Source organism: Eleutherodactylus coqui, chromosome 3 (genome assembly GCF_035609145.1).
Source record: "Eleutherodactylus coqui strain aEleCoq1 chromosome 3, aEleCoq1.hap1, whole genome shotgun sequence".
In the NCBI taxonomy this organism is placed as follows: domain Eukaryota; kingdom Metazoa; phylum Chordata; class Amphibia; order Anura; family Eleutherodactylidae; genus Eleutherodactylus; species Eleutherodactylus coqui.
The window spans coordinates 311,353,441-311,641,798 of NC_089839.1; the positions used below are offsets into that span (position 1 = coordinate 311,353,441).

The following is a 288,358-nucleotide window of genomic DNA, read 5'->3' on the forward strand; positions in this document are numbered from 1 at the left end:
GCGTGCCTCAATCCGGCCTGAAGGTTTTCCTAGAACTATTCATTCTACTTCTAGTCTTATGGCTCAACTTCAGGTGTTTAGTCTGTTCTCCCCTGCTTACATACACAAACTGCTTTAGCTCCGTGCCTGCAGGAGAGGTACCGCTGGTAGGAGGGACTACATTTTTATTTGCTTAGTGTCGCCTCCTAGTGGCAGCAGCGCTGCCCCAAGGTCTTCTGTGTCTCCCCCCCCCCCCCCCCCCATGATACGGATGAGAAAAGTTTTATTCCGCAGTTGTTATCGTTAGGAAAAATGAGACAAACGTCCAGGAATCCCCCATCAGAGCAAGCAGGGAACAGGATGCCCGCTGCCGTCTGTTTACATGATTCTGCGCAAATGTTTGCGATGTTACCCCTAATGACTGCGATTGTTACAGGCTCCGAAACAGGACAACAAAGCACGGCGGCGTTCTATCTGCAAGATTATGCAAACTAATGGACAGCGATGGTGTCATGGGGTCTTTAGTCAGGAAGTCGCCTTCCACCTTTCGGGCCAAAAATGCAGTCAGAACGTGGGGGAGGGGAAAGCCAACTGTAGGAAAGTGTCAGCCTCCTTTTTCCATGAGGAAACAATCCCGGGGATTTCATACCTGGATGGTACAGATACGGCTTCTGCCGCAGCCAGAATAAGAAATTCCACCAGGATGCCCCCCCCCCCTTATCACTATGAAGTCAGAAGTGAGCGGCGACCACCAAGCAGATAGATCGGCTGTGCAGATGGTGATGATAGGGACTTTTTCATCGTCCTTCATGTTCCTCGGACCTTACACCTTGTGATTAGAGTCTACTTGCCCCCTTACCACCCACCATGATCTGCGGCATCCCAAAAGTTATTGCATCCGTTAGTCGTGATCCACTACAATGTGAGTGGCAGGAACTACTGGCTCCATGTGTGTCCAGTGAGAAAGGGAGCTTACACTGATCACCTCCGGGGAACTAAACAATAAAACTTTTTTAGTTTGTTTCCATTGCTATGAAATTCATATATCCAAGTGCCATTAAACGGGAGTCGTGAGAGTTTTAAATAGGGAAGATCATTAACCCTATATAGTAACAGAACAGACATTGCTAAGTTCACCTAATGCAAGGCATAGAGCTGCTTTGTGCATATACAATACACTGTGCCAGATGAACACTGCAGCGCATTATGTCGTCCTGCATTGGAGAGGATCGTTCTCTATAAATGGAATCTACACATCTCTAGAGGGTCAGATTACTTCCCACTACCAGAAAGAGTTATCAGGACATCACATGCAAGAACCGAGATCAGGGATCAACGCTCCAGTCTACACTGCAGCGGCGGCGAGGCTTCATTCATACCAGCGTTAACCAGTAAGGTGAGACATTCCTCGTACTTTAATGCGGATGGAAGCTCTGCAACATTTTAACAGATGGGATTTTAACTTCTCACCTTTTTTAAGATTGCTGCTCATGGTCATTAAGTAAGATGTATTTCTGTAAGACTTTAATCAGAGTGGAGATAAACCTGTGCCAGGGAGCTGCTAAGGATGGGCCCTCAGAATTAGAGATAGCTTGGTCATGAATATTTATGTTATGCTGCACCCAAAATTAGCAATTTCCTACCTACATAATCCTGGATTTACCTGTAGAACCACTTTGTAACTTCATCAGGTGTTCAAGAGATACAAGAAGTCATCCATCCTATAGAACAGCCACTCCCATGAAGAAGGGAGTCCCAGCCCCGCCCCTCACTGATGACATCATTGGGTAGGGGAGTCATCCTGCTTACCAATTACCTCCATAAAGGAGATGTACCAAGACTCAGTTTTATCACCCATTCATAGAAGAGTCTCACTGCTGCGACCCCCACTGATCTTGAGAACGGGGGTCCTGTGACCCCTTTTTCTTCACTGTGGCCCTGCTAAGGAGGACTGTTTAATTATTACTACCTTCTATATTCATTACCAGTGAATGGTGGCGGCGTGCGCTGGAAATTGTCCCGGCCGCTCATCTCCATCACACTAAACAGGCAGTTGTTCATAGATGCATGGCTGCCTGGTAACACGGGCCGATCAGCACTTTATCTTTATGCTTGCACAAACTGATCAATGAATGATAGGCCCCCTGCACACGGGCGGAAATTCCGCGGCAGGATTTACTGCAGAATTTCCAACCGTGGAAGCTGCAATATTGCGTTAGAAAATGCGATCCTAGGCAGACGGTCGCGATTTGTCCGCGTGAAATCATGCACAGAAAACAAATTGCGGCATGCTCTATTTCTGTGCGGGGCTCCTAGAGCCCTGCATAGAAATGTCACTCCCCGGCCGCCGGCTCCGCTCTGCACATGCACATCAAAGAGCCGGAGCCGCAAGACAGGTGAGTACCGCGCTGGTCCCTGGAGGGGCTCGAATCGGGTCCAGCTGCGAGAATTTCCACAGCGGGATCTGACCCGGCCGTCTGCAGGCAGCCATAAGCGGATAAATTATCATTTGGCGACCAGCTGGTTCAGGCATTTACACTAAAGGATCATTCAGATTCCCACTTTCAGAAGGATACTAGTAAATGGGCTCTTACAGTGATAGGAGTGTCGGTGTCTCTGGGTCCATGTAACAGCATCACACAGGCTGAGAAACTGACTAATAACTGAGTACATAACCCCAAGTAGATGGGAGCTGGTCAGAAGTGAGGTCACATGACCATCTAAGGAGAAAGAGGCCAAGAATCTTAGTTAGGAAGGAATAACTAAGCTTATATATACTGGGGGTCTAGCGGTGGTCCTGTAAAGGGTAGATGAACCAAGCACATTACACTATAGGGCCAATCAAGAGAAACCTGCAGAAAAGAACTCACACAACTGTACAGAAATAAATCAGCACGCAGGTTATCAGCCATATCAAACCGGCAACAGCAAGCATACCCAACTCATACGGTGGCGATGGGTGTTTGAGCGTGCAGCGAGATATAATCACATAAGGAAGCGCACTGCAGGCATTTCATGTTCTCCTGGTTTTCTAAGGAAGGTTCATAATACGTGTTTTATAGCCATTTATTTGCATTCAAACAATCTGTACAAGTGAAAGAAAGTCCTTGAAGTCCTAGAGAGTAAAATACTACTGCTGGCAGCGGCTGCACGGACGAGGCCTCATGTACCACTGCTGGCAGCGGCTCCACGGACGAGGCCTCATGTACCACTGCTGGCAGCGGCTGCACGGACAAGGCATGTGGAGGTGGCTCAACACCTCGGTTCTGGAAGCAGGTGGGCCTCATCTCTGATATGGGTGCATGGAGGCAGATTTAATGTTGGTTTTGATATTGCTGGGCATCTTACCTGAGGGAAGAAAGTGACCACACTGTCAGTCCAGACACAACACACAAGGGGCTATGGATAGGTCGGCCTGTTCGGCCATTCTTACCTGGCTGGCCAGTCTGTGCCATAGGAACCCCCCCAGGCATGTGCTGCTGGTTGGGCGGTAGGTTCATGGGAACTTGCTGCATGCCTGTAGCCCCTGGTAGCAACCCTCCTGCTGTAGGCTGTCCTGGACCCATGGGGCCCCCAGGTCCTGGAGGACGGCGATTGGACAGGCCTTTCCCAAAGGCTACTGCTACTACCAGAGCGTTTGTGTCAGCCGGATTATAAGTTGCTTTATTTTGACGAAGATCTAAAACGCAAGAAGAAAAAAAATCAACACACGGTGAGTCCACCAGCAGAATAGTGAGCGCAGCTCTGGAGTATAATACAGGATGTAACTCAGGAGCAGTACAGGATAAGTAATGTATGTACACAGTGACCCCACCAGCAGAATAGCGAGTAAGCTCTGGAGTATAATACAGGATGTAACTCAGGATTAGTAATGTATGTACACAGTGACTCCACCAGCAGAATTGTGAGTGCAGCTCTGGAGTATAATACAGGATGTAACTCAGGATTAGTACAGGATAAGTAATGTATGTACACAGTGACTCCACCAGCAGAATAGTGAGTACAGCTCTGGAGTATAATACAGGATGTAACTCAGGATCAGTACAGGATAAGTAATGTATGTACACAGTGACTCCACCAGCAGAACAGTGAGTGCAGCTCTGGACTATTATACAGGATATATTATGTAGATTATTATGTAAACTGGGGAATGGCAGGCACACTGTACATTTCAATGCTATTATAGAGACAATTATTATTATATAAGCACAGCGAAATAAGTTAGCGCTATACAAATGAAGATTATTATTAGACAATTATAAAGAATGGTGTTCATGGCAGATTCCATATTTATAGCTGTTTTACAACAAACTCCAGCCATCCTTTGTGTTGACAGATGAGGAGGTCGCTGCATCTTCCTCGGTGCCCAATAAATCTTCTACAATTCAATTGTAAATTAATCGTGTTACTCTATTACGCTCCATACGATTATCGCACGCATACATGTGGACACCCATCAATGGCTGTCGGACACTCACTGCCAACATCAGAGTCCCTTTCCTCCTTGATGATCTTGTCCAGCAGGTTGTTGCACAGCTTGTTCATCGTCTGGACTTGTTTCTGGAAAGAAGCAATGAGTATTTATGCCCAGAAGAACAGCAGGCATCTTGGAGGGTCGCAGAGATGACAGTTGGTGATTACCTGCGCCACTTCTGGAGTGATGCGAGATGCGTCTGAAGTCAGCTGCTTTTCCTGCTCCTCCACTTCGGGGTCCGGTTTGGTTCTCAGGTGATCCGGGACCACTTCATGGCTGAATACTGGAACCCTCGCCTCGGTGAGACGCTGCACAAATGGCACCTCGTTAAGGAGTAGGCCACTAGACCAAAGAGGCGTCTTGTAGACAATCACAGACGGCGGCACTTACCATGATCTCCTCATCTCTGTCGGGGGACAGCAGCAGCGGGATGATCACCTGGTTTTTCAGCAGTGGGGTCTTCTCATTTTTAAGGACTTTATTTAAAGTGTTCAGCTGGCCGGAGAGCAACGCAAAGCTGTCCAGCACGGAGGGCCTAGGAAGAGAGGTCTGTGAGGTGGGCATTACGGGGGGCTCTCAGAGGGTCAGGAACCTCAGAAAAGAAAGTGGAGTGAAAAGAGATAGAAAGAGACTTTCGAGCGATGCCATGGAGAGCAAAAAGGGGAGATGGATGCAATGTATGTAGATACAGGGAAAGATATAACCATTATTAAGGAAGAAAAAGACAATGAAATTGGCATAAATCATTATTAAAAGGCACAAAAAAGTGGATTTCTAGTCATGACTGACAATTAAAGGGGTTGTCCGGTTGTAAACCTCAGGATAAATCCTCAACAGCACATTTCCTAGGGGTTTGTTGGCCGGGCCGTGCGCTCTGGTATTGAACTGAATTCTGCAAGTAGACGGCACCGTTCCTACTGTAGTGGCCAGGCTTAATATTGCAGACCAAGCTCCCATGGAAATGAATAGAAACTTTGATTGCAATACCAAGCTTGGCCACTGTAGTGGGAACAGAGCTGTTTGCTTTCTGCTTAAATCAACTTCAGTGCACAAGCATGCCAGCCCAGAGAACAGATGATCAGCAGGGGTCCCACACAGCAGATTCCCCACCAATCTACTATTGATGACTTATCCCGAGGGTAGGATATTAATAATTGACAACCAGGCAACTCCTTTAAGGTGCGTTTACACCTAGCAGAAATACTGCAGATCCGCATCAAAATCCGTACCACTGGTGTGGATTTTGATGCAGATTCAGCTGCAGATGTGCACCCAATTTCAGCCGCGGGTCTGTAGATGATAGAGCCCTTCAGCTACAGCGATTACATAATAGCAGATAGATACTAAACAAAGCACCACCCCGGATCCGTTACTGAGTGCACCTCCACATCACCTGACCAAAATCACATGATGCAGATGTGCGCTCAGTAGTGATGGGTGCAGGCAGCGACCGCGCTTGTCTTGACATGGAAGGGGAGAGTAGCAACGTATGCTATATGTGTACAGACCGACCAGAGGAAAGGCCAAACTTCACCAGCCAGGAATGCAAGCTTGTGTCTCTACTGGAGGAAAAGGTGCAAAGTCTTCAGGAGAGAAGAGCTACATTGTAACTCCTTGAGAGCAGAAATAACTCTTCAGGAACCGGAACCAGGCTCTGACACAGGAGAACAACGAAGAGGTGCATCAAGAAATTACTTAGCCCACAAAGAACAGTCTAATTAGCACTCAGAATCATCTTGGATGGAGAAATAGAAGAGTTGTGAAGAAGAAGAGGAGAGCTGGTTGTAGGGGATTCCCTACTGAGAGGAACAGAGGCCGCTGTCTGTAGACCTGACATAACCTCACGGGAGCTGTGCTGTCTTCCAGGTGCACAAATCAAAGATGTGTCTGATAGGCTGTCAAGACTCTTCAGTCCTACAGAACATCACCCATTCCTACTAATACATGTAGGGACAAATGACACTGCAAAAAAGGACCTTGCAACTATCTGCAGAGACTTTGAAGACTTCAGCAGGAAGGTGAAGGAACTAGGAGCTCAGGTGGTCTTCTCATCCATCCTCCCAGTGGATGGCCATGGAATAAGAAGATGGAAAAGGATTCTAGAGGTGAACAACTGGCTACATCGATGGTGCTGTCAGCAAAGATTTGGATTCCTAGACCATGGAGTGAATTACCTATATGATGGACTGCTTGATGGACACGGGTTGCACCTTACAAAGAAGACAGATAAGCATATATTTGGTGGGCTCCTTGCTTCACTCATCAGAGGAGCTTCAAACTAAAACAGTATGGGAAGGGAAGTGAAAGGACAAAATATACAACTAATGAATACATTTGAGAACCTCACTGTTAGAGGTGGAAAGAAAGAACAAAAACAAAAACTTGAGAAAGCAAGGAGAAGATCAAGAGACCCTGATCACAAACTAACATGTGTCTACACAAATGCACAGAGCTGGGAAAGAAACAAGGAGAATTGTAGCTCTGAACACAGGAAGAGAAATATGATGTCATCGGCATCACGGACACTTGGTGGGATGATACACATGATTGGATACAAGGCTTCAAGGTTACAACTTATTTATAAGGAACAGACCTAATAAAAGGGGAGGAGGTGTTGTGTTGTATGTTAGGAAAACATTCATCTGAGGGAATGGTTGAGGAAGTAAGGGTGGCTGGGACCTTAGGAGGCAGCGATCATGATATCCTTGGATGTTGGATAACAAGGGGAGGAAGACCTGAGAAAACTCAGACCTCAAGGTTGGATTTCAGAAATACAGATTTTAATGGATCCAGAAAGAGGAAGAATCCAATGGCTGGATGTTCTTGAGGACAGAAATGTCCAAGAAGGTTGGGAAATATTTTGAAATGAGATTCTTAAAGCGCAATCGTTAACAATCCCTAAGGCCGAACGCCCACAGACGGATTATCGCTGTGGAATTCGCAGTCAGACACAAGTCGCAAAATCCGCAGCAATGTCCGTCCACAGCTTGCTGCGTTAAATGATTCTCCCCTGCCCACGAGAGGAAATCAATTGCGATTTTCCACTTGCGAGAGAGAATCGCAAAACGTTCTATTCCTCGCGGAAAAATGTGCGGATGGTTTCAATTGCAGTCAATGGAAGCAGTCTGTCCCGTGATACTTTTGCTGTCACACCCCAGCACCGACGTATCATGTGACACTCGCGGTGGAATTGGAGAGGAGTATAGGGCTCTGGGGGGTGCCGGGTCTGATTCCGCTGCGATATTTCAGCCATGGGTATGAGGCCTAAAAGAAGGAAGAATGGGAAGCATTTAAAGAGACCAGGATGGAGGAACACAGAACTTGCACACATGTTAGAGGAAGGAAAATATGTTTATCAAATGGAAAGAGGGGGAAATATCTAAAGAAGAATATAATGGGGTCTGCAGAAACTGTAGGGCAAGTGTCAGAAAAGCTAAAGCTAATAATGAATTGATGCTTGCAACAGAGGCCAAAAGCAATAAAAAAAAACTAAAAGAAAAGTCAAAGATGCTATTAGATGCTTAGAAGATGAAAATAGTGAATTGGTTAAGAATGATGTTGAGAAGGACGAACCTTTAAATTCCTAATTTGTATCTGTTTTCTCTCAGAAAGTAGATGGAACATCAACTGATCTTCCCTGTGCTATGGGGGGAATAAAAGAATGCAGGCTATCTATAAGCAGAGAGATGGTGAGGGAACACTTAGCTAACTTACATGAATTCTGGTCTCAAGGTCCAGATGAATTACATCCTAGGATACTAAAGGAAGCAGCAGAGGTAAATGCTGAACCACTCACCATAATCTATGATAATTCCCGGAGAACAGGAGAAGTCCCAGAAGATAGGAAAAGGGCAAATGTTGTCGCTATCTTCAAAAGAAAGAAAAAAAGGTGGATCCAAGAAACTGCAGGCCTGTGAGCCTGACTTCTATATCGGGAAAGATCTTTGAACAAATTATTAAACAGCATGTATGCAAGTACTTGGATGAGAATGGAGTAATTAACCGGAGCCAGCATGGGTTTGTAACAGATGAATCTAACTTCCTTCTATGACAGAATCACAGACTGGGTTGATCAGGGAAATGCGGTGGATATAGTATAGCATTTGTAGCTTAGTAAAGCATTTGACAAAGTATCTCATACCATCCTTATTGTAAAAATGACCAAATCTGGGATTGACAAGGCAACTGTTAGGTGGGTTCACAACTGGCTGAGTGATCGTACTCAGAGAGGGGTCATAAATGGCTGCACATCCAAGTGGGAGAATGTATCAAGTGGGGACCACAAGGCTCTGTCCTGGGCCCAGTGTTGGTCAACATTGTTATAAATGATCTGGAGGACAGAATTGACGGGAAACGGATAGCTAACTTTGATGCAGAAATGCTGTGGCTTTTGATCAGACTCTGCATCTCCTCTACATGTGAATTTCGCACGTGAATTTTGCCTCATAAAACCACATCGAAATCAGTGTGAGACGCAGTTTTTGCCGTGGATCCATGCCAAAAAACATAACAGAAAGCTTCAGATTTCAATGCAGTTTTTAGAGGAGGAATTCTCTGCAGAAAATTCAGTGTAAATTCCGTTGTGTGAACTTACCTTAGAGGTTTAACCCCCCTGAAGAAAAACAACAGGCGGCATATAAATGTGTAAAATAGGGAAAACACGTATTCACTTCAAAGGCCTCCCCATCCAGAGCTGCTACTTAGGTCCCCACCAGTCCAATAACGGAAGTGACTAATAGTCATGTGCCATTCTTCGACTACTGAGCCAATCTTTGGCTAGCAGTTACCTGCAGTTCGCACACAGATGCCTGTTAAGGCCGGGGATTGGCTGAAAGGTCACGTGAACGATGAATGGCATATGACTATCACAGTCACTTCCAGGATCGGACTGGTGTTGCTGGATGGGGGAGGCCATGTATTGACAGAAGACGGCTGGCTTAGTTATCGAAATGTGTTGAACAGTCAGCCCCCTGCGATAATGTCACCAACGCTGGGAAGGTGGCAGGCGTATGTGACCCAGTGTTGGAATTGGGATTGGAGTGCAGGCACCACTGGATCGGGGATTTCCCCTCCATGGATGAATCCTTTAAGCGGCTTTCACATGGCCGGATTTGTGCGTTGCGAGGCGCATGAATATAAAACCTATTTGTTTAAATATTTTTCTTGCATTGCATTGTAGTGCGGGGAAAAAAAAAATCACGGTATGTCCTCTTTTTGGGCGTTTCCTTGAAATGCCTCACCTATTGTTTTCAAGAACACTGCACGCCGTTCAAGGGGCAGATAAGTGCGATGAGTCACATTGCAAACAATGGGGAACACTTGCCGATCCTACTTCCCTGTAGTAATGCAAGGAGTTTTTAACACAAAACCGCCTCACATCCGCTGCAAACCGCACGTTCCCGCGATATCAGTCCGTGTTTCATGGCCCGATCTTGCGATTGTCCATATAAAATTGGCCTAAGAAGCCTTTTTGAAAAAGTAGTAAAATACAGAAAGCTGCTGCAGAATTACGCCAAGCCCTGGTGTGCGACGGACAGCGCTGAGCGTGGAGCCTCCGCCAGATGCCGACAACTTCCCTCCTGTACATCGTTAGATTATTTATAAAGGTTAATTGCAAACATGAGTATAGAAAGCTGAAACTGGGAGGGGGTTCTTAGAGAGCATCTGAGAAATCTGAGCAGGAAATCAGCCCAAGACACACATTAAATGTTAATTAGCTTCATCTGGAGAGATTTCCGCCTCCGTTATACTAAAGTGTGATAAGTCCTATATTGTAAATGGACTTATCACATGGGGCTTCATTCAGGCACCTCCCCTTCTATTAGGTGTCTCTCCTCCGCTGCGTCCGCCTTCCGCTTTATAGCCGGGGCCGGCGTCGTGTACCAGATCACTACAGTAGCTAAAAACTACAGCAAGTAGTACACCAAGAACATGCCGCCATGTTTAGAAAAGGACTCCCCCCTAAAACCTGTAATGCGTCGGTTTGACTTTTCTATTAATGCACTATGTGGTGTTATGTGAGCCCCAGGGCATCATGGGACGTACACCCAATAGTGATGTCATAGGATGATATGGGGGGGGGGGGCGACATCATCATTCAATAGTAATGTCATGGGACATTAGGGCACTTTAGTGAACAGAATATACCCCTATACAGCCTGTTCACGTGCACAGGGCCCAGAGGGGAAGGGGCACAGGAACCCGGCTTCTCTTGTCTTTTTCTCCGACTCACAAACTGTTCCTCAAGAATTGTACATACACTGTATTATTCCGATCAGCCCAAGTCTTTCATTACACTATTGTAGACCACCAGGGATGTTACCACTAACCTTTTTTACCTGCCCTAGACCACCAGGAATGTCATCAATAAACCTTTCCCTGTCCTAGACCACCAGGGATGTCATCAATAAACCTTTCCCTGTCCTAGACCACCAGGGATGTCATCAATAAACCTTTCCCTGTCCTAGACCACCAGGGATGTCATCAATAAACCTTTCCCTGTCCTAGACCACCAGGGATGTCATCAATAAACCTTTCCCTGTCCTAGACCACCAGGGATGTCATCAATAAACCTTTCCCTGTCCTAGACCACCAGGGATGTCATCAATAAACCTTTCCCTGTCCTAGACCACCAGGGATGTCATCAATAAACCTTTCCCTGTCCTAGACCACCAGGGATGTCATCAATAAACCTTTCCCTGTCCTAGACCACCAGGGATGTCATCAATAAACCTTTCCCTGTCCTAGACCACCAGGGATGTCATCAATAAACCTTTCCCTATCCTAGACCACTAGAGAGGTTTCCATTAGCCATCTTACCTGCCCTAGATGACCAGAGATGTTACCACTAACCCTTTTTTCTGCCCTAGACCATCAGGTATATTACTACTATCCCCTTTTCTGCTTCATACCACCAGGGATTTTACCACAAACCTCCATCCCTGCCCGCAACTACCAAGGATGTTACTGCTAACCGCTTTCCCTGCTCTAGGCCACCAAGAATGTTACCACTAACCCCCTCTTCCCTAGGCCACCAAGAATGTTACTACTACGGTAACCCCTTTCTCTGCCCCAGATCACCAGATATGTTACCATTAACCCATCTTCTGCCTCAGATTATCATAGATGTTACTACTAACTCCTTTTCTGCCCTAGTCCACTAGAGATGCTACCACTAACCCCTTCCCTGCCAAAGACCACTGGAAATGTAACCACTAACCGCTTTTCCCTGTCATAGACCACCAGAGATGTGGGCACTAATCCCTTCCCATCAGAGATGTTGCTAATTCACCGCTTTAGACCACCAGGGATAATAATCCCATGGCTGGCTGGAAAATTTAGATTATCCGGCCATTTACAAAAGGAAAAAAACATCAAAATAAAACTTTGCAGTCATTTAAAAAAAATAATCTTTAGGGTCAGTCTGGCGTCTTTTTTGCTGTTGCAGGGCCGATCAACAGAGACGGAGCACTTTTGGTACCCCGAAAACCAATTCTGGGTTCAAATGATGATTTGAAGCCTTTTTTTTAACATAGGAAGATACTACAGGTGTGCCAGCAGCGGGGTCCTCAGGCAGGTAAGTGTCCCTGTCATGACCGTAGTTGCTAAGAGCAGGGCTATGGAACTCATCACCACCACAGAGAGCGGCTTCAGCACTTGGAAAAGAAGTGTTTCACTGTATTCCACTGCAGTCGCATCCTGTAGATCAGTCAGTGATGGAAACCTACATCACATCCAATACGGGCAACTAGCTGCCATCTCCATCTTTCCTGCTGACAGCAGTACACGGTCGCAGACGGATGCGGCAGAAATCTAAGGATCCAGCAAGTTGACGAATTATTAAACAAAGATTATGTCACAAGTTTTGCAAAGAGTGATATTTGAAATTCTGCATGTATATTTATTTTTTCTGAACACGTATTATATGTGCTATAATGTCTTGTGAGGTTACAGCGCAGCACCGAAAATCTACAGTAATCTGTTATCTTGGACCTAAGACCCCCACAGACACCACAAGGCTTGTGTGCAGCGCCGGGAAACACGAACGTCTATTTGCTCACCAGGTCAGTCGGTCGTAATCATTTTCTAGTTTACAGATGAGTCCTCCCAAGGAGTTCTTCAGATCAGAGACCTGAGCGATAAGCGTCTCCAAGCTGGACTCCAGCTGCTTCTCCTCTCGCTGTGGAAACATAAGAGCCATAATAAGGAGCGCAACGAACCTTGGAAGAAACAACATGAAACAAATCCTCTGTTAATCCGAGCAGTCACCGCACTCCGCAGCACAGTAATTGTGGCCTCTTGTGGCGCCGAGTGTTAAGGTTCTGAGTTCAATCCCCGCAATGTTCAGGTAGCCTTCCAAGGTGGGTAAAATGAGGCCCCAGTGGGTGGGGGGGTAATAAATAAATTACCTGAAAGCGCTGTGGAATAAGTTGGCGCTATACAAATAACAAGTCCCCCCCCCCCTCCCGTGTCTCGCTCTGCCCGTCACTTTGGGGGTGGCAGAACTAACGAAAAGGTAAAGGTAAGGGTTCCATCCCTTGGCCAAGTCCATGGCGGCTTCACTATGTACTTCACAGCCTTTCAGTATATACATATAGAGGGGAGGTAGATTCTCCTCAGTATATACATATAGAGGGGAGGTAGATTCTCCTCAGTATATACATATAGAGGGGAGGTAGATTCTCCTCAGTATATACATATAGAGGGGAGGTAGATTCTCCTCAGTATATACATATAGAGGGGAGGTAGATTCTCCTCAGTATATACATATAGAGGGGAGGTAGATTCTCCTCAGTATATACATATAGAGGGGAGGTAGATTCTCCTCAGTATATACATATAGAGGGGAGGTAGATTCTCCTCAGTATATACACAGAGAGGTGAGGTAGATTCTCCTCGGTATATACACACACACAGAGGGGAGGTAGATTCTCCTCAGTATATACATATAGAGGTGAGGTAGATTCTCCTCAGTATATACACATAGAGGTGAGGTAGATTCTCCTCAGTATATACATATAGAGGTGAGGTAGATTCTCCTCAGTATATACACACAGAGGGGAGGTAGATTCTCCTCAGTATATACACACAGAGGGGAGGTAGATTCTCCTCAGTATATACACACACACAGAGGGGAGGTAGATTCTCCTCAGTATATACACATAGAGGTGAGGTAGATTGTCCTCAGTATATACACATAGAGGTGAGGTAGATTGTCCTCAGTATATACACACACACACACACACACACACACACACACACACACACACACACACACAGAGGGGAGGTAGATTCTCCTCAGTATATACACACACACACAGAGGGGAGGTAGATTCTCCTCAGTATATACACACACACAGAGGGGAGGTAGATTCTCCTCAGTATATACACACACACACACACACACACAGAGGGGAGGTAGATTCTCCTCAGTATATACACACACACAGAGGGGAGGTAGATTCTCCTCAGTATATACACACACACACACAGAGGGGAGGTAGATTCTCCTCAGTATATACACACACACACAGAGGGGAGGTAGATTCTCCTCAGTATATACACACACACACAGAGGGGAGGTAGATTCTCCTCAGTATATACACACACACACACAGAGGGGAGGTAGATTCTCCTCAGTATATACACACACACACACAGAGGGGAGGTAGATTCTCCTCAGTATATACACACACACACACAGAGGGGAGGTAGATTCTCCTCAGTATATACACACAGAGGGGAGGTAGATTCTCCTCAGTATATACACACAGAGGGGAGGTAGATTCTCCTCAGTATATACACACAGAGGGGAGGTAGATTCTCCTCAGTATATACACACAGAGGGGAGGTAGATTCTCCTCAGTATATACACACAGAGGGGAGGTAGATTCTCCTTAGTATATACACACACAGAGGGGAGGTAGATTCTCCTCAGTATATACACACAGAGGGGAGGTAGATTCTCCTCAGTATATACACACAGAGGGGAGGTAGATTCTCCTCAGTATATACACACAGAGGGGAGGTAGATTCTCCTCAGTATATACACACAGAGGGGAGGTAGATTCTCCTCAGTATATACACACAGAGGGGAGGTAGATTCTCCTCAGTATATACACACAGAGGGGAGGTAGATTCTCCTCAGTATATACACACAGAGGGGAGGTAGATTCTCCTCAGTATATACACACAGAGGGGAGGTAGATTCTCCTCAGTATATACACACAGAGGGGAGGTAGATTCTCCTCAGTATATACACACAGAGGTGAGGTAGATTCTCCTCAGTATATACACATAGAGGTGAGGTAGATTCTCCTCAGTATATACACATAGAGGAGAGGTAGATTCTCCTCAGTATATACACATAGAGGAGAGGTAGATTCTCCTCAGTATATACACATAGAGGGGAGGTAGATTCTCCTCAGTATATACACATAGAGGGGAGGTAGATTCTCCTCAGTATATACACACAGAGGTGAGGTAGATTCTCCTCAGTATATACACACAGAGGTGAGGTAGAGTCTCCTCAGTATATACACATAGAGGTGAGGTAGATTCTCCTCAGTATATACACATAGAGGTGAGGTAGATTCTCCTCAGTATATACACATAGAGGTGAGGTAGATTCTCCTCAGTATATACACATAGATGGGAGGTAGATTCTCCTCAGTATATACACATAGATGGGAGGTAGATTCTCCTCAGTATATACACATAGATGGGAGGTAGATTCTCCTCAGTATATACACATAGAGGTGAGGTAGATTCCCCTCAGTATATACACATAGAGGTGAGGTAGATTCTCCTCAGTATATACACATAGAGGGGAGGTAGATTCTTCTCAGTATATACACACAGAGGTGAGGTAGATTCTTCTCAGTATATACACACAGAGGTGAGGTAGATTCTTCTCAGTATATACACATAGAGTCTCCTCAGTATATACACATATAGAGATGAGGTAGATTCTCCTCAGTATATACACACAGAGGTGAGGTAGATTCTTCTCAGTATATACACACAGAGGTGAGGTAGATTCTTCTCAGTATATACACACAGAGGTGAGGTAGATTCTTCTCAGTATATACACATAGAGTCTCCTCAGTATATACACATAGAGGGGAGGTAGATTCTCCTCAGTATATACACACACAGAGGTGAGGTAGATTCTCCTCAGTATATACACATAGAGGTGAGGTAGATTCTCCTCAGTATATACACATAGAGGTGAGGTAGATTCTCCTCAGTATATACACATAGAGGAGAGGTAGATTCTCCTCAGTATACAAATCATTTCTGAGAAAAAAACTCATGTATCACGGATTTTCGCAGTTTTTCACTGTTAGGCCGAATGCCCATGGAGAGACACCCGCTGCGAATTCCGCATGAATGTCCGTCCATAGACATGCTGTGTCAATTGCGATTTTCTGTTCGCGAGGAAAAATAGTAGCAATTTCGTGCGAAAAATCCACTGCAGTCAATGGAAGCTGCCCGTCCCGCGATACTTCCGCAGTGAGGACTGCATAAGTATCGCAGGAATCCGCGTCACAGCCCAGCGCATCAGTCGAGACACCTGCGGTGGATCCGAAGAGGTGAGTATAGGGTTACTGGGGGGCGCCGGGTCTGATTCTGCTGCAATATTTCACGGTCGGAATCCGACCCGACCGTGGGCATGAGGCCTTCAAATTGAGTAATCAAGTTGTGACTCCTTTACTTTTCCTATTTACTACCTTAAGAATGCTCCTGCCAAATTTCCTATTTGTACGACACCGGGAAGATAATCAGTGGCAAGTCAGTCAGTGAGTGCTTTCACCTGTATATAACTACTGGCTCGTTACCCGTGACTTCATCTGGGATTTGTATTTTTTTATCTAATCGGTGTCTTGCTATATATTGAAACAAAGAGTCTGTAACGGTGATCTGCTGTCCGCAGTTCTGTATGTTTTTGGTCTGTCATCTCTTGCTGGGATATAAAGGTTTGTGGGCTGTATACACGGGAGCCGCCACAGACAGTTGGCCATGAGGAAAACATGTTTTTCTAAATGTACACCCGCTACCTTCAGTGTTTGCCCTTATTAGGCCTCATCACAAATATATTTTTGAGGGATGTGCAGCCTTTTAAATTGAAAAGACAAATCCATTGGTATTATCGGAATGTGTGGAGCTAAAATACTGCTGAGGTAACATGAAAGCTGCGCTGTGATTGGTTATTTCTTATACCGCTGAGGTAACATGAAAGCTGGGCTGTGATTGGTTGTTATATATTATACTGCTGAGGTAACATGAAAGCTGTGCTGTGATTGGTTGTTATATATTATACCGCTGAGGTAACATGAAAGCTGTGCTGTGATTGGTTGTTATATATTATACCGCTGAGGTAACATAAAAGCTGCGCTGTGATTGGTTGTTATATATCATACTGCTGAGGTAACATGAAAGCTGCGCTGTGATTGGTTATTTCTTATACCGCTGAGGTAACATGAAAGCTGTGCTGTGATTGGTTGTTATATATTATACTGCTGAGGCAACATTAAAGCTGCACTGTGATTGGTTGTTATATATTATACTGCTGAGGCAACATGAAAGCTGCACTGTGATTGGTTGTTATATATTATACCGCTGAGGTAACATGAAAGCTGTACTGTGATTGGTTGTTATATTATACTGCTGAGGTAACATGAAAGCTGCACTGTGATTGGTTGTTATATATTATACTGAGGTAACATGAAAGCTGCGCTGTGATTGGTTGTTATATATTATACTGCTGAGGTAACATGAAAGCTGCACTGTGATTGGTTGTTATATATTATACTGCTGAGGTAACATGAAAGCTGCATTGTGATTGGCTGTTATATATTATACTGCTGAGGTAACATGAAAGCTGCGCTGTGATTGGTTGTTATATATCATACTGCTGAGGTAACATGAAAGCTGCGCTGTGATTGGTTATTTCTTATACCGCTGAGGTAACATGAAAGCTGTGCTGTGATTGGTTGTTATATATTATACTGAGGTAACATGAAAGCTGTGCTGTGATTGGTTGCTATTATACCGCTGAGGTAACATGAAAGCTGCGCTGTGATTGGTTGTTATATATTATACTGAGGTAACATGAAAGCTGTGCTGTGATTGGTTGTTATATATTATACCGCTGAGGTAACATGAAAGCTGCGCTGTGATTGGTTGTTATATATTATAGTGCTGAGGTAACATGAAAGCTGCGCTGTGATTGGTTGTTATATATTATACTGCTGAGGTAACATGAAAGCTGCGCTGTGATTGGTTGTTATATATACTGCTGAGGTAACATGAAAGCTGCGCTGTGATTGGTTGTTATATATTATAGTGCTGAGGTAACATGAAAGCTGCGCTGTGATTGGTTGTTATATATTATACTGCTGAGGTAACATGAAAGCTGCGCTGTGATTGGTTGTTATATATTATACTGCTGAGGTAACATGAAAGCTGCGCTGTGATTGGTTGTTATATATTATACTGCTGAGGTAACATTAAAGCTGCGCTGTGATTGGTTGTTATATATTATACTGAGGTAACATGAAAGCTGCGCTGTGATTGGTTGTTATATATTATACTGCTGAGGTAACATTAAAGCTGCGCTGTGATTGGTTGCTATATATTATACTGCTGAGGTAACATAAAAACTGTGCTGTGATTGGTTGTTATATATTATACTGAGGTAACATGAAAGCTGCGCTGTGATTGGTTGTTATATATTATACTGAGGTAACATGAAAGCTGCACTGTGATTGGTTGTTATATATTATACTGAGGTAACATGAAAGCTGCACTGTGATTGGTTGTTATATATTATACTGAGGTAACATGAAAGCTGCGCTGTGATTGGTTGTCATATTATACCACTGAGGTAACATGAAAGCTGCACTGTGATTGGTTGTTGTATATTATACTGCTGAGGTAACATGAAAGCTGCACTGTGATTGGTTGTTATATATTATACTGCTGAGGTAACATGAAAGCTGCACTGTGATTGGTTGTTATATATTATACTGCTGAGGTAACATGAAAGCTGCGCTGTGATTGGTTGTTATATATTATACTGAGGTAACATGAAAGCTGTGCTGTGATTGGTTGTTATATATTATACTGCTCAGGTAACATGAAAGCTGCGCTGTGATTGGTTGTTATATATTATACTGCTCAGGTAACATAAAAACTGTGCTGTGATTGGTTGTTATATATTATACTGAGGTAACATGAAAGCTGCACTGTGATTGGTTGTTATATATTATACTGAGGTAACATGAAAGCTGCACTGTGATTGGTTGTTATATATTATACTGCTGAGGTAACATGAAAGCTGCGCTGTGATTGGTTGTTATATATTATACTGCTGAGGTAACATGAAAGCTGCACTGTGATTGGTTGTTATATATTATACTGTTGAGGTAACATTAAAGCTGCGCTGTGATTGGTTGTTATATATTATACTGCTGAGGTAACATTAAAGCTGCGCTGTGATTGGTTGTTATATATTATACTGCTGAGGTAACATTAAAGCTGCGCTGTGATTGGTTGTGATATATTATACTGCTGAGGTAACATGAAAGCTGCGCTGTGATTGGTTGCTATATATTATACTGCTGAGGTAACATGAAAACTGTGCTGTGATTGGTTGTTATATATTATACTGAGGTAACATGAAAGCTGCACTGTGATTGGTTGTTATATATTATACTGAGGTAACATGAAAGCTGCACTGTGATTGGTTGTTATATATTATACTGAGGTAACATGAAAGCTGCACTGTGATTGGTTGTTATATATTATACTGTTGAGGTAACATAAAAGCTGCGCTGTGATTGGTTGTTATATATTATACTGCTGAGGTAACATTAAAGCTGCGCTGTGATTGGTTGTTATATATTATACTGCTGAGGTAACATTAAAGCTGCGCTGTGATTGGTTGTTATATATTATACTGCTGAGGTAACATGAAAGCTGCGCTGTGATTGGTTGTTATATATTATACTGCTGAGGTAACATGAAAGCTGCGCTGTGATTGGTTGCTATATATTATACTGCTGAGGTAACATAAAAACTGTGCTGTGATTGGTTGTTATATATTATACTGAGCTAACATGAAAGCTGCACTGATTGGTTGTTATATATTATACTGAGGTAACATGAAAGCTGCACTGTGATTGGTTGTTATATATTATACTGAGGTAACATGAAAGCTGCACTGTGATTGGTTGTTATATATTATACTGAGGTAACATGAAAGCTGCACTGTGATTGGTTGTTATATATTATACTGTTGAGGTAACATGAAAGCTGCGCTGTGATTGGTTGTTATATATTATACTGTTGAGGTAACATGAAAGCTGCGCTGTGATTGGTTGTTATATATTATACTGTTGAGGTAACATGAAAGCTGCGCTGTGATTGGTTGTTATATATTATACTGCTCAGGTAACATGAAAGCTGCGCTGTGATTGGTTGTTATATATTATACTGCTCAGGTAACATGAAAGCTGCGCTGTGATTGGTTGCTATGGGTAACAGATTTTCTTTAAAAATCTCAATCCATGTTAATGTGTCTTTAGTTTTAGCCCATGTGATGCCAGGTATCCCTACCAGCTTAATAATCACCTACATGCAGCAACCTCGTCTGCCCGCACGTGTCTGCCTGTGGGCCTAACTTATGATGTGTGCACCCCTTCCTCTGCGCCTGCGCATCACCTAATCTGTCTTGTGGCGTTTCCTAGAGGGCAGGGGTGCCACATTCTGCAACGAGACATCGGTATATGCAGCCTGAGGAGAATCTAACGCTCCGCTATATGCATACATAATTTATTCCTTGGTTCCTCTGAAGTAACCACGACTTTGACATTTTCCGTGTGAACAACATGTAAACACCAAATTAACTCGGGCGAGGCCGGGTATATCACCCCTGTGTATGTGTGTGTGTATATAGCGGTATATATACATTGTAGAGCTGTATATACATCCTGTATATAGGAGGCAGTATATATACATTGTAGCACTGTATATGCACCCTACATATAGGAGGCCATATATGTATATTACACACACACACGCAGTATCACTATATAGACATACGGTATAGAGGAGGCCGTATATATACATTGTATCACTATATAGACATACGGTATAGAGGAGGCCGTATATATACATTGTATCACTATATAGCCATCCTGTATATAAGAGCAGGGAGGGACAATATAATAACACACGGCGGTGCAGACATTACGGTGATGCTCCCGCCGTCTCACCTGCATCTCCTCCGCTCTCCGGCCCGGTCACCATGGAGACAGAGAACTTCCGGGTGAGCGGAACAATTTCCGGATTCAAATGATGACTTCCGGGTGTAAGGGGCGGAGCTAAAGAGCCCAACTACCGAGGAGCGACCCCTCCCCCCCAAAAACCGGAGAGAGCAGGGGGGGAACCCCGGACATGGCGGAGAAGGGAGACACCGAGGTACTTCACAACTACTCATAGACTCCACCATACTGCACCCCCATATGTATATACACCATACTGCACCCCATATGTATATATGCAGTATAACCCCCATGTATATACACTATACTGCACCCCATATGTATATATACACCATACTGCACCCCCATATGTATATACACTATACTGCACCCCTGTATGTATATATGCAGTATAACCCCCCCCCCCCATGTATATACACCATACTGCACCCCCATATGTAAATATACAATATAACCCCCATGTATATACACTATACTGCACCCCCATATGTATATATACACTATACTGCACCCCTGTATGTATATATGCAGTATAACCCCCCCATGTATATACACCATACTGCACCCCCATATGTATATACACTATACTGCACCACTGTATGTATATATGCAGTATAACCCCCATGTATATACACCATACTGCACCCCCATGTATATACACTATACTGCACCCCATATGTATATATACACCATACTGCACCCCCATATGTATATACACTATACTGCACCCCTGTATGTATATATGCAGTATAACCCCCCATGTATATACACCATACTGCACCCCCATATGTAAATATACAATATAACCCCCATGTATATACACTATACTGCACCCCCATATGTATATATACACTATACTGCACCCCTGTATGTATATATGCAGTATAACCCCCCCATGTATATACACCATACTGCACCCCCATATGTATATACACTATACTGCACCACTGTATGTATATATGCAGTATAACCCCCATGTATATACACCATACTGCACCCCCATATGTATATCTACAGTATAACCCCCCCATGTATATACACTATACTGCACCCCTGTATGTATATATACAGTATAACCCCCATGTATAAACACCATACTGCACCCCCATATGTATATATACACCATACTGCACCCCCATATGTATATACACCATACTGCACCCCCATATGTATATACACTATACTGCACCCCTGTATGTATATATGCAGTATAACCCCCCCATGTATATACACTATACTGCACCCCCATATGTATATATACACTATACTGCACCCCTGTATGTATATATGCAGTATAACCCCCCCATGTATATACACTATACTGCACCCCCATATGTATATATACACTATACTGCACCCCCATATGTATATACACTATACTGCACCCCCCATATGTATATATGCAGTATAACCCCCCATGTATATACACCATACTGCACCCCTGTATGTATATATGCAGTATAACCCCCCATGTATATACACCATACTGCACCCCCATATGTATATATACAGTATAACCCCCATGTATATACACTATACTGCACCCCCATATGTATATACACTATACTGCACCCCTGTATGTATATATACAGTATAATCCCCCATGTATATACACTATACTGCACCCCCATATGTATATGTACAGTATAACCCCCATGTATATACACTATACTGCACCCCTGTATGTATATATACAGTATAACCCCCATGTATAAACACCATACTGCACCCCCATATGTATATATACACCATACTGCACCCCAATATGTATATATATATATATATATATATATATACACTATACTGCACCCCATATGTATATACACCATACTGCACCCCCATATGTATATACACTATACTGCACCCCTGTATGTATATATGCAGTATAACCCCCCCATGTATATACACTATACTGCACCCCCATATGTATATATACACCATACTGCACCCCCATATGTATATACACCATACTGCACCCCCATATGTATATACACTATACTGCACCCCTGTATGTATATATGCAGTATAACCCCCCCATGTATATACACTATACTGCACCCCCATATGTATATATACACTATACTGCACCCCCATATGTATATACACTATACTGCACCCCCCATATGTATATATGCAGTATAACCCCCCCATGTATATACACCGTACTGCACCCCTGTATGTATATATGCAGTATAACCCCCCATGTATATACACCATACTGCACCCCCATATGTATATATACAGTATAACCCCCATGTATATACACTATACTGCACCCCCATATGTATATACACTATACTGCACCCCTGTATGTATATATGCAGTATAACCCCCCCATGTATATACACTATACTGCACCCCCATATGTATATATACACCATACTGCACCCCCATATGTATATACACCATACTGCACCCCCATATGTATATACACTATACTGCACCCCTGTATGTATATATGCAGTATAACCCCCCCATGTATATACACTATACTGCACCCCCATATGTATATATACACTATACTGCACCCCCATATGTATATACACTATACTGCACCCCCCATATGTATATATGCAGTATAACCCCCCCATGTATATACACCGTACTGCACCCCTGTATGTATATATGCAGTATAACCCCCCATGTATATACACCATACTGCACCCCCATATGTATATATACAGTATAACCCCCATGTATATACACTATACTGCACCCCCATATGTATATACACTATACTGCACCCCTGTATGTATATATACAGTATAATCCCCCATGTATATACACTATACTGCACCCCCATATGTATATGTACAGTATAACCCCCATGTATATACACCATACTGCACCCCCATATGTATATATACACCATACTGCACCCCCATATGTATATGTACAGTATAATCCCCCATGTATATACACCATACTGCACCCCCATATGTATATATGCAGTAGAACACCCATGTATATACACTATACTGCACCCCCATATGTATATATACAGTATAACCCCCCCATGTATATACACTATACTGCACCCCCATATGTATATATACAGTATAACCCACCATGTATATACACCATACTGCACCCCCATATGTATATATACAGTATAACCCACCATGTATATACACCATACTGCACCCCCATATGTATATATACAGTATAACCCCCATGTATATACACCATACTGCACCCCCATATGTATATATACAGTATAACCCCCATGTATATACACCATACTGCACCCCCATATGTATATATACACTATACTGCACCCCAATATGTATATATACACTATACTGCACCCCCATATGTATATATGCAGTAGAACCCCAATGTATATACACTATACTGCACCCCCCTATGTATATGTGCAGAAGAACCCCAATGTATATACACTATACTGCACCCCCACATGTATATATACACTATACTGCACCCCCATATGTATATACACTATACTGCACCCCCATATGTATACATGCAGTAGAACCCCAATGTATATACACTATACTGCACCCCTATATGTATATATACTCTATACTGCACCCCTGTATGTATATATGCAGTATAACCCCCATGTATATACACTATACTGCACCCCCATATGTATATATACAGTATAACCCCCCCATGTATATACACTATACTGCACCCCCATATGTATATATACAGTATAACCCCCATGTATATACACCATACTGCACCCCCATATGTATATATACACTATACTGCACCCCAATATGTATATATATATATATATATATATATATATATATATATATATATATATATACACTATACTGCACCCCATATGTATATATACACAGTATAACCCCCATGTATATACACTATATTACCCCCATGTATATATACACTATACTGCACACCCCATGTATATACACTATACTGCACCCCCCATATGTATATATACAGTATAACCCCCATGTATAAACACCATACTGCACCCCCATATGTATATATACACCATACTGCACCCCCATATGTATATACACCATACTGCACCCCCATATGTATATACACTATACTGCACCCCTGTATGTATATATGCAGTATAACCCCCCCATGTATATACACTATACTGCACCCCCATATGTATATATACACTATACTGCACCCCCATATGTATATACACTATACTGCACCCCCCATATGTATATATGCAGTATAACCCCCCCATGTATATACACCGTACTGCACCCCTGTATGTATATATGCAGTATAACCCCCCATGTATATACACCATACTGCACCCCCATATGTATATATACAGTATAACCCCCATGTATATACACTATACTGCACCCCCATATGTATATACACTATACTGCACCCCTGTATGTATATATACAGTATAATCCCCCATGTATATACACTATACTGCACCCCCATATGTATATGTACAGTATAACCCCCATGTATATACACCATACTGCACCCCCATATGTATATATACACCATACTGCACCCCCATATGTATATGTACAGTATAATCCCCCATGTATATACACCATACTGCACCCCCATATGTATATATGCAGTAGAACACCCATGTATATACACTATACTGCACCCCCATATGTATATATACAGTATAACCCCCCATGTATATACACTATACTGCACCCCCATATGTATATATACAGTATAACCCACCATGTATATACACCATACTGCACCCCCATATGTATATATACAGTATAACCCACCATGTATATACACCATACTGCACCCCCATATGTATATATACAGTATAACCCCCATGTATATACACCATACTGCACCCCCATATGTATATATACAGTATAACCCCCATGTATATACACCATACTGCACCCCCATATGTATATATACACTATACTGCACCCCAATATGTATATATACACTATACTGCACCCCCATATGTATATATGCAGTAGAACCCCAATGTATATACACTATACTGCACCCCCCTATGTATATGTGCAGAAGAACCCCAATGTATATACACTATACTGCACCCCCACATGTATATATACACTATACTGCACCCCCACATGTATATATGCAGTAGAACCCCAATGTATATACACTATACTGCACCCCCATATGTATATACACTATACTGCACCCCCATATGTATACATGCAGTAGAACCCCAATGTATATACACTATACTGCACCCCTATATGTATATATACTCTATACTGCACCCCTGTATGTATATATGCAGTATAACCCCCATGTATATACACTATACTGCACCCCCATATGTATATATACAGTATAACCCCCCCATGTATATACACCATACTGCACCCCCATATGTATATATACAGTATAACCCCCCATGTATATACACTATACTGCACCCCCATATGTATATATACAGTATAACCCCCATGTATATACACCATACTGCACCCCCATATGTATATATACACTATACTGCACCCCAATATGTATATATATATATATATATATATATATATATACACTATACTGCACCCCATATGTATATATACACAGTATAACCCCCATGTATATACACTATATTACCCCCATGTATATATACACTATACTGCACACCCCATGTATATACACTATACTGCACCCCCCATATGTATATATACAGTATAACCCCCATGTATATACACTATACTGCACCCCCATATGTATATATACAGTATAACCCCCATGTATAAACACCATACTGCACCCCCATATGTATATACACCATACTGCACCCCCATATGTATATACACTATACTGCACCCCTGTATGTATATATGCAGTATAACCCCCCCATGTATATACACTATACTGCACCCCATATGTATATATACACCATACTGCAGCCCCATATGTATATACACTATACTGCACCCCTGTATGTATATATGCAGTATAACCCCCCCCCCATGTATATACACCATACTGCACCCCCATATGTAAATATACAATATAACCCCCATGTATATACACTATACTGCACCCCCATATGTATATATACACTATACTGCACCCCTGTATGTATATATGCAGTATAACCCCCCCATGTATATACACCATACTGCACCCCCATATGTATATACACTATACTGCACCACTGTATGTATATATGCAGTATAACCCCCATGTATATACACCATACTGCACCCCCATGTATATACACTATACTGCACCCCATATGTATATATACACCATACTGCACCCCCATATGTATATACACTATACTGCACCCCTGTATGTATATATGCAGTATAACCCCCCATGTATATACACCATACTGCACCCCCATATGTAAATATACAATATAACCCCCATGTATATACACTATACTGCACCCCCATATGTATATATACACTATACTGCACCCCTGTATGTATATATGCAGTATAACCCCCCCATGTATATACACCATACTGCACCCCCATATGTATATACACTATACTGCACCACTGTATGTATATATGCAGTATAACCCCCATGTATATACACCATACTGCACCCCCATATGTATATCTACAGTATAACCCCCCCATGTATATACACTATACTGCACCCCTGTATGTATATATACAGTATAACCCCCATGTATAAACACCATACTGCACCCCCATATGTATATATACACCATACTGCACCCCCATATGTATATACACCATACTGCACCCCCATATGTATATACACTATACTGCACCCCTGTATGTATATATGCAGTATAACCCCCCCATGTATATACACCATACTGCACCCCCATATGTATATACACTATACTGCACCCCTGTATGTATATATGCAGTATAACCCCCCCATGTATATACACTATACTGCACCCCCATATGTATATATACACTATACTGCACCCCCATATGTATATACACTATACTGCACCCCCCATATGTATATATGCAGTATAACCCCCCATGTATATACACCATACTGCACCCCTGTATGTATATATGCAGTATAACCCCCCATGTATATACACCATACTGCACCCCCATATGTATATATACAGTATAACCCCCATGTATATACACTATACTGCACCCCCATATGTATATACACTATACTGCACCCCTGTATGTATATATACAGTATAATCCCCCATGTATATACACTATACTGCACCCCCATATGTATATGTACAGTATAACCCCCATGTATATACACTATACTGCACCCCTGTATGTATATATACAGTATAACCCCCATGTATAAACACCATACTGCACCCCCATATGTATATATACACCATACTGCACCCCAATATGTATATATATATATATATATATATACACTATACTGCACCCCATATGTATATACACCATACTGCACCCCCATATGTATATACACTATACTGCACCCCTGTATGTATATATGCAGTATAACCCCCCCATGTATATACACTATACTGCACCCCCATATGTATATATACACCATACTGCACCCCCATATGTATATACACCATACTGCACCCCCATATGTATATACACTATACTGCACCCCTGTATGTATATATGCAGTATAACCCCCCCATGTATATACACTATACTGCACCCCCATATGTATATATACACTATACTGCACCCCCATATGTATATACACTATACTGCACCCCCCATATGTATATATGCAGTATAACCCCCCCATGTATATACACCGTACTGCACCCCTGTATGTATATATGCAGTATAACCCCCCATGTATATACACCATACTGCACCCCCATATGTATATATACAGTATAACCCCCATGTATATACACTATACTGCACCCCCATATGTATATACACTATACTGCACCCCTGTATGTATATATACAGTATAATCCCCCATGTATATACACTATACTGCACCCCCATATGTATATGTACAGTATAACCCCCATGTATATACACCATACTGCACCCCCATATGTATATATACACCATACTGCACCCCCATATGTATATGTACAGTATAATCCCCCATGTATATACACCATACTGCACCCCCATATGTATATATGCAGTAGAACACCCATGTATATACACTATACTGCACCCCCATATGTATATATACAGTATAACCCCCCCATGTATATACACTATACTGCACCCCCATATGTATATATACAGTATAACCCACCATGTATATACACCATACTGCACCCCCATATGTATATATACAGTATAACCCACCATGTATATACACCATACTGCACCCCCATATGTATATATACAGTATAACCCCCATGTATATACACCATACTGCACCCCCATATGTATATATACAGTATAACCCCCATGTATATACACCATACTGCACCCCCATATGTATATATACACCATACTGCACCCCAATATGTATATATACACTATACTGCACCCCCATATGTATATATGCAGTAGAACCCCAATGTATATACACTATACTGCACCCCCCTATGTATATGTGCAGAAGAACCCCAATGTATATACACTATACTGCACCCCCACATGTATATATACACTATACTGCACCCCCACATGTATATATGCAGTAGAACCCCAATGTATATACACTATACTGCACCCCCATATGTATATACACTATACTGCACCCCCATATGTATACATGCAGTAGAACCCCAATGTATATACACTATACTGCACCCCTATATGTATATATACTCTATACTGCACCCCTGTATGTATATATGCAGTATAACCCCCATGTATATACACTATACTGCACCCCCATATGTATATATACAGTATAACCCCCCCATGTATATACACTATACTGCACCCCCATATGTATATATACAGTATAACCCCCATGTATATACACCATACTGCACCCCCATATGTATATATACACTATACTGCACCCCAATATGTATATATATATATATATATATATATATATATATATATATACACTATACTGCACCCCATATGTATATATACACAGTATAACCCCCATGTATATACACTATATTACCCCCATGTATATATACACTATACTGCACACCCCATGTATATACACTATACTGCACCCCCCATATGTATATATACAGTATAACCCCCATGTATATACACTATACTGCACCCCCATATGTATATATACAGTATAACCCCCATGTATAAACACCATACTGCACCCCCATATGTATATATACACCATACTGCACCCCCATATGTATATACACCATACTGCACCCCCATATGTATATACACTATACTGCACCCCTGTATGTATATATGCAGTATAACCCCCCCATGTATATACACTATACTGCACCCCCATATGTATATATACACTATACTGCACCCCCATATGTATATACACTATACTGCACCCCCCATATGTATATATGCAGTATAACCCCCCCATGTATATACACCGTACTGCACCCCTGTATGTATATATGCAGTATAACCCCCCATGTATATACACCATACTGCACCCCCATATGTATATATACAGTATAACCCCCATGTATATACACTATACTGCACCCCCATATGTATATACACTATACTGCACCCCTGTATGTATATATACAGTATAATCCCCCATGTATATACACTATACTGCACCCCCATATGTATATGTACAGTATAACCCCCATGTATATACACCATACTGCACCCCCATATGTATATATACACCATACTGCACCCCCATATGTATATGTACAGTATAATCCCCCATGTATATACACCATACTGCACCCCCATATGTATATATGCAGTAGAACACCCATGTATATACACTATACTGCACCCCCATATGTATATATACAGTATAACCCCCCATGTATATACACTATACTGCACCCCCATATGTATATATACAGTATAACCCACCATGTATATACACCATACTGCACCCCCATATGTATATATACAGTATAACCCACCATGTATATACACCATACTGCACCCCCATATGTATATATACAGTATAACCCCCATGTATATACACCATACTGCACCCCCATATGTATATATACAGTATAACCCCCATGTATATACACCATACTGCACCCCCATATGTATATATACACTATACTGCACCCCAATATGTATATATACACTATACTGCACCCCCATATGTATATATGCAGTAGAACCCCAATGTATATACACTATACTGCACCCCCCTATGTATATGTGCAGAAGAACCCCAATGTATATACACTATACTGCACCCCCACATGTATATATACACTATACTGCACCCCCACATGTATATATGCAGTAGAACCCCAATGTATATACACTATACTGCACCCCCATATGTATATACACTATACTGCACCCCCATATGTATACATGCAGTAGAACCCCAATGTATATACACTATACTGCACCCCTATATGTATATATACTCTATACTGCACCCCTGTATGTATATATGCAGTATAACCCCCATGTATATACACTATACTGCACCCCCATATGTATATATACAGTATAACCCCCCCATGTATATACACCATACTGCACCCCCATATGTATATATACAGTATAACCCCCCATGTATATACACCATACTGCACCCCTGTATGTATATATACAGTATAACCCCCCATGTATATACACTATACTGCACCCCCATATGTATATATACAGTATAACCCCCCCATGTATATACACCATACTGCACCCCCATATGTATATATACAGTATAACCCCCCATGTATATACACTATACTGCACCCCCATATGTATATATACAGTATAACCCCCCCATGTATATACACCATACTGCACCCCCATATGTATATATACAGTATAACCCCCCATGTATATACACTATACTGCACCCCCATATGTATATATACAGTATAACCCCCATGTATATACACCATACTGCACCCCCATATGTATATATACACTATAGTGCACCCCAATATGTGTGTATATATATATATATATATATATATATATATATACACTATACTGCACCCCATATGTATATATACACAGTATAACCCCCATGTATATACACTATATTACCCCCATGTATATATACACTATACTGCACACCCCATGTATATACACTATACTGCACCCCCCATATGTATATATACAGTATAACCCCCATGTATATACACTATACTGCACCCCCATATGTATATGTACAGTATAACCCCCATGTATATACACCATACTGCACCCCCATATGTATATATACACCATACTGCACCCCCATATGTATATGTACAGTATAATCCCCCATGTATATACACCATACTGCACCCCCATATGTATATATGCAGTAGAACACCCATGTATATACACTATACTGCACCCCCATATGTATATATACAGTATAACCCCCCCATGTATATACACTATACTGCACCCCCATATGTATATATACAGTATAACCCACCATGTATATACACCATACTGCACCCCCATATGTATATATACAGTATAACCCACCATGTATATACACCATACTGCACCCCCATATGTATATATACAGTATAACCCCCATGTATATACACCATACTGCACCCCCATATGTATATATACAGTATAACCCCCATGTATATACACCATACTGCACCCCCATATGTATATATACACTATACTGCACCCCAATATGTATATATACACTATACTGCACCCCCATATGTATATATGCAGTAGAACCCCAATGTATATACACTATACTGCACCCCCCTATGTATATGTGCAGAAGAACCCCAATGTATATACACTATACTGCACCCCCACATGTATATATACACTATACTGCACCCCCACATGTATATATGCAGTAGAACCCCAATGTATATACACTATACTGCACCCCCATATGTATATACACTATACTGCACCCCCATATGTATACATGCAGTAGAACCCCAATGTATATACACTATACTGCACCCCTATATGTATATATACTCTATACTGCACCCCTGTATGTATATATGCAGTATAACCCCCATGTATATACACTATACTGCACCCCCATATGTATATATACAGTATAACCCCCCCATGTATATACACCATACTGCACCCCCATATGTATATATACAGTATAACCCCCCATGTATATACACTATACTGCACCCCCATATGTATATATACAGTATAACCCCCATGTATATACACCATACTGCACCCCCATATGTATATATACACTATACTGCACCCCAATATGTATATATATATATATATATATATATATATATATATATATATATATATATATATACACTATACTGCACCCCATATGTATATATACACAGTATAACCCCCATGTATATACACTATATTACCCCCATGTATATATACACTATACTGCACACCCCATGTATATACACTATACTGCACCCCCCATATGTATATATACAGTATAACCCCCATGTATATACACTATACTGCACCCCCATATGTATATATACAGTATAACCCCCATGTATAAACACCATACTGCACCCCCATATGTATATACACCATACTGCACCCCCATATGTATATACACTATACTGCACCCCTGTATGTATATATGCAGTATAACCCCCCCATGTATATACACTATACTGCACCCCCATATGTATATATACACTATACTGCACCCCCATATGTATATACACTATACTGCACCCCCCATATGTATATATGCAGTATAACCCCCCCATGTATATACACCGTACTGCACCCCTGTATGTATATATGCAGTATAACCCCCCATGTATATACACCATACTGCACCCCCATATGTATATATACAGTATAACCCCCATGTATATACACTATACTGCACCCCCATATGTATATACACTATACTGCACCCCCATATGTATATGTACAGTATAACCCCCATGTATATACACCATACTGCACCCCCATATGTATATATACACCATACTGCACCCCCATATGTATATGTACAGTATAATCCCCCATGTATATACACCATACTGCACCCCCATATGTATATATGCAGTAGAACACCCATGTATATACACTATACTGCACCCCCATATGTATATATACAGTATAACCCCCCATGTATATACACTATACTGCACCCCCATATGTATATATACAGTATAACCCACCATGTATATACACCATACTGCACCCCCATATGTATATATACAGTATAACCCACCATGTATATACACCATACTGCACCCCCATATGTATATATACAGTATAACCCCCATGTATATACACCATACTGCACCCCCATATGTATATATACAGTATAACCCCCATGTATATACACCATACTGCACCCCCATATGTATATATACACTATACTGCACCCCAATATGTATATATACACTATACTGCACCCCCATATGTATATATGCAGTAGAACCCCAATGTATATACACCATACTGCACCCCCATATGTATATATACAGTATAACCCCCATGTATATACACTATACTGCACCCCCATATGTATATATACACTATACTGCACCCCTGTATGTATATATACAGTATAATCCCCCATGTATATACACTATACTGCACCCCCATATGTATATATACAGTATAACCCACCATGTATATACACCATACTGCACCCCCATATGTATATATACAGTATAACCCCCATGTATATACACCATACTGCACCCCCATATGTATATATACACTATACTGCACCCCAATATGTATATATACACTATACTGCACCCCCATATGTATATATGCAGTAGAACCCCAATGTATATACACTATACTGCACCCCCCTATGTATATGTGCAGAAGAACCCCAATGTATATACACTATACTTCACCCCCACATGTATATATACACTATACTGCACCCCCACATGTATATATGCAGTAGAACCCCAATGTATATACACTATACTGCACCCCCATATGTATATACACTATACTGCACCCCCATATGTATACATGCAGTAGAACCCCAATGTATATACACTATACTGCACCCCTATATGTATATATACTCTATACTGCACCCCTGTATGTATATATGCAGTATAACCCCCATGTATATACACTATACTGCACCCCCATATGTATATATACAGTATAACCCCCCCATGTATATACACCATACTGCACCCCCATATGTATATATACAGTATAACCCCCCATGTATATACACCATACTGCACCCCTGTATGTATATATACAGTATAACCCCCCATGTATATACACTATACTGCACCCCCATATGTATATATACAGTATAACCCCCCCATGTATATACACCATACTGCACCCCCATATGTATATATACAGTATAACCCCCCATGTATATACACTATACTGCACCCCCATATGTATATATACAGTATAACCCCCCCATGTATATACACCATACTGCACCCCCATATGTATATATACAGTATAACCCCCCATGTATATACACTATACTGCACCCCCATATGTATATATACAGTATAACCCCCATGTATATACACCATACTGCACCCCCATATGTATATATACACTATACTGCACCCCAATATGTATATATATATATATATATATATATACACTATACTGCACCCCATATGTATATATACACAGTATAACCCCCATGTATATACACTATATTACCCCCATGTATATATACACTATACTGCACACCCCATGTATATACACTATACTGCACCCCCCATATGTATATATACAGTATAACCCCCATGTATATACACTATACTGCACCCCCATATGTATATATACAGTATAACCCCCATGTATATACACCATACTGCACCCCCGTATGTATATATACAGTATAACCCCCCATGTATATACACCATACTGCACCCCCATATGTATATATACAGTATAACCCCCCATGTATATACAGTATACTGCACCCCCATATGTATATATACAGTATACTGCACCCCAGTATGTATATATATATACACTATACTGCACCCCATATGTATATATACACAGTATAACCCCCCATGTATATACACTATATTACCCCCATGTATATATACAGTATACTGCACCCCCATATGTATATACAGTATACTGCACCCCCATATGTATATATACAGTATAATCCCTCATGTATATGCACTATACTGCACCCGTATGCATATATACATTATACCCCCATATATATATACACACACACCATACTACCCCATGTGTATATTTACACCATACTGCACCTCCATATATGTATGTATGTGTGTGTATATACATACACACACATACACCCTCCCCCCTATCATCACATATATCCCTCACATCTATATATACCTCCCTGCCCCTATATGCACTGTATGTATGCTCATTATATATACCTCTTAACTAAAGAGGTATATATGTATATACCCACCATATCACCCTCCATATTTACCTCCCAAACCCTGATGATAGCCGAGGACATGGGGGGCACCATTTCCCCTTATGGAGGCGGAGGGGGTCCTGACAACCCCTATAGTGTTACCACTCTGCTTCTGCCCCCCAATGATGGATGCCTCTAGTAAGCACTGCGGCTTTGTAATCTAACATCGCATCCTTCTGTGTATACAGCTCCTCTGCCGCCTGCGTGTCTCTATGGTAACAGACTACAGGTGATCCCTGTGCGGCCTGTTGTCAGCCCCCCTCCGCCCGCTGCTGCGTCCCGCTGACCTCTCCTGTTTTGTTATCGTTGAGGATACATTGTTACCTCGACGAATTGATGCAGATTTTCTGCTGCAGATCTGTTCCAAGAAACATACATGTCGCAGTCGGTGGCGGTGCGGCGGTTTATTTAACGCGCATCTTCAGCGGACCGCAACCCTGCAGGTAGAAGGGCGAATCCCATGAATCCGTGTACAAAAAGGCAGCGGATGTGGCGGATTCTGGTGCCGATCCACCCGAGTACGGCTGTGTCTGCATTTCCGCGGACGAGCGCAGGATCGGTCCGAGAACTTCTGGCAGAACGCGTGTAGCGGCGCCGCACTTGTGAAGTCACATGTCCGAGCGAGCGCAGCGGGATTTATTTTTTTGCTCCCATAGGACATAACAGGCGCCAATCACCTTGCTTCAATAGGAACACGTAAATGTGGCCTCGCGTCCGTGTGGAGCTCATCTGTACCTGCGATGTATATAACACACCTGTACATTACACAAGTAATGCGCGACTTTACGGCATCTCGTTGAAGGATAGGGCGCGCTGCGCACGGATGTACCCTGGTGACATCACCAGGGTTTGTAATCGCACTTTTCCGTTAGACGAGGTTTGTTCGTCTTTTGCCCATAGTAATAAAGTTGGGTGTACCGTCCCGCTTCGTGGAGTTAGGCGTGTTCTCGGCCGCGCTCGCGCAGGCGGTTTTCTATAGCGTTTAGCGGACGTTTGAAACACCCAATAAAAACTCTCCGCTGAGCCGCCATTGATTGCAGTGCGGCTTCTCGAATGAGCGTTTCAGCTAAACGTTTCTAATGTGCGCCAAAACTAACGCTGCATGTTCTAGTTTCGTGCGTTCAGCGTGATTTTAACGCACCTCATAACACATCGCAATGATGGGGTGCAGTAAAAACGCTGTTCTGAAACGCTGCGTGAGAGTGACCGGAGACTAGCAAGAAAAACATCTGCGGAGTCACAAGGAGGATCTTCCCAAATCAGCAGTCACTGACCGGCTGCTCATAGGGCCTCGTGTGTAATGGCCCAGGGCAGGTCCAAAGTCCGGCGGCAATGCTGAGCAGGGTAGGATAAGTCATGTGACTCCACCACCAGAAGAGTGAGTGCAGCTCTGGAGTATAATACAGGATGTAACTCAGGGTCAGTACAGGATAAGTAATGTATGTACACAGTGACTCCACCAGCAGAATAGTGAGTGCAGCTCTGGAGGATAACACAGGATGTAACTCAGGATCAGTACAGGATAAGTAATGTATGTACACAGTGACTCCACCAGCAGAATAGTGAGTGCAGCTCTGGAGTATAATAGAGGATGTAACTCAGGATCAGTACAGGATAAGTAATGTATGTACACAGTGACTCCACCAGCAGAACAGTGAGTGCAGCTCTGCAGTATAATACAGGATGTAACTCAGGATCAGTACAGGATAAGTAATGTATGTACACAGTGACTCCACCAGCAGAATAGTGAGTGCAGCTCTGGAGTATAATACAGGATATAACTTAGGATCAGTACAGGATAAGTAATGTATGTACACAGTGACTCCACCAGCAGAATAGTGAGTGCAGCTGTGGGGTATAATACAGGATGTAACTCAGGGTCAGTACAGGATAAGTAATGGATGCATACAGTGACTCTACCAGCAGAATAGAGAGTGCAGCTCTGGGGTATAATACAGGATGTAACTCAGGATCAGTACAGGATAAGTAATGTATGTACACAGTGACTCCACCAGCAGAATAGTGAGTGCAGCTCTGGAGTATAATACAGGATGTAACTCAGGGTCAGTACAGGATAAGTAATGTATGTACACAGTGACTCCAAGAGCAGAATAGTGAGTGCAGCTCTGGGATATAATACAGGATGTAACTCAGGATCAGTACAGGATAAGTAATGTATGCACACAGTGACTCCACCAGCAGAATAGTGAGTGCAGCTCTGGAGTATAATACAGGATGTAACTCAGGAGCAGTACAGGATAAGTAATGTATGTACACAGTGACTCCACCAGCAGAATAGTGAGTGCAGCTCTGGAGTATAATACAGGATGTAACTCAGGAGCAGTACAGGATAAGTAATGTATGTACACAGTGACTCCACCAGCAGAATAGTGAGTGCAGCCCTGGAGTATAATACAGGATGTAACTCAGGAGCAGTACAGGACAAGTAATGTATGTACACAGTGACTCCACCAGCAGAATAGTGAGTGCAGCTCTGGTGTATAATACAGGATGTAACTCAGGATCAGTACAGGATAAGTAATGTATGTACACAGTGACTCCACCAGCAGAATAGTGAGTGCAGCCCTGGAGTATAATACAGGATGTAACTCAGGAGCAGTACAGGACAAGTAATGTATGTACACAGTGACTCCACCAGCAGAATAGTGAGTGCAGCTCTGCAGTATAATACAGGATGTAACTCAGGGTCAGTACAGGATCAGTAATGTATGTACACAGTGACTCCACCAGCAGAATAGTGAGTGCAGCCCTGGAGTATAATACAGGATGTGACTCAGGATCAGTACAGGATAAGTAATGTATGTACACAGTGACTCCACCAGCAGAATAGTGAGTGCAGCTCTGGAGTATAATACAGGATGTAACTCAGGGTCAGTACAGGATAAGTAATGTATGTACATAGTGACTCTACCAGCAGAATAGTGAGTGCAGCTCTGGAGTATAATACAGGATCAGTACAGATTAAGTACAGGATAAGTAATGTATGTACACATAAGGTGGATTATAGCCTTTGAATTCTTAGGATATGCTACAGTTTATTGGGTATTTCAACAATATCGGTATTTGGGGTAAAGACTTATTTCCTTTTTTTCTTCAGTTCATGAACTTGTTCTAGAGCTGCACTCATGTCCTGACTGCTGTGCTTTGACCTCTCCTCTTTCTCCCTCCCACTTGACCTGCTGTTGTCTGGACTTCCCCTTTAAGCCCGGCTGTTCCTCCCTATTAGGAGCTCAGAGAGCCGGTAGATTATTATATGAAATGTTCTCATTAATTAATAATATTCTCTAATGTGGAACAATCTGTGTGTTTCGAAAAAAGAGCATTTTCATTTAATACAAATCACATTAGTAAATCAGACGTCTGACCGCCGGCGCGTCCGGGAAGACCGTGAAGAGTGTGTGTAGTTCTCTGGGAGGGACGGTCGGGGCTCTTCTGTAACGAGACGAGGTAATAGAAGTCCATCCGGATTGTCGTTATTTAGTGATCGTTTGTGTGCGCCAGCCGGCCCGACCCCAAACCCCCGGGAGCCAATAACGCCGGCCGGCGGCTCTTGAAGTTATTTGTAACGGGGAAAAGTTCGGATCTGAGCGACTGTACCGCGGGTCAGGTTGTGGTGACTGGATGGCGGCGTCCGAGTTTCTCCAGAATGGCGCCTCTTGTGGGGCGTTCCCCGTATGATGTGGTTAGCACCAAAAATGATCCAAGAACGGAAAAGCAGAGACAGGATGATGCACGCCCGAGGGTCATGGAAGAATAGCGCTGCGTGTAGCCTTGTTCTTCAGACGTGATGAACCCCCTTTTAAGTCAGTAGGTCTGTTGGACACCCGCGGTATCCATTACATCGTGAATGCCTTATGAGGGGAGGCAAGTGTGTGAATGGAGCCTTGGGGTTCGCTAACATGGCGGAATCCAGTTTAGATTTTTCTATGCGGATTCTGCCTTTAAAACGTCCGTGCCGAAGCTGAAAATTCTGCAGTGTATTTTACTGCGGGTTCACATGTGGCTTTAGCCTTGGCAATGGACAAAATCTGCGTGGAGAGTTTCCAACAAATTGACGCATGGAGTTGTCCGGTAGCTGTCCTCGGGATAGGCCATCAATAGTAGACTGGCAGGGGCCTACCATCAGGACCACCACTCATCTGTTTGCTGGCCCACTGTGCTTGTACACTGAGCTGATTTCTGCAGGAAGCAGACAGCTCTGTTCTTTCTGCAGTGGCCAGGCTTGGTATTACACCTATTCACTTCAATGGGAACTTTGCCTGTAATACCAAGCCTGGCCACTGCAGCTGGAACAGAGCTGTCTAATTCATGCAGAAATCAGTTAGGTTCACAAGCGCCTCAATGCCACAAATGGCTGAACAGTGGTGTTGCCAGGCCGTGAACCCCCATCAATCTATTACTGAAGACCTGTCCTCAATAGTTTACATCTGGACATCCCCTTTAACGCATGGATTTTGCCCATTCAGAGGCCTAAACCCCCATTTTTAATTCATGTTAAAATACACAGCAGAAATGTACGGCTTTGCTGTGGATCTCTACCGCGAATTTTAGAGGCGGACAAAAATCTGGGTTGGTTTTCCCCATACAAATACACCCCAAGCCACCCATCTACCCCCCTTTCCCGTTCAGCTCTCTTATCTATTCGCTAGAGTGAATAGCGCCTTTAAAGAACACATCCCGCTTTGGAGGACAGACTATTGTAAAGGTAATTGTGTAATGCTGCGTTTGAACTGCGGAGGCGCTGCTGGAATTCTGAGCACTTGCTGCCTGTTCTCCGGCAGATCGCAGCTGGTTGCTGAAGGTCTCTGCATCCGGACAACCTGTGACTGCAGCATCGGCTGATGTTTAAGGGATGCTGCAGGGCACGGAGGAGAGCCCCCTACGGATCCTTCATGGTATTACGTTCTCTTACCTTATATTGTGTGACTTGCAGGTGGAGGAGGCCGGGCAGGTCTATCTGTTGATGAAGAAGGATTACCGCATCTCTCGCAATGTCCGGCTGGCCTGGTTCCTCACCAACTTGCACCAGTCCATTTCTCCGGTCCCTGAATCTGAGCTGGTAAGTTGGGTGCGTGGGGGGGGGGGGGGGGGGGGACTTGCAGGGTATTGGTAAAATGTTGACAAACCGTTGCAGCCTCGTGCCGATGTCTCGGTGTGGCCGCCATCGCACTTATCGCTGTCACCCATATGAGAATCACATCGGCCTTGTTACCGGCTTCTGACCTTCTAATGAATTAAACTAATTATAACAGGCCACTAATAAATTTGCAGGTAACGGCTCTGCTGTCCCTCTGTTATTCTTCCTGGACGTGTATGCATAGATTGAGAACTGGGGGTTGCCATTCACCTTGTCACGGGAGGGGGGGAGGGGGCAACCGGATGACAGACAATGACGTCCGGGGCTGCGATGACCTGTGATCGCTATGAAAAGCAGTAATGTATCGCAGTACAGAAGTACTGCAGTATGTTATCAGAGCGATCACAGGGCCCCAACAGGGACAGAAAAAATGGAAAGAAAAACACCGCTTTTTTGCCCACATTTCTCTCTATATATTTAAAAACCCATGTTTGGTATCGTCGCATCTGTGATGATCTGTAAGATAAACTGAGCGTACTTTCCCTCCCGTATGGCAAATGCAACGAGGAAAAAAAAAGTTGTGAGAATACTTTTTTTTTTTTGTTCATTTCACCTCCCCAAAAAGAAAACAATAAAAGTGATCAAAAAATATTTTCCAAAAATAAGTTTTTTTTTATTGTGCAAAAGTGGAAAAATCTAAAAAATAAATATAATTTTTGTTTTGTCGTAATCGTTCCGACCCGCATAAAAACGTTCTCGTGTAATTTATGCTGCGTGATTGAGGTAGGTTTTACACGGCAGAGACTCACGCGAATATAAGCCCCATTCCTTTGAATGGAGTCATATACATGAGTAATGTTGTCCAGCGACACAGCGCAGGAAAAAACCCCACGGCGTGTCCTATCTCTTCTCGCTGCTTGTTTACAGTGTGGCAGTAAGACGCATTGCGTGCCGTGCGAGGAGCAGGCGACTGCCATGTGAGGTGTCCCATGGAAAACGATGGGAACACTTGCTGATCCTCTAAGACGTCTGAAAGCCGCGGCGCAGGATCGCTACTTCACAGAAGTGATGGGAGCCCCCCCCCCCCCAAGGCCTCGCATCGCCATGAAAACGCGCGTCAGCGAGTGTAGGTAGCCTAACATAAAAAAAATGTCAGCATTGATGTGTTTTCTCTCCCTGCTGTCCAAAAAAATTGCTAAAGGTTCTACAGCACATCAGATGTACCAATAAATGGTGCCGATACAAACTACTCGGCACACAAAAAACAAGCCCAGAAAGATAAAAAAAATTTGTGGAGATGAAAGTCCCCCCGAAATAGTTGCGTCCTTAGGTCCAAGATGAGGCCGCGTCACTAAAGGGTTAAAGGGGTTATGACACGAAAGTATGTAATGCACTCGCTACAGAATAGGGTAACTTGCGGATCTGTGGGGTTCCGACCTCCAGTGATCCGGGATGGGGTTTGTTACAGTGTATCAGTGTTGACCATGCTTTGTGAGGTCAGACCTTTCTCTTATCCTATATGCTGACAATTCTACACTGATACATCCTAGTAGATGACACTGACAGCAAGCAGAGATCTTATGTTCATTAGCTCTTTCTCCTGTTCTTCATCTTCTAGGGTTTACATGACAGCGAGCTAGAGGTGGTGAGCGTCATACCGCATGGCTGGCAGCCCGACGAGCCGGTTCGCCCCGATCCCTTACTTCTAGTGCCATCCACATGGGTCACGTTCCTGGCGCGGCAGTACCGCTTCGTGATAGAGCTTGACCTCAGTCCTTCTACTGTCATTGTGGTAATCAAAGAGTATTAATGGGACCTGATGTATGCCGGATTATCGGATATAAGAGATTATTAATATTAATGGGACCTGATGAGCTGGGGATTATTAATTATTGACATTGATGGCTGCCAGATTATTAGACATAATGAATAATTGACATTAATGGGGCCTGATGGGTGCCGGATTATCAGATGTGATGAATGATTGATTAGACTGCAGTTCTGTGCTATCACACTTTCTGGATTATCAGATTTGACCTTGCCTTATTTTCTGCATGTAGGACGACTCCACGGAGGAGATAATTTTCGATGAGATCTTCCATTCTCTCTCCCGCTGTCTGCTGGGGCTCCTCAGGCCATTTCGTATCCCAGGATCCACCCTCGTCTTCCGGCCAGAAATCTTCGTCACCATTCAGGCCTATTCTTCCATCATTGGACTGCAGAGTCATCAGGTAATAATGGCCGTCACTTGGGTCACTGTTCTGACACAGTCTTCTTCCTCCTCGGTAATGTCGCTCTCTCGCTGCTGCAGGTGCTCGTTCAGGGCTGTCGGCTGGATGAGCAGAAGCTGCCAGCATTTCTTCAGCACGTTTACCTGCAGCTCGGCGCCTTGGAGAATAAGATCGCAGAGATGCTGCAGCAGCAGTACCGTCCATTCACTCAGGTAGGAAGCAGCAGTACCGTCCGTTCACTCGGGTGGGCAGCGGCAGTGCCGTCCGTTCACTCGGGTGGCCAGCGGCAGTGCCGTCCGTTCACTCGGGTGGCCAGCGGCAGTGCCGTCCGTTCACTCGGGTGGCCAGCGGCAGTGCCGTCCGTTCACTCGGGTGGCCAGCGGCAGTGCCGTCCGTTCACTCGGGTGGCCAGCGGCAGTGCCGTCCGTTCACTCGGGTGGCCAGCGGCAGTGCCGTCCGTTCACTCGGGCGGGCAGCGGCAGTGCCGTCCGTTCACTCGGGCGGGCAGCGGCAGTGCCGTCCGTTCACTCGGGCGGGCAGCGGCAGTGCCGTCCGTTCACTCGGGCGGGCAGCGGCAGTGCCGTCCGTTCACTCGGGCGGGCAGCGGCAGTGCCGTCCGTTCACTCGGGCGGGCAGCGGCAGTGCCGTCCGTTCACTCGGGCGGGCAGCGGCAGTGCCGTCCGTTCACTCGGGCGGGCAGCGGCAGTGCCGTCCGTTCACTCGGGCGGGCAGCGGCAGTGCCGTCCGTTCACTCGGGCGGGCCGCGGCAGTGCCGTCCGTTCACTCGGGCGGGCCGCGGCAGTGCCGTCCGTTCACTCGGGCGGGCCGCGGCAGTGCCGTCCGTTCACTCGGGCGGGCAGCCGCAGTGCCGTCCGTTCACTCGGGTGGGCCGCCGCAGTGCCGTCCGTTCCCTGGGATGGGCGGCAGTTATCACTTCTGTACTGTCACACAGTGGTGGGCTGGAGATCGCTTCGTTCACAATAAACAGGCCGTCGTCCATAGCTGAATATCTGCCTGTTTACGGAAGCCGGTCCTCATTCGATTCTTATGCCTGTACTAACTAATTGTTCGTCGTTCAGTCGCTGGACACGTTTACAGGGAACCATTATGCTTTATCTGCAGACTCCCGTAATCGTTCTGTGTAAAAGAGCCCTCCTGAGCCCACGCCAAGTGTAAGGTGTAAATGTACGCCCATACAGGGGAACTGCTTTCCCGCCAGTGTGTGCGTTTAGGCTCTGGGGCAGGAAGGGGTTAATGTATGCAGTGTTTGCAGTTTATTCTCCTTTTTTAAAGTTCTGCCTGTATTGATTTTTTGTTTTTTAGTGATTCTAGTCGGATTTTTAGTCCAGGTGTCCATGACTGCTGGGAAAGACTCGGTCTTTCTCTGGGTCGTACGTATTTAGCATTAGATGGGATTTTTTTTCCGTTCCCTTGGCATTGGGCATTGTTGTGTCTTCACATCCCTTTTTTATATTACCCCGGTGCCCGTCTGGGGTTTGCTTCAACTGCACAATGAATGCTGTAAAAACAACCCCCACCTTCCAAAAAAAATGCAACTTTGCCCACTTTAAAAATGTTAAAAGGATTCCAGTGCATTAAATGTTACCATTGAAAAATGCAACTCATCCTGCAAAAAGTAACAACAAGCCCCCGGGGTGCGATGTCGCTGGAAAAATAAGAAAAAGGTATGATTTTATGATTTTTTTTTTTTTTTTTGAAAGTATGGAGGAAAACCTGGAATTAAGAAAAGGAAAGGGTTAATGTTTCTTCATTAGAAGCGTTAAGAGCGGTTTGGGTTCTCGGACAACTTCTCCCTAAGCCTCCATGTGTTTCGGGGGCACGGAGATGGCGGCGTGATGCTTCGTTAATTAAATGATTGTTATTTTATTAGGATTGCCTACCTCATTATGGAGACCAGCCGCCGGGTAGAAAGATGGGTGTTTCTATGGTTACGGCCGACATTGGATTGGTTAGTATGATACGACAGGGGATCCTCGCTTTACAGCTGCTACCGGCAAACTCCAGTGCAGGTAAGTGCGCCTCACATACCGTCCCGGTGTGACAGATTGCCGTGGGGCCAATGCAAATGACTGTACTTCCTGCCTGTAGGTATAATCGTCATCACGGATGGCGTCACCAATGTCCCGGATGTTGCAGTGTGTGAGACGCTACTGAGTCAGCTGCGCAGCGGCACCATCGCCTGCTCCTTCGTCCAGGTGGGCATGGACTGCGTTCTTCCAGTTATTCGATGCGCACTTACGGTCGTGGGGATGTCAGATGTTTTCATTTCCGTAAACAACGACTGACCGTTTGCAGTTTGCAGCGCTCGCTTGTACAGCAGCATGTAGAGGTCTTGCCCGACTGTACAATCCCCCCCCATAACTCATGGTTCCCCCTGTGCCCTTTTATTACAGGTTGGTGGTGTGTACTCCTACGACTGCAGCTTCGGCTTCGTTCCTAACGTGGAGCTGATGAAGTTTATCGCCATGGCAACCTTGGGATCCTACCTCTCTTCTTGCCCCGAAGTAGAAGCTGGACAGACAGACATGAACGTCTACCACAAGGCATTCTTACTGTATTCCTTCCTGCGCACAGGGGAGGCCCTAAATCCCGAGTATTACTGCGGTGAGCGCTGCTTGTCCCTTATACTCTGCTCAAAAAAGTCAAAGGGGATGTTTATGGTTAGAAAAAAACATGACTGCTTTCTTCCAAACACAGCGCCACCTTTGTCCATAGGTTGTGTGTGGTATTGCAGCTCAGCTCCATTGAAGTGAATGGGAGCTGAGCTGCAATACCAGACTTAACCCATGGGCAAAGGTGGCGCTGTGTTTGGAAGAAAGCAGCCATGTTTTTCTAACCCTGGAAAACCCCTTTTAAGAGAACGCTTGAAGTGGTTTGAACCAAGGTTGCAAGTTATTGCCTATCTATTGCCTCTTTTTAAAATGTAATGGAGCACTAGTGCATTTACTTGACCAGCGCTTCATTCAGTCTCCTCCTCATTGCAGAGAGTGCAGGGGACACGGGACGGTGAGACCCCCCCGTATGAGTGCAGGGGACACGGGACGGTGAGACCCCCCCCCCCGTATGAGTCCAGGGGACACGGGACAGTGAGACCCCCCCCCCCCCCCGTATGAGTCCAGGGGACACAGGACGGTGAGACCCCCCCCGTATGAGTGCAGGGGACACAGGACGGTGAGACCCCCCCGTATGAGTCCAGGGGACACAGGACGGTGAGACCCCCCCGTATGAGTCCAGGGGACACGGGACGGTGAGACCCCCCTGTATGAGTCCAGGGGACACGGGACGTTGAGACCTCCCCCCTGTATGAGTCCAGGGGACACAGGACGGTGAGACCCCCCCGTATGAGTGCAGGGGACACAGGACGGTGAGACCCCCCCTGTATGAGTCCAGGGGACACGGGACGGTGAGACCCCCCTGTATGAGTCCAGGGGACACGGGACGTTGAGACCTCCCCCCTGTATGAGTCCAGGGGGCACGGGACAGTGAGACCCCCCTGTATGAGTCCAGGGGACACGGGACGGTGAGACCCCTCTGTATTAGTCCAGGGGACACGGGACGGTGAGACCCCCCTGTATGAGTGCAGGGGACACGGGACGGTGAGACCCCCTGTATGAGTGCAGGGGACACGGGATAGTGAGATCCCCTCTATGGATAGGGGATAAATTGCAGTCTTGGTACAACCCAATTAAAGGGTCTATTCACAAAGGGCAGTTTGGATGTGATACAAATACACATTTTTCCGACAAGGCTTTCGCTACGGTTTTTATCACATCCAAACCGCCCTGTGTGAATGCGTCCCGAATCACATGCCAGTCGGCTGCAGGATGTTGCTGGCAGCCCAACTCCTAATGGAGTCTGACAGTATGGTCAGTAGCCCACTAGAGGTCATTATGCAGGGCTTCTCCGCTCCTGATGCCTTCTGTTCGGCTATCTGCTCCAGGCTCTTGTGCTGGGGGACACGGCAAACCTTCTTGCCCCGGCATGTATGGACGAGCCACCCTGGAGGTGCAGGACTACCTGTACCACCTGATTGGGCTGCAGGTAAGTAGCGCCTCGTGTACCAGAAGTGACAAGGATACTAGTAAAATGCCAGAACTACAGGAAGGAGAGAGGAATCGGCTCCAGTCCCTTTTTGGGCTGCCTTGCTGTCGCCTCTCCGTCGCTCCTGCTGTCCCTTTCATCTGCACCAAAGCGGGTGACGTGGATTTACAATCACTCCTGCTTCCTCAGTGGACGGATTGATATCCCTGAAGGGGAAGTGATTCGGGGTTTTTACTGGGCTGCTTTAGGTTCCCGAGATGTTTTTGGAGCGCCGTATCTTCACTATAAAGAGCGCTGATCATTAGTTATGAGCGAGCATCGCTCTTCTCGAGTAGCGGCTTTATCCGAGCGTGCTCGCTCATCTCCACTGATCATCGTCCTGTTTTGTTATCCGAGCGTGCTCGCTCATCTCCACTGATCATTAGTTATGAGCGAGCATCGCCCTTCTCGAGTAGCTGCTTTATCCGAGCGTGCTCGCTCATCTCCACTGATCATCGTCCTCTTTTGGTCGTCTTCGTTTGGTCTTTGGTGTTGATGCACATTTTATGTTTTCAGGCTCTCAGCACAAGTTGTTCAACGAGCATTTGGTGTCCGCCAGCAGTAACCCGGCGCTCGCCATGCGCAGGAGGAAGCATGCAGAGAAGGAGGTGCACGCCGACATTATTAGCGTGGTGTCCGTGCGGCTCCGGGAAGGTTACAGCGTTCGGGAGATCCGCATCACTAAAGGTAGGTTCTGCAGGGGGGGGAGGGGGCAGTAGTCAGTGGTGCACATGGAGGTCTCTGTAGGGTTCCCCACATAATGCTGCAGATGATCCCGGGATTTCTTCTGATAGATCTGAGGTTTTCCTAGTATGAGGACCATCGGTGACGTCTCTCATAGGGGGTCATTGTTCCATCCTGATTGCTGGATCCCCTATAGATACACAGCATAGGTGTCTCCTCTCTGTGGATGCAGCATGACTCTTCCTTAATCCCTATACACTTAGGGGCGTACAACCTCCAGCATCAGGGATTCTATGGAGAGGCGTCAGTATCTATCTCCCTACCCCCTACTACATACCGGGTGAGTGCTGTCTGTTACTGACAACTTGCACCCCCTGGCAACCGCCGCGATCTGTGATCACACTGATCGCGGCTGTTAACCCTTGAAATGCCACTAGCAATTCTGACAGCGAAATTTAAATGTGGCCTGTGGCCCGTCCTAATAGAATTATGGCAGAAATATCATATCTTGCAATACTGAGGTATTGCAGTATATGTGTAAGTGATCAAACGATTGCAAGTTCAAGTCCCCTACAAGGACATTTTAAAATAAAAAAAGAATGAAAAATAAGTTTTTTTTGGAAAAAATAAAGAATACTAAAAGTTGAAAAAAAACCAAACAAAACCTTTCCTATATTCCTAATAAAAAAATCTAAACAAAAACACAAACCACGTTTGGCACCCCTACGTCTATAAAAATAAAACCTATCAAACTAACTGATTATTTATCCTGCTCGGTCAATGTTGGCAGAAAAAATAAATACACAACACCAGAAGTGAGCATTTTTGGTAACCCTGTCACCAAGTAACAATTTAGTAAAAAAACGATGAAAAGGTCCTACGCACCCCAAAGTAGTACCAGGGTATTCGCCCAGTAAAGAGTTTTCCAGGGTGACTACTCACCTGTTTCATTCCCTCCGACACCCCGGTCCCCCCAACCTCCGCTCACTAACTAAACACATGACTGCTGTGGCCAATCATTGGCCTCACATAATGGGCTACTATTCACGGGTAGATGTGAATTCAGAGGGAACTCCCTTTATAGCTTGTGGTTAGCCGTGGTTTGTATGTAAGCCTGTTAGATCCCATATGTTAGTGAGAACCTGCAGCCGAGTTCATTTACTGATGGTATATTCCCATTGCAAGGATTGCTGGAGGTGAAACTGGTTCTGTTGTGGAAACATAACATGCGTGTCGAGTACCTTGCTGTGGCCCCGTGGCCCCTGGACCTCGTCAAGCGCAGCACGAGAGTGGAGGTGGTAATGGAAGGAAGCTACGACATCCTGCACGACATCAGTTGCACACTGAAAAAGCCCATAACCAGCATGTATAGGACCAGCGTAATACGGCGCTTCTGGAACACCCTGCAGAGGTAATGCAGCAAGGTGATGGGAACTGAGGTCCCTCGTCCTATTGTATCATATCTTATAAAGCAACTTTGCGCTTATGTTATTTAGCAAATACGACACTTAGAAGCTTAGAAGAAAAGGGCTGCACTCTCTAATACTCCACCACTATTTGAAAAAGGACTACTATGATAGGAACTATACCCTTTATATTAGCTCCCATAATTACTCCAGAGCTGCACTCACTATTCTGCTGGTGGAGTCACTGCATACATACATTACTTATCCTGTACTGATCCTGAGTTACATCCTGTATTATACACCAGAGCTGCACTCACTATTCTGCTGGTGGAGTCACTGTGCACATACATTACTGATCCTGTACTGCTCCTGAGTTACATACTGTATTATACACCAGAGCTGCACTCACTATTCTGCTGGTGGAGTCACTGTGTACATACATTACTTATCCTGTACTGCTCCTTAGTTACATCCTGTATTATACTCCAGAGCTGCACTCACTATTCTGCAGGTGGAGTCACTGTGTATTTACATTCATTATCCTGTACTGACCCTGAGTTACATCCTGTATTATACTCCAGAGCTGCACTCACTCTTCTGCTGGTGGAGTCACTGTGCACAGACACTACCTATCCTGTACTGATCCAGAGTTACATCCTGTATTATACCCCAGAGCTGTACTCATTATTCTGCTGGAGTCACTGTGTACATACATTACTTATCCTGTACTGATCCTGAGTTACATCCGGTATTATATTCCAGAGCTGCACTTACTATTCTGCTGGTGGAGTCACTGTGTACATACATTACTTATACTGTACTGATCCTGAGTTACATCCTGTATTATACTCCAGAGCTGCACTCACTATTCTGCTGGTGGAGTCACTGTGCACATACATTACTTATCCTGTACTGATCCTGAGTTACATTCTGTATTATACCCCAGAGCTGCACTCACTATTCTGCTGGTGGAGTCACTGTGTACATACATTACTTATACTGTACTGCTCCTGCATTACATCCTGTATTATACTCCAGAGCTGCACTCACTATTCTGCTGGTGGAGTCACTGTGTACATACATTACTTATCCTGTACTGATCCTGAGTTACATCCTGTATTATACTCCAGAGCTGCACTCACTATTCTGCTGGTGGAGTCACTGTGTACATACATTACTTATCCTGTACTGACCTTGAGTTACATCCTATATTATACCCCAGAGCTGCACTCACTATTCTGCTGGTGGAGTCACTGTGTACATACATTACTTCTCCTGTACTGCTCCTGAGTTACATCCTGTATTATACTCCAGAGCTGCACTCACTATTCTGCTGGTGGAGTCACTGTGTACATACATTACTTATCCTGTACTGATCCTGAGTTACATCCTGTATTATACTCCAGAGCTGCACTCACTATTCTGCTGGTGGAGTCACTGTGTACATACATTACTTATCCTGTACTGCTCCTGAGTTACATCCTGTATTATACCCCAGAGCTGCACTCACTATTCTGCTGGTGGAGTCACTGTGTACATACATTACTTCTCCTGTACTGCTCCTGAGTTACATCCTGTATTATACTCCAGAGCTGCACTCACTATTCTGCTGGTGGAGTCACTGTGTACATACATTACTTATCCTGTACTGCTCCTGAGTTACATCCTGTATTATACCCCAGAGCTGCACTCACTATTCTGCTGGTGGAGTCACTGTGTACATACATTACTTATCCTGTACTGCTCCTCGGTTACATCCTATATTATACCCCAGAGCTGCACTCACTATTCTGCTGGTGGAGTCACTGTGTACATACATTACTTATCCTGTACTGCTCCTCGGTTACATCCTGTATTATACTCCAGAGCTGCACTCACTATTCTGCTGGTGGAGTCACTGTGTACATACATTACTTATCCTGTACTGATCCTGAGTTACATCCTGTATTATACCCCAGAGCTGCACTCACTATTCTGCTGGTGGAGTCACTGTGTATGTATCTTATGATACATGTCTGTCGTCTTTGCAGCATCAGTCAGACAGATCAGATGTTGGTTCACCTGAAATCCTTTGACAGTGTACCGGAGCATTTTAAAATCCCTGAGAGCACCAAGAATGGGGTTCCCCTCTTCTACATCCCGCCGGGCTCTACGACCCCGGTAAGTCTAGTGAGGGGATGCGGGGTATTAGTAGTGTGCAGTCATTTCGTGGACACTTACCTTACATTTCCTCTACAGGTCTTGTCTCTGCAGCACAGCGACTCCGACTCCAGTCATTCGCAGTTTGCATCGTACTGGAAGCCCATCCTCTCGATGGACGCCAACGTCTGGCAGCGCTGGCTGCATGTGCACCGCATCGTGCTACTGCTGGAGCATGATATGTAAGTATAAGCAGGGGAGGACACCCCCTTGTTAGTCATCCCAGTGATGAGTGACTTATAGTATGGACACCCGGCTTTCCCAGAGCCCTGAAGGGTCATTCTGCTTGGCCATGCATCGGTGTGAGGGACTTTATAACCCGGGCATCTATTTCACATTCTCCTATCTAACCCTCCTTTCCAGGCCGGTCCCGAAGCATCTCCACACTCCTGGAAACAACGGCCGCTACAGCACGGTGCTGTGCCGCATCTCCCACACGGCGCTCACCTCCCTGCTGCGGGACTGGAGCAGCTTTGTGCTGGTGGAGAGTTATTCCTACGTCAAGTTAATGAGGTAACGATGTCCGGCTAACTTGTGGGATAAGTCTGGAATCTCCTAGTGCCGCTCTCCTGGCGGAAAAAGGGGACCTTTTGTCAAACTCCTTTTATACGCAAAAATTTGCAACCTGACTCGACCCCCCCCCCCCCCCCCTTTTTCTCCTTTCATTTTTGATTTTTCCACCCCACTTTCTCTTTTATGTATCTGCGGCCGTCAGAGGGCTTGTTGTTTTTTGTGGAATGGGTTGTTTTTGTCAGTGCTGTTATTTAATGTACCGTAGAAAAAACTGAAAAACGTTAAAAAGTTTCTAAGTGGAATGCAATGAAAAATTCAGTTCTGCCATCTTCGGGGGCGGGGGGGGGGGGTGTCTTGTTTGTACAGCATACACTTTGGGGTAAAAATGACCAATTAATATATTTTTTTTTTTAATGCTGTAAAATTATCCTTTTGAAAAGACAACATAATTTTCTGCCGCCATACCTTTTTTTATTTTCCCGTCGCCCTAGTTGTGCGAGGGCTCGTTTTTTGTGTACATAAGACTTTTTGATTTATCAAAAAAGTGCAATTCTGCTGTTTGTGTATTTTTTTTTGTCTAACGATGTTCACCCTGCGGGATTAATAATGTCTTATTTTGACAGATTGGACTTTTACAGATGCAATGGTACAAAATATGTTTTTTTTTTGTTATAAATATGGGGAAATAGGATTTGTTGTTATTTGCTGTAAAATCCCTTTCTTGGATGTTCATTGGGGAACACAGCAAAGACCTTGGGTATGGCTTCTGCCGCTCGGAGGCGGAGCCTAAGCAAAGGAAGAGTTGACTCCTTCTAGCAGCAATACCCCTTCTGCAGCCACTCAGGTAAATCCGTTTGCACCCGAGCAATAGGAGAAGAAAAGCCAAAAGGCGACTAAATGTATAACTCAAACATTGCATACAACTAAAGGAAGAAGGACTCTCAGAACAGAGGAACGGGCGTAACAACGGGTGGTGGGTGCCGTGTCCCCAACGAGCATCTGAGAAAAGGGGTTTACAGAGAGTAACAAAATCCTGTATTCACGGCTGTATTATTGGGGGGCGCAGCAAAGACCTGGGGATGCTCAGAAGCAGTCAGTCCATAAGGAGGAGGGGGGGGGGGGGCAGCAAAAATGCACCCTGTAAAACTTGGAACGTATAAAGTGAACACCAGGTCACAGAGCTGGAGAGCAGAAGCATTATGGGACATGGCCCACTAGGCACCCACCGCGAGTGCGGAGTGCGCCGGTACCTGAAAGGCTGGCGTCTTGCCTATGGCATGGTAGTCCACTTTGATCGCCATCCACTATCCCGCAGGCGATGGTGGACCTGTAGGTTGCCCGACCTGGAAGTGGGCCGTCGGGATGAGGAACAAAGAATGCGAGCGTGGAAGGATACTGTATGGATCCATAGTGCGCGGATGATGTTCCATAGGGTGTGAAGGCTCCGGATAGAAGGGGGGCAGTGCAATGTCCTCATTGAGGTAGAAGGACGAGATCACCTTGGGAAGGAATGCTGGAACAGGACGAAGGACCACCCTGCCCTGATGAAGTACCAGAAAGGGAGATCTGCACAATAAAGCGGAGAGCGCGGAGATGCGTTTCTTGTGGTTTATGTATGCGACAACCGTCACATTGTCTGTACACGGATCGAAGAATTGTCCGGATCCTAGGACCAATGGTTCAGGGACAGACAGATGGCAGTATGTTGCTGTAGAGGGACTACTCCGAGTTAAACCATTGTCCCTTTGCTGTCAGGCTCCCGAGGATCCCCCCAGCCTAAGAGACTGGCGTCCGTGGTTATCACTGACCGCCTGAGTTTGGATCACGGGCCGTTCAAGGGACCTGCGCGGTCTGTTCCAGCTGGCTAGGATGGCCTTTTGGCACCCAGAGGAACGGAGCCTTCATCAGTATGTCGTCCAGGTAAGGGATTACTATGATTCCCCTGGGCATGAAGAAGCGCTACAGCAGCTGATAGGCCTTGGGGGAACACTTGCGGAGCTGTTGTTGGCTGAATGGCACGGAGACTATTAGAAAATGATTCAACTGGACTGCAAACGGAAGAACTGACGAATCGGGATGTGGAGATGGGCGTTTTCGATGTCTAGTGGTGATAGACATTTGCCTTGATCTGTAGAAGCAATCATTGTTTCGATGGACCCCATATGAATAGGATAGACTTTGACATAGCGCTTCAGGAACTTTTAGATCGAGGACCTGGCAAACCGATCCATACTGGTAAAACATTCGTGAGAAGGAACGGAGACCATGACACCTTGATCAAGTAAAGCCGGAATGGCTCAAAGCTGCTGGGAGAGTCGGGTCGGACGGTGGGGAAGAAGTGAAAAAGTGCTGGGGAGGTAGAATGAGAATCTATGGCCTATCCCGAAGAGACTGGAGCGACGGAAGGAACGGAAAGTCGGTTTCTTTTTCTGGGTAGTGCACAGCCGAGCCGACCCGTACTGCGGAAGGGGAGGACTTTTTTTTGCCTGTCGCCTCAAATAATTTTGTCTAGGCAATTGTTAAAGGCGAGTTCCCGTAAATGGAGGTATGTTTTGGAGGTGAGCTCTGCGGACCAACACTTTATCCACAAGGTGTGGTGAATTGGCACAGAAAGCGTGGAGGAACGAACTAATAGTCCGTCCGCCACCAGGGAGGCCGCCAAGAGGAACTTGTTACCATTCAATGGGAACATTGTTTAGTTCCAAAGGCTGAAAGCAACACAGATGTGACGCTTCTCCCGGCCGGCTCTGCTACAGTGCGACGCTTCTCCCGGCCGGCTCTGCTACAGTGCTGCCCAGTCTATGAACTCCAGACCCATAGATTTACCCTGCACTGATACATTGTAACAAGCAAGAACATGGGAGAGAGATTGGTTCTGGTGCGTTTAGCTCACAAAGGATTCTCTAGACTGGATACGTTTGCTCCAAACCCTCAGCTGTGAGATGCGCTGCGTCTGGGAAGGTTTTCAGCTTCTGCATGTAAATAAGTCAGTACGCTGGCAGTAAGCCAAGACCCTGAAAATGAGGAGAAATGGAAACCTCTTAGGAAACGTTCACGCCTGAGACAAATTTTCCAGGGGAAATCTGGAAGTCCTGGCTCCGCTGGTACCCTATTGACTACATTGGGCTCCGTCTGACTTCCATTCAGTCTCTGCGGTCCGCACTGTTTTATCTATGATCTGTCTGTGCTGAGTCTCCGGTTGTAGCATTCAGTGTGGATGTGAGCCTTTAGTAAGTGGCTGAACTTCTTTATCTGGGATTGAAGTATTGATGCCCTATTCTCAGGATACGTTATCAATAGTTGATCGGATGGGAGTCCATCACCTGTTCTTCAGACAGCTGTCGGTGTGGATGGAGTTGGAAGCTAACCGCTCTGTACCCAGTGCAGCGGCCCAGGTTGGTAATGCAGGCGCAGCTCCCATTGACTTGAATGCATTACCAACCAAGGCTGTTGCAATTTTGGCGGAACCAACGCTGAACACACAAACGGCGCCTAGAGTTCAGCTGATTGCTGGGAGGTGCCGAGCAACGGACTTCTGCAGATCAACTTTTGTTGACCTATAGGGGATAACCTAATTGGTGGGTGTCTCACTGGTGAGACCGCCGCCAATCTCAAGAATGGGACTCTCGTGTCCGTTTATTTCAATGCGCTTGACGGAAATACTTTAGAGTGTGCCACTCCTATCTCCGCAGCCCCATCGAAAGTGAACGGAGCGCCTGTGTGCTTGAATGACCAGCACTCTGTACAGTAACTCCTCAGTGTGGAGGATGGGGGACACAGCACCTCTGTTCTTGAGATCGGCAGGGGTCTCCGCAGACCTCCACCAATCAGTTAATTCTCCCCTATTCTGTGGACATCCTCTGGAGAGGGGATAACTTCTTGTCTTTGTGCAAACGCCTCTTAAAGGGTTTTTGCAGGCAAAATACTATTGATGACCTCTCCTCAGGATAGGAGTCTGCAGTCTGTTGTTTGGGACCCCGGCCGATCAGCTAATCAGGCACCCTCTGTCAGTGCCACCATACCCCGGGCAATCAGCTAATCAGGCACCCGCTGTCAGTGCCACCATACCCCGGGCAATCAGCTAATCAGGTACCCGTTGTCAGTGCCACCATACACCGGGGTTCTGAGCGGCGGACCCCAGCCGATCAACTATTGCTGACCTATCCTGAGCCTTCATCAATAGTATTTTGCCTGGAAACCCCATTTAAACTCTAACTTTATAGTGTCTCCCATTCCTCCTTTCTGTCTCCACAGCGATCTCAGTCAGCCCCCCTCCTCCTTCTGTGTGGTGCGGATTATCTGGAAGGCCCCCTGCATGGTCCTCCGCCTCGGATTTCCACTGGGAACTCCTGCAAATTGCAGAATCAAGGTGATTGCATCTTGTATATGGCACGATAGTCATCGGTGGTGCTGATGGAACTCTGTGGGGGATGAATGATCTATGGAGGGTTGTTTGTACCCCACAGGATCTGAATCGGCTTGTAGATGAGCGCCGATCTCCTTGCATGATGTGTAAGGACCGTTATGGATGCGTGACAGCTACCCAATGGATTGCAATGCTTTCTTGTTGGGTCACGCGGTTCTTGGGAAGGGGATATGATTGCTGACTCGGAGCTCCTCTGCCATTTGTCTTTCTCTCATTTAGCTTCAGGGAACCCTGATCTCCTATTGTGAGAAGGTTCAAAGTCTTTTTAATGCCAACTCTGCCCTAGACCTTCAGGAACTTGGATATTAACCCTGTCACTGCTCCAGACCACCAGTAGCACTGGGACTAACCCCTTCTCTGTCCTAGACCTCCATGGATATTTGCATTAACCCCGTTCTCTGCCCTAGATTATCAGGCATGCTGCCATTAAACACTTCTCTGTCCTTGCCATCAGGGACTTTGATATAGTAACGTGGTGTGCAAGGCTGAAAAGAGACATATGTCCATCCAGCTCAGCCCCCAATGTTGATCCAGAGGAAGGCAAAAAAAACAATGAAGGAGAAGCCAATTTTCCTAATTTTAGGGGATAAATACTGCTTCCCAATTCCAATCTGATAATCGTAATAATCCTGGAATCGCCGACCCTTCTGAAGTTATTAATGATTATAACATGTAATATTGTATCTCTCAAGAACGTTGCTCAGGCCCACTCTTTTATCAAGTTCACCATCACCACATCCTCGGGCAGAGAGTTCCATAGTCTCACTTCTCTTACAGTAAAGAACCCCCTTCTATGTTGTGTATAAACCTTCTTTCCTCTAGATGTAGAGATCACCACCTTGTTACAGTCCTGGGTATAATAGATGATGGGAGAGATCTCTGTACTGACCCCTGATATATCTATACATAGTTATTAGAGCGCCCCCCTGTTACAGTCCTGGGTATAATAGATGATGGCAGAGATCTCTGTACTGACCCCTGATATGTCTACACATAGTTATTAGAGCGCCCCCTTGTTACAGTCCTGGGTGTAATAGATGATGGAGAGATCTCTGTACTGACCTCTGATATATTATACATAGTTATTAGAGCGCCCCCTTATTACAGTCCTGGGTATAATAGATGATGGGGGAGATCTCTGTACTGACCCCTGATATATCTATACATAGTTATTAGAGCGCCCCCTTGTTACAGTCCTGGGTATAATAGATAATGGGAGAGATCTCTGTACTGACCCATGAAATATCTATACATAGTTATTAGAGCGCCCCCTTGTTACAGTCCTGGGTATAATAGATGATGGGAGAGATCTCTGTACTGACTCCTGACATATTATACATAGTTATTAGAGTGCCCCCTTGTTACAGTCCTGGGTATAATAGATGATGGGAGAGATCTGTGTACTGACCCCCGATATATCTATACATAGTTATTAGAGCGCCCCCTTGTTACAGTCCTGGGTATAATAGATGATGGGAGAGATCTGTGTACTGACCCCTGATATATTATACATAGTTATTAGAGCCCCCCTTGTTACAGTCCTGGGTATAATAGATGATGGAAGAGATCTCTGTACTGACCCCTGATATATCTATACATAGTTATTAGAGCGCCCCCTTGTTACAGTCCTGGGTATAATAGATGATAGGAGAGATCTCTGTACGGACTCCTGACATATTATACATAGTTATTAGAGCGCCCTCTTCTTACAGTCCTGGGTATAATAGATGATGGGAGAGATCTCTGTACTGCCCCCTGATATATTATACATAGTTATTAGAGCGCCCCCTTGTTACAGTCCTGGGTATAATAGATGATAGGAGAGATCTCTGTACTGACCCCTGATATATCCATACATAGTTATTAGAGCGCCACCTTGTTACAGTCCTGGGTATAATAGATGATAGGAGAGATCTCTGTACTAACCCCTGATATATCCATACATAGTTATAGCGCCATCTTTGGTTACTGCACCCCTGCAGTGAGGAGGACAGGGGACCCACATTTTAAAGATCGGCAGCGATGTCGGCGGTAACACCCCCACGGTCAGCCAGTTATCCCCTATCTTGCTGATGGGGACTAACATGTAATTGTGGTACAACCTCTTCTAACTCCTCTTGCTAATTGTTTGATGCTCTACAGTACTATGTATGCACGTTGTGGTGCCTACATTGGATATGACCTGAAGTTATTTGCGGGCGACCCCCTTTATAGCGTCCGGTGTAGCAGACTATAGACAAGTATAGCTATCCCTCCAAACAAATGACCTGAACTACATCCCCGCAGATCGTGGAGGAGCTGAGAGACCGGATCCTTCAGCTGCGCTTCCCCCACAGGGTGCAGAGCAAAGAGACCACGCCGCGGGTCAAGAGGAAGATGTTCGGCATCAGCTCCCCCTCCAAGTCTCCTCCGCCTCAGGTCTTACCTCCCGCCTTCTCTGACCGCTGCTGCCTCGTCCTGCTGCACAAACCCCTGGAGAAGCTGCTCATCAAGTGAGTGCGGTGATGTGTGCGGTGCGGCCCGAGACCCCTTCCATCTCCCCGGGCCCAGCTACTTGTCTGTAAGCCCCACTTAGTCAGGCTGAGGATAAAGTTGGGGTTCTCCTACATTTCCCCATAGTCTGACGGAGTTGTCACATTTAAAGGGGTTGTTTGCCTGAAAGTCTGATCAGAGTCCCGATGCCCGGCATCCGGTGGTGTAGTCGGGGACACTTACAGTCCTGGATGTGATCAGGACAACAGCTCAATTCCTGCATGTATACAAGACATTTCCTCTTCATTGACAGCAAACAGAGATCTTGATGGTGATGAATAAATGCAGAAAATATTACTTTCCGAAGAATGAAAAAATATAAATGGAAATAAAGTTCAAACGTTGAATATTGGTTCTGAACAGATCCTCGGGTCCTCACCATATTCAAGATCTCTGCTTGCTGTCACATATTTATATTCTAGGTCTGAAAACCTCTAGAGACTGCAGCAATTTGCAGTACAATACAAGTGGATGGTTGTCAATACTCGCACCCGTGTAGCAGGACATCTGAGCACGCAGGGGCCTTATCTGCCGCACGCTGAGGTTGTCAGCGCAGGTTCTGCTCTTTGGAAGTCATGGGCTGAAATAAGCGTCGTTCGTCCAGCTACATCCGCCATAACACTGACTTAGCAGCAGAATCACAGCGGGTTCATATTGAGAACGGCGGTGGAAATATTTTACCGCCTCTCAGTTTAAGGGTCGCGTGAAACGGAAACGTTGCAGATTTTCTGCAAAATCTGCAGCATTTTTATGTCAAACTCTGTGCCATCCGTGCCATCGGTGCAGATTGGGACTCTGATTCAGCGGTTCATCAGCAGCTGATTGCAGCCTGAATGTAACGCTCCTCTCGCCTCCTAATACCGACCACTCACTGCCGGCACGGAGAGCGCACAGTCACATGGCAGCCGCTAACTGACGCCGCGATCGCTGAGGGTTCAGATTCCGCATCGCTGCTCGGTCTCCTCATTGATTCAGTGCAATGGATTTTAAAGACCTCCTCCACATCGCTGCTGCGGAAAAGGCTGCAGATTGTACCACTGAAACTGCATGATAAATGTGTGGCGTAGTTGCCCTGTGTGAGAATGGCCTTCTCACGGCTGAAGGTTTGTTACAATTGCATCCAGTGTAGGCAAATCCTCTGAGGCACAAGCAGCAAAATCGTTTCTCTGGTCCTGATGGTTTGTTACAATGTATTCTGGAGTCCTGTCTCTTTACCTCACCGGATACAATGAGAACAAACCCTCAGCTGTGAGAAGTATTAGGTCTCTATAGGTTTTCAGCTTCGGAATGTAAACAAAAAATATGCACACATTGACAGCAAGCAGAGATCTTTGCTATAATGAGGATGTGAAGCCTAAGGTATAATACATGTATAAGGTTGCAGACCTATTCTTTATACTGGGTTACTTTATGCCCACAAGTCCGGATCACCCTTTATGGTCCTAGAAGTTCTGACTCCAGTCTCCTCGTAGCTCTTACCCCGCCGCCTGCGGCATCACACGCTCCGTCTTTTCTTGCAGGTACGACAAGCTTCCTCTGGATTACCGAACTCCTTTCATCCTGAACTTGGAAAGCCTGGCGCAGCACACAGCCGTTCCCGGACCTCTTATCACCAATCGCTCGGCCTCCTCCACGCTGGCCTCCTTATCCCGCTACTTCTATCATCAGAGGTGGATCTGGTGTGTGCAGTCCGGCCTGGCGACCAGCGTGCCCACCACAGCCCTGGCACAGATCCTGTCCACTCTGACCGAGTACGTTCTCTTCTCTCACCGCTACAAGTGCTGAAGCCGTACCTTTGTGGTTACATCACTGAGGAGGTCCTGGTTGGGCTGTGCCAAGATATCTTGTATTACTATGTCTGAAGACCTCTAAAGGGGTATTCTGGGCTCTTTTGAACTGATGGCCTGTCCTCTGGATTGGTCATCGGTCGTTGATGGACGAGGTTATGCCAGTCGGGCCCCCATCCATCACTTGGTCGTCCGGCCGTCTGTCAGTGCAGTGGGCCGGACGCCATGATCGGCGCTCACCGCAGGAGGTGGGAGTGCCAGCTTCACGCTCATTGAAATCAATGGGATTGCTGTGCTTTTCTTCCACTTCTTGCTTCTCACATGGTCAGGATTGGATGTGACTGGAAGGAAAAGTACAATATTTCTATATGCATGTAGAATAGGCGTGGGGCCGCGCGGGCAGGGTAGGCGTGGGGCCGTGCGGGCAGGGTAGGCGTGGGGCCGTGCGGGCAGGGTAGGCGTGGGGCCGTGCGGGCAGGGTAGGCGTGGGGCCGTGCGGGCAGGGTAGGCGTGGGGCCGTGCGGGCAGGGTAGGCGTGGGGCCGTGCGGGCAGGGTAGGCGTGGGGCCGTGCGGGCAGGGTAGGCGTGGGGCCGTGCGGGCAGGGTAGGCGTGGGGCCGTGCGGGCAGGGTAGGCGTGGGGCCGTGTCGGCAGGGTAGGCGTGGGGCCGTGCGGGCAGGGTAGGCGTGGGGCCGTGCGGGCAGGGTAGGCGTGGGGCCGTGCGGGCAGTGTAGGCGTGGGGCCGTGCGGGCAGGGTAGGCGTGGGGCCGTGCGGGCAGGGTAGGCGTGGGGCCGTGCGGGCAGGGTAGGCGTGGGGCCGTGCGGGCAGGGTAGGCGTGAGGCCGTGCGGGCAGGGTAGGCGTGGGGCCGTGCGGGCAGGGTAGGCGTGGGGCCGTGCGGGCAGGGTAGGCGTGGGGCCGTGCGGGCAGGGTAGGCGTGGGGCCGTGCGGGCAGGGTAGGCGTGGGGCCGTGCGGGCAGTTCCACCGTAGGTAGAAGATTCCAGAAATCCTCCTTACCGTGGGAACCATCCCTGTATGTGGCTTTCCTGATGAGCCAAGAGAGCTTTTATGTTTAAGACCAAGAGTGGTAAATATAGCGGTCCGGTATACTAGAGATGCGGCTCCTTTCTGGCGGGTTGTCACCGGTCCTCATTCTTTTCTCCCCTGCAGGATCCGACTCTCTGAAGGCTTCCACTTTGCATCCAGCGGAGAAGGCATCATTAACATGGTATTAGAGGTCCCCATTCAGGTGAGCGGCTCCTCTCTTAGGGCGTGTTTACACGGGCGATTTCTGTGCGGCGCGAGATCTACATGAAAAAAAGCTGTTAAATGTGTGGCTTTACATGGGCGCTGCTTCTGTACCCCAATGCTGCGAGAGAAGAATGGCATCGTGTCCTCTAGTGGGTGATTCTGTTAAAGAAACATCGCACCGTACTCGCATCTAAGTGCCGGATTCATGCAAGTCTGGTGCGATTTTCTATCCTTATTACTGACTTAACATGCGGTTTTCATACATGAGCAGCGATGGAGGTTCTCACTAGATGCATGGCACTCGCAGGACAGATCACAGCTTCACACATGTGATATCGGTCCGAGTTTCTCGGCTCAGTATCACAACGCTCATGTAAGTGCGGCCTTAAAGGCGCTGCACTACAATTGCAAGTTTTTCCCTATTCACAGGAAATCCACAAGGGAATGACTTGCTGATCGGTGGCGGTCTCACCTCTGAGACCCCCACCAATCTCCAGAACAGAACCCCGTTGTCCCGCTCTTCGTGTCACTGCGAGGGTCGCTTATCTACCCGCAGTGACATCACTGTGAATGGAAGAACGCTGCGGTTAGCGGGCTTACAGAAATAGCTGCTCGGCTATCTCCCATTGTAGGTGAATGGAGCGCTAGGGCGCTTGCACTACCAATACTTCATTCAGTCTCCTCCTCACTGTGAGGGGTTCAGTAATGAGGATGGGGGCCACGGGACCCTCTGACACTTCTATTTTTACACTTCTTCGGCTCCTACCGTGTTTCCCCAAAAATAAGCCCTATCCTGATTTTCAGGGGAGGCTTGAAATATAAGCCATCCCCCAAAAATAAGCCCTAGCTAAAGTACATTGAAAAAAGAAAACAAAGCACAGCAATACTCACCTAGATGGCGGCATCTGAGTCCCTCGCGCTGGCCCCCAGCAGGCTGCCATGTCCTCAGCGTTGACATAGCACTCTCTTCCTGGTGATGGAGCTTTGAATACCCCACCTCCAGCAAGCGAATACTGTGATTGGATCACAAGCGGCGCTTGATCATTCACAGCCGTTCAGTAAATGACCTCACTGAATGGCTGTGATTGGTTCATCGAGCACCGACACTGATTGACTGAGCAACAGCGCTCTTGATCCAATCACAGCACTGGAGTGCTGGAGGCGGGGTATTAAAAACCCCGTCACTAGGAAAAGAGTGCTATGTCAACGCTGAGGACACGGCAGCCTGCCGTAGCGCCGGAGATCAGCACGAGAACCTCAAACGCTGCGGGACAGGTGAGTATAAGACACCCTCAGAAAATAAGACCCTGTGCCTCTTTTGGGGCAAAAATAAATATATAAGACAGGGTCTTATTTTCAGGGAAACACTGTAAGATGGAGCTGAATGCAGAAGCCAGACACGCTGGTGTGAAACCAACCCAAGCTGCCTGATAGTTCTTACCCACATTCTAACAAAGCTCATTCCTAGAACATCTAGACTCTCGCTTTGACTACATACAGCAGGGGAAATGTCTGCAGAACGCACATTGTGAACTTGACTTTGGATTGTTGTACAATCATTGCGTTCCTTTCTTGCAGAACGATTCTATAGGTGAAGGCAGTATAGAGAAGCACAGCTGCATCATCCAGTACATTCTCTTTCCGCCACATGTGACCTCCACCAAGGATAGGTACGTTCCGTCCCGACTGCTGTAGAGTATTAAAGGGATATCCGGAAGGAGGCCTGGCTGCAAGATTAAAGGGATTGTCCATTATTAAACTGCTGATGGCCATGAACAGTAGAGGACCCTCGTCTATCGGTTGTCCACCGGGCCGGTGTGCTGGTGCATGGGGCTGCTGTGTGTAGGAGGCAGAAACCTCCATTCTTACTCCTCTGGTGCTGCTTGATATTACAGGCAAAGTTCCTATAGCCAATCTACTATCGGTCGGCCATGCTGAGCACAGGCCATCAGTACCTCAAAGCTGGACAATGCCTTTACGCTTTTGGGCGTCCATCTACGCCCTCCAGAGTCTGCATTTGTATGGAGCGGGATCGGTAGCCAATCCCGCTACATACAGGGTGTGTGCCGGCTGTTTCTGAGAGCTGACACCCATCAGCAACGGCCACGATCAGCACTCACACGGATCGCATGTGTTAACCCTTTAAATGCCGCTGTCAACGCTCAGAGTGACATTTAAATGCCCTGATCCGAGTTTGTGGGGGTCCTGAACAGCCCCCTGCAATGAGATTGTGGGGTGCTATTTGGTTGTCAATTAAAAGTCTTCCCACCTCCACTGCCATGAAAGGCATTAGCAATCTGCCCATCTTGCCATATGGTCTATAGTCAGCACTGTAATGCTATATGGGGAGGTTGCTGGTCTGCAGCAGCACTTTCAGTACATACCTGCAGGTAAGTGTACATCTCCAGCCTGGGGTGTCGGTAATTATAAAGTGTTCTCCTTCATCCTTGTGCAGCTTCTCCACGGATGAAGACAATGACACAGAGGTGGAGGCCATAGAGCAGGACACAGAGCTGCATCTGGTGTCGGAGTGCTGGGTGGAACCTCAGAGCGGCTCCGTCATGGGGACCTCGGAGGACTGGAAGCATCTGCAAGGCCTCATGTACTCCGAGATCCCGCAGGCAGTAAGTATCTGGCCGACGGGGAGGCCTGTCGTATCCGGGCCTCTGTGGGAAGTAATGCTGTATGATATATCTCCGTGCTGTAACCAGTCTTCGGGCCATCGACGTTGAACCTGGCTGTGAAATGTAACACCGGCCATAGATACAGAATAAATTGATCAACCGGCGGAGACCGCCCCATTAGTTACTGCCACTTTCTAATATACTTTCCATTTCCTGGCATCTCTGCTTGCTGTCAAGTAAATAGAATCATTCTTGTTTGCTTTCAGATATTGAAAATCTGAACATACTGAATTCTTCTGTTTCCATCCGCCGACGCAGCGCCAACCCCTCCCTTCCCCACCCTTATGTGTTTAGTGACATTACCTATACACACATGAGGACTGCAGCTAATCAGTGACCTCCGCACCGTAGGGCCAGTGATTGCAGCAGTCATCTGTATGTATATGGAAAGTCACCACTGTGCTCTAGTAAGCACAGACTAGTGGTGAGCGCAGGAACAGCAGCGAGGCATCAGAGTGGCGACTATACTGCATTGTTACCCATTTACTGCCCTCTTCAAAATTATTTTTAGAACGTGGAAACCTTTTTTAGGGCTCGTTCACACACGGTGCATCATAAGCCGTGTACAAATCTGCACCATCGCGGATTTTGATTTGATATCTGCTGCAGATCTGCATCTGATTTCGGGCTGCAATGCCGCTCCTCTCACCTCGCGATCAGAAGCCCCTCACTGCAGAGCACGGAGCAGCACTCACCCTAGAACTACATCCCTCACCCGCCAATCACTACTGCGTGCTGCAGCCGCCAGTTAGGTGAAGTGGGCACATTCCCTGACCGGCAGATGCAGCACTTACTTGTGGTTGCAGGGTTAGGGCTGCTCTATGTGCTGCAGTGAGGGGAGAGGAACGGCGATGCAGGTCAAAATCCACACCAATGCTGTGGATTTTGATGCAGACTCTTCAGCTGTGGCCAATCCGCAGCAGTTACGCTGTGTGAGCGAACCTGTAGGGTACATGGGGAAATAGCCTAAAGGATTTTTACAAATTCTACAAAAAAAAAAAAACCCGCACCCTGGTGTTGATTTATTTGCAGAATTTGATGCAGATTTTCCCCTGTGCGTGAAAGCACCATTAACCCTTTCCAATCCACTGTCTGACGTTTAAAGACATTATGATTTACGGCTGTACAGCTCTGATGTTGGAAGACGTCCGTCGGGGTTCTCTTACTGTATATTGCCAGACTCTCTGCTGTCGGAGCCTATCCAATGTATCACCTCATGCAGTACTGGCTTTAGCCAGCAGATAGCGCCATTGTATAACGGCAGAAAAAGAGTAAGCCCCCTAGGAAAACCAGGATACAAATTGGATTGGAAAGGGTTAAGGAGTCGCTGCACTTTATAAAAACTCAGCACCCGGAACCCACTGATGAAAACCTTTGGCATCTCACAATTTTTTATAAAGTGCAGTTACTCTTTAAGACCAGACACATAAGATGGAGATGAGGATTAGCAGCCCGCAGGCACCGCTTATCTCGGTCAGTATTAATGCAGCCCGGCTGATCGCCGTCTCCTCTGACGGGCAGGAAGCCTTCGTGACCCAAGATTGTTGGCTGCGCTCGTCGACAGGGTTGTTACTTGGGCAGATTTGCCATCCAGAGATGTAGATGTTTAGCGCAGAACACGCCGCCTCTCGTGCTCTGCTCAGCGGTTCATCGGGAAGTCTTTAGACAGGCTGCGATGCGTAATTGGTGTTAGCGGCCATGTTTTTGTCCCCCAGCTCTTTCAGACATTAATAGAACTGAGAAAAAGCAGAGTTTACGTAGTTTTCCGTTTTTTCAAGCTCTTCAGAAGAGGACAGGCTGAACCAGATGGACGTTGTCTTCATTTGGCCCGATATACTATGTTGACAACGCGGTGATTTCGGTTACCGGGGAAGTTTCGCGTCCCATTTTCCCTGTTCTCTCGTTGATCCCCGCGGCTCGTGTTTCCTGTGCGATCGTTAACTCTTCTGTCTTCCTTGCAGCTGTTCCCCCGAGATCAGAGCTGTATAAACATCATGCTGACATTCGAGTACATTGTTCAACTCTGCCAAAACAAAGATGGCGGCTCTCCAATGCTGAGCAAAGCTGACCGGACAGGTGAGAGGATGCGAAGTAACGGGGTCACACCTCACAGGCTGCAGAATTGGAGGAGCATTAAGGATGGGCTTACACGGCATAGAAGCTGCAGCAGAATCCGCGTCCAGTACACGCGCCATTCATTCCCGTCACCTTCACGATGTCTATCGGCTGCAGATTTCAAATCCTCATTGCAGGAAAACAAAGTGGCCTGTTGGAATCTGCAGAGGAAATCCCACTTGTGGATTTTGCCCATTTCTAAGGGCTAAATCTCATGTGGATCCGCGGTATGCGTCATGGCGGATGAATGGCAGCGGTGTATGGCTCAGCCAAGGACGTCTGCTGCGGTTTTAAAGGCGGAAATCTACGCTGAAAAATCCCTTGTGGATTCCGCCGTACAAACATACATTTAGTCTCCACCTCTCAGATGGATCTTGGCTTCCTCACTGGCTTTTAGGATAGATCTCCAGGCTACTCCTCATTATAGAGGCTCCTTCCCTCGGAGGGTTATATTACTTGTATTTTATAATTTACTCTTTTTGCAGTAGTAGAAATCCTCTCTCCATGCTTCCTGCTGAGCGGCTTCTTATACTCCACATCCAATCTGGACAAGCAGAGCTGCAGTATAAAGCATGGAGGAGGGACAGAAACCTATATAAGCATTTAATGAGATAGCAGTTGGATTGTAGACCACCTCAGACCCCAACAGACAATGCAGCAAAGCTGGAAGCTCTGATTACAGCCGTGTCCTAATGTGGCGCTGCTACAGAAGTCAGACTGCAGCAGGCAATGCGGCTCTGCTATGGTCACTGATCGTAACTGCTCTTCAGCCAGCACTGCAGAACACGGACCTTAGCTAGTCCTGTGCAGAGAGGTGGGACTTGCAGATAACTTGTGTACCCACTACTGGGCATCCACTCTCCGTTCCCTTGTTGCAGATCCCCTGGAGTGCAGTGGGCTGTGCATTAAAGAGGTCCCATTTCACTTCGATCTGATGAAACTGCTGCCGAAATGCCAACAGATTGAAATGTTCTTCTTAACGCTAAGCCGAGGTAAGAATGATGCACTAGAAGTCTGATAATCCAAAAGTTGGAAGATTCCGAATTATCAGGTATTTCAAACTGTCGGAGTCTCCTGCAGGCAGACATAGAGGTATATGCTCTCTAGTGGCCCCTGGTGGTGAACTGATGTCTCTGGTGCTGGTAAAGTTTTTTGAAGGGGTTTCCTACTAATGTTATTTATTCACAGGCCTCAATATAAATGTGTGATCTCTGGAGGTCCGACCACGGAGACTCCCAAATCTGTGCACCCCGAATGCCCCATGTGAATGGAGAGGTGATGCACGTGATCGACTGCTGCACCGCTACTTCTGTGAGATGGAGGGAGATCGATGTGTTCAACAATCTTCCTTCATCCCATGGCAGTAAATGAAGCGTTGATCACACAAGCATACAACTGTCCGTAGCGGCCAATCAGGTCGCTGATTTTATGTTCTAAAGAGCTGCCAAAATGTAAAAAACTGAAACTGTCAAAGAGGCTGTCCTCTGTAAACTGTTCACCGCCTGTCCTTAGCATAGGCCATCAGTAGTTGGTTGGTGAGGGTCGCTGCCTGCGTTCTGCCTGCTGGTCAGCTGCTTTCTGGGACTGCACTCATCAGTGGCCTGGATGGTACTGCATTCACAGTGATTGGGAACTTTGCCTGCAGTACCATTCTGGGCCACTGCAGAGTGTGCGGCACTGTATGTGGCATGCCATATAGCCGCTTCTGGTGACTCTAATTCAGAGTAGGGATCCAGAGCAGCGAACCCTTATGAGGATAGGCCATCAGTACTTTGTTCGTTCATCTGGTGATTGGGGGCATATTTACACAAGCAGTGATCAGGCTAATGAATGTGCAGGAGATTGCCTATGCTCAATCATCAGGTCGTGTAAAAGGCCCCTAGGGGTGAAAAAAAATAAATATTGTAATGCGCTCATATGTTCTCTTTCTGTGTCATGTGCATTGGGGTTGTCCCACTAAACAAAGACAATGGTCAAATTGAGCTGAATCGGTGTGACTTCAGGGGGGCGGTTGATTGCGATTAGCAGAGATTGCAGTCTGTGGAACAGGAGCATGTTATCAGGGGGGTACAGAGGGGTTTGGTTTAGGGGATATTGTTTGCCTCTCTGAAGAGGTGCATTATTAGAGCATGTTGGGGATTCCCCAGATAGTTTTGGGAAGTGTGTTCCAGAGGACAGGTGCTGCTCTGGAGAAGTATTAGAGGCGGGAATGAGAAGTACAAGTTAAATATGAGCACCAGTCCATTTACTTCGGACACTCATGAACTTCTTCTCTAGATCGATGAGCCGTCGGTCCTCAACCAATCATACTTCTCCCCTGTGCTGTGGATAGGGCATAAGTTCTTTTCATGGAGCCCCTTTTAGGTTCCTCAGCTGCCTCTAGTGGTGGCTGCAGGCAGTGCACTTTATGATTTCACTCTACATCCATGCAGGGAACTTGGACTTTATATCAAGAGAAGGGAACTCCAACCGCTGTAAAGAAATATTCAGAAAGCAGCCGATAATTGTGCTTCTGTTCAGATCCTATTGGTCCTGTAGGGTCGGCATTCACTTTATGATAAGATTTTTGCCTCTTTTTCCAAGCTGAAGCGGAAGGTTCTTGCGCCGCGGAGGCCTCGCTGCCAAACGATATGCTGCTCAGCTTATTTCACAGCTGCCTTCAGAGTGACCTGAATGACCAGGAGATTCCACTGGATGATCCGGATCACCTGACCTTCATGGAGCAAGTCCTACAACGTAACCGCGATGGCCATCCTGCCCCCTTCACTTACCCACGAGGTACGTTTAAGACCCGCGATTCCCAATGTGCGGCTGTTGGCTCCTCTGAAGGATATGCTGGAGAGAACTGATGATAAGCCACAGCTGTTCAAGGGGTCTTAAAGGGGTATTCTTAACTGATGGTCTATCCCATGGATAGGTCATCGGTAGTTGATGGATGGGGCTCCGCGCTCTGCGCCTACACTTCCTGCTCAGGACCCCGGCCAGGACGTCACATCTTGAGCAGGAAGTGTAAGAGCAGCCTGGCGCTCTCATTGATCTCAATGGGAGAGAAGCCGATACTCCCCTGCTTCCTCTGACCATTGAAGATAACGTCTGGCCCCGCTGATAGGGGGAACCCGAGTGGCAGACCCCCGTCCATCAACTACTGATGGCCTATCCAGAGGAAAGGTCATTATTTAAAAAAGCCCAGAATACCCCTTTAAAGAAATGGCATAATGAAAGCCGCCTGGCTGTTACCGTAAGTCCCGACCACCCCCAGCTTTTGTATTAAGCCAGGCTGGTGGCAGAACTAGAGACAAATGTGGATCCCGTAGTTGGCACCCGCATGTATCAGACTGTCCGGGCACATCCCATGGATATGTTCTACGAAAGTCCGAGATGAGAATGCCCATTTACCTTGTCAAGAATCCTCCTCGTTATGAAATGCAAGACAATAAACTGACAGTAAGAAGTCACTGACTATCGCTGAGCCGGGAGCCAAATGTCTACAAGCAGGGCTGCAGTGTAAGGAATCTGCCGGCGACCCTGCTTACCTGTCATTGCTTCTGTACTGTGGATGTGTGCATGAGGCCTAAGGCCGGCTGCACAAGAACGGATTTTCATATACTGCTCGTAGCCCGCCATGTAAAAACGCTTCTTCCTGCACACTCGCGGACGTCAATTGCAATTTCCACGAGCGGAGGAAAAATCGCAGCATGTTCTATTTTAGTGCGGATTCTGCACAGACGGCTCCCATTGAAGTCAATGGAAGCCATCCGACCCGCGGCCATTGACATTGCGGATAGGTTGCGGGTACTCGCGTTATCGCCTAGGGATGGCGCCGTAAAAACAAACAGAAGAAAAAAAATCTGCACTGCGCATGTCCGACGGCGAGCTGTGTGTACCATCCACAATACAGATAAAAGGAGAAGCTGACAGGTACACACAGACGCCGGCTGCGGTCACGGTTGGATTCTGCTGCAGACTCCCACATGCGGAATCCGACCCGTTCGCCTTGGTGCGGCAGCCCAGGCCCCCGATGAGACAGACACCAATTAGACAGTGCAACTAAGCTGTAAAACTACAGAATGATCATATTTAGTGATGAGCGAGCATTGCCCTTAGCGAGTACCTGCCCACTCTAGAGAAAAGGTTCGGGTGCCGGCGGGGAAGAGTGGGGAGGAACGGAGGGGAGATCTCTCTCTCACCCCGCTCCCCCCTGCTGACTGCCGTAACTCACCGCTCCCCCGCGCCGGCACCCGAACCTTTTCTCTCGAGCGGACAGGTACTCGCTAAGGGCAATGCTCGCTCATCTCTAATCATATTCAAGTAACTAAACCAACTAGAGAGTAATGGAAGGTCATCAAGTAATTACTGCATATAGTCAAGGGGGTGGAGCCTTAATATTGGGGCGGCCCCGGAAATCTGCTCAGAAGATGACTTAGAGATTGGAACGAGCTGTATGAATGAGGCTTCTCTCCTCCAGCTCTGATTTACAAGCTACTGAATGTTATCGTGCCTCGTCTCTGTCTTTGGTGTCTTACAGAGGAAATCTCAAGAAGCGAGGCCGCCTCGGAAACTACAGATTCCTCTGCACACACTAGTCATCATGACTCTTCAAATTCATCCGGCACCTTACAGGTATTGCAGCTTACGGACTGTCTCCGGCTCTTTATAACAGGACTGCGTCTTGTCTGTTCAGTGTTTATTTAACCCCTTAGTGACCACCCTACCATGTTTTTACTTCCTGCCGTTGCAGGACGTGTATGGAGGGAGATTGCGCTGCTATCTTCCTCTATACATCGCGGGTGTCAGCTGTTTCTTACAGCTGACATCCGCGGGCAACAGCTCCAACAAGCCGCCCGGACAATCTGGGCTGTTAATCCTTTAAATGCCGTTGTCAATTCTGACAGTGGCATTTAAATCCCCCAAACGATGTTTGGGGGTCCCGTACGGCCACCCCATAATGAGATCGGGAGAGCCGTGTGGGTGTCATGACAGCCTGGGTCCTTCTGAAAGGCCCCAGGGCTGTCACGACAGAATACCTATCAAGCCATCCCCCTGCACCATTGAAAAATACAACTCGTCCTGCAAAAAACAAGCCCTCATACAGCGACGTCGATGGATAAATAAAGGGGTTACAATTATTTTTTTTATAAGGGGGCAGAGGAAAAAACAAAAATGGGAAAAAAGCAAAAAAGCTCCATCACTAAGGGGTTAAAGGGAACCTGTCACGTCCCCACAATACTATAAACTAAAGGCCCGCTTACACGCAACGATTATCGCTCAAAATTCGTTCAAGCGGCTGCAAATGAGCGATAATCGCTGCGTGTAAATTCGGCCATTGCGCACTTTTTGTCTGAACGGTGATTGTAAGGTAAGCTTAAAATCCATTATTCAGCCACAGAGAAATAAAGTATGGCTCGATAGACCGCATGCTGTGTTCTCCTGTGTTGGAAGATTACATTGTATTCTGTCAGCAGCCTGACGAGAACAATGCAGCGGTGTGCAGAGCCCAGCCCACATGCTGGGCTCTGCAAACAGATCTCAGAGGCCCTTTTACATGCAAATGAAGATGATAAAGTGTTAATGGACATTAGTGTCCATTAACACTTTTGGCAAAATGATCGCTAAAACTTTCAGTAGTTTAAAAGATTATCTTTGCGTGTAAATGGGCCTTTAGTTATGGTGCTGTTAGGGAAGGGGGAGGTGACAAGGAGACGGGGGAGGTTTTTTTTTTTATAGTCTCCCCATAGCCACACCTCCTGCTCCTATTTGATGTAGAGGCCACACCTGCGATACCAAATAATGCAGGGCACAGTAGTTGTATGATGTCATCATGTCTGTTAAAGGGGTTGTGCCAACTTCCACAATCCCTCCTATAATGCGCTGTTCGGGGCAAACAGCTGACTGCTTGAATCCCGTTCGCGGCGCCCTCTGCGATCAGCTGTTTTTTCCTGGGGAGGCTGCAGACAGCTGCACATTCCCCCATACTGCGGCTGTAGTAGCGGAAGTGCAATACTACTGGATGGCCATATATGTGAATGGCTGGGCTGCATTTACAAGGACGCCGCACAGCTACATTACTGATCTCCAACACCGACGACTTGCAGTCTTTTTGTTACCCCCTCCCCCCCCCCCCCCCCCCTGTAATTTTCAACTATGCAAATGTATTTATACTGAATCATGCAAATCGGCCCTCCTGGCGCCCCCGTGTATCGTATGGCTGCGTATCGTATGGCATCGCTCGGCATTTACATACAACTATTTGCATCTCTGTATTGGAAATATCAGCCGCAGTAGAGATTTACTAGAAAGCCGCTCCACAGCCTCCCCAGGATACATTTACATCAACTGGAGGTCATATTACATATACTTTGTATCCTGCGTGCATTCTGATTGATGATGTGGCTCCAGTCACAGCCAAAGCTGCATCCACAAGGCCGGTTGCAGAGCTATGTGCTCAGGTCATGTGATGGTTTGCAGAGTTCAGGTAACCGACAGATGGATTGGTGGGAGATAGCAGAATTCTGAATGCAGCTCTGGGGGTGACTGGAGTAGAAGACATTAGATAATGAAGAGGAGCAAGGAAAGGTTTTGAAAATTTATAAAATATTTTACGTGGTTTAACCACTTCATGACCGCCTAATGTAAATTTATGTTGGGCGCTTGTGAAGTGTATGTCGGGCCGGCATGGGAGCCGAGTCTGCTCCGTACTGGCGGCTATCGGCTTTTTCCGACAGCTGACAGTCGCCGGTAACTGCCGTGATCAGAGTTAACTTTGACCGCAACAGTTAACTCTTTAGATGCTACAGCCAAACCTGACTGCACAAATAAACAGTCAGCAGGAGGGGGACACCTTCCCGCGACCCATCTGCACCCCCGCGGTCAGCAGGAGGGGGACACCTTCCCGCGACCCATCTGCACCCCCGCGGTCAGCAGGAGGGGGACACCTTCCCGCGACCCATCTGCACCCCCGCGGTCAGCAGGAGGGGGACACCTTCCCGCGACCCATCTGCACCCCCGCGGTCAGCAGGAGGGGGACACCTTCCCACGACCCATCTGCACCCCCGCAGTCAGCAGGAGGGGGACACCTTCCCGCGACCCATCTGCACCCCCGCGGTCAGCAGGAGGGGGACACCTTCCCCCGACCCATCTGCACCCCCGCAGTCAGCAGGAGGGGGACACCTTCCCGCAACCCATCTACACCCCCGCAGTCAGCAGGAGGGGGACACCTTCCCGCAACCCATCTACACCCCCGCAGTCAGCAGGAGGGGGACAGCTTCCCGCAACCCATCTACACCCCCGCAGTCAGCAGGAGGGGGGACACCTTCCCGCAACCCATCTACCCCCCCGCAGTCAGCAGGAGGGGGACACCTTCCCGCAACCCATCTACCCCCCCCCCCCGCAGTCAGCAGGAGGGGGACACCTTCCCGCAACCCATCTACACCCCCGCAGTCAGCAGGAGGGGGATACCTTCCCGCAACCCATCTACACCCCCGCAGTCAGCAGGAGGGGGACACCTTCCCGCAACCGATCTACACCCCCGCAGTCAGCAGGAGGGGGACACCTTCCCGCAACCCATCTGCACCCCCGCAGTCAGCAGGAGGGGGGACACCTTCCCGCGACCCATCTACACCCCCGCAGTCAGCAGGAGGGGGACACCTTCCCGCGACCCATCTACACCCCCGCAGTCAGCAGGAGGGGGGACACCTTCCCGCGACCCATCTGCACCCCCGCAGTCAGCAGGAGGGGGACACCTTCCCGCGACCCATCTGCACCCCCGCAGTCAGCAGGAGGGGGACACCTTCCCGCGACCCATCTGCACCCCCGCAGTCATTAGGAGGGGGACACCTTCCCGCAACCCATCTACACCCCCGCAGTCAGCAGGAGGGGGATACCTTCCCGCAACCCATCTACACCCCCGCAGTCAGCAGGAGGGGGACACCTTCCCGCAACCGATCTACACCCCTGCAGTCAGCAGGAGGGGGACACCTTCCCGCAACCCATCTGCACCCCCGCAGTCAGCAGGAGGGGGACACCTTCCCGCAACCCATCTGCACCCCCGCAGTCAGCAGGAGGGGGGACACCTTCCCGCGACCCATCTACACCCCCGCAGTCAGCAGGAGGGGGACACCTTCCCGCGACCCATCTACACCCCCGCAGTCAGCAGGAGGGGGGACACCTTCCCGCGACCCATCTGCACCCCCGCAGTCAGCAGGAGGGGGACACCTTCCCGCGACCCATCTACACCCCCGCAGTCAGCAGGAGGGGGACACCTTCCCGCGACCCATCTGCACCCCCGCAGTCAGCAGGAGGGGGACACCTTCCCGCGACCCATCTGCACCCCCGCAGTCAGCAGGAGGGGGACACCTTCCCGCGACCTATCTGCACCCCCGCAGTCAGCAGGAGGGGGGACACCTTCCCGCGACCCATCTACACCCCCGCAGTCAGCAGGAGGGGGACACCTTCCCGCGACCCATCTACACCCCCGCAGTCAGCAGGAGGGGGACACCTTCCCGCGACCCATCTGCACCCCCGCAGTCAGCAGGAGGGGGACACCTTCCCGCGACCCATCTGCACCCCCGCAGTCAGCAGGAGGGGGACACCTTCCCGCGACCTATCTGCACCCCCGCAGTCAGCAGGAGGGGGACAGCTTCCCGCGACCCATCTGCACCCCCGCGGTCAGCAGGAGGGGGACAGCTTCCCGCGACCCATCTGCACCCCCGCAACAGTAAAAAAAAAAAAAAAACTCTATTCCCATTTTCTCCATTAAACAGCCCCACATATTTGGTATCGCCACATACGATAAAAGTCAGAACTATTAAAATATCACAATATTTTTCCCACACGGGGAAAGCTGTTTAAAAAAAAAAAAAAAAGATGACACACCAGAGCTGTTTTTGTTTTCTTTTTTCCGGTGTCCCGGCCTTCAAAAAAATTGAGTAAAAAGTGATCAAAACATTTTTTTTCTCATTAATCGCTATGTACCCGGGAAAGGAGGATGCAGAAGCAGTTAAACCCGCTACACCCATACGTCTCTATGCCGGGGGGTGGGGTGTACGGGATCCGAACATCGCTCAAGGGATTTAAATGGTTAATAGCCGCGATCGGCCGTGCGCTGTATGAAGAGAGGTCGCCCCGCGATCTCTCTCCATAGATACCCCAACGCTGCAGGACGTAAATGTACGCCATATAGCCAGAAGGCGTTAAACTATATAAAGTTGGTATCCCAGTAATCCTACTGACGCACAGAAGAAAGTTAATGGCGTGGACTGCACTGCGACCGCTAGAAGAACAAAACCCAAAAAAGGCGCAATTTGCATTTTTTTCCCATTCTCCCCACTTAAAAATGAAAAAAAAAAATTCTGTGCATTATACTTACATTAAATGGTACCATTAGAAAATACAACTCATCCTGCAGAAAACCAAACCCTGATACGGCCGTGTCACTGGAAACATCGAGACGTTGTGGCCCCTGGAAGGCGGGGAAGAAAAATGAAAGTTCAAAAAATTAAAAATCTCTGGTTCTGAAGACGTTACAAATAGTGATGGGCGGAGACAAGCTGTAGGGGGCGGGGGAGACGAGCTGTAAGGAGCAGCGGAGACGAGCTGTAAGGGGGCCAACGGAGACGAGCTGTAAGGGGGCCGGCGGAGACGAGCTGTAAGGGGGCCGGCGGAGACGAGCTGTAAGGGGGCCGGCGGAGACGAGCTGTAAGGGGGCCGGCGGAGACGAGCTGTAAGGGGGCCGGCGGAGACTAGCTGTAAGGGGGCCGGCGGAGACTAGCTGTAAGGGGGCCGGCGGAGACTAGCTGTAAGGGGGCCGGCGGAGACGAGCTGTAAGGGGGCCGGCGGAGACGAGCTGTAAGGGGGCCGGCGGAGACTAGCTGTAAGGGGGCCGGTGGAGACGAGCTGTAAGGGGCCGCAGAGACTAGCTGTAAGGGGGCCGGCGGAGACGAGCTGTAAGGGGGCGGGGGAGACGAGCTGTAAGGAGCAGCGGAGAGGAGCTGTAAGGGGACCAACGGAGACGAGCTGTAAGGGGGCCGGCGGAGACGAGCTGTAAGGGGGCCGGCGGAGACGAGCTGTAAGGGGGCCGGCGGAGACGAGCTGTAAGGGGGCCGGCGGAGACGAGCTGTAAGGGGGCCGGCGGAGACGAGCTGTAAGGGGGCCGGCGGAGACGAGCTGTAAGGGGGCCGGCGGAGACGAGCTGTAAGGGGGCCGGCGGAGACGAGCTGTAAGGGGGCCGGCGGAGACGAGCTGTAAGGGGGCCGGCGGAGACGAGCTGTAAGGGGGCCGGCGGAGACGAGCTGTAAGGGGGCCGGCGGAGACGAGCTGTAAGGGGGCCGGCGGAGACGAGCTGTAAGGGGGCCGGCGGAGACGAGCTGTAGGGGGCCGGCGGAGACGAGCTGTAAGGGGGCCGGCGGAGACGAGCTGTAAGGGGGCCGGCGGAGACGAGCTGTAGGGGGCCGGCGGAGACGAGCTGTAGGGGGCCGGCGGAGACGAGCTGTAGGGGGCCGGCGGAGACGAGCTGTAGGGGGCCGACGGAGACGAGCTGTAAGGGGGCGGCGGAGACGAGCTGTAAGGTGGCGTTCCACCATGTAATCGTGGAGGACTGAGAGGTTGCCATGGCAACCAGACAATGGCAACAATGCGTTCCAGTACAGATGTACTGCAGTGTATTATCAGTGAAGATCCGTAGCATCGCAGGTTCAAGGCCCCTAAAGCGGCATTAAAGAGAAGGAATACAAGATTTTTAGATGTAGCTTAAAATCTGTTTCTCGTCTTATTAACTCTGAGATGGACACATATCAGAAAAAGTGTTAGCCCCTCCTAGCAGCTCTACCCCCTGCAGGCACCAACCTAACTAGCTTGTATGCAAGCAGCAGGAGCGGCCAGGTAGGATACACAATGAACGGTCTCCCTGACAACATGACAACAAAATAATGAAAGCAGCAACAGGTGTAACTGCAAGGGGAACGCTCCAAAAAGGAGGAAAACGTCAGAAAAAATATAGCAGCATGGGTGGAGGCCGCGTCCCCCAATACCCCCATGAATGAGACGAGAAAGGGTTTTATTGTGCGGGGTGCAGTGAAAAAAACTAAAAAAAAGTATATAATTTTGGTATTGTCGTTGCCGTAACGATCCGAAAAAAAGTGATCGCATCACTTATGCTTTATGATGTTTAAAAAAAGGCAGAATTAGTTTTTTCTCCCTGCTTTCCAAAAAAAAATGTAAAAAATGTTTTATATAATACATCATATGTACCCAAAAAATTGTGCCAGTAAGAACTACAGTTCGCTGCGTAGAAAACAACCCCTCATGCGCCGCGTCAGCGGAAAATATAAGAGGTGCGGCTTCTCAAAAGTGGAGATGAAAATTTTTAAAAAAATGCTTGCGTCCTTATGGCCAAATAGGCCGCGTCACTAAGGGGTTAAAGAAGGTAGCCAGAAATGACAGCAGGGTCGCAGAGGAGTGGTCCCAGTGTTGCTCCGCAGAGGAGTGGTCCCAGTGTTGCTCCGCAGAGGAGTGGTCCCAGTGTTGCTCTGGGTATCGCTGCTGCTCCAATGGCAGATGCTTGTCTTTGTAGAGTCCTTGTCCCACAGAGGAGCCGGAGGACGGCCGAGCCTTGTCACAGGAGGAGCCGCCGCCGCGGTGGTGCTGCTACGCCCGGCTGGTGAATGCGCAGCACCTGCTGCTCACCTTCCTGCCCGCAGCTTTCACAGGTACTTAGAGCAGCACCCGCCGTGTGACGTTACAGCGCCGCCTTCAGAGTTTGAGATTTCATTGATGATCATTTTCACCGTAGATATCCAGAAATTAATGATTCCTCCAGACGCCTCCGTGTCCACAGAGGGAAGTACCTACCCGGAGAGTCTCCTGTCCAATGCTGGTCTCCCCACACTGAGCATCACTCCTGCAGGGGGTAAAATCTAGTTATACTGTATGTACACAGTGACTCCACCAGCAGAATAGTGAGTGCAGCTCTGGAGTATAATACCAGGTGTAACTAAGGATCAGTGCAGGATAAGTAATGTATGTACACAGTGACTCCACCAGCAGAATAGTGAGTGCAGCTCTGGGGTATAATACAGGATGTAACTCAGGGTCAGTACAGGATAAGTAATGTATGTACACAGTGACTCTACCAGCAGAATGGTGAGTGCAGCTCTGGAGTATAATACAGGATGTAACTCAGGATCAGTACAGGATAAGTAATGTATGTACACAGTGACTCCACCAGCAGAATAGTGAATGCAGCTCTGGGGTATAATACAGGATGTAACTCAGGAGCAGTACAGGATAAGTAATGTATGTACACAGTGACTCCACCAGCAGAATAGTGAGTGCTGCTCTGGAGTATAATACAGGATGTAACTCAGGAGCAGTACAGAATAAGTAATGTATGTACACAGTGACTCTACCAGCAGAATAGGGAGTGCAGCTCTGGAGTATAATACGGGATGTAACTCCGCATCAGTACAGGATAAGTAATGTATGTACACAATGACTCCACCAGCAGAATAGTGAGTGCAGCTCTGGGGTATAATACAGGATGTAGCTCAGGGTCAGTACAGGATAAGTAATGTATGTACACAGTGACTCCACCAGCAGAATAGTGAGTGCAGCTCTGGAGTATAATACAGGATGTAACACAGGATCAGTACAGGATAAGTAATGTATGTACACAGTGACTCCACCAGCAGAATAGTGAGTGCAGCTCTGGAGTATAATACAGGATGTAACTCGGAGGATCTTACTTTGTACTTCAGGTAACGGACAAGAGACTGAACATCGGAGGGAAATGCACATCTCTTTCAGCCGCCAGTCCTCCCTACAAGACATGTTCTCCGGCCGCCGGCTCCGCTGCCCTGTCTATGTGTATAACTGTCCATTGGAATCCCTCCGGGAGCAGTTAGTCGGGTCCCGGCCGCAGAGGACATCCTGTGACGTGTTCTTCAGGTGAGTTGAATGACTTTTGTTCTTCCCATTCACACAATGTGGCAGCTTATGTTCCGCTCATGGGGGGATGCTTTAGGTGATTTATGGTGTTTGATGCATTTTTACTGCATCTATTGGCTTCATTGAAGCAGACTTGGCATCCAGAGTGTTTGTGTTTTTTCAGTCTGTTCGGTGATGACTCCTTTCAACCGATTCTTTAGCGATCTTGCCCTGTCACACTTAAAGAGTTGTCTAGTAAGAGAAAAGATGGCTAGTTTCTTAGAAAAACAGCGCCACACTTGCTCACAGGTTGTGGCTGGTATTGCAGCACCATTCTGTAGTTCGGAGCTTCATTACCAGACACAACTCCTGGGAGGTCTGCCGCTTCTTTTGGAACCAACAAACGCCCTGTACAGCCGACTATTGTCCTCGCGGTATTACGGCTCCTGCAGACGGTTGTAGTGGCCCCGTGTATTGCGCTCGTATATTCTACATGCTTAATACCAGCGGCACAAACCACCATGATGTATATTAAAGTAGTCAGACGTGTGTCCTTCACGCTCATAATACGAGTGCGTGAAATAAATCTCAGCACGTCCTATTCTGGCGCGAGACCGAAATCGGCCATTAAGATCTACGGGATTGCGTAAAATCTCAGTGGATACGCCCAAAAATGCCTCGTTACAGATGAAGGCAGAAGAAATAAAAATGCATCATATTGTTTTACAGTCATGAAATACCAACAGTAAGGCCTGATGTCCACGGGGTAAAGATGATTTAAAATCCGCAGCGTTTCTCCCGCACGCGGATCCGCGCCCCATAGGGATGCATTGGACACCCGCAGGTAGTTAAATACCTGCGGATGTCATTTTTCCCTTCAGGCGTGCGGGAAAAGAAACGCGACATGCTCCATTTTCGTGCGGGTCTTCCGCGGGCTTCTATTGAAGCCTATGGGATCCGCGGAACACCCACACCAGAATTAAAACTCACCTGTCCGGACGCTGCGGGTCTCCCCTCCGTCGCGGACGGATCTTCTTTCTTCGGCCCGGCGAATGTGCCCGGTGCATGCGCGTGGCACGCTGCTGGCGTGCCGAGCAGATCTGCTGGGCTGAAGAAAGAGGATCCGGCTGCGACGGAGGGGAGACCCCCAGCGTCCAGGACAGGTGAGTTTATTCTTATTTTCAGCCTCATGTCTGCGGGGCAGGAGGGACCCGCTGCGGATTCTACATGGAGAATCCGCGGCGGGCCTGATTTTCCCTGTGGACATGAGGCCTAAAATGTGCAGTAAATTTGCAGTGTTTCCGTGCGTGAAAACCCTGCGTATGTCAGGCATCCAGATCGCATAGAGCCGCGTGAAGAAGCCGCCAGACCGCCGTCACGTTGTGTCTTGCAGCGTCCAGCTGAGCTACAACTTATGACTCCGGTGGATTCTGATATACAGCCGTGCAGTCCTGCGGTCCGGCAGCTCTCTGCATTGGCGTACATCTGTGGGGGGCGCACAGATCAGACCGCACACAATGATTTGTGATACTTGTGGAGAACTGGGACAAGAAGTTGCTGTGGGCGCTCCAAGGCGGCTTCTGATCTCACTTCTTCCGGCATCCGCCTTGGTTGATAAAGGGCGATTGGCAGTTTCGTGCCTCTGGACTCGCCATTTAAAACCTTTGCACAAGGATCACGATTATATGTATGGAGTACTTAGGAGTATTATGGGGCCGTGCTTGTAATTTCACTGACCACACCGCCCCATTGTAGCCTATGGACTATGCAAGGGCATTTTTCCAAATGGACCGCACAAAAAAAACTCATGGTGTCCATGTGCTGTCAGATGGGAGTTGCACACAAGTCTCCGGAGCACGGCTCACGACTAGTGTGCACTCGGCCTTTATTGTACATTTTGGGCTATAGGGCCTTGCAGGAGAATCCATCCTCAAAGGGCCCAAATCAAAGCGTACGTGTGCAGTATACGGTTTGTCTTACTGCGTCCCTCTGTATGGAATGGCTCCGCATACTGTGCTGTTTCATGCTGCAGACAAACGCATAGAGGCCTGACGGAGGCCTAATGACCGCTCTTGTGGCCTGCATAGAGTGGATGGGGGTCCAGTGGATCGGTTTGACTCCCAGCGCATGTGGCAAATAGATGCTGCATAATGAAAGCATCCTACACCCAGCCCATTAAAGGAGATGTCCCGAGGCAGCAAGTGGGTCTATACACTTCTGTATGGCCATAATAATGCACTTTGTAATATACATTGTGCATTAATTATGAGCCATACAGAAGTTATAAAAAGTTTTATACTTACCTGCTCCGTTGCTAGCGTCCTCGTCTCCATGGTGCCGACTAATTTTTGGCCTCCGATGGCCAAATTAGCCGCGCTTGCGCAGTCCGGGTCTTCTGTAGTCTTCTATGGAGCCGCTCGTGCCAGAGAGCGGCTCCGTGTAGCTCCGCCCCGTCACGTGCCGATTCCAGCCAATCAGGAGGCTGGAATCGGCAGTGGACCGCACAGAAGAGCTGCGGTCCACGAAGGCAGAGGATCCCGGCGGCCATCTTCAGCAGGTGAGTATGAAGACGCCGGACCGCCGGGATTCAGGTAAGCGCTGTGCGGGTGGGTTTTTTAACCCCTGCATCGGGGTTGTCTCGCGCCGAACGGGGGGGGGGTTTAAAAAAAAAAAAACCCGTTTCGGCGCGGGACATCTCCTTTAAGATGAATGGACGACTTTGTAAAATGGTCACTGCGAGTCCTCCACAGCAGGGGGCGCTCTTTCTTGCAGCACTCTGCTCCAGGTGGTAGAAGAGTTTGATGAAGTGCCCAACACTAGACAAGTAGTACATCTGTGACTTTGCATTGCTGTTTACTGGTGGGGATTGTGTGTTGATGCATTACACGGCGGCGGCGGTCGCTGTGCGGCGGACGCCCGGATGCTAACCTCCTGCTCTTTTCTTCAGTGAGTTTAAACAGGAGTCTGTATCGTGGGAAATCTTCCGAGAACTGAACACCAGGTACTATCCATTTCTAGCAACGCTTCGCCTCCGCAGGAGATGGTTTGGGGTGCTGGATGCGGCGTCTGGGGGTGTGAGGGGATGGCGGGCTTAACCAGCGCTTGTGCTGCATGTGCTGAGCGTGTTACATGTATGAAGTATGTCTTCAGCTCGCTGCGTCTTGTGGGACTTCTTCTCGGCTCCTTCTCAGCTTGTTAATGAGATTCAGCGCCGCTAACCCAGTTCTCTTGGCAGCCGATTGCTAAAAAGTGTTTGCAGTCCTCTATGAGGTAATGAGGCTGATACAGGTCACTGATACATTGTGACGAACTGTCGGGACAGCAGAGCGGTGCTGCGGAGAAGTGTTAGTCCGGGCTGCATGGGGGCTTTGGCTGCAAGCAGTGATTGTGACATCGGTCGATTTACCGAACTCCACGTGATGCGGCAGGAGGCGTGCGAAAAGCCGAACCATTTTTGTTTTGTGGCTTGTGATCAGTTTTTCCCGCACGGGGATCGGCTGCAGCTCACATCAAAAAATTAATTTCCCATGGCCAAATCCTAGATCGCACCCTAAAGTACTTTGTGCGACTTCAAATCAACAAGTCACAGATTAATCGCGCATATTATTTAGTTGCATCACTAGTTTGCAACTTGATGTTCGCAAGCAAAGTCGCCATGTAGTCCTAGTCCTTGAATATGTGTAGAAGTTTTATATTCACTGACAGCAAGCAGTGTGAGAAATTGAAACACAAAGTAGAAAGGTGCAGAATGTTTTCTTGTAGCAGAATTAAACTTTGTCTGCTTTAAAGTAGAAAACCGTATTAAAGGGCCACTCACCCGATTGCCTGTCACACTCTGGGGGTCTCCAGCCACGTCCCTGCAGTGCAGCCCCCTGTCTGATGCTTATCAGGCACCGTCTTGAGGCTGGGATGTTTTACTTTCAGTTTCACATCTATCCCATGATGCATCAGCGCAGCATTAGTTAAAGAGGTTGTCTGGCTTCTTTTTCACGGATTATCTATCCTCCGGATAGGTCATCATTAGTTTCTGGATGGGCGTCCGCCGCTCGGAATCCTGCTTCATTGGCCAATTATCCAGCCTGCTGTCCAGTGCTGCAGGCCGGACGTTGTCATCAACGTACAGGGGAGGAAGTGTGTGGCCCAGCTTCACTCCCACTGAAGTCAATGGGAGAGCTGCGCTGCTACAGCACTTCCTGCTCCTCTCATGGTCAGGACAAGGATGTGACGTCCTGATCATCGGAGAATCCTGAAATATCGCAGCAGAACGGCTCTTTCATTGATTTCAATGGGAGTGAAGCCGGCGCACGCACTTCCTGTGCTGATGGCAAATGACAGCGGGCCAGACGATCAGCTGATTGACGGGGATCCCCGTCCACCAACTACTAATGGCCCATCCAGAGTACTGATTATCAGTGAATAAGAGGGCAGGCAAACCCCTTAAAGCTATACCATTTTTGCTTGCTGGGGTGGGGGGGGGAGGGACATTTTAAATAATTTTTAATCTCCGTATTCACCTAAATAAGCTACAGCTAAAATTATACAGTCAGGAGGATGAGCTGTGATTTCCTCTATTATACCTGTGTGATAATTATCAGGAACTGGGATAGGAGTTCCCCCCTCTATGCAGTTTCTGTGGTAGGTCCATGTAACAGCATCACACCAACTGAGAAACTGACTAGAAACTGAATACATAACCCCAAGTAGATCCGAGCCCGCCAGAATTGAGATCACATGACCATCTAAGGAGAAAGAGGCCGGGAGATTCAGATAGAAAGGAATAACTAACCAAGGTAACGAATTGTATATGCTGGCAGGATAGCCACATAGTGATTGAATAAAAAAAAAATCACAGGAGTGGCCCTTTAAATCCCTTGAGGTTTTCCATCCGGTCGTCTGCAGGATATCGCTGCAGAAGCGCCGCCTACAGAATGTTCTATGGAATTGCTCACAATGCAACTTCTGAATCCTTGAGCCCAAGTGCCCCCAGGCTGGACTCGGGTCTGCAGCTGTACCACTAGCACAATAAAATGCTAAAGTCGTGCCGCTGATATCCGATGTGGGGAACCTCCATCATTAACCTCGTGTTTGCAATAGAAGATAACCGTGCTTTGCAGGCTAAGCAAATCATAAACTGCACTTCTCTGTCTGTGATGTCATGTGTTACCATTGCTGTGTGTGCTGCACTGTGCAAGAAATGTATAAAGATTCTTTACCCCCAGCAGTTTAGGAGAAACTTTGTTTGTTCTGCAGGAAAGCAGCTTTAAAGTTTTGGAGGAGCTGAGGTTATTCAACCTAAGGCCCCCTGTCTACGGGCATTGCTGTATCCCACGGCGAAGCTCCGCCATGGGAGCCGCAGCCCGGGAGCAGGAGCCATCGCCGAATCTCCGCCGGTCAGCCCTATCTGATAAATAGGCTGACCGCGGAGAATCACATTGATTCTCCGCTCGTGGACAGTGTGCCGGCGCTTTCCATAGCAGTGCTATGGAAAGCTTCAGAGGGCATGAAATCACGCCCGTGGACAGGCACCCTTAGATGGCTGTAGTTTTGGTTTTGTCAGTGCTACCAGTATGCTTTTGTTGTTATTTTAAGACATCTTGTCATTAAAATGACACCAGAAGCTTGTCAGTAGCAGCGATAGAACCAGAGCTACAGCTGTTTGAAGTGGGTCCGGGAATACTGAATTTACAGCTCATCACTTTTCAGTGTGTGTATAGAGCAGAGAAGGATGGGGCACCAGCAGGCAGCAGAGATGATCTGCATTTTTACTGTTTCTCCCCCTGTTTAATGGTCTTTTCTTAATGTTATTGCCCTCTATCAACCAGAGAGCAAATTTTGCTCTCTTATTGTCACATATAGGGTTTTTTCCCCCCAGAAAAGATGTGGAAATGAAAAGATGAGGAGTTGCTCACCTAATCACTCCTCTGTACCATTTAACGATGCAGTTGCTGCAGTTATTGCTGACTGTGGCATCTAAACGTTTTTACAGATAATCTTAAGTCCCCCCCCCCCCCGTAAACACAATTTTTAATATTGATAATTATCACTATTATATAATTTATAATATTCTAATCAAGGGGTCTTTCCGTTAATATGATATTTGCGGTTGCCCCAGAGTTTCACACGTTTGGCTCCCATCTGCATCGCTGACCCCAGCAGCTCCGGGACCTCATTGGGTATAATGGGGTCCTTTGACCTGGAGCGCTGCCGTATTTTCCAGGATCTGTGATGGAGACTCCGACAGATATATGAACAAAGCCTTCACTAACAGCAGGAAGTGTTAGAAGACAAGAAGGCAATCATTGCTCACCTGTTAAATCCCCAGTGCTCTGGTGGTCCCTATTGGACTTTATATTCCTGTAGTGGTGATATATTTTACATCCTCTTGTCCGCTGGCCTCCGCGGACTTCTGGCATCAGTGGTGACTTGTGCGTACGACATGTCATCGCTGCAGAGACCATCGGTGCCTCGGAGCCGCTGCTGCGGGGGATTTACCAGGTGGGAGATGTGTATTTTCTTTTGTAGCATTTCCTGCAGCTAGTTTAATTTTCTTAAAGGGTCTTCCTTCCCACAGCATAGAGGATAACCTTCTGATCGGCGGGGGTCTGACAGCTGAGGCCCCCACTGACCCAGAGAAAACACCCCCAACGGAGCCCAACATTTTGAGGTGGTCACACATGTGTGCTTCTGAGTCATTTACTTTTATTAGGACCACCAAGATAGTTGAGATCAAGTGCTGAACAATCCCCGGCAGCCCCATTAGACTGCTGCAGATTGCCAAGGGCTTGATTTCGGCAGTTCCCATTGAAGTGATTGGCGCACACGCACGGCCACTGCTATCAGCACTCAGGGACGTGCTAGAGGCGACATTTCTGGATCAGAGGGGATCTCGGCAGTCCGACCCCCACCAGTCGGCAAGTTATATGTTGAGATGGGAATACCCCTTTAAACTCTTGAGCAACGTCTTTGAGCTTTGGCTGCTAGAAACCGGACTACCCCCTTTTAGGATAAAGTAGACCTCAGCATAGGAATGTCCCGGATACTTTGGACTGTCTACCCTACCGTGAGCGCCATGCGGACGCCCTTGGATTACTGTTGCTTATTCTTCTGTATGATGGCGGTGCTACTGTCCCTTTAAAGGCACCATGTCTTATCCAAGGTTAAAGCATTCCTCCAGCTTTGTGACAAAAGTCAGTCCCAGGACTGTAGGAGGGGGGGGGGGGGGGGTATTTTACCTGCTGCTGTTCTTCACAATGTCCCTCTGATCCACCGGTTTGGGATTCTGTTATCAGCCATCCAAGATGGCGGCTACAATATTCCAGCTACCTAAAGCAGACGGTGCCCTGCTGTATTGATGGGCCAGCGCTGATTGAGGTAGCAGTACTGCCCAATTGGAGAGCAGGTGTAGTAGTAGTCATCCATGCACTGTGGAGATTAGATAGTCTGAAGACTGCGGCGGCCATCCCGAATGGCAGAACGGGACCCGGGAGCAGTGGGCATCAGCACAGTAAACCAACAGCAGGTAATGTAATGCTTCCTCTGGTCCCACAGCAACATGTTGTCCCAAAACCGGAGGTTAACCCTAATTCTGAATTCTTAACGTCCTCCATTCTGAAGCTGATTTTCTTCCTCCCCCTTTCCAGGTCTCAGTCCCTTGAGCGGCCATCGACCAATCCCTCCATTCACCACCGGCAGAAGGAGCTTGTGAACTACTGCAACCTGCTGCAGGAGCACTACCACCAGTGCTACGTGAAAGGTCAGAGCGGGCACCGAGCGGGCACAGTTGGCGGTTTTTATGCCGACTGTGACCGATTCTATCCGTTCTTCATCCTCTCTCTCGCTTCTCCTTTAGGCTTGTTCAAGGCTCTGCAGCAATCCCTCTGGGTGTCCCATCAAGACCTCCTGACAGCGATGGATTATTGCGAGGAGCAGCTGCAGGAGATTGACATCACCAACTTCCTAATGACGCTGTGCGGGCACCTACGCAACTTCCGAGAATCGCAGACAGATCCGGAGTCCTCCCAGACCGGACGGCTCCGTAAGGCCAGCTTCCGCATAGGCAGCCTGGAGCAGGAGGATGAGCCGAGCGTGCGGGAGGGCGCCGTGTTACACTCGGAGTCCAGGTGATGAGCTCACTGGTGCACCATGGTTTACCGGTCTTTGTACCCGGCCCATTACCCACAGATTGCTATATCCACTTTGGGGTGTCCTCAGCTATGGTGCGACTTGTAGAGAAAAAGCATCATTCTTGGACCGCCCAGGTTGTCTTCAGTTTTCTGCTTTCACTTGAAGACGCATCCGGCAACGTCTCAGAGTCCGACAGTATACTTCTATTGATTTACCAAGATGTCTTCCAATCCCCTCCAAGGATGGTGCTCCTTATACTGGCCACTAAGTCTCCTTTTACACGGCTCAATATGAGCCAGAGGACCGGCGGTGATTCAACAAGATAGGCACTCGTTTAAATGGCCTTTCCACCGGCCGATTCCGACTATATAGGGGAGGAACGATCATATGATCCTCCATCCCTCACACACTTTCATCGCTATTGGCTACACCCCCCCTTTAACACGAGCCATTAATGGTGAACTAACATTCATTAACCCAATCATTGACCCTAGTATCCACAGCAGCGATCAGTGAACAAATGAGCAAACACTCCTGTCCAAGCGCTGCTGTCACTTCAATCAGCTGATTGGTCGGGATCCCAAGCGGGTGGATCCCTGCTAATCAACTGTTGATCACCTATTTTGGAGTAACGTTATCAATGGCTTTGTCCCAGAGTACCCCTTCAATTCTGCTGCTTCCCTACCCACAGCCATAGAGTTACATGATTAAATCGGGGCTGTCTGCAGTCGCCACCAGGGGGAGCTCTCTGTATACTGTATATATATACATCTACTATTGAACTTTGGGAGAGAAGCAGGTTTGGTACTTGACAATGAAAGTATTTTACGGCTGGTACCAATAATCCTTTTCCTCCTCAGTGTGGATACAGAAGAGTGTGTGGAGCAAGAAGTCGTTGAGGCGCCGACCCCAGAACCGAGCAGCCAGCCATGTACAGAGTTCCAGCTTGCTCTCCTGGAGACGGGACAGGCGTGTGAGGTGTCTCCGGACCTGCACAGGATCATACAGGTGCCTCGGACGGACCCTATAGATAGCCGTAGGCTGGATAATTAGCGGACATCCTATAAACATGATAGTGTTGGAATCCAATCCTTATTTCCTAGAGCAGGAGCCATTCACAGATAAGTATGTATCCGGGTGACCGACGCCGTCTTATAGCTGCTTCTCATATTTTATACTTCTTAGGATAAGTTTCTTGCCATCGGAAGTCTGCACTTCAAGACTGTGCCGTCAAACCCGCATTACTTCTTCTATTGCCCGTCTTCCCAGAGAAGAGAGGTAAGTTGTTGCACGTGGCCCAAAGTCTCTGAGACGGACCCTCCACTTGGGAGCCACTTTGAATGTTGAGGAATTGCATTGTGAGCGTTTGTCTAGCATTGACTTCATATCAGATTTGCTCCAAGTTCCCTAATGTTGCGCCGCTGAAGGGAGTAAACGGGTTTCTGACGGTTTTCTCAAGCGCTGTGCTGGAGCGATCCCATTAACCCCTTAGTGACCCCACTTGTTTTGGTCCTAAGGATGCAACGATTTTTGGTTATTTTCATTTCCACTTTTCAAAAGCAACTTTTAAAAAAAATTTTCGTCAACATCTCCGTATGGCCTCCTTCACGCGGGCTACAAAGTCGCACGATTTTGTCGCGTTGCTACAATGCTTCAAATCGCATGTATGAGAAGCCCATGCTTTTCTATGGGTTCCTTCACACATGCGATGTTTTGTAGCATGCGACAACCCGACACAAAAACCTCGCGGGTCCGGCGATATGCCTGTGACTGGTGAGGTTTTGTAGCCCATGTGTCCCTATGGAGCCTTCCTCTCTGTTGCATCGCACGAAAGCACGGTTTTTGTGTGGTGCAATGCAACTTTGACAGTAGGAAATCCTACTGAACCAATCACAGTTATTCATTGAGTCATGGCTGTGATTGGCTAAGCTTCAGCCAATCACAGCCAGTGCTTCCAGAAGGCAGGAATTTTTCAATCCCCGGCCAGAGCAGAAGAAGATCGGTGCCGGGACCTGGGGAGAAGATGCGGACGGGCTGACAGCGTGTTTTTTTTTCCTCTTCTTCAGCTACAGCTTATTTTCGGGGAAAGGCTTATATTTCAATCCTCGCATGTAGCGCTACAAAATCGCAAGAAGACGCAGCAATATCGCACGGACCAGCGATGCGATATCACCTTCCTCACCGTGATGCCATGTCGCCCGTGTGAACGAGGCCTGAGAGGGAGGTTTTTCATTGTGGCGAGCTGGAGTTTTTATTGGAATAAATGAGATGTATCCATAAAATGGTCCCATCACTTTTTATAATTTTTTTTGGAGGGCAGGGAGAAAAAAACGCCAGTTCTGTCCTGTTGTTCATACAGTGTAATCGTGCATACAGTGTATTGTACAATAAAAACCTTGACTTTTTTTTTGCATTTTTTTAAGAGGCAAAAAGGTTGGCTCCAATTTTTTTTTTTTTGTTTTTTGTTTTTCTTTCAATTTTTCTCTCCTTTTAATGTCCCGGTCGGGGATTTCAGCCCGTGATGCCAGGATCGCACTGATAATACACTGCAGTACTGCTTGTGCACTGCTAACTCCACCTACAATGCTCTGCTGGTGGCCGGCATCTCTGTACCTTGCACACCAGTTTCCAGCCTGGCCACCGGCTACCGCTGCGCTCTGCTTACGTTAGAAGGCCTTCTGGGCAAAGAGTCAAGATTGGTGCAAACAACATGCTATTTGAGCAGGGCCTAAAAGTTTGTGATAGGACCCCCTTTTCATGGTTTTATTGCAACCTCCATCCTCCCTCTTCATGATAGGAGGACACCAGTCAGGACACCGGAGACCGGAAGCCCAGCGAGGACATGGAGGTGTCGGAGGCAGAACAGGCCACAGAGGAGGGTAAGGACGGTCCTGTGACCTCTGCAGGCGCCGCGCCATCCCAGCGCTCCGTCATTCATGCCTACATCCACAGGTAACACATCGGCGGGGGCCATTGCTACCGAGAGCGACCCTGATCTGGAGGTGGAATATCGGGAGCATTCGGATAACGCAGAGTCCATGTCCGAGTCCGAGACGGTGAATCAGGACGACGATTCCTTCAGCGTCCTGGGAGGAGACTCGCTGAACGGTCAGGAGATGTCGGAGCTGGAGATGCCCCCCCTGTTTGTGCACCTGATCTGCTCGGTCACACACAAGAGCCAGCACGGCTCCATGCCCGTCCTCACGCTGCCCACCTGCCTCGGTAAGTTCGCAAATCAGAGCCAGATCAAGAGAGCGGAGGATGGCGCGGCGGTCAATACACGGGCCTCTAGCTTTACTTAAAGGGGTTTACCCATGAAAACAATGAAGTGGCAGTGGGCATATGCAACATCATGGTGGGACACTCTGGGTCATTGGGGGTCCCAGCAGTCGGCTGCCCACCGGTCAGTAAATATCCCCTATGCTGAGGATAGGAATATCTTGTTTTCGTGGGACACCCCTATAAAGCTCAGTTTTTGTATACTAAGTTCTGCAGTTTTGTAAATTACTTTGAGCTTCAGTTCCTCACGGTTTTCAAGATCTCTGCTTGCTGTCTGTGAATCAACACAATAGTTGCCTCCATGGGCTGTAAAGCCGGTACAGATCTAATACGTCTCACTGCCGTATTTACCCGCAGGTATCGGAGGGCCAGCGCCTAGGGCGGAATCCGTGCTAAAATAGAGCATGCTGGGATTTTAATTCCACTCATGGAATTTGTATCTGTGAGCGCGAATGAAACATCGAAAATGCGTGCCATTCAATGCCTGCGTTTTAGCGCGGACCTTACGCGCAGACAACGATCGCAGATTCCGCAGTTAAAATCCGCCTGTATGAGCCCGCCGCACCCCTTATAATATGTGTAATACAGAGCGTATATACGGCCGCGGGGCTCATTCACGCCGGCATATTCGGTTTCAGTCTTTGAAAATATGCAGCGTTTTCATGGATCTAAACTGTAGGTGTATATTTCTCGTCCGTATCATTGGGGGCCACAGCCTAGACCATGGGATATAGCCACTGCCCTAGGAGGCGACACTAAGCAAAAAAGTGTTAGCTCCTCCCTACCTGGCTATATCCCCCCTGCAGGCACTCAGCTAATTAGTCTTTAGCTTAGTGTCTGCTAGGAGGCAGACATGGAAAGAGCTATTCGCGGGAATCCGGGGAGTCGGGGCTTTTCCCTGGCTCTACTGGCCTCCCGGGGGAGACGCAGGCAGGGGGTGTCTCCACCACTACTGCGGCGTCTCACCCAGAGAAGAAAAAGGGGCCCGACCATGCAATGCGCATCTGAGTCGGTTACCCGCCAGCCATAGGGCTCCCCCTCCCTGGAGTAGCGCACTGTCTGACGGTGACGCGTAGGGGGCAGCACTGCTGGAGTAGTCGACGCAAGGGCAGGCTGTGGCTCCCAGGACAAAGACACCCCCGCTTGGGACTATGGAGCATTCCGGCGCCATACGGACAGACCGCACAGCCAAGCTTTGAACACATACCTTAAGGAGCATCAGGACGTCGGCGGTGGCAACGGCGGGGGCAGCGGCAGCGGCGACGGCAGCGGCGATAGCAGCAGCAAAGGCGGCGGCAGCGGCAGCTCTCCCGGCCAGGGATAGAAGCTTGCGTGTCGCAGGACGCCGGGACGCCGGCCGGCAGGCCACCTCCGGGCACGGCGCTCCGGGGGGCGGAGCGCCGTCGTCACGGCCGGAAAGCGTCACTTCCGGGTCGCGGGGACGCTTCCGGGGCAGGCCACGCCCCCTCCGACCGGGGTGAGTGTAAAAAGACCGCCGGACAGAGGAATGGCCACGCTCTGGGACACTTCATTGGTCTACACCTCTGAGCCCAGCACCTGCAGCTCGCCTGAAGCACACAGCAGCCTTCCAGCCGTTCAGCCCTGCAGTCCTGCAGTTTCCCTCTGCAGTTTCCTTCTGCAACGGAGAAAGCACCCGGACAGCAGCAGCACCTCCTGTCTCGGGCACCAGCAGCAGTAGCAACTCCGCAGCAGTCCCTGCCACAGCACCTGCCGGGTCACCAACGCCGCGAGATCGTATGGTACACCAGCGTCGACTTCCGACAGCATCCAAGCGTCAGGACCAGAGGCTCCAGCTGGACCGGGGGAACCGCAGAAACAGATGCTAGACCGGGTAAGCCCTGCCCAAGGCAGCACTTTGCGGTGTTCTCCCCTCGCCCTCCCCGTCCCCCCTGCAGGCATTCCTGTAACGGTACTCAGCTTTCCCGCTACCTGGGAATTGTTTTCTGTTGCCATGTCTGACCCTAGATCAGAGGGTTCCAGCTCGGCCAAGGGGAGGGTGAAGCATTACGCTTGCACTACCTCAGCGGTAAGTTCGCTTGCGGTCAAGTCGACCCCCGCTGCACTAGATGTGCCGCGGTGCGCGCAGCCCAGGGTCCCCGGTGCCCCCCGCCGCCCCTGTGGAGCCAGGGCCCGAACCCCAACGGGCGAGGTCCCTGGCCGCTGCCGTTTTCTGGCTTGGCCATATCCTCTGCGGCAATGTTACGCCGGTTAGAGCCCAGCTCAGACGCGTCCTCCTCGGAATATGCACGAGAGAGGGCACACAAAAGGAAGAGGTCCCTTAGCAGCGAGGACACTCCCCATAGAGCGCGCCACACCGGGAGGTCGTCTGGACCCTCAAAGTCCAGACGATCCAGGGACTCTCATGGCTCTCATGGTCCAGGGAGTCCGTGCATGCTTATCATAGATCAAGGCATTTTTTTCACGGTCCCGGTATTCTGCGAGACCAGCCCGGGCTCGCGATGAGTCCCCTCGAGCATCTTGCTCATGGGCGCCCCAGGACACGGCCCAAACGGCAGGCAAGGGCAGTGGGTCTGAAGACTACGACCACTCTGCAGGCTCGTCAGTTTTGGAACTAGACGAGGAACAGGTGTCGCGCCTAGCCAGCCTAATGTACGGCCTGGTAATATCCATAAGGGAAACCCTCCAAGTAATGGAGGAAACAGTCCAGACGCCTCCTTCCGCGGTGTCATTTAGACGGCAGAAGGAGATCACGACAGGTCTTCCCAGACCATCCGGATTTTTCGGAGGTTCTTAATAAGGGATGGCAGAACCCGGATAAGAAATTTAGGCAACCCGGGAAGACTTGGGAAAGTACATACCCATTCCCAGGGGGCCTGAAAAAGGGGTTGGGCGGTACCTCCGGTAGTTGACTCGCCAGTGTCGTGACTGTCTAGAAGCACAGCACTGCCAACAGCCAAGGTAGCAATGCTGGCTAATCCTCAAGACAGGAAGCTGGATGCGTGGGTAAAACCGTGTTTTAAGCCACAGGCACCGCCTTACAGCCGAATTTTGCGACCGCATGGGTCAGCAAGGCATCCATAGCCTGGACCAAGCAGCTACGGAGAGACAGTGTAGCAGGCGCTCCACCAAATGAGTTGCTCGAACTGACAAACAACGTCATACAGGCAAACAAATTTGTATGCACAGCAGAGCTAGGCGCAGCCAAGTTCGGTGCCCGGCCATCCGCCGCATCGGTGACGGCAAGGAGAACTCTCTGGCTGAAAAAAAAAAAAAAAAAAAAAAAAAGAAAGCTGGTCAGCAGATACAGCATCCAAGATGGCCCTAACAAAATGGCCATTCGAAGGAAACAGGCTGTTTGGACCTAAACTAGATGACATGGTAAAGGGCGCTACAGGCGGCAAGAGCACGTCGTTACCACAAATGCCGGCAAGAAAGGAGAAGGTTCCACTAAAAAGGAAACCGTTCTTTCTTTTAGATCCTTTCGGCGTTTTTTTCATCCCACCCAGGGTCAGGGCAGTGGTCCCAGTCTACAAGAACCCCGACAGACGCAAAGAGGGGCCCCTCTTTCAAAACAAGGCAAACATGGCGATCCCGACCCGGAATATCTAAAACAGCGGGATCAAAAGAGCGCGGCACGAGATGCTGCCCCCACCCAGTGTCACCAGATGGGGGGGGGGCAGGCTCTCCCAATTGCGAGAGACATAGGGGAGGCGCGTGAGTAACAAGTGGGTGCAGGAAATTGTGACATCCGGTTACGCAATCGAATTCACGACTCCCCCACGGAATTCGTTCTGCAGGTCCAGAGTGCCTACCACCCTGGAAGGAGTAGCCAACCTACAGCAGGCAGTGTGGAACCTTCTGGCACAGGGGGTTGTGAAACCGATACCGGAGGCACAAGAGAGGCAAGGGTTCTATTTGAATCTTTTTCTTGTACCCAAAAAGGACGGCAGAGTGAGGCCGGTGCTGGATTTAAGGAGGTTGAGCCAATTCATCAGAACAAAACATTTCCGGATAGAGTCAATCAAGTCCGTGATAACCTCCATGCAACCGGGCGAATTTCTGTCCTCAATAGATATCAAGGACGCTTATCTCCATATCCCGATTCGGGAAACGCATAAAAAATTCCTTCGTTTCGAAACACAGGGAAGGTTTTTTTCAGTTTACGGCGCTGCCATTCGGCCTGTCTACCTCTCCAAGGGTCTTTACGAAGGTACTAGCAGCAGTGATGGCGCCACTCCATGCGGAAGGTATATCAGCCATTCCATACCTGGACGATATACTAATAAAGGCACCGTCGTGGGACGGCAACAGCGTACACGTCACGAGGAAGATTCTAGAAGAATTCGGCTGGATAGTGAACCGCGAAAAATCATGCCTAATACCGACACAACACTTGGAGTTTTGGGCATGATATTCGATACCAGCCAGCACCAGGTCCGGCTACCTCAAGCAAAGGTAGACAAGCTCCGGCAGGGGGTCCGGTCCCTAACACAGGGGAAACCGTTAACCCTCAGACACTGCATGGCTATCCTGGGCCAGATGGTGGCAGCATTCGAGGCGGTTCCGTTCGCCCAGTTTCCAGTCAAGGAAACTACAACACTTGATATTGTCACGCCGGAATGGGTTCCGGATGACCCTGGAACAGCGAATCCAGATAACCCCTCAAGGCCAAAGGTCACTGAAGTGGTGGCTGGAACCTGGGAGGCTTCAGGCGGGATGGCCTTTGGGCACAAGTCGCTGGACAGTAGTGACGACGGACGCCAGCCTTTCAGGTTGGGGCGGAACACTAGGGGATCAGTCTGTTCAAGGAGTGTGGTCTCAAAAAGAGACAAGGCTACATATAAACATCCTAGAGTTGCGGGCCATCTACTTGACTCTCCGACACTTCGGGCCCAATCTCAAGAAAAAATGTACGTATTCAGATGGACAACACCATAGCGGTGGCCTATGTCAACCGACAAGGAGGAACACGGAGCGTGTCGGTAATGAGCGAGGCAGCAGGCATACTAACGTGGGCGGAGAAGCATCTGAGCTCGATTTCCGCAGTCTACATTCCCGGAATAGAGAAAACTGGGTGGCGAATTACCTAAGCCGAGAAACAGTGGATCCCGGCGATTGGGGGCTGCACCCAGAAGTATTTCGGACGATATGCCGGAAGTGGGGCACACCAGACGTGCACCTCAGGGCGTCCCGACTAAATTACAGGCTACGCCCATTTATGTCCCGAGCACGGGATCCACAAGCAGCGGCAACGAATGCGCTAACCATTTCGTGGGAGGAGTACAAGCTCCTATACGTATTTCCACCCGTTTCTCTCATACCGAGGATCCTAGGGAAAATCAAGCAGGAAGGATGATCAGCAGTATTAATAGCACCAGACTGGCCAAGAAGAAGCTGGTACGCGACCATCATAGAAATACTGTTCGACACACCGTGGCATCCTCCAGAGCAAAGAGACCTGCTATCCCAGGGGCCTTTTTTTCTACACCCAAATTCCAAGTCTCTACATTTGACGGCTTGGCCGTTGAGACCGAGGTGTGGAGGAGGAAAGGTTATTCGGAGAAGGTTATCCAGACTATGATACGGGTCAGAAAACCAGCCTCATCGGCAGTTTATTATAGAGTCTGAGAAGCGCTTCTTCACCTGTGTGAGGAGGGGCGGGTACAACCGATGCAATTGTCGGTGGCCAGAATTCTTGCATCCTTACAATCAGGCCTCGAGGTAGGATTGAGGGTAGGCTCGTTAAGGGGACAGGTGTCGGCATTAACGGTGCTGTTCCAAAAACCAATCGCAAAGAGGATGGCAGTACGTACATTCCTGCAAGGAGTCGCCCATACGACACCCCCGTTTAAACCCCCGGTCCAAACTTGGGACCTTAATTTCGTGTTAGACACTATGACGGGCCAGCCGTTCGAGCAGCTGAAGGAGATTCCTATGCGACTACTGACCTGGAAGATGGTATTCCTCGTCGCCATTACGGCAATCCGTAGGGTCTCGGAGCTGGCGGCTTTGGCTATGCAGGCGCCATATATGACCGTCCACCAGGACAAAGTGGTGCTGAGGCCATCACCCAAGTTTCTACCAAGGGTGGTATCACAGTTTCATACTAATGAAGAAAATTGTCTTGCCTTCTCTTTGTCCAGATCCAGTACACAAAGAGGAAAAAATGCTGCACCACCTGGACATAGTAAGGGCGCTGAGGATCTATGTGAAAAGTACAAAGGCGCTTCGTAGGACCGACACCCTCTTCGTTATTCCGGAGGGGACCCGAAGGGGCTTGGCAGCCTCAAGTCACCCTACCCAAATGGATAGGGTCCCTGATAACAGAGACATATCGCACCTCAGGGCGCTCGCCGCCATTTCGGGTTACGGCCCACTCCACACGGGCGGTAGGGGCTTACCGGGCAGTCCGTCACGGAGCCTCAGCCCTTCAGGAGGGTAAGGCAGCCACCTGGACTTCCTTACATATGTTCTCAAAATCTTATAAGGTCCACACAGCTGCATCATCTGACGCCGCTCTTGGCCGGAAGATCTTGCAGGCGGCGGTCGTTGACCGCACAGCCGAACTTTGAATGCCCACCCAATATATTGTTTTCGGGACTGCTTGTGGACGTCCCATGGTCTAGGCTGTGGCCCCCAATGATACGGACGAGAAACAGATATTTTTGGTATAACTTACCGTAAAATCTCTTTCTCGTCGCGTTCATTGGGGGCCACAGCACCCACCCCTTATTTATTTAGGCGGTTGCTGGAACTTTCTGTTCTTCGGTCATGGTTCGGCAGAAAATTGTGCCAAAGAGTTCGTTTTGGTATGTATAAAACATAATATGTATAATTTGACTCCCACTGGCTTCCTACTGCTTGCAGACAGACTAATTAGCTGAGTGCCTGCAGGGGGGATATAGCCAGGTAGGGAGGAGCTAACACTTTTTTGCTTAGTGTCGCCTCCTAGGGCAGTGGCTATATCCCATGGTCTAGGCTGTGGCCCCCAATGAACGCGACGAGAAAGAGATTTTACGGTAAGTTATACCAAAAATATCTGTTTATGCGCCAACACTGACTTTTATGGGCAATCTTGTTCCGTAATATGGACGAAAATAGGATATGCTGGGTTTTTGGGAAGGGGGGGGGGTTCATACGTCTGGAAAACGCAGATCTGAATTCGCCAATGCCAATCAACCAGGACTGAGCACTCCATATAACACACACAGAAAATACGTAATCTCGCTAAATATGTCCGTGTGAATGAGCCCTTATTTCAGGGGTGTCTAACTCATTTCCACTGAGGGCCACATCAGCTGTATGCTTACCTTCAAAGGGCCAATTGTAAGACTCTAGTAATAGTGCTCCCCTAGTGGCCTCAGTAAAGATAGAGACCCCCATAATGGCCCCAGTAGCAACAGAGACCCCCATAGTGGCCCCAGTAGCAACAGAGAGCCCCATAATGGCCCCAGTAGCAACAGAGAGCCCCATAATGGCCCCAGTAGCAACAGAGAGCCCCATAATGGCCCCAGTAGCAACAGAGAGCCCCATAATGGCCCCAGTAGCAACAGAGAGCCCCATAATGGCCCCAGTAGCAACAGAGACCCCCATAATGGCCCCAGTAGCAACAGAGACCCCCATAGTGGCCCCAGTAGCAACAGAGACCCCCATAGTGGCCCCAGTAGCAACAGAGACCCCCATAGTGGCCCCAGTAGCAACAGAGACCCCCATAGTGGCCCCAGTAGCAACAGAGACCCCCATAGTGGCCCCAGTAGCAACAGAGACCCCCATAGTGGCCCCAGTAGCAACAGAGACCCCCATAGTGGCCCCAGTAGCAACAGAGACCCCCATAGTGGCCCCAGTAGCAACAGGGACCCCCATAGTGGCCCCAGTAGCAACAGGGACCCCCATAGTGGCCCCAGTAGCAACAGAGAGCCCCATAGTGGCCCCAGTAGCAACAGAGAGCCCCATAGTGGCCCCAGTAGCAACAGAGAGCCCCATAGTGGCCCCAGTAGCAACAGAGAGCCCCATAGTGGCCCCAGTAGCAACAGAGAGCCCCATAGTGGCCCCAGTAGCAACAGAGAGCCCCATAGTGGCCCCAGTAGCAACAGAGAGCCCCATAGTGGCCCCAGTAGCAACAGAGAGCCCCATAGTGGCCCCAGTAGCAACAGAGAGCCCCATAGTGGCCCCAGTAGCAACAGAGAGCCCCATAGTGGCCCCAGTAGCAACAGAGAGGCCCATAGTGGCCCCAGTAGCAACAGGGAGCCCCATAGTGGCCCCAGTAGCAACAGGGAGCCCCATAGTGGCCCCAGTAGCAACAGAGAGCCCCATAGTGGCCCCAGTAGCAACAGAGAGCCCCATAGTGGCCCCAGTAGCAACAGAGACCCCCATAGTGGCCCCAGTAACGACAGTGACCCCCATAGTTGAGCACATAGTAATAGTGCTCCCATAATAACGCCAGTAATAATAGCGGCCCCAGTAGTAACCCCCATAGTTGTCCGATTGGTAATAGCGACCCCCTACCCTATGGGACTATGTTTGGGCAGCATCCCTATAGGCATTCCACTCATCCAGTTTCGATCCGGCAGCAGTGGCTGTTGAGTCTGCGGTCGCTGACCTCTCCCCTCGGCATCTCATTTGCGTATAAGATGCTAAGGGGAGAGGTCAGCGGTCAGACTCTTCACTGTTGATGCCGGACCAGAGCTGCAGGCTGGGTCACCACGGCCAGCGGGCCACATAGAATGAGGTGGCGGGCCTTATGTTCCATATGTGCGCCTTATGGCAATTATCCTGTTGGGAAAAAAAAACTACCATCAGCAGTTTGCTGGGCTGAAGGGGCTGATAACAGGGAGCAATAACTTACATGCTAATGAAAGAGGAGAGAGCGCAGGAAGAGACTGTAGAGTTTAGTCTGTGACTTTTGGTTCTTACCTCCTTCACAGGTGAGGTGATCAGCTGCCTGGAGAACAGCGAGAGCCTGCAGAGCATCGCGCTGGCCGACCTGAGCGTCATGCTGGACATTTTTGTCCTTACGTTACCCCTGGAAATCGAAGGGGTGAACGACGACTCCCAGCACACCCGGTAGGACCCCCGTCGTGTAGGGCGCTCCTCATGTCTGAGGGGTCTGAGATCATTCTCCGTGGGCGTCGCTGCTGTAGGAACGCACTAACACGCCGCGCAATTCTATTACATCGCTAGAAAATCACTCACAAGCCTCGTCCGTAACGCCCGGCGGCAGGCTTTACCGTTCCTGACGGCCGCTCGTGGCAGCGCATTACATTTTATGTTGTACGAGTTTCCAGGCGCCACCTTTACAGCCATAACATTAAAACCACCGACGGGTGAAGGGAATGGAACTGGCGACTGACGTGTAGACGATGGAGCCGGAGCAGCTCCGGAGCGGCCGGTCTTTGCGGGTTCCCGGTATGTAGCTGTTAGTAACTACAGAAGGGGTCCAGGGAAGGACAACCGGTGACCATCGGCAGGGTGATGGGCGCCCACGGCTCACTGATGTGTTGACCGGTGAAGGTGCCCGCCTGGTCCAATCTCACAGAAAAGCAACTGCAGGGCAAGTTACTGATGAGGTCCCTGATATAAAGGTGCCAGCTCACACAGGGCGCCGTGTATGTGGGCCCCAGACCGGGCAGAGCGCTCAGCTGACCCATGTCCACTACCGAAGGGGTCTACAGTGGGCATCAGAACCAGAGGGAGGCGCCCGTCTGATGAATCACTTGGACAGCCGGGGAGGAGATGGCATCAGGATGGGAAGACCACCAGCCGATGTGCTGCATTAAATGGATGTCCTGGCATTAAGTGGATGTGACCACCTACCTAACACTGTAAAGACAAGTACCCACCTTTATGGCAGCGCCCTCAGCAGGATAGTGTTCCGCACTGCAGTACAGGAGCTGCTCCGAAACAGGAAAGAGCGAAGCCGGCGATGACTTCTGCCAGATCTTATCCAATCCGTGGAGGCCCCAGCGGGCGACTTACAGGATCTGGCGCCGGTCCCACAGGACACATCATGTAGAGCCGGGCAGAGAGGGGGCCACACAATATTAGGCAGGTGGTTTTATTGTTCTGGCTGAAGGGTGTATGTTACTATCATATGTCAGGTGATTTCTGCTCCCAAAGACCACATGATCGCGGGGTTAAAGGGGCGGTCTGCTTTACATGATCGCGGGGTTAAAGGGGCGGTCTGCTTTACATGATCGCGGGGTTAAAGGGGCGGTCTGCTTTACATGATCGCGGGGTTAAAGGGGCGGTCTGCTTTACAATCCCTTCATGTTTCTTGAGCATCAGCTGATCGGGTTGTTCCGCTACTCGAACCGCCAGCAGTCCGCTGTAATCTGCAGCAAGTGTTCAGTTATCTACAGTGCCCCCGCTGGGGAGAGCAAGAATTGCACTGTCTTAATTGACATGCCCTGCTAGTTAAAAGCAATAATCAGCAAATATATAGTTTTTCTAGGATTTTCTTTAGTTTTTGTCTGATTATCAATCCTGTCTGAATTTTGGAAGTTCAGTGAGAACCAATACTGGTGCCAATTCAGATGGGCGCTCGGTCCTGACTTCCAGCTGGCATATTAGGTAATCGCCCGTATGGTTGTCACCAGTTTTAGAAAAGGCTCTTTAACTGCGTACAGATGAATATACATTTTCACCCTTTATGTTCCCCGCACTGCTGTCTCTCCCTCCCCTCCCCCGCACTGCTGTCCCCCCCTCCCCTCCCCCGCACTGCTGTCACCCCTCCCCCGCACTGCTGTCCCCCCTCCCCCGCACTGCTGTCTCTCCCTCCCCTCCCCCGCACTGCTGTCACCCCTCCCCCGCACTGCTGTCCCCCCTCCCCCGCACTGCTGTCTCCCCCACTCATCACGCTTGTTCTGTCCATCCCTGCACTTCCCCTCCATTGTGCTGTGATTGGTTTGCTCCATATCCTCTCCTTTACCCCAGGTACACCTCCGAGAGCAGCATATCCTTCCCTCGCTCCCCTGCACAGCCATCCTCCTACCGCTCCGATGACGAGATACCGCCAGCACTAGAGAGATTCTCTTCCAATGTGGACCAGAGGTGAAATACTGACCACGGCCCCCTGTTACTAACACTGCATCACGGCTCTACTAGTTTGGGGTCCTAAAAGATTCTACATTATCATTATGTGCTGTACTCCAGAGCTGCACTCACTGTTCTGCTGCACAGGTCCCATTCATATGAAATAACACAGACCAGGGGCAGTCAGATTCAATACAGCTCTGGAGTATAATACAAGATGTAACTCCGGATCAGTACAGGATAAGTAATGCATGTACACAGTGACTCCACCAGCAGAATAGTGAGTGCAGCTCTGGAGTATAATACAGGATGGAACTCAGGAGCAGTACAGGATAAGTAATGTATGTACACAGTGACTCCACCAGCAGAATAGTGAGTGCAGCTCTGCAGTATAATACAGGATGTAACTCAGGATCAGTACAGGATAAGTAATGTATGTACACAGTGACTCCACCAGCAGAATAGTGAGTGCAGCTCTGCAGTATAATACAGGATGTAACTCAGGATCAGTAATGTATGCACACAGTGACTCCACCAGCAGAATAGTGAGTGCAGCTCTGGAGTATAATACAGGATGGAACTCAGGAGCAGTACAGGATAAGTAATGTATGTACACAGTGACTCCACCAGCAGAATAGTGAGTGCAGCTCTGCAGTATAATACAAGATGTAACTCAGGATCAGTAATGTATGCACACAGTGACTCCACCAGCAGAATAGTGAGCGCAGCTCTGGAGTATAATACAGGATGTAACTCCGGATCAGTACAGGATAAGTAATGTATGTACACAGAGACTCCACCAGCAGAATAGTGAGTGCAGCTCTGGGGTATAATACAGGATGTAACTCAGGAGCAGTACAGGATAAGTAATGTATGTACATAGTGACTCCACCAGCAGAATAGTGAGTGCAGCTCTGGAGTATAATACAGGATGTAACTCAGGATCAGTACAGGATAAGTAATGTATGCACACAGTGACTCCACCAGCAGAATAGTGAGCGCTGCTCTGGATGCAGGGTATTACTTAGATCTTTATAGCATTACTCCTTTTCTACTCTAAGCTGATTACTTACAATGCATTGTAATCATGTTATAATAACTCCTCCCCCGGGCGCCTGATATCCTCAGCAGTTACTATTACATGCCAGCTCAGTAAATGAGGGACTATAAGAGGTATATATAATGGTAAGTGTTGCGGTGGTGTCACTAGTATCGTATCTATCTGTCCGCTCGCCGTCTCGCCTGTTTCTATTGGCTCCCGTGTCCTTCTCTCCGCAGCGGCTTCTATCTAGTTGTATGATCAGAGGATGGGGAGGGCTCGTCGTCCTCGTGTGTCGCAGGCGATCAGATCGGAGTTGTGGCGCGTTCAGGGCCCTTAAAGCAATCCATAGATGAATGGACAGGGTGCTTTAAGTGTCGCTCAACCCGAAGGCTAAATTCTGGGTCCGCAATCCGTCTTATGTGACATGAATGTGACCCGCGCTGCCGGCTTATCTGCCGTGTGATCGCCAGCGGTGGACAGCGGCTGAATCCTAAAGTCCTCTCCTCCCCCTGAAGGAGCAGAGGCTGACTGTAGGAGTCCGGCACGTCTCTGCGGAGGCTTATGGCTTTCTGGATTAAATATGGAAATCTTCCTTAATTAGTCCCAACAGTCTCATATATTTGTTGCTTAACCCCTTGTATGCTGGGATGAAAGATGATGGCCTACAGGGGTGTAGACAGTCCTACATGTCCCACAATATGCATCGTCCAATAAACGACATGAGCCATGATTAGTCGTAGGACACCGAGTTCAGAGTGGAGAATACGCTACGCTGACCGAAGGGTTGGGACGGAGATAGGAGGGCATGAGCTTGGATGTTAGTCACATTCATCAGTCCTCAGTGACTGCAGTCCCCCCTCCGCGCCCGCTTTCCACCAAATTCCCATAGATTTGTAGAGGGATTTGCCTCCATTACTCCAGGAGAGCTTCAGATAGTGATGCGGGGAATGATGGGTGCGTTGGGCACGGATACGGCTTGCGAGTTAACCCTTTGCAATCCAATTTTGGATTCAGGGTTTCCTAGGGGGGCTTCCTCTTTCTGCCATTATGCAGGGGCGCCATCTGCTGGCTAGAGCGAGTACTGCGGTATGAGCCATGCTGGAGAGGCCCCCGACAACAGAGTGGCCAGTAATATACAGTAAGAATACCCTGCCGGACGTCTTTCGACTCGGAGCTGTACAGGCTTCAATCACAATGTCTTCAGACGTCAGACAGTGGATTGGAAAAGGTTAAATCCCCGCATTGTTTAGATAGCCGAAGGTCGGTAAAATGAGCACCCAGCTTGGTGGGGGGGTAATAAATAAATTACTTAAAAAGCGCTGCGGAATAAGTTGGTGCTGTACAAATAACACGTTCCCCTTCCCTGCAATGAAGTCTGCAGACGTTCTGCGTGCCGTATGACATGGCGCTCAGTCATGTAGGTGGAGACACGGAGCGGTACCAGAGTATTACCACAGGGGAGGTGATGCCACATTGTCCAGGATGTCTCTGTACCCATTGGTGGTAATGGTGGTCTTCACTATAATCAATGGCCCTTGTCCTTCCCAGCAGAAGCACCTCCAGAACCTCCTCCAAACCTCACTGGCTTCACATAGTAACCGCTCTCCAGACAACCACACCCAAGAGCCGCCATCCGATCGGAAGATGGTGGACTGTGATTCATCTTGCCTCCACTTACTCACAGTCCGTCGCTCCAAGCTGCTGTGATGTTGTGTGCAGCCGATCGTCCGTGGTAACCCTTCACATGGCGTTCCCTAATGGATGGTCTCAATGGCGAGACCTCCTGAGCGAGGGCAGATGATGTGTGTGATATCTTCACAGCATGTACACAAGACTTCATCCACGTTCTGCCCGCCCCTGAACATGGCGGCACCGCACACAGCAGATCATCACCATCTCCCAATAACATGGCCCACTCCAAAGTCCAGAAGCTGCAATGTCCCATACTGCTTGGTGACATCCCCCCACCAGACCCTGTTGTCAGCTCTACCCCTGGTGACATCCCCCCCCCCCCCCCACCAGACCCTGTTGTCAGCTCTACCCCTGGTGGGATCCTACCACCAGATCCTGTTGTCAGCTCTACACCTGGCGACATCTCCCCCAGACCCTGTTGTCAGCTCTACACCTGGTGACATCTCCGCCCCGCCAGACCCCGTTGTCAGCTCTACACCTGGTGACATCTCTGCCCCGCCAGACCCTGTTGTCAGCTCTACCCCTGGTGACATCCCCCCCCCCCCCCCCCACCAGACCCTGTTGTCAGCTCTACACCTGGTGACATCCCCCCCCCACCAGACCCTGTTGTCAGCTCTACCCCTGGTGGGATCCTACCACCAGACCCCGTTGTCAGCTCTACACCTGGTGACATCTCCCCCAGACCCCGTTGTCAGCTCTACACCTGGTGACATCTCCGCCCCGCCAGACCCCGTTGTCAGCTCTACCCCTGGTGGGATCCTACCACCAGACCCCGTTGTCAGCTCTACACCTGGTGACATCTCCGCCCCGCCAGACCCCGTTGTCAGCTCTACACCTGGTGACATCTCCGCCCCGCCAGACCCCGTTGTCAGCTCTACCCCTGGTGGGATCCTACCACCCGACCCCGTTGTCAGCTCTACACCTGGTGACATCTCCGCCCCGCCAGACCCCGTTGTCAGCTCTACACCTGGTGACATCCCCACCAGACCCCGTTGTCAGCTCTACACCTGGTGACATCCCCACCAGACCCCGTTGTCAGCTCTACACCTGGTGAGATCTCCCCCCAGACCCCGTTGTCAGCTCTACACCTGGTGACATCTCCCCCAGACCCCGTTGTCAGCTCTACACCTGGTGACATCCCCCCCCCCCCCAGACCCCGTTGTCAGCTCTACACTTGGTGACATCCCCTCCTTTCCAGACCCCATTGTTAGCTCTACCCCTAGTGACATCCCCCCACCAGATCTGGTTGTCAGTTCTACACCTGGTGACATCCCCCCCAGACCCCGTTGTCAGCTCTACACCTGGTGACATCCCCCCACCAGACCCTGTTGTCGGCTCTACACCTGGTGACATCCCACCACCAGACCCTGTTGTTGGCTTTACACCTGGTGACATCCCCCCAGACCCCATTGTTAGCTCTACCCCTAGTGACATCCCCCCACCAGACCCCGTTGTCAGCTCTACACCTGGTGACATCCCACCACCAGACCCTGTTGTCAGCTCTACACCTGGTGACATCCCACCACCAGACCCTGTTGTCAGCTCTACACCTGCTGCCATCCCCCCACCAGACCCCGTTGTTAGCGCTACACCTGGTGACATCCCCCCAGACCCTGTTGTCAGCTCTACATCTGGTGACATCCCACCACCAGACCTTGTTGTCAGCTCTACACCTGGTGACATCCCCCACCAGACCCCGTTGTCAGCTCTACAACTGGTGACATCCCACCACCAGACCCCGTTGTCAGCTCTACACCTGCTGCCATCCCCGCACCAGACCCCGTTGTCAGCTCTACACCTGGTGACATCCCCCCCACCAGACCCCGTTGTCAGCTCTACACCTGGTGACATCCCCCCACCAGACCCCGTTGTCAGCTCTACACCTGGTGACATCCCCCCACCAGACCCCGTTGTCAGCTCTACACCTGGTGACATCCCCCCACCAGACCCCGTTGTCAGCTCTACACCTGGTGACATCCCCCCACCAGACCCCGTTGTCAGCTCTACACCTGGTGACATCCCCCATCAGACCCCGTTGTCAGCTCTACACCTGGTGACATCCCCCATCAGACCCCGTTGTCAGCTCTACACCTGGTGACATCCCCCCACCAGACCCCGTTGTCAGCTCTACACCCGGTGACATCCCCCATCAGACCCCTCTGTCAGCTCTACACCCGGTGACATCTGATGGTTTCTGTCGGGGGGCCAATACTTTGTCACCATAGTGTACTACAAGGCTATGCCATGATACATGATTACTGATCTCTTGCAGTCACCTTATGGTCCTGTTTTCTGTCTGCCATCAGGTTCTCGGCTCTCTCCCGGCTCCCGGCGGAGCACCGGCAGGCCATTGAGTTTACCATGAGCGAGGTGAGTTCTGCCCGGCTGTGATCTCATTCCTCGCCGTCTTGTGTCTCTTCTCCGTTTGTCGCTCCTTCATTCTATGATTATATCTTCAGATCCGCTGGCTGCTGGAGGATGAGCTGGTGTCCGCCCTGCGCCATTCCTGCGTCATCACTCGCACCATCCTACGGAAAGTGCTGTCTCATGTTTGTGAGTCGGACGGCCGGCCGCAGTGTCACCGGGAGATCGTACAGCTGCAGTTCGTCTTCGGTCCAGAACACTCGCTGCAGAAATTCAAAGAGGTGCGAATTTCTTCTCCGTATCAAAGGGAATCTGCTTCGGTGAAGAGGGAAAAAATCGCTTTTTGGTCCAAATGTGTGTTGATGAATTATTTCAGTTTTCATGTTATAAAGCCCCAAATCCCCTGTATAAACACATGGACAGACCTTAATAATATTTTGGAAGGAGCCACCATTTAAAGGTAGTTCACTTGTATGCAGGTGTATACAGCCGCCACTAGGGGGAGCTCACTGCCTACAGATTATACAGTCATCACCAGGGGGAAGCTAACTAAATACAGATATACACAGTCACAACTAGCAGGAGCTTACTATATACAGATTATACAGCCACCACTAGGGGGAGCTCACTGCCTACAGATTATACAGTCATCACCAGGGGGAAGCTAACTAAATACAGAAATACACAGTCACAACTAGCAGGAGCTTACTATATACAGATTATACAGCCACCACTAGGGGGAGCTCCCTACATACAGATTTATACAGTTGTCACTAGGTGGCGCTCGCAGTATACTAGTTTATATAGCTCTGTTTTAGAAGCTCCCTAGGAGCCACTACTAGGAGGAGATCACTACATACAGATATATACAACCACTACTAGGAGGAGATCACTACATACAGATATATACAACCACTACTAGGGGGAGATCCCTACATACAGATATATACAGCGACCACTAGGGGGAGCTCACTACACACAGATAATATATACAGCCACCACTAGGAGGAGCTCATTACATACAGATATATACAGCCACCACTAGGGGGAGATCACTACACATAGATATATACAGCCACCACTAGGGGAAAATCACTACATACAGATATATACAGCCACCACTAGGGGGAGATCACTACATACAGATATATACAGCCACCACTAGGGGGAGATCACTACATACAGATATATACAACCACCACTAGGGGGAGATCACTACATACAGATATATACAACCACCACTAGGGGGAGATCACTACATACAGATATATATAGCCACCACGAGGGGGCATCACTGTATACAGGTCTGTACAGCCACCACTTGGGAAGATCACTACATACAGATATATACAGCCACCACTAGAGGGAGATCACTACATACACATATATACAGCGAGTACTAGGGGGAGATCACTACATACAGATATATACAGCCACCACTAGGGGGAGCTAACTACATACAGCCACCACTAGGGGAAAATCACTACATACAGATATATACAGCCACCACTAGGAGGAGATCACTACACACAGATATATACAGCGACCACTAGCAGGAGATCACTACATACAGATATATACAACCACCACTAGGGGGAGATCACTACATACAGATATATACAGCCACCACTAGGAGGAGATCACTTTATACGGATATATACAGCCACCACTAGGGGAAGATCACTACACACAGATATATACAGCCACCACTAGGAGGAGATCACTTTATACGGATATATACAGCCACCACTAGGGGAAGATCACTACACACAGATATATACAGCCACCACTAGGGGGAGATCACTACGCACATATATATACAGCCACCGCTAGGAGAAGATCACTACATACAGATATATACAGCGACCACTAGTGGGAGATCACTACACACAGATATATACAGCCACCAATAGGAGGAGATCACTACACAGAGATATATACAGCCACCACTAGGGGGAGATCACTACACACAGATCTATACAGCCACCAATAGAGGGAAATCACTACATACAGATATATACAGCCACCACTAGGAGGAGATCACTACACACAGATCTATACAGCCACCAATAGAGGGAAATCACTACATACAGATATATACAGCCACCACTAGGAGGAAATCACTACACACAGATATATACAGCGACCACTAGGAGGAGATCACTACACACAGATATATACAGCCACTACTAGGAGGAGATCACTACATAAAGATATATATATAGCCACCACTAGGAGGAAATCACTACACACAGATATATACAGCGACCACTAGGAGGAGATCACTACATAAAGATATATATATAGGCACCACTAGGGGGAGATCACTACACACAGATATATACAGCCACCAATAGGGGAAGATCACTACACACAGATATATACAGCCACCACTAGGAGGAGATCACTACATACGGATATATACAGCCACCACTAGGGGGAGATCACTACACACAGATCAATACAGCGACCACTAGGAGGAGATCACTACATACAGATATATATATATATATAGGCACCACTAGGGGGAGATCACTACACACAGATATATACAGCCACCACTAAGGGGAGATCACTATATACAGATCTATACAGCCACCACTAGGGGGAGCACTCTACATACAGATATATATAGCGACCACTAGGGGGAGCTCACTATATACAGCCACCACTAGGGGGAGCTCAGTACACACAGATATATACAGCCACCACTAGGGGAAGATCACTACATACAGATATATATAGCCACCACTAAGGGGAGATCACTACACACAGATATATACAACCACCAATAGGGGGAGATCACTACACACAGATATATACAGCCATCAGTATGGAGATCACTACATACAGATATATACAGCCACCACTAGGGGGAGATCACTACATACAGATATATACAGCTACCACTAGGAGGAGATCACTACACACAGATATATACAACCACCAATAGGGGGAGATCACTACACACAGATATATACAGCCATCAGTATGGAGATCACTACATACAGATGTATACAGCCACCACTAGGGGGAGATCACTGTATACAGATCTATACAGCCACCACTAGGGGGAGCACTCTACATACAGATATATACAGCGAACACTAGGCGGAGATCACTATATACAGCCACCACTAGGGGGAGATCACTATATACAGCCACCACTAGGAGGAGCTCACTACACACAGATATGTACAGCCACCATTACGGGGAGATCACTTCACACAGATATATACAGCCACCACTGGAGAAGATCACTACATACAGCTATATACAGCCACCACTAGGGGGAGCACACTACATACAGATATATACAGCGACCACTAGGGGGAGATCACTATATACAGCCACCACTAGGGGGAGATTACTACACACAGATATATACAGCCACCACTAGGAGGAGATCACTACATACGGATATATACAGCCACCACTAGGAGGAGATCACTACATACGGATATATACAACCACCAATAGGGGGAGATCACTACACACAGATATATACAGCCACCAGTATGGAGATCACTACATACAGATATATACAGCCACCACTAGGGGGAGATCACTGTATACAGATCTATACAGCCACCACTAGGGGGAGCACTCTACATACAGATATATACAGCCACCACTAGGGGAAGCTCACTACACACAGATATTTACAGCCACCCATAGAGGGAAATTACTACATACAGATATATACAGCCACCACTAGGAGGAGATCACTACACACAGATATATACAGCCACCAATAGGGGGAGATCACTATATACAGATCTATACAGCCACCACTAGGGGGAGCACTCTACATACAGATATATACAGCGACCGCTAGGGGGAGATCACTATAGACAGCCACCACTAGGAGGAGCTCACTACATACAGATATATACAGCCACCACTAGGGGAAGATCACTACATACAGATATATATAGCCACCACTAGGGGGAGATCACTACACACAGATATATACAGCCACCACTAGGGGGAGATCACTACATACAGATATATACAGCCACCACTAGGGGGAGATCACTACATACAGATATATACAGCCACCACTAGGGGGAGATCACTACACACAGATATATACAGCCACCAATAGGGGGAGCACACTACACACAGATATATACAGCCACCACTAGGGGGAGATCACTACACACAGATATATACAGCCACTACTACGGTAGGAGAAGATCACTACATACAGATATATACAGCGACCACTAGGGGGAGATCACTATATATAGATATATACAGTGGCCACCAGAGGGGGGTCTCTACATACAGATATATACAGCCACCAATAGGAGGAGCTCACTACACACTGATATATACAGCCACCACTAGGGGGAGATCACTACACACAGATATATACAGCCACCAATAGGAGGAGATCACTACACACAGATATATACAGCCACCACTAGGGGGAGATCACTATATACAGATCTATACAGCCACCACTAGGGGGAGCACTCTACATACAGATATATACAGCGACCACCAGGGGGAGATCACTATATACAGATATATAGAGCCACCACTAGGGGGAGATCACTACACACAGATATATATACAGCCACCAATAGGGGGAGATCACTATATACAGATCTATACAGCCATCACTAGGGGGAGCACTCTACATACAGATATATACAGCGACCGCTAGGGGGAGATCACTATAGACAGCCACCACTAGGAGGAGCTCACTACATACAGATATATACAGCCACCACTAGGGGAAGATCACTACATACAGATATATATAGCCACCACTAGGGGGAGATCACTACACACAGATATATACAGCCACCACTAGGGGGAGATCACTACACACAGTTATATACAGCCACCACTAGGGGGAGATCACTATATACAGATCTATACAGCCACCACTAGGGGGAGATCACTACACAGAGATATATACAGCCACCACTAGGGGGAGATCACTACACACAGATATATACAGCCACTACTAGGAGAAGATCACTACATACAGATATATACAGCGACCACTAGGGGAGATTACTATATATAGATATATACAGTGACCACCAGAGGGGGGTCACTACATACAGATATATACAGCCACCAATAGGAGGAGCTCACTACACACAGATATATACAGCCACCACTAGGGGGAGATCACTACACACAGATATATACAGCCACCAATAGGAGGAGATCACTACACACAGATATATACAGCCACCACTAGGGGGAGATCACTATATACAGATCTATACAGCCTTCACTAGGGGGAGCACTCTACATACAGATATATACAGCGACCACCAGGGGGAGATCACTATATACATATATATACAGCCACCACTAGGGGGACATCACTACACACAGATATATATACAGCCACCAATAGGGGGAGATCACTATATACAGATCTATACAGCCACCACTAGGGGGAGCACTCTACATACAGATATATACAGCGACCGCTAGGGGGAGATCACTATAGACAGCCACCACTAGGAGGAGCTCACTACATACAGATATATACAGCCACCACTAGGGGAAGATCACTACATACAGATATATATAGCCACCACTAGGGGGAGATCACTACACACAGATATATACAGCCACCACTAGGGGGAGATCACTATATACAGATCTATACAGCCACCACTAGGGGGAGATCACTACACAGAGATATATACAGCCACCACTAGGGGGAGATCACTACACACAGATCTTTACTGCCACCAATAGAGGGAAATTACTACATATAGATATATACAGCCACCAATAGGGGAAGATCACTACATACAGATATATATAGCCACCACTAGGGGGAGATCACTACACACAGATATATACAGCGACCACTAGAGGGGGATCACTACACACAGATATATACAGCCACTACTAGGAGAAGATCACTACATACAGATATATACAGCGACCACTAGGGGAGATCACTATATATAGATATATATAGTGACCACCCGAGGGGGGTCACTACATACAGATATATACAGCCACCACTAGGGGGAGATCACTACACACAGATCTATACAGCCACCACTAGGGGGAGATCACTACACACGGATATATACAGCCACCAATACAGGGAAATCACTACATACAGATATATACAGCCACCACTAGGAGGAATTACTACACACAGATATGTACAGCGACCACTAGGAGGAGATCACTACACACAGATATATACAACCACCACTAGGGGGAGGTCACTACACACAGATATATACAGCCACCAATAGGAGGAGATCACTACACACAGATATATACAACCACCACTAGGGGGAGATCACTACACACAGATATATATATATAGGCACCACTAGGGGGAGATCACTACACACAGATATATACAGCCACCACCAGGGAGAGATCACTATATACAGCCACCACTAGGGGGAGATCACTACACACAGATATATAGAGCCACCACTAGGGGGAGATCACTACACACAGAGATATACAGCCACCACTAGGGGGAAATCACTACACACAGATATATACAGCCACCAAAAGGGGGAGATCACTACACACAGATATATACAGCCACCAATAGGGGGAGATCACTACACACAGATATATACAGCCACCAATAGGGGGAGATCACTATATACAGATCTATACAGCCATCACTAGGGGGAGCACTCTACATACAGATATATACAGCGACCGCTAGGGGGAGATCACTATAGACAGCCACCACTAGGAGGAGCTCACTGCATACAGATATATACAGCCACCACTAGGGGAAGATCACTACATACAGATATATATAGCCCCCACTAGGGGGAGATCACTACACACAGATATATACAGCCACCACTAGGGGGAGATCACTACACACAGATATATACAGCCACCACTAGGGGGAGATCACTATATACAGATCTATACAGCCACCACTAGGGGGAGATCACTACACAGAGATATATACAGCGACCACTAGGGGAGATTACTATATATAGATATATACAGTGACCACCAGAGGGGGGTCACTACATACAGATATATACAGCCACCAATAGGAGGAGCTCACTACACACAGATATATACAGCCACCACTAGGGGGAGATCACTACACACAGATATATACAGCCACCAATAGGAGGAGATCACTACACACAGATATATACAGCCACCACTAGGGGGAGATCACTATATACAGATCTATACAGCCTTCACTAGGGGGAGCACTCTACATACAGATATATACAGCGACCACCAGGGGGAGATCACTATATACATATATATACAGCCACCACTAGGGGGAGATCACTACACACAGATATATATACAGCCACCAATAGGGGGAGATCACTATATACAGATCTATACAGCCACCACTAGGGGGAGCACTCTACATACAGATATATACAGCGACCGCTAGGGGGAGATCACTATAGACAGCCACCACTAGGAGGAGCTCACTACATACAGATATATACAGCCACCACTAGGGGAAGATCACTACATACAGGAATATATAGCCACCACTAGGGGGACATCACTACACACAGATATATACAGCCACCACTAGGGGGAGATCACTATATACAGATCTATACAGCCACCACTAGGGGGAGATCACTACACAGAGATATATACAGCCACCACTAGGGGGAGATCACTACACACAGATCTTTACTGCCACCAATAGAGGGAAATTACTACATATAGATATATACAGCCACCAATAGGGGGAGATCACTACACACAGATATATACAGCGACCACTACAGGGGGATCACTACACACCGATATATACAGCCACTACTAGGAGAAGATCACTACATACAGATATATACAGCGACCACTAGGAGGAATTACTACACACAGATATGTACAGCGACCACTAGGAGGAGATCACTACACACAGATATATACAACCACCACTAGGGGGAGGTCACTACACACAGATATATACAGCCACCAATAGGAGGAGATCACTACACACAGATATATACAACCACCACTAGGGGGAGATCACTACACACAGATATATATATATAGGCACCACTAGGGGGAGATCACTACACACAGATATATACAGCCACCACCAGGGGGAGATCACTATATACAGCCACCACTAGGGGGAGATCACTACACACAGATATATAGAGCCACCACTAGGGGGAGATCACTACACACAGAGATATACAGCCACCACTAGGGGGAGATCACTACACACAGATATATACAGCCACCAAAAGGGGGAGATCACTACACACAGATATATACAGCCACCAATAGGGGCAGATCACTACACACAGATATATACAGCCACCACCAGGGGGAGATCACTATATACAGATCTATACAGCCACCACTAGGGGGAGATCACTACACACAGATATATACAACCACCACTAGGGGGAGATCACTACACACAGATATATACAGCCACCACTAGGGGGAGATCACTACACACAGATATATACAGCCACCAATAGGGGGAGATCACTACACACAGATATATACAGCCACCACTGGGGAAGATCACTACATACAGCTATATACAGCCACCACTAGGGGGAGCACACTACATACAGATATATACAGTGACCACTAGGGGGAGATCACTATATACAGCCACCACTAGGGGGCGATCACTACATACGGATATATACAGCCACCACTAGGAGGAGATCACTACATACGGATGTATACAGCCACCACTAGGGGGAGCACACTACATACAGATATATACAGCCACCACTAGGGGAAGATCAGTACACACAGATATATACAGCCACCACTAGGAGAAGATCACTACATGCAGATATATACAGCGTCCACTAGGGGGAGATCACTATGTACAGATTTATACAGCCACCACTAGGGGGAAATCACTACATACAGATATTTACAGCCACCAATAGGGGGAGATCTCTACACACAGATATATATAGCCCCCACTAGGGGGAGATCACTACACACAGATATATAGAGCCACCAATAGGGGGAAATCACTACACACAGATATATACAGCCACCAATAGAGGGAAATCATTACATACAGATTTATACAGCCACCAATAGAGGGAAATCACTACATACAGATATATACAGCGACCACTAGGAGGAGATCACTACATACAGATATATACAGCCACCACTAGGCGGAGCACTGTATATACAGATATATAGAGTGACCACTAGGGGGAGATCGCTATATACAGCCACCACTAGGGGGAGATTACTACACACAGATATATACAGCCACCACTAGGGGGAGATTACTACACACAGATATATACAGCCACCACTAGGAGGAGATCACTACATACGGATATATACAGCCACCACTAGGAGGAGATCACTACATACGGATATATACAGCCACCACTAGGGGAAGATCACTACGCACAGATATATACAGCCACCAATAGAAGGAAATCACTACATACAGATATATACAGCCACCACTAGGAGGAGATCACTACACACAGCTATATACAGCGACCACTAGGAGGAGATCACTACATACAGATATATATATAGGCACCACTTCAGGGTAGATCACTACACACAGATATATACAACCACCACTGGGGGTAGATCACTATATACAGATCTATACAGCCACCACTAGGGGGAGCACTCTACATACAGATATATACAGCGACCGCTAGGGGGAGATCACTATAGACAGCCACCACTAGGAGGAGCTCACTACATAGAGATATATATACAGCCACCACTAGGGGAAGATCACTACATACAGATATATACAGCCACCACTAGGGGGAGATCACTACACACAGATATATACAGCCACCAATAGGGGGAGATCACTACATACAGATATATACAGCCACCACTAGGGGGAGATCACTACACACAGATATATACAGCCACCAATAGGGGGAGATCACTACATACAGATATATACAGCCACCACTAGGGGGAGATCACTACACACAGATATATACAGCCACTACTAGGAGAAGATCACTACATACAGATATATACAGCGACCACTAGGGGGAGATCACTATATATAGACATATACAGTGACCACCAGAGGGGGGTCACTACATACAGATATATACAGCCACCACTAGGAGGAATTACTACACACAGATATGTACAGCGACCTCTAGGAGGAGATCACTACACACAAATATATACAACCACCACTAGGGGGAGATTACTACACACAGATATATACAGCCACCAATAGGAGGAGCTCACTACACACAGATATATACAGCCACCACTAGGGGATGATCACTACACACAGATATATACAGCCACCAATAGGAGGAGATCACTACACACAGATATATACAGCCACCACTAGGGGGAGATCACTATATACAGATCTATACAGCCACCACTAGGGGGAGCACTCTACATACAGATATATACAGCGACCACCAGGGGGAGATCACTATATACAGATATATAGAGACACCACTAGGGGGAGAACCCTACACACAGATATATACAGCCACCACTAGGGGGAGATCACTACACACAGATATATATACAGCCACCAATAGGGGGAGATCACTATATACAGATCTATACAGCCAGCACTAGGGGGAGCACTCTACATACAGATATATGCAGCGACCGCTAGGGGGAGATCACTATAGACAGCCACCACTAGGAGGAGCTCACTACATACAGATATATACAGCCACCACTAGGGGAAGATCACTACACACAGATATATACAACCACCACTAGGGGGAGATCACTATATACAGATCTATACAGCCACCACTAGGGGGAGCACTCTACATACAGATATATGCAGCGACCGCTAGGGGGAGATCACTATAGACAGCCACCACTAGGAGGAGCTCACTACATAGATATATATATATACAGCCACCACTAGGGGGAGATCACTACACACGGATACATACAGCCACCAATACAGGGAAATCACTACATACAGATATATACAGCCACCACTAGGAGGAATTACTACACACAGATATGTACAGCGACCACTAGGAGGAGATCACTACACACAGATATATACAACCACCACTAGTGGGAGATCACTACACACTGATATATATAGCCACCAATAGGAGGAGCTCACTACATACAGATATATACAGCCACCAATAGGAGGAGCTCACTACACACAGATATATACAGCCACCACTAGGGGGAGATCACTACACACAGATATATACAGCCAGCAATAGGAGGAGATCACTACACACAGATATATACAACCACCACTAGGGGGAGATCACTACACACAGATATATATATAGGCACCACTAGGGGGAGATCACTACACACAGATATATGCAGCCACCACCAGGGGGAGATCACTATATACAGCCACCACTAGGGGGAGCTCACTACATACAGATATATAGAGCCACCACTAGGGGGAGATCACTACACACAGATATATACAGCCACCACTAGTTGGAGATCACTACACACAGATATATACAGCCACCACTAGGGGGAGATCACTACACACATATATATACAGCCACCAATAGGGGGAGATCACTACACACAGATATATGCAGCCACCACTAGGGGGAGCACACTACATACAGATATATACAGTGACCACTAGGGGGAGATCACTATATACAGCCACCACTAGGGGGAGATCATTACACACAGATATATACTGCTACCACTAGGGGGCGATCACTACATACTGATATATACAGCCACCACTAGGAGGAGATCACTACATACGGATGTATACAGCCACCACTAGGGGGAGCACACTACATACAGATATATACAGCCACCACTAGGGGAAGATCACTACACACAGATATATACAGCCACCACTAGGAGAAGATCACTACATACAGATATATACAGCGACCACTAGGGGGAGATCACTATGTACAGATTTATACAGCCACCACTAGGGGGAGATCACTACATACAGATATCTACAGCCACCAATATGGGGAGATCACTACACACAGATATATACAGCCACCAATAGGGGGAGATCACTACACACAGATATACAGCCACCAATAGAGGGAAATCATTACATACAGATATATACAGCCACCACTAGGGGGAGATCACTACATACAGATATATACAGCTACCACTAGGAGGAGATCACTACACACAGATATATACAGCCACCACTAGGGGGAGATCACTACATACAGATATATACAGCGACCACTAGGAGGAGATCAGTACATACAGATTTATACAGCCACCAATAGGGGGAGATCACTACACACAGATATATACAGCCACCACTAGGGGGAGATCACTACACACAGATATATACAGCCACCAATAGAGGGAAATCACTACATACAGATATATACAGCCACCACTAGGGGGAGATCACTACATACAGATATATACAACCACCACTAGGAGGAGATCACTACATACAGATATATACAACCACCACTAGGAGGAGATCACTACATACAGATATATACAACCACCACTAGGAGGAGATCACTACATACAGATATATACAACCACCACTAGGAGGAGATCACTACACACAGATATATATATATATATATAGGCACCACTAGGGGGAGATCACTACACACAGATATATACAACCACCACTAGGGGGAGATCACTACACACAGATATATACAGCCACCAGTAGGGGGAGATCACTACACACAGATATTTACAGCCACCAATAGGGGGAGATCACTACATACAGATATATACAGCGACCACTAGGGGGAGCTCACTATATACAGATATATACAGCCACCACTAGGGGGAGCACTCTACACACAGATATATACAGCCACCAATAGGGGGAGATCACTACACACAGATATATACAGCCACCACTAGGGGGAGATCACTACACACATATATATACAGCCACCAATAGGGGGAGATCACTACACACAGATATATGCAGCCACCACTAGGGGGAGCACACTACATACAGATATATACAGTGACCACTAGGGGGAGATCACTATATACAGCCACCACTAGGGGGAGATCATTACACACAGATATATACTGCTACCACTAGGGGGCGATCACTACATACTGATATATACAGCCACCACTAGGAGGAGATCACTACATACGGATGTATACAGCCACCACTAGGGGGAGCACACTACATACAGATATATACAGCCACCACTAGGGGAAGATCACTACACACAGATATATACAGCCACCACTAGGAGAAGATCACTACATACAGATATATACAGCGACCACTAGGGGGAGATCACTATATACAGATCTATACAGCCACCACTAGGGGGAGCACTCTACATACAGATATATACAGCGACCACCAGGGGGAGATCACTATATACAGATATATAGAGCCACCACTAGGAGAAGATCACTACATACAGATATATACAGCGACCACTAGGGGGAGATCACTATGTACAGATTTATACAGCCACCACTAGGGGGAGATCACTACATACAGATATCTACAGCCACCAATATGGGGAGCTCACTACACACAGATATATACAGCCACCAATAGGGGGAGATCACTACACACAGATATATACAGCCACCAATAGGGGGAGATCACTACACACAGATATACAGCCACCAATAGAGGGAAATCATTACATACAGATATATACAGCCACCACTAGGGGGAGATCACTACATACAGATATATACAGCTACCACTAGGAGGAGATCACTACACACAGATATATACAGCCACCACTAGGGGGAGATCACTACATACAGATATATACAGCGACCACTAGGAGGAGATCAGTACATACAGATTTATACAGCCACCAATAGGGGGAGATCACTACACACAGATATATACAGCCACCACTAGGGGGAGATCACTACACACAGATATATACAGCCACCAATAGAGGGAAATCACTACATACAGATATATACAGCCACCACTAGGGGGAGATCACTACATACAGATATATACAACCACCACTAGGAGGAGATCACTACATACAGATATATACAACCACCACTAGGAGGAGATCACTACATACAGATATATACAACCACCACTAGGAGGAGATCACTACATACAGATATATACAACCACCACTAGGAGGAGATCACTACACACAGATATATATATATATATATAGGCACCACTAGGGGGAGATCACTACACACAGATATATACAACCACCACTAGGGGGAGATCACTACACACAGATATATACAGCCACCAGTAGGGGGAGATCACTACACACAGATATTTACAGCCACCAATAGGGGGAGATCACTACATACAGATATATACAGCGACCACTAGGGGGAGCTCACTATATACAGCCACCACTAGGGGGAGCACTCTACACACAGATATATACAGCCACCAATAGGGGGAGATCACTATATACAGATCTATACAGCGACCACTAGGGGGAGATCACTACACACAGATATATACAGCCACCACAAGGGGGAGATCACTACACAGAGATATATACAGCCACCACTAGGGGGAGATCACTACATACAGATCTATACAGCCACCACTAGGCGGAGCACTGTATATACAGATATATACAGCGACCACTAGGGGGAGATCACTATATACAGCCACCACTAGGGGGAGATCACTATATACAGCCACCACTAGGAGGAGAACACTACATGCCGGTTTGTACAGCCCTGTTTAAGAAATTCCCTTTGCTGGCAGCCCGGAGTAATATGGAGTTGTAATCTAGATGATTGTCTTAAAGGGGTTGCACCAATTTATAAAGTTAACCCCTCGTGGCAGTTGCACATGCATGTTGCCTCTTCTTTAATTTCAATGACTCGGCTGGAAAACATGGCCGACTGCGGGGCTGCTGGCGGTTCGGAGGGATGGAATCTTTCATCCTCACACGTTGCAGATGTCTATTTCTGCAGTTTAGCGTTATACCCCCCCCCCCCAACCCCCGCTAAGTCTACATTCGGAGCCGCGTGCTTTTGGCTGGGATCCTGAGGGATCGGCCGCGTGTGGAATGACTGAGTCTGCCCTTCTGGGCGCCCCGGCTCGGAGCGTGGGGCCGTATTTTTAGAAACAATTATCCTTTTACGGCCGCTCTTGGCTAATGTCAGCCGATGTTGGAGCGCGTTTGTCCCCCAGAGCGGCGCCCATAATGATCCCGGAGAGGCTTTTAGGGCTGCGAAATGACGGATTTCTCCCTCTCTATAAATTAGGCGCCACGTTCCCCCGTTTTCCGTCATTGTTGTAAGTGATTTTGTTGCATCCTAATGTCCCTCTTTATATCCCCCCTTATGGGCCGTTACCCTCCTCCGTATATAAACAGAACGCCGCGCCGTCACAGATGGGATTTACAGGCGCAGCGGAGCGCTATAAGGGAACAGCCGTCACATGCAGGACCACCAGACAGTCCGGCCGGCCGCACCGCGCAGTTTACCTTCATCTGACCCTCCTGCTTCTCTCACTAAGAATCTGCTGGATGTTAAAGGGCAGCAAACGGCGAGATCCCTGCGATGATGGGGCGATGGGGCGATGGGGCGACGGGGCGACGGGGCGACGGGACGACGGGACGATATCCCTACGTAATTCATGCACTTTACTGTTCTTGAGGTTTCCTATACCGTAAGAAGGCGCAACGGGAACACAGGATATCGCGAAACACCCGACTGATAGTGACAGTCAGACACATATAGTATATACCCTGACCGCCCCTCTATTACCCCCATCTAGTAGCGCACATACACCGACCGCCCCTCTATTACCCCCATCTAGTAGTGCACATACACCGACCGCCCCTTTATTACCCCCATCTAGTAGCGCACATACACCGACCGCCCCTCTACTACCCCCATCTAGTAGCGCACATACACCGACCGCCCCTCTACTACCCCCATCTAGTAGCACACATACACTGACCGCCCCTCTACTGCCCCCATCTAGTAGCGCACATACACCGACCGCCCCTTTATTACCCCCATCTAGTAGCGCACATACACCGACCGCCCCTCTACTACCCCCATCTAGTAGCGCACATACACCGACCGCCCCTCTACTACCCCCATCTAGTAGCACACATACACCGACCGCCCCTCTATGACCCCCATCTAGTAGCGCACATACACCGACCGCCCCTCTATTACCCCCATCTAGTAGCACACATACACCGACCGCCCCTCTATGACCCCCATCTAGTAGCGCACATACACCGACCGCCCCTCTATTACCCCCATCTAGTAGCGCACATACACCGACCGCCCCTCTATGACCCTCATCTAGTAGCGCGCATACACCGACCGCCCCTCTATTACCCCCATCTAGTAGCGCACATACACCGACTGCCCCTTTATTACCCCCATCTAGTAGCGCACATACTCCGACCGCCCCTCTATGACCCCCATCTAGTAGCGCACATACACCGACCGCCCCTTTATTACCCCATCTAGTAGTACACATACACTGACCGCCCCTTTATTACCGCCATCTAGTAGCGCACATACACCGACCGCCCCTTTATTACCCCCATCTAGTAGCACACATACACCGACCGCCCCTCTATGACCCTCATCTAGTAGCGCGCATACACCGACCGCCCCTTTATTACCCCCATCTAGTAGCACACATACACTGACCGCCCCTCTATTACCCCCATCTAGTAGCACACATACACTGACCGCCCCTCTATTACCCCCATCTAGTAGCGCACATACACCGACCGCCCCTCTATTACCCCCATCTAGTAGCGCACATACACCGACCGCCCCTCTATTACCCCCATCTAGTAGCGCACATACACCGACCGCCCCTCTATTACCCCATCTAGTAGTACACATACACTGACCGCCCCTTTATTACCCCCATCTAGTAGCACACATACACCGACCGCCCCTCTATTACCTCCATCTAGTAGCGCACGTACACCGACCGCCCCTTTATTACCCCCATCTAGTAGCGCACATACACCGACTGCCCCTTTATTACCCCCATCTAGTAGCGCACATACTCCGACCGCCCCTCTATGACCCCCATCTAGTAGCGCACATACACCGACCGCCCCTTTATTACCCCATCTAGTAGTACACATACACTGACCGCCCCTTTATTACCGCCATCTAGTAGCACACATACACCGACCGCCCCTTTATTACCCCCATCTAGTAGCGCACATACACCGACCGCCCCTTTATTACCCCCATCTAGTAGCGCACATACACCGACCGCCCCTCTATTACCCCATCTAATAGCGCACATACACCGACCGCCCCTCTATTACCCCCATCTAGTAGTACACATACACTGACCGCCCCTTTATTACCGCCATCTAGTAGCACACATACACCGACCGCCCCTCTATTACCCCCATCTAGTAGCGCACATACTACGACTGCCTCTTTATTACCGCCATCTAGTAGCGCACATACACCGACCGCCCCTCTATTACCCCCATCTAGTAGCGCACATACTACGACTGCCTCTTTATTACCGCCATCTAGTAGCGCACATACACCGACCGCCCCTCTATTACCCCCATCTAGTAGCGCACATACACCGACCGCCCCTCTATTACCCCCATCTAGTAGTGCACATACACCGACCGCCCCTTTATTACCCCCATCTAGTAGTGCACATACACCGACCGCCCCTCTATTACCCCCATCTAGTAGCGCACATACTACGACTGCCTCTTTATTACCCCCATTTAGTAGTGCACATACACTGACCGCCCCTTTATTACCCCATCTAGTAGCGCACATACATCGACCGCCCCTTTATTACCCCCATCTAGTAGCACACATACACCGACCACCCCTTTATTACCCCCATCTAGTAGCGCACATACGCCGACCGCCCCTTTATTACCCCATCTAGTAGCACACATACACCGACCGCCCCTTTATTACCCCCATCTAGTAGTGCACATACACCGACCGCCCCTTTATTACCCCCATCTAGTAGCGCACATACACCGACCGCCCCTCTATTACCCCCATCGAGTAGCACACATACACCAACCGCCCCTTTATTACCCCCATCTAGTAGTGCACATACACCGACCGCCCCTCTATGACCCCCATCTAGTAGCGCACATACACCGACCGCCCCTCTACTACCCCCATCTAGTAGCGCACATACACCGACCGCCCCTCTACTACCCCCATCTAGTAGCACACATACACTGACCGCCCCTCTACTGCCCCCATCTAGTAGCGCACATACACCGACCGCCCCTTTATTACCCCCATCTAGTAGCGCACATACACCGACCGCCCCTCTATGACCCCCATCTAGTAGCGCACATACACCGACCGCCCCTTTATTACCCCCATCTAGTAGCGCACATACACCGACCGCCCCTTTATTACCCCCATCTAGTAGCACACATACACCGACCGCCCCTTTATTACCCCCATCTAGTAGTACACATACACTGACCGCCCCTTTATTACCGCCATCTAGTAGCACACATACACCGACCGCCCCTTTATTACCCCCATCAGGTAGCGCACATACACCAACCGTCCCTTTATTACCCCCATCTAGTAGCGCACATACACCAACCGCCCCTTTATTACCCCCATCTAGTAGCGCACATACACCGACCGCCCCTCTATTACCCCATCTAATAGCGCACATACACCGACCGCCCCTCTATTACCCCCATCTAGTAGTACACATACACTGACCGCCCCTTTATTACCGCCATCTAGTAGCGCACATACACCAACCGCCCCTCTATTACCCCCATCTAGTAGCGCACATACACCGACCGCCCCTCTATTACCCCCATCTAGTAGTGCACATACACCGACCGCCCCTCTATTACCCCCATCTAGTAGCGCACATACTACGACTGCCTCTTTATTACCCCCATTTAGTAGTGCACATACACTGACCGCCCCTTTATTACCCCCATCTAGTAGCGCACATACACCGACCGCCCCTCTATTACCCCCATCTAGTAGCGCACATACACCGACCGCCCCTTTATTACCCAGTCTAGTAGCGCACATACACTGACTGCCCCTCTATTACCCCCATCTAGTAGCGCACATACACCGACCGCCCCTTTATTACCCCCATCTAGTAGCGCACATACACCAACCGTCCCTTTATTACCCCCATCTAGTAGCGCACATACACCAACCGCCCCTTTATTACCCCCATCTAGTAGCGCACATACACCGACCGCCCCTCTATTACCCCATCTAATAGCGCACATACACCGACCGCCCCTCTATTACCCCCATCTAGTAGTACACATACACTGACCGCCCCTTTATTACCGCCATCTAGTAGCACACATACACCGACCGCCCCTCTAGTAGCGCACATACTACGACTGCCTCTTTATTACCGCCATCTAGTAGCGCACATACACCGACCGCCCCTCTACTACCCCCATCTAGTAGCGCACATACACCGACCGCCCCTCTATTACCCCCATCTAGTAGTGCACATACACCGACCGCCCCTCTATTACCCCCATCTAGTAGCGCACATACACCGACCGCCCCTCTACTACCCCCATCTAGTAGCGCACATACACCGACCGCCCCTCTACTACCCCCATCTAGTAGCACACATACACTGACCGCCCCTCTACTGCCCCCATCTAGTAGCGCACATACACCGACCGCCCCTTTATTACCCCCATCTAGTAGCGCACATACACCGACCGCCCCTCTATGACCCCCATCTAGTAGCGCACATACACCGACCGCCCCTTTATTACCCCCATCTAGTAGCGCACATACACCGACCGCCCCTTTATTACCCCCATCTAGTAGCACACATACACCGACCGCCCCTTTATTACCCCCATCTAGTAGTACACATACACTGACCGCCCCTTTATTACCGCCATCTAGTAGCACACATACACCGACCGCCCCTTTATTACCCCCATCAGGTAGCGCACATACACCAACCGTCCCTTTATTACCCCCATCTAGTAGCGCACATACACCAACCGCCCCTTTATTACCCCCATCTAGTAGCGCACATACACCGACCGCCCCTCTATTACCCCATCTAATAGCGCACATACACCGACCGCCCCTCTATTACCCCCATCTAGTAGTACACATACACTGACCGCCCCTTTATTACCGCCATCTAGTAGCGCACATACACCGACCGCCCCTCTATTACCCCCATCTAGTAGCGCACATACACCGACCGCCCCTCTATTACCCCCATCTAGTAGTGCACATACACCGACCGCCCCTCTATTACCCCCATCTAGTAGCGCACATACTACGACTGCCTCTTTATTACCCCCATTTAGTAGTGCACATACACTGACCGCCCCTTTATTACCCCCATCTAGTAGCGCACATACACCGACCGCCCCTCTATTACCCCCATCTAGTAGCGCACATACACCGACCGCCCCTTTATTACCCAGTCTAGTAGCGCACATACACTGACTGCCCCTCTATTACCCCCATCTAGTAGCGCACATACACCGACCGCCCCTTTATTACCCCCATCTAGTAGCGCACATACACCAACCGTCCCTTTATTACCCCCATCTAGTAGCGCACATACACCAACCGCCCCTTTATTACCCCCATCTAGTAGCGCACATACACCGACCGCCCCTCTATTACCCCATCTAATAGCGCACATACACCGACCGCCCCTCTATTACCCCCATCTAGTAGTACACATACACTGACCGCCCCTTTATTACCGCCATCTAGTAGCACACATACACCGACCGCCCCTCTAGTAGCGCACATACTACGACTGCCTCTTTATTACCGCCATCTAGTAGCGCACATACACCGACCGCCCCTCTACTACCCCCATCTAGTAGCGCACATACACCGACCGCCCCTCTATTACCCCCATCTAGTAGTGCACATACACCGACCGCCCCTCTATTACCCCCATCTAGTAGCGCACATACACCGACCGCCCCTCTATTACCCCCATCTAGTAGCGCACATACACTGACCGCCCCTTTATTACCCCCATCTAGTAGCGCACATACACCGACCGCCCCTCTATTACCCCCATCTAGTAGCGCACATACACCGACCGCCCCTCTATTACCCCCATCTAGTAGCGCACATACACCAACCGCCCCTTTATTACCCCCATCTAGTAGTGCACATACACCGACCGCCCCTCTATTACCCCCATCTAGTAGCGCACATACACCGACCGCCCCTCTATTACCCCCATCTAGTAGCGCACATACACTGACCGCCCCTTTATTACCCCCATCTAGTAGCGCACATACACCGACCGCCCCTCTATTACCCCCATCTAGTAGCGCACATACACCAACCGTCCCTTTATTACCCCCATCTAGTAGCGCACATACACCAACCGCCCCTTTATTACCCCCATCTAGTAGCGCACATACACCGACCGCCCCTCTATTACCCCCATCTAGTAGCGCACATACACCAACCGCCCCTTTATTACCCCCATCTAGTAGCGCACATACACCGACCGCCCCTCTATTACCCCCATCTAGTAGCACACATACACCGACCGCCCCTCTATTACCCCCATCTAGTAGCGCACATACACCAACCGCCCCTTTATTACCCCCATCTAGTAGTGCACATACACCGACCGCCCCTCTATTACCCCCATCTAGTAGCGCACATACACCGACCGCCCCTCTATTACCCCCATCTAGTAGCGCACATACACTGACCGCCCCTTTATTACCCCCATCTAGTAGCGCACATACACCGACCGCCCCTTTATTACCCCATCTAGTAGCGCACATACACCAACCGTCCCTTTATTACCCCCATCTAGTAGCGCACATACACCAACCGCCCCTTTATTACCCCCATCTAGTAGCGCACATACACCGACCGCCCCTCTATTACCCCCATCTAGTAGTGCACATACACCGACCGCCCCTCTATTACCCCCATCTAGTAGCGCACATACACCGACCGCCCCTCTATTACCCCCATCTAGTAGCGCACATACACTGACCGCCCCTTTATTACCCCCATCTAGTAGCGCACATACACCGACCGCCCCTCTATTACCCCCATCTAGTAGCGCACATACACCGACCGCCCCTCTATTACCCCCATCTAGTAGCGCACATACACCAACCGCCCCTTTATTACCCCCATCTAGTAGTGCACATACACCGACCGCCCCTCTATTACCCCCATCTAGTAGCGCACATACACCGACCGCCCCTCTATTACCCCCATCTAGTAGCGCACATACACTGACCGCCCCTTTATTACCCCCATCTAGTAGCGCACATACACCGACCGCCCCTCTATTACCCCCATCTAGTAGCGCACATACACCGACCGCCCCTTTATTACCCAGTCTAGTAGCGCACATACACCGACCGCCCCTTTATTACCCCCATCTAGTAGCGCACATACACCAACCGTCCCTTTATTACCCCCATCTAGTAGCGCACATACACCAACCGCCCCTTTATTACCCCCATCTATTAGCGCACATACACCGACCGCCCCTCTATTACCCCATCTAATAGCGCACATACACCGACCGCCCCTCTATTACCCCCATCTAGTAGCACACATACACCGACCGCCCCTCTATTACCCCCATCTAGTAGCGCACATACTACGACTGCCTCTTTATTACCGCCATCTAGTAGCGCACATACACCGACCGCCCCTCTATTACCCCCATCTAGTAGCGCACATACACCGACCGCCCCTCTATTACCCCATCTAGTAGCGCACATACACCGACCGCCCCTCTATTACCCCCATCTAGTAGTGCACATACACCGACCGCCCCTTTATTACCCCCATCTAGTAGCGCACATACACCGACCACCCCTTTATTACCCCCATCTAGTAGCGCACATACACCGACCGCCCCTCTATTACCCCCATCTAGTAGTGCACATACACCGACCGCCCCTCTATTACCCCCATCTAGTAGTACACATACACTGACCGCCCCTTTATTACCCCCATCTAGTAGCGCACATACACCGACCGCCCCTCTATTACCCCCATCTAGTAGCGCACATACACCGACCGCCCCTCTATTACCCCCATCTAGTAGCGCACATACACTGACCGCCCCTTTATTACCCCCATCTAGTAGCGCACATACACCGACCGCCCCTCTATTACCCCCATCTAGTAGCGCACATACACCGACCGCCCCTTTATTACCCAGTCTAGTAGCGCACATACACCGACCGCCCCTTTATTACCCAGTCTAGTAGCGCACATACACCGACCGCCCCTTTATTACCCCCATCTAGTAGCGCACATACACCGACCGCCCCTCTATTACCCCCATCTAGTAGCGCACATACACTGACCGCCCCTTTATTACCCCCATCTAGTAGCGCACATACACCGACCGCCCCTCTATTACCCCCATCTAGTAGCGCACATACACCGACCGCCCCTTTATTACCCAGTCTAGTAGCGCACATACACCGACCGCCCCTTTATTACCCAGTCTAGTAGCGCACATACACCGACCGCCCTTTTATTACCCAGTCTAGTAGCGCACATACACCGACCGCCCCTTTATTACCCAGTCTAGTAGCGCACATACACCGACCGCCCTTTTATTACCCAGTCTAGTAGCGCACATACACCGACCGCCCTTTTATTACCCAGTCTAGTAGCGCACATACACCGACCGCCCTTTTATTACCCAGTCTAGTAGCGCACATACACCGACCGCCCTTTTGTTACCCAGTCTAGTAGCGCACATACATCGACCGCCCCTTTATTACCCCATCTAGTAGCGTTGGGCTCCTTTGGTCTCCAGAACTGCAGCAATTCGCCATTGTGTAGGATCCACTAGATGATGAAACTGCTCTGCAGGAATACCGGCCCCTGCGGACAGGAAGCTTCTTGTAGTTGCTGCAGATTAGATGGCGGTGCTGACATGTTCTGACCGGCTGACAGGAAGGAGTCAGCGATTCATGCTGCTTGCCCCAAATTCTGACCTCCCATCAGTAACAGAAATCTGGCTCCATCTGACCAGGAGATGTTTTCCCGCTGCTCAGTGATACAAGTTTTGCGCTCTTTTGCCCGCTGGAGTCTTTCGGTTTCTCTTAGACACAATGGCGCTGGAACTGGTTGCCTGCTGTTATACCATCCGTGTGGAGGAACGGCGAGTTGTGCGTTCGGACACGTTAGTTGGAGCTCCAGCGTTGTATTCAGCTGACTGTGCAGCCTGTTGGTCAGAACGATTCCTGACATCCTCCTCCGACCCCTTTCAGTGATGAGTTGTTTCCCTCCACAGGATCCCCTTCCGCTGGATGTGTTTCCTCAATTGCGCAATTCTTGGTATACTTTCCACACCGTTACATGAGAACCCCTCCACCCCCACCCCGGTTGGCGGTGAGCCCCCGGCTAGTCCAGCACTGATGACCGGCCTCGTTGGAAGTCGCTCCGATCGCTGGATTTTCCATCTAATGTAGATTCACACTGAAACTGACCTATGGAAACGTGATTTTATGCCGCACTCCGGGGTCATGGGAAGAATTGCCATACAGGGGAGCGCCAATCATGAGAGGCCGGGGGGTGTAATAACGGTTTGGGGGCTGTAATAAAGGGGCCATTCAGTGTATATATTTGTCTGGTCCTCCGCATCTTCCGCAGGTCTCCCAGGAATACCTGAGACGCTTGTGGCAACTAGTTATGCCAGTTTGTGAGAAAGCGGGGTGATGACTGAATTGGGTGCCCTCACAGCGCCCTCTGGTGCCCTCACAGCGCCCTCTGGTGCCCTCACAGCGCCCTCTGGTGCCCTCACAGCGCCCTCTGGTGCCCTCACAGCGCCCTCGAATATCATCCAAACTTCCAAAACTGCAACTAACAAATCTGCCGAGTTACTGAGTAGGTAATCTTCTTCCGGACTGCAGGAGGTGCGGGCCGCCGGCTGCTCTCTGAAGGGCTTTTACCCGCTAGCGTTTGTTTTTAGCGCTGCGATGTCGCTCTGTGTTTTTTAATAGGACTTTCTAATGTTGAATCACAACAGCCCAAACATTAGAAAGTCCCATTGAAAAAAGCGCAGAGATCTCGCTATCGGGTAAAAGCCCCTCAGAGAGCCGCCGCCGGACCCCGGACCTCCTGCAGACTTGCAGTTTAAAGACAAACGTCTCCCTTTTTTACGTCTCTCCTTACGTGTTTTTCGCGTCTCTGTAGGAGTTCCGGCGCCTCTCGCTGCCCGGTTACCAGCTGAACGAGGAAGAAGAGGATTACTATTATGTCTCCTTGAGCCGGCTTCATGCCCACAGGGTAGAAAATGACCGTTCGCACCATCTCCACGTGCAGGAAAGGCTCCCCTGGCAGGAGGCTGATATTGGCGCGGCCCCCGAGGGCCTGGAGGACAGCACCGATCCCAAAGTGCCACCAAAGAATGGCCGTCTGGTGGAGAAGGTAGGAGGCAGACCTGAGCCAGAGGGGGGTTGAAGCTTGGCTCAAGTCAGGATAACTTGGGGTGTCTTGTCTTCATTTACACCCGGGCCCCGGAGCCTGAAGGGCCCCTCCTGTTGCAAGCGTAGTCTGCAGCTAGGACTGAGAAGTCGGGGGGAAAGCGAACCCTCCGCAGTATACCGCAGCGCGGCAACGGATCACAATCTGTGTATTGATGTGAGCGGAGCTTGTAGTTGTCTCTGATGCTTCAGGGACTTCTATAGGGACTCGGGCTGCATTGTACTTGGCCTCTGAGATAATAAACAGCTGCGGGGATCAGAACCGACGAATGAAGGGGAAGGAACTGCAGAAACGTTGTTTCCAGTTTGCAATATTTGTCATTTTCCTGAATGTAGTGTAAAGCATGGAGGTTTTCACTCCTGTTGGCCGGCCAGCAACGTCTGTGGAGCTTTATTATAATGTATGCTATGACCTATAGAGTAGATTACATGCAGACATGGAGGCAGCACTGACCACTTGGCTGGAAACCTCTATTCTTTACACTGCAGGCTGCATTCAGGGAGCTGCGAGAAAGAAACAAAATAGAAAAAAGGTTTGCATGACTAATTGCTCTTCACTCATTGTCAAAAACATCCGGCACCGAGAAGGAGGACCCTTACAAATAAAGAACTGACCCCTTGTAGGGAGGCTCTAGGACCCTGTTGTACCACCTCTAGCTTGGATACAAGATGTGATACGAGGGGCATGGAGGCTCTAGTACCCTGTTGTACCAACTCTAGCTTGGATACAAGATGTGATACGAGGGGCATGGAGGCTCTAGTACCCTGTTGTACCGCCTCTAGCTTAGATACAAGATGTGATATGGGGGAGCATGAAGGCTCTAGTACCCTGTTGTACCGCCTCTAGCTTGGATACATGGAAGCTCTAGTACCCTGTTGGCCCGGTTGTTGACAATTCATCTATACGACCATCCAGACCATCAAAGAAATCTCTTCTCAGTGTCGTAGAGGCGTCTAGTGGCCAACAAGCTCTACACAAGCTGACGAAGAGGTGACTACACACAAGGAGTCTCTGAGAGCCTCTTATAGGACAAGGGGGGAACCACTTTTAGGGCCTCCGGTGACAAGACCGTCCATCTAATCACCACAACTCTCATCATTTACAGATCTGCCCGAGATGGAACCGAATGCCGGGTTTTATAGCAAAATGACAACTTCGGGGGGGGGGGGGGGGGGGGTTGACAAAGAGTGTATTCCTGTCTGAGTATAGGGGTTTATAAAGAAGTTTATGGCCCCCTATAGGAACTGTAGGTGATCCGTCCTTGTATATGGGCCCATATGGCTCCGCACCAGGTTGCCACGATGCCTTTATGTGTTTTTTCTTGTCATGTTGCAGGCAGAAGAGGATCCTGGTGATTGGGCTCAGGCGGCGCTGGAGGCGTCTGATAGTGAAGTGTCCTCCGTCTTTTCTGGAATGACTGTCCTAGAACAAGGGGGTAAAAGTGGGAATGAGGGGTTCCTGGTTGACAAATCCCATTTACCCCCTAAAACCTCGTCTGTGGTCAGTCTTCCTGAGTCTGTGCAGTCCAGCACTGTGAATAGCACAGGTAGTGTGACCTCGTCCGTCCGTCCGTCCGTCCGCTCGCTCTTCATACATCTCGGTGCATGTGCTTGTCAGCTATTAAAGAACATTTACTCCTCCACCCCCAAGAACAGATCATCTGCTGCTCCTGCATCAATATCAGATATGAGGTGGCAATGTATAATAGTCACCATTATAACATCTTTAGGATAGGCTATCAGTAGTAGATCAGTGGGGGTCTGCTACCCAGGACCCCTACCAATCTGCTTTTCTCTGGGTGGGTGCGCTCATTCACTAAGCTGATATCTGCAGCGCAGGAAGCAACAGCTCCATTCCCACTGCAGTGGCCAGGTTGGGTCTTACAGGCAAATTTCCCATTGAAGTGAAGGGCTTGTAATACCCAACCTGACCACCACAGTGGGAACGGAGCTGTATCTTCCTTCAGAAATCGGCTCATTGCACATGCGCACAGACAGATCTGGCAAACAGCTGATGGGTAGGGATCCTGGGCAACAGACCCCTGCCTATCTGCCATTGATATGCTATATATGTCTGATGGATGTGGGTCCCACCTCTGGGACCTGCAACTATATCAAGAACTGAGCTTATTTCTCAATGGCTGTATGTGGCAGCCGAGGTGGTCAGGAGTACGGAAACATCTGAGTAGGCCATCCTAAGTACTTTCTGTTACTCCAGTAGAAGTGAATGAGAGCAGTGTAAACAGTGTAGCACCGCCCCCTTGGCTGTTTCCGCACTCCCAGTCAAGCTGGACATCTCATACAGACGGAACTTGCTATCTCAGGCATGGCTAGCCTAGGTGAGAATGCTTCTCTAAGATGTATTTCCATAAGATTGGGCGGTTCCTTTAAGATGTTTTGCGAAGAGACCTCAGATCGTTTACTGTGTTACGTATTTTTATGTTCAGCATTGGCGTGGTCGCCCTCCTTGTGCCCCTCTGCCCAGTATATACTGGGGGTCTGGAAAGTCTTCAGACTCTTTCACTGTTTTCACATGTTGTTATGTTGTGGCCTTGTGTTCCCCTCATTCTGCACTCAGTACCCCATAATGACAAAGTGACAACAGAATTGGACAAGTCTTTGTAATTTTTTTTTTAATGAACAACTCCCATTCTGCATTGACATAAGTATTCACACCCCGGACTGAGTACTTAGTTAAATCCCCTTTGGCAGTGATTCCAGCCTCCGCTCTTCTTGGGGATGATTCCACAAGGTTTGCTCTCCTGGATTTGGGGATTTTCTGCCCTCTGTCAGGTTGGGTGGGGGCCGTCTGTGGACAGCCATTGTCAGGTCTCTCCAGTGATGTCCTATTGGGTTCAGGGCTCTGGCCGGGCCACTCAAGGACATTCAGAGTTGTCCCCACTCCTGCGTTGTCTTGGCTAGAGTCTTAGGGTCATTGTCTTGTTGGAAGGTGACCCTTCTGCCCAGTCTGAGGTCCCTTGTGCTCCGGATCAGGTTGTCATTATCTCTGTACTTTTCTCCATTCAGCTTTCCATCCACCCTGACCGGTCTCCCCTCCCCCAGCATGATGCTCTACCACCAGGCTTCACTGCAGGGATTGTATTGGGCAGGTGATGAGCGGCGCCTGGTTTCCTCCAGACAGAACGCTTAGAGGACAGAAAGTTCTAGCTTGCTGTCATCAGAGCAGAGAATCTTGTTTCTCCAGTCTGAGGGCCTTTAGGGTCTTTTTGGTAACTCCAGGGGGCTTTCATGTTTCTTACTGAGGAGGCTTCTTTCTGGCTCCTCCACCATAAATCCCAGATTGGTGGGGGCTGCAGTGATGGTTGACCTTCTGGAATTTCTCCCATCTGTACATGGGATCTTTGGAGCTCAGCCAGAGTGACCGTTGGGTTCTTGGTCTCCTCTCTTACAAGACCCTTCTCCCCCTTAGTTTGGGGGACGGCAGCTCTAGGAAGAGTCCTGGGTGTGCTTCCACGTAAGTATTATGGGGGCCGCTGGGTTCTTGGTCACCTCTCTTACAAGACTCTTTTGCCCTTAGTTTGGGGGGTCGGTGGCTGTAGGAAGAGTCCTAGTTGTTCTTCCATGTAAGTATTATGGGGGCCACTGGGTATGTGGTCTCCTCTCTTACAAGACCCTTCTCCCCCTTAGTTCGGGGATTGCGGCTCTAGGAGGAGTCCTGGTTGTTCTTCCATGTAAGTATTATGGGGCCGCTGGGCTCTCGGTATCCTCACTTACAAGCCCCTTCTCCCCCTTAGTTTGGGGGGTCGGCGGCTCTAAGAAGGGTCCTGGTTGTTCTTCCATGTAAGTATTATGGGGGCCGCTGGGCTCTTGGTCTCCTCTCTTATCGAGGTCTTTCTTCTTCTTAGTTTGAGGGGTCAGTGGCTCTAGGAAGGGTCCTGTTTGTATTATGGGGGCCGCTGGGTTCTTGGGAACTTTCAGGGCAGCAGAAATGTCTTTGCAGCTTCTCCACATCTGCGCCTCCACACAATCCTGTCTCTGAGCTCTGCAGGCAGTTCTGTCCTCCTCATGGCTTGGTTTTGGCTCCAATATGCATTGTGAGCGGTGAGACCTTATATAGATAGGGGGTCTTATGTCCAATCAGCTGAATTTCTCATAGGTGACTCCAGTCCGGGTGTAGAAACATCTCAAAGATAAACAAGGTGAATGGGAGCCCCCAGAGCTACAAGTGTCACCGACGGGTGTGAATACTTCTGTCCGTGCAAAATGGTCATTATACATTTTTTTAAAATTAAAAACTATTTCTCCCGTTCTGCTGTCACTTTGTCATTATGGGGCACGGAGTACAGAATGAGGGGAACACGAGGCCACAGCATGTAAAAAAGGGAAAGGGTGTGAAGACTTTCCGGCCCCTCTGTAGATATTTCAGAGATTGCACATCCCGCTTGCTGTTATAATCCCCCTGCCCGGCTCCAGCACGCCCTCTGCTGACATGGATGACTATCCCCCTGGAGCTGGGGTCATGTATGCGGACTGGGTGCTCCTGCTGGCCAATTTCAGTTGCAATTACATTTAGTTCGTTCCAGCAGGAAGAGCAGCTCTGGGGCACAAACTGCTGCTCTACCAAGTGAACTACTGTATGAAGTATGAATCTGTCTGTTTATTGCCCTTGTAGGAGGGTCTCGGCAGCGTCCCAGTCGTGTCCAGAGTTTGGTCTCCAGTCACGGCAGTATGGATTCTGACCATTTAGGTGAGCGCTTCTGTGGTGCTTCGTTCTAATCTGTCAATTTCGTAAGGGGGGGTCCTGACAGTCCCCACATACATGCAGCGGTGGTTCGGTGCGCGCTGCTGTGCCATTCATGGAACTGCTGTAGATAGTCGAGTGCTTGAACTTTACTTTCCTCACCCCCATTGGGATGAATGGAGCATGAGTGAACCTGGCTGTGTTCATTCCTGTTCCCCCGGGGGTGAGGACTGTGGACCATCTCCAATGGATAACGGACAACTTTCTACTTTTGAACAACTCTTTTAACTCTTTAATCGCTGATCCCTAAACCGTCCTTGTCGTCCAGCAGGCTATGATGCAGGCAGCAGCGACTCGGAGTGTGAAGACGCTGTCATCAGTGATCAGGACTCCCGCTGCCCGGTCATGCCGAAGTTTTGGCTGATTGTAAAGATTCACCAGGACCGGGTGGAGGTCTGCACCCATGCCAGGTACCCCTCTTGTTTCCTGACAGTTTGGTCATCATTGTGTCTCTGTTCCCTTTCTCATCGGCGTGTCTTCTGCCCACAGCGCCGTGGCCGCTCCGGAGGTGGAGGAGCTGGGAGAGAGTCAGCGGCTGCACCAGCTGGTAGTGAGGAAGGTGGGGGAGATCTGCCGAGTGGTCAACCAGGTAATGGAACCGTCAGAACACTTCTAGGGCGTCTGCCACATGGCGGAAAACCACAAGTAGATTTACCACGGATTTGCAGTGCACTTTACAGCTCTGCGGCTCGGCTCGTACCTGTACAGGTGAAGCACCTGGAGGACACGAGCTTCACCTCTGCAAACCGGCAGCCAAAAAGCAATTGCAAAATTGCAACAGTTGACAGTGAAACAAGACGCAGTTTTGCCGTGCAGTTCGTGGGTTATGGGCACATTTATTAGGGCTCACACGTCCGCAGGTCGCCCACGTTTCACGCGCTGCTAGAAGCCCATTGATTTCTATTGGGCGAATCACACCTGCTTATTTTTCACGTGTGTGAAAGCAGCACAGCATCTCCTATATATGTGCCATTATATGCTATGGAGATTTAACAGACGCAGCAGATACACATGCATGTGCGTATTGACTGTGTACTGCATATTTAAATGCATGGGACCCCCCGTGATCCCGAGATCAGTACAACCAAATACCCTTTGGAAGTGGAAAGGCAGCGTGCACATGCGTCACCGTGGCTCCATTCACTTCTATGGGATGGAGAAGTGCTGAGTGCATTGGTCTCCTGTCCCTTTAGAAGTGATTGGAGTGACAGTTGAGCATGTACCGCTCTATCCACATGGGGCGTTCCCGTGCAACAGTCTTGGGGATCACTGAAGGTCCCAGCAGTCGGCTGCCGGCGGTCAGACACTTCTGTCCTCCTGTCCCATGGGCAGGCCATAAATGTTTCAATGGAAAAATCTCCTTAATGTGTTTTCAATATAACAATTGTAAAGGGCTGGGAATGTGTTAACAAACAACTAACACATACAAACAACTAACACATACAAACAACTAACACATACAAACAACTAACACATACAAACAACTAACACATACAAACAACTAACACATACAAACAACTAACACATACAAACAACTAACACATACAAACAACTCACACATACAAACAACTAACACATACTCGCCTGCCTTCGGTCCTCTTGGGCACCGCTACCCGGCTGCTCCCTACTTCTCCTCCACTGCCAGAAATCAGCTGATCGCTGCAGCCAATCAGAGACCGCAGCATCACCTTCTGAGCTCCCGGCATCCTCGGTGCCATGATGCCAGGAGTTTGCAGCCTCTGATTTGGTTAGCTGTGCCCTGCAGAGACTGAAGGTCGCTGACTGTGGTATTCTTTATTTTAATGCATATCTAGTTCTTTTAAATTTTTTTTACTGAAAACACTCAGTCCTTTGAATGTATATTTACATCTATACGGGGGAAGGGGTGTGGGGGCTGGGGGTGTGGGGGTGGGGGGGCTGGGGGTGTGGGGGTGGGGGGGCTGGGGGTGTGGGGGTGGGGGGGCTGGGTGGGGGGGCTGGGTGGGGGGGCTGGGGGTGTGGGGGCTTCACACACCCATTTAATTAGAAGAACATTGACTTCCAATGTGTGACAGTATTAATGAGTAGGGAGGCTGAAGGAGAGGTTTTCATTGGCTATTTTGAAGTCTGCCGCCTTGAATCCAGCTCCGGTTTTTCCCATGGGTTGGGGGTCATGTGATATCAGTCCGGGCTAGAAGTTACTCAGAACATGCTGGAAGTGCCAGTTTTGCCCCATTATTACTTGTTTAGGAGGTACATCGGTGTTCCCCAACTCCAGTCATCAGAGACCCCAACAGGTCATGTTTTCAGGATATCCTATAGTAAGACCACCTGCGGTAATGTCTGAGGCAGCGACAATAATTACACCACCTGTATAACACTGAGGAAATCCTGAAAACATGACCTGTTGGCGGTCCCTGAGGACCGGAGATGGGAACCACTGCTTTACATGACGTGTTCCCTGCGTCCACCGTTCTGCCGGATGCACGCCGTTAAACGTTTAGTCCCGTCTTCATGAACGCGCTGAAGAACGGCAGGTGATGCTTCTTCTCGGCGCTGCACGATTCACCCTGATCCATATGGCGTATTTGTTCCACAAGCACAAGGGACTTTAAATGACCCCCGAGATAAAAGACCAAAGGAGTTCTGTCCGATGAACATGGCGGCCATTGTACCCGACCTCTTCGCCCAATCTAGTGCTCAGGGGACTGTACATCCAGCCACAGCAGAGTGCGGAGGAGCGCCATCCTGTGGGAAGTAATGTAGGAACTTACAGATGGGAATACCGTATCCAGAGAGGATCTGGGGGACTTCACACCTTCGGACCTTTATTTCTGGGGTCATTTAAAGTCTCTTGTGTTTGTGGAGGAAATGCACAATAGGGATCACCTGAAACAACAGATCCTGCAGCGCCGTGAAGAAGCATCACCTGCAGCTCCTCAGCAAATTCACGAAGACGGGACTAAACGTTTAACCACCTGCATCCGGCAGAATGGTGAACACGTCACCTAAAGGACTTTGTGAAACTTTACCCTCACTGACCTCCTAAACAAGTAAGGATGGGGCTGAACTAATATGTCCAGCGGCTTCTGAGTAACTTCTAGCCAAGTCTGATATGTCACATGACCTCCTTCCCATTTGGAAAACCTGAGCTGAATTTAACATGGTGGAGTTCAAAATGGCTGCCAAAACGTCTCCTTCACAAAAAAATGGAGCCTCCCTCCCAAATAATGCTTTACATATTGGAAGTTAAGTTTCTCCTAATTACACCAGTTAAACGGATGTGTCCAGACTTTTGCCTCATCCTGTATAAATAGTTGCATACATGAAAGGTTTGTCTGGTTACCGGACAACATAACCCCATTATTGGCCCCTGTGATGAAATAAGCGTGCAGTACGTTGCCTGCTTGGCTAGTGGGGCAGAAAGGGTATCGTTTCTCCTTAGAGGGAGCCCCTAGAAGGTGTGAGGAGTCTTAGAAGACACTGATGAAGGGCAGTCACCCCTGTGCACGGTTATCTGTTCCCTCTACAGAAGGCTGCGGCTTTGGCTTAGATTCCCCGTTATTGTTACAAGGCTTGTTAAAAGGTCTGACCTTGACGTGCAGGAATGCTACCTGCCAATAGGTGGCGCTGCAGAGGCATTGTTCTAACTTCCCATTTGTATGGGAATGTCAAAAACCTGCAGCTGTCTTCAGGACCCTCTTGGTCCACTTGTCCTCACAGAATGCAGTACACGGAGGGTTAACAGCGACGACGGGCAGACCAGCGGTTGGTTGCTCTTTCCCCGCACCGCCGCCGCCGGGTTCTGTATTTGTCTCTTGGAGATATTAGAATACAAACACAAATTGCAATACTTAAACTTTTGTGTCGGGCATTAAACAGCGATGAGCGAAAAACCAGATAGTGGCGGCCGGCCAGCATATCAGATGGCATCTCCTAAGCGGGCAGCGGCGGATCGCGGATGCAGGAATCACAAACCATTTACCATCCGTGTTTAGTCATTTATAGCAGAAAGAAACAAAGCGACAGCATAAACCGCTCCACCACCAGGAAGAGCGCCCCCCCGAGGAGGCTTCTGTATCACCAGCCTGATACCCCGAGGGGTGCGGGCTCTGATCTAGAATATCATCATGTACCGACCCCAGACGACGCGGAGGAGAAAATACGTCTCAAGGCATATAAATGTCTGACTGCTGGGACCCCCAAGCACCCCGCGTGAATGGAGTGGCACTGCGTATGGTCAACCGCTCCATTCATTTGTATGAGATGGAGGGAGATTGCCAAGCGCATTGCTTTTTACCTGTCCTATAGAAGTGAGTAAAGTGCTGGTCGAGCATGCGCATCGCCGCTCCATTCACCTGGGACATTCGGGGCGCAGATCTCGGTCGGTGATGGTCTCAGCAGTTGGACCCCTGGTGATTAGACTATCCCTATCCTGTTGAGAGAGGATAAATGTCCTTAAAGGGGTTTACAAGGACTGAAGTACTGATCTGTCCCCAGGGTAGGTTGTCAGTAGTGGATTCCTGGGGATTCCTGCTGATCAGCTGATGGGAGTGACAGCAGTGCCCTACTGTGACTTCAGTCCGTACCAGACACAGCGCCGTACATTATATAGAGGCTGAGCCTGGTACTGCAGCTCAGTCCCAATCACTTGAATGGGACTGAGCTGCTCTCAGGCCATGTGACTGATGTATGTGATGTAACAGGCCTGAGAAGAGGCAGCAGCGCTCACAGGAGTGTTGTGGCCTCTTCGATCAGCTGATCGGTGGATATCCCAAGCAGTGGACCCCCGTAAAATGCTACCAAAAAAAACTACAAGGGAAACGGAAAATGTGAGAAATCTCTGGTCGTTAACAGGATAAAGGTAAACATAATGGCGGTCACATCCCCCTCCCCTAATACCTCTGATGGCTGACGGTCCGCTGCAGGCTATTGGACAGTCCTCTGTGAGCCCAACAGTCGGGGCTTATTCACACATCAGTGTTTCGTAAGTCATGACCAGGATTGGAACGTACCGAGAGAAAGGAGTGCGAAGATCTGCACTACTTCCGTGTTTTGCACCCGCTCCTGGTTTTGGCTCACAGAGGATCGTGCAGAGGGGATGCAATTGTAGCAATCCTTCCACTGTGAGATGTGTTGGATTTTGGATCAAGAACGTTTCCATTCACTGACAGCAAGCCGAAATGAATGGAACACAAAGGATAATAGAAATGTGCAGAACTTTTCCTTCTGCAGTGTTTACTTTGCGGACGTTCTGTGAATGAGGACGCCATTATGGCATTTTGTGTTTTGGATTATAGGACATCATTAATGTCTGATCGTTGGGGTCCCCAACTGATGAGGAGAATGGGGTTCCCGTGGCCCTTATAGTCTGCGGATCTATTAAGGTTGTCTGTTGCCAGTAAGCGCTGTCACTCACCATTGACTCCTCTAGAGGTAGCCACAGTTGTGCAGCTGCCTGCTAACACTTTGGCCCTGGGGGGCCCAGGGACCCCGTCCTTCAGATCGGTGGTTAGACCCCCAGTAGACACTAATCCTACAGATTTACCATAGCAGCCTTTCCCTTTAAATCCACTGTTCCTCCCACAGCGCCTCCTGCTGCAGGACCTCCACGACACCCACCTGTGTAACACCCTGCTGGTGGCCGAGAGCGAGGAGGATATCTGGAAGAGCGAGAGTCCCTACGCCTCGTACCGGCCCAGGATGGTGGCCAACGAAGGTGACTGCTACATTATATGATCGATTGTGTGTAGATTGTATCAGGGACAACTTCCAAAGGCCCCTCCGGACCCCGCCTTCTCCATTCCGGAAGTCCGGGGTCACTTGCTGTTCTCCATCAGTCCCGTTATCTTCTCATTTACTGCGTACTTCAGGCTTTCACCAGTTCTAAGTGTCAGTGAATGGAGAAGCTGAAGTCCCCCTTGATGTAGTCCTGCTCACAGCGCTGCAGGGATTGTTACATTGTGTCTGCAGCCCATACATTGTAACAAGATCACCCTCAGTAGTAGGACTAGGTCAGGATGATGATCAGCCTAACCACCACAACACTCACATTAACCCCTTAGGGACGCGGCCTATTTTAGACCCAAGGTCGTGACGAGTTTTGGGGGGATTTACATGTCCGTATGAGGGCTTGGTTTCTCCGTGGCGAGCTGTAGTTTTTATTGGAACTATTTTTTGGGTACATTTAATGCATTGTAAAACTTTTATAAATTTTTTCGAGAAGAGAAACATCAACCTGCCATTTTTGTACCGCATTAGTCATTTCATATAAATGTCATGATGAATTTCTGCAGGTCTGTAGGATTAGGACTAGACCAGAATTATGTACTAGTTTTAGGTTTTTCCACTTTTTCATAATAAAACTTTTTTTTTTTTTTTTAAATGTAGACTTTTTTTTGCCTCCCATGCATTTACATACTGCAGGCTGACAGATCTGCAGACACTGTGATAAGGATCTTCATAGTCTCTGCCTCTCATGCTGTGGGTATGTGGCTGTAGGTGGGTGCACACATTACAGTGGGTTTACTAACCATTTGACCAGGATGTCTCTGGATGCCTGAATCATCTTGGGAAAGCAGGGGGGCAGGCCTTCAGATACTGCCTCCCTGCTGATTGGACCAGAGACAGTGCAATGCGGCATGGGAAGTGAGGGCAAGGAAGTGCAACACATGAATCACTGGTAGAATGCTAGGCTTGCTAAACACCCGCTCCCTGAAAGTGGACTGCAAACGGCAAAGCAATAAAACAATGAAGACGACCACCTGAAAATCAGAACTTAAAAACACAAAACAGGGTGCAAACATCATTCCCAGCACCACTTCAAACAGTTGTATCTCCGGCTCTGTCAGTGTGACTGACACGCGTTTAGTGTCATTTTAAATCCAAGAATCTTTGTTTTTAACCCATTAATGCCGCAGGGTGTAAGTTTACGTCCTGGGTGCATGGTACTTAATGCGAGCAGATGTAAACCTTCATCGTGTGGATGTCACGGGCCCAGCAGTGAGCTCGCTCCATCCTGCAGCAACGGTGAGATCAATGTAGATCGTGGCATGTAAAGGGGTTTACAAAGGGCGCATGATGCCTCTGTGACATGATCGGCCCTCCGCTCGGTGAGGTGTCCGGGTCTGCCATTACCTATGATCGCTATTGCTAGCGGTAATGCACTGCAGTACAGAAGTACTGTAATGCATTATCATGGCTCATCTGGTTCAAGTGCGCTACAGGGCATAAAAAATGTAAAAAAGACAAAACAAAAAAACCCTCGTAAAAAAACAGTAACAAAAAATGCCCACATGCTTTTTATCATCGTATCCGTGACGACCTGCGCAATACATTGAACGTATTTTATCCTGCAAGCAAAGTGTAAAAAAAACCTAAAATAATGAACCTAAATGCTTATTTGGTTCATTTCGCCTCCCAAAAAAAGCCAATAAAAGTGATCAAAAAGCCGCATGTCCTCCAAGCTCCTACCAATAAAAATCTAAAGGCCATCACGCCAAAAGCAAGCCCCCACAGAGCTCCGCCCACGGGAAATAAAAAGGTTATGGGACTTGGAATGCAGCAGTGCAAAAAAATAAAATATATATTTTTTTTTATTGTGCAAAAGAGGAAAAACAAAAATATATCATTTTGGTTTTGTGGTAATTCTACCGATCCGCAGAAAATAATTCTCATGTCACTCATGCTGCAGGATTAATGCTGTAAAAAAAAAACTGAAAAATAATTGGTGGAATTGAGGTGTTTTCTCTCCGTCATCCAAAAAATAAATAAATATAAGTTTTACAATATATTCTATTTATCCAGAAAACGGTGCCAATAAAAGCCGCAGCTCGTCACACAATACGAGCCCTCCAACGGCTGCGGCCACAGGAAAGTAAAAGGATTATGGAGTTTGACAAGTAGAGATGAAACTTCCTACGAAATTGCCCCGTCCTCATGGCCAAAACGGGCCCCGTCACTAAGGGGTTAATATAACACCAAAGACATGTTGGTACCATCGGTAGGACCAGAGCAGCAGCCGTTTGAAGTAGATCCTGCGCTGCTCACCCCAAACTGTAAGGTCCATATCATGCAGAACGGAGCTCATCCTGTTGGGTGGGGGGATAAAGGGAGTCGGGGAACGGAGGGGAAGCCATGTTAGTCACCCAGTGGTCACTGGGAATGTTTTGGGGTCAGCCATAGAGTTCCACCTCCTCGTATAACCTGCAGCTTGACTCTTTGTTGTGTCTTTCTCGTTATGCAGATTTCACCGGGGAGGAGAGTTACCAGCCCCGCGATTACCTTGCCGCCACCATGCAGTTCATGCCCGGGCACTTCGCCTGCGACATGGTGTGGAGCACAGTGATTCACATCCACCCCCGACTGAAGATGGGACCCAACATGGGGGTCTCCAGAGGTCAGTACACGTTCTGTCTCCTAGTAAGGGCGCGCGGAGCCGCCTGGTGGGAGAGTCTTATACCTTATGTCTCGTCTGTCTGCAGCCATCCAGTCCCTGCGCTCCGTTCTCCAGGCCTTCTCTGTCGTGAACCGTAAGAACATGTTCGTGTATCAAGAGCGCTCCACCAAATCCGTCTTCTACCTCCGGTGCGTACGGCTCCGTGCCAGTAAACTGATAGGATGCCCACAGTACCCGGTATAGAAGTAGGCAATGAGAAGCTCTGCAGCTTCCTGGCATTAGGGCACGTTTTTGCAGAATTTGCAGAAAATACATGTACAGCTTCAAATCGTAATGTCTTCAGAGGTCAGACAGTGGATTGGAAAGGGTTAAAGGGGCGAATTTGCATCTGCAATTCCTATGGGCGAGTTTTTAAAAATCGCATTGCGCTCGCATCACCCTCGCACGCACGGAGTGCGATGCAACTTTTAGATTTGTCTGAAAACCGCATATGTGTCACAAAACACATCACACTCACAGGTAAAACCAAAGGTTTGAGAGGGAGACCCCGCACGCACCTGTGTGACTCCGGTCCTACATAAGTGATGATGGAATAGGATGCGCCAAATGTAATAAGGGGAACCAGCCTCTTACCACCTTTAACACATCTTTGGTCGGCCGTGCGCCACCTGCTGGAATCTACCACAGGTGAAGCCTGGCGTTGCTTTACACTGTAGATCGCGCCAGCTTCTGTCTTGAATCATTGTGAGTTTCATGGGCCGCGGTCGCCTGCGTTCCCACGATCTAGCGAGGGCGACACCAAAAGCAGAAAAGTTTCTGTTTTTGGCTTAAGTGGGGCTTGCTTAGAAATATGCAACTTTTTAACACGGGAATTCTGGCGTAGACTCCTCTGTGAGGGTCACATCAAAAAATCCACAGCAAATCTGCAACAAAATCCGCATCATTAGTTGCAGATTTTTTACGGAATTTGGTGCGGATTTCACCCATTCAATTTACAAAAGCCACACGAAATGTCCGAAAAAGTCACACTTGCACAAAAGTTTGCGACTTTTCTGCTTTTTGTGCCGCCCTCACCAGTTTTGTAAAATGTGGGTTTGGCTTGGTGGTGGTGGTGGGGGGGCTGAGAGAAAACTCTTGCCTTCATTCAGAGGCAGTAAACCTATACACAGCTGGCCCTGCTCTCAACTAATACGTTGTATCCAGTGTAGACAATGCTCTGTGAGCTAAATAGCCAAAACTAATACATTGTAGCAAACAAGCAGTGAGATGAGTGCAGCTGCTGCTTATGTGTTTAGCTCACAGAGCATTGTCTAAACTAGATACAATTGTATCTGCTGTCAGGTTCTACGTGAATACAGTTGTATTTGGTCTAGAAAATGCTCTGTGAGCTAAACACATCAAATGTCTCTTCTACTGTAGTTTGCTACAGTGTATCAGTCTGGAGTGTGAGCTGTTTAACTCACAGAGCATTGTCTACACTGGATATAATTGTATCCACTTCTCAGCAGACTTGATATCTACAGGTTTATTGCCTCTGAATGGAAGCCATGGTGTTCTCATTCACTGACAGCAAGCAGGGATCTTAAAATTGTGAGCATTTTAAACATAAAGCCTATTAGAAATGTTCTCCTTGCCTTTCTCTTAGGCTCTCAGAGACGTCTGGCAGTGGCCGACTGTGGGAACTGGACTTATCCCAGTCGATGATGTCTCGCTCTTTGGCGCTGTCTCGTAGTCAAGAACCGATTTTCACTGAGGATGTGCTGGTGAGACGACCACTTCTGCGGCCGCGCCTGGGATTGGGTCCGCTCGTCTTTTGCACCTCACATTTGTCTCATTTTCCAGGGCAGCCGCTTATCGCTGGACTTGCCTTCTTCTCGGAGTTCAGACTCCACGAGGCCTGTGGGTCAGATGGATAAGCACATTCTTCTGCTGGTCCACGGCGTCGGGGAGGCAGGTGAGACCGAACAAGCCAAGCCGCTCTGTTATAATAACCGTGCTTCTGTTTTGCTATATTTTTCAGTTTTCTTAATTGAGCCTGCAGTGTAAAGAATGGAGGTTTTCATTCCTGTAGTCATGGCAACGACAGGGGACCTCTATTAGAAATATACGTATTTCTAGAGAAGAAAGTGTATTAAAATATATACTTGAGCCTGGAAATAGTCCCAACAAGTCGTTACACTGCACCATTCTTTACACTGCAGGCTGCAGTCAGTGAATTACAAACAGAAGCAGTTTATATTACCATCTGACTTCTTACTGTTTCAGTAAACTGCTTTTAACGACCCTCTAGTCTCAGTATAAAATTCTGCCCTTGGACCGGAGGGGCTGGGGGTATATTACTTGTTCCGCTCCTGCTGTCTGTCCGATCCGTCTGTTCTGGTCCATGTTTTTGGTCGCCCAAGAGGGCTGCTGCAATTTTCTATCTAGCTAATGCACACTGTGCACTGCTCTCTGATTGGCCAGCCCTGCTCACGTGATCAGAACTGGCCAATCGGAGAGCAGGTATACTGCAACAGCAGTCTATCACTACCAGTGCAGTATGTGGATTAGATAGGACAACTGAAAATGGGACTCAGCCCTGGTGGATCGGACCAATGGCAGAGAGGAATAAGTGCAGGTAATATACCATGTGCCCCATCTGGTGATGGTATGGACGCGGGTATTAAGCCTGCGCCATCAGCAGCTGGTATCAACTATAACATATGACTGCGACTGTGGTACCGAAACGGTTATACAGTCGGAGGGGCTCCCTGAGTCACTCCATTGGTCACTGGTGGGATGTTATAACAGTCGGGGGCTTACTGATGATCTCCAGGTCTGCCATCATTATTCCCTTATTTAGCCCAGAAACGGAGTAGGATGCCTGTCAGCGTTGCAGTACAGTCTATCATGGGACTTATTAAGTGATCGCATGTTCAAGTCCCCTAGTGGGACAAAAAAATTTGAAAACAAATTATAGAAATTTTTTAAAATATTTTAAATAGAGTGCAGATAATTGGAACTGCCCCGTCTGCGATTACCAAAGCATAAAATTATCACATTATTGATCTTGAGCAGGAAACGCCATAAAAAAATCACTTTCTTCCTTTTTTCTTCCATCTCCCAAGGAAAAAAAAAAAGCGCTCCAAAAGTTCCCTGGGACCTGCCTGTGTGGTCCTGTCCCTTATACCATCTGATTTATAGTCCCCTTCAGAGTTGGTGGGGGTCCATTACTTTTACATTGTGTATTTTTTTTATACTCGCTCGCTCTCCTGCGTTCTGACCCGCTGAAGTCCACATGCGGCATGAAAATCTGACTGGAGGGTTCGGGGGCAGGCGAGTATAAAAAATACATTACTCAGCTGCCCGTCGCCTCCGCTAACAGCACTATAACTTAGTTTGTGGGGTTATTGGGAGCTGACAAGTTCCCTTTAAGGGGTTAAGAAAAAGTGTTACATAGTTGCACTCATTGTTGTTAATAACACTGGAAGAAGAAGTCGTTACATCACTCTGCCATGAATGATCTGATCGGTCCAATGATGGGTATCCAGTTGCAGTAGTTTGATGACACATGGCGCGGCGGCCTGTATGTGATCCGTGCTCACAACATACATGAACCTCACCGGGACAGTTATCTGTTCGGAGATCTCATGTAGAGGTTTGGGACCGCAGAGACCATAAGACGGCTCCACCAGGAAACGCCTGATCCTCTATAGATATGACTCCCGCGTTTATCATGTCTGCAGGCTCCGAGATCACCGATGACTTGGTGAAGGTTCTCCGGAAGCGTCTGGATGAGGCCACGCTTGACATCATCACGGTCATGCTGCAGAGGAATTGTAAGCTCACACCGGCAGATGTAGAGGTGAGAACCAGGCATGGGGGAGCTACATCCGGCGTGCGCCGACGCGACCCGTAATAACTTATTATATAACCCATAATAGTTTATCCAGCCGAGGGGAACGCCACCGACGGAGGTCTTACAGTTCACCATCCCCCAGGCTTCGCTGCCCTGTCTGCACGCCATGGCCTACTACCTGCGCCAGAATCTGCTCATCTTCCTCCATACGCCAAAGTACACGGATAGTAACGGGGAACATCACTTCCAGGTGAGCGGTCACCATAACCGCGCGTCTCCATAGCAACAAGAGTCTGTTATAGGTTAAGTGGCTTTATCATGTAATACTATATCCTATAGTGCCCTATATAAGAACAGTGGCTTATAGCAACAGCTGCGAGGGATATTATACTAACCCGCACCAATAACATCACACAGAGGACGTGTAGGTGCGTCCTGTAATTATGTGCCGCCCAGACCCTCCGCGCCCTTCACCTATCATGGACAGCTGCTGTGTATAACAGCAGGTTGGTCAGCGGATCGTTGGTGAGGGGGAATGAGATGGAATATATAGAATATAGTGGATAGAGCAAGCATGTGAGATATGAGAGAGCAAGTGAAATATGTGAGCGGAGGCGAGGGAGCGAGATATAGGAGAAGGGGACGAGGGAGAAAGATATAGGAGAAGGGGGACGAGGAGAGCGAGATGTAGGGGAAGGGGACGAGGAGAAAGATATAGGAGAAGGGGGCGAGGGGAGCGAGATATAGGGGAAGGGGACGAGGGAGAAAGATATAGGAGAAGGGGGTGAGGGAGCGAGGTGTAGGAGAAGGGGGCAAGGGAGAAAGATATAGGAGAAGGGGGCAAGGGAGTGAGAGGCGGGTGAAGGGGGTGAGGGAGCGAGATGAGCGAGGTGTGGGAGAACGGGGTGAGGGAGCGAGATGTAAGAGAAGGAGGCGAGGAAGATATGAGAGAGAGGTGCAAGGGGAGTGAGATATAAGAGAAGGGGATGAGAGAGCAATAAAGATAGTAGAGAGGGCAAGCAAGATATGGGCAAGGGAGATATGAGAGAAGATAGCAAGTGAGCAAGGTGAATAGGAGCTAAGGGGGCAAGTAATTGAGATATGAGAGCGAGCCCCTTCTGCTTTGGGTCGCTATGTTTGATTGGCAGGGCTCAGTCCATGCTGAGTCGGCAGCCGCCCCTACACGAGGCTCCGGATGTTTCCGCTGTCTGATCCCTTCATCTCGGATTTGTACTGAAATCTGACTTTGTCTTTGCAGCATTATTACCACCACTCCCTCCCGGAGCTGGACCTCTTCCTGTATAATAAGCCTGGTGGACAGGGCACCGGAGGGAAAGGTAAAACGTGTTCGCGTCCCGTGTTACAGGTCTTGTCGTCTGCCACTACCTGATGCATCACCCGGGCTCCCATCCCTGATCTTACGATTCCTCAGTGTATTACGTTATTGTACTTTCCTCTGGACGCCGGCTCTCCAGTAACGTCTTTCTGCCGTTTTAGGTATCGCCTGCATTGCGCTGTCATTTGTGGATCAGCATGGCGTTCTGGTGGCGCAGGCTTACGGCGAGCGCTCAGGACCGCCTCTTGCTTGCCCTTCCACTACATCTCATCTGCTCAGCGTTAGCACCTTCGAGTCTTTGACCAAAGTCAGCAGATATACACCGGATCCCAGCGCTGCTGACTCAGGTAGAGGGCGCCGCCGTTCGCCGTGGACACCGCTAGCGGTTTGCCGTATTCTGATGCTATGTCTGTTGTTTCTACCTTCCAGCGCCTCTCACTTTGGTACGATTTGATATCTGGGAGAAGGGAAACATCAGCTCTTCCCAGTTGTCTGAGCGCCTCTCCAATTCTTTGCGCCACGCGCTCTGTGATGTCATCATCGAGTATCACATACTGCAGATGCCGCTCTGTGTGGACCCTATGAGCCCCGGAGACCTGGAAGCAACAACGAACGGTAATAATCAGCAAAGGGTCCTAGAAGTAGATGGGGTCACTGTGAGCGCAGGTCCCACTATAGGATGTCGGGCCCTCAGGCTGCCCACATGGAGTCTGTGTCTGACATCTGCTGGGGGTCATTCTGTAGGGCTCTGGCAGCTCCTCCTGTTCCATCAGTCCTGACGCTGGGGGTCATTCTGTAGGGCTCTGGCAGCTCCTCCTGTTCCATCAGTCCTGACGCTGGGGGTCATTCTGTAGGGCTCTGGAAGCTCCTCCGGTCATGATACTCTGGCGGGCTCAGGTGCCAGGTTGATGCCCTTCTGTCCCGCTCTCATCATGAAATAGCCCGTGATTTGCTCTATGCAGCAAATCTTGCTGTTGCCTCTCCGGCGCTTCTGTTGTCATTCAATTTGCCCCAAAGCAGGTGATCTGGATTCACAATCGCTTGTGCTTTCTAGGGCTAATGCCCACGGACGGATTTCTGCCGCATTCACGCGACGAAAATCCGCGGCTTTATCCCGCAGCTGTTAGATTCTATTAAACCTAATAGCTCAGTGTTCACGCTGCGGAAAGCGGGGCATGCTCTAATTGCTGCAGGAGAGCGCGCGGCCGGCTTCCATTGTGGTCAGCATAAGCTGTCCGTCACATGATACGTCCGCTGTAAGCACAGCGTCACCGCCCACTGCCGATGCATAATGCGCTGTACTGCGCATGCGTGCCGGCTCACCATGGGAGCACCGGCCGCAGCGGAAGAGCGAGCGGCTGGGCCGCTTCAAAACCCACAGCTAAGTGCCGCGTGTTTTGAAGCAGCGCTTCTCCCGGTGGAAATCTCGCGTTTTTTCGCTGTGGCCAAACCGCGAGATTTCCGCTGTGTGGGAACCCAGGCTTAGTGCTCGTTCCTACGGGCGTATTGTCACTACGTATATCCCACGGCGAATACACGGTGAATGGAATCAATGGACTCTTACTGATCCATACACACCGGTGTGTGGACACTGCGTATCAATACGCAAGAGAAATAAATGCCAGCAGGCTCTCTCTCTCTGCGTTCGTATGCAGCGTGAGCGCCGTACACTTGTATGGGCAGAGTGTTTACACTGGCAGACCTCACCGCTGGGTCATGAGCTTCTTGCTCAGCGGGGAGCGTTTACCCACAACAAGAAGCCCGCGATCCACTGATGGGTTTCAGGCTGACTGAAAATCAGCGCTAACCACGTGAACGACCAGGGAGCATTTTTTTTGCATTCACACCGCACGATTATCGCTCAAATTCCTTTGTTTGAACACATTTTGAGCGATCATCGCTCCGTGTAAATGGGCCTTAAGGGTGCATCGGGTACTCAGAGATGCTGGTGCAGCCATCTTTCTCTGTCCAGGCCCAGAGGGTCACTTTAAGTGACTTGGGTTATATTGTGATGCTTAACCCCTTAGTGACCGGGCTTTTTTGCTTTTTTCCATTTTTGTTTTTTCCTACTCCCTTTTAAAAAATCGTAGCTCCTTTATTTATCCATCGTCGCTGTTTGAGGGCTTGTTTTTTGCGGGACGAGTTGTATTTTTCAATGGCACTATTTATTGTACCATATAATGTACTGAAAAACTTTTTAAAAATTCTTAGCGGAGAGAAATGGAAAAAAAACCCGACATTCCATCATCTTTCGGTGCGTCCGGTTTCTACGGCGCACAAACTGCAACAAAAACGACCTGATATTTTTATTCTATGGGTCAGTACGATTGCTACGATACCAAACTTGTATAGTATTTTTTTTGCTGTAGTACTTGTATTTTTTTAAGATATTTAATTTTTTTCAATTATTTCCTGCGATCATTTTGTGCGCGCAATAACTTTTTTATTTTTCCGTCGACGTAGTTGAGCAAGGGCTCATTTTTTGCAGGATGTCCTGTAGTTTCCGATAGTATCAATTTGGAACACATATGACTTTTTGATCGCTTTTTATTGCGTTTTTTCTGGGAGACAGCGTAACTAAAAAAATGCATTTCTGGCGTTCTTTATTTTTTTTTTCGGACGATGTTCACCATGCAGAAAAAATAATGCACTACTTTGATAGATCGGACTTTTACGGACGCGGCGATACCAAAAACATATTTTTATTTTATGATTTAGCTTTTTTAATAATAGATATGGCAAAAGGGGGGTGATTTAAACTTTTATAACTTTTTTTTTTTTTTTTTACAATTTAAAAAACTTTATTAATCTTTTTTTTAACTTTACTTTGAAGTCCCCCTGGGGGACTTTAACATGCGATGCTTTGATCGCTCCTGCAGTATGACATAATGCTATAGCATTACGTCATACTGCTTTTTTACAGGCAGTCTTTCAAGCCACCCTGTGTGGATGACTTGATAGGCAGTCTGGTAAGGCAGCCCTGGGGCCATTCATTAGGCCCCCGGCTGCCATGACACCTGCATGGATCCCCCGATCTCACTGCGGGGGGGCCGTGCGGGACCCCCAAACAGCGTTCGGGGCATTTAAAGGGTTAATAGCCGCGAACGGCCGAGCGCGGCTATTGCCCACGGGTGTCAGCTGTAATAAACAGCTGATGCCCGCGCTGTATTGAGGGAGATAGCGGCGCTACCTCTCTCCATACACGTCCTGCAGCTGCAGGACGTAAAAACACTATGGCCCGGTCGTTAAGGGGTTAAAGGGATTCTCCAGGACTTAACTCTTGATCACATATCTCCAGCCATAGTTGATCGCTGGGTCTGCTGCTCGGGATGCCTGCGGTACAACTGATATCGCATCCACTGTCATTGCGAATACTGCCGCAAGCTGATACCGCAAGTTTGTATCGCATTGAATTCAATGAGAACTGCACTTGCATTACGAACTGCTGCCCTCCGGACGAAGCCGTCAGCTTCCAGCTCTGTTGACATTGAGTGTGATCGTCGAGGATAGATCATCAATTATAAAGTCTCGGACGGCCCCTTTAAGAAATCCTGAAATATTTTGTTGAGCAGTGTGCATATATCTATACCTTTCATAGCACTGAATAATAAATCCTTTATCCTTGAGCTCCCCCTAGTGGTGGCTGCAGGAAGCCCAAAATTCTGTCATTTAACTCTGTTGTGTACAATGTTTAGAAGTGTCCATGACCGACATATATCTGCCTTGTTTGTTCTGCTTGCAGGAAAGGGCCCCTCGCAGTCTCTTCCAGATATGAACGGATTGGCTCAGTCATCCAGCAAGCCCCGCCCTTCCCCTGTAAGCCTTCCGCCATCGGCGTTGCCTTCCAGCACAGACCCAAGTACCCCTCCCAGCAAAGCTGGGCGCAGGAGCTTCTGGGATATGCTGGTAAGGATGCCGCTATTTGTCATTCACGCTAAAATGTTTGAAACTTTATTAAAGGGTGTGTAGACTTTTGCAACTTATACATCGGAACTGGAAAAAGGAAGGAACTCTGCAATTACTCTTGATTTAAAATTTGTCTGAAGACTTTAGCAATCAATATTTTTTTCATTAGATTCATTGAAGCAAAGAAAAAAATGTTGCAAAAGTCTCCACACCCTTTATATGAATGCATGAAATCTGCTGCCATGTCTTCTGCTAATTCCAGAGTAAGCCTGACAGTGCGGAGCTCGGTCCCCCGAAAACCACCGACGATATAGTCTGTGAACGAACTGAAGAGCCGCGAACGAGGCGACGGCACAAGACCGAGAGCCTGAAGGCTCCGAGCTGTCCGGACAGGCCCGGGATCAGCCTGGAGCATGCTCAGAGGTAGCGTCTCTCAGCAGCAGGCCTGCAGAAACCTCATATGTCCGGACTCACAATCCTCTTTATCTGTGCCCCATGCAGGAAGCGCCAGGCACAGCTGGATGAGGGCGATGTGGGCACCCTGCACCAGTTATACAGCCACACCTGCCTGCAGTGGATGAACTTCATGAGTCAGCTAGGTAGGTGCAGGAGATGCCAGATCTGCCTTTTTCTCATTTTCAGCTGTCAGATTAAGGATTAATCCCAAAATTGACTTTTATAACCTTTTTATAGGATACATCATAAAAGTCTGATTGGGACCCTCTTGATCCTGAGAGCGGGGGTCCCGTGTCCTACTTTCCTCCACACTCTGGACTCCCGCAGTAAGGTGAAGAGTGAATGGAATGGCGGTTGCACATGCGCTGTGCCGCTGTATTCATACTCAATGGGGCCGACAGGAAGAGCCGAGTGCAAGCGCCCTGCTGTCTCTGGCAGTCCCACTGAGGATGGGTAGAGTAGATCTGTGCATTGCCGCTCCATTTAGTGGCCTCCTCTGTGCGGGGAGTCCATAGTGAGGAGGAGAGCGGCCACGTGACCCCCATTATCAGGTTCGAGATAGTTCGAGACAGAGATACTTGCCCCTCCGCAGCCGCTGGGATCCAGCTCTGCAGATTCCTGTGGATCTGGTGGCCGCTGCAGCCCGTTCTCCTGGCATCTGCCTAACACCCTGAGCGCCATGATGCCAGGAGTACAAGAACAGGACACTGCAGCCTCTCATTGGCTGTGGCAGTCACATGATTTTCTGTGACGTCATCTGTCACAACAAACAGCAGGACCAGAGCAGGACTGCAGCCCCCGGATCCTGGCACCCGCCGAGTGGTAAGCATGACCCTCGTTTAGTATTTTCACACCAGGGCTCCTATTGAAAGGGGGTTGTACAGTAACTGGACAACCCCTTTAAGTGATGACATCTCTGAACTTCTTTCTGCCTCCTGCAGGGTGTCCGTCCATTCAGCTCTGCTCCGCTCAGACCGTTTCTCGGTTCCTTCTTCCATCTGTTCTGACTGAACTTTTCAATATCATCACATCCCTGGCCAGCGACACCAGCGTCCGAGTGTTCGAAAAAAGCAAGTAAGTTGTAGCCTACTTGTGGACAGGGAGGAGGTGAATTCAAAGTGGTGAGGGTCGGGGGTGGGGTTATTATTTTACTCATTACACAAACTTAATTGCTGCATCCAATTCAAGTGGTTTTCTGAGGTTAAAAAAAGTGTGGGCGGAGGATGGCATGAAATAAAGAAATAAGCCACACCTCTCCTTAGTTGTCCCCGCCCCCTCAGTCCCTGCCCCCCTGATCCCAGAAGCAGCTGCCATGTGTGAACATTGATTCTATCATGAATTGCACATGACTGTTGAAGCCACCCATTGGCTGAGTAGTCATGTACACAATGAAGGTCACATGATCTCCACGGCTTCTTCAGGATCGGGGCAGCAGGGACAATTAAATGGAATCCACCATCAAATTTTTGCAATGCAATCCACTATAAACCCTTAACAGCGCTGCTAATGAGATTTCCTTAAGGCCCATTTACACAACGATTATTGCTCAAAAGTCGCTCAAAAGCCATCTTTTGAGTAATATTCGCTGTCTAAACTCCTGCCCATCATGCACTTTTCGTGCACTATTCGTTTATCTCTGACTTCTAGTCAGCCTGAAGTCAGGGATGAGCCCTATCAGCGCCACACGCTGAGTTCTCAGCTGGATAGCACTGATAGTATTTTCTTAGCTTAATGCAGATAACAGACCTCCAGCTGTCATCTGCATACAGCAGGAGCCTTCATTTACACGCTAATGAACTCTTAAGTAGCTAATTAGCTACTTAAGAGTTTATGCAAAGTGATCGCTCAGAACGGTCACTCAAACTGCCATCTGAGCGAATTTTGAGCGATCATCTTTCAGTGTTAATGGGCCTTTATCGCTAATTAGTTCTGTATTCCATGTCTCGGCAACTTTACCATCTACTTTTGAAGTTTTCCAGCACTGTATTAAAATGAGTTGAAGAGATGTTCCCCTCAGCGCCGTGCAGGATCGCTCCTGTTCTTGATCGGCGTCCATACTGACTTCTCTTCTGCGCTGTAATCCCACACAGTTGCCGTAGCAAACCTTGTCCGTTCCCGTGCGTCTCAGCTCTCCCTTACTTGCAGAGACTTCAGTGGCGTACTGCGCATGCGCCTTGAGGAGCATTACTCCCACAGTCCTCTGACCTCGGACGCAGTGGGACTAACGATCCTCAAGGCGTCTGTGCAGTACGCTGCTGAAGTTTCAGCTAGTAAAGGAGAGCTCGGGGCGCCGGCAGGGTTTGCTATGGCGCCTGCGCGGGATTACAGCCAAGAAGAGAAATCCATATGTCTGACAATCCAGTACCAGCGTGCGGGGCGCGGCGCTGAGGGAAAAATTGGAGTCTTTTCTGCAAAATATGACGCTTTTCAGCTCATTGGAAAACTTAGAAAGCAGATTGTAGAGGAACCGCGGCTCGGAGTACAACGCCAATAGCGAAGGAAATCTCATGAGCGGCGCTGGTAGATTTTATCACGGATCATTGTAAGAGTTAATGACGGGTTCACTTTAAGGAGGTGAATTTGCCTTCATTTTGCACAATGCCCCGCCCCTAAAATGTTTTCCTTCAGTCTCGAACAACACGTTTTTTAATTCTATGATTTTTTTTTAGCAGTGGCCTAGAAGGTCCGGCATTTGTGCCTTTCTCTATAAACCAGCAGAGTCCATCTCAACCGGCGGCGGTCCGTGAGCTGATACTATTGGGGCGTAACTTTCGCCAGTGGAGATACAACACCGAACAAGGTGAGGTTCCTGTATACACTGAGAGTAACCAAACCACCTCCAATACTAATACAGATACGAGCAGCAGGAAGGTATTGGTGGGTGTCAGAATATGTTATGGACCTTGTAAAGGGATTGTACCAAAAACACTGCTGAGACCTTCACTAATCCCCTCTTCTCATCACTGTGGGCTCACTGCACCTTCAGTAGTGTCACATGCAGTAGCAGTCACACATGTGCAGCACCGCTCCATTCATTTCACCGGGACTCATGGAAACAGTACCAATGCTCAGCTATCTCCGGCAGTCCCATTGAAAACGAATGGAGTGACACTGCTCCATCTAATCTCCTCCTCACTTCGGGGGGTGCAGTGAAGAAGAGAAGAAGACATGGGACCCTTGTTTGCAGTGAAACGCCTACCAATCGGACTTACAGCACCTATGTGATGGAGTGGTTTTTGGTACAACCCCTTTAAATGAGACGTCCGATATGGAGATTAAAGGGGGTCTTCGGGGCCTAGGAACAGGAAATAAAATAAGCCATACTCTCCTCCTTAAGTAGCCCTCGGTCCAGCATAGGAGCCTTGGTCCATGCTGCGATCCCAGTGGTCACATGCTGTTCATGGCAGTCTCACTTCTGAAGCCTGTGATTGGCTGAACAGCACATGGAAGGGCACATGACTGCTGCACCTTTATCTGGAGCGCAGGAGTCGAGGAGGCTATTCAAGAGGCAAGTTTGGCTTTTTTTTTTTTGCACCATTCCCTGCCCCCTGCCAGAAGACCCCTTTAATTCTACATGTGAACTTTTAAACGCTGATCAGATGTGGGTGTACTATAAGCTGATATACCACTGTGTATCCATATAGTACATACTGTTACATGCACACTACTGACCACAACACATCCCCTCCGACTGATGATGGGGAATGTTCTCTTTACTCCCAGCGTATACAAGGGATGATGAGGGCTGCAAGCTGACAACGTGTAAGTTTCCTCTAAAGTAAACCCTGTATATGTTGTTTGCACAGCTGGGCGTGTGTTTATGTGAGGAATCTCTGGCCTGGCAGGTTTCTAATCAGTGTGAAGATAAGCCATTGTCTTCTGCGGCACAAGTAAATAAGTAGCCATTGTGTTTATGCAAGGCAAACAATCAGAAGGCCCGTTTACATGTGATGATTATCGCTCAAAATCCGTTCAAACGGGCGAAAGTGAGCGCTAATCATTGCGTGTAAAAGTGCAGCCACGGTGCGCTCTCCGCTCACTTGTCTTTTAGCACTGAGTTTCAGACGACATAAAAATGGTTGTTAGTTTGTTTGCTTTTCGCTTCATTTAAATGGTATTCCTTCAGTCAGACAAGTGAACGAATGGCGCTCAATGGCCGCACGTTTACATTTAATGACTATTGCTCACTTTTACCCGATTGAGCAAATTGTGAGCGATAATCGTAACGTGTAAATGGGCCTTTAATGAGATGATGGCTGACTCCACCCTCTGATAGTGAGATGACTCTGAACCCACCCTTTGATAGTCAGATTTCACAGAATCTTTCCTCTAATGATAATGAGATTACTCTAAACCGACTTTCTAATGATAATGAGATGACTGCTGACCCCGCCTACTCTGATAATGAGATTGCTCTTCAGACCGCGCCCTCTAATAATGAGATAACTGCTGACCCCGCCCTCTAATGATAATGAGATTCCCCTGCAAGATGGTTCCAATCCTGCCCTCTAATCATGATATGTTTTCTGACCCCGCCCTCTAATGCTAATGAGATGACTCCACTGACCCCGCCCTCTAATGCTAATGAGATGACTCCACTGAATCCGCCCTCTAATGATAATGAGATTACTGCTGACCCCGCCCTCTAATCATGACATGATTTCTGACCCCGCCCTCTAATCATGACATGATTTCTGACCCCGCCCTCTAATCATGACATGATTTCTGACCCCGCCCTCTAATCATGACATGATTTCAGACCCCACCCTCTTATGCTAATGAGATGGTGTAGAAGAGCATTAGTAAAGCCCTGGATCAGCTCTGCCGGACTGCAGGGTTTCCCCCCGATACTTGGGGTATTCACCAGTTGTCTTTTGCCCGCTGTATTTGTGTTTGGTGCCCGGATGCCACACGAGAGTGAAAGGGATTTATAATTTAGTGGACCGTCTGCAGTTTCTTCTTACGGATTATTTTTGCATCGCAGCTCAGAAGGGATTCCAGCGCTTCGAGGCCATGGAGCTGGACCCCGCTGATCGACCGCTGGACCTGACTGCCTCGCCGCGGGGACTGGTGCCTCGACAAAGGTTCCTGATCATTGACATCCAGGACAAAAAGGTAACACTTCAGAGAACGGCATGCGTGATCGTCTCCAGATTTTCAGACTCCCGTCTCGGCCGGATTCACATCTCCGTTTTTCTTCTTGGTCAGCTGACCCTCTACACGTACAACTGGTCGCCAGACCTCGGCGCATCGCTGAGCCGCTCCCTGGTCCGTCTGATCCAGTGGCAGAATGCCCGGGCGCACGTGGTGCACTGTCTCCTGAGTCAGAAGCTGGGGCTCTTCCATCACTACTGCTTTTCAGACACCCCCTGGCACGAGGAGAGCAAGCAGGTAACTTGTTTCGTCCCTGTTAACCCCTTCAAGACCAAGCTGGCCTGTCCCTTAATGAGAAGGCCAAATTTTGGAACTTTGGTGTGTATCGCTTTAAGAGATAGTAACTCTGTAAAGGTTTTACCCATCCAAGTAATCCGGACCGCGGTTGTTCGTCACACGTTATACTTTATTTAGGTGGTAGAGCGATCAGATTCCACATCACTGCTGGTGGCTGCAGCGACATTGCAGTGACAAGAAGAGGGGGACGCCGGACCCCCTCTAGTTCCCAGGATCAGTGGGGGTCTCAGCGGTGAGATAGACCGGATAGGCAATAAGTCCATTTTGGTAAACCCCTCTGATTATCGTGTAATAAAAAGTTCATGAGTTTTCTAATAAGGTTCCTGATTCATTTCTTCATTGTCTTCAAGATCTCTGCTTGCTGTCAGTGACTAAAATGTCATTGTTTGCATTCAGAGCCCTAAAACCTCCCCTATCCCAGTCCAGCGTACACCGCTGCAGGAAGTGAAGTACAAAGTCTGTTAGGAAATGGCTGAACTTTTCGTTCTGCAATGTTTATGCTTTATGACAGGACGCCGGCCCTTTAAGCCAACCTTGCCTAGTTCACATATTATTTTACATATTGACTGTCACTGTTTTGTATCTTCTTCTTCTCAGGATCCCAACCCCTTCCTGAACTCCACCCTAGAAGTTGACGCTCTTATCAAAAGCCCCACCCCCCCACCTTACAAGGAGCAGACGCGGCTGGGAACCTCCGTCCGCAGTCTGCCGTCCATGCACTATCCCCCGGACATTGTGCCTTTCGATGAGGTTCTCAGGGACGTCCTCCCCATAAAGCCGATGCACCTATCTGTGGAGGCGGACACCGTCTCCCGCCATGGAGCGCAGTTTCTGGAGATTAAAAGTACCGAAAGAAGAGGTGAGAAGGGAAAGCAAAATGGACCGGAGAGACGGCGTGTAGGCGGGGCTCCATGGCGACAATAATATCACGGACTGTTCCGCCCGGCAGGTGATTTTTTTGCTATCATCGTACAACTTTTTCCATAGGGAAACCCATTAAGCCTCATTCACACGGGGCTGTTAGGTGGCGGATCCACATTGAATTTTTCCGAGTCGCCATCGAGCCCCGGCCCGCCGTCTGCTCCATTGACACCATAGCAGAACTCTGAGGTTGAGCCATTACTTATATGTGGATTTATCCCCAGTCAGTGTGGCAAATTTACATGCCGACCCCCGGCGCAATTTCGTTTTCATGAATTGACACGTCACTTCTCTTTTTTTTTCATGACACGACAATCCGTGTTACATGAACTGCGGCCGCGATGTCATAGCATTTACTGTAATGCTATAAGTCAGTGGAGTTTGTCTTGCGGTCTGTTGTAATTGCTCCGTGCAAATGGGGCCCAAGGTTGTGCCACGTAAGTCGCCATGGAACCATTACCCTAAAAAGGTATATAGATGAGGTCGTTCACAGCGCCGGGTTGGATTCCCATTAGAGGAGCCGCAAAATTAAAAAAACCCAAAAACCTCTGTTTTAAGCCCCATTGATTTCTGAGTTCCCGAGCCGTTCAGTTAGATTTACACTTTTTCTCCGAAAACAATAATGCAGACGTCTGCGGGATTATTTACATTAAGAAAACGGAAATCGTTGTTTTTAGCATTATACTCCGTGGGTGACGGGCGTGGATGCGAAGGCTCTCGGATGTCCATTTAACAGACCTGTTTTTTAAATGAGTTTGGCCGAGGGATTACCATTAAAATTTAACCTTTAGTATAACCTTAGTATAACCTGTGGTATATAGTCCTATACAAAGAAGAGGAGGGAGGGGGGCGAGGTAAAACTATCCCTAGTCTGACCGTACCAAAACAGCGTAACCGTCCTGACAAGGGCGATCCCAACAGAAAGCTCCTGTTATATTCTGGGAATACAGTAACTATCCCTCATTACCAATTCAATATCTGAATGTATAGCCGCCTGATTTCTGGAAGTATTAACTACACATCCGAATCACCTGGAAGCCAGGACTCGTGTACTAGAATAACCAACTGAGATACTTTATATAGGTCTAAATCAGTGATGGTGAACCTCATAGAGACCGAGTGCCCAAACCGATTATTTATCACAAAGTGCCAATGCGATCATTTACATGGGACGATTATCACTCGAAATTTGAATCGCCCCCCCCCCTCCCCCAGGGGTCGGGGTCTGGGTCATCTTGCGGTTATGGTCCTGTCTGTATAACTCTTAATCTTGGACACTTTTTTCTTGCAGAGGTGGAGAAGCAGCTGAAGATTGAGAACCTGTTTGTGACGTGGCAGCAGCGATCCGCGCAGTCTAACATGCCCATCAGCGTGAGTGGCGCTCCATCGCCGGTCTGTCGCTGCCAGACTTCATAGCAGTTTCCCACCAAAACCGTCTGCCTTCCTTCCACAGGTTTGGTGATAAGTGGTTGATCACGGGGGTCTGACCGCCGGGACACACAGGGATCATGAGGCTGGCTGTCCCGGGGCTCCCCTTGTGAATGGAGTGATGGTGCCCATGTCTGACCGCCCCACCACTCTCTTACTGCTGAGAGAAGCCATAGCGCGGCTGTCTCCTCAGTCCCATAGAGGTTAATGGCGCTGCGCTCACTTGTACACGCCACTGCTCCGGTCACTGGAGGAATTTGGTGCACGCTGTTCTTTTGGTCCTTGGGGGGTCCCTGGAGTTCGATCACCAGTGATACATTTATCAGTTATCCTGTGGATACCGGTAGGTAATAGAGGGTTTTGGTGGAATAACCTCTTTAAAGGGCCAGCGCCCTACTAATAGCATACAGGAGAGATGCACACCTGAGCACCGTGCTATGAAAACGTATTAGCCCCCTGTTGGTGCAGAGGTGCACTGCTAAATGATATCTCTTAATAATTAATCATTACCCAGCTGTGCAGTGGGTCCTACCCGGGCCATGCAGGGCACTGTCTGGGCACTGTATACATCAGAGTACAGTACCTGCCTGCTGCATGGCACTATTTGGGCACTGTATACATCAGAGTACAGTACCTGGCTGCTGCATGGCACTATCTGGGCACTGGATACATCAGAGTACAGTACCTGGCTGCTGCATGGCACTATCTGGGCACTGGATACATCAGAGTACAGTACCTGGCTGCTGCATGGCACTATCTGGGCACTGGATACCTTGGAGTACAGTACCTGGCTGCTCCATGGCACTATCTGGGCACTGTATACATCAGAGTACAGTACCTGGCTGCTGCATGGCACTATCTGGGCACTGGATACCTTGAAGTACAGTACATGGGTGCTGCATGGCACTATATGGGCACTGTATACATCAGAGTACAGTACCTGGCTGCTCCATGGCACTATCTGGGCACTGTATACATCAGAGTACAGTACCTGGCTGCTGCATGGCACTATCTGGGCACTGGATACCTTGAAGTACAGTACATGGGTGCTGCATGGCACTATCTGGGCACTGTATACATTAGAGTACAGTACATGGGTGCTGCATGGTACAATCTGGGCACTGTATACACTGGAGTACAATACATTGCACTATCTGGGCACTTTATACAGTGGGGTACAGTACATGGGTGCTGCATGGCACTACCTGGGCACTGTATACAGCGGGGTACAGTACATGGGTGCTGCATGGCACTGTTAGTGTAATGGATGGATTATTATAAATACTTTTATACTGTACCACAGTAGGATTGAGGCATCACCCTTTCTATATCTAGGTTATATCTGTTGCTCTCTGTTATCAGCCATCAGATTGAGGTAAAGAGCCGGCTGCCGTGCCCTCTGCGTGGCGTAGTGGACGGGTTATATGATCTGTATATATTCCTGCACTGATCTGCGGTATCTGATGTATCTCCCCGCAGGCTGCGGACCTCGACACCCTGAAGCAGTCCGCCCGGCTGGTCCATTACTGCGCCACCCCGCTGCTTTTTGATCCATCCTTTCAAGCGCAAGTCCAGAGTGACCAAGGCAGGAGCGAAGGAAAGGTGGGTTGTGGTTCCTCCAGCTCTGTATGCCCATGCTGGTACCTGCAGTACTACAACCCCCATCAGGCTGCAGGGGATTATGGGTGGATAGCACTACAGGTCACTGTTTTCTTCTAGAAGCGACATCGCTCCAATGACTCCGGCGCGTCCGGCCGGGACCGTAGTCACAGCTGTGATTCGGCAGACATGCCCCCCAGCAAAGCTAAAGAAGAGCCCTGGCTGCAGGAACTGTGCACCGCCTTCATGCAGCAGTACATCCAGTACCTGCAGAGCACGGGGTTCATACTGGTGCAGCTGCGCCCCGCCTCGCCCGCCCGCAGGTGAGTGCCCTGACCAGGAAGTGCATGGAAGAAATACTCTGCCGCTGCAGCCACAGCAGTCAATCTATATTACCCAGAGCGGTATTCACAATTCTATAGGCTTCAGAGCTGAAATCTCCCAGCATTCCTTGCTAGTTCACTGTATGCAGCAAGCTTATTTTGGAAGTATCATCTGACGTATTTAATATAGGAGCCCAGCAAAGCTGTTAAGGGGCTTAAGGCCCAATGCCCACTAGTAAGCGGGTCGGATTCTGCATGTGGATCCGCAGCGGAAGACCTATGGTGGTGGTGGTGGTGATGGTGGTGGTGATGGTGGTGGTGGTGGTGGTGGTGGTGGTGGTGGTGGTGGTGGTGGGGTAATGTTTTTCTAGAGCAGAGTCCGAATCTTCTCACAAGCTGCTTCTTTCTGTACCGACCACAACTGGTTATCCTCTGGCCGCCCCCGACTTACAGTCTGTATTACCTGTACTTGCAGCACGGCGCGGATCAGAGCGGTGGTCTCCTTGGCTCCAGAGAACAGACCTTCCAAGCCCAAGAATGAGGGCAGTCCTAAGGTAACTCCTCCTGTCACTCTAGGTGGAGCATCTCCTGTGTAACACTGCCCACCCGTCGCGTTCGTCGTAAGCACCCTGCAGTCTGTCGTTTTTAGCATCAATTCACACGGTGCATTTGATTAACCCCTTAGTGACGCTGCTTTTTTTGGGGGGTGTTTATGTTGTGTTTTTATTTTTTACGTCCCTGTAGGGGACTTGAACCAGCAATGCTCTGATAACATACTGCAGCGCTTCTGTACTGCGTCACAGACCATAGTAGACCCGGATTCCATTGTCTGGTGTTCGGTTGTCATGGCAACTCATCAGCCCTCCGTGATTACACGATGGAGGGCTAATGACGTCACGGAGGGAACAACCTTCCTCTGTGAGGCCTTTACATGCCGTGATCTCACTGATCCCCGCTGTTGCAGCTGGAGGCCGGCTGTCAGTCACAGCCGGGTCCCGCTGCAGATGGCGTAGGGTGTAAATGTACATCTAGGTCCTAGGCCAGGAAAGGGTTAAAGGGGACCTCAAATTTAGACCTTGGGGTCTATTGGCAAAAGGGGCCCCCAGTCCCTGCAGGATCCGGGCAACCCTGAACAGCTAACTGCTGAGCAAATAGAACAGCGCCCCCTTCGGTGATCCTCGGAAATGGCAGTAATAAGAATGATTCCTACATGATTGTGTCTCTACCCAGCAGAGTCCAGGTTCTACAGTCATCACCTATCACCTGCAGAGGGCGCTGCCTGGAGGAATCGTGCTCATGGAACTCTCCTTTCAGGTTGTACAGTGGCAGGGAATTGGGAATGCTGGGTGCAGTGGTGCTGGTCTCGTTGAGCTAATGATTTGTGTCTGTCCCGCAGGGATGTTACTTCTGTGTGAAGCAGTATGCTCTGGAATGTTCCCGTATACCGATGGGCCAGTCCGTCAACTCCCAGGTACTCAACACGTGCCGTACATATCAGTTATGGTCATTGTCACCGCTGCTCTCTAGTGATGGATAGGCTGCATTCTCAGTGATGTCACCGCTGCTCTCTAGTGATGGATAGGCTGCATTTTTAGTGATGTCACCGCTGCTCTATAGTGATGGATAGGCGGCATTCTCAGTGATGTCACCGCTGCTCTCTAGTGATGGATAGACTGCATTCTCAGTCATGTCACCGCTGCTCTCTAGTGATGGATAGGCTGCATTCTCAGTGATGTCACCGCTGCTCTCTAGTGATTTGATAGGTTGCATTCTCAGTGATGTCACCGCTGATCTCTAGTGAGTGGATAGGCTGCATTCTCAATGATGTCACCGCTGCTCTCTAGTGATGGATAGGCTACAATCTCAGTGATGTCACCGCTGCTCTCTAGTGATAGATAGCTTGCATTCTCAGTGATGTCACCGCTGCTCTTTTAGTGATTGGATATTCTGCATTTTTAGTAATGTCACCGCTGCCCTCTAGTGAATGGGTAGGCTGCATTCTGAGTAATGTCATCACTGCTCTCTAGTGAATGGATAAGGCAGCATTCTTAGTTATGTCGCAGCTGCTCTCTAGTGATTGGATAGGCTAAATTGTCAGTGATGTCACCGCTGCTCTATAGTGATGATTATGCTGCATTCTCAGTGATGTCACCGCTGCTTTCTAGTAATGAATAGGCTGCAATCTCAATGATGTCACTGCTGCTCTCTAGTGATTGGTTAAGGCTACATTCTTAGTTATGTCGCCTCTGCTCTCCAGTAAGTTGAGAAATTGTATTCTTAGTGATGTGACCGCTGATCTCTAGTGAGTCGATAGGCTGCGTTCTCAGTGATGTCACCGCTGCTCTCTAGTGATGGATAGGCTGCGTTCTCAGTGATGTCACTGCTGATCTCTAGTGAGTGGATAGGCTGCATGATTGGCCTTCACAAGATATGACATCACCATAAAGAGTAACCTCTGTGATTGTAAGTCTACCTGACATTGGCCCATAGTGTCCTCCGGCCCCCGCGCCCCTAGACCCATGCTGACCGCGGAGGATCGCACTGATTTTGTGGCTGACGCAGTTATGTCACATCTTCGCATTGGAGAAGGAATGAGCGGCCGGAGATGGGATGGACAGATGAGACTTCTGTACTTGGGACGGGGGAAGGGCTGGAGGGCGCGGATACGAGTGGCTGAACGCTCTTCTCCGTTGTGGGTATTTATCTTGCAGTAATGAGGTAAAGTGGCGTAGATTTATATCTCCGTAGACTCTCAGCGCTCCCGGCACCGGTGATCTGGGCGCTTCTCCTCCGTCTACACAGATGTTGTGATTACGCTTAATTGGCACCGTTGATTATCGCTGCATGAAAGGAGATCCGCACAAGGGATTTATTAGCTCTTAATTAATGTAACAATGTTTAGTTCAGGATGTGAAATTAACAGAGGTGTTACCTGCATCAGAACCCGGTGACCAAAACTGTATCCAGACCGGAGCGTGATGTGACAGGTTACATGTACAAAGTGGAGTCGCTGTGTACATACATTACTTATCCTGTACTGATCCTGAGTTACATCCTGTATTATACTCCAGAGCTGCACTCACTATTCTGCTGGTGGAGTCACTGTGTACATACATTACTTATCCTGTACTGATCCTGAGTTACATCCTGTATTATACTCCAGAGCTGCACTCACTATTCTGCTGGTGGAGTCACTGTGTACATACATTACTTATCCTGCAGTGATCCTGAGTTACATCCTGTATTATACTCCAGAGCTGCACTCACTATTCTGCTGGTGGAGTCACTGTGTACATACATTACTTATCCTGCACTGATCCTTAGTTACATCCTGTATTATACTCCAGAGCTGCACTCACTATTCTGCTGCTGGAGTCACTGTGTACATACATTCCTTATCCTGTACTGATCCGTAGTTACTTCCTGTATTATACCCCAGAGCTGCACTCACTATTCTGCTGGTGGAGTCACTGTGTACATACATTACTTATCCTGTAGTGATCCTGAGTTACATCCTGTATTATACTCCAGAGCTGCACTCACTATTCTGCTGGTGGAGTCACTGTGTACATACATTACTTATCCTGTACTGATCCTGAGTTACATCCTGTATTATACCCCTGAGCTGCACTCAGTATTCTGCTGGTGGAGTCACTGTGTACATACATTACTTATCCTGCACTGACCCTGAGTTACATCCTGTATTATCCTCCAGAGCTGCACTCACTATTCTGCTGGTGGAGTCACTGTGTACATACATTACTTATCCTGTACTGATCCTGAGTTACATCCTGTATTATACTCCAGAGCTGCACTCACTATTCTGCTGGTGGAGTCACTGTGTACATACATTACTTATCCTGCACTGACCCTGAGTTACATCCTGTATTATACTCCAGAGCTGCACTCACTATTCTGCTGGTGGAGTCACTATGTACATACATTACTTATCCTGTACTGATCCTGAGTTACATCCTGTATTATACTCCAGAGCTGCACTCACTATTCTGCTGGTGGAGTCACTGTGTACATACATTACTTATCCTGCACTGACCCTGAGTTACATCCTGTATTATACTGCAGAACTGCACTCACTATTCTGCTAGTGGAGTCACTGTGTACATACATTACTTACTACTTATCCTGTGCTGCTCCTGAGTTACATCCTGTATTATACTGCAGAGCTGCGCTCACTATTCTGCGGGTGGAGTCACTGTGTACACACATCACCTTATCCTGTACTGCTCCTGAGTTACATCCTGTATTATACTCCAGAGCTGCACTCACTATTCTGCTGGTGGAGTCACTGTGTACATACATTACTTATCGTGTACTGACCCTGAGTTACATCATGGATTATACTCCAGAGCTGCACTCACTATTCTGCTGGTGGAGTCACTGTGTACATACATTACTTATCCTGTACTGCTCCTAAGTTACATCCTGTATTATACTGCAGAGCTGCGCTCACTATTCTGCGGGTGGAGTCACTGTGTACATACATTACTTATCCTGTACTGACCCTGAGTTACATCATGGATTATACTCCAGAGCTGCACTCACTATTCTGCTGGTGGAGTCACTGTGTACATACATTACTTATCCTGTACTGCTCCTAAGTTACATCCTGTATTATACTCCAGAGCTGCGCTCACTATTCTGCGGGTGGAGTCACTGTGTACACACATCACCTTATCCTGTACTGCTGCTGAGTTACATCCTGTATTATACTGCAGAGCTGCACTCACTATTCTGCTGGTGGAGTCACTGTGTACATACATTACTTATCCTGTAGTGATCCTGAGTTACATCCTGTATTATACTCCAGAGCTGCACTCACTATTCTGCTGGTGGAGTCACTGTGTACATACATTACTTATCCTGCACTGATCCTTAGTTACATCCTGTATTATACTCCAGAGCTGCACTCACTATTCTGCTGCTGGAGTCACTGTGTACATACATTCCTTATCCTGTACTGATCCGTAGTTACTTCCTGTATTATACCCCAGAGCTGCACTCACTATTCTGCTGGTGGAGTCACTGTGTACATACATTACTTATCCTGTAGTGATCCTGAGTTACATCCTGTATTATACTCCAGAGCTGCACTCACTATTCTGCTGGTGGAGTCACTGTGTACATACATTACTTATCCTGTACTGATCCTGAGTTACATCCTGTATTATACTCCAGAGCTGCACTCACTATTCTGCTGGTGGAGTCACTGTGTACATACATTACTTATCCTGTAGTGATCCTGAGTTACATCCTGTATTATACTCCAGAGCTGCACTCACTATTCTGCTGGTGGAGTCACTGTGTACATACATTACTTATCCTGTACTGATCCTGAGTTACATCCTGTATTATACCCCAGAGCTGCACTCACTATTCTGCTGGTGGAGTCACTGTGTACATACATTACTTATCCTGCACTGACCCTGAGTTACATCCTGTATTATACTGCAGAACTGCACTCACTATTCTGCTAGTGGAGTCACTGTGTACATACATTACTTACTACTTATCCTGTGCTGCTCCTGAGTTACATCCTGTATTATACTGCAGAGCTGCGCTCACTATTCTGCGGGTGGAGTCACTGTGTACACACATCACCTTATCCTGTACTGCTCCTGAGTTACATCCTGTATTATACTCCAGAGCTGCACTCACTATTCTGCTGGTGGAGTCACTGTGTACATACATTACTTATCGTGTACTGACCCTGAGTTACATCATGGATTATACTCCAGAGCTGCACTCACTATTCTGCTGGTGGAGTCACTGTGTACATACATTACTTATCCTGTACTGCTCCTAAGTTACATCCTGTATTATACTGCAGAGCTGCGCTCACTATTCTGCGGGTGGAGTCACTGTGTACATACATTACTTATCCTGTACTGACCCTGAGTTACATCATGGATTATACTCCAGAGCTGCACTCACTATTCTGCTGGTGGAGTCACTGTGTACATACATTACTTATCCTGTACTGCTCCTAAGTTACATCCTGTATTATACTCCAGAGCTGCGCTCACTATTCTGCGGGTGGAGTCACTGTGTACACACATCACCTTATCCTGTACTGCTGCTGAGTTACATCCTGTATTATACTGCAGAGCTGCACTCACTATTCTGCTGGTGGAGTCACTGTGTACATACATTACTTATCCTGTAGTGATCCTGAGTTACATCCTGTATTATACTCCAGAGCTGCACTCACTATTCTGCTGGTGGAGTCACTGTGTACATACATTACTTATCCTGCACTGATCCTTAGTTACATCCTGTATTATACTCCAGAGCTGCACTCACTATTCTGCTGCTGGAGTCACTGTGTACATACATTCCTTATCCTGTACTGATCCGTAGTTACTTCCTGTATTATACCCCAGAGCTGCACTCACTATTCTGCTGGTGGAGTCACTGTGTACATACATTACTTATCCTGTAGTGATCCTGAGTTACATCCTGTATTATACTCCAGAGCTGCACTCACTATTCTGCTGGTGGAGTCACTGTGTACATACATTACTTATCCTGTACTGATCCTGAGTTACATCCTGTATTATACTCCAGAGCTGCACTCACTATTCTGCTGGTGGAGTCACTGTGTACATACATTACTTATCCTGTAGTGATCCTGAGTTACATCCTGTATTATACTCCAGAGCTGCACTCACTATTCTGCTGGTGGAGTCACTGTGTACATACATTACTTATCCTGTACTGATCCTGAGTTACATCCTGTATTATACCCCTGAGCTGCACTCAGTATTCTGCTGGTGGAGTCACTGTGTACATACATTACTTATCCTGCACTGACCCTGAGTTACATCCTGTATTATCCTCCAGAGCTGCACTCACTATTCTGCTGGTGGAGTCACTGTGTACATACATTACTTATCCTGTACTGATCCTGAGTTACATCCTGTATTATACTCCAGAGCTGCACTCACTATTCTGCTGGTGGAGTCACTGTGTACATACATTACTTATCCTGCACTGACCCTGAGTTACATCCTGTATTATACTGCAGAACTGCACTCACTATTCTGCTAGTGGAGTCACTGTGTACATACATTACTTACTACTTATCCTGTGCTGCTCCTGAGTTACATCCTGTATTATACTGCAGAGCTGCGCTCACTATTCTGCGGGTGGAGTCACTGTGTACACACATCACCTTATCCTGTACTGCTCCTGAGTTACATCCTGTATTATACTCCAGAGCTGCACTCACTATTCTGCTGGTGGAGTCACTGTGTACATACATTACTTATCGTGTACTGACCCTGAGTTACATCATGGATTATACTCCAGAGCTGCACTCACTATTCTGCTGGTGGAGTCACTGTGTACATACATTACTTATCCTGTACTGCTCCTAAGTTACATCCTGTATTATACTGCAGAGCTGCGCTCACTATTCTGCGGGTGGAGTCACTGTGTACATACATTACTTATCCTGTACTGACCCTGAGTTACATCATGGATTATACTCCAGAGCTGCACTCACTATTCTGCTGGTGGAGTCACTGTGTACATACATTACTTATCCTGTACTGCTCCTAAGTTACATCCTGTATTATACTGCAGAGCTGCGCTCACTATTCTGCGGGTGGAGTCACTGTGTACACACATCACCTTATCCTGTACTGCTGCTGAGTTACATCCTGTATTATACTGCAGAGCTGCACTCACTATTCTTCTGGTGGAGTCACTGTGTACATACATTACTTATCCTGCACCGACCCTGAGTTACATCCTGTATTATACTCTGGAGCTGCACTCACTATTCTGCTGCTGGAGTCACTGTGTACATTCATTACTTATCCTGTACTGCTCCTGAGTTACATACTGTTTTATGCCCCAGAGCTGCACTCACTATTCTGCTGGTGGAGTCACTGTGTACATATATTACTTATCCTGTACTGCTCCTGAGTTACATACTGTTTTATGCCCCAGAGCTGCACTCACTATTCTGCTGGTGGAGTCACTGTGTACATATATTACTTATCCTGTACTGACCCTGAGTTACATCCTGTATTATACTGCAGAGCTGCACTCACTATTCTGCTGCTGGAGTCACTGTGTACATACATTACTTATCCTGTACTGCTCCTGAGTTACATCCTGTATTATACTCCAGAGCTGCACCCACTATTCTGCTGGTGGAGTCACTGTGTACATACATTACTTATCCTGTACTGATCCTGGGTTACATCCTGTATTATACTCAAGAGCTGCACTCACTATTCTGCTGGTGGAGTCACTGTGTACATAGATTACTTATCCTGTACTGACCCTGAGTTACATCACGCATTATACTCCAGAGCTGCACTCACTATTCTGCTGGTGGAGTCACTGTGTAAATACATTACTTATCCTGTACTGACCCTGAGTTACATTGTGGATTATACTCCAGAGCTGCACTCACTATTCTGCTGGTGGAGTCACTGTGTACATACATTACTTATCCTGTACTGACCCTGAGTCACATCATGTATTATACTCCAGAGCTGCACTCACTATTCTGCTGGTGGAGTCACTGTGTACATACATTACTTACTACTTATCCTGTACTGCTCCTGAGTTACATCCTGTATTATACTGCAGAGCTGCGCTCACTATTCTGCGGATGGAGTCACTGTGTACACACATCACCTTATCCTGTACTGATCCTGAGTTACATCCTGTATTATACTCCAGAGCTGCACTCACTATTCTGCTGCTGGTGGAGTCACTGTGTACACACATCACCTTATCCTGTACTGCTGCTGAGTTACATCCTGTATTATACTCCAGAGCTGCACTCACTATTCTTCTGGTGGAGTCACTGTGTACATACATTACTTATCCTGCACTGACCCTGAGTTACATCCTGTATTATACTCTGGAGCTGCACTCACTATTCTGCTGCTGGAGTCACTGTGTACATACATTACTTATCCTGTACTGCTCCTGAGTTACATACTGTTTTATGCCCCAGAGCTGCACTCACTATTCTGCTGGTGGAGTCACTGTGTACATATATTACTTATCCTGTACTGACCCTGAGTTACATCCTGTATTATACTGCAGAGCTGCACTCACTATTCTGCTGCTGGAGTCACTGTGTACATACATTACTTATCCTGTACTGCTCCTGAGTTACATCCTGTATTATACTCCAGAGCTGCACCCACTATTCTGCTGGTGGAGTCACTGTGTACATACATTACTTATCCTGTATTATACCCCAGAGCTGCACTCACTATTCTGCTGCTGGTGGAGTCACTGCATAGATACATTACTTATCCTGTACTGCTCCTGAGTTACATCCTGTATTATACTGCAGAGCTGCACTCACTATTCTGCTGATGGAGTCACTGTGTACATACATTACTTATCCTGTACTGCTCCTGAGTTACATCCTGTATTATACTCCAGAGCTGCACCCACTATTCTGCTGCTGGAGTCACTGTGTACATACATTACTTATCCTGTACTGCTCCTGAGTTACATCCTGTATTATACTCCAGAGCTGCACTCACTATTCTGCTGGTGGAGTCACTGTGTACATACATTACTTATCCTGTACTGACCCGGAATTACATCCTGTATTATACTCCAGAGCTGCACTCACTATTCTGCTGGTGGAGTTACTGTGTACATACATTACTTATCCTGCATTGATCCTGAGTTACATACTATATTATACTGCAGAGCTGCACTCACTATTCTGCTGGGGGAGTCACAGTGTACATACATTACTTATCCTGTACTGACCCTGAGTTACATCCTGTATTATACTCCAGAGCTGCACTCACTATTCTGCTGATGGAGTCACTGTGTACATACATTACTTATCCTGTATTATACTCCAGAGCTGCACTCACTATTCTGCTGCTGAAGTCACTGTGTACATACATTACTTATCCTGTATTATACCCCAGAGCTGCACTCACTATTCTGCTGCTGGTGGAGTCACTGTATAGATACATTACTTATCCTGTACTGATCCTGAGTTACATCCTGTAGATCTTTTATTATAAAAGTAAAAAACACAACAAAGACAAACTGTAACAATAAGAATAACCATATAAAGCAATATAAGGCCCTTCCCCCACAGTCCGTGATCCATAAACAAAGTAAATGTCCATATCCGGGTTTCCTCCCCGCCGTACACACCCACACACATACACACTCAGCATATAACACAATATACAAGTATATACCTAAAATATAAAACTAAGGAAACTACATAAACCCTGTAAACTATAACTCCAGGTCCAGCCGTACCGCACTGTACCCACACAGAACAAATGGAAGCAATAACATAAACAGCATAAATAACTGAAATAGCAACAGAAATAAGCAAATTCAAACAGAAAGACTGAGCCAACTGGCATAAAACTAACTAAAAAAATTTTTTTTTTTTTTTTTTTTTTTTTTTTTTTGGGTCCCCAGTGCAGCTTGGGGGCCAAGCCTGCTCCATCAGTCCGTGCCCAGAGTTCTAAAGTTCAGGACGTGCCAAGCCACACCAGGGTTTTTTTTTTTTTTTTTTTTTTAATAAATACCACACAGTGCCCGCCGCAGCCTGGGGGCCATGCCCGCTCCACCAGTCCGTGCCCAGAGTTCAATGTTCGAGACGTGCCAGGCTACGGCTCAAGGCGTGAATCCCACTCCCCCCCAACTCCCCCACCCAACCTACCTACCACCCAAAACGTGAATATATACAATATATACAAAACCATAATACACTCCAATATCAACATACATAATATATACTATATACATAACCCGAAAGCCTAAGGTCGGCTCTCCTGCAGCCCTACTTCATTCCATTTTGCCCAAATCAAAACAAAAAGCTTCATGGTGCACTCACAGCCCGCCACCGGGATTGGAGGTGATAAGCCGGGCACAGACATCACAATGTACTATCCCTTGCATTTTCTCCCTATTCTCTCCCTAATTTGCCCTAGACTGTCCTTAGTCTGCCCCTCAGTCTGACCCTTCATGGAAAACTGTCCCTGCCCTATCCCTCCTCTCTCCCTATCCTGTCCCTTCTCTCTCCCTACTCTTCCCCTAGAAAATTAAGAAAACACTGTCCCTAACGAAATACAAGCCCTCTCCATAGGAGAGAAGCCTTAGATGTGCCCAGCCTCTCATACTCCAAAGAACGCACCTTCACCAGGTCACCCAGGATGTTCCTACATACCGTATCCACGGGGAGGACTTTCAGCTCCGTCGAGATTAGACACCGTGCACTCCAGATGTGGAACCTGACCACTAGGCTAACTAGGAATAAAGTGCAGCGGTCCCTGCCACCAAGGCCTCTGAAGGCTCCATAAGCCCACTCCGCATAGGAGAGGTGTGCCAGCTGAGGCCAGCCTATGGAGACCCCTACCCGTTGGTATACCTCTGTATTAAAGGGGCACTGAAGCAGGAAATGCTCCATGCTTTCCAGCACGTCGCTGCACTCCTGACGGGGGCAACCCCTGTCAATCAGAGGCCTGCTCTTCAAGTTACCCCTTACATACAGTCTCCCGTGAAAGCAGCGCCAAGCCAAGTCCCAGAACTTCACGGGGACCCGGGTTGAATTCAGTAAACGTAACCCTCCCTCCAGGTCCCGACTTGGGCAGTCCTTGAGCGCCAGGGGCTTCTGGAAACGGGTCAACAGGACTCTTTCGTCGAGGAGCCTCCTCGTCAGAGTCCTGATCTCCCACATCCCCAGACCCCACCGGCGTATCACCTTCAGAACCAAGGTAGCGTAAGCCGGGAGATATCCATGCTGCGTGCGAAGGTCCTTCACTCGCCCTCCTGTCTCCCATTCCTGGAAGAAGGGCCGAAACCATCCCCGGCAGGAGTAGACCCACAGAGGAGCCCTTTCTTGCCAGAGGTTGCCTATGTTGATCTTAAAAAAGGTGTCTACAAGAAACACCACGGGGTTGACCATAGATAACCCCCCTAGTCTCCTCGTGCGGTATGTAACATCTCTCCTGATCAGGTTCAACCTATTCCCCCACAACATTAGGAAGAACAGGTTGTAGACCCGGGTCCAGAGAGGTTCTGGCAAAATGCATACGCTGCCCAGGTAGATGAATAACGGGAGCAGGTATGTTTTGATCAGGCTAACTCTTTCCCGAAGGGTCAAAGACCAACCCTTCCACTGGTTTACCTTCTGAGTGGCACCATCCAGCCTGTCTACCCAATTTTGCATGGGGTAATCCCCCTGGCCAAATTTGATGCCAAGAACTTTTGCTGAAGTCTGGGGCACCGGAAGAGTGTCCGGGAGATCAAACACAGGATCCCCCCTTCCTAACCAGAGACTTTCGCACTTATCCCAGTTGACTCTGGACCCGGATGCCTCTGAGTAGGCATCCACCTCCGACACCACAAACTCCGCCTCCTCCCTTGAGGATACGAAGAGCGTGACATCATCGGCGTATGCCACTGCCCTCAGGGTAGCCTCCGGCACCGCCCGGTCCATCCCGACCCCTGCTATAGGTCCACGATCAACCCTCCTAAGAAAGGGATCTATCGCAAACACGTACAACAGGGGACTTAGAGGACAGCCCTGACGGACACCGGAACCCACCTCAAAAGGGCGGCCAAGCCAACCGTTCACCAGCGGGAAAGTCTCAGCCCCTGCATACAATGTTCGCAGCCAATCAACAAACCCCACTGGCAGGCCATATCTCAGAAGGACTGACCAGAGGTACTCGTGATTAACCCGATCAAACGCTTTGGCCTGATCCAAGGACAGCAAGTACCCCTCCCAGTGACCAGCCCTACCCTGCTCCACTGCCTCCCGGACACCAAGAACAGCGCTAAAGGTGCTACGGCCTGGAACAGAGCAATGCTGGGCCCCCGAGAGGAGCTGGGGTGCAAACTTGACCAACCGATTAAACAGCACTTTTGCCAGAACCTTCCTGTCCGTATTGAGAAGTGCTATGGGACGCCAGTTCTCAATACGGCTCGAGTCTTTACCCTTTGACAGAAGGATCAAAGCTGACCTCCTCATTGACTTTGGCAGAGTGCCCGAGGAAAGACACTCATTTAATACCTCCGTCAAGAGGGGACTCAAGAGGTCCTTGAAGGTCTTATAATACTCGGATGTTAGTCCATCCGGTCCTGGCGATTTTTTGAGCCGGAGCCCATCAATCGCCAGTTTAACTTCCTCTATTCTGATCTCTCCTGTCAAAACATCAAGAGAGGTGTCTACCCCCGGCTCAGGGACAGTTTCAGCCAGGAAAGCCGACATCACTTCCGAATCTAAATCCCTCTTTCCCAAGAGTTGCGAGTAGTAGGATCTGACGACCTCCAGAATCCCTGATCTGGATCGATTCAGGGATCCTGTACTATCGATCAGTCCAGTGACCACTTTACTATTCACTGACATCCTACAGTTTCTGTAAGGGTCGGGCGAGCGGTACTTCCCGAAATCCCTCTCAAAAACCAAGGATGCGTGTCTATCGTACTGGCACTTCTTGAGCAAAGATTTCACTCTGGAGATCTCCTCGCGGCTACCTCCAGTCGAAACGAGATGTTCGAGTTTCCTCCTCAGGCCGTTGTACAGGCGGTACCTGTCCAGGCATCTGAGGTTGGAGAGCTCTCGGAAGAACCTTGCCACCCTCCTCTTGAACATCTCCCACCACTCTGACTTACTGCTACAGAGATCCAGTAATGGTACCTGGCTCTGCAGAAAATCCTCAAAGGACTGTCTTATCTCTGCTTCCTCCAGGAGTGATGAATTCAGTCTCCAAAAACCTCTGCCCATCCGGGGGGTCTCTGCAACATTCAGAGAAAACAATATTAGACAGTGATCGGAGAATTCCACCTCAACAACGGACACTGGTGAAGAGATGGCTTCCTCCTTCAAATAAAACCTGTCTATTCTAGACCTGCTCTGACCTCTATAGTAGGTGAACCCCTCGTGGCCTGGGGTGTGCCGGATGTGGACATCCACCAGGCGAGCCTCGCTAGCTATACTATTAAGTGCGACGCTGTCAAAAGTCAACCGCCTGTCTCCAGAGCCTCCCCTATCGCGGGCTCTTGTGACTGCATTAAAGTCACCTCCAAAGACAACTTGGCGGCTGGTAAAAAGGTAGGGCTTGATCCTCATAAAGAGACTCTTCCTGTCCTTTTTTGACTGGGGACCATAGATGTTGACAAGTCTTAATTCTTGTCCCTTCATGAGGACATCTAAGATCAGGCACCTTCCCATTTCTAATTCAATAACTCGTCGGCATTCAACCGCTGCGGTAAAAAGTACCGCCACTCCACTATACGGCTCGGCCGCAAGAGACCAGTAGGAAGGGCCTGACCTCCACTCCCTTTTTGCCTTATGTATGGCTGCCAAATCAGACAGCCTGGTCTCCTGCAAAAATAAAATGTCGGCTTCAACGCGGCCGAGAAAATCAAAGGCCGCAAATCTAGCCGTATCAGACTTAATACTGGCAACGTTAATTGATGCCAGAGTCAGCGGAGTGGGTGCCGCCATCATGAGTGATTAAATTAGACGGCTTTCTTCCTCACACCCGCTTCCTCGGGGTCAGAGGAAAGCCCCTTGCTTCTTTTTTTGGACACAGATGTGTCCATAGCAGGGGATCCCCTGACCCCGTCGTCCTTGTTTCCAGGTTCCAGAGTAGCCTCCACCCCGGAAGGAACTATGCCTTCACGAGGTGGAGACTCAGCGCCCCCTGTTGACCCTTCCTTTGCCCTAGGAACCTTGCCCTCCGCCTCCGCCTCAGAAGAGGAGGAAGAGATGTCTCGGAGGGCTCGGAACCTATTGGAGAGTCCAACTGGAGGTGAGCAGGCTTTTCCTTCCAGTACTTGGCCCGGGGTGGGAGAAGATCTTGAATCCCCCCTTCGTTTCCTCCTCGTGGCACCTAGCTTACGCCGTTTCTCTAGCCACCTCTTGCCTTCCTCATCCACACTTTCGCAGTGAGAGGAATCTGCAGAGTTGGTCTCCTCCCTCTGGATCCTCCTGTCCTCCTCATCTAAATCGCTGTCCCTCAAAGTCTCAGCCGCGAGATTTGCTTCTGGAACAGGGGCCACCATCGACCCACCTGCTGTGGGTGCTCCTGTCAGCTCCCTGCTCCGTCTGCGTTTCTCCTGACGCCTCTGCTCCGCAAACGTCTTTTGCCGGTTCTTCCCTGGCTCCTGAGCTCCTCCACCTCTGCTGGTCCCCTCACCCCCGGAGGCCACATCATGACCCCCATCCGTAGGTGCTGAGACCGCATTGGCAAAGGAGCGCGGACAGCGACTAAATGGGTGACCGAGGTCACCACACAGGTTACACCTAATCTCCGCACAGGAGGCGGCTAGATGACCCAGACCCCCACACAGGGCGCACTTCAAGGTCTTACAAGCGGCGCTCAAGTGTGAGGGGTCGCCGCACCTGTGGCAGAGCTTCGGCTGCCCCTGGTAAAAGGCCAAGATACGATCCCTGCCGAGGAAGGCTGCAGAAGGTATGTGTGCCACTGAGTTACCTGAACGTTTCAGCTGGATCATGAACGTCCAGGCCCCAAACCATATGCCGTGCTCATCCCTGTTCTTTTTTGGCATCTCCGTCACCTCTCCGTACCTACTGAGCCACGTCATGATGTCAAAGCAAGAAAGTGACTCGTTACGAGTCAAAACGGTCACCTTCTTGATTCCGTTCTGGCGAGACACCACCTGGATGGCAAAGTCTCGCCAGCCGGGCTCGTTTTTCACCAGCTCGTAATTCCCCCAGAAGATTTCTAAGCCCTCTGGGCGAACGAAGCTGATGTCAAACTCAGACGTGCCGTAGGGATGGATCAGGGCAAAGATGTCAACTGCCCTGAAGCCCATCTTCAGCAGAAGCTCCACTACCCTTGCCCTCGGGGGGCATGTATCATTGCCTCTCCAACGAAGACGGACCACATTCCTACGACCTGCGTCCTGCCCGGCTGTCGGTAGGGACCATACGGTCTCCCCCCTTTGCTCTCGGAAGGCACCCAAGCCATGTCTCTCTTTCCAGAGAGATAGATCCACCTCTCTTCCTCCAACTGTGATTGTACTCTCCCCCTTCCGTAAAGCCTCCAGGAGACGCTGTTGCAAAGCGCCCTCCCTAGAGCCTGGAGACAAGGAGGACCCCTCCCCTCCAGCGGCGACACTGGCATAACTCCTGCCAGTTGTTGTCGCCGCTGGAGGGGCGACTGGAACCTGTGACCCCCCCGGCCTATCCACCTTATCCCCTGGGCCTCCAGATCCCCGGCTGCCAGGGGGGCCCGAGGTGCCCGAAGGCCCAGAACCTGCAGAGAATTGTTTACTCTCGGCGTTGTCCCTCACATCCACCACACGCTCTCGCACATCCATACCCGGATCTACCACTTTTATCCTTGGATCATGTGGTCCATGGGTCCTGGCCTCTCCGGAAGTAGATGGTAAAGCCTCCGGACTTTTGCTTGTGTTTTTACTTTTTCCTTTTTTCTTTTTTGCCTCCGCATCACTGGAGGCGCGGGATCCGGCCTGACTTACTCCCAGATTATGGGAGACCCCTGATTTTAGGTCCGCAGCCCCCTCCGCATCACAGGCAGCACTTGCTGTGTTAGTGGCACCGCTGCCACCCTCCTTGCTGTTACCGCGACCTGCATCTGTACTGGCCTTTACTGCGCCTTTCTTACTGACCTCCTTGCTCCTGTTACCAACTAACACAGGGACAGGGGGTCTGACCAGCTGGGCCCTTTTCTCCCCAACTCCCTGCTCCAGGCCCACCACAGAGCCCGAGCCAGGGGGGTTTTTGGGGTCAGAACTCTGATCTGACTTTGCAGCCAGATCAGTCCTCACGGGAACTTTGACAAACACAAGCTTTTCCTGCAGCTTAACAGGTTTCTTTTTCTTTTTCTTTATCTCTACATCCTCCTCCGGCATCTCATTGCCAAACATGAAGCCCCCAATATGCAGAGAGGCTTCTGGCTGTGGGGTCTTCTGCACTTGTAGCCTTCCTGCGTTTCCCTCCACCTCTGATTCCCCTGAGGTAGATGGCAGTCCAATTTCCTCAGGCAACAGCTCTCTGGAACTTGTAGTGCCACTGGGTGTTGGTACTAGCTCTTGTGAGCATACGGGCTGCTCCTCCAGGGTCTCCTGCACATCCTCAAACAATTCCTCATCTGAGGCTTCATCATTGCTTGACTCGCTTTGCTCCTGGCCACTGCACCTTGCCGCCATCTTTGCAAACCGGTCATCATTTATTATTTTTTCCTTAAAGGGACCGCTCTCCTCCAGTATTTTCTCCCTCACCGCTTCCCACATTCTAATGCAGTCCTTGCATTTCTTTATTGCCCTTCTGGCTTCTGCCTTTCTGTCCTTAGAAGCATTTTGCTCCATGATCAGCTTGGCATCGCGCACCTTCCCTTTTTGCATGACCAACATTTTTCCAGCAAAGTTATAGTCATTAATACTCTTCGCCAGCCTGGAGGCCAGCTCAATCACTGATTCCTCCTTCTTTCTTTCGCTCCACTTACCCATACTTGCCAGGGTCTGCGGCTCACCTGCTCTCCTGCGGGTCTGGCTGCGGGTCACAATCTCACTCCCTGCGCTATCAGAAGCCGCCGTGCTGACAAATGGTGCCACACTGCTGCAGCCACGACCAGGTCCAAGTCTCTTCTTACCTCCAGCAGAAGCTCCTGTTTTCCTGCGTGCTGCTGGCTTCTCCGGCACCAGTGGCAAACTTTCTTTCGGCATTGCTGATGCCAGCAATGCCTTCACTTCCCTCCCTCCCCCCGAGTGGCCCCGGGGAGAGGAGGTGCGGGACTCCATATCCAACAAAGCCCAGAAAAGTGCACCTTCTCTGGGATCCAAGCTCAGCAAAACCTCCTTCTCTGACCACACCCTGGAAGTTGCAGAGCTTCACCAGCACACACCCAACTCCAGAAGCTGCACTCACTATTCTGCTGGTGGAGTCACTGTGTACATACATTACTTATCCTGTACTGCTCCTGAGTTACATCCTATATTATACTCCAGAGCTGCACCCACTATTCTGCTGGTGGAGTCACTGTGTACATACATTACTTATCCTGTACTGATCCTGAGTTACATCCTGTATTATACTCCAGAGCTGCACTCACTATTCTGCTGGTGGAGTCACTGTGTACATACATTACTTATCCTGTACTGCTCCTGAGTTACATCCTATATTATACTCCAGAGCTGCACCCACTATTCTGCTGGTGGAGTCACTGTGTACATACATTACTTATCCTGTACTGATCCTGAGTTACATCCTGTATTATACTCCAGAGCTGCACTCACTATTCTGCTGCTGGAGTCACTGTGTACATACATTACTTATCCTGTACTGATCCTGAGTTACATCCAGTATTATACTCCAGAGCTGCACTCACTATTCTGCTGGTGGTGGAGTCACTGTGTACATACATTACTTATCCTGTACTGATCCTGAGTTACATCCAGTATTATACTGCAGAGCTGCACTCACTATTCTGCTGATGGAGTCACTGTGTACATACATTACTTATCCTGTACTGCTCCTGAGTTACATCCTGTATTATACTCCAGAGCTGCACTCACTATTCTGCTGGTGGAGTCACTGTGTACATACATTACTTATCCTGTACTGATCCTGAGTCACATCCTGTATTATACTCTGGAGCTGCACTCACTATTCTGGTGGTGGAGTCACTGTGTACATACATTACTTATCCTGTACTGATCCTGAGTTACATCCTGTATTATACTCCAGAGCTGCACTCATTTTTCTGCTGGTGGAGTCACTGTGTACATACATTACTTATCCTGTACTGCTCCTGAGTTACATCCTGTATTATACTCCAGAGCTGCACTCATTTTTCTGCTGGTGGAGTCACTCTGTACATACATTACTTGTCCTGTACTGCTCCTGAGTTACATCCAGTATTATACCCCAGAGCTGCACTCACTTTTCTGCTAGTGGAGTCACTGTGCACATACATTACTTATCCTGTACTGACCCTGAGTTACATCCTGTATTATACTCCAGAGCTGCACTCACTATTCTGCTAGTGGAGTCACTGTGCACATACATTACTTATCCTGTACTGACCCTGAGTTACATCCTGTATTATACTCCAGAGCTGCACTTCTTGTTACATGATACAATGCAACAAACTATCAGTGCAGCGGGTAGATTTGTGCTACTGATGCATTTGTTTACTAGGATTACGTAGACTGGATAGGACTGTAACAAACCTTCAGCTGTGAGACTGTTTGGCATCCGGGTAGTTTTTCCACCTCTGGTTGTTAATAAGAATGTTTCCATTCACTGAAAGCAAGCAGATCTTGATATTCATGAGGAATTGAACCCCGTGCACATTAGGACTTGTAGAAGGATTGAGGAAGTGGATGATTCCTTGACGGCTGTCTTGGTGTAGTTGCAGCGTGTTTGTCTTGTGTACATGTCTGTCCTCTCTCATCAGGGGGCGCTCTCCATCCGAACACACTGCAGGAGTCCCACTGAAATCAGCTCCGAGTCCCCGGTACGTCCCCGCCACCCCTTAGCTGCTGCACCGTGTACGTGTCGTGTCTGCCGCCTGTCACGCTTCTCCTCCCTCCGCCTGTCTCGTGTCCACAACCTCCGGCCCCGGATGGGTGCTGCCTCCTTGGTGCTGGGCTGTTTGGTGTTGGTGTCGGGTAGATTTCGGTTATTTGCACAGATGGCAAGAGATGGATTTGCCATCTTGGGTGCTTGGATGGGTCAGCAGCGCAGGCAGCGGTGCGCGGTGACGGCTTGGTTCATGTGTTTGTCTGTCGATGCACCAGAAGGGGGCGCCATGGTAGGTTGGTGATGGTGCAGTATGATCACAGGAGAGGCTCAGGTGTTGCTTGGTGTCATGAAGTCCCTTCTCACCTAAATCGTCTGGAAGGTGAACCAATATTCATCAGGGTGCAGCCAATGAGGCATCCGGTACCTCGCGCCTCCGTGAGGGCAGACGTTGGCTGGACATGGCAGATAGCGGTCAGTCGGCGGGCAACTGACCCCCCCCATAATCCTCTCAGCAGACACTGCTGCAGTAGGTGAAAAGAGATCAGCGATCGCTAAAAACATGGGCGCCGCTTATTAATGCTGCGGTCCTGGACATTCAGGGAGCCCCTGTAGATTCAACATCCGAGCGGCCTTTCAGATTCCATCTATCACAACCCCACAACAATTCCTTTAATCCAGAATTCGCAAACACATTCATTGCCGGATTATCAGACGGTCACGGATTCTCTAAGGAACGACATCCCTAGTTCTAAGGAGTTTGAGTTTTGCGCCGGGTTCTTGGTTCCTCCGGATTATCAGATGCCGGATTAAAGGATTTTTACTTTATCTGGATACTCCTCTTGAGTTACATTGTGTTTTACACTCCAGTTACATCCAGAGCTGCATCTCAGATCACAGGCTGATAGACACGGCAGAGCTATGGTGACGGTAACAGAGTTTTGGGTGCATGTCGCCCCTTCCCGCCTCAGGACGTAAAGTTACACGCAGGGTGAGAAGTGGTTCCCACAAATGGTCCTATGGATGGCACAGGCTCAGGTGAGCCCGCACTGGTGGGAGAGCTGGCTGTGACGGACAGCCAACCTTCGGCTGCAACAGTGGGGATCGGTGAGAATACTAATGCCCGCTGTTACCCCTTACATGCCACGATCAATGTTTTATCATGGCATGTAAAGGGTTCACAGAGGAAACATGTTACCTCTGTGATGTTGTTGGCCCTCTACCAATAGGTTGCCATGGCAACCGTATACCAGACACGGACGTCTGGTTCTGCTATGGCCTGTGATCGCTATTATTAGTAATAGTACATTGCAATACAGGAGTACTGCAGTGTATAATAGAGAGCATAGCATCACAGGTTCAAGTCCCCCACAGGGTCTAAAACTAACCCTTAAAATAATAGTAATAAAAATACATTTTTTCTCAGTTATTGCCGTAATCGCACCGTAAACGCGCCAAAGAAATGTATCGTGTCATTTATGCTCCATGATTAACGCTCTATAAAAAAAAAAGAAAAGCGGTGACAGAAGTGATGTTTTTCCTCCCGGCCCTCCGAAAAAAAATGTAATACAAGTTCTGCAGCGTCCGTAAGAGGTAGCTAAAGCAGATCAGATGCGTAGATCAGGCCGTAGGATGCAGGTCGCTTCTCTTAAAGGTACAGTACCATGAATATTGGGTCACCTTTCAGAGGTGATGTTGGTGGGCGGTTGGCGCTCCGGATGTGTAATGTCCCCTCTCTCCCCACAGCTGTCCATGCTCTTCACGGAGGAGTGCGACAAGGTGCGGGACCTGATGCACGTCCACTCCTTCAGCTACGACTTCCACCTGCGGGTCGTCCACCAGTATCTGCTGGGGTCCAGCATGTCGCTGCGGCAGGGCTACGATCTGGCCAGTTTCCTGCAGCTTTTCATCTCTCAGCACCCTGACATCCCCAAGTACGGGCGCAACCACGTGTACCAGGGCCTGCTGTCTGTGCCCACCGAGATCATCGCTGCCCACCAGCTGTACAACTACATCGCCGACCACGCCAGCACCTACCACATGAAGCCCCTCAGGATGGTTCGTCCATCGGTCCTCGGCAGCAACGGCAAGAAGAGCGGCAGCGCCGAGCAGAACGAGTACGGCCTGGTGTCTGTCTGGAACAGGTGAGAGGTCCGATAGTCCGGCATGTGTAGGACTACAGAGCTCAGAACCATCGGATGCTCATAGCATACATGATAAGTACTGGTCGCTCCGCACACCGGCATGTGTTGATGCTTGACTCGATGGCTTCAACGCAATTTCCGAAAATCTGCTGACTATCCGTCCGATAATCCGGCACAACTGATCATCTGGATTTCCTGACCATCAGGTGCCAAACTCAGGGAATGTTGCTGTATATATTACGCTAAGTGGCGGATTTGTGACGGATTTTCTGCAGCTCAAAAGATTCGCAGCCAACCGGCTGCGTGTGAAAAATCGGAAGGGCGGCAAAATCGGCTGCAGGTTTTTCACGTGATTTTTGCCTTTAACTCCTTTCCCACCAATGGACATATATTTACGTCCTGGTGAGGGTACAGGCTGAGCCCAGGCCGTCCGCAGCGGGAGTCGGCTGTGATTGACGACCAGCCTCCCGCTATAATAGCTGGGATCGGTGGGAGCACAGATCCCTGCTGTTAACCCCTTACATGCCACGATCAGTATTGATCACAGAGGGAGGGGCGCTGCTTCTGGCGTGGTATTCGCAGAGTCTGCCGCACCGTAAGGCTGTTTTCATTCTTGGCGTTTTGTCTTTGCGGTTTTGACCTGCATCAAAAAAGTGCATAAAAAATGCCTGCGGTGTGAAAAATAAACGCCCTGTGAAGAAACGCCCTGACAGCGCGAGGGGCGCGTTCAGACTAAGGCCTCCCTCACACGTGCGCTTTTCACCGCGATTAGGGCGTCGCTTACAGCAACGCGTGTGTGAGCAGGCCTGTAGGGGGTCATTGGGATCGGCGCGGTGTTACTTTTTGCTAAATTAACCCGTTAAAGTTTTTTTTTTTTTTTCATTAAAGTCATTTTTTTCTGTCCACAGGATGGCGGATAAATCTCTGATCGCTGGGGGTCCGACTGCTGCGATCTCCAGCAATCCCAGGAATGGCGCACACACCCTGGATGTGCGTGCTCCACTGCCTCTCCTCCTTCTGTCCCATAGAAGTGAATGGAGGGGCAGCTGAGCACGCACACCGCCGCTTCACTCATATGGGCATTCAGAGCGCGACATTCTGGGGATCACCACAGGTCCTAGCGGTCGGACCCCCAGCGATCAGACTTTTCCCCCCCACCCTGCATGAAGAATGATGTAAATCTGCTTGTTCCTTCTGCCTGGTAGCTCCGGTTTGTACAAAGACTCAGAAGGCACCCAACACCACGACGACTTTGACGTATCATTACTGGTGTGCCACAGCGCCGCGCCATTCGAAGAGCAAAGCGAACAGGAGAGACACATGCTGAGGTACCAGCGAGAACTACAGGACGGTCCGACAGCCCAAAGTACCCGATCTCAGAGCTGACCCCTGTGTTATCAGCGAAGTTCAGTGCTTTGTCCATTAGGTGTCATGTGAACGTCATCTGCTGCTCGCTGGTATCAGCCATTCGAGGCTGAGGAGAGGGTAACTGCAGTGTAACCATAGAGACTCTGTAGATCCAAATCGGCATCCACACATAGACATATGTTTGCCTGCAAGAATGTAGATAATGATGTAATGATCTGGATCCACAGCAGGTCCTTATGACAACACTGCAGGTGACAGATATCACGTTTTCTCAGTAGTGCAGCCTCAGGTCTCCAGCCTTCAGTAGTGCAGCCTCAGGTCTCCAGCCTTTAGTAGTGCAGCCTCAGGTCTCCAGCCTTCAGTAGTGCAGCCTCAGGTCTCCAGCCTTCAGTAGTGCAGCCTCAGGTTTCCAGCCTTCAGTAGTGCAGCCTCAGGTTTCCAGCCTTCAGTAGTGCAGCCTCAGGTTTCCAGCCTTCGGTAGTGCAGCCTCAGGTTTCCAGCCTTCGGTAGTGCAGCCGAAGATCTCCAGCCTTCGGTAGTGCAGCCAAAGATCTCCAGCCTTCGGTAGTGCAGCCTCAGGTTTCCAGCCTTCGGTAGTGCAGCCTCAGGTTTCCAGCCTTCGGTAGTGCAGCCTCAGGTTTCCAGCCTTCGGTAGTGCAGCCTCAGGTTTCCAGCCTTCGGTAGTGCAGCCTCAGGTTTCCAGCCTTCGGTAGTGCAGCCTCAGGTTTCCAGCCTTCGGTAGTGCAGCCTCAGGTTTCCAGCCTTCGGTAGTGCAGCCTCAGGTTTCCAGCCTTCGGTAGTGCAGCCTCAGGTTTCCAGCCTTCGGTAGTGCAGCCTCAGGTTTCCAGCCTTCGGTAGTGCAGCCTCAGGTTTCCAGCCTTCATTAGTGCAGCCTCAGGTTTCCAGCCTTCAGTAGTGCAGCCTCAGGTTTCCAGCCTTCGGTAGTGCAGCCTCAGGTTTCCAGCCTTCGGTAGTGCAGCCGAAGATCTCCAGCCTTCGGTAGTGCAGCCGAAGATCTCCAGCCTTCGGTAGTGCAGCCTCAGGTTTCCAGCCTTCGGTAGTGCAGCCTCAGGTTTCCAGCCTTCGGTAGTGCAGCCTCAGGTTTCCAGCCTTCGGTAGTGCAGCCTCAGGTTTCCAGCCTTCGGTAGTGCAGCCTCAGGTTTCCAGCCTTCGGTAGTGCAGCCGAAGATCTCCAGCCTTCGGTAGTGCAGCCGAAGATCTCCAGCCTTCGGTAGTGCAGCCTCAGGTTTCCAGCCTTCGGTAGTGCAGCCTCAGGTTTCCAGCCTTCGGTAGTGCAGCCTCAGGTTTCCAGCCTTCGGTAGTGCAGCCTCAGGTTTCCAGCCTTCGGTAGTGCAGCCTCAGGTTTCCAGCCTTCGGTAGTGCAGCCTCAGGTTTCCAGCCTTCGGTAGTGTAGCCTCAGGTTTCCAGCCTTCGGTAGTGCAGCCTCAGGTTTCCAGCCTTCGGTAGTGCAGCCTCAGGTTTCCAGCCTTCGGTAGTGCAGCCTCAGGTTTCCAGCCTTCGGTAGTGCAGCCTCAGGTTTCCAGCCTTCGGTAGTGCAGCCTCAGGTTTCCAGCCTTCGGTAGTGCAGCCTCAGGTTTCCAGCCTTCGGTAGTGCAGCCTCAGGTTTCCAGCCTTCGGTAGGGCAGCCTCAGGTTTCCAGCCTTCGGTAGGGCAGCCTCAGGTTTCCAGCCTTCGGTAGGGCAGCCTCAGGTTTCCAGCCTTCGGTAGGGCAGCCGCAGGTCTCCAGCCTTCGGTAGGGCAGCCGCAGGTTTCCAGCCTTCGGTAGGGCAGCCGCAGATCTCCAGCCTTTGGGGGATCAGATCTCAGCAGAGTGAATTGTGGGAAGAATAGTTAATTCCTTTGTAGTTTCTTGTTGACCTCATTAACCCCTTCTTTTCCTCCTCTGTTGGTCAGACTCCGATTTTACGTCATCATGACGAGTCAGCGCGAGTTGTTCCCACGTCTTACCGCTGATATGAGACGTTTCAGAAAACCTCCGAGGCTCCAGAGAGACGCGCAGGACCTGGACGGGGCCCCGGAGCTTACCAAGTGCCAGAGGCTGGAGATGGAGAGCCAGGAGGACGGGAGGGAAGGAGAACGGAGCCGGACGAACTCCGGAAACTTCTACAATCCACATCTATTCCCTCTACTGTGTACGGAGGTGAGCGCCGCCAAGAGGCAGCTGGCAGAGATGGTGCAGCTCGCCAAGTGCCATTGCCGCAGGGACAACCTATGGAAGCGGCTGTACCTGCTGGAGCCGCTGTCCTCCGACAAGCTGCGACTGGGGAAACTCAGCTCTTGTGAACTGAAGGAACTGCTGGATGCCGTGCATGGAAGGAGCGTGGCCGAGATCGACCCCCAGCTGGTAAGATATGGCAGATCTTGGGACACCTCATATCTTGTACTCCAGTCACATCCAGAGCTGCATGCCAAGTATCCTGTTTCCTGGAAAATAAGACCTACCTTTATTTTTCGGGGAGGCAAGAGCTCATGGTCTACTGTGGTCACATCCAGAGCCACATACTAACCACAGTTCTACTGTTACGTTATGCCTTACACTCTACTCACATCCAAAGCTGCATGCATATTTCTCTCAGCTCTTATACTCCAGTCACATCCAGAGCTGTGACCCCAGTTCTCTTACATCATGCCTTCGGTCGTGTTGAACGAACTGTAACAGTAGAACTTTGCTAAGATAAGTCTGGTTTGGCGCTTCATACCGGCTGAAATGTCACTTTTTTCTTCCTCCTCCATTTCTGCCTTCTAAGCCGCCTGGCAGCAGTCCGATCCCCCGGGGTGACCAAGTGTATTATGGGGCGTCACTAGGTCTCAGCCGCTGCTATACACCCGGTTTAGGGCTGTTGCTGAAGTTCTGGTTCAGTTCAAACTAATTCGGACAAAGTGAACTTTTTACCGAACTTCTGCGATCTCTGCTCACCGCTACTCTGGGGATGCGTTCACACGTGAAGCGGTGGCTGCCCAAACCTGAGCATCTGTAGATCCTCCCCGTTCGTCTGCGGGGGGCTGTTCCTGCTGCAGGGGTGCAAAGCTTTACAAACTCCACTCAAATAATTGGTAGAACTGCTAACCTTTTTGCTGCATGTTGCATACTCTAGTCACATCCAAAGCTGCATTTAGTTACGTCATGCCTTTCACTGAAGTTACATCCAGCCCTGTTAGTCTGTTTGCACAGATGCCGCCCCCAGCTACTTGTCTGCTGCCATAATGCACTACACTACATCCTCTACAATGCAGCGCAGCAGAGCTGTAGCGCAGACTGACACTTCTCTTGGCTCCGCAGGAATTCCTCCTCTCCATGAACGTCCAGTGGTATCAGAGTCTCATCAAAGTCCTCCTGAGCCGCTTCCCTCAGAGCTGCCGCCACTTCTACAGCTCGGACAGCGGCACCCAGTACCTGGTGAGTAGCCGAGGGGATAGCGGAGCTCCTGAGTCCCCGCACTCATGCGTTTCAGCTGTTTCCACCACTAGGGGGTGCCCTAAATGCATCTGTACATGGCTTCCATCGACTTAAATAGGAGGCTCATACACATCGCCCCCTGGTGGCAGAAACAAGGACCTAAGATTTTCATAGCTCTGTATATATGAAATGGCACTCTACACCAGAGAAACAGAGCACTGCTGCAGTATAAAGTATGGGGGAAAGCTTCAGATAATTTCTGCCATTGTGTAATATGAGGTAAACGGTGAGAACTGCTTTGTGGGGCGTTTCTTCCTTACTGACTTGTGACGCTGACGCTTATATTCCGTTTTTTCCCTCGCAGGTCGTCCTCAACCAGAAGTTCACAGACTGCTTTGTGCTGGTTTTTCTAGACTCCCATTCTGGTAAAACGGTAAGTGATATCGGTGCGGGAAGCTTAAGATGTAATGACAAACCCTCAGCTGTGACAAGTATCAGGTCAGAAGGGCTTTTCACTATTGGATGTAAATATGTGTTTCCATTCATTCACAGCAAGCAGAGGTATTCAAAATGGGGAATAGTTTAAACAAATCTGATTTTAGAACCTTGCAAAACTTTTCACCACACAATAGCTGAAATCCGCCTCTGCCTTCTCTAAGGACGTGAACACACAGCGGGGTCCGCCATAGATGGGACTGAATCCGAGCCAACTCCGCATGAAATCCACGCAACCAAGTGTCCAATCCATATAGATGGGAGCCGACACCGTAGTTCATACGTGACATAGTGACCCTTCCTGAGCTGACTAGCTCCACATGGGGATCCGCCGCACAGATCCCTGGCTGCAGATTATGTCGCGGTATGTGCTCGTTTGCACATACCGTAAGAGCTGTTCTGGGGGCCGTAATGTGGGGGTCGGCCCTGGACAACACTCCCCCATTGTCTCAGCTGCATCTCCCACCTTCATGTTTAACCCCCTAAGGACATAGCGCAGTAAATATATGGCGTTTGGTCCTGGGCTTTACTCCCAGTTGATAGCAGAAGTATGATACAGGATAAAAGCCTCTGCTGCTGCAGTCAAGCAGAAGCAGGTCGGGTCCTCAGCTGTCAGACACAACAGAGGACCCGGAGGAGAAGCGTTTTCTATCCGCTTCTGCCTTCTCCTTTCCCTTCTGCATAGCAGTCACTGAGCGCTAGGTACTAAAGAGAGAAAGTATTACTCCCTCTATGTGACCCAGCGATCACGTGACCACCGGGTGCCCCCTGTCAGAGCAGAGCAGCAGGGTCCTAGCAAACCCTGATCAGCTCTGCCGGTGACTATTGTCACTACAGGGGGATGTTTTCCGGGGCTCCTATGAATGCAGCTCCTGGATGCCTCCGCTACAGTGGAAAAGTATGAAATAAAAAAAATCTCTATAATGTGAATGACCCCCTGAGGTCCCGGGACACAGATGGGGAAAGATGGTTACAATAAAAAGTTGTAAAAATTACAGAATAAAATAAAAGCAGATACATTAAAAAGAAAATGCCCCAAAACTGTCGCCGTATACATCTGTAATCCCAAACTATACATTTATACATCAAAACGGCCGCAGCTCGCGCCTTATCCTGCCGGGCCCGTCCGCAGCTCGCGCCTTATCCTCCCGGACCCGTCCGCAGCTCGCGCCTTTTCCTCCCGGGCCCGTCCGCAGCTCGCGCCTTACCCTCCCGGCCACGTCCGCAGCTCGCGCCTTATCCTCCCGGGCCCGTCCGCAGCTCGCGCCTTATCCTCCCGGGCCCGTCCGCAGCTCGCGCCTTATCCTCCCGGGCCCGTCCGCAGCTCGCGCCTTACCCTCCCGGCCACGTCCGCAGCTCGCGCCTTACCCTCCCGGCCACGTCCGCAGCTCGCGCCTTACCCTCCCGGCCACGTCCGCAGCTCGCGCCTTACCCTCCCGGCCACGTCCGCAGCTCGCGCCTTACCCTCCCGGCCACGTCCGCAGCTCGCGCCTTTTCCTCCCGGCCACGTCCGCAGCTCGCGCCTTTTCCTCCCGGCCACGTCCGCAGCTCGCGCCTTATCCTCCCGGCCACGTCCGCAGCTCGCGCCTTATCCTCCCGGCCACGTCCGCAGCTCGCGCCTTATCCTCCCGGCCACGTCCGCAGCTCGCGCCTTATCCTCCCGGGCCCGTCCGCAGCTCGCGCCTTATCCTGCCGGGCCCGTCCGCAGCTCGCGCCTTATCCTCCCGGACCCGTCCGCAGCTCGCGCCTTTTCCTCCCGGGCCTGTCCGCAGCTCGCGCCTTTTCCTCCCGGGCCCGTCCGCAGCTCGCGCCTTATCCTCCCGGGCCCGTCCGCAGCTCGCGCCTTATCCTCCCGGGCCCGTCCGCAGCTCGCGCCTTATCCTCCCGGGCCCGTCCGCAGCTCGCGCCTTATCCTCCCGGGCCCGTCCGCAGCTCGCGCCTTATCCTCCCGGGCCCGTCCGCAGCTCGCGCCTTACCCTCCCGGCCACGTCCGCAGCTCGCGCCTTACCCTCCCGGCCACGTCCGCAGCTCGCGCCTTACCCTCCCGGCCACGTCCGCGGCTCGCGCCTTACCCTCCCGGCCACGTCCGCGGCTCGCGCCTTACCCTCCCGGCCACGTCCGCAGCTCGCGCCTTACCCTCCCGGCCACGTCCGCAGCTCGCGCCTTACCCTCCCGGCCACGTCCGCAGCTCGCGCCTTACCCTCCCGGCCACGTCCGCAGCTCGCGCCTTACCCTCCCGGCCACGTCCGCAGCTCGCGCCTTACCCTCCCGGCCACGTCCGCAGCTCGCGCCTTACCCTCCCGGCCACGTCCGCAGCTCGCGCCTTTTCCTCCCGGCCACGTCCGCAGCTCGCGCCTTTTCCTCCCGGCCACGTCCGCAGCTCGCGCCTTATCCTCCCGGCCACGTCCGCAGCTCGCGCCTTACCCTCCCGGCCACGTCCGCAGCTCGCGCCTTATCCTCCCGGGCCCGTCCGCAGCTCGCGCCTTACCCTCCCGGCCACGTCCGCAGCTCGCGCCTTACCCTCCCGGCCACGTCCGCAGCTCGCGCCTTACCCTCCCGGCCACGTCCGCAGCTCGCGCCTTACCCTCCCGGCCACGTCCGCAGCTCGCGCCTTACCCTCCCGGCCACGTCCGCAGCTCGCGCCTTACCCTCCCGGCCACGTCCGCAGCTCGCGCCTTACCCTCCCGGCCACGTCCGCAGCTCGCGCCTTACCCTCCCGGCCACGTCCGCAGCTCGCGCCTTATCCTCCCGGCCACGTCCGCAGCTCGCGCCTTACCCTCCCGGCCACGTCCGCAGCTCGCGCCTTACCCTCCCGGCCACGTCCGCAGCTCGCGCCTTACCCTCCCGGCCACGTCCGCAGCTCGCGCCTTACCCTCCCGGCCACGTCCGCAGCTCGCGCCTTACCCTCCCGGCCACGTCCGCAGCTCGCGCCTTTTCCTCCCGGCCACGTCCGCAGCTCGCGCCTTATCCTCCCGGCCACGTCCGCAGCTCGCGCCTTATCCTCCCGGCCACGTCCGCAGCTCGCGCCTTATCCTCCCGGCCACGTCCGCAGCTCGCGCCTTATCCTCCCGGCCACGTCCGCAGCTCGCGCCTTATCCTCCCGGCCACTTCCGCAGCTCGCGCCTTATCCTCCCGGCCACGTCCGCAGCTCGCGCCTTATCCTGCCGGCCACGTCCGCAGCTCGCGCCTTATCCTCCCGGCCACGTCCGCAGCTCGCGCCTTATCCTCCCGGGCCCGTCCGCAGCTCGCGCCTTATCCTGCCGGGCCCGTCCGCAGCTCGCGCCTTTTCCTCCCGGGCCCGTCCGCAGCTCGCGCCTTTTCCTCCCGGGCCCGTCCGCAGCTCGCGCCTTATCCTCCCGGGCCCGTCCGCAGCTCGCGCCTTATCCTCCCGGGCCCGTCCGCAGCTCGCGCCTTATCCTCCCGGGCCCGTCCGCAGCTCGCGCCTTATCCTCCCGGGCCCGTCCGCAGCTCGCGCCTTATCCTCCCGGGCCCGTCCGCAGCTCGCGCCTTATCCTCCCGGGCCCGTCCGCAGCTCGCGCCTTACCCTCCCGGCCACGTCCGCAGCTCGCGCCTTACCCTCCCGGCCACGTCCGCAGCTCGCGCCTTACCCTCCCGGCCACGTCCGCAGCTCGCGCCTTACCCTCCCGGCCACGTCCGCAGCTCGCGCCTTACCCTCCCGGCCACGTCCGCAGCTCGCGCCTTACCCTCCCGGCCACGTCCGCAGCTCGCGCCTTTTCCTCCCGGCCACGTCCGCAGCTCGCGCCTTATCCTCCCGGCCACGTCCGCAGCTCGCGCCTTATCCTCCCGGCCACGTCCGCAGCTCGCGCCTTATCCTCCCGGCCACGTCCGCAGCTCGCGCCTTATCCTCCCGGCCACGTCCGCAGCTCGCGCCTTATCCTCCCGGCCACGTCCGCAGCTCGCGCCTTATCCTCCCGGCCACGTCCGCAGCTCGCGCCTTTTCCTCCCGGCCACGTCCGCAGCTCGCGCCTTATCCTCCCGGCCACGTCCGCAGCTCGCGCCTTATCCTCCCGGCCACGTCCGCAGCTCGCGCCTTATCCTCCCGGCCACGTCCGCAGCTCGCGCCTTATCCTCCCGGCCACGTCCGCAGCTCGCGCCTTATCCTCCCGGCCACGTCCGCAGCTCGCGCCTTATCCTCCCGGCCACGTCCGCAGCTCGCGCCTTATCCTCCCGGCCACGTCCGCAGCTCGCGCCTTATCCTCCCGGCCACGTCCGCAGCTCGCGCCTTATCCTCCCGGCCACGTCCGCAGCTCGCGCCTTATCCTCCCGGCCACGTCCGCAGCTCGCGCCTTATCCTCCCGGCCACGTCCGCAGCTCGCGCCTTATCCTCCCGGGCCCGTCCGCAGCTCGCGCCTGATACCCCCGGTCACGTCCGGAGCTCGTGCCTTATACACTTGTTATGGTAGGTCTACTTTAACTCGGGCAACTTTTACTTCTTTTTTTCCTTTTTCAAGACCCCTGCTTGCAGTCAGTGAATAAAAACAATATTGATCTATACAAAGAGGCTGAGAAGCCGTCCTGACCTCGTACTTCTCACAGCTGAGGGTTTGTTACAAAGGATAATTCCCCACAAAGTAAACAGCCCGGACTCCAGACTGATACAGTGTAACAAACTGAGCGTGGGATACATTGTAACGGGAAGTCTGCAGTAAAGTGATGGCACTGTGCGATGTAAAGGCAGAAGATGGCGGCCTGCTTGGCTCCGCCTCCCGCGTCCGCCCTCACGCTCTCCAGAACTAAACTGCTGTTACTTCATTTTTCTTTATTAATTGACTGAAAACTGTAAACACAGAACTTTACGGGAAATCAAAGCGAACGGAGGAGTCGTCACCACGGCGACCTCTGAGGCCGAATACATTTATCTTCAAAGATGGAGGTTTCAGAAGTGTCTTTGGGATCGGCGCGCCGCGCTTCTCGGGAAGCTTTGAGGATTACAAATTAATCCTGCAGTAAACGCCTCGCCGCCGTCAGAAGTCGCTTAAATGCTCACCGAGGGCTAAATGGTGGCGTAAATGCCGTCATTATCAGATTAACAGCAGCTAACATGGCAGTCAGCAGTCCTGCCGGCCAACGGGAGCCGATTCATTACAGTCACCCGGCTTTCCCAGAGCCCTGAATGGCAAATCTGATGCGCCAGAAGTCCTGGGATAGTGGCACGTAAATTGATGAAGTGACGTTACCTCAGGGGACAGCTCAGGAGCGCCCCCACCTGTATATGCGGTGAGGTTGAACACCAACCAGCGCGCTCATGGCGAGGCAACGTTAATTATCGGAATGAGGCGTGATAGTGGGCGCCAGACGGACGGGACATTCCATATCCGAAGTTGTGCGGGCATTTAACTGACCGCACTAATGGGCTTTAAACCTGCACATAGATCCCTTTAAGGCGGTGGTCTGACTACTGACAGCGGGGCTCCGGCTCTAATAGGAAGATGTGCGAGAAACCTTACATGCCACAATCTACACATAAGTAGATGACAGGGGGCTCCTCCTGTTGCCCATCGGCACCCTGCAGTGATTGCAAGCTAACAATAGGTTCCCATGGCAACTAGAAGCCTGAGAAAGGCCTCCATGTCTGCCATGTAACGCAGCCTATTAGGCCCCGCCTCCCGCAGAGTCTAATAGGCTGCTGTCATGGGCTTAGTAGAAGGCACCACATAAGTACTGCAGTGTACTATCCTAGTGATCGAACGATCTCATCTAACCGTTCTCTTGAGGGGCTAAAAAAAAAGTTCAATAAAGTTTAATTGGAAGAAGAAAAAAAAAGTACTTTTTTTTCCCCACAAAAAACGGTTATAAAATAGATAAAATACCAAAATATTTTAAAACTCCGCCCACAATAGTTACCGCCGCGTTCGTGACGACCAGACAAGGAAAATATATCATTTATCTCACACTGTGAACCACATAAAAATAATTTTACGCCAGAATCGTTATTTTCTGTTCACCTCCCAAAAATGTAGCAAAAAGCAATCCAGCAGTCACATCCTCTAGAACAGCGGTCCCCTCCCGTCCGCCGGGCGCCCAACAGGTCAGGTTCTCAGGACATCCTATGGTAAGAACTCCGGTGCCAATGTCTGAGGACTGACGATAATTCCATCACCTGTGTGATACTGAGGACATCCGGACAACATGGCCTGCGGGGGTCCGGTGGACTGGAGGTGGGAAACCCCGACCTAGATCACAAAACTACGTTACAAAAAAAAAAACTCACATCGTTTCTTCTTTTTTTTTTTTTTTTTAAAGGGACGTAACCATGACAACCAGAATAAAAACCTTCATTGTTTACACTGCAAGCTGTTTAACCCCTTCCCGTCATAGGACATAAACTTACAACCTTTGGATAGGGTGGGATCAAAAGCTGAGCCAACGTCATCCGCAGCGGTACTAGCTGTGACTGACAGCCAGCCTCCCACTGCAACAGTGGGTATGGTGAGAACTCCGTGGCATGTAAGAGGTTAACAGCGGGGATCGGTCAGTGGTGATCACTGCATTTGAAGGGTTTATAGAGGAAGTTACACCCTCTGTGACGTCATTGACTCCCCACCATGCAATCACTAAAGACTGGTGGGTTATCAGAGCAATCAGAGCATCGCAGGTTCAAGTCCCCTACACGTGCATGAAGGATGTGCGAAAAAAAAGGGTTTTTGCTCACTTTCCCAAAAACAAAACCTGTTTGGCATCGTCACATCTGTAACGACCCGCACAATAAACTGAAAACTTTTTATCCTAAACGACAAATGTTATAAAAAAATTGAACCAAAATCCTCTTTTTTGTTTATTTCGCCTCTCAAAAAAGGTAATAAAAGTGATTTTAAAAAGCCATATAATCCCCAAATCGGTACCAATAAAACAGCTTGTAGTGCAAAAAGTAAGCCCCTCACGGCCGTGTCAACGGAAAAATGAGAGTTATGTTTTTTGAAAAGTGGCGATGAAATCGATGCGTCCTTCGATTCAAAGTTAGGCCGCGTCACTAAGGGGTTAATCACAGTGACTTCATTATGAGCAGCTTAGGGGTGTACAGAATCACAACACTTGTACATCCGTCTTCTGTTTGTCGCAGGAGGCGTGGCCACATTTGGAGATGTAACTTTCTGCTTCTGTTCCTCAGAGTCTGAAGGTTGTGTTCCGGGAGCCGTTCCCCGAGCAGCCGCAGAACAGCGAGAGTCCGCCGGCGCAGCTGGTGTCCACCTACCACCACCTAGAGTCTGTTATCAATACTGCATGCTTCAACCTGTGGAGCGGCTTACTGTGAGCGCGCCGGCGCTGCCGCACACTGTGAGGGAGCTGCACCCATCAGATGGACACCGGGGGGCTCCACTGAGGAGGGGGGAGGGGAATCTGCTGCTATAAACCTCTGCTGATCACCAACGACCGCGAGTCAACAATCCGACAGAATTCTTTATTTTTAAGCATAAAACTGATAAAGACAATTGTGGAGTTAATTATTAAAGAAATGTAAGATTTTATGTAAATGAGATGTAAATGGAGTTCTAATTATTTGAATAAACGATGTTCTCTTATATACGAGGTCTAGGAGTCTCTGATTATCGACTTAGCGGCCTGGAGGTGATGACGCGTGTATCCACGGCCCGCCGCACAGGAGCCGCCATATTGCTGATGTAATCGGTGACAGAAGCCGACCGTTCTTACTGCGCTGCCCCCCGATCTTCACATCTCCTCCTGTAATCCTCCAGCCACCCGAGTCCGGCCGCCGTGTCTCCTGGGGAAATGACCGGAAGCCGTTAATCATCACACGCTGCAGAGACGGCCTCCATATTGTGGGAGGGGCACGAACGGCGTCCGCTGCAGTTTTCTCTAGCGCAGCCAGTAAACCTGAAGAGAGGTAATCTGGTACATGACCGGCGATCCGTGCGGCGCCAAATTCCTTACGAGTCCCTTGTAAGCAGATTATAAAGACGTATTAGGCCTCATGTCTATGTGGAAAATCAGGCCCGCCGCGGATTCTCCGTGCAGAATCCGCAGTGGGTCCCTCCTGCCCCGCGGACATGAGGCCTGAAAATAAGAATAAACTCACCTGTCCAGACGCTGCGGGTCTTCCCTCCGTCACAGTCGGATCTTCTTTCTTCGGCCCGGCGGATGTGCTTGGCGGTCACATCCGTCGGGCCGAAGAAAGGAGATCCAGCCGCGACGGAGGGAAGACCCGCAGCGTCCGGCCAGGTAAGTTTTAATTCTGGTACGGGTCAGGACAGCTTCCGTAGGCTTCAATAGAAGCCTGCGGGAGCCGTCCCCGCGGGAGACCCGCACGAAAATGGAGCATGTCGCGGGTTTTTTTCCCGCACGCGGATCTGCGCCTGGAGGGAAAAATGACATCCGCAGGTATTTAACTACCTGCGGGTGTCCAATGCATCCCTTTGGGGCGCGGGAAAAACGCTGCGGATTTTAAGTCATCTTTTTACCGTGGACATGAGGCCTTCCTGGAATATATTACAGATAGCTTTGGGCCAAATCCTGATCCCCGCCCGGACAGGAGAGCGCCGGTCTATTGTAGAATGTGCGTTTAATATACAAGTATGATTAACTCTACAGCGAATGAAGTGTTTTACCATTTGCGCCATTTTTGCTAAATCAAGTCTGTTTTATAAAGAAGGACTATGAACCTCGGCCTCTCCTTCGGGCTGCAGAGGGGCGACTCCTTCCCCTTAAAACTGAAAATATGTACTTATTTATGTAATTATTATACATTTATTTTATTCATATTTTGATTTGTTTCTTCGTTTTGTGTTTTTATCCCCATTTCCTTTGAATACTTTTTTCTCCGCCTACACGTACGTGAAATTGCTGCCTGATATTTGTATCTGTAAGGAATACCCCCTATTTGCTTCGTTTTATTCTTGTCACACTCTGATACAGCGAATCCCCAGCCTATACTGAGGAAGGGGTGTCATAGCTGCGAAACGCGTCTAGTAATGCTGGCTTCAGTGAAGCAGAGAGGCTGAGCTGATCCGCTGATGTCTCCTGCTTCTCTTAGGTCAAGGCTGCTGCTTTATTATTCCTGCCCTGTGCTTTCGGCTAACTTCACACGGGTGAGGGCGATATCGGGCTGTGATATCACGCTCACCAACATGCGATATGCCCGTGGAGGTGAGGCGTTTTTATATCAAAACCGCCTTGCATCACTTCAGGGAAGTAGCGGAGGATCACGGAGTGTCTCCCATTGTTTTCAATGGGGAAACCTTGCGTTGCACCATGTGTATCTAGCAGGTGGAGCGATGCTCCCGCCCGCCCAATTAGAAAGGGGAGAAAAACGCTCGTGTGTGACCCTGGTGAAAAGGATTGGAGTCATATTCATGTGAGATTTGTGCAACTTGCAACACACAACTCTTGCATGATTTTCTCAGCCGTGTGAAAACAGCTTTACACTGCAGCTCTTCTCCATTCTTCTACCAGTCACTTCTCAGAACACAAGAGAAGTGACTGGTATCTGAATCCCACCCCAGAGTCGGGCTGCAGCTCTATCCATCCTTTGAGCCCCCCAATAGTGACCCCTCCACTTTAACCGTCTACATCGGCCCACGCTGACTGCACTCACCTCGAGGTTTGTATTCGCATCCGATGTAGCCCTGGTAGCCGAGTCCCTGCAGGAGGTCGAAGAGATAAGGGAAGTTCAGCTCTCCGGGACTGTCGGGCTCGTTGCGGTGCGGGACCTGCGCTACCTGAACGTGACCTGCGGCGAGAGAAGGGTCAGCAGGGGTTACAGTACAGAAGAGCCGAGATCCGTGCCGGCAGTAAATAGATCAGAGCCATTGTTTTGTTCGGCTGAAGCTCTTCTCACTTGTAAATCAGTGTTTTTCGTGGAGAATGGCGCGGCGCATCCGTCTTCTGTCTACTAGATGCCATTATCCAACAAGAACATATAATTACAGCAACATGAAATCTGCTGGAACAACGGCGGCTGCTGGCAGCGCAGGAAAATATATGTTACTGAAGATGGAAATGCTAGCGCTCCGCTAATGACGAGAGATTCAAGTAGAGACATGGAGATGTTATTATCAGGAGCGGGATGAGGCGCCCCGGCGCCAAACACTCAGCAGCGAGAAGTTCTGACCAGCGCTGCGCACAAAGTGACATAAATCACTTGGCTAATACGAGGACTCATATTTAAAGGAGCGTTTCAGCTCCGCCGCTACATCAGGGATAAGTGGTGCAGAGTATATAGTGATATCACACGCTGGATGGCCTCTTTATTAGAGCCCTTGGTGCCTCCCTGGATGGTAATTCTCCCCGTGACCCCGGAGTGCGGCATAAAATCACGTGACAAGTTTTCCGCGGATCAGTTTCAGTGTGAATCCACATTAGATGGGAGAATCCAGTGATCTGAGTGACTTCCAACGAGGCCGGTCATCAGTGCTAGACTAGCCGGGGTCTCACTGCTGACCGCAGGGGGTTTCTCGTGTAAGAATGTGGAGAGTGTATACAGAGAATGGCGCGATCAAGGGATACAACTCATCACTGAAAGGGGTCGGAGGAGGATGTCCGGAATCGTTCTGACCAACAGGCTGCACAGTCAGCTGAATACAACGAGCCCCAGCAGCACAGTAGGTGACTAAGCCCGTGTACACAAGATCACTGAGGCGGCGGGATCTGCTGTTCGGCTCCTTCTGGCGCTTTCTATCCGTTCTCCGTAAGTGCGCCTCCTTCCATAAGGAGAGTCTGTGTGATTATCTTAACGACGCGTTTCTCACCGATCAGCGGAAAATACGTCTTAATGTTCTCCGTAAGATTCCCGTCCATTATCTGCCAGTGATAAAGATCCTGCAACAGAAGACAGATGCCGTTACTGCGACGTGGCAGCAGCGGGCCGCAGGCATAACAAACCAAAAGTGTAACAAATTCAATCACCATTAACCCCTTCCCGACATGCGGTGTGTGTATATATATATATATATATGTGTATATATATATATATATATATATATATATATATATATATATATATATATATATATGGCGCAGGCCCAGCGTTTGTGTATGGAGCCGCCTTGGGAGCTGAGCCCACTATATACACTGTGCAGACTGTCCAGACTACTAAAACATCCCATTATGCCTCCCACACACTGTGGGAACTGCACTTTTTTAGTTCCCCGTGTCCAAGAAAAGACTGAATAAAAAGGGATCCAAAAGTTATGGGGTGAAGAAATGGCGCCGGAAAGAAAATTTTTGCTTTTTTAGGCTGCATTCACACGAATGTATATCGGCACGGTTTTCACGCCGAGCCGATATATGTCGTCCTCATCTGCGGGGGGGGGGGGGGGGGGGGGGGGGGGGGAGGGGGATGGAAGAGCCAGGAGCAGGAACTGAGCTCCCGCCCCCTCTCCGCCCCTCTGCACTATTTGCAATGAAAGGAGGCAGAACGGGGGTGGGGCTAATTTCCGAGAATTAGCCCCACCCCGCCTCCTTTCATTGCAAATAGTGCAGAGGGGCGGAGAGGGGGCGGGAGCTCAGTTCCTGCTCCTGGCTCTTCCATCCTCTCCCCACCCCTGCACATGAGGACGCCGTATATTGACTCGGCTATACGTTCGTGTGAATGCAGCCTCAAAAGGTGTTTTATATTTTTTAAGTAGTACTGCATAAAAAAAAAAAAAAAGATATAAATTTGGTATCCGTGTAATCGCGCGGCCGCGCAGGATGAAGAGAACATCCGTTTTACTGCATAATGAACGTCGTAAGAGCAAACGATCACCAAGAATTCTGCAGTTGTGATTTTTTTCCCCCCCATTTTTCCTCACAAAGTATTTACTGGAAACCTTCAAAAAAATTTCCACAGTAGGTAAAATGATACAAATAAAACTCGTATGGTTAAACACGAGCCCCCGCGCGGCCGCGGAACCGGAAAAAGAAAAGTTACGACTTTTTAAAAAATGGGGAGGAGAAAAGAAAAATTAGAAAACGAATTGTTACAACAATTCCCCCACCGACGGGCATCGGTGGCACCTGTCTGGTTACATGTCTCTGCGGACAATGTCCGCTTCTAGAATCTACTGCGGCAGCGCTGGAAATCCTTCATGATGAGAGTAAGAACTGCGCGGCGACACTTACCATCTGCATCTTCATGTTGGGTCTCCCCACTTTCTGTAAGATCGCGGCCCCTAAAAGAAGAACAGAACCGGCCTCAGTACTGCGAAGCCGGAACGCCAGCACCTGCCGCACCTCACCTACCCTGCTGCGGGGTGTTCAGGAAATATCGGGGCTCCGTAATGCGGCAGTTTATGGGCTCGATTAGACCGACGATGTCCGCCTGAGAGCGAGAAGTAACGGTTAGCGCCCAAACAGGACGGCAGAGACATTACTCACGCAATTCACAGAGCGCAGCATCCATCGTAGGCCGCAGCCTCGTCACGTAGATCAGGAGACGCTCCAAATCACATAATAGAACTGGAAATGACGGGGGCGCTATGACAGCTGCAATCACTGGGGGAGGCAACATAGAAGCGCCGGCCACCATCATACCCGCAGCTGACCCCCCCACTTACCTGGTTTAATATGTCAGCTGCATATCTCAGGTTCTCTATAAACGTCTCCTCCATCTCTTTCTCAATGGATGACCTTTCAACGTGCGCTGGTACCCGACCGGCCATGATGTGTATCCTGTAAGAGAGGAACCCCAGAACCTCGGTCACCGCGGCCAATGCAATACTATAGTCAGGAGGACCACAGATTCTGCATTGGGTTAGTGAAAATGCAGTTACATCCTGTATTATACTCCAGAGCTGCACTCACTATTCTGCTGGTGGAGTCACTGTGTACATACATTACTTACTACTTATCCTGTACTGCTCCTGAGTTACATCCTGTATTATACTTCAGAGCTGCACTCACTATTCTGCTGGTGGAGTCACTGTGTCCATACATTACTTACCCTGTACTGCTCCTGAGTTACATCCTGTATTATACTCCAGAGCTGCACTCACTATTCTGCTGGTGGAGTCACTGTGTACATACATTACTTATCCTGTACTGCTCCTGAGTTACATCCTGTATTATACTCCAGAGCTGCACTCACTATTCTGCTGGTGGAGTCACTGTGTACATACATTACTTATCCTGTACTGCTCCTGAGTTACATACTGTATTAGGCTGGGTTCACACAGGGCGGATTCCCGTCGGAAATATCGCGGTTTGGCCGCCTGGCTGCATGCTTTTCCGTTGCGGCCAGCGCTCCCATAGAGGAGAGCGCGGCCGCGACGTAAATAAACAACAAAAAAAAAGTAAATAGACATGCTGCTTCTTTTGAAACCGCGGCTGCGGCGAACGCAGCCGCGGTTTCAGCCGGATTTACCGCAGCTGATTAGCCCTCCCGTGTGGACTGAGAAATCTCGTCCACATGGCTGGCTGATCCCGAGATTAGCGGCCGCGGGCGGATCTGCTGCGGCAAAACCACGGCAAATCCGCCCTGTGTGAACTCAGCCTTATACTTCAGAGCTGCACTCACTATTACTTATCCTGTACTGACCCTGAGTTACATCCTGTATTATGCTCTGGAGCTGCACTCACTATTCTGCTGGTGGAGTCACTGTGTACATACATTACTTATCCTGTACTGATCCTGAGTTACATCCTGTATTATACTGCAGAGCTGCACTCACTATTCTGCTGGTGGAGTCACTGTGTACATGCATTACTTATCCTGTACTGACCCTGAGTTACATCCTGTATTATACTCCAGAGCTGCACTCACTATTCTGCTGGTGGAGTCACTGTGTACATACATTACTGATCCTGTACTGACCCTGAGTTACATCGTGTATTATACTCCAGAGCTGCACTCACTATTCTGCTGCTGGAGTCACTGTGTACATACATTACTGATCCTGTACTGACCCTGAGTTACATCCTGTATTATACTCCAGAGCTGCACTCACTATTCTGCTGGTGGAGTCACTGTGTACATACATTACTTATCCTGTACTGACCCTGAGTTACATCCTGTATTATACTCCAGAGCTGCACTCACTATTCTGCTGGTGGAGTCACTATGTACATACATTACTTATCCTGTACTGACCCTGAGTTACATCCTGTATTATACTCCAGAGCTGCACTCACTTTTCTGCTTGTTACTGGAAACCATCAGTAAGTTGATGGATCCCTAACAGTTTAGTTGATCTTGGGGTACAGTGGGGGCTCCCCTACAGCTTCTTGTTGCCTGGCAACAACATCCGTAAACAACTAGAACAAGCAGGGAATGCTGGGGGATTTCAGTTCTGGAGCCGCAGACTGTTGTCCCTGATAAGCCCCAGCAGTCCCTGCAGTTACCTGCTGCAGCCGAGCTCCTGCGCCCAGGTGGTCGCCTGCTGCAGACCCGCGCGGAATCCATCCTGTCGGCAGGGCAGCGCCCCGAGCCCGAGCTCCCCGCCCGCCGCGTCTCCTGCGCAGAAGAGTTAGGATTATCAGTAAAAGTTTAAACATAAAACCGCCGCGGCCCGCGCCTCCGCTCAGGTATAAAGCAGAAGAATGGCGCAACGACGTCACATAAACGCCATGTTGTCAGACTCGTGGTTAGTCAGGTAACGTTCTCATCTTTGTAAGAGCTCTGCTTGCTGTCAGTGAATGGGGACCGCTCTTACCAACTCTTTCAATAGCGGATTTGCGAATACTAATTTCTCTAAGGTAATTAATTACAAAATACCGTACTCTCCAATCGCCATATTGGCAACAGACGCTTCCGGGAAAAACTGCTCTACCGCTGAGCTGCGGGCATCATCCACAACGGTGCGACGAGCGCTGCAGGGGGGCTGAGTAGGAGGTGAACGGAGCCGCACTGGAAGTTCACATCAGCTGCAGATCCGCATCTGAATACCCATGAAAATCGGCGCCAACAGTCGGCATCAGGACGCGGATCTTTGTGCTGCGCACTGCTTCTAGCAGTGGCGCACTGCGCAGTCCCGGGTGATGCCCGTCCCACCGCCTTATAGCCAGCCGCCATTTAATAAAAGAATGGTCGTTAATATATAAAACGGTCCGCGAATCCCCCAGACGGCACCAAGCCCGTAAATGGCGCAAAACAAAAATGGCGCCTTTGCACCTGTAACCTAGCAACACGGGGCGGCCGGGCTCTCTGTCACCTGCCGGGGTGTTCATCAGCACCAGCTCCATGGCGCCGGCCCGCAGCGCGGCCTTCAGGGCTCCCCGGTCCGCCGCGTACGGCCAGGCCACCTCCACCGCCCGGAAGCCGGCCCGGCCCGCCGCCACGATCCGGCCGGGGAGGTCGGGGACGTCCGGGAACAACCAGGAGACATTGGCTGCGAAGCGCAGCGGCGGCGGCGGCATGGTGCTGCGGGGGAGAGGGGCGCTCTGCAGCCGGCAGGAAAGGCCGAGGATGCGCGGGAGGAGCTAGGCCGCACGGGGGAGTCAGCCGGGGCAAAGTGCAGATGGACGCGGGTCACTGAGGAGAGCAGGAGCCGCAGGGAACCAAACCTGTCCGGCCGGAGCACCGCAGGCAGCATATATATATATATACACGTACTGTCAGGAACATCTAGAAGGAGTATATATATATATATACACTCACTGTCAGTAACACCCCCCCCTGAAGGAATATATATATATGTGTGTGTGTGTGTGTATATATATATAATCCTAGAGTCACTGTCAGTAACACCCCCACCCCTAGGAGTGTGTGTATATATATATATATATATATATATATATATATATATATATATATATATATATGTATTACACATACATACACACACACTCACTGTCAGTAACACCCCCCCCCCCCCGAAGGAATATATATATATACACTCACTGTCAGGAACATCTAGAAGGAGTATATATATATACACTCACTGTCAGTAACACCCCCCCCCCCCGAAGGAATATATATATATATACACTCACTGTCAGTAACACCCCCCCCCCCTGAAGGAGTATATATATATACCCGTACTGTCAGGAACATCTAGAAGGAGTATATATATATACACTCACTGTCAGTAACACCCCCCCCCCGAAGGAATATATATATATACACTCACTGTCAGGAACATCTAGAAGGAGTATATATATATATACACTCACTGTCAGTAACACCCCCCCCCCCGAAGGAATATATATATATATATATACACTCACTGTCAGTAACACCCCCCCCCCGAAGGAATATATATATATACACTCACTGTCAGTAACACCCCCCCCCCCGAAGGAATATATATATATACACTCACTGTCAGTAACACCCCCCCCCCTGAAGGAGTATATATATATACACGTACTGTCAGGAACATCTAGAAGGAGTATATATATATATATATTTGTCACCCACTGTCAGTAACAGGCCCCCCAGAAGGAGTATATATATATGTGTGTATATATATATATATATATATATTATACACATATATACACACACACTCGCTGTCAGTAACACCCCCTCCCCTAGGAGTATAAATATATATATATATATATATATATATATATATATATATATATATATACATATACACACACACTCATTGTCAGTGACATCCCTTCCCTAGAAGGATATATATATACACTCATTGTCAGCTGCGGAGATGCAGAAGTCTGCAGTGTCCTCTGCGCTGAGATATCCTCTTCTTTCTGGTGACGGGGCTTTTAATACCCCGCCTCCAGCAAAACGAGCGTGGTGATTGGATTTAACACCAGCCAGTCACAGCTGGTGCTCGATGAGCCAATCACAGCCATTCACTATTTGGCTGTGAATGATCGAGCGCCGGCTCTGATTGGCAGGCGCTCCATCCAATCACAGCACTTGTTTTGCTGTCGGCGGGGTATTCAAAGCTCCTTCACTAGAAAGAAGAGGATTTCTCAGCACAGAGGACACGGCAGCTTGCTGCAGCATTGGGGGCCATAGCAAGAGACTCAGACGCCGCGGGGTGAGTATTGATGGGTTGGTTTTTTTTTCATGTACTTTAGCTAGGGCTGATTTTCAGGGGAGGGCTTATATTTCAAGTCAGTAACATCACCCCCTAGAAGGAGTATATTTATATACTCATTGTCCGTAACATCCCTCCCTCAGAAGGAGTAGATATAACAGTGTCCTCCAGGGGTGGGCAGCAACGACACGCTGGACTTTAAAGTGCAGAACAACTTACTTCAGTCTTTATTTTACGTATGCTTCCAGGCCACAAAACAGCAACACAAAAGTCCGTGCAATATAAGATATGCAGCGCTGCCCCTCGCAGGGGGCTCTGAGGATTCTCCAGGTCCTGCTGACCGGTGGGGCACGACTCACAGTACTCCTTTATGTCCTTGTACACCCCTGGCCAGAAGAACCTTTGAAGAATTCTATCCTTTATCAGTTCCTAAATGTCCCCCTAATACATGATTATGTGCCAAGTCTAGCACCCTGCGCCCGGACGGCTTCGGCACGACCAACTGTTCCAGCACTTTCCCGCTTATTTTCGTTACTCTATACAACAAGTTATCATTCATGGCAAAATGGGGGAACCGTTGGTCAGAACCCGTTCCTGTAACACATCATTTATCACTACAACATTTTCTCTTGCATTGATAAGAGGGGGGTCCCTTAACTGGGCTGTCCCAAAGTTCCCAGGCGCATCCTTCAGATCCGACTCTCTACTAGTGGTCTGTAGGGGGTGTTCTGAGCCCTGTCACCTTGTGTGCCCCCCATCCACTGGTCCCAACACCTCCTAACAGTCTGGTCAGACGCTCCTCTCTACTGTTGGTCTGTCGGGGGTCCTGAACCCGGTCACCTTGTGTGCCCTCACACATCCACTGGTCCCAACACCTCCTAACAATGTGGTCAGATGCTCCTCTCTACTGTTGGTCTGTTGGGGGTCCTAAGCCCGGTCACCTTGTGTGCCCTCATCAACTGGTCTCAACACCTCCTAACAGTCTGGTCAGGCACTCCTCTCTACTGGTGGTCTTTAGGGGGCGTCCTGAGCCCGGTCACCTTGTGTGCCCCCATCCATTGGTCCCAACATCTCCTAACAGTCTGTTCAGAACGTCCCGTGGGGGACAATTCATGGATACAACCATCCAGCTTCTCACATCCCAATAATGCGCCCCCCTCTGGTAACGGGGTGAAATCTCTTCTCTGCACCGTAGAGGCGTCTAGTGGTCAACAAGCTCTACAAGCAGAAGAAGAGGTCACTGCACACAAGGAGCCTCCGAGAGCCTCTTATAGGCCAAGGGGGGAACTACTATTAGGGCCTCCGGTGACCGTCCATCTAATCACCACAACTCCCATCATTTACAGACCTGCCTGGGATGGAACCGCATGCAGAGTTTTGCAGCAAAACTTCATTTTTCACAACCCCACTGCAAACGGAGGAGATGGTGGGGGTCAGAGGCCGTACATGTTATGGGGGTGATGGTGGGGGTCAGAGGCCGTACATGTAATGGGGGTGATGGTGGGGGTCAGAGGCCGTACGTGTAATGGGGGCGACAGTTGATATTGATGATGTGACTGCACTACCAGGAATCACTCCCGTGTTTTATGCTTAATGGCTTCCACTCACTAATAAAGTTCTGCCGTCTCAAGTGCCATCAATTATCTGCAGAAGGAACGTTTTCTGAAGTAAAAGTGTTTGGAAGACAAAAGCTCTGCTTGATTCCTTTGACAGTCGCGCCGCAACACACTTTATCCTCATGAATGTGGAGTGCTGAGCGCCTTCTCATGCTCTGCAGTAATTCCGGCGCTCGTTCCCCCAACGTTATCCGTTTTATATTCACAAGTTTCACACGTATGCTGTGACCTCGGTTGACACTGTCTTCTCTGATCTAGTCACCGTGTACACACCATTCTCCACCACACCGTGCAACGTCTAACATCTGCTCCTTTGTCTTGAGCAGCTTTTAATGATTTCTCGTGTTCGCACCTACCTCACCTTCCGTTAGTCTGAACTGGCAGGAGTGGTAACAAGTTCTGACTTTCCCCGTGGTTAACAAGAAAGTGTGGAAAATCTCTCCAGGGTTGTGGGATGTGTAATATTTGGAAATACTTACAGATTGACATAACCCCTTCATGACCACAATATAATATATTAGCATATAATCATATTTTATTCACAATAGAGCCCATATCAGAGGGGGGGGGGGGACATTGTGCCATTTCATTAAAAAAATAACTCTTAGAAATTGGTGGCAGCAACACATCTCACAGAAGTTAGGACAGGGTTAACAAAGGGCTGGAAAAGTAAGTGGTACTAATGATAAATCTTCTGCCAAGTCACATGACTGTATAAAAAGAGCACGTTAGAGAGGCCGAGTCTCTCAGAAGCAAAAGTGGTCAGAGGTTCACAAATCTATGAAAACAATGTCTAAAAAGATTTTCTGAAAAATATGTCTCAGTATAAAATTGCAAGGACTTTGAATAAACCTCGTCTACAGGACATAATGCCATCAAAAGATTAGAGAATCTGGAGAAATTCCTCTGCACAAGGCTGACGGTCAGTATTGGATGCTAGAGATCTACGGGCCCTCAGGCTGCACTACACGAAGAACAGGCATGACTCTGTAATGCCAATCACTGCAGGGCTCAGGAATACTGCCAGAAATCATTGTCTGTGAACAGTTCGCTGTGCGATCCACAAATGTAAGACAAAGCTGTATGATGCAAAGAAGAAGCCACATATCCACACAATCCAGAAACGCCGGCGTCTTCTCTGGGCCAAAGATCATTTATAATGGACTGAGGCAAAAACTGTTCTGTGGTCAGAGGAATCAAAATGTGAAATTCTCTTTGGAAACCACGAGCGCCGTGTCCTGCTGACTCAAGAGGAGAGGAACCATCCAGCTTGTTATTGGCACACAGTCCTCCATCTCTGATGGTACGGGGTGGCATTAGTGCCTATGACATGGGCAGCTTACACATCGTGAAAGGCACTATCAATGCTGAGCAGATTATAGAGGTTGTAGAGATAGATAGATAGAGAGAGAGGGAGAGAGATAGACATGAGATATATAGAACATCTGCTCCATCCAGACAACGTCTCTTTCAGGGATGCTAAACCGCATACTGCGTCCATCACACCAGCAATTGGTCTCCTTACTTCCCAGACATTTATGACCTGTAAAAAGAAGAGTAGATGCTACACAATGGTGGACTTGACCCTGGCCCAACTTTTGTGAGATGTGTTGCTGCCAACCAATTTGAAATATGTTAATTTTTTAGCCTTGGGGATGCCATGTTGGTTCCTTGACCAGATTATCTAAACCTTCCACTTAAATGCTCAGTGACCAGATAGAAGATTTATGGTAGTTTGGAAGTATTATAAGAAGACTCAGGTCAATGAAGATGATAATTAGGCTTAGAGGAGTTTGGAGAACGTTAAAGGTGATCCGTGTCCAGATCATCTGAACCTTTTAGTCTCTGAAGCTCTATGGACTCAGCTTGTTGGAGAAGACAATTACATTCTGAAGGAATAAAAGGAAACGATTAGGAGAGCTGACAACAACACGGATGGCGATGGTGAACAGTGAGCCATTGAGAAGACTGGAGACCCAAACACATGACCAAACATTTTGTAGAAAGATCGTTTATGTTGCCAACAAGCCTTGGAGTCAGCTTGACTACCTGGTCTCCAGTCAGTGGGCCATGGAGTTTCTACAAACGCATCGTAGACCAAAATGTTTTCTTCCTTTGCAAAACCTATGGGAAAAAGTTTGCCAGCTGCGCTCATTAGTCGGAGACTTCCTGCTTGAGTCTTGCCGGTCTTTATTATTTATACTTCGCTCCATCCTTCTCCCGAGAAGCTGATGTGACGGAGCCTTTCCTTGGTCCTCTCCAGGGACAAATGGAATTCCGCTCCCTGACAGTCACGCTTGATGAAAACAGACTATTATACATCAAGGAGGATGTTTAATGAGGACAAATGGAGTGTAACTTGTTTATGCGTCTCATACTGCGCTCCTCGGCAGCCGCCGGTCTGTGTTCTCGCTGCAGAGAAGGTGATCCACAACTCCACAACAACAGTTTTATTGATTTGGCATTTTAAGATTCTTGCTAAAAATATCTGTCTTGCAAGGTGGGATTTCCTGCACGTCTCATCGAGAGCCGAAAATATTTATATCGTTGAGGGCGGAAACCACAAAATCCTTTTTGAATACTCCCCAGAAGCCGTGTGGTTTAATGTAGGTGTCATGGAAACGATTAAAGCTAGGACTATATGGAAGCCTACGACATACGTAGCTGCAGAAGCGGAATTAGCCACCATTGTTGTCTCAGGCACAGTTGTTATTGTCTTCGTGACTCAAGCCATGTTCTCTACGCAATGGACTCCGGCTGTAGGCTAAGGATGAAAGCAAGAAATGTTTTTTGAAATTTTTGGCTCCAGGAATGTTTTTTATAAGGCAGGTATTGCCAAGCCCAGTCCTGACAGGTACATTATGCCAACACAGGTATTGGACACACATAGAAGGTGAAGAAATTGGATTTTATTGACATTCTTCAGTACAGTGCTGGCCGCCTTCGCCCTCTGCAGCCGCTTTTCACCGAATTCCCATAGATGTGTGTAAGGATTTGCCTCCATTCCTTGAGGAGAGCTTAATTAAGATGTCGATTCCACTAGGTGATGAAAGTGCATTGCCGAAATATCGGCCCATGCGGACAGGAAGCATCTTGCAATTGATGCAAATTAGGTGGAGGTGCTGAGCAGCCTGTTCTACCTCATCCCTGGGAACTATAAAAGCCAGGCAAGCCACGGAAACTCGTTGTGATGTTCCTGGAAACGGTGGACGACTATACGACCCTTGTGCAGGGCATTGTTCTGCTGAAACGGTTACTGCCATAACAGTTGTCCAATGATTTGCTAATCCCTACTGTCCAAATATCTATGTACAAGTATCAGAGGACACAGGCTGTGTGAAGGAAACCTTCTATACACCATTACTGCTCCTCCATTAACTTGACAGAAAGGGGTCAGCGATTCATGCTGCTTGAGACAAATTCTGACCTCCCATCAGCAATAGAAATCTGGATCCATCTGACCAGGGGATGTTTTCCCGCTGCTCAGTGATACAAGTTTTGCGCTCTTTTGCCCGCTGGAGTCTCATCTTTCTGTTTCTCTTAGACACAATGGCGCTGGAACTGGTCGTCCACTATTATATCCTATCCGTACGGGGGATCGTCAAGTTCTATGTTCGGACACAGTTGGAGCCCCTGTGTTGCAGCATGCTTGACTGTGCATCGCCTTTAGGTCAGAATGATTCTTGACATCCTCCTTTTGATGCCTTTTTTGGCTAAGTTGTTTCCCTCCACAGGATCTTCTATTGCTGAATGTGTTTTTTTTCACGCTATTCTCGGTATGCTCTCCACACAGTTACATGGTTAAACCGCCCACGATTGGCAGTGAGACCCCAGCTAGTGTAGCACCGATCACCGGGCCTCATTAGAAGTCACTCCAAAGCTCTATTTGTGAATGGTGAGGTGTCTAATAAAGTGGCTTTCAATATCCATAGAGCCCTTCAGCGTTATGTCCACACGGCGCGCTAAAGCGCCACGCCTCTGTGCGGACGCAGGATTGTGTCCTTTGAAAACTGCAAGCACACACATAGTATTGCAACGACCAATTGCACCTCTCCAGGTGAGATGGAAGTACCCCTGTCCCTTACTAGTCAGGGAAAGTGGGGAACTCCTGCCTAAAAGCAGGGTAATCGTCCCGACAAGGACAGCAACACTGTCTTCATCTTGGACCTAGCTATCCCTGATCAGGAACCTGGAGAGATGCACTAAATAGATGTAGGACATGACACTGTTCACACCCACTGAACACAGAACAGGACTGCACATAGGGCACATGTCTGGCCACCTGCACAGACATACCACACACCCCTGTTCACACCAACATACCAGGTTGTGCAAACAACATAGAACAGGGACCCCACCAAGAGCTCACATGCATACCGATGGTAAAACATAGCCAGTCCAAGTGTCCTCAGACCAGGGGATAGAGAGTCGGCCACCCATATGACACACACATAGGACATCAGATGTCCGGAGGATGCACCTGCCCAGGGATAGGGAGAAACCTGCGGGCCGCCTGCACCTGTGTGGTCACCGTACTGCACAATGCACAAGGAACCCTGTAGAACCACAGGTCCCAGAAGCACAGCCCTAACATTCAGTAGCCCATGATTGCCGATGTGTTGCTGAAGGTAATGACTTCATGGTCTTCCAACTAAACTCAACATGCATGGCCATAGTTTGAGAGTCCAGACCAGGTTTGTCTTCTTCTTAGGATTGGTCTGTGCCTCAGCTCCACCTATCTGACATGGAAGAAATCTTTAAGACTACCCTGCTCAAGCGGCCGTATTTCTTGGAATATATGACCAATTGACTAATCCGAGCTGTGAGACTAGAAGAGTTCTCTCCTCGGATGAGCGGAGGCATGATTTGTGGAGTGAACTGAATTTACTACAGAATTTGAGAAGTGGCTCAGGTTTAATAAATTATGCCAAGTGAATGGATTTTCTTACACGGCATAAGTAATTTTTTACAACTCGGGAGCAGGCAGTAATATCGGTTGTGAAGCTCCGGCACAGTAGATGTTGACAGTCGGAATTGCTTTCCGCAGTATCAAACTGTGGTCTTGGAGTGCCACAAATGGCAGCATTTGAGAAATGATCCTTCACGAATGCAGGTAGATCAAAGCGACTGAGCTTGAGATTGACTCGACGCAGCTCCCAGAGATACCCATGTTCGCGTGGAAATGGCTTTTATGACATCTATTGCAACTGCAAATTGTGCTCTATATATATGAGAAAGGATGAGGCCGGGGAAAGCAAATATCAGTGATTAAACGGAAGCTTAGAAGGACTCTGATCTCCGTAAAAGTAAAACTTTATCTTATCTGTGATGCCTAATAGGTGTCTTCTGTCTATACAAGGCAAGGCGTGACGAAGGATATCCCTATGGCAAAACCGAAATGAGCCCCCCAGCTTCTGCAGAATCTTTGGTGGGCTGCCCTTGTCATTAGCCAATCTCTTGCCCTATAACTTCCAATAGTGCTTAACGTGCACTGACAGAGGAACAATAGTGAACAAGACGAATGTAGCCAAGTACTAGCGTCATGGTCATGTAGTGGTAGAGCGGCCCAGTGCGGAGAACCCCAACATCCAGGCCCTACACCAGCTGTAGACCGGCTCCATGCAAGTCTGTCCTTCTTTCTATACATTGTGCTTATGTTTGCTGGAGATTAAAGAGGTTGTACCACAACTCTAAGTTATCCCCAGTCCACAAGATGTTCACAAAATAGGGGATAACTTGCTTATCATGGGGGTCTTACTGCTAAGACCCTCGCCGATCTGGAGAATAGGGGTCCTGTCTTCCCCTTGCTTCTCACTGTGAGGTTACTGAACCCCCTGGAGTGAGGAGGCTGAATAAAGCAGTAGTCGTGCGAGTGCACTAGTGCGCCATTCACTTTTAACGGGGCTGTCGAGATACCCAAATGACATATCTCAGTCAGGCCCATTGGAATGAATGGAGCGCTGACTACACTCTCTTGGCTAGCATTCCCTTCATGCTGACGTGCCTACAGGGGAAGAAGCGACCCCCACAGGGACAGGAACAACGAGACATGGGAGTCCCATTCTGCAGATCAGTGAGGGTCTCAGCGGTGAGACCCCCACTGCTCAGCAAGTTACCCTCTATCCTGTGACTAGAAGATAACTTGTGCTACAACCCCTTTAACCAATTGGAGTTAGTCGTGGCCCCTGAGGCTACAAACTGCCATGTCGTAATCTGCATTTCCTCTAGTGGACGTGGCACTGCAATGAGGAAGGGTTGGGTATGACTGGAGGCGCAACTTGTAGCTCCTGAGCACCAATGCAAAACCAGTAACCGCCCCCACCTATCGTGAAGGGGTATTCCGGTTTTCTCGATTCTTCACCCACCCACTGGATGGGTGAAAACTGATGGATCGGTAGGGATCTGACCGTTGGGACCCCCACTGATCCTGAAGGTTCTGTCTGCCCCACTCCTATTCACTGGAGGACTGCAGCTCCTACCTGACGGACCTGAGCAGGATCGCGTTCAGTGGAGCGCAAGATGCCACTCATGTTAGTGGGCTGAGGGAAACGGCCAAGCACTGCGCTCGGGTTTTACATCAGTCCCATTGAAATGAGTGGAGCGACGCTGCGCATGCGTGGAGAGCGCTACATTCTACGCAGCCTTGTTCAGGTCGGATTGGGTAGGAGCTACAACCCGCCAGTTAACAGAAGTGGGGTACATGGGACCCCCGCCTCCTCAGGAAGCATGGGGGTTGTCAAACCCCCACCGATCAATCAGTTTTCAGCCAGCCAGTGGATAGTAAGCAGAATACCCCTCTAAGTGCTGAAGGTTCTTTGGGTCTCATCAGGCACCAAGCTCCGGGTCCAACGACTATGTCTGCACCATTTATAGCTACATGGCAGCGCCCCCCTGTGTCCCCAAGGCCTCTTTCACACGGGCGACAGCGATATCGCTGCTATCCACACACGATTTTGTAGCAGCAGCGATGCTTTTTTGTTGTGAATAATGTAGCATCGCTTCGCCGCCGCGGCCCACGATTATCATGCAGGACTTTGTCAGGGGAAAGTTTATAGGACTTTCTATGGTTAAAATCGCAGGTTCATGTTCTGCGATAAACAAGGAGGGTCATGAGGGAAACACGGGCTACAAAAAAAAACACAACACAAGTCGCAGCTGTAAAGAGCACGCCGCGATTCTGTATTCTCGCAATGTCACAGCCTACAAAACCTCGCTAACATTAAAGAGCCCGTTGGAAAGCCGGGGCTGCACACACATGCGATTTGTAGAGCCGTCGCATCGCTACAAAAATGTGCACTTTTGTTGCCCGTGTGAAAGCGGCCCAAAGTGCATTCTCAACACAACACAGAACTCCCTCCTGATTGGTCGCCCCCGGTCCCAGGATCCACGGCAGCATTTGTCCCCGTTGGTATTCGTTTAACCCTAATAGGTCCGCTCTCTAAGGCTGTGGACACACGGGGGCTGCTCCAGCCACCCCCCCCCCCCCCCGCTTTTTTTGTTTCTTTCTTTCTTTCCCGTCCTGAAAAATTAGACCTATTTTTTGTGCAATTTTCATGTGGTTTTTTTTTGCGTTTCTGTGATTTTTTTCATATGATTTTCAAGTCATAATGGGCAAAATGATGCAATTATAGGTTCTTCACACTTTTTTTGGTTATATGTGATAAAAACGGATTGCAATCACATCAAACTGGTGTAACCCGTTACTTTAATCGCACCCATCTTAAATGGATGATTTTGTGTGAAAAGGCACCAAAATCGGACATTCTGAATGCACCGATTCAAATGAATGTTTTCTATTTCTATCCAATTTCGGTTCGAAAATCGGACAGAAGAATCGTTAGTGCGAATATAGCCTTGTTCGCAGTAGGAAGCGAGGAATGGCCATCAAGCGGTTGTACAGGTCCCAAAACATGGCTGCTCTCTTCCCATAACAGCGCCGCACCTGTCCGCAGTTCCTGTCTGTAATTGCAGCCCCGTCCGATTCAATTAAGTGAAGCTGATCTGTAATACCAGACTCAACCTGTGCACAGATGTGGCGCTGTTTCTAGATGAAAGCAGCCATGTCTTTCCAATGCAGTGCAGCCAGTCCCTTTATCTTGAAGCCCCAGGACACTTCTGGCTCAGCAGTTCTCGCCCCAGGGTCCTGCCGCAGCCCCTCATTACAATATCACAGCGCTCGTGTCTTCGGCGCCGACACGCAACATGGCTGCCATCGCTTTCAGTTGCAACAGGATGTAATTCAAACTTTCCCCCATAATGTGAAATGAATGAACTCGATATTGGAGCTGCATGAATGAGCAGAATGAATGTGCGCAGAATAGCGATGGGGGAGAAACCGACGACAGGGGGGCTTCCATGGATGAAAAGGGGCTGCAAAAACAAAGACCAAGATGAAGTGTCTGAGCGGCCGGCGTGCTGGAAGGAAGGTGCGCGGTGACATCTATCAGACCGCGCATCTCGGCAGGTTGCAGCGTTTCTATGGTTACGGGAGGTAGACGACGGGCTCCGCTCTCCATCCACTATCCCGATTCATTTATTTCTCGCCTGTTTCTGTCTTCCGTACATAAAAGTGACACGATCAAATCGGCCGCCGCGGCGCACCGACAGGTGGAGGGGTCAGAACGCACAGGAGGGGGTCCTAAGACCCCTTCTACAAAGCTGATGGAATAGATGATCTCGGACGTCGCGCCAAGATGAAGCGGTTTCTGTTTTTTTCCTCTCCTTGTGTCTCCAAGTGACTTCTAAGAAAATGATTCCCGATAAGGATATTAACTGCGAACGTCCCCGAGGGAGGAGGAGGCCCAAAGGAGCGCGGTCCGCGCTGAGGCATTCTCGTGGCAGGGGCGGACAGGAGCGAAACGGAAACGTCTTCAGAGGCGTCAAACATGAGGAAAGGCAGATATGACCTCGCAGATTGTCGCCGCAGCGGACGCATTTCTATCTCTTCCCTTCATTACCTGCAGCCCTCCAGTCAGCAGGGACCTACGAGCGAGCGCTCACAGGGGCGAGCGTTCTTACGGGTGAGCGCTCACAGGGGCGAGCGTTCTTACGGGCGAGCGCTCACAGGGGCGAGCATTCACAGGGGCGAGCATTTACACGGGCGAGCGTTCACAGGGGCGAGCGTTTACACGGGCGAGTGTTCACAGGGGCGAGCGTTCTCACGGGCGAGCGCTCACAGGGGCGAGCGTTTACACGGGCGAGCATTCACAGGGGCGAGCGTTTACACGGGCGAGTGCTCACAGGGGCGAGCATTTACACGGGCGAGCGTTCACAGGGGCGAGCATTCTCACGGGCGAGCGTTCACAGGGGCGAGCGTTCACAGGGGCGAGCGTTCACAGGGGCGAGCGTTCTCACGGGCGAGCGCTCACAGGGGCGAGCGTTTACATGGGCGAGCGTTCACAGGGGCGAGCGTTCTCACGGGCGAGCGCTCACAGGGCGAGCGTTTACATGGGCAAGCGTTCACACGGGCGAGCGTTCACAGGGGCAAGCGTTCACACGGGCGAGCGCTCACAGGGGCAAGCGTTCACAGGGGCAAGCGTTCACACGGGCGAGCGTTCACAGGGGCAAGCGTTCACACGGGCGAGCGCTCACAGGGGCGAGCGTTTACACGGGCGAGCGCTCACAGGGGCAAGCGTTTACACGGGCGAGCGCTCACAGGGGCGAGCGTTTACACGGGCGAGCGTTCACAGGGGCAAGCGTTCACACGGGCGAGCGTTCACAGGGGCAAGCGTTCACACGGGCGAGCGCTCACAGGGGCGAGCGTTTACACGGGCGAGCGCTCACAGGGGCAAGCGTTCACACGGGCGAGCGCTCACAGGGGCAAGCGTTTACACGGGCGAGTTCTGTCCAATATGGATGGAACCAACTGGTTTCTATCTGGTGATTCACATGAACGATTTTTTCTCGCGCCGCTGGTCCAACATAGAAAAATTGCTGCATCTCCTATTTTTGGGCGATTGTCGCCCGTGTGAAGGCACCCCAAGGCTGGATTCACACAGGCGAGATTCCCATGCGAGTTTTGTATGTTGCGAGATGCACAACACTGCCATGGAAATAGGAACCCACTGATGGCGCCGCAGTACTGAGAGAAGAAGCCCCCCGTCATCTGCTTACAGGCTGCAGTTGCTATTGATGGTGGCATGCAAGGGGTTAAACAGCCGGATCTTAGGTTTCTCCATTCCTGGCTGTTAGAGCAGGAGCCCCGCTGTCAGTAGTCAGCTGAGCCACCGCCTTAAAGAGATGTCTGTGCGGGGTTAAAGCCCATTAGTGACCGCCGTAAAAAAGGTGCATTGGGTGTCACTAAGAGGTTAAAGTGACTTCCAATAATGGAGGTGTGGAGTTATGGGGGGAGCGGGCTGGAGGGACAGAAGGTTTAAAAGGTTGTCCAAGGTTCACTTACCTCTCTTGTGGAGGGATGGTGGACCCAATATGAAGTTTTGCCCCTGACCCCGTTGGCCTTCAGCTACGCCCCTGGTTCCTTGCTGGAGGTACACGACTACCATAGGGGCCGCTGCAGCTATCCGGGTTCATAGGAGATTAAACCCTCCACTCCTTCAGGCCACGGGGGGAGGTTTAATTAGTCGGACATATTTTTCTCCTATTTCCGGTTGTCTGAGCCCCGCCGCCTCTTATAGCCCAAAAGATTTGGGATTTCGTGTTTTCTGCTTCGTTCTCCTCCAAAGTCACTGATTTTGCTGCTTTCCCGTTCCTGGCGCTCAGTGCTCGGATGACGGTACATCGCGCAGATCCCGTGTGTGACAGCAGAGCGGCGCTATACTCTTGTCTATCTACAAGGTGAATTTTGAAAGCAGCTTTGGATGTGACTGGAGGGAACGGCCTGACTTTATTCGCAGCCAATAATGCGTCTGAATCCAACGGTAAAGCTGAATTATTCTGCGGCGGTTGTGGAACTACAAGTCCCAGGTGATCCTCACCCCTATGGTAGCATTTACCTAGGGGTATACATATTACGTTGCCTCTCGTGCTCTAGGGTTCGGCTCTCACATGAGCGCGGCGCGGCCACGTCTACGGCGTGACATTTCGCATTCAGCCGGTGAGCAGAGTAAGAGATACATTATGCCACTTTGGCACAAGATCAATGGCAACCTGCGGAGAGACAAATGCCACCGTCCCTGATGAGCGTTGGCAGCGGCCGCGCCGTGTAATTATATTGTACACCCAAAGGACCTGCTCACTAGATCAGCAAACGAGAACGAGATAAATGGACTGCTAGCGGACGCAGGTCAGCGCTAATCCTGAGGAGCCGCGCAATCCGGAATGGTCTGCGCTCCCCGCTAGTAATCGGGATATTATAGGTTATCCAGGTTTACACTCCGTGCCGGATGCAGCGTCACCGCCGCCACGCCGTTACATACAGGGCGCAGTCTTGGCAAGAAGATGGACCAGTCGCCAAATTTCAAGTTTTGCTTTGGAGGTGATTGGAGGAGAAGACAGCACAATGCAAAACTGCAGGCGGCTCGTCCCATCGTGTCAGCAGGGGGATCCCCGATGATCGGCTCATCAGGGAGGGAACTGCGGAATGGTGGGAGTGGACAATCCCCTTGGGGCGCTCACACCGGGCGCTTTTTACTGCGATTAATGTGGCGTTCGGAGTGCTGCACTAAAGCCGTTCCAACGCTCCCATTAATTTCAGTGGGGCCTTGCAGACCTCTGCCCGAAGGCGCTGATTTTAACAAGTCTTATCTGTTCTATTTTTGCGCTTTTTCACCTTCGGCGCGCCTCATTAATGGGGTGCATTCAAAAACGCCGCTTGAAATCGCGGTAAAATGCTGCTATTAAATGGAAGAATTATTGTTGGAATAGCCAGTGTGCGAAAAGATCGGTGAAAAACGGACCCAAGATGGTTAGAAGATGGCGGCAGAAAATAATTTTATTTTATTTATTTATTTTTTTAAAGTAGTAAATACAAAAACCCTCTGAATTTTGCATCGTTGTAATCGTATCGACCCGCAGAATGAAGTCATTTCTGCCGCAGTGTGTTCACCGTACAAACGACCCCACCACAAAGATGGCGGAATTGTGTTTTTTTTACCCACTTTGAATTTTTTATGTTTTTCAGTACATTATATGCTACATTACACAGCACTGCTGAAAAACTTGCCCCCCCCCCAAAAAAAGCCCTCAGGGCTTATCTACACGAGCGTATATTGGCCGGCTGCTATACACGTCCATCTGAGCAGTTCCCCTCTTCCCTCCCCCTCACCGCTTCTCTGCCTCTCTCCTCCACTCCAGCATTTGCAATGTAAGGGGGCAGGACAGGGGCGGAGCTAAACTCTGCTCCATCCAGCCCACTCCAATTGCTGGCTGCGAACAAGAGGCGTCGAGAGATTAGCTCCGCCCCGTCCCCTCCACTCCCATTGCAAACAGCCGTGGGGGAGCCGAGAGACAGAGAGCCGGTGAGGGGGAGGGAAGGGGGGGGGACTGCTTAGAGGGAAGCGTATATCAGCCGGCCATGAAAACCCCACCGATATACGCTCGTGTAAATAAGCCGTCACACAGCGATGTCGATGTATAAATAAAAGATATGATTTTTTGAAAATGGGGAGGAAAAACCAAAAATGAAAAAAAGACAGCATCATTAAGGGGTTTAAAGCGAAATTACAGATAAAACTGATACAATTGGCAGGATTGGACATGGAGGATGTGTGGCTCCTCTGGGAGTCAATGCATGCAGTAAGCTGAACGACGCCTCGTTGAGTGTACACAGCAGTTGGTCACTTCTCAACAAATGTTTAGGCTCAGTCCACCCGGGCGAGCATATCATCAGGCCAGGAATCCCGCCGGCATATCGCCCCCCCCATGCAAAATTCCCAGGCATGCGAGGAGTTGTCATGGGAAAACAGACTCCTCACTTCGCGGATGAAGGGCTCCCCCGGCGCGGCTGTCACAGCTGCGGCAGAAGATCGCGGGGTTTCTCTCATTGATTTCCAAGGGGCGGCCGTCTCACCTGCATGCTGGCAGCGCTGCCAGCAATACTTGGTCCTGTGTAACAGCATCCCTGGCACAGGCTGCCTGGCACCGTTTGCCCGACAGCTCGTCCCACATAAAAGGACCTCTACACACTGAATATCTGATCTACAATGATCTGCTGCACAAACACCAGGACAATCAGCGGGGTGCTAAGAACCTTATTCGCCACGCTCATAGACCTTGCATGCCGTCTACCATCTGGTCTGAGATCATCGGCGGCACTTTTGAAGAGGGTGAGTTTAGGAATACTCCTATAAGAGAAACCATCATGTGGAAGTATAAGTGTAGCAGGTGTAAGCGGACAAGAGTGCGCACCCCAGTCTTATAGGCTTCATGTCCGTCACTATGTAGACGCTTAGAGGAAGCGCTACAGCACTATTATTCATGATGCAGGCTTATCCAATCAGCGAAAAGCATGTAATATATTGATTCCAATTAGCGTTATTGGAGGGTCCCGTTGGTGGTGGGCCACTATTCCAACACCCTAGTCCCACACATCCTGGTCTTGGTCATACCCTCACTGAAGTTGTCCCCTTTCTAATCTCAACACACGAACAGTTGCAGAAGGGACGGCACATAACTGAGGTGAAGTTTTGTCTGAAAGGTATATGCTTCCCCCTCCCCAACCGGGCCTTGTTTGGTTGAGAATCAGCCAAGGGTCTTGTAACGAAGGACCAATCTGCAGTCCGAACTCCTTGCCTTGGTTTTTCCCACCCACCTGTCTCAACCTGATAGGGCTCTTGACTATTTGTCTAAGTTCCGATGCATTGAGAGGGATGGCCAATTGGCCATGTATGGCATAGTTTTCAACGCTATGTGTGCATATTGAACAGTTTTTAAGCCTTTCTCTTTGGCCGAAGCCGTTAACCATAACTTCATGATGTTTTATATACTTGTTATCCCAATCATCTTTGAATACATCATTGAGTCCCTTTACATTAAGGATTATCCCGAGCAATCGAAGCGTTCTACGGGATCTGGAGCTAACACCTATTTTTGCAGAGACTAGCATGTATTCAGGTGTCTTTTCCTAGTTTGACTAAAGAAGCGTTTGTCAACTCTATCTGGTACGGTCCATCAAATCTGGGCTCCAGGCTTGTTCTCACATGCCTTTTGAGGACAACCCAGTCACCTGGAAGCAAGTTATGTGACCCCACTTTTGAGTCTGGAATCAAAATACACGTTTTTGAGTGGCCGTCAATTTCTGGTGTAGAGCACTCATACAGGAGGTAAGTCCCCATGCCGGGCCTGGAGCTGTTGGGGAAAATATAGGCCTGTAACAGGGGCCCTGCCAAACAAAACGTCATATGGGACAGCCTGGTGCTTCTTTTAGGTATGGTTCTTACTGAGTAGAGGGCTAATAAAATGTGTACCTCTATTAAGGTCTATGACTTCTGATACACCATATGTACAACTTACTTAGTTTAACAGTTTCTTAGCCGTAGTCTTGGCATTGGCATTTTTTTTTTAAAGCCACTGCTTTTCCCAGAGCTTTCGGAGTCCTTTCCTTGGTATGAGTCTGGACCTTGATGACGGCTTCATTTGGAAAAAAGCAAAAACCTGGTACAGCAAGGATACTGTCTCTACATTCTGGATGGGTCTACCCAATGATCCAAGAAAATGTCTACTGCGCCTCAGAGGTGCAAAATCGAATGCGATCCAAAAGTGTACCTTGAGTTGCGGTAGACATTAACAGTCTTACCTTCAACCAGATTTTCAAGCTTCAGCAAGGGCCATCAGCTCTGAGCAGATTTCCCGGGAGGGAGTGGTTTATGTAAGTTACCTTCTTGTTGGTTACCACTGCATATTCTGTTTTGCTTGCCCATTTTCTTGGTACCTGGAGCCATCTACAAAAAAAACTCAAAATGTGCATTACAAAGGGGGTTTCAACACTATTTCCCAGACCAATGGTTTCATTTTCACATAGCTCTAAACAGTTATGCATTTGCATTTGATGTTCCCGGTTTTCTATCCCCCCCCTCCCCTCTTGTGAATGCAATGGAAGTAATGAAGCTGAATTCAGAATTTTACATGCCCATGTGTCAAAAAAGGGTGACGAAGATGTCATAATAAAGGAGGCCAAGAGCTGGAACCCAGGCAATAACTGCATTTCTTTATCACCCACTCTCACCCCATGTTTCACCATCCCTGAAAGCAACTCTGTTAGTATATCAGATGCTCTTAAAACTGATCTGGCTGCTCTGGTATCTACTGAGCAACTGCTGGGTTCACTTCTGGTAGAGTGACAGTAGTTGTAGCAGATTGACTCTCTTCCCTCAGGAAGGTTGGTGCCTGGGTCTCTTGTGGGCAGCCTGGTGGACAATTGTGAGCACAATGACCCAATTGCTGGCAATTCTAGCATTTAAATTGCACTGGACCTCTCCTCCTGCTAGGAGGGCAATCACTTCTTGGGAATGACTCACAACACTTGATGGCCATGCACCAAAAAGACGTCTTATTTGTGGTCAGACATTCAATCCTGAAAAGCAGTGTTAGTTACATACATGTGCCGTACATATAAATAACCTTATTGGTTCGTATTCAGTCTAAACTTTTTAAACACTTATGTTTGAGTTCTATGAAGTATTTCCAGAACTGCATGTGGAACCATGACTGTAAGGGGGCAGAGATAGGAACCATGACTGTAAGGGGGCAGAGATAGGAACCATGACTGTAAGGGGGCAGAGATAGGGAGGAGAAGCTGGCGCTGCCTCCTCTAACACTTCCTGATTGTTCTCAGTCATACTTATGCCACTATACAGATATCAGTTCACTTTAACTTCCTTATATCCTCCGTTACACACTTTCTGAGACCCTGTGATCCATCCATCATCTTTCTTTTGCAATGTACATATCAGGCTTGTCATTTCTTCTGGGTTCCTGTGAGAGAGTGCCAGCCATATGGGGGTACCTTCAACCCTCATGTGGTAAAGAATGGAAGAAGAAGAGCGGTTCCCGTGTACCTGTGTGACAGCAACCGTGGCAGAGTGAGTCCCTTGAGAGAGACAGCATGAGCAAGAGGAGGTGCATACAACCAGGCCTAGTGCAGAGGTACTACTTGATTAACTTTCCTACACAGCCGTCCTGAAGACTGGGGATCCCCACGTAGAGGTACACCCATTTGCTTTTCCCATCCGGCCGTCCTGAAGTCTGAGATCACCGGGTGGAGGTACACTCATTTGCTTTTCCCATCTGGCCATCCTGTAAGATCACCAGGTGGAGGTACTCTTATGTCTGCTTCTTTACCTGCAATTCTGTGTAACCTATACAATCAGCTGAAACGTATGTTTAGTAAAGTTTTGCCAGGCCCTGATCATTCCCAGGGACCTGAGGTACGTTACTTTTGTCTGCGGCTTCATTATTTACCGCTGAGGGTCATACCAGTGGGTAACAGAACAGTGGCGTCACCTGTGACATCCGCTATTCCTGCTCTCCAGCTTATTGGGCATCCCTATCCTAGGGGTGTCCAGAAGAGGCCCAGCGCTGCTCTGGCTGAGGCTGCGTGTGTCCCTCAGGGAGGGAGCCTGGTAAGTGCCACCATGACAAGTGACCACTCTACCCTCCCAGCTCCTCAACGTGTGCCTTGTGTCTAGGGTCACCCTACAGGATGCTGCACCAGACTAATCTAATTTCCTTCTATGACAGAATCACCGACTCAGTTGATCAGGGAAATGCGGTGGATTTAGTATATCTTGACTTTAGTAAAGCATTTGATAAAGTATCTCATACCATACTTATTGGAAATATGACCAAATCTGGGATTGACAAGGCAACTGTTAGGTGGATTCACAACTGGCTGAGTGATCGTACTCAAAGAGTGGTCATAAATGGCCGCACATCCAAGTGGAAGAATGTATCAAGTGGGGACCACAAGGCTCTGTCCTAGGCCCAGTGTTGTTCAACATTGTTATAAATGATCTGGAGGAGGGAATTGATGGGAAACTGATCAAATTTGCCGATGACACAAAGCTAGGAGGGATAGCTAACACTAGGGAAGAGAGAGAGGATTCAGAAAGATCTACAAAGGCTTGCACAGTGGGCAGCGACTAACAGAATGGGATTTAACAAGGAGAAATGCAAAGTCCCACATCTGGGCTAGAAAAATGAAGAAAGTACATACAGAATGGGAGGAATTGGGCTAAGCAGCAGCACATGTGAAAAAGACTTGGGTATACTAATAGATCATAGACTGAACATGAGTCAGCAGTGTGATGCAGCAGCCAAAAAGGCAAACACAATTCTGGGATGTATTAAAAGAAGCAGAGAGTCTAGATCACGTGAGGTCATTATCCCCTCTACTCTTCCTTAGTCAGACCTCATCTGGAATACTGGGTCCAGTTCTGGCACCCCACTTTAAAAAAAGACATAGACAAACTGGAGCAAGTTCAGAGAAGAGTTACCAAGATGGTGAGCGGTCTGCAAATCATGTCCTATTAGGAACAGGTAAAGGATCTGGGAATGTTTAGCAGAAGAGAAGGCTGAGAGGAGACTTAATAGCGGTCTACAAATATCTGAAGGGCTGTCACAGTGCAGAGGGATCAGCCCTATTCTCATCTGCAGAAGGAAAGACTAGAAGCAATGGGATGAAACTGAAAGGGAGGAGATGCATATTAGATATTAGACAGTGAGGGGGGGATCAATGAGTGGAACCGGTTACCACGGGGGTGGGGAGTTCCCCTTCAATAGAAGTGTTCAAACAAAGGCTGGACAAATATCTGTCTGGGATGATTTAGTGATCCTGCACAGAGCAGGGGGTCGGACCCGATGACCCTGGGGGTCCCTTCCAACTCTACTATTCTATGTGTTAACAGAACCGAGCTTACTGCCCAGATATGATACCAGAACCAAGCATAGAAGAAAAATATATCCAGTACCAGCATTGTATATAGGAAAAAAGACTGATCCATCAGAAACAGCCGATAGCTGATATACATCTGATTACACCCGGTGTATGGACAGACGCAGCACATCCGCCGAGGACGGACCGGGTACTTGATCTTCCAGGTGGGGAGCTCGGCATCCTTTCCTGATGCCACTGTAGTGTAATAGGATTATTCCCACCAAATACGGTACATTTAGAGCATACTGCACATAAGAAAGTCTTTCTCCTTACGGCTGCTGAATGTTTTCTTCCGTTGACCCTGCAGATCTGATATAAACCGGCGCAATTTTTGCCTTGATGTTTTGTAAGGCATTAAATGATTGTGTTCTCCTCGGCTCCCTGGCGGTTAGCTTTCATGTCACGGGTGCAGATCTCATAGACTGCGGACTCCATGTATACAATCTCACTGTCAGGACCCAAGATAAATAGTTTGTTTGTCCTTGACTAGTTGGAGCACTGCAGGCCTGCGTGGCGGGTGCCATTCCTCCTCTCACCCACAGATGGCAGCATGCCTCCACCTTCTCCTGCCTGCTGGGAGCTGACATCATGTCACATCCAGATTTACAGTGAGCCCCCCTCATCTGCTGTGTCCTGATGTATAATGCATCATCTGCACAATCCTTGTCATTCACCGGGTGACCGGCGTATAATGGCGGCCGGCTTACCGTCGCCAACGCTTTACATTTTTGCACATTTTAGGAAATCTTCTAGGAATCAGTTCATATAAAATAAGTGAGTGACAGCGATGATGGAGTCTGCACGCAGCAATGCAGCATCTGCCGGCGTCATATCACCCTGTATGGATGGGGTATTGACCAGTCACGTCTATAAGAGCATGCTTCTATAGCGCAGCATTCGCGGATCTGCCGGGCGCCGTAAGAGTGTTGGCGAATCTTGTTGAAATCAACGGAATCCGCCGATACAAACCTAATATCAATGCTAAGTGATTCCAGTTGTATCATCGGGTAGGGAAGAGTTCTGCAGCTTACCAATGTACTTTGCATGTCACTCTCTCACCATTTTCAAGATCTCTACTTGCTGTCAGTGAATGGAAGCTGATGGGTTGTTACAAAGTATCAGTGTAGATAAAAGTTATCAGCTTGGAGATTTGTGCTGCTGCTGAGCTAATGGCTTTTGGTGGGGGTGAAGCAGGTGGGTGGTATTAGAAGTATGGCGCGGCGCTGATAGACAGGCAGCACTGATACGCTCCACAGGAGGCGTCGGGTACTTGTAATATAACATAAAGCCAATATTTCATCCTTGTTAGAGCATAATTTACATTTTCCGATGTAGCCCGCCAGTGTATATTCCCCCTCTACATCTCCACGTGACTGTCCGTATCCTTGACCTCTAACGCTCCATAGGAGCCACGGCCACGGGACGCACTGACACTGAAGACGTCATTACCATCCAAGCCGTACTGCTGCCCTACATTAGTTGCCTTGCTGCACCATTACAGCAGGTCAAAAACATCCCATGTCATTGTCTCTTACGGGGAGGTACACCTGCAACCCACGACCATCAGTCCCTCGTCATCCTCGTACTGCACACATTATTGTCAGATACCGGTCTCATGTGTCTAGCCACTTTGTCACATCCAGGTCCATGGTGCGGTCTACTTTATGAAGGCCGAGTCCCCTGCAGGAGATTTCTGCTCCTTCCATGGAGCATTGTGTTATTTTTGGCCCCTAGGTCATCAGGTTCCTTTCAGTAGAAACTCCCTCCAGCCTGGAGAAACGGCCTCTGCCACTTTAAGAGGCTGTTGATCCCTCTGTCGCTGCTGCTGGGCTGTGACGCACCTCAGCACCTGCCTGTGCCCAGAATGTTCAGGTAGATCCTCCGAGGAGGGTATGTGGGAGGGTTTTATCCCCGTTCATGTTCCTATCAGTAGGGTGGATCTTCGGGCAGTGATGTGCTATTCGCATCACCATTGTGTCATAAACTGTACCACTGTACACTGCGCCTCCCTTCTCCCTTCTCAACCCATGGCTCTGGCTGACAGAGGGGGCATCAATGTGGCACCTTAAGTGCTTTAGCATCCCTCTCACCATCCATGCAGCGTCCCGGGCAGGGGGTGGGGCTTATATGCAGCACTCATGGCCGCCTGTCGCAGTGGTGGTCAGACGCTCAGTGTAGAGGAGGGGTAAGCCAGAGATGTAAATGAAAGCTCCAGGGCCCCAATGCAAAATCTGTAACAGGGCCCCCACTAGTATGGGGTCTTCTTGTTTGCAGAGGAGCCGGGTTTGTCTGCTATCTCTGCACACTATATAGCTCCGAGCCCCTGGACCCCACTGATCAGCAAACCAAAGGGGTGGCTGTAGACAAATGACTAGCAGTAGCGGACTCAGTGCACAGAAAGTATAGAGGGATCCCCACTAGTCCCACATCGCTGGTCCATCCTAAGGGGTCAAAGCCCTTTAAATCCCAAAGGATTGCCTAGGCTGACCAGAAACGATTGGCAGTAAGCAGGAAGCGGTCAGGAAGGGTTTACAGCCTCTGGCTGTAAGCAATGAAAGTTTTCATTCATTGACAGTAAACAGAGATCCTGGAAATGGGGAGGAACAGAAACCCAAAGTATATCCATACCTGCAGCCATATATAGGAGATGCTCCACAGCGGAGTCCGGCCCGGTTTCTCCTGCAGTACGAGAGATTAAATGATATTTTGCGCTATCATAAACAGCGGCATCTGCATCGGCAGAAAACACAAATATGAATTAACATGCAATTAATATTCACCAGAAACTGAGCTATAATGGCTGCATAAATCACGGCGGCCGCATGTACGCAGCCTGCGACTCCTCAAGGGGCCACCTGTTCTCTAGTCCCAGAATATTAACGGTATTTAGGATCTCAGATTACGCCAAAAATAGAAAAAATAATCACAATTACCCCAAATTCTCCAGTTGTCCTCTGCTGCGTCCTCTGGGAAAGCTGGGTGACCACCAGCGACTACAAAGGCTGAGGCTCAGTCTGCCAGACTTGATGATGGCCACAATAAGGTACCTATAGGAGGTAAAGAGAAAAGGTATAGGGGAATGTTCACTGTATGCAGATTATATAACTACCACTAGAGGGAGCTCCCTGCATACAGGTATATACAACCACCACTAGGGGGAGCTCACTGCATGCAGATTATACAACAACCACTAGAGGGAGCTGCCTATATATAGATATTTACAGCTACAACTAGGGGGAGCTCCCTGCATACAGATATATATAGCCACCACTTGAGGGAGCTCACTGTTAACAAATTTATACAGGCACCACTAGGGGAAGCTCCCTGTATACAGTTATATACAGCCAGCACTATGGGGAGCTCACTGTATGCAGATAATACAACCACCGCTAGGGGGAACTCCCTGTATACAGATATATACAACCATCAATAGAGGGACCTCACTGCATGCAGATTATACAACCACCACTAGAGAGAGCTCCATGTATAGATGTTTATACAGCCAGCACTATGGGGAGCTCATTGTATGCAGATTATACAACCACCACTAGGGGGAGCTCCCTGTATACAGATATATACAGCCGCCACTAGGGGGAGCTCACTGTATGCAGATATATACAACCACCACTAGAGGGAGCTCCCTGTATACAGATATGTATAGCCACCACTAGAGGGAGCTCCCTGTATACATATTTATACAGCCACCACTAGGGGGAGCTCACTGTATATAGCTATACAGAACCATCACTAGAGGAAGCTCACTGTATACAGTTATATACAAGTACCACTAGGGGGAGCTCACTGTATCCAGCTATATAGAACGATCACTAGAGCGATGTCCCTGCATACAGATATATACAGGTATCAATAGGTGGAGCTCCCTGTATACAGATATATAAAACCACCACTAGAGGGAGCACTCTGTTTACAGATATATACAGCCACCACTAGAGGGAGCTTACTGTTTACAGATATATACAGCCACCACTAGAGGGAGCTCAATGTATACAGATATATACAGCCACCACTAGAAGGAGCTCACTGTATACAGATAGATACAACGACCACTAGGGGGAGTCTCCCGTATACAGATTTAGACTGTTCGCAAGGAGTATATCACTAGGTACTTGAAGCCCTGCCCTGTGTGATGAGCTCCACCTAGTGGTGAGTGGCACCCATTTAGCAGTTTGTTCTGATTTCTTTGTAGACCCTCAGATTGGTTATATGTCCCTTGCTCCTGTTATGCTGTACAATTACTCATTTCTGCCCCTCAGGAGTCTGGGTGATGCCCCCTGTTGGCGCGGTAAGGAAGGTCATATTTCTTCTCGCTCCACTTTTCCTACACTGATGGAAGAGAATGGGACGATGCATAGAATGAGATGTTCATTGTGTAATACCAGGCACTGCCCTCTGATGGCCTTGTGTGTCGACTAACAGATTAGCCCAAGGCAGTGCCAGGGCACGATGAGAGTTGTAGTCCCCTGAACAGCTGGAGCTTCACAGATCACTGATCCAGGAAAACTCTCAGCTCATACAACCTGCTGCACTAGATGCAATCAGAGGACTGCGGTGTATAATAAAGGAGAAATACCGCGAGCCGTTGGAGACTGGGGGGTCGGACTCCAGCAATGCCTACTGACAGATCACATCCTTAGGGAGAGCGCCTAGAGGGTGTGGGGACACTTATAAGGCCTCCCATGCTCCTCTGGGAAATATGCAAATGAGCTCAGGTGTCGCTGTGGAAGCTTTGTTCCATCTTCCCATTTGCATCATATGTATTGGCAGGTCTAAAAAAAAGAAAAATCACAGCATGTCCAATTTTGGTCCACATTTATTGAATGGAATCACTGATTAAAGTCTATGGGGGTGGGGGGTCACGCAAATACACAGTTGTATGTATGTATATCTATGTATACAGTGTATGTATATTGGTGTATACATATATGGTGAGATAAAGTTTTTCCAGCAATCCATATATGTATATATACATAGAGGTAAGGTAGATTCTCCTCAGTATATACACACAGAGGTGAGGTAGATTCTCCTCAGTATATACACACAGAGGTGAGGTAGATTCTCCTCAGTATATACACATAGAGGTGAGGCAGATTCTCCTCAGTATATACACACAGAGGTGAGGTAGATTCTCCACAGTATATACACATAGAGGTGAGGTAGATTCTCCTCAGTATATACACATAGAGGTGAGGTAGATTCTCCTCAGTATATACACACAGAGGTCAGTACAATTCTCCTCAGTATATACAAACAGAGGCGAGGTAGATTCTCCTCAGTATATACACACAGAGATGAGGTAGATTCTCCTGAGTATATACACAGGGAGGTGAGGTAGATTCTCCTCAGTATACACATAGGAGTGAGGTGGATTCTCCTCAGTATATACACACAGAGATGAGGTAGATTCTACTCAGTATATACACAGGGAGGTGAGGTAAATTCTCCTCAGTATATACACATAGAGGTGAGGTAGATTCTCCGCAGTATATACACATAGAGATGAGGTAGATTCTCCTCAGTATATACACATAGAGGGGAGGTAAATTCTCCTCAGTATATACACATAGAGGGGAGGTAGATTCTTCTCAGTATATACACATAGAGGGGAGGTAGATTCTTCTCAGTATATACACATAGAGGGGAGGTAGATTCTCCTCAGTATATACACACAGAGGTGAGGTAGATTCTCCTCAGTATATACACACAGAGGTGAGGTAGATTCTCCTCAGTATATACACATAGAGGTGAGCTAGATTCTCTTCCGTATATACACATAGAGGTGAGGTAGATTCTTCTCAGTATATACACATAGAGGGGAGGTAGATTCTCCTCAGTATATACACACAGAGGTGAGGTAGATTCTCCTCAGTATATACACACAGAGGTGAGGTAGATTCTCCTCAGTATATACACATAGAGGTGAGCTAGATTCTCTTCCGTATATACACATAGAGGTGAGGCAGATTCTCCTCAGTATATACACATAGAGGGGAGGTAGATTCTCCTCAGTATATACACATAGAGGGGAGGTAGATTCTCCTCAGTATATACACATAGAGGGGAGGTAGATTCTTCTCAGTATATACACATAGAGGGGAGGTAGATTCTTCTCAGTATATACACATAGAGGGGAGGTAGATTCTCCTCAGTATATACACACAGAGGTGAGGTAGATTCTCCTCAGTATATACACACAGAGGTGAGGTGCATTCTCCACAGTATATACACATAGAGGGGAGGTAGATTCTCCACAGTATATACACATAGAGGTGAGGTAGATTCTTTTCAGTATATACACATAGAGGTGAGGTAGATTCTCCTCAGTATATACACATAGAGGTGACGTAGATTCTCCTCAGTATATACACACAGAGGTGAGGTAGATTCTTCTCAGTATATACACATAGAGGTGAGGTAGATTCTCCTCAGTATATAGACATAGAGGTGAGGTAGATTCTCCTCAGTATATACACATAGAGGTGAGGTAGATTCTCCTCAGTATATACACATAGAGGTGAGGTAGATTCTCCTCAGTATATACACACACAGGTGAGGTAGATTCTCCTCAGTATATACACATAGAGGTGAGGTAGATTCTCCTCAGTATATACACACAGAGGTGAGGTAAATTCTCCTCAGTATATACACATAGAGGTGAGGTAGATTCTTCTCAGTATATACACATAGAGGGGAGGTAGATTCTCCTCAGTATATACACATAGAGGTGAGGTAGATTCTCCTCAGTATATACACATAGAGGTGAGGTAGATTCTCCTCAGTATATACACACGGAGGTGAGGTAAATTCTCCTCAGTATATACACATAGAGGTGAGGTAGATTCTCCGCAGTATATACACATAGAGATGAGGTAGATTCTCCTCAGTATATACACATAGAGGGGAGGTAAATTCTCCTCAGTATATACACATAGAGGGGAGGTAGATTCTCCTCAGTATATACACATAGAGGGGAGGTAGATTCTTCTCAGTATATACACATAGAGGGGAGGTAGATTCTCCTCAGTATATACACACAGAGGTGAGGTAGATTCTCCTCAGTATATACACACAGAGGTGAGGTAGATTCTCCTCAGTATATACACATAGAGGTGAGCTAGATTCTCTTCCGTATATACACATAGAGGTGAGGTAGATTCTTCTCAGTATATACACATAGAGGGGAGGTAGATTCTCCTCAGTATATACACACAGAGGTGAGGTAGATTCTCCTCAGTATATACACACAGAGGTGAGGTAGATTCTCCTCAGTATATACACATAGAGGTGAGCTAGATTCTCTTCCGTATATACACATAGAGGTGAGGCAGATTCTCCTCAGTATATACACATAGAGGGGAGGTAGATTCTCCTCAGTATATACACATAGAGGGGAGGTAGATTCTCCTCAGTATATACACATAGAGGGGAGGTAGATTCTTCTCAGTATATACACATAGAGGGGAGGTAGATTCTCCTCAGTATATACACACAGAGGTGAGGTAGATTCTCCTCAGTATATACACACAGAGGTGAGGTAGATTCTCCTCAGTATAAACACATAGAGGTGAGGTAGATTCTCCTCAGTACATACACATAGAGGTGAGGTAGATTCTCCTCAGTATATACACATAGAGGGGAGGTAGATTCTCCTCAGTATATACACATAGAGGGGAGGTAGATTCTTCTCAGTATATACACATAGAGGTGAGGTAGATTCTCCTCAGTATATACACATAGAGGTGAGCTAGATTCCCCTCAGTATATACACAGAGAGGTGAGGTAGATTCTCCTCAGTATATACACATAGAGGTGAGCTAGATTTTCTTCTGTATATACACATAGAGGTGAGGTAGATTCTACTCAGTATATACACATAGAGGGGAGGTAGATTCTGCTTAGTATATATACATAGAGGTCAGTTATACTCTCAGTATATACACACAGAGATGAGGTAGATTCCCCTCAGTATACACACATAGAGATGAGGTAGATTCCCCTCAGTATATACACATAGAGGTGAGGTAAATTCTCGGTATATACACATAGAGGTGAGGTAGATTCTCCTTACATTCGTGCTTAGAATTGACTCATCAAGTTGTGACTCCTTTACTTTTCTTTAGGACCTGAAGAATGCTTGCACCAAATGTCACACTTTTACAACACCGGGAAGTTACATTACACAGGGGGGGGGGGGGGGGTCACTTACTTTTGCACTTAGCATTGAATAATCGAGTTGTGACCCCTTTACTTTTCCTCTTTATGACATAATCTATGCTTGTGCCAAATTTCATGTTTTCTATGACATCAGGAAGTTAGAGAATTAGTGGCGTGTCAGTCAATCTGTGAGGGTTTTCACCTATATATATGTATATCCTTCCCATCACCTCTAAACGGTCTATAAGCAGAGCGTTATATACCGCCGCCAGCCAAAACAATAAGACCACCTGCCAAATATTGTGTGGCCCCCTCTCTGACCGGCTCTACATGATGTGTCCTGTAAGTCACCCGCTGGGGCCTCCATGGATCGGGTGAGATCTGGCAGAAGTCATTGCCGGCTTCACTCTGTCCTGTTCCTGAGCAGCTCCTGCACGGCAGTGCGGCACACTATCCTGCTGAGGGCGCTGCCATGAAAGTGGGTACTTGTCTGTACAATGTTAGGTAGGTGGTCACATCCACATGATGCCAGGACACAGGTACGAGCAGCACAGCGCCCATCACTCGGCCCGCTGGCTGGTGGTCTTCCTATCCTGATGCCATCTCTTCCCCGGCCGTCCACGTGATTCATCAGACGGGCGCCTTCCTCCTTTGCTGCAGTTCTCATGGGCCGGAGGTGGACAAGGGTCACATGGACGATCTGATCGGTCTGCGGCCCCCATACACAGCAGGGGCTTCATTGGTAAGGGCTCTTTGACACGAGATGATCTGTTTGGCGCAGATGCCCGCAGGTCGTCCCAGCGATGATCCTTCTGGTGCTTTCACACAGGAACGCTCACCGCTCAGTGAATGGAGGTGGAGCGGCTCGGGATCGTTCCCGCCTGCCGCCCTCCACAATAAGCAGGCCGTCGTTCATAGATCATACCGCCTGTTTACACGGTTGATCTGTCGTTCAGTTTTATACGAGCAGAAGCAGAATGATGAATGACAAGCAAACAAGTGCTCATTCATCTTCTGGTCGGGGCTGCACTGAATGATGATCGCTGGATGTGGGAACCCTAACTTGTCCTCCAGTCGCCCTTCTGTGGGATCAGGGCAGTCGGGCTCCCATGAGCATCAGTGGTCCGTGGGCACCCATCACCTTGGACCACTTTTATACTAACCACTACATACCGGGAACCCCTGAAAGATCAGCCACTGCGGAGATGCCCCAACCGTTCATCTACTCTTCCAACATCAAGACCTGACGGGTCATCTGCTGCCTGCTAACTACCCCCCAACAGGCGCCATTCACTTCACCTGTCAGTGGTTGCACTATTATGGCTCATCGGTGTGTCCGCCACGGGTAAGACCTATTATAGGTCCCAGAAACTGAGGGAGTCTCCATTATTACAGAAAGCTCCTGCTCACTAGGAGCCCCGAAGTACAGGGGCCGCAGGAGAAAACTGAAGCTGCCCTGTATCATCTAGTGTTGTGTATGCACTATCTGGCGGTAATAACTTGCCATTATATGGTGTTTTTTTCTTACTACTATGGCAGTATTACCAGGACATGATGGTACTATTTTGGCACTATATGGCAGCATTAACTTGTCATGATATAGTGTTACTTTACAGTATTATTATCTAAGCATGGAGATGTTGTCTTGAAACTATATGGCAGATTTATCATAGCATTATATGGCAGTACTACCTTGGCACTATATGGTGGTATCTTGGCATTATATAGTGGTACTGTCTTGGCACCATTTAATTTTGGCAATATATGGCGGTATTAACTTGGCACTATGGCGGTATTATCTTAGCAGTAGATGACAGTACTATACTGGCACTATAATACAATATTCTTTTGGCACTAAATAGCAGTATTATCTAGTCATTGTATAGTGCTACTATCTTGGCACTATATGGCGGTTGTATCTTGGCACTATATGGCGGTTGTATCTTGGCACTATATGGCGGTTGTATCTTGGCATTACATGGCAGTATTGGTGGTGTTGTTTCGGACAAAATAGGGCCCCTTAATTAGTCGTTACAAATCTACATCCCTTTAACAGGTCTGCCTGTAGTCAGAGGTTGCAGCGCCATCGATTGTTTCCTGGCATCAGCGTTCATATCCTCTGATTGGCTGCAGCGCTCACCTGACTTCTGGCAACGGCCACTGTCGCAGCAAACGCCGGGACCACAAGAAGGCTACAGCGATGGATCCCGGTGGCTGCGGAGGGGTCAATACAGCTCTGTGATTATTTTACTACAGACAGACCCATTAAAGGGATGTTCTTCAGTAACCGGACATTCCCTTTAAGTACCACCTCATTTTTGGCTTAATTCATGTTCATTGACTTGTAAATTGCCGGCCGTTCCGCTGCATTGGTCAAACCGATGTGTCAGGTTTGAGGATCACTTCTCGCATTGTATTCACTGGTGACATCGCCCGTGCTTTCTGCGGTCCAGATATGCGCGGTAATAAAGCGTGATCCGGTGATGTGCATCCAGCGCTGTGGGACGCCGCCACGTCTGGCGGATCACTCATACCTGGGTCTTGTCATCGGATTTAGAAGAGTGCTGACGACAAGTCCTGACAGTAATCTCTCCATTGATGCTAGCGCCGGCGTCGTCTAGGATGGCGGCTGCTGATAGCGAAGGTTTTCCCTGACGCACGCCACTTGTGACAAGAGACGAGGAGGATTTTCAGCATAAAAGCAGCTATTCTGCAGCGTCCCGGCGCACTCTGCATACTGATTCCCACTCTCATCGCTCTCCATTTACTCCCCGTCTCTGTGCCGGCTGCGTCATTGCCTCTCATGTAAATATATGGATAAGTGAGGATCATCTCGCCCGCCCCCCCCACCTCTTCAGGTGCCGCTCTCCTCCAACATGAAAGACTTTCAAGAATAGAGCCGAGAAAAACATAGTAGGAAGAAGAAGCGATCTGAGACCTGAGAGGGACCTTTCTCGCAGGATGGAATTACGCCGCAGGATGCAGCCAAATCCGCAGCTGCCGAGTTTTACGCCAAAATCTGCAGGTCTAACTACGGAATTTGATGCAGAGTTGCAGGCAGGTTGGAAGACGTTTTTGATCCCCCATCAAAATCCGCAGGTAGCCTGCGAATTCCCATGCAGATTTTACAGCGGCTTGCGGCCAGTTCTGTGCCATGTGAAAAGTCCCAGATGGGGTCATGGGGTCCGATACCTGGAGACGGCAAGAAAGCCGCTCCGGCGGACCTGCTGGAATCCCAATACACCCATGACAAAACCTACTGGACATGAGGCACGCATTGGCGCCACCCAAATGTAATGTGCAACCTGCAGCCGTCAACCTAAAAGTGCAAATGCCCGTGTGAATGAGGCCCTACTTAGGGGTTAGTGTTTCATATTCCTTGCGGTTGAGTTGACTGAATGTCCCTGGTGGTCTGGAGGTAAATGCCAAGTATTCCTGGTGGGCTTGGGTAACTTAGTGGTCTTCTAAGTAGTCTATGGCGACTTAAATAGTGTAAGAAGCGGGTGGATGGCGCGTGACTGCGCAGCGGAGGCAGGTGGAAACTGTTTAAATATACCCTTTACAAATATTAACCCCTTAACAACGTGTGCCCTACATGTATGGTGAACGGCAGGTGTGTCATTACATGAAGCGGGCTTGGATGCTGACCCACTACACACATGGTGGGTATCCGCCATCTTTAACAGCTCACAACGGAAGTCTCATTGCAGCTGGTAATGTTAACCATTTAAACGCTGCTATCACTTCGGACACGAGCATTTAAATGCCCCAATCGGAGTTTGGGAGTCCCCAACAGCCCCTATGATGAGATTGCGCGGTATTGTCCAGGTCTCATGGTAGCCAGGGACATTCTGAAGGCCCCCAGGGCCACTTAAAGTGAGCGCCTATTAAGGTGAGCCTGTGGCTCGTTTGGTAAGTTCAGGGAGTAACCAAAAGCTTTATTAATTGTTAGAAAATATAAAAGTAGTAAAAGTTTAAACCTCCGCCAGTCATTACAACAAAAAAGAAAGAATAACGGTAATGCTGCGTCTGTAAGTCCAGTTTACTAAAATATCACATTATATATGAATCCCACAGAAAAAACTGTTGGCAATGACTGAACTGCGCTTTTTTTGGTTACCCTGACTCCAAGAAAAAAAATTGAATAAAAAGTGATCAAAAAGTGGTCGTTACTCCATCACACCGCCCCATCGGGGGGAGAAAGGAAAAACTTATGGGAGTCAAAAGATGGGGACTAGAGATGAGCGAGTATACTCGCTAAGGCACATTACTCGAGCGAGTAGTGCCTTAGCCGAGTATCTCCCCACTCGTCTCTAAAGATTTGGGGGCCGGCGGGGGGCGGGGAGCGGGGAGAAATGGAGGGGAGATATCTCTTTCCCTCTCTCCCCCCGCTGCCCCCCGCTCACCGCCGCAAATCACCTGTCACCGGCGCCAGCCCCCGAATCTTTAGAGACGAGCGGGGAGATACTCGGCTAAGGCACTACTCGCTGGAGTAATGTGCCTTAGCGAGTATACTCGCTCATCTCTAATGGTGACAGAAAGGAATTTTTAAAAAGGCATTTTTTTTAAGGCATACCACATAAAAATAACTCTATGAATTTGGTCTCGCTGTAATCATACTGACCCACAGAATGAAGAGAAGATGACGTCTTCACTGCACCACAAACCTGAGCAGTTCTCCAATACATTATGTGGCAGGGTACCACTGAAAAATACAACTCGTCTCGCAAACATCAAGCTCAACAGTGAGACCCCCAGCAAGTTATCCCCCATCCTATGGATATCCTGTAGGCGGGGGTGGACTTGTAATCTTGGTACAACCCCTTTAAGATGTCTTTAGACTATGTAACATCCTGAAGACCCCATGGTGGACATAACAGATGGGTAAGTGGACCCACATAGAAAATCCCTGTTCCTCCTCCACTAATGCTTTTGCCCCAAAACTGTGGGTATGCCATTAAGGGGTTAACTTAATTGAAAATATTCTTCTTCTGTGACAGAAATGCAGATCAGAAGATCCCTAAATCCCCTGAACCCCTTTGGTTCTTCTTGTAGTCTTGTATATTGGCTCTGGTCTAAGCATGAACTTCACCAACAAGCTTGTGTCACTTTTGGGTGGAGTTCCCCTTTAAGTGATGTCTTACTCCACTGTAGTGAGGGTAGTAGTTCCCCGGCTCTGATAGTCGCACTCCTCCTCCTCCGGTCTGGACTCTGACACCTTGTATAAAAGACTTTACATGCTGAGAATCCGTACATCTCCTTTCTTGGCACCTTCTCCTCGGCTCAGTCTCTCGTTTGGCTCCGAGATGCCGTCCATATTGCTCTTTGTACTGTGCGCGGCGGCGGAGAAGTTCATTAGTATCACTGCTGATGAGATTGCACAATGCAAATACAATTACATGTTGTTTAGTGAAGGAGTCAAGAGAGAAATGAGCGCCATGATGGCAGCGACAGCAAAAGAAGCCGCGCCGCTCCCTCCACCGCCCTCCTCGAGTCAGATAGTTCCACTCCATTAAATCAGCGATGTATTTGTTGGGTTATGCACAGGAATATAAGGAGCCCAAAACCCAACATTCAGTGACTTCAGTGCAATATTAGGGCCCCCAAGGCACCAGAGGGGCACAGCAACTACAACTTTTATATCCCGCAAATCGTCCACTAATAGCAGGTTGGAACAGTGAGTGCAGGGACCAAGGACATGTGCCGGACCCGACAGGCTCCAAAAGGAGGCGACCCCCTACAAGCGGCAAAATGGGTTCAAGCCCCCCACCCCCCCCCCCCATCCGCCACTGCAATCAATAGAATCAAGCTCAGGTCACTTCGTACAGGAAATGCTCAAACCTCTACCACTATCATCTGTGGAAACATCAAAAACATCCAATGACTTGGAAACTTTTTTAGCCACGCTCAAAAACTTTTTGGCTGCAGGAACCAATGTGCAGTGGTATAAGATAAAAATGTCATCTGTCAACAGGCTCGGACTGGCCCACATGGGAACAGGTAAGTCCCCTGGTGGCCCCTGAGCCAAGGTGCTCCCTTTCCCCCCAGGAGTTACACATATTGGCTGAGTGGGAGTCCACCAATCGCTGCCCGCTGCATTCTCCATATACATCAGTGGAGACGGAGACGCTCGCAGACGCAGCCATTGAAGTATGTGGAGAGTGCAGCAGCGAGGAATCTGTGCACAGAAATCACTTGAAATTGCCATGTAGCTGGACGTTGGGCCCCCAGAAAGAATTTTATGAGAGGGCCCGGAGCAACCCCGTCAGGTGCAATCTGTCAAGGCATGCTGGGAGTTGCAGTTTTGCAAGAGTTGAAAAGCCGCAGGTTGGAGATCACCATGGACTGATATGCAAACTAGACTGCCGCGTTACGGTGACACTGTAACCCCATCACCCCACCAGTGACGGCTCTGCTGGTACCAGTTCATGGATGAATCCTCTACATCTCTATAACTATGGCAGCAGTGTATTCAGCTCCTCATCAAATGAAGCAGAAACCTCTGCCGGATCTCTGTCTGTGCCGCCAGTGACTGAGCCGCCTCCGGCAGCGAGCCGGTGATTCAGCCTGAACGTAACTGACATGTTCTGGGAGTGCGAGCCCCATCCAGAGGAACATTAACTCCTTCCATCTGAGAGAGCGAGCTGGAAGGACTCCATTCCCTACAGTGATAGCAATGAGAGTCTGGCAGATGGGGGGCCCCGGGCCCCAGGTCTACGGGGAGGGCATCCCCCCAAATGAAGCTTAATCATTGGATAATGAAAAGCTCTGCAAATTACACGAAAAATGTGGTGGACACGTGCTCCAAATTTAGTCTCGATGTTTGTCTAGAAAGAGAAGTGTGGCTAAGGCTGCGCCGATGCGGCACAAAATACCGGAAGAGAAAGTCCTGCATGCGGTAAAATGCGGGGGAGCTGAGCGGAAACTCAACGGACCTCATTATAGTCAATGGGGTCCGTTGAGTGCTGTACGGTTCCGTCATTAGATGGATCCGTTTGGCCAGGGGATTCCCTGCTCCTATAACAGAGCTGGAAAACGGAACCCCCGACGCAGATGTGAGCGCAGCCTAAGGCTGATAAAACGTCTGTGCTTCAATCTCCGGTTGGCTCAAAATACTTCCATCTAAAAGCCGGGCAGCTGAGCAGAACCCGAACAGACCTCATTGTAGTCAATGGGGTCCACCTGCCGCTGTACACTTGGGTCCTGAAACTGAGCCGTTTGGCAACAGGGGTTCCCCTTTCCTGCTCCCTGAATGGAGGGCGGGCTCACACGAGCGTAATGTAATAGCGCACTACATGAGCATAATACGGCCGTAATACACGGTGAATGGAGTCGATGAAAGTACATTGACATTTATGGATCAACTCAAACTTACGTATGTACATCGCACATAATATAAGCATCAAAAACAATGCAGCGTTTTCTATTCCAGGGCTTATTTCCACTGCCGTAGCTGCAACCACGCTCGGCCACACGGAGTGCAGCTGAGCCTGAATGAGGGGAAACCCTTCACCAGAGCGCAGGAGTTTGAAAACAGCGGGAAGATAAGTGCCGCCCGATCCTCTCCGTATGATGTATTTACTACCGGACACCGAGCCGCACAAATCACGGCCAGGAGAAGAGCCGGTGAAAAGGAAACCACTGAACTTCCATAAAAATCAATGGTTTCACTTTGTGCCGTTATACTGCTGTGAATATCACGGGCGGATAGCGGGGAAAAAAACACTCCTGCCTGAATCCACCCTGACTGCGTATTACATGCGATAGAGCCCTAGTGTTCTCTATGGGTGTTTAATGAACGCTGTACATACGCAATTACATTATGTGCAACGCGGCAAATTAAAAATAAAAAAGAAACCACATGACAGCCTGCGTGAGAAGGTCTCATATCTACAAGATAATAATAATCTTTATTTGTATAGCGCCAACATATTCCGCAGCGCTTACATAGACAGGGGGATACAGAAAGACAAAAGTACAAACATTACAGAACCACGGTTACATAGTAATCAGCTGATGGAACCAATAGGGGTGAGGGGCCTGCTCCAACGAGCTTACATACTACAAGTAATGGGGGGATACAGAAGGTAAAGGGGCTGGAGATGTGCACAGTATGGCGAGGTGGAGATGTGCAGGGTATGGCGGGGTGGAGATGTGCATGGTGTGGCGGGCTGGAGATGTGCACGGTATGGCGGGGTGGAGAGAGTGAGGGAAGCTATACACATAGACAATGGTCAGACATTTAGCCGTGTGATGGCAGAATACTTATGACTGCAGGAGCGGTTTATGATGTCTAGCAGGGATTGCAGTCAGTAGGTCAGGGAGCATGTTATCAGGCAGAGTACAGAGGGATTTGTTTAGGGAATGCGGTATGCCTCCCTGAAGAGGTGCGTTTTTAGAGCACGCCTGAAGTTCTGCGAGTTCTGGATTACCCAGGTAGCCTTTGGTAGTGCGTTCCAGAGGAACGATGCTGCTCTGGAGAAGTCTTGGAGGTGGGAATGAGAAGTTCGAATTAAAGGGGCACTCAGTCTGGTTTCATCAGCAGAGCGGAGTGCCCGGGCTGGTTGATGGATTGAGATGAGGGAGGCGATATAGGGGGGCGCTGCACTGTGGAGGGCTTTGTGGATGAAGGTAGCGAGTTTAAATTGAATTCTGTATTTAACGGGCAGCCAGTGCAGTGACCGGCACAGGGCAGAGGCGTCCGAGTAGTGGCCGGACAGGAAGATGAGCCTGGCTGCCGCATTCAGGATGGATTGGAGAGGGTAGAGTCTGGTGCGGGAAAGGCCGATCAGCCACAGGTGCCAATAATTGAGCCGGGAGTGGATGAGGGCAACAATAAGCGTTTTTAGCGAGTCCACAGTGAGAAAAGAGCAGATTCTTGAGATGTTCTTGAGGTGCAGCTGACATGTCCGGGCCAGAGATTGGATGTAGGGGGTAAAAGAGAGATTAGAATTGAATATGACCCCAAGGCAGCGGGCATGCTGGGAGTTATGGTGGCGCCACACACTGAGATGGAGATGTCAGGATGAGGTCGGTTAGTGGAGGGTGGAAATACCAGCAGGTCAGTTTTAGAGAGGTTCAGTTTTAGGTAGAGAGAGGACATGGTGTTAGAGACAGCGGAAAGACAGTTGGTGATGTTTTGGAGTAAAGGTGCAGAGATGTCACGGGAAGAGGTATATAGCTGGGTGTCATCAGCATAGAGGTGGTATTGGAGGCCAAATCTCCTGATGGTTTGTCCAATAGGGGCTGTGTAGATAGAGAAAAGGAGGGGGCCGAGGACCGAGCTCTGGGGGACCCCAACAGCAAGGGGAAGAGGAGGGGAGGTAGAGCCAGCAAAGTAGACGCTGAAAGAGCGGTCAGATAGGTAGAAGGAGAACCAGGAGAGGGCAGTGTCCTTTAGGCCAATGGAGCGTAGCATACTGAGGAGGAGTTTGTGGTCAACAGTGTCAAATGCTGCAGAGAGGTCGAGGAGGATCAGTAGGGAGTAATCACCCCTCGATTTGGCTGTCAGTAGGTCATTGGATACCCTTGTAAGGGCAGTTTCTGTCGAGTGTTGGGGTCGGAAGCCAGACTGTAGGGGGTCTAGGAGAGAGTTCTCTGATAGATATCTTACAAGGCGGGAGAAAACTAGGCGTTCTAGTAGTTTGGAGATAAAGGGGAGATTAGAGATGCGTCGGTAGTTGGCAGCATCAGTCTCGTCCAGAGTCGGCTTCTTTAGCAGTGCGGATATGATGGCATGTTTGAAAGAAGAGGGAAAGATGCCAGAGGTCAGAGAGAGGTTGAATATAGTGGTGAGGTGGGAGATGACCACTGGGGAGAGGGACCGGAGGAGGGGTGAGGGGAGGGGGTCACTAGCGCAGGTGGTGGGGCGAGCAGAGAAGAGCAATTTGAAGACTTCTTCCTCTGTTGTTGGTCTGAGTACAGACAGTGAGCAGGAGCTAGATGCGGTGCTGATAAGACTAGGGTCAGGGCTAGTCTGGGATTGGGAAGTTATTTCCTGATGGATGTCATTAATTTTCATTTTGAAGTAGGCAGCCATCTCTGCAGCACTGAGATCCGTCACCGGGGGCTGCGGTTTAGGGCTGAGAAGGGAGTGAAAAGTATCAAAGAGTCGTTTAGGGTTGTGCGATCATGAGGAGACGAAAGGTGAAGTAGACTTGTTTGGCATGGTGGAGGGCGAGGTTGTAGGTTCTGAGCATGAATTTGTAGTGGAGGAAGTCTGCGGACGTTTGTGACTTCCTCCACAGCCGTTCAGCACTTCTAGAGCACCGCCGGATGAAGCGTGTTTGAGGCATGAGCCAGAGTTGCTGCGTTCTACATCGGATCTCTCGGGTCATGGGGGCGCCGCTTCATCTAGGGCATGTTTGAGAGCGGTGTTGTAGTGAGCGGCAGCCAGGTTGGGGCAGGAGAGGAGAGAGATAGGGGACAGAGAGGACTGTAGGGACTCAGCAAAGTCTTGGGTGTGAATGGCCTTAAAGGGGTTGTCCCGCGAAAGCAAGTGGGGTTATACACTTCTGTATGGCCATATTAATGCACTTTGTAATGTACATTGTGCATTAATTATGAGCCATACAGAAGTTATTCACTTACCTGTTCCATTGCTAGCGTCCTCATCTCCATGGTGCCGTCTAATTTTTAGCGTCTAATCGCTAGATTAGACGCGCTTGCGCAGTCCGGGTCTTCTTCTCTTCTGAATGGGGCCGCTCGTGCCGGAGAGCGGCTCCTTGTAGCTCCGCCCCGTCACGTGCCGATTCCAGCCAATCAGGAGGCTGGAATCGGCAATGGACCGCACAGAAGCCCTGCGGTCCACCGAGGGAGAAGATCCCGGCGGCCATCTTCAGCAGGTAAGTAAGAAGTCACCGGAGCGCGGGGATTCAGGTAAGCACTGCCCGGTTTTCTTGTTTAACCCCTGCATCGGGGTTGTCTCGCGCCGAACGGGGGGGCTGTTGAAAAAAAAAAATCCCCCGTTTCGGCGCGGGACAACCCCTTTAAGGTTCCTGTAGGCACGGTAGGTAGGTGGGTCTGGAGAGGTATTAGGGAGCGTGACAGAGAAAGAGAGGAGGTTATGATCCGAGAGCGGGAGAGGGGAGTTAGTGAAGTTGGAAGCAGAGCAGAGATGGAGGAAGACCAGATCCAGAGTATTGCCATCCCCGTGAGTGGGAGAAGCTGTGAGTTGAGAGAGACCAAGGGAGGAGGTGAGAGATAGAAGCTGAAAGGGAGATGGGGAGATGGGGTCATTAGTAGGGATGTTAAAGTCGCCTAAGATGAGGGTTGGAATTTCGCAGGATAGGAAGTGGGGGAGCCAGACAGCAAAGTGGTCCAAAAACAGGCGAGTGGTCCTAGGGGGCGGTGGATAACTGCTACTCGCATGGACAGCGGGCGGAAAAGCCGTAGCATATGTACTTCAAATGATGGAAAAGTGAGTGAGAATACAGGGGGATGACCTGGTAGGTACATTTCGGGAAGAGAAGAGCACCTACTCCACCACTACACCTGTCGTCCGGTCTCGGGGTATGGGAGAACTGCAGGCCATTGTAAGACAGTGCAGCAGGGGAGGCCGTGTCAGACTGTTGTATCCACGTTTCTGTGAGAGTGAGCAAATTTAAAGATTTAGCAGTAAAAAAGTTGTGGATGGTGGGGAGTTTATTACATGTTGACTGGCAGTTCCAGAGCGCACATTTAAAGCAGTCAGGGGAGGCTATACATGGACTAGCAGTTGGGCTTGGGGATTTTTTTAGTGAGTCAGGTAGGGGATGATAGCTAGGAGCAGTGGAGGGTGGGCCAGGATTGGGAGAGATATCCCCAGCAGAGAACAATCACACTTTGCTCTAATGACAACACCGGACCAACCTTTTTTCGTTTAACCTGCGTGAGATACACTGCCATATGTAGCAATGCCGGCTCACACCGCGGTACAATGCTGGGTTATACACACTCATGCGAGTCCGGCCTAAGGCCACCTGCACACGGGCGGGTCGGATCCGGCAGCGAGAATTCTCGCCGCGGGACCCGACCCGAGAGCCTGCAGGGACGAGCGCGTACTCTCCCGCGCCTGGCGGCCCCAGCTCTTTCAGGTGCCGGCATGCGCAGACCGGAGCTGGCGGCCGGGTGAGTGCGTGCCCCGCACAAAAATAGGACATGTCGCGGTTTGTTTGCCGCGTGAGATTTCGCGCGGCCAAACCGCGGCCGTCTGCATAGGAGTGCGTATTGTAATGCACTCCTATGCAAACTTTCAGTGGCAGAAATCCCGCGGGAAATCCCGCCGTGGGATTTCCGCCCGTGTGCAGGCGGCCTTAGAAGAGCAAGAAAATGTGCCAAACTTGCTAAAAATGTAAATACAATGTTGGTGTGATTCTGTGCCAAGTGGCATCAGGAAGTGGAAGAGCGTAATGTAACAAGTTGTGTAAAATATTTTAATCCTCATGCACCATTTTGATACCTTTTTTGCAATGTGTGTAGAGCTGACAACGGGGTCTGGTGGGGGGATGTGACCAGGTGTAGAGCTGACAATGGGGTCTGGTGGGGGGATGTCACCATGGGTAGAGCTGACAACAGGGTCTGGCGGTGGGATGTCACCAAGTGTAGAGCTGACAACGGGGTCTGGTGGGGGGATGTCACCAGGGGTAGAACTGACAACAGGGTCTGGCGGTGGGATGTCACCAGGTGTAGGGCTGACAATGAGGTCTAGTGGGGTGATGTCACCAGGTTTAGAGCTGTCAACAGGTTCTGGTGAAGGGATGTCACCAGGTGTGGAGCAGACAACGGGGTCTGGAGAGGGGATGTCACCAGGTTTAGAGCTGACAATGGGGTCTGGTGGGGGGATGTCACCAGGTGTAGAGCTGACAACGGGGTCTGGAGAGGGGATGTCATCAGGTGTAGAGCTGACCATGGGGTCTGTTGGTGGGATGTCACCAGGTGTAGAGCTGACAACGGGGTCTGGTGTGGGGATGTCACCAGGTGTAGAGCTGACAACAGGGTCTGGTGGTGGGATGTCACCAGGTTTAGAGCTGACAATGGGGTCTGCTGGTGGGATGTTACCAGGTGTAGAGCTGACAATGAGGTCTAGTGGGGTGATATCACCAGGTTTAGAGCTGTCAACAGGTTCTGGTGAAGGGATGCCATCAGGTGTAGAGCTGACAACGGGGTCTGGAGAGGGGATGTCACCAGGTTTAGAGCTGACAACGGGGTCTGGTGGGGGGATGCCACCAGGTTTAGAGCTGTCAACAGGTTCTGGTGAAGGGATGTCACCAGGTGTAGAGCTGACAATGAGGTCTGGTGGGGGGGGGGCGTCACCAACCACTCAGTATGGGACATCGCAGATTCTAGATCTTCCAGAGTCCACTCTTGGCCATGTTATTGGGAGATGGAAGCTATCCTGTTTGTACGATGCCGCCACGTTCAAGGAAACCTCGTAAACGGACAACGTGGACAGCCTTGTAGGAGCTGTGAAGACATCCCACACATCATCTGCCCTCGCTCAGGAAGTCTCACCAGTCATTGGACATCTATTAGCACCAGAGCCCTCTGTTGGGAATGGCTTGAGAAGGGTTACCATGGACAAGCGGCTGCACACAACATCACAGCAGTGAATGCACAGCTGTGCCTGCGATGGGGCTTGGAGCGACGGACTGTAAGTGGGTGGAAGCAAGTGTTGTGGATAAATCACAGGACATCATCTTCCCATCAGATGGCAGCACTTGGGTGTGGCGGTTGTCTGGAGAGAGGTTTCTACATGACTGCATGGCCCCAACAGTGAAGTTTGGAGGAGGTTCTCTTATGGTGGTGGTGGTGGGTTCTGCTGGGAAGGACTAAGGCCATTAGTTTTAGTGAAGTCGCCCTCAATGCCAATGGGTACAGAGACATCCCGGACAGTGTGGCATCACCCCTCTGTGGTAATACTCTGGTACAGCTCCGTGTCTCCACCAACATGATCGAGCGCCATGTCATACGGCACGCAGTGTGGAGAAGAGATGAACTAGAACGCCGTATCCATGTGCTCAACACACTCATCATTATCTGAAGCTCCTCGAGGAAGGGAGACAAATCCCTCCATACATCTATGGTAATTTGGTGGAATGCGGCCGCGGAGGGTGACTGCAGTCATTGAGGCTAAAGGTAGCCCAACACCAGATGGAAAAATGGAAACAAAATCCAATTTCAGTCCATTCTGTGTGTGTCCATACTTCTGTCAGCGATGAGCATCCATGCATGTACCATGTATCAGTCTGGAGTCCCCACACACCTATGCTCATTAAAGGTGCTTTTACATAACTATCATTCTGATTTGCGCGATCCAGCAAAAATTTCTAAACTAGAAATGTTCAGTGTAAATGTCTAATGTCTACTTACTGTGAATGGAGGCGGGCGGGCCAGAATGATCCCCACTTGCTCCGCCTCCATTCAGTTAGCGCAGTCAGCGATGTTCGTTCCTCCGTAAAAGCACAGAAACTGTTATTGCTGGACGAGCTGTCCGGCATCGTTTGTATGACAGCTCGTTCCGTGTAAAAGCACCATCAACCCAGGCCCAACTGGCTGCAGCCTCTCCCACATTCTCCACTCGCCTCCGGGCCCAGCAGTCACATGCCCATCTAATCACATGATGATTGGCCACAGCAGTCACATGCTTCAAGAGACATGTGACCGCTGGACCCGGAAGAGAGTGGCAACCAGAGCCGAGTAGATACATAATAGGGGAGTAAAGCTTCTTAGAATTTCATTAACCTCCTCCATACGTTTGAACATTATGCGTGTCGTGAGGATGAAAACTGTGCCTCCGGGGGCCGCGTGCAGATGACCCATGTGCCCTATGGTTAAAACATATCCACGGACAGCAGACGGCCGCATTATAGGCTATGAGGCGGTACACACAGACAAAACTCATGTCATGTCTTATTCATGGAGGAGAAATAGGAAATGCCGGTGCATGCCAACATGTGGAGTCCGTGTGTATCGGACAGCATGCGGACAGGAGTCTGTGTTGTCGGACAGCATGCGGACAGGAGTCTGTGTTGTCGGACAGCATGCGGACAGGAGTCTGTGTTGTCGGACAGCATGCAGACAGGAGTCTGTGTTGTCAGACAGCATGCGGACAGGAGTCTGTTTTATCGGACAGCATGCGGACAGGAGTCTGTGTTGTCAGACAGCATGCGGACAGGAGTCTGTGTTGTCGGACAGCATGCGGACAGGAGTCTGTGTTGTCGGACAGCATGCGGACAGGAGTCTGTGTTGTCGGACAGCATGCGGACAGGAGTCTGTGTTGTCAGACAGCATGCGGACAGGAGTCTGTGTTGTCGGACAGCATGCAGACAGGAGTCTGTGTTGTCAGACAGCATGCGGACAGGAGTCTGTTTTATCGGACAGCATGCGGACAGGAGTCTGTGTTGTCGGACAGCATGCGGACAGGAGTCTGTGTTGTCGGACAGCATGCGGACAGGAGTCTGTGTTGTCGGACAGCATGCGGACAGGAGTCTGTGTTGTCAGACAGCATGCGGACAGGAGTCTGTGTTGTTGGATGCGAGTTACACCCAAATCTCTCAGCCTACAAAAGTCACAAATTTTGTACAAACCATGATTTGCAAATTGTAACCTTTCACATTGGCCTCCAGTACTTTCCTAATAGTGGGCCGAGCAAAATCCAGGCACATGGCCACCGCATTCCCTTACACCTCCCCGGTGTCCCTCTTTTGAAGAGACAGTCCCCACTTTTGATCCAAGTCCGTCTGTCCCTCTTTGCCCCTCAAGAGAGCGGCTCTTTTTCTATTTTCTTCTTTATCCGTCGCTGTCGGAGGCTTGTTGTTGTTTTTTGTTGTTGTTTTTTGCGGGACGAGTTGTGTTTTTCAGTAGTATTATTTAACGTATCATATAATGTACTGAAAAACTTTTGAAAATTTCGAAGTGGAGTGAAATGGGAAATCCCCCTTACAATTCTGCCATCTTTGGACGGGTCTTGTTTCTACGGTATACGCACTGCGACAAAACTGACTTAATGACTTTATTCTACGGATCAGTACGCTTTGGCCGATACCAAATTTATATAGTTTTTGTTTTGCTGTCCTACTTTTAAAAAATAAAATCTCTTTGAAAAAAAAAGCATTTTCTGCTGCCATGACAGTTTTATTTTTCATCACCGAAGTTGTGCGCGGCACGTCTTTTGTGGGACACCCTGTAGTTTCTATTGGTACCATTTTGGCATTAATATGACCCTCTGATCGCTTTTTACTAAATCTTTTCATAGAAACAGGGTGACGAAAAAACACAATTCTCATGGTTTTTTTTTCCGACGACGTTCACTGTGCGGAACAAATAATGTGGGACTTTGATAGATCAGAATTTTACGGACGCAGAAATACCAAATATGTTTTTGTTTTTTTAGAGATTTTCTTTTTTACAAACTTGGGAAAAGGCTTCTTTTAAACTTTCACTTCCTTTAATTTTTAAAAATAATTAATAAACGTTTTTCTTACTCATTTTTTATTCCCCATAGAGGACTTGAACTTGTGATTGTTTGCTCATGCAGTATAAGGTAATACCATAGTACTGCATTAGGGCTTAGTCACACGGGCGTTTATTGCCGCGATTTGCGCATGCGCATGCGTCCGGCGATTTTTTAAAACCATTGCTTTGCAATGGTATCGGACACATGAGCGCTTTTTATGCGCTCGTCCGATAAATTAGAGAACAGAAATCGCAGATCGCACCTATCTGCGATCTGCGATTCCTGTTCTCTTCTCTATATGCGCTCAATGGGGCCGGCGGCAGCAGCGCCGACCCCAATGAGAACATATAGAAGATAAATCATTCTTCGTGGCAGAGAAGAACGATGTTTGCCCATTGAATTCAATGGAGCGGCAATACAGCCGCTCCATTGAAAGCAATGGGCTGCCGGCGTGCGCGGGGTTAATTGTCGGGAAGGGGTTAAATATATAACCCCTTTCCTGCAATGCATCCTTAAATGTGAAAAAATAAAAAAAAAGGATGTACTCACCAGCTCCCGACAGCTGGAGATCCCGGCGGGCGGCCTGCAGTGGGTGTGAAGGAGGTGTGACTCAGACTTGCCCCTGATTGGCTCAGCCTGAGCCAATCAGAGGCTGATCTCAGTCACACCCATTCATGAATTCATGAATGGGTGTGACTGAGACTTGCTTCTGATTGGCTCAGCGCTGAGCCAATCAGGGGCAAGTCTGAGTCACACCTCCTTCACACCCACTGCAGGCCGCCCGCCGGGATCTCCAGCTGTCGGGAGCTGGTGAGTACATCCTTTTTTTTTATTTTTTCACATTTAAGGATGCATTGCAGGAAAGGGGTTATATATTTAACCCCTCCCCGACAATTCATCCCGGGCTCGCCCGCAGCGCTTGCATTCAATGGAGCCGCTGTATTGCCGGCTCCATTGAATGCAATGAGCTGGACAGCTCCGGCCCGTTTCTAATGAAACGCGGCTAGGAGCAGATTTTCGGGCGATTTTTGGGCCGATTTTTCGGCGCCGGTCACGCGATTTGCGCATGCGCATCCGTCATGCGATGCGCAAATCGCATGAAAAAACGCCCGTGTGACTAAGGCCTTATACCGCAATCTGACAGGCATTCTATTAAAGCACACCACAGGCATGGCTTCATAGGCAATCAGGCGTGGAAGCGCTGGGGAACCTTCAGAACTCTATAGGCTGCCATGGCAATGGAATGGCACCTCATGATCGTGGGGTGGGGGAGGGGGGCTTTTGGGACCGCTGAATTTTGATTGGTGGATTTAAATACTGCTGTCAGAACTGACAGTGGCATTTAATTGATTAACAGCTGCGATCAGCGTTCGCACTGATTGTGGCTATTGCCGGGTGTCAGCTGTAAGGAACAGCTGGTACTCATATTGTAGCGGCTCCCGATCCCCGTCAATACAGACCCACAGGATATAACTGTACGTCCTGCGTTGTTAAGGAGTTATTGTAACCTGGGAGATAGATTTACGTTTATACACTGACTATATTGTATCGGAGACCCCAACATGCAGATTATTCCATCATATTGGGCTTTTAATAATTTCAATATTCAGAGGATTTTTGTGCTGATATTTATATTAAACCTATTCCCGCTTATATACATGTGTGGGGAAACGGATCCATCACCCGATGAACTACAAGTGCCCCTCTTTCACCAGCCAAGGTATGCATTTACTAGAATTTATCCCTGAAACCTACTGTAGCTCATAGCTGGCGTACGTTTCCGTCTGACCAACGGAGGCGCCACCAGATGCGACAAATGTATTAAGAGATTCTCGAGCGAGCATTGCCCTTAGCGAGTATGCTCGCTCATCTCTAATTGTAAGCTTTCTAAATGTACCCTGAGTTTAATCAAGTGTTTTCATTCACTGACAGCAGGCAAGTATCTCAACACCTGTGCGCAGAGCTTCTCTCCACAATCACAAGAGGAAATGCTCCGAGAGTCAGGCTGCCATTGTAACCGCCGAGCCCTCACACGGCCCCACTTTTGTTGTTACTATGGGGCCCCTTGTATGCAGAGGTGTGAGGCGCTCTGTACCTCCGTTAGCTCCTCTCCTAATTATGTGCCTTTATCCCATCTGTAACATTAGTTCCGACTGGATGAGACGTGGCATCTGCAGCATTGCGTAAAACGTCTCCGAGTTTCTCATTCTGTCGGCTGAGAATATTCATCAGACGCATCACCGTCGATATATGAAGCTTATTATCCATTTGCTCATATTTCGGAGAAGCGTTCTATTTTTCCTGCTGGCGCCCTCATCTGATGTAATGAGCCCGATCGTGTCAACACATTCCCGTCCAGAACATTTCTCTCTAATAGTCTTACCCAGCGGAGGAGACAATAAAACTGTGCAAATATGCGCTGGCTCCTCAGCGCCTCGCACATCGCCGTCTCTTTCCTTGGTCACCGTCACAGTAAAATGATTGTTGATTTTTCTTGCCTTAATACTTACAGTACATGGAGACGACGTAGATAAAACCTGCGCGCCTCAAACACGCCAAAGACAATTATTTTACAGCAAATGAGCAGCGAGACGCGTTTCATTGTGTGATGGCAATGAATTATTTATAGGACGGGAGCCGCCATTCCAAGTCAAAACTTCTTTGTATATCAGAACCAACTCCACCTAATTACTAACTTCACTCCAACACCCACTAAGTCACCAAAAGTATGTGCACCCCCATCTAAGTAGTGGATAGGATCGTTATAGCCAAACCCATCATTAACAGGAGCAGAAATCCGACAGAATACCAACCGAAAATCCCCAAAGACAAACCTCACTGGCATTCTCTGCAGAGTTGTCATAGGACACAACCTGTTCATAAAGTCACTTTGCCACATTGCACCTGTAAGTGAGTTCTGCATTCAGACACGTTAGTTGGAGCTCCAGCGTTGTATTCAGCTGACTGTGCAGCCTGTTGGTCAGAATGATTCCTGACATCCTCCTCCGACCCCTTTCGGTGATGAGTTGCTTCTGTCCACAGGATCCCCTTTCGCTGGATGTTTTCCTCGATCATACCATTCGCGGTATACTCTCCACACCGTGGATTGGGAAGGGTGTTGTCCCTCCCCAAGGAAAACACCCAGAAGGGGTGTGGAGACACCTAGGAGATGAATGAGGAGACTTATAAGGCCATGCATGCTCCTCTGGGTAATACATGCAAATAAGGAAGATGGAACAATACCTTGTTTAAAAAGTTGTACATTTATTTGAAGAAATGCTGCCATCCAATAGGTGGCGCTGCAGAGGTATTCCATCTTCCTTATCTCCACACCGTTACATAGGAAAATCTTATTCTAGTTTACCATTGATGACCGGCCTCGATGGGAATCACTCCTTTCGCTGGATTTTCCTATCTAATGTGGATTCACACTGAAACGGATCCATGGAAAACTTGTCACGTGATTTTATGCCGCACTCCGGGGTCACAGGGAGAATTTCAATGCAAAGAAGCACCAATCATAAGAGAAATATTGAACAGCATGGGGATGATATTGGCGGTGCACATACTTTCAGTGAACCTGATCTAATAGAACAAGTATTTTTGTTTTATTGGCCTTTCTTATCATATTTACTAAAAATCCAACCACTTGATGGACTACAGGGCAGTTTAGGAAGGTGAGGTTGTGTTGACCTTTCTTGAAGAGTTTTGCACCAAGAATCAAGAAAAGAATGATGCCCAACATTGGTGAAATCTAGTGAAGACGATGAAATGGTAGGACAGGGTGTGAAGAAGGTGGCCATAATGGCCATAAATGATTTAGTTACTGATCTACTAGAAGTGTGCCGTTAGTCATGGTAGATCACGTAGGAGTCATCATTCCAACCTTCTGATGGTCTGTAGGCAAATGACCATCTCCACTAATATTACTTGTTTCTTGATAATGTGCCAGCCATGGCCACCTGAGGACCGTTGCCCTGGATTGTCTGACGATCCAATAGACCTAAGAACTGATATTGGCCAAACCATCCAGATGGGATTATTGCCTTCCATGGTCTGTAGAGGACAACTCAGTCAACGAAATGGGTTTCTAGACCTCCAGTCTCTTATTCTTATCCAGAGATGTTCTAACATGGAGGTTACCGAGCCCTCTGTAGGTTAAGTGACTTCAGAATGATCAGTCATCGGTCTCAGGTCTCGCAACACCTCATACCCTTATTGGCATTCGTTCCTCTATCGCCTCTGACCAGCTGCAGCTCATAGAAAATATTTGCCAAACTTTTGGTGGCCTGAAAGCAAATCAACAAATCCATAGCTACTAGTGGTAACTATCTACGGTGCCATCCACATATGACCCATAACCCTTCTGTCTGATGACACCAGAGGCAAAAATCAACCAGACTGGATGACAGTCCTCTATGGTTAATAATTCCTGGATCCTGGTTCCGGTATCGTCATTCGCCAAACCCCTTGTCCGAGCCTGAGAAGTTCTAACATGGTGGACATTGAGCTCTATGTGGGTTACATATATACAGTATATGGTTAGAGGGTTGATTATTTGTTGGAGTTCTCATTGTCATTCCTCCATCTCTTTGCTCCGTCTATTTCGACGCCTTACCATTGGACAGACTCGGAACATTCGGAATGAAATGCATCTCCGCTGCTGGTGACATAACACTATGAATGAGGGCATTAAAAAATACACAAGTCCTCCGACTAATACCGGGCTAAACAGTCACCGCATCAATATGAAGAGATCTCTTACTAGGTTAAACCATAATTAAGTCACATAATCCCTCAAAATATTTACCCTGCGAGCAAACACCCCGGCGAACAGCACTCATCTGGATAATTAATTACAATAATTAATGCAGGGAAGACAGCTGCTGCTAATATTACCGCAGCCTGATACCGGGCCGTGCAGGAATCTCCGGGGGGAATGACCACGGATGATGAAAGCTACTGATACACAGTATTAGGAAGCTACAGCATGACCCTTAGCAGCACGGCTCGCGGGGCCCAAACCGGCGGATGCCTAAGTTACGGCTCTACAAGGCCTCATCAGCCGGAGGACAGGAAATCGTGGCAGCTTTGTGAGATATGATATATGGGCCTCTCCGCACTTGTAAAGAAGGTTTATGAGATGGAGTCAAGGTTATAAGCGTCAGTAAAACAGGATGACCTCCTGACATGGGCCAAGAGCGCACACAAGAGGATGATCCACACCGGGGGCTGCGGCATGGTCTGAGGTGCTGAAATAGATGAGGCCTGTAATACAACATCATATAGATTAGAAGCGGGCGATCAAAACATACCGCCATCTGTAACCCGTAATTCACAATTTATAGGACACTGGGAAAAATGTGCAAAGGTTCTTATTATTACAGGGATGAGGGTGTATTCCACAGGCTGAGAGAGACAGGGGGCAGTATTATAGTAGTTATATTCTTGTACAAAGGGGGCAGTATTATAGTAGTTATATTCTTGTACATAGGGGGCAGTATTATAGTAGTTATATTCTTGTACATAGGAGGCAGTATTATAGTAGTTATATTCTTGTACATAGGGGGCAGTATTATAGTAGTTATATTCTTGTACATAGGGGCAGTATTATAGTAGTTATAATCTTGTACATAGGGGCAGTATTATAGTAGTTATATTCTTGTACATAGGGGGCAGTATTATAGTAGTTATATTCTTGTACATAGGGGCAGTATTATAGTAGTTATATTCTTGTACATAGGGGGCAGTATTATAGTAGTTATATTCTTGTACATAGGGGGCAGTATTATAGTAGTTATATTCTTGTACATAGGGGGCAATATTATAGTTGTTATATTCTTGTACATAGGGGGCAGTATTATAGTAGTTATATTTTTGTACATAGGAGGCAGTATTATAGTAGTTATATTCTTGTACATAGGAGGCAGTATTATAGTAGTTATATTCTTGTACATAGGGAGCAGTATTATAGTAGTTATATTCTTGTACATAGGGAGCAGTATTATAGTAGTTATATTCTTGTACATAGGAGGCAGTATTATGGTAGTTATATTCTTGTACATAGGGGGCAGTATTATAGTAGTTATATTCTTGTACATAGGGGGCAGTATTATAGTAGTTATATTCTTGTACATAGGGAGCAGTATTATAGTAGTTATATTCTTGTACATAGGGGGCAGTATTATAGTAGTTATATTCTTGTACATAGGGGGCAATATTATACTAGTTATATTCCTGTTTGTAGGGTCAGTATTATAGTAGTTATATTCTTGTACATAGGGGGCAGTATTATAGTAGTTATATTCTTGTACATAGGAGGCAGTATTATAGTAGTTATATTCTTGTACATAGGGAGCAGTATTATAGTAGTTATATTCTTGTACATAGAGGGCAGTATTATAGTAGTTATATTCTTGTACATAGGGAGCAGTATTATAGTAGTTATATTCTTGTACATAGAGGGCAGTATTATAGTAGTTATATTCTTGTACATAGAGGGCAGTATTATAGTAGTTATATTCTTGTACATAGGGGGCAGTATTATAATAGTTATATTCTTGTACATAGAGGGCAGTATGATAGTAGTTATATTCTAGTACATAGGGGGCAGTATGATAGTAGTTATATTCTTGTACATAGAGGGCAGTATTATAGTAGTTATATTCCTGTACATAGGAGCAGTATTATAGTAGTTATATTCTTGTACATAGGGGCAGTATTATAGTAGTTATATTCTTGTACATAGGGAGCAGTATTATAGTAGTTATACTCTTGTACATAGGAGCAGTATTATAGTAATTATATTCTTGTACATAGGGGCAGTATTATAGTAGTTATATTCTTGTACATAGGGGGCAGTATTATAGTAGTTATATTCTTGTACATAGGAGCAGTATTATGTGTAGTTATATTCTTGTACATAGGGGGCAGTATTATAGTAGTTATATTCTTGTACATAGGAGCAGTATTATAGTAGTTATATTCTTGTACATAGGAGCAGTATTATACTAGTTATATTCTTGTACATAGGAGGCAGTATTATAGTAATTATATTCTTGTACATAGGAGCAGTATTATAGTAGTTATATTCTTGTACATAGGGAGCAGTATTATACTAGTTATATTCTTGTACATAGGAGCAGTATTATAGTAGTTATATTCTTGTACATAGGGAGCAGTATTATACTAGTTATATTCTTGTACATAGGAGGCAGTATTATAGTAATTATATTCTTGTACATAGGGGCAGTATTAGAGTAGTTATATTCTTCTACATAGGAGCAGCATTATACTAGTTATATTCTTGTACATAGGAGGCAGTATTATAGTAATTATATTCTTGTACATAGGGGCAGTATTATAGTAGTTATATTCTTGTACATAGGGAGCAGTATTATAGTAGTTACAGTATAATCTTGTACATAGGAGGCAGTATTATAGTAGTTATATTCTTGTACATAGGGACAGTATTATAGTAGTTATATTCTTGTACATAGGAGGCAGTATTATAGTAGATATATTCTTGTACATAGGAGGCAGTATTATAGTAATTATATTCTTGTACATAGGGGGCAGTATTATAGTAGTTATATTCTTGTACATAGGGACAGTATTATAGTAGTTATATTCTTGTACATAGGAGGCAGTATTCTAGTAGTTATATTCTTGTACATAGGGGGCAGTATTATAGTAGTTATATTCTTGTACAGAGGGAGCAGTATTATAGTAGTTATATTCTTGTATATAGGGGTCAGTATTATAGTAGTTATATTCTTGTACATAGGGGGCACTATTATAGTAGTAATATTCTTGTACATAGGGAGCAGTATTATAGTAGTTATATTCTTGTACATAGGGGGCAGTATAATAGTAGTTATATTCTTGTACATAGGAGCAGTATTATAGTAGTTATATTCTTGTACATAGGAGCAGTATTATAGTAGTTATATTCTTGTACATAGGAGGGAATATTATAGTAGTTATATTCTTGTACATAGGAGCAGTATTATAGTAGTTATATTCTTGTACATAGAGGACAGTATTATAGTAGTTATGTTCTTGTACATAGGGGCAGTATTATAGTAGTTATATTCTTGTACATAGGGGCAGTATTATAGTAGTTATATTCTTGTACATAGAGGACAGTATTATAGTAGTTATGTTCTTGTACATAGGGGCAGTATTATAGTAGTTATATTGTTGTACATAGAGGACAGTATTATAGTAGTTATATTCTTGTACATGGGAGCAGTATTATAGTAGTTATGTTCTTGTACATAGGGGCAGTATTATAGTAGTTATATTCTTCTACATAGGGGCAGTATTATAGTAGTTATATTCTTGTACATAGAGGACAGTATTATAGTAGTTATGTTCTTGTACATAGAGGGCAGTATTATAGTAGTTATATTCTTGTACATAGAGGACAGTATTATAGTAGTTATGTTCTTGTACATAGGGGCAGTATTATAGTAGTTATATTCTTGTACATAGGGGCAGTATTATAGTAGTTATATTCTTGTACATAGAGGACAGTATTATAGTAGTTATGTTCTTGTACATAGGGGGCAGTATTATAGTAGTTATGTTCTTGTACATAGGGGGCAGTATTATAGTAGTTATATTGTTGTACATAGAGGCAGTATTATAGTAGTTATATTCTTGTACATGGGAGCAGTATTATAGTAGTTATATTCTTGTACATAGGGGGCAGTATTATAGTAGTTATATTCTTGTACATAGGCAGTATTATAGTAGTTATATTCTTGTACATAGGGGGCATTATTATAGTAGTTATATTCTTGTACATAGGGGGCAGTATTATAGTAGTTATATTCTTGTACATAGAGGTCAGTATTATAGTAGTTATATTCTTGTATATAGGGGGCAGTATTATAGTAGTTATATTCCTGTATATAGGGGACACTATTATATTTGGTATATTCTTGTACATAGAGGACGGTATTATAGTAGTTATATTCTTGTACATAGGGGGTAGTATTATAGTAGTTATATTCTTGTACATAGGAGCAGTATTATAGTAGTTATATTCTTGCACATAGGAGCAGTATTATAATAGTTATATACTTGTATATAGGAGGTAGTATTATAGTAGTTATATTCTTGTACATAGGGGACAGTATTATTGTAGTTATATTCTTGTACATAGGGAGCAGTATTATAGTAGTTATATTCTTGTACATAGGGGGCAGTATTATAGTAGTTATATTCTTGTACATAGAGGCAGTATTATAGTAGTTATATTCTTGTACATGGGAGCAGTATTATAGTAGTTATATTCTTGTACATAGGGGGCAGTTTTATAGTAGTTATATTCTTGTACATAGAGGTCAGTATTATAGTAGTTATATTCTTGTATATAGGGGGCAGTATTATAGTAGTTATATTCCTGTATATAGGGGACGCTATTATATTAGGTATATTCTTGTACATAGAGGACGGTATTATAGTAGTTATATTCTTGTACATATGGGGTAGTATTATAGTAGTTATATTCTTGTACATAGGGGGCAGTATTATAGTAGTTATATTCTTGCACATAGGAGCAGTATTATAGTAGTTATATACCTGTATATAGGAGCAGTATTATAGTAGTTATATTCTTGTACATAGGGCCAGTATTATAGTAGTAATATTCTTGTACATAGGGTCAGTATTATAGTAGTTATATTCTTGTACATAGGGGGCAGTATTATAGTAGCTATATTCTTGTACATAGGGGGCAGTATTGTAGTAGTTATATTCTTGTACATAGGAGGCAGTATTCTAGTAGTTATATTATTGTACATAGGGGGCAGTATTATAGTAGTTATATTCTTGTACAGAGGGAGCAGTATTATAGTAGTTATATTCTTGTACATAGGGGCAGTATTATAGTAGTTATATTCTTGCACATAGGGGGCAGTATTATAGTAGTTATATTCTTGTATATAGGGGCAGTATTATAGTAGTTATATTCTTGTACATAGGGGGCACTATTATAGTAGTTATATTCTTGTACATAGGGCCAGTATTATAGTAGTTATATTCTTGCACATAGGGGGCAGTATTATAGTAGTTATATTCTTATATATAGGGGGCAGTATTATAGTAGTAATATTCTTGTACATAGGGAGCAGTATTATAGTAGTTATATTCTTGTACATAGGGGGCACTATTATAGTAGTTATATTCTTGCACATAGGGGGCAGTATTATAGTAGTTATATTCTTGTATATAGGGGCAGTATTATAGTAGTTATATTCTTGTACATAGGGGGCACTATTATAGTAGTTATATTCTTGTACATAGGGGCAGTATTATAGTAGTTATATTCTTGCACATAGGGGGCAGTATTATAGTAGTTATATTCTTGTACATAGGGGGCACTATTATAGTAGTAATATTCTTGTACATAGGGAGCAGTATTATAGTAGTTATATTTTTGTACATAGGGGGCAGTATTATAGTAGTTATATTCTTGTACATAGGAGCAGTATTATAGTAGTTATATTCTTGTACATAGGGGGCAGTATTATAGTAGTTATATTCTTGTACATAGGGGGCAGTATTATAGTAGTTATGTTCTTGTACACAGGGTGCAGTATTATAGTAGTTATATTCTTGTATATAGGAGGTAGTATTATAGTAGTTATATTCTTGTACATAGGGGGCAGTATTATAGTAGTTATATTCTTGTACATAGGGGGCAGTATTATAGTAGTTATATTCTTGTACATAGGGGGCAGTATTATAGTAGTTATATTCTTGTGCATAGGAGGCAGTATTATAGTAGTTATATCATTGTACCTAGGGAGCAGTATTATAGTAGTTATATTCTTGTACATAGGGGCAGTATTATAGTAGTTATATTCTTGTACATAGCAGGCAGTATTATAGTAGTTACATTCTTGTACATAGGAGGCAGTATTATAGTGGTTATATTCTTGTACATAGGAGGCAGTATTATAGTAGTCATATTCTTGTACATAGGGGGCAGTATTATAGTAGTCATATTCTTGTACATAGGGGGCAGTATTATAGTAGTCATATTCTTGTACATAGGGGGCAGTATTATGGAATGTGTGTGTAATTTTGACAATGCTAAGGATTTGTAGTGCTGTTGCAGGGTTGAGAAATGATAATATTGCGGTTAGATCAATGCTGATTTTCCAATGTGTGACTCAATCCCTTCAGCACAGCTCGGTATTCAGCCCTAGCCTTGATGGAAGCGTTATAAGTAGAGATGAGCGAACGTACTCGTTACGAGTACTTACGCACCCGAGTACCGCCATTTTCGAGTACTTCAGTACTCGGGTGAAAAGATTCGGGGGGCGCCGCGGCGGCACGGGGGGTAGCAGTGGGGAGTGGGTGGGAGAGGGAGAGAGAGAGGGCTCCCCCCTGTTCCCCGCTGCTACCCCCCGCACCGCCACGCCTCTCCCCGCCCCCCGGTGCCCCCCGAATCTTTTCACCCGAGTACTGAAGTACTCGAAAATGGCGGTACTCGGGTGCGTAAGTACTCGTAACGAGTACGTTCGCTCATCTCTAGTTATAAGCAGTAGAGCTTTCACATGTCACGTGTCCTTCATGAACTTTATTTTATTCCTTTTTTAAACCATCAATTCCATGTAATATTTTGTGGCTACGATATGTAATATTAAGCGGACCCCGCATGTAGTGTATGTCCGGGCGGCTTCTCAGCTCCTCTCAGTAATATATGGGGCCTGCATATTGATCCCATCTGCAGACGACACTGACTGGTTGCTGCTTATACTGCGGCATTAATGGAAAGTCAATAAGCAACAATTCTTTACATTTTTTCATTTAATAAGCGATCTGGAAATAAAACTTTCCGAGTCGTCGTCTTCATTCACGTATTATTATTCCATTTAGCATTTGCAAGTGCTCTTTTTCTCCGGTGCTAGATTTTGGGGACGACCACTGTCTATAGCAGTGGTCCTTCCACTGAGCTTTCCATAGACCCACAGTATGATGCGCACTGCAGCTTCTCTGCCTCCTAGTTTCTACTGATGTCAGTCTTCACTGTGGTTCTAGCATTCTGATCATAGTTTCTTTCGCAGATAGACTGTTAGGAATGATTTTCATCTGTACCTACAGCTTTCCATACATGATAGGCGGGATGTGTTATAGGCGTGTATACACATGATAGGGAAAATAGTTCTACTGCCATATAAATGGACAAGGTCACCGTGACCTTGGCAGCAAAGCTTCATCTTTATCCCTATGTCAACCCTCTTGTGAGAAGTGAGGCGCGGACAGGGTCAGGCAGTGGCCTTCTCAGCAATGAATGTAAGGCGTCTGGTGGAGGGAGATTTATGGTGCGCAGGGTAGCTGTCTGTTTTTGGGAATATATAATACATATCAAAAGGAATACATGTCAAGGCCAATAGAGAACAACGTCAGGCCGCAGAAATCCTCATCGGACGCTGCACGGAAGATGCCGCTGACCGCACAGCTCTGCACGATTTTCTTCCTACGGCATATATACATATATTCATGGGGTATACACATTTACTATGATCGTGATTAACGGTATAGAAAGGTACGTCTGAATAGACTGGAAATGGTGGAAGCACTATTCTCCATCTGTTGTGATACTACAACTCCCAGCATTGCCTGAAAGCTACATTAGCATTTAAATTGGTCGTCCAGGACATTACAATTGATGAGCTAACCTCACACTAGGTCATTAGTAGTTGAGCTGGGGGTCTCCGCCGATCAGCTGCTCGCTGTGACCGCTGTCAATGCAGAAAGTAATTCTTGGGAGCACACAGCGCTGTACAAATTGCAGTGGACAGGGTTGGTATTTCAAGAGCAACTCCCATTGAATGCAGTGCAATACTAACTCAGGACAGGGTGCTACAGACAGGCTGTCTACTTCCAGCTCTTTCTAAAGCTTGCCCAATATCAGCTGAACAGTGGAGATCCTGAGCGTCGGATCCCACCGATCAACCATTAATGGTGATATCGGATACCGCCACTAGAGGTCGATATAGTACTGCCTCTCCTAATTAGGTTGCACCTGAGGACATGTAATAGCATTGCTTGTGCCACTCGGAAGTGTTGTTGAACCTGGGCTGAGGAGCGGACGCACAAAACTCACTCGAAAATGCAACCCATTATTTGCATGTGGTCTGCATGGTGAACTACATATATCAGAATGGTCTGGCACCCTGTATCCACTATGTGTGGGAGTATACGCCAAGCATCCACCCCCCTCGTTATCAGGAGGCAGTGTGAGTGGCTGTCTCATCGGTGTCCCGCACAGGTGTTATTGGGTCCTCCATTTGGTAGTCCGCTACCTGCATGGTGAGAGGAGGATGCATCTATATGCTCTCCTCAGTCCGTAAGTAACGGACGTTTTCTGTGATTGTAAATGAGATTATTAATAAAAATGTTATATAAGGAGTTACTGGTTACTGAACGCATCTACTAATTAACACCTTATATTGTGTGATGGATGGAGGAAACTAGAGAAGAGAAAATGAGAAATTAAATACAATAATGTAGAATATATAATAAATTCTTAGTTCCAAAAGGTTTTATTGAAGTATCGGATAACATTTGCATTAAGCTTATTTGAGTCCCCACGCAGGGGGTGCAATAATGTTGAAAAGCATATAACAATAACATAACATTTTTATTTTATTTATTTTTTTTTTTTTCCTGTTCGGATTCCACCATGTTCTTAATGTAGGCAATGGACTGGTTTAAGTGTTCAAGTTTTTCTCCTCTTCTGTGTCCCTTAATTCCACCATTGTGTGTTGTGTGTTGCCTTTGATATCCCTCTCCCCCGCCCCACTCCTCTTTTCCACATCCTTCCCCCTCCTGTTATCAGTCTTTATTTGTTCTTCTATCGGTTTAGTAGCTTATGAACTAAGGGGTCTGGTTAAGCCTGGTATATCTAATGAGATGGCCCAGGGCGTCCAGGTCTTGAGAAATAGGTCCATTTTGTCATCCCTCATGGCCGACAGTTTTTCATAAAGCATCATTCTTGATATTCTAGTTATGATTGGTTCTATATGAAGGGTGGGTTTCATCCATTGGAATGCGATGTAGATTTTGGTTGCCATACAGATCTGCTGTGCTAGTTTGTGTTGTTGGTTATTGTATCCCATGGGTTTGTCAGCCAGGAGGCATACAGATGGAGTGAGGGGGAATGTCTTACCCAGTACTCTAGATATGAGGTTGGTTACTCTTCTCCAGAGGGCGGCCACTATGGGGCAGGTCCACCATGTATGTAGGATTGTACCTAGGTTATTGCATCCCCTGAAACAGTTCGGGGAGGTGGTAGGGGAGTACTTATTTATCGTTGTGGGGACTAGATATGCTCTGTGGAGTATTTTTACTGCGGTTTCTGCTAAGGTTACTTGATGACTGCCTTTTGCTGCGAATGTGCAGCAATGATGCCATCGTGGTAGAGAGAGGGTAACACCCAGATCTGACTCCCAGCGTGTCATAAAGGGGAGTTTTGTGCCTTCTGGGGGTTTATTCATGGAAGCGTAGAGTGTAGATATTACGCCCGATTGAAGTGGTGACCGTAAGCAGGTTCTCTCGAAAGGTGTAGGGGCGGTTGGCGGATTAGTAGTGTTCAGTAGGGAGCGTAGGAAGCTGTATATTTGCCTTAGTTCAAACCATAGGTTTTCTGGGACTGTGTATTTATCTATCAGTTGTTGCATAGATAGTTTCCCACAGGGCATGAACTGGTGTAGGGTCGTGATGTGTTTGGCTCGCCACCATTGGTAATTTTGTTCTTGTAGGCTAAGGGGGAACGCCTGATTGGGGATCACCGGTAGTAGTTGTGGGATGGGTGACATCATGGCATATTTAAATCTGTTCTTTCTCCAAATCAAAAATTGGTGGTGGGTTAGTGGGGCTAGGTGTTGTATGTTTGTGGGTTTCCAGTTTTTATCCCAGAATATGATACCTAGGTCCAAAGGGGCCAGAAGGGCAGTTTCCACCTCTGCCCACAGGGGTCTTTTCCTGCCGGCGAACATTAGGGGGATTTGTGATAGTTGCGCTGCTATATAATATTTTTTCAGGTTGGGTACTGATAGGCCTCCGGTTCTCTTGTGATAGTGCATTACCTTTTGTTTGATTCTGGGTCGTTTGTTCCTCCAGATAAATTGAAATATGGCCTTTTGCATTTCTTGTAAGTCTTTAGGGGGGATTCCAATGGGGAGGCATCTGAATAAGTATAGTAGACGGGGCAGAACGTTCATTTTAATAGAGTTGATGCGTCCTATCCATGAAATGGAGGGGTGGTTCCATTTCTTTAAGTCTGCTTTCAACTCTGCGAACAGGGGGGGGTAGTTCTTTTTGTATAAGGTGTCTAGTTTGGGGGTGAGTTTGATACCGAGATATGTGATATGATGTTGGCATGCATTAAATCCAAAATTTAGTTCAATGAGCTTTTGTGAGTGTGAGGGGATATTGTGGAATAAGGCTTCCGTTTTGCCCATATTCACTATCAGTCCTGAGACTTCAGCAAAGGTGTCTAAGACTTTCATTAAGTTTGGTAGTGAGGTGAGGGGTTTAGTTAGAGTGAGCAGGATATCGTCCGCGAATAGGCTAGCTTTATATTCTTTGCTTCCTGCGGTCACCCCCGTTATGTTTGGGTTATTTCTAATAATTTGTGCAAGGGGTTCCATCGCCAGAGCGAAGAGGGCTGGGGATAAGGGGCATCCCTGTCTGGTTCCCCTCTGAACTAATATTTTATTTACTGTTGAGGTGGGAAGTTTTAATTCCGCGGAGGGGGTTGAGTATAGGGCGTGTAGTGCCGTAATGAAGTTCCCTTGGATACCTGCTTTTTTAAGGACAGCGAATAGGTAATCCCAGGATAAGCTATCAAAAGCTTTTTCGATGTCTAGGGATAGGGTTAGTTGTGGTGTTTTATTAGTGTTTGATATGTGTATGAGGTTAAGGACTTTTCTAATGTTGTCTGATGCCTGACGGGAAGGAATAAAGCCTACTTGATCTTTGTGGATCAGTGAGGGGAGAAATGTGTTTAGTCGTTTCGCTAATATGCTGGTCAGGATCTTATAGTCTATATTTAATAGTGAAATTGGTCTGTAGTTTTTTGGGGAGGTATGGTCTTTATTAGGTTTGGGGATGACAGTTATATGGGCTTTAAGGAATTCGTCTGGAACAGTTTTTCCTAATAGAATGTCATTATAGAAGCGCGTTAGGGGCTGTGAGAGGACGGTGCTAAATTTTTTATAGTACAAGGCGGTAAGGCCGTCTGGGCCTGGGGCCTTACCTGGTTTCAGTAGTTTGATAGTCTCTTCCACTTCTTCTACCGAGATGTGTTGGTTGAGGTGGTCATTTTGGTGATCTGAGAGCTGTGGGAGCATTAGATTATTTAGAAACTCTTGGGGGGCAGAAGGCGATTTTTGGGGTTTATATGTATATAATTTGTTGTAAAAGTCAAGGAACGTGTTAGCAATTTTATCGGGGTCCGCTGAGCATGATCCATTTTGTGTTCTAATGGAGTGGACTATGTTAATTTTTTCTTTCGCTCTAAGGCGTGATGCCAGTAGTTTGTCAGGTTTATTGGCCAGTTTGAAGTACACTGATTGAGTCCATTGGAGGGCCCTTTCTGCCTGGTTTGTATATAGAAGGTCGATTTGTAGTTTGGTATCTCGGATGTTTTTCGTCAGGGCTATACTAGGGCGTTGCTGGTTTGCTATTTCTAGCAGGGCGAGGCGTCTTTCTAGTGCTTGTAGAGCTTGTGTTTTTTCCTTCTTTTTGGTAGCAGAAATTCTGGAAATTTGGCCTCTCATGAAGGCTTTATGAGCCAGCCATACCCAGACAGGTTCGGACGTATTATTGTCGTTTGTTGCTAGGAATTCCGTCAGTTGCTCTGTTGTTTGTGCCAACGTTATGGGGTCTTTCAGTATGGACTCATTGAGTCTCCATTTTCTTGGTAGAGGCTGCGGGGTAGTATTTATAAATTGGGTGAGGACTATGTCATGATCTGACCAGGCGCATGGGATGTGTCTAGCCTGGGCAAGTATGGGGAGTATATGGGTCGATACCAGGGCCCAATCGATGCGCGAGTATGTTTTGTGCGGGGCCGAAAAAAAGGTGTAGCCTCTGCTCGTGCCGTGCATCTCCCTCCAACAGTCTGCTATTGCTAAGTCTTTCAGTGTATTGTTTATTGAAATTCTTTGTGAAGGGCTTAATTTGTCTGGACTTTGGGAGGAACGGTCTAGGGCCGGGGAGAGGGCCATGTTGAAGTCTCCCATCCAATATATAGAAGCTTTCGGTATCTCTCTTAGTTTTCTGGCGATTTGAGTAAATAGTTTGCAAGGATTGTTCACGGGGGCGTATGAATTTACTATTACTAATTTATGTTCCCTGAGCTTACCGTGTAGTATGACATATCTCCCTTGTGAGTCTATTTCTGTTTTGTCTATTACGAGGGGGAAGGAATTATGTAGGAGAGTTGTAACTCCTTGGTGTTTTTTGGATGCAACCGACGAGAAGACTCTGGTGTATTGTGGGTGTAGGTAGCTAGGGGCAGAGGTGGTGGAAAAATGGGTTTCTTGAAGGCAAATGATGTCGGGTTTGACTTTAAGGTATTGTGTAAATGCCTTCCTTCTCTTGAGTGGGGAGTTGAATCCCTTAACGTTGTGTGAGATTATGGTAGCCATGTTGGGGCGGTAGAAGAAGGCTGAATATTTCTGGGGTGTGGCCCTGTTGGGGGGGTAGGAGGAGGCTGAGTGTTTCTAGAGTGTAACTGGTGTTTTTGGGTAGTAATGTGGTGGTAGTCGTTAGGCAGGTGGTGTGTGGAATTACCTTTCAGTACATACAATGGCATTGTAGAAATAACAGTTAAAACAAATATCAAGGTTTCGAACGGGTTTGGGTCTCTTTCGGAACCCAAGAAATCCCAAACTGAGTGTTCCCTTAAGAACATCAAAAGGGGACACTCAAAGTCTGGTGAGGATTGGGCGTCAAGTTTCTCCGCCCCGTCCCAATGCGAAAATTTATCATAACATTTAACAGAAACAATTAAACAATTCAATCTGGTTTACCAGGTCATTTTGACCTTTTGACTCCGGAGGAAACAGTTTTTAAGTTTCCTTGTGCCTATCCACGTGGGGCCCGCACACCACCTGTGTTGGTGTTAAGCTTACGTCTCCTCAACCCGTTACGGGGGGGGGAGGGGGTCAATTATGTATATTTTATAGAATGCGGGGGCCCCAGGCGGACAAGCCACTCATGGGTTGTAGGTGGGTTGCCAGGTCTCGCCGTGGGTGTAGTGCCTTTGTCTATTGGCATCGCTCAAGTCCACCTTCGTTTGTCCATGTGTATCACAGGGAAGGTCCCTTTTCAGTAGGTAGTGTCTAGTGGATGTTGGGGAGTAGTCATGTGGTAGCTGAGCCACCCCACGCCCCCCTGTGGAGGGCCTGGGGGGGGCCAGCCCCGTCGGGGCCAACAAGCACTACTAGTTAAATGATACATATCTGAATCAGGCGCTCTGGGTTCGGTTTTCGTTGATGTTCATTCTGCGGCGTGGATTTCCCGCTGTTGTCCAGGAACGCGTTGGTCGTTGTTGTCTAGGGGATCTGCTCGGTTCGCTCACATAGGGGATGTGTTCCTCCTCTAAGATGCGTTTTCCTTCTTCCAAGTTTCTTATTGAGTACGACCTTTGGTTGATGCGGACCAACAAGGCAAATGGAAAGTTCCAGCGGTATCTTATATTCGCTTGCTGCAGGGCTAGGGTTATGGGCCTCAAAGCTCTTCTTTTTGCAAGAGTGGACGGAGCAATGTCTGCAAACATTTGGACTGAGGTGGGGACCCCCGGCAGCGAGTCTAGGTTGCGTGCAGCCGTTAGGAGTTGATCTCTCATCTCTGAGTAATGGAGCTTCAGGATAGTATCTCTTGGTAAGTCAGTATTGGTCGGTCTTGAGAGGGCACGATGTATTCTGTCTATCCGTAGGGATTCCTGCGCTACTTGGGGGAGGAGAGCGGAGAACAGATTCGTAGCGGCCTCTTTCAGGTTGATGATAGACTCTGGAAGGCCTCGGATGCGTATGTTAGCTCTCCTACTCCGGTTTTCGAGGTCCTCACATTTTAGTTCAAGCGCTTCTACTCTTTCAGCACAGTCATCCCATCTCGCTCTTTCATGGTCCAGCGCGTCTATGATGTCGTCCGTTTTGTGTTCAAGATCGTTGGTTCGCTGGCCTAGATCGTTAATTTGTCTGGATATGTCGTGCACCGCTGCCTGTAGCTCCTCTCGGAACAGTTTCTTGATGTGTGTAAGGAGCTTCGAGTCTGAGGAGGAGAGATCAGAAGCTTGGTGCATACTTGGTGGGTCGATGTTCTGGCCGGTGCTTGGGATGTCTCCGTTTTCGGAGTTGTGGGGTGATTGCTCCATCTGCGTTAATGGGGTATATTGGTTGCCCGAGAACAGTTCTGGTAATGTACACTGTGATGTTGTAGGCTGGCCCTTGCTTTGTCTGTTGGTCCTCCTGGACATTATAGATGTTTCAGATTGTGAGGTCTTCTAGTTTGGTGTTAAAAGTTGCTTCTGTTCTGAAGAGAGGGACGGGGTCAGAGCGCAGCTCATGGGTAGGCCGTAGTCATTCCACTAACTGCGTATGACCCTTTTCCTGTGGGGGGGTTGCAGGTCAGCGGAAGTCTTTTGTGAATATTCTTAAATATATGCTTGCGTTTGTGGCCGTTTGTAGGATGCCTTTTATAGCAGTTGTTGTGTGGTTAGCTTCTGCAGGTTCAGGGTGCAGATTTTATGAGTGGCTGGTGCTGCAGGTCTGGGGCTGCAGGGGAGGTGTGCAGGCAGACTTTATGCTGTGCTGGCTCTGGGCCTCTTGCAGGCTGCTTCACTTCAGAGAAGGGGGGGGGGGGGTTCTGGGGGCAGACTCCTGGGGTATCTCCTCTGTTTGCTTGAGCTACAGGGCTCACTTTATCTCTCTGCTCCCCAGCACAGGATTGGTGCAGGCTTCCAGGGGTCTGCACTGGGCAGCACTTACTTTTAGGAGTCTGCCGCCTTCTCTCCTGCCTCTTCTGCCCGTTCCCCGACGTGTTCTGGGTCTCTGCAGCTGTTCCCCCGGTCCTGCTGCTCTCTAGCAGGGGTTTGGTGCTGTCTTCCGCGGCCGGCCCTCACTTCCGGTCGGCCGCGTCCAGAAATTTAGTCCGGGGATGCGGCCGGAAGTGTAGGCCGCAAAATCGCGGTTCCGGCTAGAGACCCGCGGAAGGTCTCTTTTTGTTGGTCTAGGGCCGGAGGTGTCAGCGGTGGTGTTTTCGGCTCCGTGGGGGCCCTTGGACGAGCGAGAAAGCCGCCGGCGTGATGATGCTGCCAGGAGCTCTGGATTCAGCGTGTGCTCCCGCTGCTGGCTAGCCACGCCCCCCCATATAATAAATTCTTAAAGTTATCTGAAAATAAAAAACAGACGTGGGAAAACGAGCGGCATCATAAAAATGGGTTTAGGAGAAGCAGGAGAAACCGCAGTTAGAAGAGGATTAGGATGTGTTATTTGCACATGCTCGAGTGCCGCGTTCAGTCCATTTTGTGACCGGGTGTCCAAACGCAAGATCCGAATCATCTCTTTACTACGCATCTCCATACGGGATGGTACACAAGTGAGGCGTCTTCATCCTGATGGGTAGAGGAGCGTCGAGAGACACATTTGTGATATTTGAGCGGTCTAGGCTCATGTTCCTTGGGGTTTTATTTGGGCGACCAACATAGTTTAACCCTTTCCAATCCAAGTTGTATCCTAGTTTTCCTAGGGGGCTTACTCTTTTTCTGCCATTATACAACGGTGCTATCTGCTGGCTAAAGCCAGTACTGCATGAGGTGACACATTGGATAGGCTCCGAGAGCAGAGAGGCTGGCAATATACAGTAAGAGAACCCCGACGGACGTCTTCCAACATCGGAGCTGTACAGCCTTAAATCATAATGTCTTCAGATGTCAGACAGTGGATTGGAAAGGGTTAATCCACATGAGCATTCCAGTAAATACGTGATGTAGTTTGATCCGCAGTTCAAAAAGTCTCTTATGACGCAGTTTTTGTTTTCATTTTGCATAAAAACGTCCTCTTATTGCAAATGTTTAAACAGCGTTTGCAACTTCTCATTCCACACCTAAAAGCCCCGTAGATACTTCCACCCCGCATGGACTCTGTCAATGATTGGATCTTCCGTTTGTGGGGATGCGCATATATTCATAAGGGTTGTATCTCCGGATCCCCACCTGCGGCCGGTCTATAATGCTCTCACACTGTTCACGTCTCCTGTGTTACATTGATGAAGGAGGTTATTTTGGCCTCTGATCCGCGTTGCGCCTCTTTTCCTGCCCTGTATTTGGAGGAAGACTCCCTGCCGCTGTTCCTCCTCTCCGAAGTCTCGTGGTGAATGTGTGACACTATATAAGTGAACTTGGATACTTGAGGAGTCTGCTGCTCCTTCTGGACTCCTCATGGAAGGGAAGTTCCCTTTCTTATTTTCTACGTGTCGTTCTCTTGTGCACGAAGGATTCTTTGGTAACTGTCTTTTCCCGCGTTTCCACTATATGGCGACTTTCGTTGCGCACCACCAAGTCTAAGAAAAGTTGCATGACCAAAACATTTGTGCGGCTTCTCTGCGACTTGCAGTCGTGTGACTGTTTTAGAGCTGCGACGTGCAATGATGCAGGGCAGGAGGGCTTGTGTCACGGTGGCCAACGACTCTAACTCCCACCTGACTGCACTGAAGTGAATGATGGGGGACAAGAGGATGCGCTGGTCTTTGCTCCGTGGGATGATCTTACTGTGTAGCGTGGTGCCGGTCCACCCGTGGAAAGGAGCTCCAGCAGTCAGGAAGGGATTAACAGCAAAACGCATTTTTTATAGCTTCAGGTGGCAACAGGGTGACTTTCCATACATGCAGCTCAGGAGACTGCTGTAGGCAGTGGTACCTCCAGTCACCCAGTCCCGCTCTGCTTATCCAGGGTTTTCACTGGGGTCCTGCGATGACTCCTTCAGCATCATACCTGGTACCTTTCTCAGACATAAGGCCGCCTGCAGACGGCCAGGTCAGATCGGGCAGTGAGAATTCTCACCCGAGAGCAGCGCGTACTCACCTGTGCCCTGCAGCTCCAGATCTTTTATGTGCCGGCTGCCGGGCAGCCGGCGCATGCGCAGACCGGAGCCGGCGGAGGGTAAGTGACGTTTCATAGAGCATGCTGCAGTTTGTTTGCCGCGCGAGATTTCCCGCGGACAAACCGCAGCCGTCTGCCTAGGATTGCGTTTGCTATTGCAATCCTATGGCAGCTTCCAAGGGCGGAAATTCCGCGGGAAATCCTGCTGCGGAATTTCCGCCCGTCTGCAGGTGGCATATGGCTGTAGATGACTTTCGCCTGTCAAGCTGATTTTACCTCATCTGCTCTCTTTTCTGAAGATTCTGGAACTATACAGTTACTTTTATAAACTTTTGGGGTCCTCCCAGCAGCATAGAGGTGGGACAATACATTGAATAGTGCAGAGTAACTGCGGATGTCCTATCTCTCTCTATTAAGCTCTGTGATCCTCCAGCCGCCATTAATTCAGCCATACAAAGAGCAAAGATACTAAAATGAAAAGATACTAAATATCAGAACACGTAAAACACATTTATTCCATCCTATTTTCCCATAGAAAGATTAATATTAGTAGCAGCGACAATTCTGGGACTCATTAAACCAGGATCACCATGTAGATCGAGGCGAACCGGCCCTATGGGACTTTCTGAAAGGAGGGACATCCCACCAGTCAGCACTGACTCCAGCATGGGCTGGCGGTGTATTGGGTTCTTGTGGCTTTGCCTGGCACTATTTGGGCCATTGGGGTTGGCTCCTTTCTGGGCACTATAAGGGTCAGATCTCCTTTCTAGAATAAGGGCTCTTTCACATGAATGATTTTCTGCAGCTAAGTTACATGCGTCAAAAAGAATTGCGACTAACGGAACCAATGGTTTCCTATGGACACGTTCAGATGAATGATTTGTAGCCGCGCAAAAAAGAAAAATGCACCAAAAAGATAGGACATTAGTGACTGAGCTCCACAACTGAAGGGAAGCCCCGCGGAGGTGAAGGGGGTTCTCCCGGAGACTCCCTCCATATCTCACCCCAGCAGCACATATTAGTCAGTCCCCGCCTTTCTTCATAGGAAAGCTACAAAATCTCTCCAAAATGCTAATTTTGGGACACTTTTGCAGAAGCTTTGCCGCCTTTCAGTTCAATTTTGTTGGAAACCCCCACAAAACCAAGTGGGATGTGAGGAACGCTACAGAGAGAGAGTGCGCTGGAGTGTGAGGCGGCCTCTGTGATAGCTGAGGAGGGGCCGATACCGATTCTGCATTGGGGCACAGAAGCTTTCAGTTTGACCTCTCGGAGGAACAGGTATAACTATATGAAGTAGCCAAAATCGCCAACAGGGGTCAAGAAGTGGGGCAGAAGATATTGTCGTGCCAACCATGGATCACGCAGGATGGTGGAGACCTGCTGTGTAGACAAACTGTTCCTATGAAACAACCTCTGCAACTTTTTGCTGTACTTTCCCTTTAAGAACCGTGCGGCACATTTACCAGTATAAGCAAACCACACCCCGACATCTTAATATATGCATCACATCTAGCAGCACCTCTGTGGGCCACATGCGAACCTACGCCGATGCGTGGAGCGTGGCCACGCCCCCTAACAATAGGCCCCTCGCACTTTTTGAAAAACTGCTGAGACCCGGTTTAAACCTGCAGATAGTCACAGTTTTGGCACAATTGCACCACAATTGTGCCATGGTACACGAGAAAACTGGGGTACCGCTTATAATATAGACGCACCCCACCGGTCTGAATGACCCTCGTCTGCAGAGCATCGCGCAGCGTTGTTTCCTCTACCATGTGGAGTAGCGTTTGATTTGCACCAATGCTGCACTCTAATCAGTGGGGGAGGGGATCGTGTGCTACAATGTATCACCGGAGAATACTAAAGACTGATCGGCGGCTTTAATCAGCGGTGAATCATCTTCAAACAACCTCTTCAGCCAAAGCGCCTTGTGCTAATCCAGGAGAAAGCGGGATTAACTCCTTCCTTCACGGAGCAGCAGAATCCGGCAAACCGTCCGTCACACTCCCCCCTATCCAGCGGCGATGAGCAGTATATACATAGCGGCGAGCGCTGCGGCCAGCATCAGCACGTTATTCGTTGGATCACCTGATTATCCTGCTATTTCTCAGGCTAGGGCCTCATTAACATCAGCGTTTTTACGCGGCAGTTTTGTGAAGCAATGGACTCCAATGTGTTCGTTCACATGGGAGGTTTTCAGGAGCGTGAAAAAAAAAAAATCGCACTGTCAGAACGCCAACCGTTTTTGGTCACGGATTTTTCTTGAAGCGTCAAAAGATCTTTTGCCAAAAATGCTGGAGGCTTCCATAGAAAAAAAAATTGGGGGAGGGCACATATTCTTCGGGGATAGGGCACATTTTTAGGCAGTAGGCACATGTCTTCTGAGGGGTAATGTAGTTTTCGGGGCACATACCTTCGGGTTCATCAGGTCCTGGCTGTGGCTATGGAGATACATACTGTGTAGCCCGGACGTTACATGTAAGGCACAGACGCAGCTTGAAACATTTTCGGATTTTGCAGCAATTTCGGAAAAATTGCAACAGAACCGAAGACGTGAGAACAACAGATGGATAAACCCTAATGTGACTCAGACTCCCGGGCCCTATGTTCTTAGGGCCCAGATGTGATTGTCATCTTGGCAACCCCTATAGCTAAATTCTTGCCCTGTAGCTGCTAATCCGGCCAATAAACAGCAAAAAATTGTATCTCTTGGCCTTCAATGCAAAACTTGGAACAGGCCGGACTGCCAGGTGCCCCCTACAATACTGGTGTCTTCTACTGTGGTAGAGGGGTCTCTGTGCCTCCATAGGGTTAGGGTGCAACTGCCACCTCTGCCACTTGTGTTGCTACACCACTGCTCAGGTTGGCCTCCATGTCCGCATGTTATTCTGACTACTATTATGGAGTCGGAAAGAATTTTTTCCCCCAAATAGGCTAAATTGGCTTCTGCCTCATTGGACGTTGCACATCATGTAAGCAGTTTTTATCACCAGCGGGAAATTCTGTGTGGCCAAGCATGTGCAGCATTCATCATCACACATCACAGGTGCAGCATTCATCATCACACATTACTTGTGCAGCATTCATCATCACACATCACAGGTGCAGCATTCATCATCACACATCACATGTGCAGTATTCATCATCACACATCACAGGTGCAGCATTCATCATCACACATCACAGGTGCAGCATTCATCATCACACATCACAGGTGCAGCATTCATCATCACACATCACAGGTGCAGCATTCATCATCACACATCACAGGTGCAGCATTCATCATCACACATCACATGTGCAGCATTCATCATCACACATCACATGTGCAGCATTCATCATCACACATTACTTGTGCAGCATTCATCATCACACATCACAGGTGCAGCATTCATCATCACACATCACAGGTACAGCATTCATCATCACACATCACATGTGCAGCATTCATCATCACACATCACATGTGCAGCATTCATCATCACACATCACATGTGCAGCATTCATCATCACACATCACAGGTGCAGCATTCACCATCACACATTACTTGTGCAGCATTCATCATCACACATCACATGTGCAGTATTCATCATCACATATCACAGGTGCAGCATTCATCATCACACATCACAGGTGCAGCATTCATCATCACACATCACAGGTACAGCATTCATCATCACACATCACATGTGCAGCATTCATCATCACACATCACAGGTGCAGCATTCATCATCACACATTATTTGTGCAGCATTCATCATCACACATTATTTGTGCAGCATTCATCATCACACATCACAGGTGCAGCATTCATCATCACACATTACTTGTGCAGCATTCATCATCACACATCGCATGTGCAGCATTCATCATCACACATCACATGTGCAGCATTCATCATCACACATTATTTGTGCAGCATTCATCATCACACATCACAGGTGCAGCATTCATCATCACACATTATTTGTGCAGCATTCATCATCACACATCACAGGTACAGCATTCATCATCACACATCACAGGTGCAGCATTCATCATCACACATCACATGTGCAGTATTCATCATCACACATCACAGGTGCAGCATTCATCATCACACATCACATGTGCAGTATTCATCATCACACATCACAGGTGCAGTATTCATCATCACACATTACTTGTGCAGTATTCATCATCACACATCACATGTGCAGTATTCATCATCACACATCACAGGTGCAGTATTCATCATCACACATCACAGGTGCAGTATTCATCATCACACATCACAGGTGCAGTATTCATCATCACACATCACAGGTGCAGTATTCATCATCACACATCACAGGTGCAGTATTCATCATCACACAACACATTTGCAGTACAAAGGTAACTATAGAGTTAATTGTGGGCATCAAAAACCACAACGCGAACTTAGCAGAATTACCACAATTATAAAAGTTATTACAAAACGACTCTATAAATAAAGTTGGACCCCATACAAGCCCCACCCTAACCACACCCCTGCTTACATTAGCCCCACCTCCAAGCCAACAATGGTCCTCATAATATTGTTAGCCTCGGTCCAGCCCGGTGATGTAACTGTTGCAGACTGAAGACTGGAGCCACGTGGTAACTACATGATGCAGATGGAGCCACGTGGTAACTACATGATGCAGATGGAGCCACGTGGTGACTACATGATGCAGATGGAGCCACGTGGTAACTACATGATGCAGATGGAGCCACGTGGTGACTACATGATGCAGATGGAGCCACGTGGTGACTACATGATGCAGATGGAGCCACGTGGTGACTACATGATGCAGATGGAGCCACGCGGTGACTACATGATGCAGATGGAGCCACGTGGTAACTACATGATGCAGATGGAGCCACGTGGTGACTACATGATGCAGATGGAGCCACGTGGTAACTACATGATGCAGATGGAGCCACATGGTGACTACATGATGCAGATGGAGCCACGTGGTGACTACATGATGCAGATGGAGCCACATGGTGACTACATGATGCAGATGGAGCCACGTGGTGACTACATGATGCAGATGGAGCCACGTGGTGACTACATGATGCAGATGGAGCCACGTGGTAACTACATGATGCAGATGGAGCCACGTGGTGACTACATGATGCAGATGGAGCCACGTGGTAACTACATGATGCAGATGGAGCCACGTGGTGACTACATGATGCAGATGGAGCCACGTGGTAACTACATGATGCAGATGTCGCCCTCCGCTCAGCCCATGCGGTAGCGCAGCACGAGTCTAGCAATAAAAAAAGCCTCCCTACTGAGATCAACGTTGTTTCTGCCTCCCTATGTAAACAGGAAGACTAGGCAGCTGGTATAAGGTGAGGATACCTCCCAACCGTCGCGGATCCTGCGGTACAGTCCAGTCCTGGCCAGCAGGGGGCATGTCTCACCTCTGACAAGCATGTAACTCACTTGCAGTCCTGACCCGGTGTCAGCGGCTGTTGCTCCTGTAATCAGTGTGACTCCTGACATCTCCCCTGGCACCTATGTTCCTGCACAGAGACACTGGCAGAGAGGTCTGAGGTCACACCAGGGGCGTAACTATAGAGGGTGCAGGGGATGCGGTTGCACCCGGGCCCAGGAGCCTTAGGGGGCCCATATAGGGAGCCAAGTACTATGAATAAAGCATTATAGTTGGGGGCCCTGGTACAAGTTTTGCATTGGGGCCCAGGAGCTTCAAGTTATGTCTCTGTGCAGCATGGTTTAGATATGGGTACGGGTACAGATACAGATAGAGAGGGGGGGGGGGGGGGGGGCTAGCTCATGTTTTGCATCAGGGCCCCTGAGCCTTTAGTTACGCCCCTGGGTCACATGGATTACAGCAGAGCCGCCGCTGATGCCGAACTGGGACTACAAGTGGGTTCAATGCTTGCAGGGTGGCTAGAGGCTAGAGGTCAACTATGGGAGTCATTATTAAGACTGGGGCTACTAATGGGGCGGGTCACTATTACTACTGGAGCCACTATGGGGGTCACTATTACTACTGGAGCCACTATGGGGGCCACTATTACTACTGGAGCCACTAATGGAATCACTGTTAATACTGGAGCCACTAATGGGGTCGCTTTTACTACTACAGCTGATATAGGGACACTGTTACTACTGGGGCCACTATGAAGGACACTTTTACTATTAGGGTCACTATGGGGATCAATGATACTATTGAGGCCATTAAAGGGGTCACTATTACTGTGAGGGGGTCACTGAAGGGAAATATTATGGATACAGGGGGCAGGGCTTTGCATAAAAGGGGCATGGTCTGTCATTAAAATTTGCCACAGTGCACCATGCACACCGCTACAGTTGTTTCCTCTGCTTATTGTTAAAAATTGGGAGTTATGGTAAGGACTAGGGGGCTGAGCTGGACATGTAGAAGATCGTCCAGGACAGTGGGACAGTCCCTGGAATCCAGGACTGTCCCACTGGATATAGGACAGTTAACTGTGTACATAGCGCCAAAATAATCATAGTGCCAAGCTGGAATAGAAATATTACAACCCCCTACAACTCCCGCCACCGTGCCCATAAAGCATGAAGAATGGTTGAAGAAAGCGAGCAGCTCCCATCCTATAGGTATTAGTAAGGTGTGAGGAGCATCTCATATGTTTCTGCTCCCTGCAGTGCTGGCACCTTGCCCCCGGCGCCCACTCGCAGACCCCCAGTCCCCAGCGGCCCGTGAGAGGATATGTCCGTTACAATGTAACACACTGTAGGAGCCAGTACTTTAGCTTTAGGAAACCATCAAGCAGGAGATTAAGGGCCTCGTCCAGACCTGTAGCCCAGCGGGGCCCTGCCCTTCTACTCAAGTCATATATGCACCACTGAAGGGAAGATACAGAATATCTGCCCCCCTCTGTGACGCTGGATGGACGCGGCCTCCGCTAACGGGCTATAAATACCGCTCTTAACCGCCGGCTCAGACGGTGATCTGCTTTATTTGCACAGCGGGGTCCGGCTCTCTGTATTAATACATCGTCTGAGCCTCTTGTTTGCACAGTGATCCGCACTTCCACTCTTCGCCTTTCATCCCCTCCGTCTCCATTCATTCTCCCGTGGCATTCGCCGCACCTTTATCGCTACGCCGGGTGATTTCCATCCGTTTATCTGCAGATATTCTCCTTGTAAGATACAACCTCCTGTGAAGTTTAAGACGTCGCACAAGTCAGCTGTTCTATTACACTTAGAACTTCTTGCAGCCATCGGCGTCACAATGGAGGGTCTCTGGGCTTATGGAAATACGAGTGAGAAAGCCCGCTGTGCGAAGAAACACCGCGGCTCCAGGGAAGGGGCTCCTGCCTCACACTTCAGAGCAGAAAGTCTTAAGAAGCGAGTTGTCGCCTGTGTGCCTGGACTTTCCATGTTGCTTGGATACATTTGCAGAGGGGGAACATATGTTTCAGGAGTGGGGAGGGGGGGGGGCATTCTTTGCAGGGGGCACATACGTTTCAGGAGTGGGGGCACATTTCTGGGGGAAGGGGTGGTAAGTAACACATGCTTACTGGAGAAACAGACTTTGCAGAGGTAAAATAGACTATTTGGGGGGCACATATGTTTTTAGGAGGTGTACTTTTTGAGGGGCACACACTTTTCAAGGGAGACATACTTTTTAGAGTTGGGGACTTTTTTGGGTGCGGGGGCACTTACTTTCTGTGAGGGAATGTACTTTTCAACATACTTTTTGGGGAGTACATAGTTTTTAGGGGTCACTTTTCAGAGAGGCATTATTTTCAGGGGTCACATACTTTGATTGGTGAGAATACACTTTGGGGACAGGGCAAAACTCATCCGACAACTTCTAGGGGAGGAAGGTTACTGACAGTGGGTATTAGTGTATCTTGAGGCCACCAGAAAGACCTGGTGGAGTCAAGAGTGACAGGGGGGTGACGCCCCCTGTTACCTTATTGGCTACAAAAGAAGGCTTGCCTGCAGGTCCAGGAGGCTGAGTATAATTGTAGTGTCTTGACTCGTTGGCTCCCAGGCTGTTCCCAGTGCTCACCACTACTGCTGCAGCATTCTTGGGCATGCTCCCCGGCCGTTCAGAGTGGTCGCCGCTGCTGTTGTTGTGTTCCTGGCAGCAGCTGCTGATTTGTCTCCGCTGCTGTGATCCCCACTGCTGATGATCTGGGCTGCCCAGCCCTCTGCTTCCCGGCGCTGTCCTCTCCGCTCCTGCTGCAGTGTCCCGGCCGTCTGCTGCACGCGCACTCCTCCCCGCTCCTGCTGGACGATCCCCGGCCCTCTGCTGGCCGCTCCTGTTTTGCTGTGGCCACCCGTCTGCTGGACCCTGCTGTTGTGCTGTCCCTGTGCCTCTACTCACGGCTGCAACATAGCTTACCCGGGCCTCTGCTCCCCGCTCATTGTCATTTCATCAGCAGCCGTTGTACGCAGGTGTTCCCCATAACCGGAGCGACTGTACTTCAAAGGTTCCGCGTCCTGGTACCGGTTGACGCCGCTGCTGTAGTGTCTTCGGTGGCTGTTGAAGCTGGTATGTCATGCTTCTCTCCTTCACGCCGGTGGCAGCAGATCCATGCCAGTGTGTTTTCATTGTTGGCCGCCATGAATGCTTACTAACCATTCACGGCGGGCAACAATCAGTAGACACTGTGCTGCTAGCACCATTGACAAGTCACTGAATGGGGAGCTAGGGGTGTGACAGGGGCATTTCTCCTGTTCAACCCCTAGCTTCCCGGTGGCATCAAGATACACTAATACCCTGACAATGAGTATATATATATATATATTCCTTCTAAAGGAGGGATGAGTTTTAACAACGAGTGTACATCCACATCCTAAGGCCTCATACACACGGGCGAATTTGATTTGCGGGAGATCTGCAAATCAAGCCGGCCATAGGCAGACATGGGCGCCCGCAGAGCAGCGAAAAGCATGCAGATGTGATTTTTTTTCTTCCTGGCGTGCGAATTGCACACGCGGGAAGAAATCACAGCATGCTTTTTTTTTCTGCAGGTCCAGCAGGGTCGGTTTCCATTGAAGTCAATGGAAGTCATCCGGTCGGCGGCACACCCACAGCTGTGACTGTGGACGTACTGCGGGTCTGCAGGAAAGCAGGAGATTAAAAAAAAAAAAAGGCACTGCGCATGCACCATTCACGTTGGCCAGCGCACCTGAACGCATCCGCCATGCTGAAGAAAGAAGATCCGGCCACGATGGAGGAGACCCGCGCTGGATCCAGAGAGGTAAGAACCTGTCTTTTAATGCCCATGTCTGCGGGCACAGGCGGATTCCATTGAGGGATTCAGCAGTGGAATCCGTGCGTTCCCGTGGGCACGAGGCCAACATCTCTCTGCGGTCCTGATGCTGGCCTCGTTTGTTACAATGTATCAGTCTGGAGTTCGGGATGCTTTGTGAATGATGAGGTGATGAAATAAAAGGCAAACTGTTAAAAGTTACAGAACCTTTTAGGATGCAGATGAGAGTTGGTCAGCGATTGTTTCCCTCCGGCTGTGTCTCGTACATCCGGCCGCACATTCGTGGAATTCAATAAATGTCGTTTTTTTCTTCTCTGTATTTTGAAATATCATAAACATTTCCCATTTCCTGGTGGATCCTTTGTTGCTGTGACCCAGATACTTAAACTACTGTTTTCATTTGCTTCAGTGGGAGTTACGGACCCGGCATACGGCTGCCCACTCCACTGGGTCCGCAGCACCCGGCGAGGTGGTCGGGAGACCCGCTGCCGCGTTCTCACCACAGCCAGAAAGTGTTGATATGGGACTCACATTTACAAGCAATGCAATATATTTTTTTTTCCCCCCTTGCCATAGGAAATAATGAGTCTCTCTTAACCCCTTAGACGCCAGCCTATTTTGTGCATAGGGACCAAGCGATCTTCACCGTCGCACTGCGAGAGCTATAACTCTCCGGCATCACTGTACGAGGGCTTGTTGTCTTTTGTGGGACAAGTTGTATATCTTACGGGCCGCACTCTGGGGGACATAAAATGTGCTGGAGGACTTATACTACATTTTTTGGGGGGGGGGGAAAGAAGATAGAAAAAACATCCGGAGATTCCGGCACTGTTTTTGAGTTTTGTTTTTACAGCGTTCACCATTCGGTAAAACAAGCTGATAACTTTCTTATCTGATCGGCACAATTTCTGCGGCACGAAGTTTATAGAGAGTTTTTTCTTTTTACTATTTTTGTACAATGAAAACACCTTTTTAAAGCAAACCAATTGATTCCGCATCGCCGCATTCTCAGACCAATAACATTTATATTTCCCCGGCAGCGGAGCTCTGTGAGGGCTCGCCTCTTAGAGTAAGAGCTGTCGTTTTTATTGGTACCATTCGCAGGTACATGCGACGTTCCGATTGCTTTTTATTGCATTTTTTGTGATGCAAACAAAAGAAAAACAGCAATTGTGGCGTCAGGTTTTTAAACTATTTTACGGTTTCACCATGTGTGATAAATGACTAAATATTTTCATTGATTGGGTCGTTATGAATGCGGTAATAATACCTATTATGTGCTGCTTTTTTACATTTTTGGGGGCATTTTATCTATTTAAAAGGGTTTTTGTGGGGAAAAATGCATATTTTTAACTGTTTTTAAAAATAACTGTGTAGTGCAGCCAATTAGACTCTGCAGGAGGCAGGGCCTAATAGGCTGAGTTACATGGCAGACATAGAGGCCCTTACGATCCCATTGCAGGGTGCCGATGGATAACAGAGGGAGCCCCCTCCCCTGTAATCTGTTTATATCCTGCAGTTCCTACTGATTGTGGCATGTAAGGGGTTAAACAGCCAGGATCTGAGGTTTCCCCTCATCTTCCCGTTAGAGCAGGAGCCCCGCTGTCAGTAGTCAGACCACCGCCTTAAAAAGATATATGTGCAGGTTTAAAGCCCATTAGTGAGGTCAGTAAGGCTGGGTTCACAGAGGGCAGATTTGCCGCGGAAATTCCATCCGAAATTTCACTGCGGCGTACCCGCCTGCGGCCGCTAATCCTTGTTTGGCCAGCCGCGTGGATGAGATTTGTCAAAAATCTCATCCACATGGGACGGCCAATTCATTGCAGCAAAAGAAGCCGGCGCTGCGGTGCGGATTCCCTGGCCGCAGCATATCCATTTTGTTTTTTTTCCGTTGCGACCACGCTTTCCTCTATGTGAATGGAAAAGCATGCGGCCAAGGCGCTCCAAAACCCGCGGCGAAGTGCCGCGGGTTTTGAAGCAGCACTTTCCCGGCAGAAATCTTGCGTTTTTTCGCTGCGGCCAAACCGCGAGATTTCCGTCAGGATTCTGCCCTGTGGGAACCCAGCCTAAAAAAGCGTATTGCGTTCTCTAACGGGTTAAACCAGAACCGCCCAAAAATAGGGCACGCAGCGACCGGCGGTCTAGGAAAAGAAAATTGCTCATGTGAATAAAAACATTGAAATCCATGTTCCGTCCATATGGCAGCCGGACCGCTCCTACACGTGATGTGAGCGCTCCCTTATGTGTCAGGTGTGGATATGAACTGAGGAAGAAGGTGGCATTATAGGGGCAGGGGCTATAAAATATTGAATGGGCTGGGAGGGGTAAAAGCTTCCATGTACCATCATTCAATGTAATAAATAAGATTTAAGGTTATTCTATTCATTAACCCCTTCCTGCAAGAGGGGTACGTGTGCAACACCCCAGAGGGGTGACCCTGGGCACACGGCTAACGTGAAGAGCTGGGAGGGTTAAGTGCTGACGTGGCATTTACCATGTTGTAGTCCCGGAGAGATGACACGCTGCCAAGGCCAATGTAGATTGCAAGCCAGGCTTTGACACTCCTTTGGCTAGGAGTGCCCATAAAGGGGATGAGGGGGATTGTAGTAGATATCGCTCGTGACGCCACCATTCCCACACAGCGGAGTAATAAACACAGAGACTTGAGTATAGTTCCTCGGGTCCTTAGGAACGGTTAGGGCCCGGTATAACTTTTACTTGCAATAAACCTGAATAACAGACAATGCAGGTACAATTCACGTTTGGTAGAAAAACAGGCTAAAGCTCAGAGGTAGGGAGGATACACAGGATCAATACGGCCCTATAGTCCACATTATCCATATGTCACCGGTCCTGGATTTGGAGCACTCCAGAGGAGGAAGGGGGATAGGGGTCTCTCCACATACACTCTGGCAAGAACACTTATTCAAGAAGGCTTAGCCAATATACACCCCGCCCAGCAGATGCGTGGGTGACTCAATCTACAACCTCTGTGCGGTGATCCTAATCATGGGTGGCCGCACAGGAAAAACCTGGGGTCTGAACAAGTACATGTTTTAGGAACTTGGGTTTGCTCTCTGTCTCTCTCTGTTGCTCGGACTCACTCATCCCATGCAACTCACATGCGGTCTGGGCGAACTCTCCTTCTCCTCCATATTAAACACAAGGAAACCAGAGGTGTCCCCCTGTGCCCCTGTGGATTCTCAAATAGATCGGGGAAGAGGGAAGATCCTCAGCTCCTACTAGGGAGCCTCTCCTTCTTCTCCATTTTCGACACAAGGAAGCTAAAGGTGCTTCCCTGCATCACTGTGGGGCCTCCACCATCATGGGCAGATGGATGATCATCAGCAACCTTTTCCGCTCTCAGACACTCACATTCATAACCTCACTTGTACCACATGACACAAGAGAATAGACACATTCAGCAGCAGAGCTGACAGGCAATGATTTTATGAATGTTAACCCTTCAGACGCTGCAGCTGTGCAACACACATACAGAAGATTGACATGACAGCTTTGCACAATGCATCCACATGAGACAATACAAGTATGACATTTATGGAGGGGAGCAGGATGGTGTGCTGGGTCACTACATGTGTACGTTCTCCGGCGGTGGGGACTCTATAGAGAGGACCATTGAGCTCAGCCAGTTCCATATATGAAGAGTATTGGCTGACACCTGGCTGCAACAGCCGACAGCTCCACTTGCAGCCATTAAACACTTAGATGCTGCAGCCAGTTCCAACTGACATTTAAATAGCATGACTGAAGGCATGGACTCCCTCCGTCTCCCTCCGTCTCCCCCCGTCTC

At 48.5% G+C, this 288,358-nt stretch overlaps 3 protein-coding genes across 11 annotated transcripts; 1 reads left to right on the forward strand and 2 right to left on the reverse strand.

Moving 5' to 3' along the window:
• Window positions 1-3,029: 3,029 nt before the first annotated feature.
• MED8 (mediator complex subunit 8) lies at window positions 3,030-20,835 on the reverse strand. Its single transcript, XM_066597929.1, has 7 exons — window positions 20,734-20,835; window positions 12,514-12,632; window positions 4,844-4,988; window positions 4,621-4,761; window positions 4,458-4,539; window positions 3,413-3,658; window positions 3,030-3,327 (listed from the first exon to the last, which is right to left on the reverse strand). Exons 1-7 carry the CDS (start codon window positions 20,737-20,739, stop codon window positions 3,263-3,265), a joined length of 804 nt encoding a protein of 267 aa, XP_066454026.1. The 5' UTR covers window positions 20,740-20,835; the 3' UTR covers window positions 3,030-3,262.
• On the forward strand, window positions 20,814-199,751 carry SZT2 (SZT2 subunit of KICSTOR complex). Of its 9 annotated transcripts, none has more exons than XM_066597912.1 (73): window positions 20,814-20,938; window positions 41,015-41,140; window positions 42,777-42,950; window positions 43,219-43,389; window positions 43,470-43,601; window positions 45,281-45,419; window positions 45,499-45,605; window positions 45,804-46,014; window positions 48,007-48,177; window positions 49,360-49,585; window positions 51,611-51,740; window positions 51,819-51,961; window positions 52,143-52,292; window positions 56,547-56,661; window positions 59,005-59,210; window positions 60,771-61,001; window positions 62,207-62,285; window positions 63,866-63,957; window positions 64,743-64,911; window positions 66,933-67,047; window positions 67,965-68,078; window positions 69,670-69,864; window positions 71,612-71,706; window positions 78,653-78,788; window positions 78,872-78,988; window positions 79,836-80,025; window positions 82,952-83,005; window positions 87,645-87,757; window positions 87,854-88,124; window positions 88,989-89,136; window positions 89,314-89,406; window positions 90,926-91,007; window positions 91,081-91,350; window positions 100,314-100,452; window positions 102,322-102,438; window positions 107,461-107,524; window positions 107,614-107,799; window positions 132,596-132,829; window positions 134,222-134,432; window positions 137,519-137,593; window positions 137,919-138,057; window positions 138,137-138,236; window positions 143,216-143,345; window positions 145,872-146,024; window positions 146,110-146,212; window positions 147,670-147,787; window positions 147,867-147,978; window positions 149,750-149,868; window positions 149,948-150,112; window positions 151,121-151,199; window positions 151,360-151,545; window positions 151,628-151,813; window positions 154,941-155,104; window positions 155,367-155,527; window positions 155,606-155,703; window positions 156,502-156,634; window positions 158,230-158,360; window positions 160,545-160,675; window positions 160,769-160,951; window positions 161,609-161,870; window positions 163,224-163,303; window positions 164,840-164,962; window positions 165,080-165,282; window positions 165,758-165,836; window positions 166,513-166,596; window positions 166,679-166,753; window positions 184,719-184,778; window positions 186,530-186,927; window positions 188,133-188,255; window positions 190,210-190,660; window positions 191,597-191,713; window positions 192,078-192,146; window positions 199,338-199,751. In XM_066597912.1, exons 1-73 carry the CDS (start codon window positions 20,915-20,917, stop codon window positions 199,479-199,481), a joined length of 10,674 nt encoding a protein of 3,557 aa, XP_066454009.1. In that variant the 5' UTR covers window positions 20,814-20,914; the 3' UTR covers window positions 199,482-199,751. The 9 variants fall into 9 exon arrangements, with proteins under 9 accessions (XP_066454009.1, XP_066454010.1, XP_066454011.1 ...); XM_066597913.1 differs by having other exon boundaries at window positions 166,516-166,596; XM_066597914.1 differs by having other exon boundaries at window positions 158,233-158,360.
• Window positions 199,615-207,662, reverse strand: HYI (hydroxypyruvate isomerase (putative)). Its single transcript, XM_066597928.1, has 8 exons — window positions 207,313-207,662; window positions 206,504-206,615; window positions 204,721-204,835; window positions 204,407-204,485; window positions 204,287-204,336; window positions 202,933-203,002; window positions 201,780-201,914; window positions 199,615-199,949 (listed from the first exon to the last, which is right to left on the reverse strand). The coding sequence occupies exons 1-8, from the start codon at window positions 207,515-207,517 to the stop codon at window positions 199,876-199,878; spliced, it is 840 nt and encodes a 279-aa protein (XP_066454025.1). The 5' UTR covers window positions 207,518-207,662; the 3' UTR covers window positions 199,615-199,875.
• Window positions 207,663-288,358: the final 80,696 nt, after the last annotated feature.

Coding starts and splice junctions, on each gene's coding strand:
- MED8 (XM_066597929.1), bottom strand. Junction 4,762..4,843: donor ACAGAGATGAGGAGATCATG/GTAAGTGCCGCC, acceptor CCATTTGTGCAG/CGTCTCACCGAGGCGAGGGT. Junction 3,659..4,457: donor AAGGGACTCTGATGTTGGCA/GTGAGTGTCCGA, acceptor CTTGCGTTTTAG/ATCTTCGTCAAAATAAAGCA.
- SZT2 (XM_066597912.1), top strand. CDS start 20,915: ATGGCGGAGAAGGGAGACACCGAG. Junction 147,979..149,749: donor CCACGGCGTCGGGGAGGCAG/GTGAGACCGAAC, acceptor TCATGTCTGCAG/GCTCCGAGATCACCGATGAC. Junction 161,871..163,223: donor TAAAAGTACCGAAAGAAGAG/GTGAGAAGGGAA, acceptor TTTTTCTTGCAG/AGGTGGAGAAGCAGCTGAAG.
- HYI (XM_066597928.1), bottom strand. CDS start 207,517: ATGCCGCCGCCGCCGCTGCGCTTCGCAGCCAATGTCTCCTGGTTGTTC. Junction 204,836..206,503: donor CAGGAGCTCGGCTGCAGCAG/GTAACTGCAGGG, acceptor CCTCTCTTACAG/GATACACATCATGGCCGGTC. Junction 204,337..204,406: donor CCTGAACACCCCGCAGCAGG/GTAGGTGAGGTG, acceptor TTCTTCTTTTAG/GGGCCGCGATCTTACAGAAA.